The sequence below is a fragment of the Panthera onca genome, chromosome B2, assembly GCF_046562875.1.
Source record: "Panthera onca isolate mPanOnc1 chromosome B2, mPanOnc1 haplotype 2, whole genome shotgun sequence".
Taxonomy (NCBI): domain Eukaryota; kingdom Metazoa; phylum Chordata; class Mammalia; order Carnivora; family Felidae; genus Panthera; species Panthera onca.
Genome location: NC_138343.1, coordinates 77,800,668 through 78,033,779, shown reverse-complemented (window position 1 = coordinate 78,033,779; position 233,112 = coordinate 77,800,668). Strand labels below are relative to the sequence as shown.

The 233,112-nt window shown below is 38.4% G+C and overlaps 6 protein-coding genes across 17 annotated transcripts; 3 read left to right on the top strand and 3 right to left on the bottom strand.

The window, feature by feature from the left end:
• Window positions 1–5,749: 5,749 nt before the first annotated feature.
• Window positions 5,750–9,379, top strand: LOC144616464 (uncharacterized). Its single transcript, XM_078447628.1, has 4 exons — window positions 5,750–5,870; window positions 8,841–8,913; window positions 9,073–9,121; window positions 9,259–9,379. The coding sequence occupies exons 1-4, from the start codon at window positions 5,796–5,798 to the stop codon at window positions 9,377–9,379; spliced, it is 318 nt and encodes a 105-aa protein (XP_078303754.1). The 5' UTR covers window positions 5,750–5,795.
• A 24,996-nt stretch (window positions 9,380–34,375) lies between these two features.
• CB2H6orf163 (chromosome B2 C6orf163 homolog) lies at window positions 34,376–53,838 on the bottom strand. Of its 2 annotated transcripts, none has more exons than XM_060616129.3 (5): window positions 53,264–53,838; window positions 49,310–49,404; window positions 47,779–47,886; window positions 42,468–42,670; window positions 34,376–34,882 (listed from the first exon to the last, which is right to left on the bottom strand). In XM_060616129.3, the coding sequence occupies exons 1-5, from the start codon at window positions 53,409–53,411 to the stop codon at window positions 34,447–34,449; spliced, it is 990 nt and encodes a 329-aa protein (XP_060472112.2). In that variant the 5' UTR covers window positions 53,412–53,838; the 3' UTR covers window positions 34,376–34,446. The 2 variants fall into 2 exon arrangements, with proteins under 2 accessions (XP_060472112.2, XP_060472113.2); XM_060616130.3 differs by lacking the exon at window positions 53,264–53,838 and adding an exon at window positions 49,567–50,319.
• Window positions 53,839–57,437: 3,599 nt separating this feature from the next.
• SMIM8 (small integral membrane protein 8) lies at window positions 57,438–71,999 on the bottom strand. Of its 6 annotated transcripts, none has more exons than XM_078447127.1 (3): window positions 71,888–71,999; window positions 60,234–60,391; window positions 57,438–57,901 (listed from the first exon to the last, which is right to left on the bottom strand). In XM_078447127.1, exons 2-3 carry the CDS (start codon window positions 60,366–60,368, stop codon window positions 57,743–57,745), a joined length of 294 nt encoding a protein of 97 aa, XP_078303253.1. In that variant the 5' UTR covers window positions 60,369–60,391; window positions 71,888–71,999; the 3' UTR covers window positions 57,438–57,742. The 6 variants fall into 6 exon arrangements, with proteins under 6 accessions (XP_078303253.1, XP_078303256.1, XP_078303252.1 ...); XM_078447130.1 differs by having other exon boundaries at window positions 71,877–71,947; XM_078447126.1 differs by lacking the exon at window positions 71,888–71,999 and adding an exon at window positions 71,751–71,881.
• A 23,155-nt stretch (window positions 72,000–95,154) lies between these two features.
• Window positions 95,155–113,420, top strand: GJB7 (gap junction protein beta 7). Its single transcript, XM_060616131.3, has 3 exons — window positions 95,155–95,265; window positions 110,028–110,185; window positions 110,312–113,420. Exon 3 carries the CDS (start codon window positions 110,339–110,341, stop codon window positions 111,200–111,202), a length of 864 nt encoding a protein of 287 aa, XP_060472114.1. The 5' UTR covers window positions 95,155–95,265; window positions 110,028–110,185; window positions 110,312–110,338; the 3' UTR covers window positions 111,203–113,420.
• Window positions 113,421–127,310: 13,890 nt separating this feature from the next.
• On the bottom strand, window positions 127,311–221,369 carry ZNF292 (zinc finger protein 292). 6 transcript variants are annotated; one of them, XM_060616109.3, is made up of 9 exons: window positions 221,145–221,369; window positions 220,747–220,943; window positions 172,052–172,206; window positions 171,788–171,866; window positions 169,414–169,549; window positions 153,699–153,901; window positions 147,233–147,369; window positions 144,784–144,925; window positions 127,311–136,815 (listed from the first exon to the last, which is right to left on the bottom strand). In XM_060616109.3, the coding sequence occupies exons 2-9, from the start codon at window positions 220,912–220,914 to the stop codon at window positions 129,661–129,663; spliced, it is 8,175 nt and encodes a 2,724-aa protein (XP_060472092.2). In that variant the 5' UTR covers window positions 220,915–220,943; window positions 221,145–221,369; the 3' UTR covers window positions 127,311–129,660. The 6 variants fall into 6 exon arrangements, with proteins under 6 accessions (XP_060472092.2, XP_060472093.2, XP_060472094.2 ...); XM_060616110.3 differs by lacking the exon at window positions 221,145–221,369 and having other exon boundaries at window positions 220,747–221,073; XM_060616111.3 differs by lacking the exon at window positions 221,145–221,369 and having other exon boundaries at window positions 172,147–172,206; window positions 220,747–220,855.
• On the top strand, window positions 220,964–227,566 carry LOC144616463 (uncharacterized). Its single transcript, XM_078447627.2, has 5 exons — window positions 220,964–221,224; window positions 221,343–221,546; window positions 223,204–223,293; window positions 225,151–225,245; window positions 227,441–227,566. Exons 1-5 carry the CDS (start codon window positions 220,964–220,966, stop codon window positions 227,469–227,471), a joined length of 681 nt encoding a protein of 226 aa, XP_078303753.1. The 3' UTR covers window positions 227,472–227,566.
• The last annotated feature ends 5,546 nt before the right edge of the window (window positions 227,567–233,112 follow it).

Here is a 233,112-nt window from a genome sequence, read left to right as displayed (position 1 = left end):
GTCTGGCCCTGTGCTGACAGCTCGGGGCCTGGATCCTGCTTTGGATTCTGTGTCTCGCTCTCTCTCTGCCCCTCCCCTGCTCATGCTCTGTCTCTCTCTCTGTCTCAAAAATAAATAAAACATTTAAAAAAATGTTAAAAAAAAAAAAGAAAAGAAAACATCATAAAGAAAGAATGTGACACAGCAGGTAGAATGGTTAGGTGTTTTTGTTTTTGTTTGTTTTTTTTTATTTTTTTAAAATGTTTATTTATTTTTGACAGAGAGAGAGAGAGAGAGAGAGCGCGCGCGCGCGCGCGCGCGCGCGCGCGCATGAGCGGGGGAGGGGCAGAGAGAGAGGGAGACACAGAATCTGAAACAGGCTCCAGGCTCTGAGCTGTCAGCACAGAGCCTGATGCGGGACTCAAACTCACAGACCGTGAGATCATGACCTGAGCCAAAGTCGGATGCTTAACCGACTGAGCCCCCCAGGTGCCCCATTTTGTTTTTTTGTTTTTTTTGTTTGTTTTTGTTTCTGAAGGAAAAAAATATCTCTTTTTCTAAGACAGAGTTTTAATCAGAGGTGCATAGGGAGCTTCTAAGGCTGTATGGACCTGATACTATATTCAAACTGCTGTGTACACGGGCATTTTTTTTGGAGAGAGGGGTCATGATTTTATCAGATCCTCAAAGAGTTTTATGATTCAGTGAAGGTTAAGGGTTGAAAAGACTGAGAGGGTGTGAACAGAGAGTACCGTGGTGAGGAAATACTCTGCTCCACAACACTCCAGCCTCATACTCTCCATCCCTCATTGAAACAAACTTGACAATTACCATGTTGGGCAGGGAGGCCAAGGAGCACAGTACAGTAGTGGAAACAAGGGGTGGCTTAGAGACAAGAGCGTTAGATTCATCTTACTTCCTTAATAAACACATCTAAGTAGAAAGAGGAGTGTGCTATGTGAATATAGCTTCTAGGCAAGTCCTCAGCTCCTTCCAGTATGTTGCTGCCCCAGCCTATCCTATATAAAACATTCTGGATGCAGCTCATGGAATAAATAAGAGAGTCGATAGGGTATGTGCAGGGAAGGGAGACCTAAGACTGGCCTGCGGAGGCAAAGGTGGAATTGATGGACCAGGTAACCTTTCTTGTTTCCTCATTTTAGAAAGCCACAAAAAAGGGGAGCCCTAAGTAAGCTCCCAACACTGTAATCCTGTTATTTTAAATCTGCAATGACCCAGATTTGCTCCATTTGTGTACTTTCCCCAGCAGTACGCCAAGCAAAAGACACTAGCAAAGGTCAAACTGACGTGGAGAAATAGTATGGGAAAATGTGCCAAGCTGACCAGGATGGGGCTGAGTTTACCAAGTGTGTTTACCAAGGCCCACGTGGTGGAAAGAGAGAGTAGTGCTATTACTTCTGATACTGAGTGAGACGAAGCTGAGGTTTGTGGAGTCTAAATGTCAAGAAAGGGTGAAATGAAAATTTCCTGGTGTGTGATCAGTGTTACCACTAAAACACATTGGAATGGCGGGAAGACCAAATTTGTGCTGTCTACAGCATGTATAAGTGAGGTACTATTGAGGCTGAACAACAACCTCTATGAGGGAATTAAGGGAATGAGTATTGCCAAGTGTGTGACTTTTCATTCCCAGAAAGAATAATAATCAGGTTGTTATCCTCAGAGGTAAGCAGAGCTCCTAAGAAGGAAGCTCCTCCTGCTGCTTTAATATCATCTTTCATACAAAAACAAACAAACAAAAAAACACTGAGAAGGATTACTTCCAAATTCAGCCTCAATGATATACAATAAGTGATAACCACACAAATGATGGAAAGGATTCCTATGTAGACCATCATGCCACTTTTCTTACCTATATGTAAGGGAGCCATCTGCTGTCAAAACAGGATCCTACAGCTACAAATTCTTCCACTTCTCCCTGCAACTACTTAACTGCATAAGCTAGTTCCAGACCAACAATTCTATAGAATTCTGTAGAATCCGAGAAATTGACATAAATCACTTTTAGAGAGAAGTAACTCAGAGTACCCAATCTGTTTTGCAAGTCAGAAGATATTCATTTCTTCTGAATATTCATTTTGCAAGTCATAAGATATTCACTTAAATACATTTATTACATACTGCAATTCTCAAAGAGGGTTCTGTCTTGCAGGAATTAATACGGCAGTCTGTAATCACAAACGTCCCTGTCAATTTCCTTCTTCGTGTTTTTGGTAATATTATTCCTTCCTCAACTTGTCTTTGCCTGTCTCAGTCCCACCCAACCCACATCCTCAGTTCAAGCCTTATTGCATTCATGAAGACTCTGTCATTGCTCTAGCATACAACGACCTCTCCTTGGACCTCTGCTGTACCAGTTGGCACATCATCGTCCACGCACCGCTTCATGGTAACGTATGCTGACGGCCAGCATACCACACATCCGCACTGTTGTAAGCACTTCACTTGTATTAACCTGTTCAGTTCTCGTAACAACCCTATGAGGTAGTTACTATTACAATCCCCATTTTGCAAAAGAGGAAATTGAGCCTGAGCGAGGCTAAAAAGACCCCTGTCCAACACCATCAAGGCTATCACACCATGTGGCCACCATTAAACTCACACGTCAGCCTTTCCCATTTGCTTATAAGCACTCAGAGAACAAGAACCGTGTTGTAACATTCTTCAGGAGTTTTCACGGTGCCTGGCCTGGCGCTAGGATCTTAGGGGCTGATGTCCACAGCTTTACCACAGTTTACTAATTTTACAGTAAGTCAGAAGACTGTGAGAAGAAGATCATTTTGTCCCATTTAATCAGGCACATAAAAAAAGAGATACTACAGTAATACCAAGAAACTTGTACTGAGGATGTACTATGAGCCAGGCACCGTGGTAGGTATGTTTATATACTAACTTATTGAATCCTTTGAATAAGTCATTTAAGAAAGGTATGCTTATACATATTTGGCCCTTGAGGAAACTGAAGCACAGAGAGGTAGAGTAACTTGCTTGAGGTCACACAGACTCCAGCCTATGCCTAATCTACATGCTATCATCTCATACTTACTACATAAGAATGCTTCTCTGCAAAGGAGTTTAGAAATTTTGAAGGCTATAAAATGAAAATGACCTTCCCCATCTTATACCAACTCTCAATCTTGCAGGAGTGGTACAAGAAGGTGAGTCTCCACAGATGCATTGCACTGTCCCTTGGGGACCTCACTGGTTACTGCTGCCACCATGAGCTGACCTCAGGGGGGCACTGCTCCCCTTTTAACACCTTGGCTTTGACACGTTTGCTTTTAAAACTCACAGCAATCCTAAAGCAAGTCTGGAACATTTAAATCAGAATTTGCCAAAGTCCAGGGTAATAAAACAAAGAAAGAAAGAGCGTAACAAAGAGTACCATAATCTGCTTATAAGATGTACCCTGCTGAGGGCGCCTTGGTGGCTCAGTCAGTTGAGCATCCAACTTCAGCTCAGGTAACAATCTCATGTTTGTGAGTTCAAGCCCCATATCAGGCTCTCTGCTGTGGGCAAAGAGCCTGATTTGGATCCTTGGTCCCCTCTCTCTCTGCCCCTCCCCAGCTCATCCTCTCTCTCTCTCTCTCTCTCTCAAAATAAATAAATAAACTTAAAAAAATAAAAAAGATGTGGCCTGCTTGAACTAAATGTACGCTTGACCTTCCTTCCTGCTGAGGCTCCATTCTTGTGTTTACCCCACAAGAGCACTCACCTGGCACCCTTCCTCTTCAAAGTCATGAGGCCGTTAGAGGGCTTGGTCCAGGAAAAATAAGACCCTTCTGTGGGATGAGACAGAATTCAGATTCCTGTTTCCTGCTTCTTCCACAGATGACAGACCCTGGCATTGAACGCTTTCTTGGGGAGATACCTTCCCGTTAGCCACTCCCTCCAGGAATGAGACCTGTTTTTAAGGCTAATAGGACATCCTAAATCTAATGCCTCTATAATATATTTACATGTACAGTAGTAGATGGCCACAAACCAATGTCGTTGGCCAGGGTATCAAAAAGAATTCTCATACCAGAATGCCCAAGAGATTAATGAAGCCAATACAATGAATGAACTCCAGCCAAGAGCTCATCTCCCAAAACATGTGCATGTGCACAGGAGCCTGCATGCGCATGGATTAGAGGGTGCTGATGGGCATTTTTGTTTCCAGATACTGTAATCTGAGGTGCTAATGACTGGGAGATCATCAAGGAGACTATGTATGGAGATAAAATCATTGAGGACAGTATATTCACGATCACTTCTACTGACACTGCCTCCAAACCTTTTTGTCTGCTGCTGCCAGGAGCCTGACTACCTTGAGGAGAATGAGACCCATAATTAGAGATGCTCAAAAAGCTATCCATTAATTTAATTAAATGCCTGTTTAATGCTTTTATTTAAAAAAAAAAAAAACAACTCTTTCTGAATTTAGCAACAACGCTTTCTTTACCTAGAAGTCTTTTTCTGGGGCTTGTTTTGGGATCAATTTGGTCTTAGCCTCTAGTGAATCCACCCCATCTAGTCCCAGGATATATAGGCTCTTATGTGTTCCAGCAATTCTTGCTTTAAAAAAAAAATTATTTATTTAATTTGAGAGAGAGTATATGTGCACATGCGAGGGGCAGAGAGAAAGAGAGGGAGAAAGAGAGAATCCCAAGCAGGCTCCAAGCTGTCAGCGCAGAGCCTACCTTGGGACTTGATCTCTCGAGTGGTGAGATCATGACCTGAGTCTAAACCAAGAGTCAGCCGCTTAACCGACCGAGCCACTCAGGCGCCCCTCCAGCAGTGCCTTCTAACATGGCACATATCACAAGTATAAGGCACTGCAGAGGCAGTGGTTATTGTTAAGAATAGATGAAATAGTTTCTTCTACTCGAAAAATATTTCCTTCCTGATCGTTTAGAAATAATGTTATCAATCATGTCTGTTTTGTAGATGCAACTGTAAATAATGTTATCAATCATGTCTGTTTTGTAGATGCACAGAAAAGGAAAACTTTTCTGTGGACGTAGATATCTGTGACATCTTTACACAAAGTAAAGTTCTGTAAATCTGGCCTGCAGGCCAAATTAATTACCCTGCCTGTATGGCTTGTAAGCTAAGAATAATTGTTATATTGTTAACTACTTGAAAAAAACAAAGAGCAGTAATACTTTGTGACATGTGACAGTTACACCAAATTCAGATGTCAGGGTCCATAATAAACTTGGATTGGAACCCAGCCACCCTTGTCCTGGGTGTTGTTATGACAGCTTCTGCTCCACATCAGCAGAGCTGAGGAGTTGTGACAGAGCTGGTATGGCCTGAAAAGCTGGAAATGTTTCGTATCTGGTTCTTTACAGAAAAAGTTTAGCAACCCCTGACATTGTGTATCAGACTGTCTTCCTTTGGTGAACATACTAAAACACTTGGCTAAATTACTTAAGTTCCCTACACCTTAGCTCTATTATTTACCAAAAAACAGTGCTGACCTCATACAGTTGCAGTAGAGGGGAATGGAAATAGCACATAAGGGGTTTAACACAGAGTCTGGCATAAACGTTTACTAAATGTAGCTATTTTTATTAGCTAATAATATCATTATTACTATTAAAATTCAGATCTTTTGACTTATCCTAATACCCTTTACACTATAATAAACTGTACTTTCCCCCAAAGAAAAAACAGGGATAGGTTATATAATCATTGATTTTAAAATGTTATTGATTTTATCAAGACTTGAGATAGTTTCTACTCACTCTCCAGACATCTGATCCTCTCATATCCTCGTTTCTACCAGTGTGACATCATAATGGCCACAGATGGGTCTTTTGGTAAATGGATATCACTCAGGAAGACCTTACAACCATTTCTCCTCTTCTATCTGCACAGTGAGAGTAAGAATGCTTGTTCTACATAACTGGAAGCTCAAAGGAGATAGTAGATATGAAGGCTCTTTGAGAAGTGAAATGTCTTTGCAGTAAAATTATACATGTATGGAGCCTTTTGAAAAGTAGGCAATTCCTAAGATTGCTATCTGTTCATAGGCTGTTGAGAGTCTTATCATGTGAACTATGACCTAAATATAACCCCTAGGTTCTCCTGATTTGGAGAAGAGCGAGAAATGCCCAGCTCAGAACCTTGGAGACAGTGCCAGCGATGGAAGAAGAGAAGTTGTCAGGAGAAAGTGAACAAATGAGGGATGTTCTGAAGTTCTTGCCTGCTGTGTGCCTAAGCACTACCCACCCCGTGTCTCTCTCTGTGGACCTGGTCTACTTGTATCCATGTGCCTTCCTTTCTTCACCATCTTCCTTTTTGCTCCTGTCTTCCCTGTTCCCTTCCTCCATCTCCCTCCCTGCACACCGTCCTTTCTCCTCCTCTCTTACTTTATCCTCAAGAGTATTATTAGTTTTTATGCAACAAAATACTTCTCTTCCATGTCCTTAATGTTATGTTATTCTTCCACTCATGTAAATGATTGTTTCATGTTACTTGAGATGAAAGAAATAAATAGGACTCTATTACACTTATCATGATGAGCACTGAGTAATGTATAGAATTTTTGAGTCGCTATATTGTACACCTAAAACTAATATAACACTAGATGTTGACAATACTGGAAGTTAACTGGTAAATAAATAAATAAAAGACTTTATTGTTTGCAAAGCTCTTTTCCATGATTTAATTTGTTAATCCTTAGGTCTTCTCACCCCATTAGAAAGCAATGTTCCAAATTACAAAAACAAATGACAGCAAAGAGCTTTTACCTATTTTTTATTTCCTAAATAGAAAAGTTCCTCTTAACTGAAGAGCTTCCTGAGTCATGAATCTGGAGTATCACCTGGTTGATTTAGCTCCTTATTTCCTGATCTTACTGTGGATATCTTTCTCTGATCCATTTTGAAGATGTTCATGATCATGTGTTGACTTAACTAGCAAATTCCTAATTCTGTAGCATGGTATTGGAGGGCCTCCATGATTACCTGTGACCTCTCTTTCCAGCTTCATTCCTCACCACCCCTCTTTATGTACCATTTTGTTTACATTTCCCTGACTGTGCCTTTCCTCATAAATTTCTCTCTGCTTAGATTACCCTAACTTCTTTTTACCAAATCTGCCAATTGAGATTCAACTAGTCCTTCAAGGCCCTGATCACAACTAAACCATTATATTTCTCACAACTCCTACATCCCGTTGTTAATGCTTTCCCTGGAGCACTCTGGCATTGTGTTGTTATTATTATTATTTATAAACCCATCATCCATCATGGATGGATCCATCCATCCATCAACCCATCATGATATATCTCTAATTCCTGCAAATTTAGTACAATGATTGCACATAATAGGTTTTCCACAAACGCTTAATGAATGACCAAACCTACCATCTCCAGCCTAAATTCTCTATACAAGTTATGAAAACAATTCAATTTTTAAGGGTTTTCATTACATTTTGGAGACAAATCACCTTCCTTATTAAGTACCAGATTTTACCTTAGCATTTTTGACATGATGTTTGATATGCCACTGCTAGGTGTTTTTCTACGTAAAATCATAGTTCTGGGAAAAATGAAAAACATCTGCCATAGGCACTTATTCAAACACTACAATCACATAAGGACTAGGCAAACATGATTCTGAATCTGATGCTAACCTTTAGGACGGCTTTAGGTTTTACAAAACGATAACATGACCTCAAGGCTGGCTTTACTTTTAGATTCCAGTAATCCAGAAAACACTCCATTTTATTTATTTTTCTGCGATGGGTCATAAAGTGTGACATTGACATGGTGGAAAAAATTACATCTGAATCCATTTGTAATTGAAAGAGAATATGTTTGATGATATATTTTGGAAGTGCCCCCTCTACAAAGAAAGTAGGAATCCGTTATATAATCATTTATTTTAAAATGTTAATGGTGTTTTACTAAGACTCAAGACATCTGATCCACTAATGTCCTCAAGTTTCTGCCAAGGTGACATCATAATGACCACAGATGGTCCTTTGGGAAATGGATATCATTTACTCAGGAAGAGAATGCAGTATATTTTCAGCTCAGATTTCTTAGCAACATAAGGAATTAATTTGGGTAAAATCAAAAGCCATTTCCTCTAAAAGCTACTGTTTTTTACCCTTTTCAAGTTCAGCAATTTCCCCCCACACCCAGATTTTTTTTTTAACTTTATTTTCACCCAGACTTTTTCATGTTTCCTTCTAAAGGTTTATATAACCTATTCTTAATTAAATTAAATTAAATTAAATTGATTAATTTAAAAAAATTTTTTTGAGAGAGAGACAGAGTGTGAGGGAGGGAGGCGCAGAGAGAGAGGGGACACAGAATCCTAAGCAGGCTCCAGGCTCTGAGCTGTCAGCACAGAGCCCCACATGGGGCTCAAACTCAGGAACCATGAGATCATGATCTGAGCTGAGGTCATATGCTTAGACTGAACCAGCCAGGTGCCCCTCCTCATGACTTTTTATAAACAATCCCTTTTTTTCTGTCATAAAGCTTTTTATGTTTATGGTGGTTTTTTGTTTGTTTGTTTGTTTGTTTGTTTGTTTTGTTTTGTTTTGTTTTTAAGTAAGCTCTATACCCAACATGTGGCTTGAACTCACTACCCTGAGATCAAGCGTTGTATGCTCTACTGACTGAGCCAGCCAGGTGCCCCGGGGCTTTTTTGTTTAAATAGAAATAAATGAAATACAAAATTGAGTGTAGGTAAAATAGGGACCAGAGAGGTGCAAGAGAGGTGGCTTGGCCCTGGGATTATGGGGGTGGGGGGAGGAATATGTACAGATGTGTCCATGATGGAGGAGAATAGCATTGTCACTTTTTCTGTCTTCTCAATCACCTTCTCCCTCTGCAGAAACCTGTGTCCCCAATGGCACTCCTAGTGACCCTCAAATGGACCCTAATGCCATCCTTTGAGATGAAAGAGGGTAAGTGTTCATACTATTCCACAAGTTGAGTTCGAGGTCTCCCTGAAGGGATGAATCATAGGTTAACTCTTTAGAAACACAGTTTGTGAATAAGAGCTGATGGATTGGATATTGATTAAAAGCCATGCCAGAGATCTTTTTTCTCCTCTTCATTTGCAGACTCTCAAAAACTGACCCTCTCTCAACTCTTGCCCGGCTCCTGGCACAAGTAAATAGCTAAGTGCATGTTTATGTTTTATCACAGCGTGAGGGGCATTTGGGGCAAAAACCATATATTTGAAGCAATTTAGAAACTCATCTTAGGCAATTTGCCAGAGAGTTAAAACATTAAACGATCCCTTCTAGGTGCTCCATATCATCACTTACTGTTTTAGCAATGAAGTCGATTGAGGATTGCAAGGCTCCCTCTGCTCCTATCCCCCACTTGCTCATTCTCTCTTTCAAAATAAATGAAATAAACTTTTAAAAAATTGCTATGATTTTACTTCTCTCTAGATAATAAAATGGTGATATGTATCAACATGGATAGATCTCAAAAACATAATGTGAGGTGAAAAAGGCAAGCGTCAGAATAATGTATTCAAAATAAGAGCATCTATTTAAAGTTTATCTCTTATTTCTGAGTACAAAAGTGTAGTAAAATGAAGACTGGGAGGGTGTGCACTCAGGAGAGTGACCATCTCTAAGGAGGGAAGAAAATGGAACTGAAAAGAGAACAGGAGACCTACATTTTATCTGTGCCATTTTATGTGTGTTATTAGAATATATAAAGCAAACATGACCATGCTACGGACTGAATGTGTTCCTCCAAATTCATATGTTGAGATTCTAATCCCCAGTGAGGTGATGTTAGGGGCTGGGGCCTTTGGCAGGTAGTGGGGTCATGAGGATGGAGCCCTTGTGGATGCAACTGGTGCCCTTACTAAACACACACACAGACTTGACTTTGCTTTCTCCCTCTGCTCCCTGCCGTGTGAGGACACAATGAACCAGACTGTCATCTGCAAGACTGTCATCACTCTGGGTCTGCTGGTGCCTTGATTCTGGATTTCCCGGCTTCATAACTGTGAGAAATAAATGTTTGTTGTTTAAGTTACCAGTCTGTGGCATTTTGTTATAACACCTTGAGCTGATTAAGACAATGACCAAATGTTGACATTTGTTCATTCTGAGTAGTGGACTATATAGGTGCTTCTTATATGATTCTCTGTACTTTTCTGTATTAAAATAAAACAAAACAAACACACAGGAACCAGAAAGTATTGAGCAAGAATTAGAAGAATGAATCAGGTATATATATTTTTTCTATGTCTGATCACTTTAATCTCCAGCTATTTCATTTAGTTTTAGATCATAAAATAATTCTGAATTTTTTCCAAGAGTCAGAATAGCCTTACGATAGATAACTACTTACTCTATTGTATTCAAAAAGCACTGGGGCGCCTGGGTGGCTCAGTCGGTTGAGCGCCGACTTCAGCTCAGGTCACGATCTCGCGGTCTGTGAGTTCGAGCCCCGCATCGGGCCCCTGTGCTGACAGCTCAGAGCCCGGAGCCTGTTTCAGATTCTGTGTCTCCCTCTCTCTGACCCTCCCCCGTTCATGCTCTGTCTCTCTCTGTCTCAAAAATAAATAAAACGTTAAAAAAAATTAAAAAAAAAAAAAAAGCACAGCAGCTGGGCTTTATAAAATTAGCTGCTTGTTGATCCTAATAAGGTATAACTTTTGCTACTAATTAGTTTCAGAAGACAGATTTGCATTCAAATTTAACACATTATTGTGTTAAAGAAGAGACCACATCTTGATAATTTTTTTTAATTTTAGTATCTTATATATAGTAGATGTTCAATAAATATCTTTGAAATCCATGAAACTAATTTTTTTAAGTTTATTTATTTATTTTGAGAGAAACAGAGAGAGTGCGAGTAGGGGAGGGGCAGACAGAGAGGGAGAGAGGGAGAATCCCAAGCAGGCTCCGCACTGTTAGCACAGAGCCCAACTTGGGACTCAATCTTGTCAACTGTGAGATCATGACTGGAGCCAAAATCAAGAGTTGGACACTCAACAGACTGAGCCACCCAGGTGCCCCTCCATGAAACTAATTTATCCTTTTCTCAGCATTAAAAAAAATTAGCAACAAGAGGGGCACCTGGGTGGCTCAGTCTGTTGAGTGTCTGACTTCGGCTCAGGTCTTGATCTCGCGGTCTGTGAGTTTGAGCCCCATGTCAGGCTCTGTGCTGACAGCTCAGAGCCTGGAGCCTGCTTTGGATTCTGCGTCTCCCTCTCTCTCTCTGCTCTTCCCCCACTCATGCTCTGTCTCTCTCTCTCTGTCAAAAATAAATAAACATTAAAAAAAATTAAAAACAAACAAACAAAAAATTAGCAACAAGAAAAAAACTTCCAGGAACAGTTATGTAGCAGTTTTATAATGTGAGTTATAGTTATTTTTTTTTAATGTGATATAGTCACATGGTTCAGAATTAAAGGTTTAAAGTGATATGCAATGAAAACTAAGGCTCCATTCAACTCTTGATCCCCAGACACTCACTTCTCTCCTAAATAAGCAACCAAAATGACCAGCTTTTGTGCATATGTCTGGAAAAGAGGTATTATATACATATACAAGCAAACGGATATATATCCTTTTTTTCTCTGTTTATACAAATAGTAACATATTCATGGCTCTAAATACCATCTACAGATGACATTGATTAGACAGTCATTTGGATGTCTAATAAATATTTCCGAGTCAACATTTTCAAAATCTGAATTCCCAATCTTTCCTCCAAACAGGTTCCATCAGCGGCTTCCCTTTCAGTCCATGGCACCCCCAGCCTTCAGGTTGCTCAGTCATCCTTGACCCTCCTGTTTACATGCCACATCTAGTCTATCAGAAAAGCCTGTTGGCTACTATGAAAACATTTCCAGAATCTGATCACTGCTCACCACCCCTCTCTTGTCGCCCAGGTGATGGACACCAGCCTGTCTTCTGAAGGTCCCTGTCTCCCCTGGCCTCCCAGGGCTCTCTCTGCTTCCACTGCTGTCTCCCACAGCCTATTCTCCACAAAGTACAAGATGAAGGCCTTTAAATTCGAGGTCATACAATGCCACTCAGTGCCTCAGATCCCTACAGGGCTCCTCATTCCTCAGAATAAAAGTCACAATCCTGACATGGCCCTGCCTTGATCTGTCTCCCACTGTCTTCCTCACTTTCTTCCTATTGCTCTTTCCAGATCCCTCAACTCAGCCTGGCCCACATCTCTGCTGCTCCCACACCAGCAGACACATCCCCACCCTCGGGTCCTTTACTCTAGCCCCTATGCTGGGAACTCCTCTCTCAGAAACTTGATGGAAACAAATTCCATCAAGGCTTTGTTCAACTCTTGCCTTAGAAGGCCCAACCTGAGGGGTGTTTGGTGGTTCAGTTGGTTAACCCTCCAACTCTTGATTTCAACTTAGGTCATTTTCAACTCAGGTCATGATTTCATGGTGGTGAGATCGAACCTCGAGTTGAGCCTGGCTGAATGTGATGACTGCTTGGGATTCTCTCTCTCCCCCTCTCTCTGCCCCTCCCCCATTTTTGCTCTTTCTCTCAACATAAATTAATAAACACTAAAAAAAAAAAAAAAAAAAGAGGCCCAACCTGACCAAGGTATTTTTATTTTTATTTTTTTTCAATATATGAAGTATATTGTCAAATTGGTTTCCATACAACACCCAGTGCTCATCCCAAAAGGTGCCCTCCTCAATACCCATCACCCACCCTCCCCTCCCTCCCACCCCCACCAACCCTCAGTTTGTTCTCAGTTTTTAAGAGTCTCTTATGCTTTGGCTCTCTCCCACTCTAACCTCTTTTTTTTTTTTTTTCCCCTTCCCCTCCCCCATGGGTTTCTGTTAAGTTTCTCAGGATCCACATAAGAGTGAAAACATATGGTATCTGTCTTTCTCTGTATGGCTTATTTCACTTAGCATCACACTCTCCAGTTCCATCCATGTTGCTACAAAGGGCCATATTTCATTCTTTCTCATTGCCACGTAGTACTCCATTGTGTATATAAACCACAATTTCTTTATCCATTCATCAGTTGATGGACATTTAGGTTCTTCCCATAATTTGGCTATTGTTGAGAGTGCTGCTGTAAACATTGGGGTACAAGTACCCCTATGCATCAGTACTCCTGTATCCCTTGGGTAAATTCCTAGCAGTGCTATTGCTGGGTCATAGGGTAGGTCTATTTTTAATTTTTTGAGGAACCTCCACACTGTTTTCCAGAGTGGCTGCACCAGTTTGCATTCCCACCAACAGTGCAAGAGGGTTCCCGATTCTCCACATCCTCTCCAGCATCTATAGTCTCCCGATTTGTTCATTTTGTCCACTCTGACTGGCGTGAGGTGATATCTGAGTGTGGATTTGATTTGTATTTCCCTGATGAGGAGCGACATTGAGCATCTTTTCATGTGCCTGTTGGCCATCTGGATGTCTTCTTTAGAGAAGTGTCTATTCATGTTTTCTGCCCATTTCTTCACTGGGTTATTTGATTTTTGGGTGTGGAGTTTGGTGAGCTCTTTATAGATTTTGGATACTAGCCCTTTGTCCGATATGTCATTTGCAAATATCTTTTCCCCTTCCGTTGGTTGCCTTTTAGTTTTGTTGGTTGTTTCCTTTGCTGTGCAGAAGCTTTTTATCTTCATAAGGTCCCAGTAGTTCATTTTTGCTTTTAATTCCCTTGCCTTTGGGGATGTGTCAAGTAAGAAATTGCTACAGCTGACTGACCAAGGTATTTTTAGTGGTGCACATTATCTTCTTCTTCACCCCCAGCCCTCTGGATCTCCCATGCCTTGCTCTACTCTTTTACCCATAAAACCTACCAGTGTCTGATATACTATATAATGTTCATGTTTGTTATTTACTGATTGTCTCCTTTAACAGAATGCAAGCTCCACTACAGTTAAGATCTTCATCTATTTTATGGACATATCCCAAGTGTCTAGTGTGATGCCTGACACATAGCAGATGCTCAAGTGTATTTGATGAATACATGAATGTATAACTAGATTATACTATGCATATCATTGGCACCTTTTCATTAAATGATGTATTCATTTATCCAGCAAATATATTTTGGAGACCTTGGAATTTTTTTACCAGCACATACTTTTTTCTTACAGAAGCTTATTATTTCATTGGCATTACATTGTTGGAAAGATATATCATAATTTACATAATTCACCCAACCAGTTCTTTTAGATTGATTCTAGTCTTTTATTTATACAGATAATACTGTAATGATAATCTGGTCCATGTTTATTTTACATATGTGAGAATATCTATAGGATCAACCCCTAGAAGTGCAATTACTGGATCAAAGAGTATATGCTTTTTAATTTTAATAGCACTGCCAAATTGAATTATATAGAACTTGTACCAATTTACATTCCTTCCAGCAATGTATGAGAATGTTTGCTCACACTTTCATCAAGGCAGTTTATAATCTTGTTATCTTTGCCAGTCTGATAGGTAGACAATGTAGCTTTAATTTGCATGCTCCTATTTTGAGTGATTGGAACATTTTTCCATAGGTTTAACTGACATTTGATTCTTTTCTACTTACTATTTATGTTTTTGATCTATTTTTCTATAGGGTTGTTGATCTATTTCTTACTGCTTCCTAGAAGTCCTTTATATATAGCAGAGATATTTGCCCTTTGTCTGTGATAGGAAATGCAAATAATTTTCTTTGGTTTGTGGTTTGTCTTTTGGCCTTCTTCCGATTTTTGGCCTAGCAGATTAAAAAAAATTTTTTTTTAGAAGTTGGGTGCACTGTGTTTGTTTGTTTAATATTTTAGAGAGAGAGATTGTGAGCAGAGGGTAGGGGCAGGGGCAGAGGGAGAGAGAGAGATTCTTAAGCAGATTCCATGCTCAGCGTGGAGCCCCACCTGGGGCTTGATGCCGCAACTCTGGGATCATGACCTGAGCCAAAATCAAGAGTTGGACGCTCAACTGACTGAGCCACCCAGGTGCCCCTGCCCCTGGGTGTTTATTCATGCTTTTTTCTTCTGGGTTTTGCATCAAATATTGATGGCCATCCTCAATCTGATTTATTTGAACATTCTCAAGTGGCTTCTTCTAATACATTTGCAGTTTCATTTTTACTTTTCAACATTTGATCCACCTGGAACATCTTTTGACGTGCTATGAGATAAGAGTTGATAACTTGGCAATGGCTACGCACTTGCCTCCAAGCCATTAATTAATTGAATAAGTCTTTTTTTTTCGCTACTTCAAAGTGCCATCTTTGACCTAAGCTAATGAATAAATGACATTAAGAGGATTCAAAATCAAATATTCTGTCGTTTGAGACGGTATTCTTAAGTTTTCCCTATACTTCTACATTTTATTCTTTTATTTAATTTTTTTTAGGTTTATTTATTATTTTGAGGGGGAGGAAGGGCAGAGAGAGAGAGAGAGAGAGAGAGAGAGAGAGAGAATCCCAAGCAGGCTCTGTGCCACCAAAGCAGAGCCCAACACGGGGCTTGAACCCACAAACTGTGAGATCATGACCTGAGCTGAAATCGAGTCCTACGCCTAACCGACTGAGCCACCCCAAGCACCCTCATTTTATTCTTAATTTCTATTCTGTGCCACTGATTCTTGCGTCTACTCATGCCCAGGACTCCTGTTTCAGGTTTTAACGGCATATAGTGAAAAGGCCCATCCTCATAGGTACTGTTGGAATTTCCCTAAATATTCTTGCTGCTTATTTTTTTCACTTGAATTTAGAAGCAGCCTAATTACCTTCCAAAAACAATGCCAGGACCAAGCCCAAGATCAACAACAAAAGCAACAACAACAACCCTGAGGTATTTCTCTGGGTTTCTCTTACATTCATGCTCTCCAGCTCCAATCTTGGCTATTTCCTGTAGCATATTGAAATCACCAGAAAACAAACTCTTTCCTGTTCTGTCTCTGAGCTAATTCTTTCTGGGGGTTTGGTTGCAGGGGCAAGCATAGTTTCACCCCCACGACTGCCTTAGGCTGTTGTCCTGGGCTCTGAGCTTCAGGAAGGCTGTTACCTTTCTATTCATTTTTTCCTTATCAGTTCATGCGATAGCATAATTTAAAGTGGTTTGTTCAAAATCATAATTATAAGGGACTTACCACAATATGCTTTTTATTAATTTCTTTTAGACAGGAGTCTTAAAATCCTGAAACAATCTTGTAGTCATTCCAATTCAAACTGTATGTTACAATTCTGTCCTTTAAATTTCTAAGTGTACTTTCCACTTGAGTTCTTAAAGATTCAGAGACATGGCTGGTTTCTATGCAACCACTCAGGTGAAGTACATATTCTATCTTGCTGCTTTCCATTCCTTAGCGAAGTGCTTAACATCTGTAGTCAATAAACATACTCCACAGGGTGAAAGAGGGGAAAAAAAAGAATTGAGTAAAAGAATTTTAACTTTTAGCAGGCTTTCATAAGATTAAAAATTTAAAAGCTACAATAAAAGAAGTTCTACCCATCATAAACTAAATATACTTTAAAATCCACAAGCAGTCAATAAGCTATAATTCACACACCACACACACACTGAGGAAATAAGATATAATGAAGTTGGTACATCCTACAATTTAGAATAAATGCTTTAGGATCTGCATGGGAAATGCAGAACCATATGTGTCCTGTGGTCTCATTTTTATAGGGATGAAAAATAACTAACATTTGGAGTACTTCCTTTGTCTCACTATGCTAAGTATTCTACTGATTCCTCAATAAGACCTTAAGTGTCCGGGTACAATTTTTATCTGTACTTTGTAGATAAAAAAATATTAGGATTAATAAGCAATTTGCCTAAAGCCAGCAGCTACCAGCTGGTTGACCAGGATTTACCCCAGGAAGCTAGACTCCAGATCTCTATGCTGCTACTAGACTTAAATGAGATGCTAAAATGGGAGCATTTGCAGGGTTTCTTCCTAGATGGGGTATTTATAAATGATTTTTTAAAAATCAGCTTTATGAAAGTTTAATATACATAATAAAATTCACTAATTGTGTATACTATTAGATACATGTTTTTAAATATGTATTCAGTGGTATTATCATCACCAAAATTGTAATATTGAACATTTTTATCATCCCAAGAAATTTCTCTGTGCATTTTCACCATTGACCTCTTTGCCCCCATAGTTCCTGGCTCCTGGGAACCCCACTGATCTCCTTTCTTTCATGAGAGTTTTGCCTCTTCTAAAATTTCATATAAATTAAATCATATAGTAGTTGTCTGTTGAGGATGAATTTTTGAATTTACCATAATGCATTGGAAATTCATTATGTTGTTGCATGTATCAGTAAGTTATTACTTTTTAAAAATCTTTTTGAGTTTTTATTTATTTTGAGAGAGCAGAGGAGGGGCAGAGAGAGAGGGAGAGAGAGAGAATCCCAGGCAGGCTCTGTGCTGTCAGCACAGAGACCGATGCGGGGTTCGAACTCACGAACCGTGAGATCACGACCTGAGCCGAAACCAAGAGTCCGATGCTTAACTCTAACAGAGTGATTCATCCAGGTGCCCCGGTAAGCTATTTCTTTTTATTGTTGAGTGATATTCCATCGTATGGGTACACCACAATTTGCTTATTTGCCAATCGATGGACATTTGGGTTATTTTCAGTTTGGGGCAACTACAAATAAAGCTGCTATGAACATTTGAATACAAATCCTTGTTTGACATATGTTTTAATTTCTTCTGAGTAAATACTACAAATAAGATTTCTGGGTCAAATGGTATCATGTAGTCATATGATAAAGCTGTATTTATCTTTATACAAAATTTCCAAATAATTTTTCGAAGAGTGTGAACCATTTTGTATTGCCCCCAGCAATGGGTAAATGTTGTAGTTATGCTATATCCTTGTCTACACTTGGTATTGTCCATATTTAAAGTTTAGGCATTAGTGTGTGGGTATGTGTATAGTGGTATTTCATTGTGGGGTTTTCTATCTACAAATATTTATTGAAGGCCTATTATTTATCACGTACCATGCTATACATAGGGAGTAAAATGGTTAGTAATACAGAGTTGATCCCCACCCTCATAGAGCTTAAAGACCTGAGGGGAAGACAAATAAGCAATTACAACAGAGAATGCCTAAGCAGTGCTGTATTATGGTGACTCCTAACACAAAATATCTGCAATTTTGTACCCACCAAGACTTCTTTTCCATAATTGAAACATTTACATGCAAAGTTGCTCAGAGAAATAAGAAGAAAAAAGAAGACTTCCATAGAGGTGATTTTAAACTCCATATTAACAACATTCTTATACATACTAGCTGCTTTGTCAGTATTTACATCCTGAAAATCAGTTTGAAAATACACAATATTTTAGAACTCTGGAGACAGGGAACCTAATATTTTTTAGAGCAAAGAACCAAAAATATAAACACAGCATCAATCCTGATTTGTGCTTCTAGAATCCCATAGAATTAATTCTTTGTAAGCTGATGTTACTTGTGGAAAGTCTTTGAAAAGACAAGAGAAGTGTGGTCAATTTTCCAAACACTCATAAAGTTCTATGTAATTAGGTTCTGAAGATACACAGGGAGATGTACAACTTTTCAGTCTGGAAGCGGATGAAGACACGCTGTCAGATCACTCCATTACAACAGTTAGTAGAGTACTACCTGAGCAGAGGTGACTGCAAAGCACAGTGCAAACCAAAACAATGGCATGTCTCCTAGTAATGGAGAGAGCTGGGGAGGGTTTCAACAGAAGTGGCATCAAGATCCTGAGTGATGAATTATCAAGTCCAGGGGTAGGATGGAAGAAAGTATCCAGGTGGAAGTAATGATGTATACTGCTACTTCACCTTTGTAAGTCATGACTTTCCCAGAATAGCAGACCAGTGCCTCTCAGATGTCACACAAAGGTATCTGAACCAATAAAATAACGACAAAAATCTGGTACCTAGAGATTCTTCCATTCAAGAAAAATTACAGGAGAGAAGCCCTCCCAGAAAATCTGGACTGGGTGCGGCCCCACAGCTTCTCAGTTTACCAAGGCTGATATTAATCAGTTGTGACAACTGGGTAGGAAACTAGTCCATTGTTTAGTAGGAAAGAACCAAAAGAAAGCGATCAGTGTGAACAACAGTGTAATTGAGAAAAGTCAACTTGGCAAGGGTACTTATTTTGTACTGAATTTGAAATTTACAAAGCTCTCCTTCCAACTTGGAGGACTACAAAAGGAAAGAAGGTAAGTTTTTGTCTTGAACAAAGGACCCTGGTTTAGGAAAGAAAGGGAGTAGCCTAATTTGGTAAGGAAACATAAGCTTTAAGCCAATTCTCCTAAAATTTCAACAGGAGCCAACGCAATGCATATTCCATTCCATTAAACTAACATCCATGATGCTTATGAACTGGGATTCACCAGAAAATCCACTGAAATGTCACTCCAAGTACCATTACTTCTTTGTGAAATGGCTTTTCTTTCACTCTTTAGCCCCAGGGAGGTCCTTAGGCTTGAAAGACTAGCCCTTGTCATTTTACAATTAGATGCTGTGTGAGCTTAAGCATTTGTAAGAGACTAATTTTCTCTATCTGTAAAATTAAGCCAGTAATATCTACTTCATAGGATTTTTGTAAGGAAAGTATGTCAAGTTCTGAGCACAAAGCTGTACCTAATAAAAAAACAAACAAAAATATACTAATCATCCCATCTTTCTGGCCAGGGTACTGCAGGCCTATGACCTGTAAAGATACCCTTTAGCAGTTTGACTTATGTCAGAAAGCCTGTTCCCCTGAACGTGTCCTCTACATAACCATCCCCCTCACCAATAACATATCTGTGCATCTCAAGATATCCTGAAGTATTATTTTCTCCTTACAGTAGGGGCTGGGACTCTTCAAGGTAATTAGAGAAAGAAGGCACAAGGGAAGATAATTTAACTGGGAATAAAATTTGCACTATGAACAAAATAAAACACAAAATTCAAATCTTAATCAGTTTGGAAAAATCATTTCAACTGAATATCCCCAAAGAGAAAAACTTGATGCATATTGTTCCTTTTATTCAAAGGCTGAATGGTAAGCCACCTAGGACTTCCAGGTTTTTCTTTCTTTTTCCTGTGTAGTCTCTGGTTGTTCCCATTTCGAAATGGCCGTTGCTGCTTTCCAAGGAAATGTTCAGGAGGGCAGCTGCCTTGGAGGTTGGTCACCAGGACTCTTCGGCATTAAAACATGAATATAAAGGCCTGCTAGAGGCCTTGTCTAGCTCTTAGAGGTAGGCAGGTCCATGGCTGTGTGCTGCCCTCTCTCTTAGTCCCAAAGTCTATTTTTGCCTGTCTTTTAAAAAGAGACCTTCCAAAAATAAAAATAAAAATAAAAAATAAAAATAAAAGAGCCCCTCAACAGATGCTCTATTCAATAACTATAAAAAGGCAAACTGGGGCGCCTGAGTGGCTCAGTTGGTTGAGCATCCACTCTTGATTTCAGCTCAGGTCATGATCCCAGGGTCATGGGATTGAGCCCTATGTGGGGTTCCAGCTGAGCATGGAGCCTGCTTGGTATTCTCTCTCTCTCTCTCTCTCTCTCTCTCCCTCTGTCCCTCTCCCCCACTCATGTTCTCTCTCTCTCTAAACTAAAATTAAAAAAAAAAGGCAAATCACTTTTAGTCATTTAACACCATCTCAAAGCCTTGATCGTAAATGGTGAAATGGCCAGCATAGCCATGCTATGTCCATACTCTCAAGTGCACCACTGCTTTTTCTTCTGGTGGTCCCATAACCAAGCAACTGACATCATGCAGGGAACCGTCAGGGCCCACCTGGAAGACCCAGGTGCCCAGCAGCTCAGGGGCTAAGTGAAGTTGGCAAGTGTGTTGCAGTGTGCAGTGTGGACCCTGGAGAGGAGCAGCAAGAGGGTGGAGAGCAGCTAGCAGGATCAGGGACCCATGATGGCAGGGCCCCAGAAGAGAGAAGGAGAGAGCAGGAGCCAGAGAGCAGCAGGCCAAGAGTCTCACTGTGGTTTTTATTTGTGTTTCCCCAATATTAATTTTGAATAGCTTTTCATGTATTTAATTGCCATTTAAAAAATGTTTACTTATTTGTTTTTGAGAGAGAGAGAGAGAGAGAGAGAGAGAGAGAGAGAATCCCAAGCAGGTTCCATGTTATTAATGCAGAGCCTGATGTGGGGATCAAACTCACAAACCATGAGATCATGACCGGAGCCAAAATCAAGAGTCAGACACCTAACCAACTGAGCCACCTAGGCATCCCTAACTGCCATTTGTATATCTTCTTTGGCAAAGGGTTCAAACTTTAGCGGGAAGGACTGTTTGACTTCTTATTGAACTGTGAATGTTCTTTATATATTCTGCACTAATGCTCTTAATCAGGTATATATTTTCCAAATATTTTCCATTATTTTGTGGCTTGCTTTCTGAGTTCCAAATATTTTCTAAATTCACTTACTCTTTGTTTTCTGACGTGTGGGTTCTTTAGAAGTTCTTTAATTTCCAAATAATTAGGGATTTTCACATATTTTTTTTTTTTTTTTAATGTTTCTTTATTTTTGAGAGAGAGAGAAAGGGAGGGGCAGAGAGAGACAGGGACAGAAGATCGAAAGCAGGCTCTGCACTGACAGCAGTGAGCCCAAAGCAGGGCTCAAACTCATGAACCATGAGATGCCTAAGTTGGCCGCCTAACTGACTGAGCCACCTAGGTGCCCCTTTTTCTGTATTTCTAATTTAATTCAGTTGTAATTAAAGAATATATTTCACATACTTTCAATCCTTTTAAGTTTGAGACTTGGTTTTGGCTCATTTTATGGTCCTTATTTATGAATACTCCATATTTATTTGAAATATTAATTAGGTCAATTTGCTTCATAGAGTTGTTCATGTCTTCTAAGTCCTTGTTGATTTTCTGTCTTCTTGTTTCACCAATAACCAAGAGAGGATTGTTGACGTTTCCAACTATAATTGAGGATTCATTTATTTTTCCTTTCTATTCTATCAGTTTTTGCATCATATAATTTGCAGCGGTGATATTGAGTGAATACACATTTGTGGTTGCATGATCTCTTGATGAATCAATCTCTTTATCATTTTGAAATGTCCCTCTTTCCCTCTGATAAGATTGCTTGTTCTTAAATCTACTTTGCCTATTATTAATATAGCCAATCGACTTTTCTTTTGACTAGTGTTTGTGTGGTATTGTCATTTTTCATCCTTTTACTTTTTTTTTTTTTTTCAACGTTTTTTTTTTTTTATTTATTTTTGGGACAGAGAGAGACAGAGCATGAACGGGGGAGGGGCAGAGAGAGAGGGAGACACAGAATCTGAAACAGGCTCCAGGCTCCGAGCCATCAGCCCAGAGCCTGACGCGGGGCTCGAACTCACAGACCGCGAGATCGTGACCTGGCTGAAGTCGGACGCTTAACCGACTGCGCCACCCAGGCGCCCCCATCCTTTTACTTTTAACCTGTGTGTCTTTATACCTAACTTGGGTTTCTTGTGGGTGGCAAATGGTTGAGTCTTGCTTTTTTATCCAATCAGACAATCTCTACATTGTAATTAGAGTGTTTATACCACTTACCATTATACATACCATTATACCATTTACACTGAATCCATTTACACTGAATACCATTTACACTGTATCCATATAGTTGGGTAAACCTGCCATACTGATACTCATTTTCTATTAATCTACTCTCTTCTTTGTTCCATTTTTCTCTCATTTCTTTGCCTTCTTTTGGATTAATTGAATATATTTTGTGGTTCCATTCATACATTATTGGCTTAGTTGCTATAACTATTTGCCTTCTGTTCTAGTGGTTGCTCTAGGGCTTACATTGTACATCTTTAAGTTATCATGGTCAAATATTATACTACCATTTAACACGGGTGTGTAAGAGTCTTACTACACTATGCTTCCATCTTCTTCCTCCCATGTGGTGTAATTGTTGCCATACATGGGAGTGGGGGTTTTTTTTGGCATTTTTTTAAGTTTATTTATTTTAATTTTTTTTTATGTATAATTTATTGTCAAATTGGTCTCCATACAAGACCCAGTGCTCATCCCAACAGGTGCCCTCCTCATTGCCAATCACCCACTTTTCCCTCTCCCCCGACCCCCCATCAACCCTCAGTTTGTTCTCAGTATTTAAGAGTCTCTTATGATTTGCCTCCTTCCCTCTCTGTAACTGTTTTTCCCCCCTTCCCCTCCCTGCTGGTCTTCTGTTAAGTTTCCCAGGATCCACATATGAGTGAAAAAATATGGTATACGTCTTTCTCTGCCTGACTTATTTCATTTAGCATAACACTCTCCAGTTCCATCCACATTGCTACAAAAGGCCATATTTCATTCTTTCTCATTGCCACATTGTATTCCATTGTGTATATAAACCACAATTTCTTTATCCATTCATCAGTTGATGGACATTTAGGCTCTTTCCATACTTTGGCTATTGTTGAGAGTGCTGCTATAAACATTGGGGTACAGGGGCGCCTGGGTGGCGCAGTCGGTTAAGCGTCCGACTTCAGCCAGGTCACGATCTCGCGGTCCGTGAGTTCGAGCCCCGCGTCAGGCTCTGGGCTGATGGCTCGGAGCCTGGAGCCTGTTTCTGATTCTGTGTCTCCCTCTCTCTCTGCCCCTCCCCGGTTCATGCTCTGTCTCTCTCTGTCCCAAAAATAAATAAAAAAAAGTTGAAAAAAAAAAAATTAAAAAAAAAAAATAAATAAAAAAAAAATAAACATTGGGGTACAAGTGCCCCTATGCATCAGCACTCCTGTATCCCTTGGGTAAATTCCTAGCAGTGCTATTGCTGGGTCATAGGGTAGATCTATTTTTAATTTTTTGAGGAACCTCCACACTGTTTTCCAGAGTGGCCGCACAGTTTGCATTCCCACCAACAGTGCAAGAGGGTTCCCGTTTCTCCACATCCTCTCCAGCATCTATAGTCTCCTGATTTGTTCATTTTAACCACTCTGACTGGCGTGAGGTGGTATCTCAGTGTGGTTTTGATTTGTCCATACATGTTACTTCTACATATGTTATAACCTCCACAACACATTATTTGTCTTCAAATAGTCAATTATAAAGAGGTGGAAATGAGGAAAAATATCTTTTACATTTACTCACATATTTATCAATCCTAGTGTTCCTTATTCCTTTATGTATATCCAACTTCTTATCTGATATCACTTCCTGCTGCCAAAAGAATTTCCTTTCATATTGATTATATTGCAGATGTGCTAACAATAGATTTTCTCAGCTTTTGTTTGTCTGATATTTTGCCTTCATTTTTGCAGAATGTTTTACTGGGTAGACCTAGTTTTGTTTTTCTCTCTCAGCACTTTAAAGATGTCGCTCCATTGTTTTCTGTCTTGTTTAGTTACTGATGAGAAACTTGAAGTCAGCTGTGGTTCTTTGTTCCTCCATAGGTAAAGTATCTTTTTTCCTTTGGTTGCATTGTAGCTTTTTTCTTGATCACTTACTTTTGACAGTTTGATTGATGTGCTTCAGTGTAGATTTCTTTTTACTTATTTTGTTTGGAGTTTATTAAGCTTCATAGATCTGTGGCTTTGTATTTTCCTCAAATTTAGAATATGTTCAGCTATCATTTCCTCAAATATTTTTTCTGCATCTCCCACTTTTTTTCCCCCTGCAACTCCAATTACATGTATGTTAGGCTTTTTTTTTTTTTTAATGTTGTTACACAGATCTTTGAGACTTTTAATATTTTCCGTCTGTTTTCTTTTTTGTGCTTTTCAGTTTGGATTTCTATTGCAATGAACTCAAAGTTTATCTTTCCCTCTTAATCCCACACAGGGTATTTTTCATTTCAGATGTCATATTTTTCATCTCTACATGATTCATTTCACACACACACACACACACACACACACACACACACAGAGGTACCTGTACCACAAACTACTCTTTGAAAGTAGCTTTGGGTGGTACATGCACATGTCCTCTTAACTCAATGGACGTTGACCTGGACCACTGCAGTCTCAGGAGACCATACTGTAATGGTGGACATTTAATCCTTGTGTCCATTTCTCCAGGGTAAACCACTGCCTCCTCCCCATTTCAACAGACACTCTGGCTTCTGTTCCTCCTTAGTGTAACCTTGCCCTTTGCACTCACTCTGTACCCTTCTGCATCCTCTTCCTTAGCCTTCCTGGTACCTCCCTGCTCCCCAGTTCTCTGCTCTCACACTCCACTCTCAGGTCCTCTTTCTTCAACCCAACCTTAGGGTACTGTCTCAGTTCCCATCCTGATGCTTCCACTAGCTTCCTATTTCCTCAACTTCCATCAATACCTTCTTTTCACTCTTCTCCCAGCATTAAACACTCATTCCTCAGGTGTTCACAGCGTCAGTCAAACTTCAGTCTACTACCCCAGTTCTTCCAAATCAATCCCCAAACCTCCTAACCACCTACCCTTCAAATTCCATTCATACCTCTGGATCTAGTCTTTCTTTCTCAATTCATGGAATTGCGGGAATTCATGTTGCCGAGGTTCTGCCAATACCTGCCTCCTTCCCCATCCTTACCATATTCCTGCCCACTCTTGTTCTTAGCCCTTGGGGTCATTATTACTTGCTTAGTCCCTCTTCTCTCTGTCTGGTTTTAGCATTTCCACTCTGCCCTGCCAGTCTCCATGAGGCCATAATTCTTCCTACCTTCTCTCTTTCTTCCCAAAGCATGATGTTTACTTAAGTAAAGATTTAAATCAAACACCAAATAAATAATACAGAGAAGAGTTCTTAGATATGGGGAAATTATGAAGATGGTATGCGATGATTGCCTTTTGTTATCTGATCCAAGGAGCCTACAAAACCATATTAATACAAAAGAGTATATTTCATTTTTAGTTAATTATTTCAATAATAACCTCTTTTATTGCTTATCTGGAAATAACATTAAATTATTTTTTATTAATTATGCAGAAATTAAAGGATAAAATGCAAAACAAAATGAGTGATAGATGAGTCTAGGCATTTCCTTAACAATATATTGTGCATATTGTTATGTTGCAAAGTTAAGATGAGTGACAAAGTCAAGATCAGTCAAGATACACACTTCAAGTAATTGAATTACCAAATACTACCTGTTGGCCAAGAAGTCTTCTCAGGGTATCAGTGTCCTTATGGAGGCAGATAAAAGCCTAGAGATGAGACACAGGGAGTGATTGGACATACCCCTTGGAGACTGGCTTGTCTAAATTTCTCAGCAATAAAATTGTGGAGTTTATTCTCACAACTCACCTGTTATGTTTGGGATGCTCCCTGGCCAGAGTCTACTGAGTGGATATGTAAGACCAGAGAGCATGAAGCCAGACTATGACCCTCTGCAGCTTCCTGGAACTGAGTGACCACAGTTGCAAGATTTTCTTTTGTATCTTCCTGAGGCCTTTCCCAAAGAGGCTGTGATTCTCCTTGACTTATAAAGAACCCAGAGATCATATTTAATCAGATAGAAGTCTGTTTGCCTCAACCAACAGACAAAATAACCATCTACTCTTGGCCACATGACAATTTTGAGAAGAACAAAATTCCGTGAGAACTAGGAAAAATTTCCCTTCAGATTGTAGAAGTCACTTTGCTGGGAACAAAATTTGCATCAAGCCATTCCTTCACTAATGTGGATAGGACTTAGCACTAAACAAAAATATCAGTTAGGCTAGAAGGCGACTCATGGTAAATTTTAACATCTGCCACTACAGAATAAAAAACATGAATTAGGGAATAGGGCTGTGAGTACATTATTGTTGCTTCTCCAGCCCCTGACAATATTATAACACATGTATTCACTATCTTTCTATTCACTTGGCTGACTTTCTCCAAGAGTAAATACTACCACCTACTTCATGTACTAAGAACCCAAGCATCTAACCTAGTACCTGACATACAGTAGGTTGCTTCCTGATGCATGTTGAATAAACAAAAGTAATAGTTAATATCCCATGTGTCTTTATATATCCCATATGTTTCTAGAGATTGTATTCTCTGGATTGTAGATGAGATTTATAATCGAAAATATGAGATTTCTAATTGAAATATGAGATTTCTAATTGAAATCTATAACTCAATGGATATTTCTATTGTGTAATTAAACGATAGTCCTTCAAATGGGTAAATGATACAAATAGCCCTGCTTGGGAGGAGGTCAGCCTTTCACTCTTTGCAGATGACATTATATTCTATATAGAAAACTCAAAAGATTCCACCAAAAAACCTGCTAGATTGATTCATGAATTCAGCAAAGTTGCAGGATATAAAATGCACAGAAATCGGTTGCATTCCTATACACCAACAAAAACCATAAAATACCTAGGAATAAAGCTAACCAAAGAGGTGAAACATCTATACGCTGAAAACTATAGAAAGCTGATGAAATAAATTGAAGACGACACCAAAAAATGGAAAAAGATTCCATGCTCCTGGATAGGAAGAACAAATATTGTTAAAATGTCGATACTACCCAAATCAATCTACATATTCAAGGCAATCCCTATCAAAATAACACAAGCATTCTTCACTAGAATGCTACTTTTTTTTTTTTTTACTCTTCACTAGCTAGAACAAATAATCCTAAAATTTGTATGGAACCAGAAAAGACCCCAAATAGCCAAAGCAATCTTGAAAAAGAAAACCAAAGCTGGAGGCATCACAATCCTAGACTTCAAGCTATACTACAAAGCTGTAACCATCAAGACAGTATGGTACTGGCACAAGAACAGACACTCAGATCAGTGGAACAGAAGAGAGAACTCAGAAATGGACCCACAAACGTATGGCTAACTAATCTTTGACAAAGCAGGAAAGAATATCCAATGGAATAAAGACAGTCTTTTCAGCAAGTGGTGATGGGAAAACTTGACAGCAACATGCAGAAGAATGAACCTGGACCACTTTCTTACACCATACACAAAAATAAACTCAAAATGGATGAAAGACCTCAATGTAAGACAGGAAGCCATCAAAATCCTCGAGGAGAAAGCAGGCAAAAACCTCTTTGATCTTGCCTGCAGCAACTTCTTACTCAACACATCTCTGGAGGCAAGAGAAACAAAAGCAAAAATGATCTACTGGGACCTCATCAAAATAAAAAGCTCCTGCATGGAGAAGGAAACAATCAGCAAAACTAAAAGGCAACCAATGGAATGGGAGAAGATATTTGCAAATGGCATATCAGATAAAGGGTTAGTATCCAAAATCTATAAAGAACTTATCAAACCCCACACACAAAAAACAAATAATCCAGTGAAGAAATGGGCAAAAGACATGAATAGACACTTCTCCAAAGAAGACATCCAGATGGTCAACTGACACATGAAAAAATGCTCAACATCACTCATCATCAGGGAAATACAAATCAAAACCACAGTGAGATACCACCTTATACCTGTCAGAATGGCTAACATTAATAACTCAGGCAACAACAGATGTTGGCGAGGATGCGGAGAAAGAGGATCTCTTTTGCATTGTTGGTGGCAATGCAATCTGATGCAGCCACTCTGGAAAACAGTATGGAGGTTCCTCAAAAAACTAAAAATAGCAGTACCCTACGACCCAGCAATTGCACTATTAGGCATTTATCCAACGGATACAGGTGTGCTGTTTCGAAGGGACACATGCACCCCCCATGTTTATAGCAGCACTATCAACAATAGCCAAAGTATGGAAGAGCCCAAATGTCCATCAATGGATGAATGGGCAAAGAAGATGTGGTGTATATATATACAATGGAGTATTACTCGGCAATCAGAAAGAGTGAAATCTTGCCATCTGCAACTATGTGGATGGAACTGGAGGGTATTACTCTAAGTGAAATTAGTCAGAGAAAGACAAAAATCATATGACTTCACTCATATGAGAACTTTAAGAGACAAAACAGGTGAACATAAGGGAAGGGAAACAAAAATAATATAAAAACAGGGAGGGGGACAAAACAGAAGAGACTCATAAATATGGAGAACAAACTGAGGGTTACTGGAGGGTTTATGGGAGGAGGGATGGGCTAAATGGGTAAGGGGCACTAAGGAATCTACTCCTGAAATCATTGTTGCACTATATGCTAACTAATTTGGATGTAAATTTTAAAAAATTAAAAATAAAATTAAAAATAAATAAACAAACAAACAAACAAACCCAAATAGCCCTGCTTGGGAACACTGAGTTGGGAGTGAGGGGATAGGAAATACTTGTGCAGTATAAAGTGATATATCAAGGATACTGACTGGCTCTGGAGTTTGTTATGGGTCCTCTGCAGAAAGGTCTCAAAGTTTAGTGGCGGGATATAGACACCCACATGGATAAGAGGGAAAGAGACTATGGGAAATAGGAAATATCACATATGGTCAAGAGTAAAAAAAAAAAAAAAAAAAAAAAAAAAAAAAAAAAAAAAAGCAGACTGACAGACTTGGATCCTCGAAAATGTTAAGACCTAACATGAAGTCGCTATGTATAAAAGAGTAATTTTAAATTCATTCAACTCAATATTAAAGTGTTTTTATTTGGAACTAACTAGAGTAAAGCCCACTTATTATCAATCCTGCAATTTGGAAACAGATAGCAATGGGTTGAATGCATCCGAACTTCTCAGGTAGTGTGACCTTATGCAAAATACCTAACCTCAAAGTGCCTGAAATTCTTTGTCTGGTTGCTGTGAGGAAGAGGTGGAATACTGCAGGTGAAACACTCACACTGCCTGGCTTATAATAACTGGACCACAAACAGCAATGCTTTCTTCTTTCCTTTTCTGAGTGATGTCAGCCAAGCAAGAGGAGTTTATTAGTGGCAAATGAATGTCAAACTCCTCTGATCTGTAAGTGAACCTAAGTTTTGCTGAATAGTGACTATCTGGTGTCAGTGTAAATAAGGCCCCCAAAACTAGAATATGCAAGATTTAAATAGGTCAAGTGGAATCCAAGTTAGATAAAACATCAAAGTGACTTCTTTGTAACATAAAGGTCCACTGATTACTAAATAGCCCAACTCCTGTGCTTTCTGACAGGATGGGTGGGGTCTTCTCCATCTCTCCTAGGGGTACCATGCATCTGTTTCCCAGCTTGTGGATCTATTTTCTCTAAAAACAAGATTTCTTGTTGGTGGTGGTGGAATGACTTCTAGAAAATTAAACTGAAGTCATTTCTTAGAGTCCCCAGATTAAGTTCCCAGATGGCTTCCAGGAATTAATATAGCTTCCTATATATCAGAAACCATGGGAACTGCATGCACTTCTATTTTATAGGTAGCACCTAAGACAACTGAAAAAAATGTACTCTTTAAGGTATCCTTAAAAGAATTTTCCAAAATGTTTCCAATTTTAATAACTTACATTGGGCTTAGTCTCTAAGGTCTATAATGATCTCTTTAGGTATTGTACTCAAAGTAAATGATATCAGGAGAGTTAAGTGTTCTCAACTCACATTATGCTAAAAAAAATGGTTCACTCAAGGAATCTTTCTTTTTGAAAATAGTCTGATTTAGTCTCAATCAAGTTTCCCCAGATAACCTTGGAGTAAGTGTCCCACTGAGATTTCAAAAACATACCTCATTATCAATTTTCACTTGACCTGGAGATTCTCACCTTTGAACTACAGGCGATTGATCTCTGTTCAGTACCCCAGGGGGAATCTGCCCTTCTAGACTTTGGAGTGGTGGGAGGGAGCAATTGGGTATGCCCCTCCATAAATTCACCCCTGGGGCTTGGTATCTGGGAGAGCTCATCAAGCACATTGGAGAAAGTTGTCCAGTTCTTCACCCCTTCATTCTTGGCTCCCAGCCACGATCACTGGAACAGCCAAGATTCTGCACAATAATTCAGACTTGCCCTGATACAATTGGCAGCTACTCAGTGTTTACACAGGCACTAAATTAGGCTGTCATGCTATAATTGTGGAAAACACATGGGCTTGAAGTCAAACAAGTTCTGTGATCTTCAGCAAGTGACTTTGCTTCTCTGAGTCTCAGGTTGTTCATTTTCAAAGTGGGGATCCTCGTAGGAAGCTTACAGGGTTGCTATCAGATTTCATTAAGACAAGATTTAGGGGGCGCCTGGGTGGCTTGGTTGGTTAATTGTCCGACTTCGGCTCAGGTCATGATCTCACAGTCCGTGAGTTCGAGCCCCATGTCGGGCTCTGTGCTGACAGCTCAGAGCCTGGAGCCTGTTTCAAATTCTGTGTCTTCCTCTCTCTCTGCTCCTCCCCTGTTCATGCTCTGTCTCTCTCTGTCTCAAAAATAAATAAACGTTAAAAAAAATTTTATAAAAAAAAAAGACAAGATTTAGTAAGGAACCTAGTACACAGTCTGATACCCAGCGCATACTCAGTTAAGTGGCCATTGCTATATTTTCCAGTGTATCATTTTTTAATCCATCAGGGTCATCCTTATCAGTGCCATAGAAACAAGAGACTACTGAGAGGTCCCATAGAATGTGGCACTGGAATGTGGATGGAACTGGAGAATGTTATGCTAAGTGAAATAAGCCATACAGAGAAAGACAGATACCATATGTTTTCACTCTTATGTGGATCCTGAGAAACTTAACAGAAACCCATGGGGGAGGGGGAGGAAAAAAGAAAAAAAGAGGTTAGAGTGGGAGAGAGCCAAAGCATAAGAGACTCTTAAAAACTGAGAACAAACTGAGGGTTGATGGGGGGTGGGAGGGAGGGGAGGGTGGGTGGTGGGTATTGAGGAGGGCACCTTTTGGGATGAGCACTGGGTGTTGTAATGAAACCAATTTGACAATAAATTTCATATATTGAAAAAAAAAAGAATGTGGCACTGGAAATATGAGTGACATCTCATTTTTAGTCTACCATCAGCCTTTCTTGCTTCTTAGGGCCATTATGTATCCACTGTGAACTGTTAATTCTCAGGGGTATACTATCTGGAAAACATTCAAACTAGGAAGAACTATGGATTGAGGTGATCAAATCATGGTGAGGGATTTGGGTAAGGGCAAAGATGACGTTCCTTCGGTCTGGCCCTGGGAGAGGTAAAGCTGAGTGAGAACAAGAGAAGTGAAAGAAGACCCTCCTGCCATGGTTGGTGCTGACTCCAGACTCTGAGGTGAGTGGCAAATGGGGGCCTGGGATCAGGTCAGTCTGTCCTGATAGGACCTCCTGTGATCACCCCCTATGACAGGATGATGATTAGCATTTTGTGAGAGTGGGCAGGTAAGTCCTCTGATGGATCCAAATTACTTTGAAAACTCTAAGGAAGCTGTTGGTTGGGATTGAGGTGGGAGCAGGGACTGTAGTATGGACAAGGAAAATATTAAAAACACAGATAATTTCATTTCTTCCAATCTGGTTGAAGACTAAGAAGCTAGGTTCCTTTTTCCAAACCAAAAATACATTGCCTGCTTTCTTTTCACATTACCCACTATGTCACTGATGCCAAAGGAGTCATACTTAACTGCGGCCATAAAGTGAATCCCTTCAGAAGACAGTTTCCTTCTGTTCCCCTATGGTATGTGGTCACATTTGAATCTGGTAGATGACTCCAATAATTCAGACACGACAATGTTAGGTATGACTTCCTCTGACTTCTACGAGACAAAAATAATGTATGACATAGAGAACATGCCACGTTCTTCCTGTCCTCATCACAGAATCCACAAAGACACGACACAGACTTGCAGAGTACCCAGCAGACACCAAAGCCTTGGCGTTCAGGCTGAACAAAATAATGACTAAAACCATGGACTGAAGACCCACACTCTGTGGCTGTGACTATGACAAGCTGCATGACTTAGAAAGTTAACCTATCTGTGACTGTGTTACTGGTTTGTACCTTTCACAGACTGCTGTGAAAATGAATGAGTCCTCTTATGTGCCATGTTCAGCGTGCCTGGCACACACTAGCACTTCCTAGTGTTGACTGCTGTTATATCCACTCGATTCTGAAAAACCTTAGGTCTCTCTCTCTCTCTCTCGCTGCATCCATGTGTCTGTGCCTTGTAATATTTTGAACCTTAGCTCTGTCATTAGTTGTGTGCTCTGGGGAAAATTATTAAACCTCCCTAGCCTAAGTTTCCCTCTATAAATAGGGGACAAGAATAATTAGTTTCAAAAGTCATTGTGAGGATTGAGAATAATGTTTTTAAAGTGTTTCACATATGTAAATATCTGAACACACAGTAGTTTTTATTTTGTTATCTGTAAAAAAATAGGGTAACAGATGCCTGTCCTGTCTCTCTCACGGATTGTTGTAAGAAGAAAGTAAATGAAAAAGCTGCAAAGAGCACTATATAAATGTTAGTACTTCCAGCAAGCAGGCAATCAGTTAGTAGGAATTGCTCTGGTCCTGCAATATCAGGAAGCTACATACTGAGGAGAGTGTAGTCCATTATGCAATTGTAAACAAATTGCCATTTTTACCATTCAGAAACTGAAGAATGGTCAATGTAAACAAATCTACTTAAGGCTTGCTCAAGAACAGTACTTGTTAATTTACTGAAAAATGCTTTCCAAGTTGTTGTTTCAAAGCCACCAACATAAGTTGGTGATGAATAATTTAAGGATGTTACATCAGAGTGGATAGATTTTTAGAGAAGTTAGTATGGCTTGGGTTTTCTTTCATTCGAATTTAGTAGATGTTGACATGTATTGATCCTGAGCATTGTGGTACTTAAGTTTTCTGCATTTTAACCCAAAGAAGGTGGGTTCAAAGCACTCCTGGGCTCGAGTATAGATACGAGAAGACTTCCTATTCCTGAAGCAGGAGACTGACCTCTAAAGATGTATTTTTCAGGATGCCTGGGTGATTGAGAGTCCAGCTCTTTATTTCGGCTCAGGTCATGATCCTAGGGTCCTGGGATTGATCCCTGCATTGGGCTCCACACTGAGTGTGGAACGTGTTTACGATTCTCTGTCTCTCCCTCTGCCTCTCTGCCCCTCTGACCCACTCACGTGCTCTCTCTCTCTCTAAAAAGTTTAAATAAATAAATAAATAAATAAATAAATAAATAAATAAATAAAGATGTATTTTTCTTTCACAACTGACCAATATAAATGAATCCTCTCTGAATTATCTTATATAGGGCTCCCAGAATTTAAATGTTATCTTACTGGATTTGAGGGAAATTGCTTTTTTTCCCTACAATGCTGTTGCAGTTCACCAAAAAACAGTCTTTACTGGACGTTAACACACCTCTCCACAATGGGAACAATCTAAAAGGATGACTCTTAACTTGTTTTCAATGGCAACAATTTCTAAACTAGTTACATGTCTGATGTAGACATGAATAAAGCCAGTTAACAGAAGTTTCTTTGGACTTCTTCCAAGAAACCTTCTCCCCTCCTAAATAGTTTTGGTCCCTCTTACTTTTTTCTCTCCTCAGTTAGATTTAGAACTCAATGTAGCCTGGAATGTGCTTTTTGAGTATTTTGGTTTTCCATCAAAATGCCCACAGCCTGTTGTACCCTGCATGTAACTGGGAATCAATAAATGGTTTTTGAGTTCATTTATTTAGTGTTCGGAACAATGGCTTTGTAGTGAAATTTCAGTTAAAGACTTCTTCTAATCAAGAGTTGTTTCATTCTCCTCAATAATAAGATTGGAAGGTGTTTTCTTTCTTTCTGGCAGAATAAAATCTGCATGTCCTGGTGAAAGCTTAGGAAATGTATAATTGATGTATTTTTGAAATGCTGCCCTTGTTTCCTGCAATTCCTCCTCCAGGAAATCCTTCCAATTTGTCATGATGCCTAGTTGTTTCACTATGGACAGCAGCTCCCCCTGGGTGTTAACCAGATTATCCATCACATTTCCAAGTGTGGCCTGATGTGTCTTCTCTGCCTCTTGGAGTACTTCCTGAACCTCTTCTTGCTTCTGCCTCTGAGCCATGCAATAGTAGACGTTCATTTCATGTTCTTTTTCTTTTATCAGTTGGCTCACGTTCTTCTTTTGATCCTTCATAGCTGTTATACCAGTATTCAAAAGTTCCTCCATGGCCATTCTACAAAAGATACGGATTTATAAGTTAGATGGGTTAGCCGCTAAAAACAAAAAGATGTTGCCTTTCACCTAAGATGGATGAGACATTATTGCATTGTTTAGATGAGCCACCAGTCTGAGACAGGCAGGTAGAAATGAGCTTTTGGACTGCATTAGCTGTCAACGATTCAAAAACATTTTTCAAGCAGGGAGGTCACTCACTGAGTTTCCCGCTGGAGGCTAAGGCGAAGCCTACTAGCCGAGTATCTGGTAGTTTTAGGGACCTGAGTCCTCTCTGGCTAGAAAAATATGAATGCAATGTGTAAAAATGAAGAAATGTAGGGTCAGAGATCCAAACCCCTAGAGAAAGTATTTCTCTGTATCAGTCCAGCACTTCCCTTTAGCCAGAGGGGAGGAAATTGTACTCATAGTTTTATCTGAACAATACTCTATGATAGTCGGCTGAAACTTTTGGTCTCAAAACACCTTTTGACTCTTAAAATGATCAAAGAACCCAAACGACTTTTGTTTATGTGGATTATATCTAGTGGCACTGATAGTATTATAATTAAAAGTGAGACATTTAAAAAATATTCATAAATTTATGTAAGGTATGATTAAATCTATTAAATGTAATTAACTTACCTTTTATGAAAAATGTATTTTCCAAATTAAAAAAAATGGTGAAGGCGTGCCTGGGTGGCTCAGCTGGTTGAGCGTCTGACTCTGGTTTTGGCTCAGGTCATGATCTCATGGTTCATGAGTTCAAGCCCCACTTTGGGCTCTGTGCTGACAGTGTGGAGCCTGCTTGGGATTCTCTCTCTCTCCCTCTCTCTGCCCCTCCCCTGATCGCTCTGTGTCTCTCTCAAAATGAATAAATAAACTTAATTTTTTTTAATTGGTGAGAAAAGTGGCATAATTGCACATTTCTTCTTGTAAACTCTTTACTTGTCTAGCTTAAAAGCAAGGAAGATGGATTTGTCATATTGTTTCAATCTGTTGTGACATCATACATCATAAAACCATAGAAAATGCCACTATATACTTGTGAGGTAATGAGAGTGAAAAGGCAAATAACATCTTAGTATTATCAAGAAAATACTTTGACCTCAAGAACCCCCTGAAAGGGTGTTAGGGACACTGAGCAGTCCTGGGATCACACTTTGAGAACCACTGCTGAACGAGTTCACAGACCTCTGGTTGTTATGTATTTAATTATATGAAATTTATAGCAGCCAACTGTTTTGAATTCTTACCGTGTCCAAGGCAAGGCAAGTAAATGAGCATCCCATATATATATTTGCACAATATTTCCTCAGAACAAATCCCATGAGGTATATCTATTATTACACCTATTTTACTGATGAGGAAACAGGCTCGGAGAGGTCAAGTAATTTGCCCAATTTCACTTAATTAGTAAAGTGGCAAAATGAGCAACCTAGGCAGTCTGAGTCCAGGTCGAAAGCTTTTAGCTGCTGCAATATACTCTGGTGGATGCCTTGGGTTAACTAGTTTGAGTAGAACCTCTAAAGATTAGAGAATCAAGTAATTTACAGATGTGGTTCAAATATTTAGGGTTGTTAATGAAAATCCTCCCCCCCCCCCCCCGCCCCCGCCTCCTAGTCTAACACAATCTTCCCAAGACTTGGCATCTGCCCTTCTTCTAACTGCTTTCTTCTAAGATACAATTCTCTCATTGTCTCCAATTCTTTCAACTTGACTTTCAAACGTGGCCAACTTCCCCAATCTTGAGGTAAACATCAGTTGTCCCCTCACCTCTCTAGCTGCAATGCTATGTCTCTCTTCTCCCTTTTCCCACCAGTCAGGCTGTATCTATGGTTAATAACAAGGGTTAACATTTACTAAGTACTTACTACCTGTCCTGCTTTAGATTCTCTCTCTCCCCCTCTGCCCCTCTCCCCTACTCACTCTCTCTCTTCAAAAAAATTAAATTAAGTATTTTTTAATACAAATTACCCATAATTTTTTTTTCTCAAAAGAGGGCCTAGAAATCATATCATATGAGGAAAGACTAAAGTAACTGGCTTAGTACTTTTTGTTTTTTTCTTTTCTCCTCCAAATGAAAGCTTGGACAATCTCTCTCTCTTCTCAAGTCTCTGAAGGATCACTACGCAGAGAGTGAGAAGCCAAGTGTGGATGTGAGGATGAGACTGAGCACATTTTGGATCCACATTAGGAAGCACATGACAAGAAGAGGCATTCGGCATTTTAACCAACCACTTCAACCACCTGCAAAATTCCTGTTACAGAAGCACTCGGGAGGCTCCCCAGTGCCTGGCAGGCATCCAACAAAAGGGATGGCAGGTTCAACTCGATGACCTCCAATGCCCCTCTGACATGATGTGAATGTTTATGCTTCTTTCTGTAAGTGGTGGGGTCTATCTGCCATCTCTAATTTTATGAGGCTCTATTCTTGGAATTTCAGAATTACATACCATATTTACATGTAGTGCTGGCCAGAAATGAACTATTTTTGAATAAATTTAGTATGTGTCCTATATATGTGTGTGTGTGTGTGTGTGTGTGTGTGTGTGTGTGTGTGTGTATATATATATATATATATATATATATGTATATATGATTCAGTCTGATATTTTATAAAATGGGTTCTCAGAGAAGAAAAATAGATTATTGGGGTGCCTGGGTGTTTCAGTCAGTTAAGCGTCTGACTTTGGCTCAGGTCATTAACTTGTTTTCGTGAGTTTGATCCCCACTTCAGGCTTTGTGCTGACAGCTCAGAACCTGGAACGTACTTTGGATTCTGTGTCTTCCTCTCTCTCTGCCCCTTCCCTGCTCGCAGTCTGTCTCTCAAAAATAAATAAAGATTAAAAAAAACTTTAAAAACGTAGATTGCTAAATAAAAAATAGAGACTAATATATAATAATCCAACCTCATTAGACTCTTGGGGAAAAAATGAAGCATGGAAAAACCATACCAGCAATTGATTTGTGCTTTGCTCTTTAGGGCCTCTCTTAGCTCCTTCTCTCACTTTTTTGGGGACACTGTTGAAATGGTACAAGATATATAGCTCACAAGTTTAAAGAATAATATCTGTCCATTCCTTCCCTTCTACCTATTAAGTGAACTTTTCATTTTCCCCATATATTTTGCTAAGAGTACACTTTTCAACCTCCTTTCTATGTCTATCAGTAAAAATCCTGGCTCTCTTATATCAGGATGAACCAATGCTTCATTTCCCCATTTCTTCAATTCCTAAATTATAAAGGGATTTGTTCCCCAAACTCATTTGTCATCAGGTATTTAGGGTGATGTTGAAAATTTGCCTGATGTGCCCACAATAAGCTATTAATCCATTTTTTCACTTGAACTATAGGACTGTTAGCACTATTTTAATCAGTTATAACCATTGTGTTGTGAGGAAAATATATTCTGATTATCTGCCTGAGAAGCTGGGAACCAAAGGGCACCCGGGTGGCTCAGTTGGCTAAGCATCCAACTCTTGATTTCGGCTCAGGTCATGGTCTCACAGTTTGTAGGATCAAGCCCCACGTCAGCTCTGCACTGACAGTGTGGAGCCTATTTGGGATTCTCTCCCTCTCTCTCTGACCCTCCCCCACTCATTCTCTCTCTCTCTCTCTCTCTTTCTCTCTCTCTCTCTCTGCCTGTCTCTCTCTCTCTCTCTCTCAAAATACATAAACATTAAAAATTTAAAAAAAGAAAAGGAAATTGGAAACCTGGTCTTTCAGGATTAGTGATACCCTCAAACTGAGGCGACAGGCATTATATAGGTTTGGTTGTGGGCGCATCTCCAGAGACCACCTTTCAGCAGTGCATTTATATCTCAGGGTTGTTTGTATTCTTAACCTTCCCTTGGTTCTGCATCATTACACTACCCACTTTCCCCTCTACATGTTTGCTTATGCTGTCCTCACTCTTTTCAGTCTTTCACAAATGGGATCTCCTTCCTTCCAAGTCCCAACCCAAGACTAACTGCCTCCAACAAACCTACCTCACCGCACAGCTTGCACCCTTGTTACTTGACCATTCCAGGGCTTTCCCGGCACTTACATGTTCTTTGTACCTGCCCATCTAGCCTTGGTCTGTGGGGCAGCCATGCTTTCGTGACTTCACATGTTGAAGAAATACCCTTATTTCCTTACACTAGAACTCAGGACCATATCCACAGAAGACACTTTATAAGCTCTGGTGAAATGAGAAGGGTAGTATAATGGAAGGTCATAAGCTTTGGTATCATATAGACCAGGGTTCACATCAGGCTCTGTCACCTCTCCTCTACATGACCTTCTCTACATGACCTCTAAATGAGGTTGCTCAGTCTCTCTCTTAAGTCTCAGAGTTTTCATCTGAAGATATGGAGAATGATAGAATCCCTCAGGAAGGGATATAAGAATTCAGTGAGAAGCACACAAAGGGCCTTGCATGTGCTAGGTGTTAAATAAAAGGTAGCTATCATTAGGAATTAGAGCCATGACCACAAAAATTCCTGAGCAGCCACTTCATTCACGCCTTTGTCTTGGACTAGAAAACACTTAGAAGAACCTTTCCAGGCAAAGCTTGCCTGCCTGCTTGCTTGCTTGCTTGCTTTTTTTTCTTCCTCCCCTCCTTCCTTCCAGCGAAAGAGTATGGTGTCTCCTAGATAATCTATTTAGAATCTAATCACCCCAGTCCACAAAAACGTTTTCTGTGAATTTAACATATTTGTCATAATATGTATGTGTTCAGAATACTTAAGTCTTGATAGTTTCTAGTCAAATAAAAGATCTACAGTTGAATTCTAAACACTGGTCCTTCTCCATGTATTGGTTTCTGCAAATACTCTAAGGAACACTAGAATGTAGCAATGTCTAGAAATAAGATCTGATGTACTGCAGAGTGAGTTCAGCTAATTAGAACAGATTTGAAACTTTGTTTAATAAATATATTTTTTAAGTTTATTTATTTTGAGAGACAGTAAGGGAGCAGGGAAGGAGCAGAGAGAGAGAGAGAGAGAGAGAGAGAGAGAGAATCCCAAGTAGGCTCCACGCTGCCAGTGAAGAGCCTGACTCTGGGCTCGAACTCATGAACTGTGAGATTATGACCTGGGCCGAAAACAAGAGTCAGATGTTTACCAACTGAGCCACCCAGGCCCCCCATGTTTAATAAATATTTAAAGAATGCATACCCTGTGCCAAGCTCTCTTCCAGGCATTTGGAATACATTAATGAACAAAATGGACACTCCAGTTGGATACACATAAACAACAGACATGGCAGTTCCCTAATTTTAGTCAACTGATTTAATAAAAGGCAGTCATTGAAAATATTCTATTCAAACCTCAGAGAAGAAAGGGCTGGGGCAGCGGGGCGGGGGCGGGGGGGGGTCGTGGTGGTGAAGGCAACAGAGTGAGGGAAGGAGCAGACACTGCAGGTACATGAGGAGTGGTTCCAGAAGCCCCTATAGGAGGAGCGGACTTCCTGTAGATGCAGGGCGGGGAGAAGGGAGAGGAGGATACTACCTTTCACCACATCGGACCACAACTCATTTGGGAGTTACCGCCTTCTCTACCTTTCTCCCAGAATCCTCTTTTACCTTCTTCTTCTTTTGCCTCAATGATGATTTATAGCCTATGCATGAAGAAAGGTACCACTGAAACAGCCACAGCTGCAGCCTTCATTTTTACTTATCTGCAAAATAAGATTCTTAGAGGACTTTACCTTTGGCCCTGCTCTAAACAGTTCTAACAAAGAAGATTTTTACCCATTAACTACACACAAATCGATTTGTTCATTAAGTCAAAGAGCAAAGCAAAAGAGACAAGTCCTAGACTAGATGGCAAACAGAGGTTTCAGTCCTGGTTCTGCTGCTGCAGCCATGTGATCTTAGGCAAGTCACTTAACACCTGGAAACTGTGGTTTTTCTCTTGGTCCCAATAATCACTAGGGATCCTGACTGTTGTCCTGTTAAAACTGGCCAATTCCATCAAATGTTCATTGAATACGTAATAATGGTTACTTTGGGGGCACATGGGTGGCTCAGTCGGTTAAGCATCCAACTCTTGATTTCAGCTCAGGTCATGATCTCACAGTCATGAGATTGAGCCCTGCATTTGGCCCTGTGCTGAGGGTGGAGCCTGCTTGGGATTCTCTCTCTCCCTCTCTCTCTACCTGTCTCCTGCTTGTGCTCATGTCTGCTCTCTCTCTCTCTTTCTGTCTCTCAAGATAAATAAATAAACATTAATTTTTTTTAATGTTTATTTATTTTTGAGAGAGAGAGAGAGAGAGAGACAGAGCACAAGCGGGGGGGGGGGGGGAGCAGAGAGAGAGGGAGACACAGAATCCAAAGCAGGCTCCAGGCTCCAAGCTGTCAGCACAGAGCCAATGCAGGGCTCAAACTCACGAACTGTGAGATCATGACCTGAGCCAAAACCAGCCGCTTAACCAACTGAATTACTCAGATGCCCCAATAAAAAACATTTTTAAAAAATGATTACTTTGGTACTCTTAAAAACAAGTGATCTGATTTATGTAAAAAGTATTTGTGATTATGTAAAACATAAGGCTATAGTTCATCAAAAGGACACGAATGAGACAGACCCATTATTTAAAATGAAGTCCTTGGGAGACAGAGAGGGTAGGAAAGCAGTAAGTCAGGGCTTAACAAGTTTTGCCCTATATATTTCCAAAGTGTCAATTTTATTTATAGCGTGTATTACTTGTGTAATAAGAAAAAGACCAAAAGTAACACATCCATGCTAGTGTATGATACCAGCTAGAGAATGTGAAGATTGCCTTTTATGTGTTTATGGGGAAATATTTGTTGATTTCTCTCCTTAGCCTCTTAAAACTGGAGAATCAGAAGGAAAAACACATTATTTACGATGGTAGTTATCTCTTGAGAGTGTGGAGAGGAAGGAAAAATGATTGAGGAGCTTCACGTGGGAACTTTAGAAGTGTTAGCAATTTTCGGTTTCTTCAGATGAGTGGTAGGTCATTGAATATTCATGTTATTTTTGTTTAAACCATACACACATACACACACATTATACAATGTATTATATATTGTTCTCTATGCTTGATATATTCCATAATAAAAATGTAAAAACACAGGGGCGCCTGGGTGGCTCAGTCGGTTAAACATCCAACTTCAGCCTGGGTCATGATCTCACAGTTCATGAGTTTGAGACTTGCGTTGGGCTCTGTGCTGACAGCTCAGAGTCTCCTCGAGTACTCACTGTCTCGTGGAGGAAACCAGCAACTTAATTGTGCAATGAATGTTTTATGCAAAAAAGGATTCTCTGTCTTCCTCTCTCTGCACCTCCCCCACTCGTGCTTTTTCTTTCTCTGTCAAGCTAAATAAATAAACTTTAAAAAATGTAGAAACACAGGGGCACCTGGATGGTTCAGTTGGTTGAGTGTCTGACTTGGCACAGGTCATGATCCCGCGCTTTGTGTGTTCGAGTCCCACGTCGGGCTCTGTGCTGACAGCTCAGAGCCTGGAGCCTGCTCCAGATTCTGTGTCTCCCTCTCTCTATGCCCCTGGGAAATATGTGCCTCAACCTTACCCTTTCTCCAAGTAGATTTGGCCAGAGTAAGATACTGATTTGCAAATGTGTTCTCTGGAATACCTTTTCTGGGCCTGGATTGCCTCCTGGGCCATCTGTCTCTCTTCAGCCCTGGCCTTCTCCACAGCCTGGACCTTCTCCCTGTGGCACTCCATCACAATCCTTTGGATTCTATGCACCATGCGTTGTTCTGCAGCCAGGTGTTCTCTCTGTAGTTCATCTTCCATGTTTTGGTGAATCTCTATCTTGGTTTTAGCTGCCATTTCCTTTGAGAAACAGTTTGACAGCTTTAGATGTTACAGCTTTGATGTCTAAAAATGCACACTAAGAGGTTATTCAAATCATAGTTCATTAACCTGCTGGAATGTGCACCGGTGAACACTGATGATTTAAAAGAAGAGTGTGTATAATATGGAAAACTTCCATTTATATTATGCACCAGAAATGTGCAAACTATATAGCATAAATATTTATTTAGGTAATATTAGAAGGGAATATGCAAAAAGGAAAAATAGGTCTGTCTCTTTTTCCTTGATTGTCCCAAATCCTGTAGTGTCATATTATCTTTACACATAATTAGAAATACATAATATGATTCTGTTAAGAAGTCAGTCCTGGAAAATGACAGAAATAATGACTGTGCCTCCAAAGTGTCTCCTGGGTGTGGGGGGCAGGGGGAGCCTGAACTCAGAGAGCTAACAGTTGCCCATTACTCTAGTCACAGGAGCTTGCTGGCCGGTCCTCCTGCCATTTGGGCATTCCAGCTCACTAGCGTTGAGGGGTCCTCTCTTGTTCACAAAAGGGACAGGAACAAATGCTCCATTACTCCAGGGCAGAAGGACCTGTGGATGCCTTTGGCCAAGTAAAGTGAGGAGGCACTAGTCAGACCAGGACTCAAGAAAAACAGATTCTCAAAGAAAACCCTGTAACCATTCTGGAAATGCCAACCAACTCCGCTGTGTGCCAGGCACCTGCTGGGCCCACACACTACAAACATAAGAAGGCTAGAATCTTCCTCCTCAAGGGCTCACTGTCTCATGGAGGAAACCAGCAACTTAATCATGCAATGAGTGTTTTATTCAAGAAAGGAGGCAACAATCAATTCTGTCTAGAGTTTCAAAACTTACATTTGAACATAAATTTTTATCTCTATTTCAGGGATAACAAGAGAGCATAAAGAAATTAAGTTATTTCTCATAGTGAGTCAGTCAAAGAACTAGGAACAGAAAGCAGGGTTCTTAATGTCAGTTTCTTGCTTCATTGTTGGCCGTGATGCTAGGGTCCTTCAAGAGATTCATCAGTGTATTTTCATTCCAGACACCCCGTACAACCTTCTAATTACAGTGAGCACGACTGCTTGCTTTCTCTCTCTCTTTCTTTTGAACTCTACATCTCATGGGAAACTGAAATCATTTTAGCTTTGCAGAAAAAAGTGTCTCAACAATTAAAATGTTTGTTAGACTACAGTTTTTTTCAAGAGAAAGAAAGTCTTCAACTTCTCACTTTGGCTACTTCAAGGGTGAAAATTTTTTAAAAAATGAATAAAACAACAGAAAACAACTTTAAGAATCTCTCCAGAGTGGCCTCAGTTCATGTATTTAGAAAAATTTTTTTAAGGGAAACATTGGCTGTTTAGAAATGCCAGCTAGGTTTTCCATACTACAGAAGGCTTTGTCTCTTAAAGGACTAGAACTTTTTGGTAATAAAACATTTTGAATGGAAATATTTCTAAATGTCTGTGACGTCTACCTTACTTCATAAAAAGAGTAGAGTGAACACACTTTAACATTTCTTGGTGATCTAGGCTGGTAGATAAAGGAGAATGATTGTATTGAGCTAAATACTTTGTACTACGCTTAGTAATCGTTCAAGTTTATTGGGTTCCCTGTCTCAGTTATGAATGACCCCAGACTGCTTTGCTTTTGGAGACCTGATACCTGGTTTTTGTAATGTTTCTTGTTCTTCACATGCTATTGTGCTGAGAACTCTCTGTTCTAACTGCTGTCTGTGAGCTCCTTTTTGTCATTTCTAGTTGCTGGCATTTAATCTATTTTGGATTTGTGAAGTTGAGCAGCCACATCTGTTGGGCTCAGGCTGTCAAGTAAGTGTAAATAACATTTGAGTGGGGAATGGAAAGGTTCTGCTATGAGTAATAAGCCTGAGTTTCTGTCTTGTAGTCAGAGGCCTTTATTTAAATTCCCAGGGGATATTTTAAATTATTTCTGGGTTTTCAAGTGTATTCTCAGTAATTGAAAGGGCTGAATGGTTGAGCTTTAGATAAATGAAGTAGTACATAAAATATTTTTATTTGAATCATAGAATTTAAAAATGACACCCCAGCCCTTTATTTTGGCTGGGTTCTGAACTTGGATTCAAAGAACTAAAATGGAGTCCTTCCTTTATGTAATGATGTATTAAAAGCAAAATCATTTTACTGCCTCACAAAGCATGTGGGATATATATTTAAAGCTACAAAAATAATTCAGTGACTGACTATTTGGCAGTGTTCTTATTCAATGGAAAGCCTCCCAGTTAAATTACTTTTACTGAAATGCATTTTGAGTAAATCAGCTCATATATTGAGATATTGTAAGAAACAGCCTCATGAAACCCATCATATTTACTGTGCAGATGTTTGACAGACATTTATGACACAACGTCTCCCTTAGGAGAAGTTTCTCTCAGCTATCACATGCAGGAATATCTGGGCCTCTCTATCTGATTTGTTTTTACCTAATGGATATGGTGATTCATTGAATTTTCATCTTTGCATTGACTGCCAGAAAGCTCAAGGCCCAAATAGTGAAAATTGCACAGGAACTCATGCACACATACAATTTTAAGTTTCAAATTCACTCCTGACTTCATTATATTTTCTACTCTGATTTTACCTTAGGTTCCATTTCATCATTTGCTTTTTAATATTATTGTATTTGAATAAGTTAATATAAAAATCTTTTCAAAATAATGTCTGTTCATTGGGTAAGATCTTGAAATTTTACTCAACAGCAAGCATCTGAGACTTGCGCCAAATTCTTAATGTTATAAAAGAGTAATACATAGTGATTTCTACATATCAGAATTGAATGGTATTTGGTTTTAGAAGGGCTTGGTTTTCTGCTCTATATATTGGTAATCTTAAACTTTAATACACAGAAGAATCAGACAGAATGCTGGTTAAAAACCTTGCCCCTGACTCTGTAGGTCAGGTGGAGCCTGGGAATCTGCATGTTAAGCTACCAGGTGAACAGATTCTGAGGCAGGTGGTTCATAGACACCACCCTGAGAAGCAGTACTGATGTCTATGTCTGGGTATCCTACAGTTGAAACAATCCTATGCATCCCTCTTAGATAAATCACTCTTTTGTTATATAAAAAATGTCCTGAGATGGCAGTACAAATGTGAGTTCCCAAACCCTAGACAACTATTTTAGAAAGGTCAACCTCCTTCTAACTTTTCCCCTTTCCATTTTCTTAGGACTTCCTCTACTTTAGCACTAAGTGTATCAACTCCACTCAAAGACAATATGAGGGACAGTCAATGTGAGCTCCTTGAAACAGGCATCACAGCTAAATTATCCTTCTATCTGCACAACATAATGCCAGGAGCAATATTCAAAATACTGGGGCACCTGGGTGGCTCAGTCAGTTAAGTGTCCGACTTAGCTCAAGTCATGATCTCACCGTTTGTGAGTTGGAGCCCCACATTGGGCTCCATGCTGACAGTGAGGAGCCTGCTTGGGATTTTCTCTCTCCCTCTCTCTCTGCTCCTCCCCTGCTTACTCTGTCTCTGTCTCTCTCTCTCTCTCTCTCTCTCTCTCTCAAAAATAAATAAATAAATAAATAAATAAACAAACAAACAAAAAAATTTTTAAATGTGCATACTCTGGCTGCAGCATTGGGGCAGGGTCCAGCTTTGGAGTTTCCCACCAATTTAAAGGGGTAGCCCTTTTAATTGGGGGAGGTCTTGGAGACTGGGGAAGCAGCCAGGGTGACTTAGGTGTTAGGGAGCTTGGCGAGTGGCTATCTATCAACTGATAGAGAAGGATTTAAATGCTTATGGTCATCCTGGCAGATGTCAGCTGAACAGTAGGCCTGCCTAGACATGCTAGAAACGCTCTTCATGTTTTGAACTGAAAAAGGGAATGGGCGTGGACCACTGCAGCCAACCTCTTGGGAACCAGGCCACTGGTGCAAAGCAGGGAGGATCCCACTACCCTTTAGGAACCAGAAGCAAAGCTCCCTTTGCTGCCAACAAGTTTCCTGAGGACTAAATAAGGATCTGATATACAGTAGGTGCTCATTGCTGAAACAATGAATAAATGGGGCCAGTGGTCCCTGAACTGTTTGTTAATTATGTTCTTATTAAGTTAGGCCAAACCTGGGGCCAGACTTCTGCCACTTTCCCTCCAGCCTCTGACCATGAATTGTCACATCTATACCATGTCCTTTCCTATACCTCCTGTGGCCAACATGTAAGAATAGTTCTATATCCTTTTCCTTTGATCAGCTTTTGTAACTGAGGTACTGAACTAAATAATGAATTCCTGGGCCTCTACCTGGAAAGTTTGCTAGTTACCTACAGTTGTGTGTTCGAACAGGTTACAGGTTACAAAGAGGACCCTTTGTTTTATGACCTTTGGCACTGCAGGAAATATTCAGTACAGCTCAGGGTCCCTCTTGGTATTGCAGTAAATGCAAATTTAGGGAAAAGGATGCAATCAGAGAGCCCAGGAGAAGGAAGAAAACAGCCTATTTCCTTCGTTCAGCACCAACTTGAGCACTTCTAAGTCAAGGCCCTGTGTGGGACACCGGGCTAGAGTGGTAATGAGAGTCAAGCCCTAATGGAGGCTACAGTCGTGTGCAGGTCAGACATTCAACAAGTAATCACACAGTCTATTTAACTGCAGTGATGGGTGTAAAAGGGGACAGGGTGTCAAGGGCAGACTGATTCAGGTAAAGTAGTGATGTTTGAGCTAAATCTGATGAGGTGGGGGAAGGACATTCTGACAGAGACCCTGAGGTGGGAAGGAGGTGGGACACTCAGGTTTGAGGACCCAGAAAAGGGCCATGAGAGAGAAGAGAGGCTGGCACAAGAGATGTGGTGGGTAAGGCAGGCAGGATGGCTCCTTTGGGCCTTGAAACCCCATCGTTTGGGTTCAATACATCAGAGATTCTCCTGCACCCATTCATCACTGCTGCCTCTCATCTGTGAGCCTAGCATCTCTTCTGTGAAAATCCTGGGTCTCCTGACCAACCTCCAGGAGACACCCATCAAGGTTTTACAGATTTTGTTTTTCTCTTCTCCCTTTGCCAGAGCTTTCCACTGATGTATGTACTCTTAAAAAGACAACAAACAAGCCATTATAAAAACCTGTAAGTCTTTTTGATGTTCTTCTTTCAGAATCTGAATATTCATTTTGTGTTTGTCATTTGCTTCTTCAAGTGCCTTCTCGATTGCTTGTTTTTGGCGTTTATCAGCCTTTGAAAGAAACAGTCCAAATTTATAAATATTTATATATTAATATATACACTTACATTAACATACATTTTTAATGTTTACTGAAAATTAGCAACCACGATGGGGCCCCTCATCACTTGCTCCGTTCCCATCTCAAACCTCTCCCAGAAAACTGGCTGCCTTAGCCAGAGATGCCCTAACACATCCCAACCTAACATGGCTAACATCACTGTTTTGTGAACTGCTAAAGAGGGTTTTAGTATAAGCTGCTGGGTTGTCTTTTATTTGGCACTTTATTTCTTGCTTGATTGACTATCAAATTAATGTATGCTCACCGCAGAAAATCTGGAAAATATAGAGAAGTGGAAAGATGCACAAAGCAAGAATTTGCTGAGAAAGGAGGCTGAGCACCATCCCAGACCTCCTGCATCAGGTGTTCAGAAAGAGGTTCTATTATTTTATTTGAAGAGAGTGCCCAGATCATTAGATATGATGACATTCAAATTGTAGATTACTCACAAAAGCATTGCCTTATATTAGGGTGTATAATTGATGGTTTGCAATTAATTTGAATTTTACTATTATTGATAAAGATAGAGGACTACTAAGATTTTTATTCATATATCTTTGCACTTGGTGAATTTTGCACTTTCAAAGTACTTTAATACCAAGCTTGTGCTGGTACTAACGCTGGACAGTTCCAATACCATTTGCTATGATGTCTATGTTATAAAGGAACTGAGAAATAATGCTCTAAGCACTGTGGCTTGTCCTGCCCTCATGGAGCATAATTCTCTTCAGGAAGTCATTTATGTTATTCTTCAGGAAGAAGTGGAGGTTGGAGGATTGAGATTTTGCTTCAGTTAAGGGTCTGGGATCTGACTATGAACCTCAATACACTCAAATTGCCCCTATGACCCTCAGCAGTCACGGGGACAAGGTATCAAGGACTTTGGAGAGAAGAGAGCAAGGAGAGTAGGCGATAATGCAGCATTTGGAAAAAAAAAAAAGAGCACTTGGTCAGGGGTATTTCACACTGCACAAATGTATGGTCTACATATTAAATATTGAGCAATAATAAACAATTATCAACAAGGGTGTCTTTTTTTGTTGTTGGAAGTTTTAAAGCAATGAGAATAAAAAAAGCAGGAGTCATCCACACATAGGGGCAATTTAGAAGGAAGGGAGCTCCTAATGGTGTCTGCCTCTTACTAAGAAGCTCCTATGCACCTGACATTATTTCACTGAACTCTTTCAACAGTCCTATAGAATATTATTGTTCCTCTTTTACATTTGAAGAAGCCAAGACTGCAGAGTTGGAGAACTTGCCCAAGGTCCCACAGATAGCCAGGATTCAAAATCAGTTCTGCTTATTGTTTCAGACAAATCCAAAAAGTGAAAGAACTCTAAAGATGCATTTAGGTTGATATTCAGTTTCTTTTACCTGCACCCACACATCAGCTTCTGCTTTTGCAATACGTTCTTTGAGTATTTCCTCTTGGAATTGCTCTTCTTTATTCAGAGTATTTGCCCCAATATCTGTGTATTTGAGGAAAAACAATCACAAGTATCCACAGACTGTTTTTTCTTCTTCACTATTACCTATTTATTAGAGTTATCTAAAAGATATACCCTTTTAGGAGATGCCAATCTTTTCTTTAAAGGGGTACACTTTTCCGTAATTAATGAGAGGGAACTCACAGCACCGTTGGGTCTTGAGACAGTCTGTTCCTGTCATCACACTTGGGCCATACAATAGGCAACTGGGGAGGTAAAGTTACAGAAAAGAGCATTTTGTGTTCCTAAAATAGGACAGTGAGGGAATATTCAAGTGATATTAGCACATTATTCTGCTCCTGTCTGCTTGTCCTTCTCTGGATGCTGGTGTTCTCTCCCTTAGGAAAGAGGCAGCAGAAAATGCTTTCTTCACTCTGAAACCTGCTTTCTTCATGTGCAGATCTTCATGGTTTAGCCGTTTCAGTTGTGGAGTAAGGGGGCAGCTGTTTAGTACTTGTCTGTCAATGGTCTCATTTAATTTCCACATAACATTCCCATAATGATAGCCTCCCTACCCGGACAAAAAAATAAAAGCCTACATAGGTTAGAGGACTACACAGATAGCTAGGACTACACAGATAGAGCGAGACCTGCAGCCAAGCTCCATCTCTGTCTGCCAGAGGTGGCTCAGGACTTGTACGCAGGCTACGAGCCTTTTCAGTGCTCAAGTCACACACATAGTGATCTTTCTCCCCATTCCAACTTCTTACGCTACCTACCCTTCATTCCAGTTATTTCTCACATCTTTGATTGGTTGAATTATTAACTTTTCATGTGATTAGGTCTTGACAATCAACTTCCTAAAATTACAAAGCATGTCTTATATTGCAGTGTCTCTCTTACGGTGCTCAGCTTGGCAACACCATTGTAGACACATGTGGTTGCCCAGTATCTCTGCTCTCCCTCCAGTAACAGAAACCATTTTTCTCAAGAATGTCCCTCTCTCACTTCATGTTGTTCTGGAGGCGGGGGGGGGGGGGGGGTGTTCCTACAAATCACTGCAGCCATCCTGCATGTCCTATCACATTGTCCCCATCCTCCAGGCCATAATAATCAGCCCAGGATTGGGCACATGCTCCAGCCTGGCTAACCAGGCTCTTCTCTAGGATTTTATATAAGGAAGTAAGGAGAATATAGCTTTTTTTTTTTTTTCTCCCTCTGATATTTCTAAGCTGGAGGTAACAGCCACATAGAGCAGTCTGGGACAACTTTTATTCTTTTCCCCTCTCCTGTAAGCCCGGTTGCAGGAGTAAACAATTAGGCCAACTCACTGAGAGCAAGTGTGGCTACATTGAAAGCCCTGGAGCCAAATCCTGCTTGGGTTTCTCTGTTAAAAGGCCAAGAAATTCTATTTTGTGCATGGTCTAGTCTGAGTTGTGTTTTTGTTACCTGCAAATAAACATCCATGTTTGGTGGCATTAAGAGTCTATGATACTAGATTATCAGTGAACCTAAAAACAGAGGGCAGAGGATACTATAGTAGAGATGGACATATATTTTGTAGGCTCAACACTGTGCAGATATGATTATGAAAGATCTAGGAAGAAAGGTGACAGCATGGGCCATCAGTGTATTAAATTTCATAAAAATGTGATACAACTGTGGGTTGCTATTATTCTTTTTTAGCCTAAATCCCATTATTTTATATTATTCTCAACCCTGATTGTACAAGAGGATTCCCGCATAGCTTTAAAAAAAATACTCAAAAAGGAAAAGACTACTGATACAAAGAATAACTTGGATGGATCTCAAGGGCATTATATTGAATGAAAAAAGCCAATTTGCAAGTTATATATTATATGATTTAATTTATATAACAATCTCAAAGGGGTAAGATTACAGTGATGGAGAACAGATTAGTGGTTGCCAGGGGTTCAGGTTAGGGTGTGTAAGGAGTAACACAAGGGAGTTCCTTTATGGTGACAGAGCAGCTCTACGTCCTGATTGTGGTGATGGTTATACAACCCTACACGTGATAAATTTCATGAAACTATGAAACAAGAAAAAAATGCACATAAGTTCTGTACCTGAGTTAATAGTATTATTCCAATATCAATTTCCTGGTTTTGACTATATACTAGCATTATGAAAGATATCAATGAGAGAAACTGGAGGAATACATGGGAACTCTGTTGTTAACACTTGTGAGTCTTAAACTATTTCCAAATAAAAACTATTAAAATATGAAACAAACAAACATAAAAAACCAACACATGCTGAAGCCTGATTCTTAAGGTTCTAATTTAGTGGGTCTATGTTGAATTAATATGAAATCCAATGACTCTGTATTTAGATATTTGTAGTAAAAACAAAAATTTTTAAATGTTTATTTACTTTGGGGGGGGGGGGAGCTCGAGTGGGGGAGGGGCAGAGAGAGAGAGAGGGAGACAGAGAATCCCAAGCAGGCTCAGCGCTGGCAGGGCTCAAGCTCATGTACCATGACATCATGACCTGAGCTGAAGCCAAGAGTCTGATGCTTAACCAACTGAGCCACCCAGGTGCCCTGTAAAAACAAATGTTTTAAAAGCTGTGTGCACTGCTAGGGTTGAGGACTACTGCACTATGCAATATTCATTTAACACTTATACAGACATTCCCACATGCTCTTGAATTTACTCATTAAGAACACTGACTTAACAGTCAATGACAGGGATGCTGGGTGGCTCAGCTGGTTAAGTGCCGACTTGGGCTGAGTTCATGACCTCACAGTTCATGGATTTGAGCCCCACCTTGGGCTCTGCACTGACAGCTCAGAGCCTGGAGCCTGCTTCAGATTCTGTGTCTCCCCTCTCTCTCTGCCCCAACCCCACTTGTGCACTCTCTCTCTTTCTAAAATAAATAAACATTAAAAAAACCCTTTTTAATAAAAAAGTCAATGACAAATACAGTTCACTGTATATAAAATATTAATTTCTACCTAGTTAGATTTAATTTTGCTTATCTGGATTTAAATATCTCAGAAGGCATAAGAAGTCAATCATTAAATGCATATCTAAGAATGGATATCCACTGGCCTGGGTGTAAAAAGCCAAATCATACCAGAGATTGTAATTAATAAGTCACACTAAACATTTACTAGAAGTTAAAGTCAGTTTGGGTATTGATGTTTTTAGAGGATGATTCCAATTTGACCTCTCCCTGTACTGTAGTTTTTTCAAAACACTCTCCATTCTTTAGTTCCTCATATTTTCAAAGATCAAGAGTGAAATTAAATCAGTAGTTTACCAGGTATAAAGGAAGAGAGGGTCAGAGAAGTATCTGGAGAGTCCTTAGGAAAACATTTCTAAGGCTCAAAGTCAGACTACGAACTCTGATGGGGATAAGGAGAGAAGGAAACCTGTAATTACAATCTGATTTGCTTGTATAGTAAATATTCTCAGGTTATCTCCATGCTACCTATGTTTATGTCACCAGCTACTAGTAAAGGTTATAGCTTCACTATTTATTAAGGTGTTACTTGGAGGTATTTCCTCTACTATGTGTAAGGAAGTTGCCAAAGTATGGGCCAGGGCAAAAAGAACTCCTGTTTACTATTATATGCCAACAAATATTTCGTTAAAGCCTCATAACCAACCTGCTAGAGAGGTATTAATATCCCTACTTAATATAGGACTCCCAACATCTCTATAAGGAAACACACTGAGAGGCTAAGTGTACTGTCTAAGGTACACAACTGGTAAGCAGAGAAGCTGGATTTCAACCCATATTCTTTTCATGCCAAACAGACACCCCTGCAAGACAAGCAACTTTGATCAGAAGAGCTGATAAAAGTCAATATAGCAGAAAGAATAGCACATAATGCTATCAAATATTAGAACAAAGGAAAACAAAATTTACTTACCCAGTATATCTTTGTGAGTGTAAAAGCGTGTCTTAAATGGCTTGTATTCATGGATCCGTTTGAAGGTTTCCCCCAAAGGGGCTGGTGGAATTATTTTATTACAAACAGCACAGCAAACAAAATTTGTGTAATTCGGATTTCGGATCATAATTAAGATATCTTTTACTATGTGCAGTTAAAGTACACTTAAGATCAGAAATAAAAGTTTTAAGAAAATCTGGAAGTTTAAGGAAGCTAGAAGAGGATCAAGGTTTTAGGACGATGTTAGAGGCTGGTAAGGATGAAATGATTCGCCATGATTAGGCAGTGGTTATGTGCCTAATGGTAAAGAACGGTTCTAAAAGCCTTTGCCACATAAGGTATGGGCACTGGATTTGGGAAGATTTAAGCAGTGGCTCTCTTCCAGACTTTAGCACTAAACTGTTAACTTACTTAGCAACTGTTGCTAGGTAAGACACGCTTTGCTCATAAAAGCAACCAGAAATAATGAGGAAAGGGAGCATGGTACAGCCATTCATTTCCCAGATACTCTCTGTACTAGTTTCCTATTGCTGCTGTAACAAATCACCCCACATTTAGTGATTGAAAACAACACCATTTACTCTCTTGCAGTTCTGGAGGTCAGAGGTTCAAAATGAGTCTTATGAGGCTAAAATTAAGGTGTCAGCAGGGCTGGTTCTTTCTGGAGGCTTTACAGGAGAGTCTGTTTCCTTGCCTTTTTAACCTTCTAGAGGCCACCCGAATTCCTTGGCTCATGTGTAGCCTTTTCTCCCCCTGTGTGCATGGACCTCTATGCTTCTTCCCCTGATCTTCAGCCTCCTTCTTAATAAGGATTAAGATTATATCAGGCTCATCTGGATAATAAAGGGTAATTTTCCCATCTCAAAATCCCTAACTTGATCATATCTGCAAAGTCCCTTCTGCCATATAAGGTAACATAATCACAGGATCTAGGAATTAGGATCTGAACATCTTTGGGGGTGGGGTAGAACAGGGGGAATCATTTTTCAACCTACATTTTCTTTTAAATGGTTTATTTAAAGGGGCACCAGGGTGGCTCTGTCATTAAGTGTCATTAAGAGCCATTTGGCTCAGGTCATGATCTCACAGTTTGCGAGTTCGAGCCCCATGTTGGGCTCTGTGCTGACAGCTCAGAGCCTGGAGCCTGCTTTGGATTCTGTCTCCCTGTCTCTCCGCCACTCACACTGTCTCTCTCCTTCAAAAATAAATAAACATTAAAAAAAATTAAATGTTTTATTTAAAGAATTGATTTCTTTTAGGCCAGCAAAGGAGAAAAATTAATAAATTAATATATTTTAATTAAATTTTTTAATGTTTATTTATTTTTGAGAGAGAGACTAAGCATGAGCAAGGGAGGGGCAGAGAGAGAGGGAGACAGAATCTGAAGCAGGCTCCAGGCTCTGAGCTGTCAGCATGGAGCCCAACGTGGGGCTCGAACTCATGAGCTGTGAGATCTTGACCTGAGCCAAAGTTAGATGCTTAACCTATTGAGTCATCCAGGTGCCCCAATAAATTCACATTTTTATAAACATGATGCTTTGGTGCCATGGCAATAAAACTGGGAAAACATCACAGTATCTTAAAGGAAAAGTTACTTTCCATTACCACTCAAAATTAATAAGCCTGGTTTTTAAAATCACAGTTAACTAATGTGTTGTCCTTGTTTTAAAATGTATAGTCCTGCATCCCAAGAACCACCTCCACGCCTAACAAATTGGAAAAGATTGGTTACCCTATGGAGGATAAGGCTACACCAATAAATAACTTCACAGTTTATTCAGGAAATTCTTGAAAACCAATTTATCAATTGAACAGCTTGCTCCTCTGGGCAAATAGCTCTATCAGAATGGATTACTTCCTTGGGCAAAAAGGTCACTTACCACTTATTAATATTTTACTTATCGAGACTTGCTTCAAGACCTCATCTATTAAGTTTCTGAGTTTTGCCCAGTCTCAACCAGATTCTCACACTGAAAGACATTCCTTTAACCACTTGAACCCTGATTCCAAAATGCTGTACATCTCTCGCCTGGACCATTCCTTTCTTAGACGCAATGTCCAAGTGGCATTTTTCCCTCAGAGAATGAATGAGAACATCAATACACAGCCAGGCAGCCTTTGACACTCTGCACACACACAAAGCCCGTGCTGTAACTTGTAACCATCATGTAATAAGTATAATAGTTAGGTTACTTGTTCCTAAAATTCAGTGTGATTCTTCGCTCCCAGAATTTTTCACAGCTGTGCACCTGCCTCCCTGAATCCACTGCTACCTTGGTTCATTCCCATACATAGATGTCACATGGCTGAAGGCTGCTGTATTTCCTGCTGTCCTTCTGTGCTGTGATGGTCTCTTGATAGTTCACCTAAACAGTATCTCCCCCAACAAATAACAACTTATTCTGAATAACAGAGAAATTCTAAAAAATGATGGTGTAATATTAAATGCATAAGTTGAAAACAGAAGAATTCTAATTCTTTAACAGCCAAAGTACACAGGGAAACCAAAAGCAAAATATAATACTTTAAATTAAAAGGCATTTTACACTACTTAAGTGCATTTTAAACTATATGAAGTGTACTATATAGAGAGACATAGCAAAGAAATATTTAGGGCTCAGGAATAAAGTTCTGATTTAGTTGCATACAGATAACTCAGTTATTTAAGCTCTTTAATATCTACAGACAAGACATAATTACATTTTCATACAGCTTACAAACCACAATTAAGTACTAGAAATTAAAAATTCACACCACCTGGGTGGCTCAGTCAGTTAGGCGACTTCAGCTCAGGTCATGATCCCACCGTTTGTGAGTTCAAGCCCTGCAACGGGCTCTGTGCCTGTGCTGACAGCTCAGAGCCTGGAGTCTGCTTTGGATTCTGTGTCTCCCTCTCTCTCTGCCCCTCCTTCACTTGCACTCTGTCTCTGTCTCTCTCAGAAATAAATAAACATAAAAAAATTTAAAAAAAATTCACACTATGGTGATAAACTCTGCTTATACAGTTATTGTTATTTGGCAATAATAAATGAAACAAAATTTCATAGATGAGATTTATTACTGAGCCCCAATTATAGTGATTTGGAAAACAGATAAAAATCTACACATGCTACAGGTCCAAAACCCTTGTAAGAGAAATCTAAATTATATGCGGTAAACCCAAGAGAGTAAGAAGACCTTCTTTTCTTATTTGTTGGATAGTCCTAGTTCTAAAATAACCATAAGAAAATTTGATTTTATGTTTGTAATATCATTGTAACATTAATTTACAAAATCTAAAATAGATAACATTTGGTTGTAGTCAAATAAAAACATCAGAGCTCAGTAAAATATACTTTTTTTTTTTTTCAAAGAAAAACTCCAATTGGGTTATTCTCTCATTTATTTATTTTAGTAATTGAGTGGGACTACCTTTTCAAATGAAATAAAATTCTGGACCAAAGTAGCTGAAATGGAACGCCAAAATATATGAGCCATCTGTGACTCTATAAAAATTATTTGTCTTGGGGGCGCCTGGGTGGGTCAGTTGGTTAAGCATCTGTCTCTGGCTCAGGTCATGATCTCATAGTTTGTGGGTTCAAGCCCCACATCACACTCTGCTGACAGCTCAGGGCTGCTTTAGATTCTGTGTGTCTCTCTCTCTGCCCTCCCCCACTCGTACACTGTCTCTTTTTCTCTCAGAAATAAACATTAAAAAAATTATTTGTCTTAAATGTTGACTGTATGCTTCATAATAATCACAATTATTTTTTTTTGTCATAAACATAAGTTCTATGCCAGGAAAAAATGAATGCCTTTCTAAACAGCAAAACAAAACTAAACCCTTAAAACAGTTGCAAATGCACAACTCATTGTAAATATTAAAAATACCATACAGGGGCGCCTGGGTGGCGCAGTCGGTTAAGCGTCCGACTTCAGCCAGGTCACGATCTCGCGGTCCGTGAGTTCGAGCCCCGCGTCAGGCTCTGGGCTGATGGCTCCGAGCCTGGAGCCTGTTTCCGATTCTGTGTCTCCCTCTCTGTCTGCCCCTCCCCCGTTCATGCTCTGTCTCTCTCTGTCCCAAAAATAAATAAAAAACGTTAAAAAAAAAATAATAAAAAAAATAAAAAAAAAATAAAAAAAAAAAATAATAAAAAAAAAAATACCATACAAATTTAACAGCACCGGCACTATATTTTTATTATATAGAAGTTAATTCACAAAAACAACTTCCATTCTTAATGGCACTTTCATACAAGGACTTCATGAAAGAAAAATATTGAGAAGCTCTTGCTGTGAACAAAGAATGGGGTAAGGGCTGCAGGATGAGATGTAGTCTAGTGGCCGGTTCACAACTGCTACCTTCCTTCCTCATTAACACATTCTAGAACAAGGAGCATGATACTGTGCACTCACAAAGTCTTCCATTAGAAGATTTCAGAGCCTTTAGCAAAGCTCCGTCTGCAGCATCCAGCACTGTTAATCCCATTTAGATGTTTTCCTCCTCATATAACTGTGTCCCTCACTATCAATAGCTTCGTAGAGATCCTTTGTATTCTCTTGGGATGCATGTAGATAACCAATATAAGCCACGCAAAGGGAAAGGGTTATCAGTCCAAAAGCCATTACAGGTTTGTTCTGTCAAAGAAAAGAAATTATAAATCCTCATTAAGACTTAATCATTTGAGGAGACCCAAATATCTGTTGTACTTTCCTCCTGATATACCAAGTCTTTACTGCCATACTAGCATTCCTATGGTGATATTTTCCATTATAACAATTTACCCAGTTCTTTATTCAATTAACTCAACTCCTGATAATTCAGAGATTATAGAAGGCTCTTGCTTCTCCTCTCCAGTCTGTCTCCTGCCTACAGCCTCTCAGGCCTGCACCTTCAGAAAGGTGGTAGTTGGGAGAGGGGCGAGGGAAATGAGACACAGAAATGGGTCTAGTGATCAAGTTTTCACTTTTACCTGTGTGACATGGAGAAGTTGCTCAACTTTCCTGAGCTCAAGTTTCCCTACTGGCAAACCTTCAATTAGTTAATCTTATTAAGAAGTGAGGAATGGGGGCGCCTGGGTGGCTCAGTCGGTTAAGCGGCCGATTTCGGCTCAGGTCACGACTCACGGTCCGTGAGTTCGAGCCCCGCGTCGGGCTCTGTGCTGATAGCTCAGAGCCTGGAGCCTGTTTCAGATTCTGTGTCTCCCTCTCTCTGACCCTCCCCCATTCATGCTCTGTCTCTCTCTGTCTCAAAAATAAATAAATGTTGAAAAAAAAAATTAAAAAAAAAAAAAAAAAAAAGAAGTGAGGAATGAAGTATAACATGCTATTCTTCTTGCCTGAGTTCATGGATAACTTGCAAAAAGCCTTCAATTTTCATGTCATATATTAAGTGCGGCAAGAATGACAACACATACACTCTCCTCTGGGTACCTACTGTATAACCTTAAGAAACTGTGTGACTGGAGCAGATACTATGCTGTTATATACTAAGTTTGATTTACTGCTGAAAAGTCCAAGACCCTGAGAGACTAAGCAATATAACTTTGACATTGGGGGGAAAAAAAGCCTTTAAGTATAGGAAAGATGTTTACAATTCCATAGAAATGTTTTGTTTTGTCTATACTATAACTCAGATCTTCCTGTGTGTTCATGCTCCCCAAATGAACCTTTCTTAGGTCAGTGTGAGTGCATGGTAGTGATACAAGTTTCAATTAGCATTTTCTGCTTCTGTAATACTCGCTGTATTAGTACTATTTCAAATCTTAATCATCAAAAGAATAAAGGTCAAACTTTTCAACCTGGATGGACATATAACAAGGCCACAAGCTCAAAGCAGTTTAAATCTATAACTCTTGACATGCACTTGGCAATTAAAACAACATATTAGTTCAAAGGTTTTAAAACATTCTACCTTGATTTAATTACTTGCTTGTTAAATTGACCTATTTAACTTTAAAACAGTTTACACTGGCAACTATGTTATTAAAATTCTAACCAAGGGGCTTGTGCTGACAGCATGGACCCTGCTTGGAATTCTCTCTCTTACTCTCTTTCTCTCTGTCAAAATATATAAACAAACATTTTAAAAATAGATTTACTAAAATGCTAACCAAAGGGTGCTTGGGTAGGTCAGTTGGTTGAGCGTCCGATTCTTGATTTCGGTTCAGGTCATGATCCCTGGGTTGTGGGATCAAGCCCTGTATCAGGCTCCATGCTCAGTGTGGAGCCTGTTTAAGATTCTCTCTCTCTCCCTCTGACCCTCTCCTCTACTCATGCTCTCTCTCTCTAAAATAAAATTAAAATTAAAATCAAATGCTCAGTCCATAGGATTTCTTTAAAATAAATGAATGAATAAATAAAATTCTAACCAAATCCAATACATTTAAATATATAATAATTTGATTTTACTTACATTTATTTAAAAATAAAGTTTATATTTATTTTAAAATAAAACTGGTCAAATATATTCAGTAATTTGCAACAAAAATATAAATGATTAGCTAACTCCCTTACAGTGTACTAGTGTATGTTTTGAAATTTTTCATACTTACAATATACCTTAGGTAAAAATACAATAAAGGCTAGAATTGTAGTCTATAAAAATGATCAGATTTTCATTTTGTTTTATTTCAATGAAAGGTCTTATTTATGTAATAGTACCTGATCAAACAATAAAAATTTCTTTCAAATTGGTGCAAGTATTAAAATAAAATATTAAAGAGGAATTTGAGAAGTTGATCTATCAAAGTGCAACTGTATTCTGTTAAAGTTCTCAAATACCTCAAAATAATTAGTTTTGTATGTATAAACAAATAGCATTTAAGAGATCCCTTTCACCTGCTTTTATCAGAGAGGCCTTATTAGTCAACATAAAATTTTCATGACATAATCAAATGTGACAGGAAAATAAACACTTTCTATTTCTGATAGACTGAACATAATGTCTTATCCTAGGTATATTTCTTACGGGTTTAATGAACAGCTCTGGATTCACAGCCCGAAATAAGGTTGTCGTGCGGACTCCTCTGAGCCCTGGGTTTTTAAAGTCTTTCTCTTTGGGTGGTTCCTTTTTAAAGCCGGGAGACTCTGGTGCTGAAGACATCTTGACTAATGATGATTTATTACCTAGAAGTAAAATAAGAGACTTTTTTTTCTTCACAGTTTTTCTGATAATGTTCTTTAAAAAAAAAAAAAAAAAAAAAGCATTCTACATGCATTCCTTTTTTTGAATTCCAGTCCAGATACATACCTAGAGTGATTGTCAATTATTTTATTACTTCATATAGCATGTACTTTGTAAATGGTACTCTAAATTTTATTTGATAAAATCATTATTTTTGATCTCTTAGAACAAGTGAGGTGGGCAAAAGTTGTGTTCCTACTTTCACAGAAGCCTGGAGAATTGTTCTTGGTCTGAATCACATTGTATCCTGTTATATAAAGAGGAAGCTAAGGGTAGGAGGGGCCAGTGGATAATCCATACCCTTCTTTATTTCCTCCCATTTTCACTCTTCTTCACTTTCCAACAGCTTTGAAAGAACAGTGGCATTTTTCAATTTCTCCTACAGCTTCACCCCTGGCCCATGCTCATCAGCCTTCTTCTGGGGGACCGACCTAAGCATGAGTACCAAGCAGTAAGGGTAAGTAGCTATTTTCACTCCTCATTTGCCTGTCAGTGACTTTTTGGGAAGGACTGCTCTGCTATCTCAAGGTGAATATCCATTTTCCTCTTAATTATTCTAACTCTATCCTATTAAATCCCAATGTGTCTTTTGGTTTATGGTTCTGCCAGCTGGAGTGTCAACATTTTGTGAATATTTTTCTCTTCTAGGTACTATTAGGCAAAAGCTTATTCTTATCATTCCTGCCACCTAATGCTGGAGAGAGGTGTGGGAGGGTTGGAAGGAAAGAGGTAGGAAAAGAAAGCTTCCCAAGGTGGAAATTAATGACAATGTAATAAAATGTTCTGGGGAAATGCTGTAACCCTACCATACAGTAAATGTTATGAAACAAGAGTCAAACATTCACATTTAAACACTCACTGGGGCTTTGTTCATACAAGTATTCTTTAAGTTTTCCATTTTACAGACTTTATAAAGGCAATATTTTTGCAACTTTATTAGTTATGGAGAAAATTAGTTCAGTTTTTTCAAAACTGTCTTTGTTGAAGTGGTTAGTTCATCTATACCACTTAATTGCATAAACACCTCATCAGGAACACCTACGTGAAGGGAAAGGACTTCTCAATGCTTTCTACACTTGCTAGGGCTTCTGAAATGTTCACTGTTTCCTATTCCTTCATCCACTGGATGATGGTTTTCATTGTTGTCACGATATTCAACATCACTTTCTGGTTCCACTTTGATATTACTTAGCACTCATATATCAATTTTAGGATTTGCTAACTCTTGGAAAATAGTTCATAGTTCAACTGCTATCTCTAGCCACAGAGTCTTTAAAATCAAACTGGTCTGGGAGATGAATTTCCCAAAATTCCCAAAATTTCACTATGTGGATGGCTCTACAGACCACCAGGTCTCAGCAATCATGCCAATAGCTTGCTTCATTTTATTTTCACAGTTTTCCCTTCATCATCCAGATTTAGAAAGAGTTGTTTCAGCAGTGTGCTTTCACTGTGAAAATTAACCCCCATCTTATGGGTGTAGAATGGCTGTGCAGTTCAATGGGAAAAACTCAACACATGCATGATCTAAGCATAGGAGTGTGTTGTAGGCAGAGCAACCGACTGTCTATCAGCAGGAGGATATTGTATTTTGCTCCTTTCATTCTCTTGCCAGCATTTCTCATTCATTAAATAAATGTTCATCCTATAGGTATATGTACTGGCTTGATAATCATAGGGAAGCAAATAAGCATTTCCGAAGCACTGAAGGTAAACTACTTGCCAATGACAAGTAGTCTCACCTTTTCTGTCCAAGATGCATTCAGCAGAATAGAACAATCATCAGTCTTTGTTTACTTCTTTTGCAAAGTCCACCCTGGGCATGACATATATGAGGTAGCAATTCATAGAACACTTCATCAGCATTTCAAACATCAGTCAAGCTGTAACTAGCAATTGTTTTGTTGTTGTTGTTTTATTTCTCTTGTATGCAAGTTACTCATTTTCTCCACTGGAACAGTGTTTTGTTTTGTTTTTTTTTTCACTACAGACAACTTCTGAAACAATTCCATAACATGCCTGGTATTTGTTCAGTCAGCATATACTTGCTTGAAACTCATCATGCCCAAAGGTGGCAAAAAATCCACTGCTTCCTGCTGACCAGGAAGTCCGTCGACATGCCCATTTCCTGTATTAACTTCCTGATACCACACAAAACCAGCTGTAACGGGGACTTGGCATATGCTTCTGCGTTAGGCCCAGAATCCCTATAACTTCCTCCTCATTTATGGTCTTAGCTTTCAATAATGTCAACAATACAGGGGGAGGGATGTAAAATTCCTTTGCTACTCCTCCTTTCTTATGAGAACAAACTACTCCTGTTGCTTTCTTTTTCTTCTATGAAAACTGCTGACATTTCTTCTTTCCCTCTCAACCATGAGAGCAGGGTAGATGGTATGTGCAAACGTATTTAGAATTTAAGTAACACATGGTGGTCACCAGATGCCTAAGCTAGGTGCCAGTGATGTTTCCACTTAAGCTAATAACATGATTGACTGTAATGTGAGGGAAAAAATATCAGAAAGAAGCAATCATTAAAGTGGAAGTGATATTACAGTCTGTAAATCAGCCATGCCCATAAAAAAATGTGAGGCAGGAAACAGTTAACACAATATCCACGCTGTTAGGACTGAATCACAGCCTCACAGTATACCCCTAATTGAAACTGGGGCATTAGATAAAAATAGTAGGAAGGCCTGAAAAAGCAAATATACAAAGGTAAGTCATTATAACCATAAACTGACAAAGAGACATTTTCCTTCAATTATTGAGAAATTGCTGCATGTATTTAAAACAAAGATAACCAGTAGAATATGGTTTAAAATTGTCTAGTGGGAAGAAAAACAAGGTAATGGGGAAGGTGGGTATAGACAGCACATACTGTAGAGCACAGAAGGGCCCTCAGACCGCAGTTATCACACACACACTCTGTGTTGATGAAAATGTGCCAAGAATTGAGGATGATTAACTCAATACTTACCTCAAGTCCAAAAAATGAGAGAGAGAGAGGGAGGGAAATTTCACTATTTTAAAGTCAAAGGGATATAGTAATGTTCGATGTCAAAATTCAACCTATATGAAATGTTTATAAAAACTATAGGGGCACCTGGGTGGCTCAGTCGGTTAAGCGTCGACTTCAGCTGAGGTCATGATCTCGCTGTCCGTGAGTTCGAGCCCCATGTCAGGCTCTGTGCTGACAGCTCAGAGCCTGGAGACTGTTTCAGATTCTGTGTCTCCCTCTCTCTCTGACCCTCCCCCATTCATGCTCTGTCTTTGTCTGTCTCAAAAATAAACATTAAAACAAAATTAAAAAAAAAAACTACAGATTAAGAGTGTTCTCACATGAATTGTAATGACTTCATTTTAGTTGCAAGATTCCTTGGTCTCCTCTCTTCCTTAGCAGAACCTGTTTGCTTTGTAATGAATCAAGGAAATAAGCAACCAAGGCAGTATTCCTTATATTACAATCTCCAGACATCCATATTCGCCTTAACAATTCACTATGTATGTTAAACTTTTTACCAGAAATGACAATTAAAGAATACCTGGGCTGGGGTGCCTGGGTGGCTCAATCGGTTGACCATCTGACTTCAGCTCAGGTCATGATCTCACAGATCATGAATTTGAGCCCCGCGTCAGGCTCTGGGCTGACAGCTCAGCTTTGGATTCTGTGTCTCCCTCTCTCTCTGCCCCTTCTCCACTCACATTCAGTCTCTGTGTCTCTCTCAAAAATAAATAAAACATAAAAAAAAAAATATATCTGGGCTAGAAGCCACCAGAAGTGTTTATTAAAGGGACATTTACAAATTAAGGGATTACCTACTACACTATATGCTGTATTTTAAAGATTTCATATACCATAATTTCCATTGTTTATGATACTTTCTGCAGAGTATATAAGTAACATTTTCCGTTATATATCAGCCTTTTATCAGACAACATTTTCTATTATATATCAGTCTTTAAATAAGACAGCTTGGGGCGCCTGGGTGGCTCAGTTGGTTAAGCGTCCAACTTTGGCTCAGGTCATGACCTCATGGTTCGTGAGTTCTAGCCCCACGTTGGGCTCTCTGCTGAAAGCTCACAGCCGGGAGTCTGCTTTGGATTCTGTGTCTCCCTCTCTCTCTGCCCCTCCACCCGCCCACACTCTGTCTCTTTCTCTCTCAAAAATAAACTTAAAAAAAAAAAAAAGACAACTCAATTTTATTGCTTGTTTAATGAGCCACAGTCACTGAAGATGTGACAATAGTTCTCCCAAAATTATATGAATTTGTTTATACCATCTATTGAACTAACAAAAAAAATCTTAAGAACCTTCTATACTTTAAATAAAAAATGTAGATTACTGAGGCCAAAATGGGCTTTAGTAGCCAAGAATTCGTTATATATAATAGAAGAAACAAAACACCACAAAATCTTTTCCATGTGTAAAGTTCTTTAGAATCTCTTCACATGCCTGACCCACAAAGATCTACATACATGGCTGGAGTAGAAATTCAAGATATGTTGGTTGAATAAGCACAGTATATAGAGTATAAAGCCTTAGTTGTTTATTCACAGATATGTTCATTGTCAAAACTCTTTGGGAAAACAAATATCTACATCAAAAGTAAACTTTTTTTTTTTATTGATTTGATTGATTTTTTTCAAATGTTTATTCATTTCTGAGAGAGAGAGAGAGAGAGACAGAGTATGAGCTGGGGAAGAGCAGAGAGAGAGGGAGACACAGAATCCGAAGCAGGCTCCAGGCTCTGAGTGGTCAGCACATAACCCGATGTGGGGCTCGAACCCATGAGCAGTGAGACCATGACCTGAGCTGAAGTTGGAGGCTCAACCAACTGAACCACCCAGGCGCCCCCACCAAAAGTAAACTTTTAGTGTAGAACTAAAAGCTGACTCATGGTATTGGCATAAAAACAGACACATAGACCAATGGAATAGAATAGAAACCCCAGAACTAGACCCACAAACGTATGGCCAACTCATCTTTGACAAAGCAGGAAAGAACATCCAACGGAAAAAAGACAGTCTCTTTAACAAATGGTGCTGGGAGAACTGGACAGCAACATGCAGAAGGTTGAAACTAGACCACTTTCTCACACCATTCACAAAAATAAACTCAAAATGGATAAAGGACCTGAATGTGAGACAGGAAACCATCAAAACCTTAGAGGAGAAAGCAGGAAAAGACCTCTCTGACCTCAGCCGTAGCAATCTCTTACTCGGCACATCCCCAAAGGCAAGGGAATTAAAAGCAAAAGTGAATTACTGGGACCTTATGAAGATAAAAAGCTTCTGCACAGCAAAGGAAACAACCAACAAAACTAAAAGGCAACCAACGGAATGGGAAAAGATATTTGCAAATGACACATCGGACAAAGGGCTAGTATCCAAAATCTATAAAGAGCTCATCAAACTCCACACCCGAAAAACAAATAACCCAGTGAAGAAATGGGCAGAAAACATGAATAGACACTTCTCTAAAGAAGACACCCGGATGGCCAACAGGCACATGAAAAGATGTTCAACGTCGCTCCTTATCAGGGAAATACAAATCAAAACCACACTCAGATATCACCTCACGCCAGTCAGAGTGGCCAAAATGAAGAAATCAGGAGACTACAGATGCTGGAGAGGATGTGGAGAAACAGGAACCCTCTTGCACTGTTGGTGGGAATGCAAATTGGTGCAGCCGCTCTGGAAAGCAGTGTGGAGGTTCCTCAGAAAATTAAAAATAGACCTACCCTATGACCCAGCAATAGCACTGCTAGGAATTTACCCAAGGGATACAGGAGTACTGATGCATAGGGGCACCTGTACCCCAATGTTTATAGCGGCACTCTCAACAATAGCCAAATTATGGAAAGAGCCTAAATGTCCATCAACTGATGAATGGATAAAGAAATTGTGGTTTATATACACAATGGAATACTACGTGGCAATGAGAAAAAATGAAATATGGCCTTTTGTAGCAACATGGATGGAACTGGAGAGTGTGATGCTAAGTGAAATAAGCCATACAGAGAAAGACAGATACCATATGGTTTCACTCTTATGTGGATCCTGAGAAACATAACAGAAACCCATGGGGGAGGGGAAGGAAAAAAAAAAAAAAAAAAAAAAAAGAGGCTAGAGTGGGAGAGAGCCAAAGCATAAGAGACTGTTAAAAACTGAGAACAAACTGAGGGTTGATGGGGGGTGGGAGGGAGGGCAGGGTGGGTGATGGGTATTGAGGAGGGCACCTTTTGGGATGAGCACTGGGTGTTGTATGGAAACCAATTTGACAGTAAATTTCATATATTAAAAAAAAAAAAAAAAAAAAAAGCTGACTAGCTATTTTCAAGTGCACAGCTAATATAAATTCCACTTTTAAAAGCTGCGAAACTCATCAAAAATTCAAAGCACAGCAATAATCTATTTGGACATTACCACTCAAATGAACTGTACTTAAGACAAAAATATCTATTGAACATCTAGCACACTTCTTTCAGAACTTCTTGTCTTCTCATCACTTTCTCCAACTTTTTTCCTTACTCTTTGTTTCCTACCGCAAGTAACCAGCACTTGCTTATTTGCTTATATTACATATTATATATGATATTGACCAATCTCTAGTTATACTCACTTTTTAAAAAAATTTTATATATATGATATTGGTTTTCTTTTTCAAAGAATTTTATATATATGATATTGGTTTTCTTTTTCAAAATTTTATATTATATATGATATTGACCAATCTCTAGTTATACTCACTTTTTTTTTTTATTTTTTTTAACATTTATTTATTTTTGAGACAGAGGGAGACAGAGCATGAATGGGGGAGTGTCAGAGAGAGGGAGACACAGAATCTGAAACAGGCTCCAGGCTCTGAGCTGTCAGCACAGAGCCCGACGTGGGGCTCAAACTAACGGACCGCGAGATCATGACCTGAGCCAAAGTCAGCCGCTCAACCGACTGAGCCACCAGGCGCCCCTATACTCACTTTTTAAGAAAAAGTTTATGTATTTATTTTGAGAGAGAGCAGAGGAGAGGACAGAGAGAGAGGGAGAGAGAATCCCAAGCAGACTCTTCAGTGTCAGCGCAGAGCCTGACATGGGGCTGCAACTCACAAACCATGGGATCTTGACCTGAGCCGAAATCAAGTTGGAAACTTAACCAACTGAACCACCCAGGTGCCCCTAGTTATACTCACTTTCAAGATAGGTTTATTTTTAAGCTAAGGGAAGAAATTTCATGTACAGTGTTAAAAAGGGAATCATACAAAACAAACACACAGAGTCTGGCAGGGATGATGGAAACTTGGCATTGTACTGCTCCTGGCTAAGCAATTTGGTGATTAGTTTGTGTGTGGGCCCACTTGGAAAATACTCCATAAATCAGGTATCCATAGGGCCACCCTGGTTGGTGAAATCTGTCCAGGAGCCCCTACTCTTATTTCTTCTTCATCTTTCCATCACTCATTTCTTGTTCCCTTATTGACAAATGATAAAAAAACTGTTGTTTCTAAATTTTAAAGAAATAGAGTAGGATTTTTCATACGTATCTGTATAAATGATGTAAATTAAGCTGCATTTACTTCATATGTCCCACCCTGCTAAAAAGTTCTTTACCTTTTTCTTCTGCCCATCCTCTTGTGAAGGAAATATGAAGAGATAAAGGGTGCAACTCCATGAGGGTCATTCACACCTCAAAGTGTGAGGATGGTGCCCTCCTGGAATTAATAATACAAAATGTGTGAGGCTGTATAAGATAGTCCAAGATAGTGCTAGACAGAGTCAGGACTGGTCGTTTTTTTGTTTGTTTTGTTTTAAGCAGGCTTCAGCACAGAGCCCAATGTGGGGCTTGAACTCACAACCCTGAGATCAAGACCTGAGCTGAGATCAAGCAAGAGTCAGAGGCTCAACTGACTGAGTCACTAAGGTGCCCCAGGACTGCTCATTTTTTGATGATTTTCCTTCCTTTAGTAAAATTCTTCCTCAGGGGGATGATCCAGAATGTATCTGGCAACTGACATAAAACAATTCTTTGACCTAAAACTGGCATGACTGTCTATATTATATTATATATGGAAATTAGACCAAGATAAAAAGACTATGAGTTACTTTAGGGAAAAATTTAATCTTCAGGTATTCATTTTTGAAATCAGCATCTCAATAGGAGATGCCAAAACAGAATTATCAGAATTACAGCATGTTAGTGAGAAGGAACCTTAGCAATAATCAGAGCCTTTCCTTTAACACTTAGGGAATTATATAAACCTAACCAAAAAGATGAAAAATCTATACAATGAAATCTATAGAAAGCCTATGAAAGAAATTGAAGAAGACACACAAAAAAATGGAAAAATACTTCATGCTCATGGACTGGAAGAACAAGTATTGTTAAAATGTCAATACTATCCAAAGCAATCTATATATTCAATGAAATCCCTATCAAAGTAACACTAGCATTCTTCACAGAGCTAGAACAAACAATCCTAAAATTTGTATGGAACCAGAAAAGACCCCAAATAACCAAAGTAATATTGAAAAAGAAAACCAAAGCTGGAGGCATCACAATCCCAGACTTCAAGATGTATTACAAAGCTGTAATCATCAAAAAGGTATGGTACTGGCACAAAAACAGACATAGATCAGTGAAATAAAATAGATAACCCAGAAATGGACCCACAAACGTATGGCCAACTAATCTTTGACAAAGCAGAAAAGAATATCCAGTGGAAAACAGTCTCTTCAGCAAATGGTTTTGGGAAAACTGGACAGCGACATGCAGAAGAATGAACCTAGACCACTTTCTTACACCATACCCCAAAATAATAAACTCAAAATGGAGGAAAGACCTAAATATAAGACAGGAAACCATCAAAATCCTAGAGGAGAAAGCAGGCAAAAACCTCTTTGATCTTGGCCACAACAACTTCTTACTCGACATGCCTCCGGAGGCAAGTGAAACAAAAGCAAAAATGTACTACTAGGACCTCATCAAAATAAAAAGCTTCTGCACAGCAAAGGAAACAATCAACAAAACTAAAAGGCAACAGACAGAATGGGAGAAGATATTGCAAATGACATACCAGATAAAGGGTTAGTATCCAAAATCTATGAAGAACTTATCAAACTCGACACCCAAAAAACAAATAATCCAGCGAAGAAATGGGCAAAAGACATGAAAAGACGCTTTTCCAAAGAAGACAACCAGATGGCTAACAGACACATAAAAAAATGCTCAACATCACTCATCATCAGGGACATACAATTAAAACCACAATGAGATACCACCTCACACCAGTCAGAATGGCTAAATTATCAATTCAGGCAACAACATGTGTTGGCAAGAATGCAGAGAAAGAGGATCTCTTTTGCACTGCTGGTGGGAATGCAAACTGGTGTAGCCACTCTGGAAGACATTAAGGAGGTTTCTCAAAAAATTAAAAATAGAACTACCCTATGACCCAGCAATTGCACTACTATTTATCAAAGGGTTACAGGTGTGCTGTTTTGAAGGGGCACATGCACCCCAATGTTTATAGCAGTGCTACTGACAATAGCCAAAGTATGGAAACAGCCCAAGTGTCCACTGACGGATGAATGGATAAAGAAGATGTGGTATACACATACAATGGAATATCACTCAGCAATCAAAAAGAATGAAATCTTGCCATCTGCAAGTACGTGGATGGAACTAGAGGGTATTATGCTAAGCAAAATAAATCAGTCAGAGAAAGACAAGTATCATATGACTCCACCCATATGTGGAATTTAAGATACAAAACAGATGAACATACGGGAAGGGAAGTAAAAATAATATAAAAACAGGGAGGGGGACAAAACATAAGAGATTCTTTTTTAGTATAAATGCTGCCAAAGTGAGCACAAGAGACTCTTAAAGACAGAGAACAAACTGATGGTTGCTGGAGGGGCTATGGGTGGGGGATGGGCTAAATGGGTAAGGGGCGTTACAGAAGGCACTTGTTTGGATAAGCACTGGGTGTTATACATAGGGGATGAATCACTGGAATCTACTGCTGAAATCATTATTGCACTATATGCTAATTAACTTGGATGTAAATTAAAAACAAATTAATTTAAAAATATTTAGGGAATTATAAAATTGACATAATAATGAGATATAAAATACACTTGTTATTTTAGTTTCATATACCATCCTATCTTAATATGTAAGAAAAAACATTTGAAGTCTGGAACAAAACACCTTAAAAATAATTTAAATTAGAATAAACAAGTTTGGGTTAGAATCAAAGGGCTTTATGTCTTGAGGGGAGGTAGCATAGCCTCAAATTACAACTTTATTATTTATAAGCTGGAGGTCTTCAAATAAGTGACAACCTCTGTGGGCCTCAGTTTCCACCTAAAGGGGTAAAGTTATCTTACTGCATAGAACTGCTCTGTAGATTGAGATAACATTTTTTTTAGATAATATTTTTTTAAAAGATATAACAGATGTTCAGTAAATGGTCGCCATTATCATGCTTACCATCTAGTCCAATTCCTTTTTTTTTTTTTTTTTTTTAACAGAGAAACCTAGACCCAAAGAGATTGTGTCTTTGCCATTAGGAGTAAGATAATCCAGGTCTCTCAATGTCCAAGCCCACCCCTATTCCACCACTTGACCTCACCTTACTTCAAAATCGATAAGACGTTGCATCTACCAGTTATTGCCAGAATTATGAAACATAAAATTGCAATCACTTAAATGTTTTAAATGGATTCCGTATTTGTTGTTTTTGGTGTAAAAAAAAATACTGTTTAAAAAGTATCTTTCCATCTCTTGAATTTACTTTACCTGAGTAAGGGAGAAAGATTTTCACAATGGCCTAGTTACAATCTGAGGGCTGTAAAGTATTATTAAGGTCTACTATCCTCCCCATACTGTGGTACCTACATTACAGCTGGTTATTTCTCGAAGACAGATGCATCTGAAGCCTCCAGAAAAAGAAACTGCATTCAATTAAGTTTCAGACACGGTGTTGCAAAGTGGAACATAAGACTTTTTAACACAGTTACTAAAGGAAAGAGCACCTCCAGTGAAAACAATTACACCACCATTTCCCCCTAAACAGGAGTTTGGTGAGCAGGGACACCAAGTGACTGTACAGGAAATGGGAGGGTTCTTGGGGTGGAGGTGTCCGTGGACAGGGCACTGACCAGAGGCCCGGGCTCCTAGCACGTAAGGGGCGGGAAATAGGTCCTGTGGAGCCACAGATCCCCGAGACCGCTCAGAGCGCCCACGGAGTGCCGAGGGGTCGGGGTGCTCGGGAGAACGCCGTCAGGTCCAACGCACCTGGGAGTAAGGCCGCAGGGCGGCCGGGCCCGCCAAGACCTGGCACCAGCGCGCGGTGGGGCTGCCGTCCTGTTCCTGCAGGCAGCCCGCGGCCCCGCCACCGGTCACCCGCCGCCGAACACCTACCCCGAGGTCACCTGCTCCCTCTCCGCTCCGCCTCGTCTCTGCCGGCGGGAGAGAGCGGCCCAGCGCACCCAGCCGGGTCAGCGCCACAGCGGCCCCTACAGCCTGGAGGCTGCGACGCCTAGGCTCGTGGGCTGTGGGACCCAGGCCAGCCCTGCTTGGGTACCTCCTACGCCCTGGGGCCGCCTGCGGATTTGCCTGCTGGAGTTTGCAAGGGGCGTGTTTAGCGTCTTCCTTTTTTACCTTTAGTTTTCAGCCTCTTACGGTTCAAATAACCTTCCAGTTTCATGTGTCTGTGTTTTGTATAAATAAAAGGAGACATCATCTAGAAACATATACATTTATTTAATGGAAGGGGAAAGCATTCTGAATCGGGGGAGAAGGCTGGGATTTGGTATCCTCCTTGCCCAGATTTTAGAGGCACAGTCATTCAAATGTGCAGTTAATACTCTGCCGTTCTACTAGTGCCTTGACATTTCAAGATAGAAGACATTTGTAGCTATGGTTGTGATAAGAATAGATTAAGGTTGTTGGTCTGCACGTACTTTCCCGATTTTAAAGTTTGTTGGTATAGCAGTTGTATTAAACAAAATAGAATAGCAGTATTACAGGAGGCTGGGAGAGACGCTGGTCCTTGTCTCACAGAGTGGAAGAATGAATCTGGTGGATAACAGAGAGTGAGCAAAGCAGTGAGTTTATTGAGAAAGCATGAAGCTCTCAAGAGTGAGAGGGGTCTTGACTGGGTAGTTAGGGAGGATTTTTGTCCCCTTTTATTGGGACCTTATCAGAAAGTTTGTGAGCCTCCACTCATGGCACCTAGCCCAGGCAGGTCTGAATACGTTTATCTTTTTTTTTTTTTTCCTCCAACCCGTCTGCTGCCTGCCTCCCTGAAGGTCCCTTATCTCTCCCTGCCTAATGTTAACCCTTTCCCTACATAGCAGGTGCTCAGATTTGGACATGGATTTGTGTAAAGCTTGGGCAGATGAATTTTGAATTTAAAACTGGTTCGTTCAAGCCAAATTAACTTTATATTTGACTTGAGGTTTAATTTCTAAAAGTTCATCACCATCTGGTATTACTAGGCAAGATTATGACAAAATAAGTTAAATTTTATTTAAAAGCTGTTTGCGATATGAAAAGGCGCTCAATATCATTAATCATCAGGGAAATGCAAATCAAAATCACAATGAGATACCATCTCACACCTGTTAGAATGGCCATCAATCAAAAAAGACAAGTGAGAAGTGTTGATGAGGATGCAGAGAAAAAGGAACCCCCTTGCACTGTTGGTGGGAATGCAAACTAGTGCAGCCACTGTGGAAAACAGCATGGAGGTTCCTCAAAAAAATTAAAAATAGAACTACCATCTGATGCAACAATTCCATTTCTGGATATATATCCAAAGTATATGAAATTACTATCTCAAAAAGATATCTGCACCCCACAATGTTCATTTGCAGCATTTTTACAATAGCCAAAATATGGAAGCAACCTAAGTGTTTGTCAGTGGGTGAATGGATAAAGAAAAGTTGGTATATATGTGTGGTGGAATATTATTCAGCCCTGAGAAAGGACATCCTGCTGTTTGTGACAACATGGTTGGATCTTTTTTTTTTTTTTTTAGAGAGAGAAAGAGTGAGAGTGCAAGCAGGGGGAGGGGTGGAGGGAGAAAGAACCTTACCTCTTAATGTTTATTTATTTAGAGAGGGACAGAGAGATCAAGTGGGGGAGGGGCAGAGAGGGAGAGAGAATCCCAAGCAGGATTCTGCACTGACAGTGAGGAGCTTGACACAACACTCGATCCAATGAACCTCAGGATCATGACCTGAGCCGAAATCAAGTTGGACACTCAATGGACTGAGCCACCAGGTGTCCCACGAGAGAGAATCTTAAACAGGCTCCATGCTCAGTGTGGAGTCCAAAGCAGGGTTCAATCCCCCAACCCTGGGATCATGACTTGAGTCAAAATCAAGAGTTGGAGGCCAACAGACTGAGCCACTCAGGCACCCCATAACAACATGGACGGATCTTGAGGGCATTATGCTAAGTGAAGTAAGTCAGACAGAAAGACAAATACTGTAAATCATGTATATGCAGAATCTAAAAAAGATGAATGCACAGAAATAGAGACTAGACTGCTGGCTGCTAGGGACTGAAGGCATAAGACAAATGGGGGAGCTATTGGTCAAAGAGTACAAACTTCCAGTTAGAAGATGATTTTTTTTTAAGTTTATTTATTTTGAGAAAGAAAACACATAAATGGGAGAGAGAGAGAGAGAGAGGCAGAGAAAAAAAAGCCCAAGCAGGCTCTGCGCTGTCAGTACAGAGCCCAATGTGGGGCTTGAATTCACAAACTGTGAGATCATGACCTGAGCTAACGTCTGATGTTTAACCAACTGAGCCAACAAGGTGCCCCAACATGAATAATTTCTGAAGATCTAATGTGTAACACAATGATTACAGTTGATAATACTGTATTTTATATGTGAAATTTGCTAATAGATCTTAAATATTCTCCCTAAAAAAAATTAACTGGTGATGCTCTGTATAAATGTGTTAAATCAAGATATTATACACTTCATATTTGTACAATGGTATATGTCAATTATATCTCAGTAAAGCTGGGGTGGAGGGGAAGTTGCCCATAAAATCAATACCAAACACAACACCAAACTTCCAGATTATGTTCAAAAGTCTCTCAAACAAACAAACAAACAAAAAAAAAAAAATGAAAGAAAGAAAGAAAAAGAAAAAAGAAAAGAAAAGAAAAGGCTATTTGTGCAGTAACCACAGAACAACTGCAGGCTACAAACATTCTTGTGTTGCATTATCAATATACCCATATTTTCTCCTTATCCCTCAGGGTTCCCCTCACTGATCAGCAAAATACCAAGTATCACTTAGAAACAAAATTATCTTAACTGTCATGATCAATCCAAAGTGATCAGGTGAAAGAATGTGTAATAAAAGAGCATAAACTGTAGGTAAAGATAATAGAGAAAAGCCTAAAGGCCTTGCCAACGTCATGGATATGAAAAATGCAAGTGGTGTGAATAAACAATAGTTCTTTCCATTTTATCATGCTTTTAAGAAATTACTTTGAAGAATGATGCCAGTCTGAAATCAGCTTTTCTAATCATTTTAAACAGCACCAACAATATTTAATAATATGTAACAGGAGATTTGGTATTTGCTAGGATTAGGAGATTTTATATTTTATGGGATGAGCTACATAAAACAAAAGTTCACCTGTGTGAAAATACATTCAAATTGACAAAATACACCTATTTTCATCAGGAGTTCATCAAGTGTGTCCCAGGGACAATGCTAGTGGTCTCTGAGCCTTATCAGGGGAATCTCTGATGTGCTGCTTCCTTCTTTTTCAGGAATGAACGGACAGCTGTCTTATAATACTTAATAAAACTCATAAATTAATTTATTGGTGTTTTATCAAAAGCACGGTCTGGTTTGCTGTTGTTACTGTTGTTGTTATAAAACAAATGCTGGCTTCTTTTCCCCAGCATTAAGCCAACCCAATGTCAAAGTAGCTAATATCATTAATGTGGGTCATGGGGATATCTGACTCCATTGAATGCTTTATTAGCTGACAAACTGGAAAAAATTAGGCCATGTGTGGTATAATACAAAAATAATCCCAATTCTCCACTCCTCCATACTTTATCCCTCACCCCTGTGTCCATCCCTTATCCATGCCCTCCCACTCTGATTCTGGGGTCAGCCTTATGAATTATTTTGGTTGATATGATACTAGCAAATATGACACAAGCAGAAGCTGAAAAAGTGTTTGAACTGGTGATTATGCCCCAACTAGCCCACTGGAGACAGCCAAGCCAAGTCATCCTCATCATTCCAACAGAGGCCATCCTAAGACTGGCCATCAGTCAGCTGGGCCCGAGACATGAGAGCAAGCCCAGCCCAGGTCAGCAGAGCTACCTGCCAAGGTCAGACAAGCCTGCTCAGGACAGCTGGGCTTAAACAGGTGTGTTAGTTGTTGTGCAGCTTTATTGTGGCAATGGATAATAGATACCCACACACTCCACTGCAAATTCGCTGAAATCAAAGAGCATTTGCCTGATAGCTTGAGGAGTAATCTGCTTCCAGTAGGAACTGTAAGAAGAACAAATGTTTGCTATTTGTAAAAATTATATTGTGGTCTGGCATCATAGGAATATCTGTTACGGCAAGGAAATGAAATGTATCAAGTGGTAGGAAACATAAATAGGTTTAAAAAATTAGAATGGGGAACTGATATTATTTTGAGGATCACAATCTACTGCTGTTTTTCTTTCATATAATATTTTTAGGAAAACTGGTTTTGATACTTCCCACGTCAGGTAATCTTGTATTTACTTTTATTTCTAAACACTAGAAAAAAGAAAAATTAGGGGAACCTGGGTGGCTCAGTTGGTGAAGCGTCTGACTTCGGCTCAGGTCATGATCTCGTGGTCCATGAGTTAAAGCCCGGCATTGGTCTCTGTGCTGACAGCTTAGAGCCTGGAGCCTTCTTCGGATTCTGTGTCTCCCTCTCTCTCTGCTCTTCCTTTGCTTGCACTCTGTCTCTCTCTCTCTCAAAATAAAATTTTTTTTTATTCTAAATTTTTTTTAATTGAGCCATGGAAGCAAGAATCCATTATCGGTGCAGTTAGATTCAGTTTAGTGAAAAAAAATTTGGAGCATTCAATGTGACAGGTACTATATGGACATTGGGAATTTAAAGATTAAGATATATTTTCTGCCCTTGAGGACCTTAAAGATTTGTGAAGGAGACAAATATAAAAATAGATCATTTCAACATAATGTGATAAGTGATAATACAATGATGTGCACAAGTTTCTTTGGAATCACAGAGAATGGTGTGTAGCTTGGCCTGGAGGGATGGGTGACTGAGCTGAGAGAATCAGAAGCATTAACGAAGGCAAGGAAGTTAGAAAGGATGTTTCAGGGTAGTGAAAACAGAATGAATACAGTCCTCAAAGCATGAAACCATATAGTGTGTGTTAAATATTCACCAAAGAGTGAATAATAAAATGGAAAATGGAAAGAAATGAAATTGGGAAAACAGCTAGGGGTCAGTCCAGGAGGGTTCACATCCATGGTAAGGGACTGGCTCAGTATTCTGAAGGTCATGGGAAGGTATTGAAGCCATTTAAACCAGGAGCTAGATGGTCATATGTATGTTTTACATAGATTTCTCTGAGAACAAGATGGACACAGAACTGGTTAAAAAAAGCCACTGCAGTATTCTAGGAGAGAGGGAATGAAGTCCTGGATTAGGACAGTAATAGGAAGTATAGAGAATATGGGATGGATTGGGGTCTTGTTTTGATTGGGGCAGGAGAAGCAGGAGGCGAAGGGAAAAAAGAAACTAGGATAATGTAGTGGACCTGTGACCTTCTGCCAAGATCCCCTCTTTGGGGCTTTGTGAAAGATCTGCCACTGGCTACCCCCAGTGGCTCCTTTGCTGGACATTCTCATGGCTTCAGGGAATTGTTTCATCCAGTCCTTCAGGGGTTGCCTGTGACCAATGACAGTCTGATAAGGGTATTGAGCATATGCCCATGATATTCAGGAGAGATAAAGGTTTAAGAATCATCAAATACAGATGATAGGTAAAACCATACAGTGGATGTGAGCACGTAAGGAGAGGAGGCAGAGAAGGAATGGTAGGCCACTACAAGGTACTGGAAACACCTGGGGCACCTGGGTGGCTCAGTTGGTTAAGTGTCCAACTCTTGATTTTGGCTCAGGTCATAATCTCATGGTTTCTGGGATCAAGCCCCGTGTAGGGCTCTGAGCTGACAGTGTGGAGCCTGCTGAGGATTCTCTCCCTCTCTGTCTGCTCCTCTTCCACTTGCACTCTCTCTCTCTCACACAATAAATGAATGAATGAATGAACGAATGTCACTGGAAACATCAACAGTGAGAGAGTGAGCTGAGCAGGAGGAGATCATGAAGGGGTTTGAGAAAGGATGGTCAGAATGGTGTGAGGAAGAACAGGACAGGCGTGTCTTGGAAGCTATGGAAGCTGAGATGATTAAGAAGAGAGTAGATTAATGCACAGGCCCCTTTGCCATCAGCCAAACTCCCCTACAAACTATTGTCCTCCTTTCTAAAATACAAGCCTAATCATGTCACTCTTCTATTCAACATTTCCTGCTGGGATGCCCTTTCCTGTCCCTGCCCTTTGCCTCATTCCTTATTCCATAAGGTTAATCAGAGGAGACATCACACCCACAGCTCAGCCATGGTTGGTGTGTAAAAATTAGATGATTTCTTGGAAGCTGACTCTTGGAGGAGAATCATACCTTTTCAGAAGAAAGCATTCCCCTTTTCAATTCTTGGGTAAGGCCTAGAAGCTGTAGCTATTTTATAAGCTGGGAAGTGTAGCAGGATAATCTTGAGCCCCTGCAGAGACTGAGCACATGGAGCCAGCAAACTCTGCCCCTGCCCATCCAAAAACTCTGGTGTCTTTTGTAGTAGGTGACAGGCAAGGAAATGGTCTTTCTTGGTTAAGTGGGAGGGATGATATTTGTGCATCAACTTATAGACAGAGAAGAAATGGAGAAGAGCAGGGTTACTTGTTCCTTGGCCAATAAGGAACAAGATCTGACCCCCTGGAGAGATGGTAGAAGCACAAGGGAGAGTTTTTTTGGATATGGGATCTTGGGAGATTCAGCATACAACGGTTATTTCAGCTGCAAATCACTGAAACTAACTCAAGTGCAATAGGATCTTAAGATCTGAAGGTCATGGGAAGTTACTGAAGCCATTTAAACCAGGAGCTAGATGCTTCAGATTCTGTCTCTGTCTCTCTGCACCCCCCCCCCCCTTGCGTGCTCTGTCTCTCTTTCAAATATAAATAAACATTTAAAAAATAAAAATTAAAAAAAATAGCACAGAGGGCCACAGAATCAACTTATCTGTAGATACTGAGGCATCTTTTATTCCTTTGTCAACCTGCTCCCATCACTGTGAATAAAAACACAAACCCCCAAACCACTCTTACTCATCCACCCTTGCACAAACTCAATTCCCAAAAGAGAGGGAAGGCATCAGAGGTAGACAGTGGCCTGTGTGAGGCTTTGTTGTGGGCCTGTTGTAACTAGCCACGCCTCTGAGTAAGGAGGGCGTTGGTCCTAAACTCCGCCAATAAGTCAGTGATATGCCAGTATCAATGTTCAAGTGTCCTTATTTTTATCCAGATACTAGAGAAACATGAGGATATTTGGGTTATAATAGAAACTGCTGTTTGTGGCACCATACCTTTGAAATAAAACAATTTTAACATAGATGTGAAATGCAACATATCACAAAATATACAAACTCTTAGAGTTCCCAAAGCCTAACAGATGCACTCATAAGATTGCTTAGTGTTTCTGAAAGCTTGCCAATTGGTCATTCATATACCCTCAGCATTATCCTACATCAAGGGTTCTCAAACTTGAGTATGCATGCATCAGAATCACCTGGAGGGCTTATTGAACCCAGATTACAGGATCCCAACTCCAGAGGGTCTCACAAAATAGGTCTGGGCTGGGGCCTGAGAAATTCCGTTTCAAATCTGGGAGCTGCTCCACCACTCCTAGGACAACACCTTGAGAACCACTGATCTGTGTCACTTTCCTTCTTAATTTGCCAAATAATACATAATTGCTTTTTATTATATGGTTTTGAGGTAGGGAAGCTGTAGGGACTCCATTTTAGAAAGGTTCTGTCTTGGGGCACCTGAGTGGCTGAGTCGGTTAAGTGTCCAACTCTTCTTGGTTTTGGCTCAGGTCACGATCTCATGGCTTTGTGCGTTCAAGCCCTGAGTGGTGCCGTGCTGTCAGCACAGAGACTAGTTGGGATTCTCTCTCTGCCCCTCCACTACTGTGCTTTCTTTCTCAAAATAATTAAACTTTAAAAAAAAAAAGAGAGAGAGAAATAAGCTGGAAAGAACTTAGTGAATTAGAAAGTACAGATAAAATGGAGGTATAGTTGAAGTTCACTTTCAGATGCATAAAATATAAAAAAGTCTTCTCTTATAAAAATTCTACAAGGATGTCCTGCAATGCCATAAACAAAAATGAAAAGTCTCTTTAAATTCAAACAAGTAATAAATATTTCCTTGTCTTCTGTTTTCTGTGATTCCTCTCTCTCTCTCTCTCTTTTTTCCCTTGTTCCTTCTTTCTTTCTAAAACACTTGGAGTTTTTCCTCAAGTCATTTGGAAGTTGTTCTACAACAGATGATGCACAAGGCAGGGTTATTTGTGGATTACAGCTAAGTGTTTTTATTCACAGTAAAGCTGCAAATGTGCTCAATTAAGGTAACCTGCTGACAAGCTAAGTGCTTTTCTTTGTTAATGATGGCAGTCATTAAGGACCACAGTAAAAGACTTAAAATCTAAAGAAGAGGACAGTCTCATATATTAACAGGAGTCGGAGTTTTCTATTCTGAGCAAAATGCTCGCTCTGTTTAAAATTAGTAAACCTCTACCACTCACTCCAAGCGACTAAGAATGTCTTCCTGCCATGTCTCATAAAGAAATTTTACATGTGTTTTTGTTTTTGTTTTGCAAGAGGAAGAGTTTTGACCCATACACTTTGAATAAGCAGGCAGAGAAAGGATGCTCTGCGCTAGACCAGAAACGCCTGATGGAGTAAGGCAGAGTGACACAGTCACAGAATAGTGGCAAGGCAAACAAGACAACAGGATTTTGTAATTTTGAGGAATGATTTTCTTTTGTTCAAATTGTCTTTGTAGTATTGCTACATTTATTTTCAATTACAATTATTTAAAATATAAACTGATGTCAGAATTTAGGCCTCTCCTTTGCTTACCTGTTTTTTTAAATCATCATTTTGTTTAATTGAAGCAGAATGCTAACAGAAAAGGATACAAATCCTAAGTGTACACCTTGATGGATTTTAGAGTGAACCCCCTCAAGTAACCACTACCCAAAATAGGAACTAGAATACCACCAGCATCCCCAAATCCCATCATACCTCCTCTCAGTTGCTATCCATCCCCTCCTCCATTAACTGCTATTTTGATTTCCATCACCATATTAATTTTTAAAAAAAATTTTTTTTAACGTTTATTTATTTTTGAGACAGAGAGAGACACAGCATGAACGGGGGAGGGGCAGAGAGAAAGGGAGACACAGAATCGGAAGCAAGCTCCAGGCTCTGAGCCATCAGCCCAGAGCCCGACGCGGGGCTCGAACTCGCGGACTGCGAGATCGTGACCTGAGCTGAAGTCGGACGCTTAACCGACTGAGCCACCCAGGCGCCCCACCATATTAATTTTTTAAACTTCATGTTTTAAAATTTATTCATATTGATGCATTTATCAGTTCTTCATTTCCATTGCTATAGGGTATTCATTCCACTGCATTAAGAATTGAGATTTGGGGGGCACCTGGGTGGCTTGGTCGGTTGAGCGTCTGACTTTGGCTCAGGTCATGATCTCACGGTCCGTGGGTTCAAGCCCCGCGTTGGGCTCTGTGCTGACAGCTCAGAGCCTGGAGCCTGCTTCCGATTCTGTGTCTCCCTCTCTCTCTGCCCCTCCCCTGTTCATGCTCTGTCTCTCTCTGTCTCAAAAGTAAATAAACGTTAAAAAAAAAAATTAAAAAAAAGAATTGAGATTTGGGGCATCTGTGTGGCTCAGCTGGTTAAGCATCTGACTCTTGATTTCAGCTCACCCCATGATCTCATGGCTGTGAGATCGAGCTCCATGTTGGGCTCTGTGTTGAGTGTGGAGCCTGCTTGAGATTGTCTCTCTTCCTCTCTCTGCTCTTCCCCTGAGCTCGCTCTTGCACGTGCGCTCTCTCTCAAAATAAATAAATAAATTTTTTTAAAATGGAGATTGCCTGCACCTACATAAACTTAATGATGGGACTGATTGCTAAGACCACCTGTGTCAATATTACTGCCTTTATCCCCCAGGAAATTCTTGCCAAGGAAGATAAAGTCGCAGATCAATAAAATTTAAGTTTGTATCAGGAAAATTGCAGAAACCAATTCCTATAAGCAAATAGTTTTCTTATCTGGGTAAACAACTCACTTATCAGGATAATAGTTTGTTCTTCATAAAACTCATCTCCAGATTATAACCATGAACATCAATCTAAAATGCTGTGTCATGAACTTCATCCAGTTCCAACCAGTTCCCTAGTGTGAACAACCTGTCATAAACCTGAGTTCAGAATCCCCAAACCTACAAATACTCTTCCCTAATATCCCCTTTTAGGGACACTACTTACTAATGTCACCAGCTAGGCCCCAAAACTTGACCTTTAGTACCCACCTTCTTGTACTCGCCAATATTTGCTCCACATTTTCCTTAAGCTTTTCTTTCCAGTTTATCTCTTAGCTCAGGTAAATGCAAAACCACCCCTAGAGCAATAGCAACTGCTCTGACAAGACCTCCAGCCGTCCCAGACCATCCAGACCAGTTTGAACTTTTCCCATTTTCTTTGGTGAAATGTCTTTTCCCATTTTCTAATTGGATTGTTTTTTTTTACTGTTGAGTTTAGAAAATTCTCTGTTATGGATACAAGTTTTTTTGTCATATATGTCAATTTATATGTCATATAAATATTTGTCATCAAAAATGTCAGTATTTTCTCCTAGTCAATGGCTTTTTTATCTTTTTAATAGGCTCTTTTGCAAAGCAAAAGTTTTGAACTTTGATGAACCCCAATTAATCCATTTCTTTTTCTTTTTTCTTTTCTTTCTCTTTCTTTCCTCCCCTCCCCTTCCCTCCCCTCCCCTCCCCTCCCCTCCCCTCCCCTCCCCTCCCCTCCCCTCCTCTCCTCCCCTCTCCTCTCCTCTTCTCTCCTCTCCTCTCCTTTCCTTTCCAGAGCTTTATGGTATTATTTCTAAGAACTCTGCCTATCCCTAGTTGGTGAAGAGTTTCTCCTGTGTTCTCTTCTAAAAGTTTTATAGTAGTATGGTTTATATTTACCTCTATAATCTGTTTTGAGTCAATTTTTGGATAAAGTACAAGGTTTAGGTTGAGTTTTTATTTGTTTGTTTTTTGCCTATTGCTGTCCATTTATATGTTTGTTTTTCATTCAGACATCCTATTGCAAAAATACCTGTTCTTTTGCCTATTTTTCTATTGGGCTTTCTAATTTGTATTTTTAATTTGCATGGATTCTATAAAGATAGTGGATATGAGTCTCTTCTTAGATGTATGCAAATATCTTCTCCCAACCTGTGACTGCGTTTTCTCTCTCTTAGTGGTATCTTCTGATGAAGTTCTTAATTTTAATGAAATTAACCAATTTCTTGAAAATTTGAAATTCACTTTACTAACCCTTCTGATTTGTGCTTTTTGTATCATGTTTAAGAAATCTTTAGGGGTGCCTGGGTGGCTCAGTTGGTTGAGTGTCCGACTCTCAATTTAGGCTCAGGTCATGATCCCAGGGTTGTGGTATCGAGCCCCATGTCATGCTCCGCACTGAGCATGGAGCCTGCATAAGATTCCTTTTCTCCCTCTCCCCCCCACTCATGTGTGTTCTCTGTCTTTCTCAAAAAAGAAAAGAAAAGAAAAGAAAAGAAAAGAAAAGAAAAGAAAAAAGAAAAGAAAAGAAAAGGAAAGGAAAGGAAAGAAAAGAAAAGAAAAGAGAAAAGATTTTCCTTCATCAAGGAAGGCCATGAAAATATTCTTTGTTATCTTCTAGAACCCTAGAATCTTTATTGTTTTCTTTCTTGTTTAGATCTACAATCCTTCTAGAGTCATATTTTGTTTATTGTGTGAGGTCAAAATTAAGATGCATTTTTCTTTTATATGGATTTCCAATTGACCAGCACTGTTTATTGAAAAGGCCATTCTTTTCTTGTTGTGCTGCAGTACTATCACTGTAAAAAATTAAGAACTGTATATGTGTGAGTCCATCTGGACTTTCAGGGAATTGGCTTATGTAATTGTTGGAGCTGGTTAAGCAGGCTCTGTAAGACTGTCATCTCCTTGTCTGATGTTGGAGTTTGAAGTCCATAGGGCAGGCAATCAGGAAGAGAAGATCATGAAGCAGGCTGGAACTCACAAACATGAGTTGGAAACCCACAAGGAACACTGAAACCTTTGTTCTTGTTGCCTCTGACCTTGGTGACAGGGGCATCCTGCTGAAGCCTCAGCCCTCAGTCACAGAGATAAACACATACCTGGCCCAGGAGTTAGGGAAGTTGAAGAAGGATCCTGGAGAAGGTGAAGTGATTGTGGGTCCAGCTGCTACTTCACAACAGCAAGGGGAATCAGCATATTAGCTACAGTAGCTGTTGCTTCCCTTTTACCTTCCAAATCTCCCAAGTATCTCTCTGGAAGCTCACCTTAATCAGGAACATACAAGAAAGCATTCTGGGAAATGTAGTTCAGCCGGCCAAACAGACACAGTACAAAGCTACTTCAGAGTTATTTAAATATTTTTGTTCTTTCTTTGAGGAAAAAGAGATGGGGATGTGTTTTTTATAAGATTATTTTCACTGGGTTTAGAGTATTACATTGTCACTTCATTCAACACTTTTGTGTGTCATTTTATTGTTTTCTGGAGTTCATTGTTAACATTAATTGATCAGCAATCACTCTTATTTGTTTTTTAAAAGAAATGCATCTTTTTATCTGGCTGCTCTTAAGATTTTCTTTTTGTCTTTGGGTTTCTATAGTCTTATTATGATATACCTAAGTATGTTTTCTTATGTATTTTATCCTGCTTGGGATTCATAAAATTTCTTAAATTTGTGTCTTGATAATTTTCATATGGTTTAGGAGATTCTTGCCTAATAATTAAATATTATTTCTTCACATTTTCTCTTTCTTCTCCTTTTAGGACTCTAATAACTATATGTTAAAACTTTTCTTTAGGTTCCAAATCTTTCTTTCTTCCTTCCTTCCTTCCTTCCTTCCTTCCTTCCTTCCTTCCTTCCTTTCTTTCGTTCTTTCTTTCTTTCTTTTATCCTCATTTGTCTCTGTGCTTCAGTCTTCAATCTGGATATTTTTTACTGACTTGTTTTCAGATTGCTAAATCTCTCTTCAGCTAATGTGAAACTATATGTATCTATATCTATATCTATATCTATATCTATATCTATATCTATATCTATAGATATAGATATAAAACTTCCCCCAGTTCCTGGCACAGAGCACCTGAACCCTTGTAAATTCCTAAGTAATAAGAGCACTAGGATCATCTTTTTTCTAACAAGGTGATACTAGGTGAGCTCCTGGATGGGGACTGATCACCACAAAGATCAAGAAGTGATTTGAGGCTTGAAATTTTCAGCTCTATCCCTCATCCTCCAGAGAGGAGGAAAGGCCTATACATGAAGTTAATAATTGATAATACCTACATGAGGAAGCCTCCACAAAAATCCCAATAGTAGGGAGCTTCCAGGTTGGTGAACATATCCACATACCAGGAAGGTGATATATTGCACCTCCACAGGAACAGAAGCTCCTGCAGTCAGGACCCTCTCAGATCTCACCCTATATATATCTTCATTTGGCTGTTTACTGTATCTTTTATCACATCCTTAAATAAACTGGTAAACATAAGTGTTTCCCTGAGTTCTGTGAGCCACTCTAGCAAATAAATGAAATCCAAGGAGGGGTTTGCAGGAACCTCAGATTTTTAGATAGTCAGCGTAGGGGACGATCTGGACTTGAAATGGCATCTGAAGTCAAGTGGGAGCAGTCTTGTGGGATTGAGTCCTTAACCTGTGGGATCTGATATCATCTCCAGGTATGAAGTATCAGCCTTTGTTGAATTGTAGGACACCCAGCTGGTGTCAAAGAGAACTGCTTAGTGGGGAAAAAACCCACATCAGGTATCAGAAATGTGTGAGAGACAGAAAAGGAAACACACAGGAGGAAAGACTGAGGTTTTCCCCCAAACAGCTAATTTGTTGTTAAAGCCATCTAGTCCATTCTTAATTTTAGATATTGAATATTAACTAGAAATTCTAATTGATTTTTTAATATACTTTAGTTCACTGATGAAATTCTCCATCTTGTCGTCTACTTCCTTGGACACATTAATTATAGCTATTTTAAAGTCTGTATCTACTAACACCAATTTTAGGAATACCTGTGGGTCTGCTTTATGTTCTCATTTTTCTCAAATCTTTTAGTATGCCTGGTAATTTTTATTAAATGCCTGAAATTGTGTATTTAATACTGTAGAAGTTCTTGGTAATACTATTTCCTTCCAGAGAGGTTGTTTTTTTTTTTTTTTAAGCTTCTGAGACTCCATTAAAATAGAATCATATTATCCTCATCTAATAAGGAATTGATCTGATTCAGAGTTAGGTTTCAGCCCTTTAAAAGCCTAGTCTATTTCTTGTTTTCTTACTGAAAGCCTGGGAGTCTATAGCAGGACCTCTATATCTTGGCAAACCCTGAAGACCAAGTTTAACTCCCTAGAACTATGCAATGCTGGTAGCTCTATGTAAGGTTCTCAGTCTCCTAATATCTACTTTCCTTGCAGTTCTCTTTCTCCTGATCTGTGCTGCTTCCATATCAGTACATGCCTAAGGGAAACAGAAAAGTTGGATATTGACTACCCCAATGAGTTTCCTTTCTTTCAGGGATCTTGGCTCCTCAAGTCCTGATTACATTGGTGGCTGTCTGATGCCTTCAAACAATTTTGTCTTGTTTTATTTTTGTATTGTATTTAGCTTTCTAGCTGTTCTCAGCTAGATGATTGATTTGCTACAAGTTAATCTGCTATAGTTGAAAGGAGGAGTACTCTTCTATTCGTTTTGATTCTATCTTTGACTTCTCAGTACCTTCCTTCCCTTGCTTTGAATTGATAAGAACATTTAATTCTGGTGACAAAGTTGTACAAACACCCGTTATCTTCTCCCTTTGTCCAATGATCACCTCTTCTCTGGAGAATCTTTATATGCAAAATAAACAACAACAAAAAAATGGCCCTGGATTCAGGGTCAGTTGAACAGTCCCCACAAAATTCTTAAGTCCTTCACTCCACCTGTCCAGTAGGAGTGAGGAACACCACTGACTCAATGTTTATCCCATGAGAAAATCCTCTCTCATTATGCTGTAATCATGTGTGGAAGCCTAGAAATATCTCTGGCTTCCACTCGACTGAATTCCTTCAGAAAACTATATTGTCTGCATACTCTTCTGTTGCCTCTCCATATGACAATAACTTTGTTAAATTTTCTGCAGAGAATAAACAGAGACAATCCAATCATTTATCTAACATAGTGATTCAAAATTTGCTTTTCATTATTGATAATTTTGGGGCACCTCGGTGGCTCAGTCAGTTAAGTGTCTGACTCTTGATTTTGGCTCAGATCATGACCTCATGGTTCATGAAATGGAACCCTGCACCGGCTCTGTGCTGACAGCACAGATATTTTCTCTCCCTCTCTCCCTCTGCCCTTCCTTCTCTCTCTCTCTCTCTCTCTCTCTCTCTCAAAATAAATAAAATTTTAAAAAATTAGAAAAACATTTTTCTAATTACTTTCTACTAATAGCATATACATTGGAGGTTATTGCCAATTTTGCAGAAAGCCTCCATGAAGTTTCACCATATTTAGAAGAGTTTCCCAGACCAAAATTTTGCCTTGATATATTTCAAACCTTATTTCTGCTCCATAACCCGGATCCCTCTAATTCTGGGTTTCACTAGACACATTCAAATTGCAATGAGACCACAATCTCTGCACCTTTGTTATAGCAATGGGTGAGTGGGCACAAGGGGCAATAAGATGATTCTTGAAAGCCATCCTTACACTGGAACACTTTGTAATAACTCTAAACAAAAGTGAATGTGAAACACACAAATCTATTTCACTAAACCAAAACTAAACCTAAAACAACTTTCCCTTAGCTGGATCCTCAAAATGTCCATGGCCACTCCAAACTCTGACAAGAGGGGAAGTGCAACAAAGGAGAAATTCTAATAGAAAGAGACTGCAATCTCAAGTGATTATCTTATCAGTTAAAATATCTTAAATTTGCAAATTTTATAGAAATATATGTCTATGAAAACACACTGCTAGGGCCATTTCCAGGGCATTGGAGGGCACTGTGCAGGTGAGGAAGGGCTTTTTTAGCTTCATAGTAAATATACCTTGTATTTAAATATTATTAAAGACCCCCTTCCACCCCACAGGGTATCTCATTTAGAATGTGGACTCTAGGAAAAAGGAAACTTAGTGTACTGTTGGTGGAAATGTAAACTGGTGTAGCCACTTGGAAACAATATGGTGGTTCCACAAAGAATCAAACATATAATTACCATATGGTTCAATAATTCCACCACTGAGCATTTACTCAAAGAAAATGAAAACACTAATTCAAAAAGATATATGCACCCTATGCTTATTGCAACATTATTTACAATAGTCAAGATATGGGAGAAACCCAAGTGTTCATCAATAGATAGATGGATAAAGAAGAGGTGATAGTTATATCTATCTATCTATACATACATACATACATACATACATACATACAGATATAGTGGAATATTACTCAACCATAAAAAGAATGAAATCTTGCCATTTGAAACAAAATGGATGAAGCTACAGGGTATAACTCTAAGTGAAATAAGTCAATAAGAGAAAGACAAATACTATATGATTTCACTCATATGTGGAATTTAAGAAATAAAACAGGAGCACCTGGGTGGCTCAGTTGGTTGAGCGTTGGGCTCTTGATTTCAGCTCAGGTCATAATCTCATGGTTGGTGTCAGAGCCTGTGTCAGGCTCTGCTCTGGCAGCGTGGAGCCTGGTTGGGATTCTGTCTCCATCTCTCTCTGTCCCTCCTCTGCTCATGCTTGCACACGCTCTCTCTCTCTCTCTCTCAAAATAAATAAATAAACTTTTTTTTAAAAAAAGAAATAAAACAAATGAACAAAGGACAAAGAGACCAAAAAAAAAAAAAAACCCAGACTCTTAAATATAGAGAACTGGTGGTTGCCAGAGGAGAAGCAGATTGGGGATGGGTGAAATACATAAAGAGAATTAAGAGTACACTTATCATGATGAGCACTGAATAATGTATAGAGTTGTTGAATCGTTACATTGTGCATCTGAAAGTAATATAACAATGTATGTTAATTATACTTCAATTTAAAAAATAAATAAATAAGATAGCTGAAATTTTAAAAAAAGAAAAGAATGTGGACTCTGGAATAATCCTAGACTAAGAAATCCTTGCCCTTTATATAAATTCATACACATGGTCTTAGGGAGATTCAGTACCGCATCAAACCATGTCCCCTAACTGTCTCATTTCAGTAGGGCTTCCTGAGGGGAGGGGCAAGAGAACAATAATTGTTCCCCAAATTCCTTCTCTCTCTCTAAATGTCCAGTCAAATATACTGCCCCTACCTCTCTTCTTTCCTACTCTCAAAGTTCTCAGAGGACAAAGAGTGGTGAGAGCATTCTGAAATACATTGTCCTTACAGAAGACTGGAGTGAATAAAGCCTTGCCTCCCTCTACTCCCCACTTCTCCCACAAACCCGCTGGATTAGCTTTTAATCCTTCTACTTCCTCTCAAATGCCTGAGGGAAGGACATTATACACCTTGGGTTTACCTCTTCACTTTTCCAAAAGGCTAAATATGTTCAAATCTCTGGGATTTCAGTGTTTGGCTACAAAGTGTTGACTTTGGGTGCCATAGTCTTAATTCTATGTACAAACATATAAAGGCTGTGTGCAAAGTTAGCTGTGTTTATTTCACCACAAGAAGAAAAATCTAAGCGTACTTGGGCATTAAAACTTAGAACAACGGATGGCTATATTATGTCCGTGTTTACAGAACACCATCTGCTGAGCTGTTATGGCAACATGCAGAGTGGTGCAATCCATAGACCTTAAGTCCTGAATGGGATTTGAAGTGTGTGTACTTCATCTGAACCACAAAAATAGTTGACTAAGGTACTTTTTTATGTTGTTGTTGTTGTTGTTGTTGTTGTTGTTGTTCTTGTTGTTAAGATTAGGTAAACACTGGAGGAAGTTTGACCTAATTATTTCATCTTCTATAATTACGAATGTTAAATATTAATACTTTTGCCCATCTACCCCATTGGACTAACCTATGATCTGAAGAAATCATGCTACTACTTTTTAAAATTTTAACTTACATCCAAGTTAGTTAGCATATAGTGCAATAATTTTTTCAGGAGTAGAATCCAGTGATTCATCCCCTACATATAACACACAGTGTTCATCCCAAGTGTCTTCCTCAATGCCCCTTGCCCATTTAGCCATCCCCCCATTCACAACCCCTCTAGAAACCCTCAGTTTGTTCTCTACATTTGAGAGTCTCTTATGTTTTGTCCCCCTTCCTGTATTTATATTATTTTTACTTCCCTTTCCCTATGTTCACCTGTTTTGTATTTTAAAGTCCTCATATGAGTGAAGTCATATGATATTTGTCTTTCTCTGACTGATTAATTTCGCTTAGCATAATACCCTCTAGTTCCATCCACGTTGTTGCAAATGGCAAGATTTCATTCCTTTTGATTGCCAAGTAATACTCCATTGTATATATATATACCACATCTTCTTTATCCATTCATCTGTCAATGGACACTTGGGCTCTTTCCATACTATGGCTATTGTTGGTGACCCTGCTATAAACATTGGGGTGCATGTGTCCCTTCAAAACATCACACCTGTATCCTTTGGATAAATACCTAGTAGTGCAGTTGCTGGGTCGTAAGGTAGTTCTATTTTTAATTTTTTGAGGAACCTCCATACTGTTCTCCAGAGTGGCTGCACTAGTTTGCATTCCCACCAGCAGTGCAAAAGAGTTCCCCTTTCTCCAATAATGCTACTACTTTTAACATGTGATTGTTTTTCAAATGTGAACCTCAAATTTTCAAACTCAAATTGCAATAGCATTTATCAAATGCCTGGGCACTATTACCCAATACTTTCACATTATTGCCAGATAATCAGAGCTAACAATTCCCAAGCACATAATGAAGTTATAGTTGCAATGAGTCCAACCTATTCCAACCATCCTGGAGTGGGAGATCTTTACTCACATCTGTATGTATATTTCACATTATTAATCTCCAGGTTACATTTACAAATTTATATATTTTTTCTATAGAAATGAGATTTTTTTGCCTATATTTATGCATCCAGCTAAAATTTAACTTTTAAAATAATATTCTGGGGGTATGCAAGCAATTAAATTATTTAGCCAAAGTTGGTGGAGAAGAGATAAAATTTGTTGTTTAATCTCCAATATATGCATTAACATCTATATGCACACAAAACTATTCATATTATTTCTTTTAAAGAAGATTCAAATAAAAGGGAAGAGAGATAAAAATTTAGGCTTATATGTCACACAAGTGTAATAACTTTTATATTGTATATATTGTGAACATATCAGTTGGATTTAAATATTTTCCAATTCTGTGCACTTGTTTTCTTTTTTTTTTCTTTTTTTTTTTTTTTTTATTCTATTTTTATTTTTGGGACAGAGAGAGACAGAGCATGAACGGGGGAGGGGCAGAGAGAGAGGGAGACACAGAATCGGAAACAGGCTCCAGGCTCCGAGCCATCAGCCCAGAGCCTGACGCGGGGCTCGAACTCACGGACCGCGAGATCGTGACCTGGCTGAAGTCGGACGCTTAACCGACTGCGCCACCCAGGCGCCCCTGTTTTCTTAAGTAAAGGTGCACAAAATGCTCATAAGTAAAATATGGCCTTTTATTTGTTGACTTATCAAGAAAAATTAACTAGAGCTAGAGGCACAGGCAACTATCAACTTTGAGCCCTGTCAAATTCTGAAAGTTCTGAGAGAGCAGTAGCTACACTCATGATAGGTGAGGTTTTTTTCCTTAGAAAAACAGTTTCACAAACATTTCTTGGACATGGCAAATGCTTAGAAAGTATTTGATGCTTTAAATGCAAATATTGAAATTGTGAGCCCTTTCAATGACATGGGAGGAGACATGGTATCTCGATGGGGTCTGGGGCTGTGGCTTGCTGACAGCCAGCTGTGGTGTGGGGCAAATTCTGTATTGCCACTGGGTCCAGAAAGGGCTAAAGAGAGGTTAAAATCAAGGAGGCAATGTTCACATTTTCATTTGAAAAATGTTGAAAACTCATTTTAGATATAGAAATGGTGCTAAGGGGCGCCTGGGTGGCTCAGTCGTTAAGCGTCCGACTTCAGCTCAGGTCACAATCTCGCGGTCCGTGAGTTCGAGCCCCGCGTCAGGCTCTGGGCTGATGGCTCAGAGCCTGGAGCCTGCTTCCAATTCTGTGTCTCCCTCTCTCTCTGCCCCTCCCCCATTCATGCTCTGTCTCTCTCTGTCCCAAAAATAAATAAACGTTAAAAAAAAAATTTTAAAAAAAAAAAAAAGAAAAGAAATGGTGCTAAAATGTGACCTCTCCTACACCCCTGAGATATTCTGTACCCACGGGGCATTTTACCTTGATCCTTTCCTACATCAGTCAGAAGAGTAATAAATACTTATAGCACCAGAAGAGACAGCAGCTGAAAGCACAGAGCCCCTCAAACCACTCTTACTGGAACAGGAAACTTCAGAAGCACTTGATATTGCCAACACCAATCATTATTAAGTAATACTTAGTATGTTCCTGGAGTTGTCTTAGGTGCTATAAATCTCCTACAAGCTCCTGGTGTAACTGAGAATTACTTTTTTCCTCATGTAAGGTGTCTTGTATTCACAAATGGTACAGAAATTGTTCAGAGATGTGCAGCCAAGTTCCCCCCAACATGAAAGGTAACTTTTGTTGTCAACTTTATGCATATGTCTCTCATTTCTGGCACCATTTTTTTTGGACAGGAAATTTCATAATCCAAGGTCAGTGCCGCTTTCAGTAGACAAAGATAACGGTGGCTACCATTTTTTTGAGCAGTTATTATTTCATTTAACCATCATAAGAACACAGAGGTAGGGAATGCCTTTCTATTATGCAAATGAGGAAATGGAGGTTCAGAGAGCTCAAGCATCTTGAACAAAGCCACAAAGTTAAGTAAAAACTAGACTCAAGATCCCAACTCTGGTTTTTCTGAACTCAGAGTCTGAAACAGAAACAGAGGTGAACAAGGTTTATGGTATTCATTACACTCTTTTTCTAGTTCTGCCTTCTCTTATTTCTCCCCAACCTGGGCTTTGAAATGACGTTATTTCAACAAGACAGCTCACTTTTTGCAGTTTTTATTATGTTTGTTTCTTCTAAATGAACAATGGTGGTGGAAGAATTAAATGTCTTTGTCAAAAGCATAGCCAAAAGTCATGAGTGTAACTGAGAAGGTATAGGGTTCAGCAGACACATTTTGTCCAGAACACACCCCTGTTCCTATCTCTCATTCCATAAAGATCCATATCCCATATCCCACCTCTTCTATAGAGCCTCTCCTGATTGCTCCCTTCCCCTGGCAATTTCTCCCTCCCCTGGCTTCTGTGTAAGGTGCTACAAGATCCTTGAGCAAGATCCTTGGGGACCTTTGTGTAGGGAACTGTGAATCCTACCTTTGTTTGGGTTAGTGTTAACATTACTGGAAGGCTGGGATCCTCTGAATCATTAGTGTTCAAGGATTCAGTAAGACCTCCCTGAAGGTTGCCCTAAAAACCAACTACCTCAAACCAAGTGCTCCTGGAAGAAGGTGTCTCAGTACAAACAGCTAATGTTTTAAGAGTATGGATAAAGCTTGGTAAGCACTAATTATAAACAAAGGAGTGGGAACTGAGAAGGGTGACCGATTCCAGAGACAAGACTCTGGGATCTTACGGTGATAGTAACCCTTTGGAAACTGGGTCACTATTCTGGGATCCTGAGATCTCTGTAAAAACCAAACCAAACCAGATTTGCTTTTGGGGGTATAGAGAGGATTTATCCAGTAATTATCCAGTAATATAGTTAATAATGTAAATAGATGATTTTTCAAAATAAACTGCACTTTTCTTTGAATTTTGGATTGAATATATCAATATATGGTATCATTTTAAAGGCCACAAATGCTAAGAGCAGTAAGAGAGAACCTGTACGGAAATTCACATGGTCTGCAGAGGTGGCTATCATAGAGTAAAGGAAAGATCTCTGAGACTTGGCATTCATCTCCAGGTACTTCCTACACTCTCTATCTTAGCTCTGGGACCTGACACAGGCTGCTGTCTGTGGTTCTGTTTTCTCATCATTAAAATGAAGGCCTTGGGGGCGCCTGGGTGGCTCAGTCGGTTAAGCGTCCGACTTTGGCTCAGGTCATGATCTCACGGTCCGTGAGTTCGAGCCCCGCTTCGGGCTCTGTGCTGACAGCTCAGAGCCTGGAGCCTGTTTCAGATTCTGTGTCTCCCTCTCTCTCTGCCCCTCCCCTGTTCACGCTCTGTGTCTCTCTCTGTCTCAAAAATAAATAAACGTTAAAAAAAAATTATAAAAAAAATGAAGGCCTTGGGGCACCTGGGTGGCTCAGTTGGTGAAGCGCCTGCCTTTGGCTCAGGTCATGATCTCACGGTTTGTGGGTTCAAGCCCCTTGTCAGGCTCTGTGCTGACAGCTCAGAGCCTGGAGCCTGCTTCGGATTCTGTGTCTCCCTCTCTCTCTACCCTTCCCCCACTCACGTGCTGTCTCTCTCCCTCTCAAAAATAAACATTAAAATTTTTTTAAAAAGTAAATAAAATGAAGGCCTTAAACTTCATAAATTTAATATCATTTCCAAATGTGAAATTCTGTTTCTAAGCTATTCTTCTTCCAAGAGAAAAATGATATTTTAATTTCCACATATCTTTAATTGTAACCAAATTTGTACCTAGAAATAAAAAGATAAAGTACTTTCTCTTTCTCCCCTTCTTCCTGCCTCTCCCCTGCTTTCTCTCATCTGTTTGTTATGTACTTACAAAGTGTCTGTTATTGATGCTTTCTGGGTTTGTGAGAGTGATTTTTACTATGCCTTCTTACTTTCTGGATTGCTAAGAATAGGGTATATGATGTAAAGTTAAAGTAAGTTCATCAAAGATAGACTGACTTAAATTATTCTCTATCAACTCAATCCTTTAAAGAGATGAAAACCTTTCTCTCATTGTTCCAACTTCTTTGTGTAAATAAAACAAGGTTTTATAAAAAGAGATGTTCAATGAATTGTGTGTATGTGAATGGCTTTGAATTAGTTTTTCCAGTTTCGATTCTCTTTTAACATATATCGTGAACAGCAGAGACACAAGAGTTCTCATCTAAGTTATGAGCCAAAACAAACGATCAGGTTACACCTGTTTGGCTTATGCTACCTTGGAAACCACTAGACTCCATTTGCCTGAGCTTAAAGCACTAGCTTCCTCTCAGGGAAATAATATAATCAACTCATGATTTTTTTTTAATCAAATGAACAACTAACTGGATCTCTTCTTAATCTTCACATCTGTGCCAATGGGTAAGTTAAGCTTATTTCTCTTATAATAGGATTTGTTTACGCAAGGAAAGATGGCATTTCTTGTAATTGGGTAGTCATTACCTCTTTCCAAAAAGTTTTGGTGAGAGAAGTAATCCTAATTATTACAAACTAAATGCACTGCTATCCAGTTTTGTGCTGCATCACAGACACCCTTTCTGGATAAGCTGCCTCTAAGTAAATGGCCCATTTGGAATGTGTGAGTGACTTGGGGGCTTTGTGGTTGTGGCCAAGTCAGAGCACCTGGCTTGAGCACAGAATGCGAATGAGTGGAATTTGGGGGCATAGTGGAACAGCCCAGGACCTCTCAGTGGCCCCTTCTGTGTGGCTTCAGGATAACCTTTGCACTGTTCCGAAGAGAGGACCCTCTAAAAACGTCAATACCTTTGTTCATACAGGAAATTAAAATACCTGGCAAGAGGTATATATATATATACAGGTGTCGGCCTGTGTGGATACTGTTTTACTCAGCATTGTTCCTGTACCCTCAATGTTGACAATTTATTTTTTTAGTATACTGTTATTTATATGTAATGAGACCTAAAATTAGATGTGAAATAATTTTACAGCCACAGGCTAATCCTTAGACGTATAGCTCCTATGCAACTGTATTTACAAAAGAAAAATCAAATATCACAAAACCAATAAAATTAAAATTAATTCAAGTTTAGTGGACAAACGACACAGTTTGGCTAAAATTAAATTACTACTCACTAAGAGAATAAGATACTGACTGCAGAAGCCCAGATTCTTTGAAGCTGTGGACCCACCGTGGGTTGGGTAATGGCTTGTTCCTTGTTCACTTGTCTCCATCCAAACTGCCAGCAGGCTTCATTCACGCTGTGCTGTCAATATGCCTTCACATAGCTTTCTCTTGAGCAGGACCCATCATGTGTTGTTTCTTGGAAGCCCAGATAATGAAAGTTTTGCAACTTGGTTCCAGTATGATTTCAAATACGACATAAATATCAGAGGTCGGCAAATGACCTCTACAAAGGCCAGATGGTAATTAATTTAGGGTTTGAGGGCTGTGCTATCTCTACTGAAACTAGTCAACTCTGTTATTTTAGCATGAAAGCAGCCATAGACCATAGTAAATGAATGGGCATGGCTGTGTCCCCACAAAACTTTATTTACAAAACAGGTGGAAAACTGGATTTAGCCTGAAGGCTGTATAGTTTGCCAAACACTGGTAAATATGAGTACTGAAATACTGTGGCTATGAACTAGCCCTTGGTTATGAACTAGTCATCCAGCATTGTTTTGTTTGTTTAAGATCATAAAAACAAAATACAAAATACACACATATAAACTTCTCATAGACCCTTGAGAATCTAATGACAGACCTTCAGGGGTCATGGATCCTGGGTTTAGAAACACTCTGCTTTAGGGATTTTCCAAATAGGCTACTGTTAAAAGTGAAAATGCCTTGTATTCAAATAGGGCATTTTACAGAATTTGCAAGAGTCAGCAGGTGGTGCAAGAGTCAGCAGGTGGTGGAAAGAGAATCTGAGAGGAAATTCTATTCTTTAGGGGTTAAATAATTTGTGTACAAGGTAGCACAGAGTTGTTAATGAACCAGAAAATCCAGCCTGCTGAGGGGGAGCTGGAGACCAGTCATTCGGGATCTGGGTTCTGCTGCTGAGTTTTCTACTGAGGAGTTTCTGTTACTGAGTTTCTGGAGGAGTCTTGCACAAGCCCCCTTCTCTGAGTTTCCATTTTTCATCACTACATTGGGGGCCATACCACAGACGATACCAACCCAGAGGATGGAGGTGAGGGTTACATGAGATGCTGTGAAACTCTTCAGAAATGCTCAAGCACTATCCAAGGACAGGCACTGTTATTACTGAGACGTGAAAGAGGCTGCCTATGAAGCTGGCAGCTTTTTCATGGCTTGTCATGGTGGTCTGCAAGGATATTGGAAATCCAGTGCCCCTCAAACTCAACTTGCAAAATAGCACTTTTTAATAACTTCAGAGCAGGACTCCGGCTCCCAACAGTGCCAGGGCTCCTTAGTGTTTTTGTGCCCATTCAGGGCACAGAGAAGGCATGTGCTTATAGATGGCTGAACCACACAAGTAGTGAAGACTCATGTCAGGAAAGTTGTTGGCATAAAGGTTCGTCCTGTAATAAGTGAAGGACAGGTGGGCTGGTGTTCAGTCCCAAAGGCTCAAAAGCTCAAGTGTATGATTCACCCCAAGTTGAATCAGCTTTAAGGGATTCATTAACCAAACCCAGAGGAGCCTGATTTATAAGGCGCCTCTCCAGGGACTGGAACTCTTGTATGTAATCTCAGGAGAATACCCTTGCACAGTTTAAGGAATCTCCTCAGCAAGAAAATTATTACTCAGAGGTTGCTTGGTTAATTGGAAGAATGAGAATCAAATGATTGTAACAGACATTTAATCAGGATGTAGAAAAGTCACATTATTAATTATCCTTGCTGCTACTATATGGTTATTGTAACTCATTTTCTCAACCCAAAACTTGTACATGTTCTCATTAGTTCTGACATCAGTTTAGCATGCTTGCAATAGGGTTATTCCAGAAAATCCAGAATCCTTGGTTGCAGAAGAAAATGATGAAGTATTTTACACATGTACAGATTATATTTTCCCTGTATATAGACTGATGTAGACATTGAGAAGGTCTATGTGGTTTCTGTTCACGTATCATTCACACAGAGCTCTACTCTTCTGCTAAACTTTGCTTCCATATCATTATGCCAGTGCAGGACCACATGGTTGATTAGCTTCTACCCATTTTACTCAGGTACCCTCTGGTTGTGGGGAACTATATGGGAAAATAAGTTTCTAATTCTCACCTTTATGTTTGAGGTCTTACATAATTTTACACCTTTATATCTACTAACGTTCTAGTCTTTTCCAGCTCCCAGGAATATGGGACAGATGGTCTCTTTGGGATAGGTTTCTTCTACAAATTGCTAATCCTTTCCCATGAGGCTTTTTACTCATTTCACACTCAAAGGAGGTATTTGTCTCCAAATTCTGAGTTACTTTAGTCTGACTATGCTCTCCACCCAGGATGTCACATTTTATGGAGGCCCGTGATTGTATTCTTCATGGTGTTGTTGTTGTTTGATCAGTTAGTAGAAACTTACTATAGTTGGTGGAAGATTTTTAGTCAAGTCTTTTTGGGTCCTTCAACTTTCACTAAGTTCATAATGATGATATTTAAATTCATATTTGTTATATATCAGATGATATCCTAACTGCTTCAAATGAACTTATTCATTTGTATCTATTTACTCATAGCTATACTAATGCAAGTTCCTTCTAAGAGAGTAGACTGTGATGTGTACAAATTTTTTTCCTCTATGCATTCTTTTGGTTGTGACTCTGAAATATGTGGCACACAGGGGATAGTTATTTTAAATTTGACACTTACAGAGGCGCCTGAGCAGCTTAGTATGTTAAGCATCCAACTCTTAATCTCATGGTCAGTCATGAGATCAAGCCCTGCATTGGACTCCACGCTAGGCATGGAGCCTACTTAAGATTCTCTCTCTCTTCCCTGCTGTGCCCCCCTCCCCTGCTTGCGCTCTCTTTTTCTCAAAAAAAATTTTTTTTTTTACATTTACACATTTTTCTCCAAAGTCTGCATTTTGATGATTAGATCTCTGCCATGAAGATAAGAGTTAAAACAATTCATCAATGTTACTAGGGCCTTCCAACTCCTCATTACAATAGTGCATGTGCACGTGTGCACCCACACACATTTCATTTGGGATTTTTAACAGAATTATGAAATACTTGAATCAATCAACACTGATGCCAATCCTGAAAAAAAAAAACAAAACCTTGCTGTAAGTTTAACATTTGAATTTGTTGAGTAAATAGGAATGAATGGATATTTTCTATTAATATTAGTATTAAGTATAATAGCAAAGTGATATGAAAATTACTTTAATTTCTCATCTTTCAGCTCAGTTTTCTTAACGTGGTCAATGGAAAGAATTATGGTCCTCAAAGACTGTATGAGTGACTTATTCTATGTCAAAGAGCAAAAAAATTTGAAACTGAATATTTCACCTGAGAGTCAACATTCAACTTTGCTATTTCTTTCTTTTCTTATGTGTGTGTGTGCTTTATGAAATTCTTATATTTCATCTTGATTTATATTCACAACAAACCTCATGAAGTCAGCTTGGAGAATATTAGTGTCCCCCTTTACAGATGGGGAAACTGAACCCTCCCAAGAGTGAACTTCTTGTTTATAGTGACATAGCATGGAACAGCCCACTCCAAAGGTGCCATGTAACCTGGTTGGACCTCCTTTTCCAACCTCATCTCAGGCCATCCATCCCTCATTCACTGAGGTCTAGTCACATGGGCCTTCTGTTCCTCAAATTCATTCTGTCCAGCCATTCCATTTTCCTAGGATGTTCTTCCTCATATCTTCATGTAGAGCTGACTCCTTGTCTCTTGGGGCTCGATCCAAAGGTTACCACATCAGAGAGGCCTCCCATGGCCAACTGAAAGAAGCTCTCCTGGACCCATCATAATTACATTACTCTGCTTGTGCTTCTTCACAGCTTTCATCATTATCTGATATTATCTTATGCATTTGTTTCTTGTTTGTTTCTCTCACTCCCTAGAATATAAGCTCCTTGAGAGCGAGGTCCTTCTCTACCTAGCTTGCTCTTGCACCTAGAGCATATATTTGTCATAATTTCTAATTGCATATTTAGGTAACTAAAAAAAAACATACTTATTTAACCTCTATGCTGTAAGTTTTTGAGAGAAGGAACGCTGTCTATTTTGTTTACTGCTGTGCAACACAGATTAGGCACCTACAACTTTGCTGTTTCTTTAGCTACATGCAGCTAATAAACATTTACTAAACAGCCACTTTATGCTAAGCACTTTGGAGTATACAAAACAAGTAACAAACATGGTCTTAAGGCATGTTAAAGCAAGGCATAAGGTTCTTTGGTGAGAAACACCAAAGTCTATATGAGAGCCACCAAGGGCTAAAATATGTGCTAAGGCTTAAGGGCTACAAATATGAAGAGAGAAAAATCACAACTTGGAGGGCAATAGTGAGGTAGGGCAGGGAGGAGGGAGGAACAGCATGAGCAAGTGCATGGAGATGAGAAGAACATGAGGCCTTGAGACAGGAAGACATAGGTAGGTGGGTGGGAGGATGAACCATCTGACCAAAGTGGGTATTGGTGAATGTTGGTAGACACAAGAGTGTAAGATCTTGAACACGAAGGTGAGACTCGGAAACTTATTCCAGAAGTCTCATGGAAGCTAGAGAGTATTCCCAAGCAGAAGAATAACAGGATGGAAACGGCATTCTAATCTAGCAGTCAAAAGCGTGGAGTGGATTTTAGGAGAAAGTCTGTGGGTATCTCCCACTTGCTTTTCTTGCAGAGATGAAGCAAGATGGTCTGAATCTCAGGTCCATCCAGAAGTTACAGGAAGTGGGGACCTCAGAGCAGACTGCATAGTTTTGTGGAGAACATAGCAATTTAATTAAGGTGGAGATAGAGAGGCTGGGTATAAGGAGAAGAATGATTGAGTTTTCCAAATGTTTCTGAGCTTTAGAGCAAGCTGTGTTCCCATTTGTTACTGAATTTTGCACTGTTACTTAGGCACTGAGTACACAACAGAGGACAATCAAAGTACTTGTTTAGGTTGCCACATAAAATATAGATTGTCCAGTTAATTTTGAATATCAGATAACTAATGGATACTTTTGGGGGCGCCTGGGTGCGTCAGTCAGTTAAGCCTCCGACTTCAGCTCAGGTCATGATTTCACGGTTCGTGGGTTTGAGCCCTGCATCAGGCTCTGTGCTGACAGCTCAGAGCCTGGAGCCTGTTTCAGATTCTGTGTCTCCCTCTCTCTCTGCCCCTCCCCGACTTGTGCTCTGTCTCCCTCTGTCTCAAAAATAAATAAACATTAAAAGTAATTAAGAAAAGATAATGGAATACTTTTTCAGTTTAAGTAATCCTGAATATTGGATGGCACAGTAAGAAATTATTCATTGTTTATCTGAAATTCAAATTTAACTGGACAGCCTACATTTTATTTGCTTGCTCAATCTGGCATCCCTAGTCCTTTCTCTTATAGAACACACAGTATCTTCAGATATTAGTCATATAAATAAGTGATTATAAGTTATAAATGGCACGAACGAAAAGATGCCAATATTGTAAACAAGAATACCAAAGAAGACTAATTTAGATTGGTGGGGTCACAAAAAGCCTCTCTCATTCAGGTGAGGGAGACAAGATCATCTCAGGTAGGAGGAACAAAATGGATGTAGGATCTAAAGGAGGAAATGAAAGGAGAGGAACATGCCTGGAATTCACTGTACCTTGGGGATGTGCAAGATGAGGTTGGAGAGTCAGGCAAGGGCACCACTATGCAAGGCTTCATCGTCTGGTAAATATTTTCCCTTTTTTTCCTACCCTAAGTGCAATGGGAAGTCGGGTTAGAGGTTTAAGCAGAGAAATGATAGAACGAGATGATATATTCTCCATTTTATTTTCATTATTATTTTTAATTTTTTAATCTATATTTCTATGTGCACTTTTTCAAATTTTTATTTAAATTCTAGTTAGTTAACATATAGTGTAATATTGAACTTAGTAATTCATCACTTACATATAATACCCAGTTCTCATCATAAAAAATGCTCTCCTTGATACCCATCACCCATCTAGCCCATCCCATGCCCATCTCTCCTCCACCAACCCTCAGTTTGTTCTCTATAGTAGACAGTCTATTATGATTTGCTTCCCTCTTTCTTTTTTTCCCCCTTCCTTTATGTTCATCTGTTTTGTTTCTTAAATTTCACATATGAGTGAAATCATATGGCATTTGTTTTTCTCTCACTCACTTGTTTTACTTAGCATAATACATTCTAGCTCCATCCACATCCTTGCAAATGGCAAGATTTCACTTTCTGATGACTGAGTATATTCCTTTGTGTATATATATCACATATTCTTTATCCATTCATCAGTCAATGGACATTTGGGCTCTTTCCATAATGTGGCTATTGTTGATAATGCTGCTATAAACATCAGAGTGCATGTTCCCCTTTGAATCTGTATTTTTGTATCCTTTGGGTAAATACCTAGTAGTGCAATTCCTGGGTCATAAGGTAGTTCTACTTCTAACTTTTTGAGGAGCCTCCATACTGTTTTCCAGAGTGGCTGTACCAGTTTGCATTCCCACCAACAGTGTAAGAGGGCTCCTCTTTTTCTGCATCTCACCAACATCTGTTGTTTCCTGTGTTGTTCATTTTAGCCATTCTGATAGGTGTGACGTGGTATCCCATCGTTATGATTTGATTTCCCCGATGATGAGTGATGTTGAGCATCTTTTCATGTGTCTGTTAGCTATCTGAATGTCTTCTTTAGAAAAAATGTCTATTCATGTCTTCTGTCCATTTCTTAACTGGGTTATTTGTTTTTTGGGTGTTGACTTGATAAATTTTTTATAGATTTTGGATACTAACCCTTTATCAGATATGTCATTTGCAAATACCTCCTTCCATTCTGTAGGCTGCTTTTTAGTTTTGTTGGTTGTTTCCTTTGCTGTGTAGAAGCTTTTTATCTTGATGCAGTCCCAGCAATTCAAGTTTGCTTGTTTCCCTTGCCTCCAATGATGTGTCTAGCTAGATGTTGCTATGGCCGAGGTCAAACAGGTTGCTGCCTGTGTTCCTCTCTAGGATTTTGATGGTTTCCTGTCTCACATTTAGGTCTTTAATCCATTTTGAATTTGTTTTTGTGACTGGTGTAAAAAAGTGGTCTAGTTTCATTCTTCTGCATGTTGCTGTCCAGTTTTCCCAACGTTATTTGTTGCAGAGACTGTCTTTTTTTCCATTGCATATTCTTTCCTGCTTTGTCAAAGATTAGTTGACCATATAGCTTTGGGTACTTTTCTGGGTTTTCTGTTCTGTTGACTGATCTATGTGTCTGTTTTTGTGCTAGTACCATACTTTTTTTTATATTAAATATAATTTATTGTCAAATTGGTTTCCATACAACACCCAGTAGTCATCCCAACAGGTGCCCTCCTCAATGAGTACCATACTGTCTTGATGACTATAGCTTTATAATACAGCTTGAAGTCTGGAATTGTGATGCCTCCAGCTTTGTTTTTCTTTTTCAAGATTGCTTTGGCTATTCGGAGTCTTTTGTGGTTCCACACAAATTTTAGGATTGTTTGTTCTAGCTTTGTGAAAAATGTTGGTGGTATTTTGATAAGGATTGCATATAATATATAGATTGCTTTGGATAGTATAGATATTTTAACAGTGTCTGTTTTTCAATTCATTAGCATGGAATGTTTTTCAATTTCTTTGTGTCCCTTTCAATTTCTTTCATAAGTATTCTATAGTTTTCAGAGTACAGATCTTTTACCTCTTTGGCTAGGTTTATTCCTAGGCATCTTAGGATGTTTGGCGCAATTGTAAACAGGATCAATTCTTTGATTTTTCTTTCTGCTTCTTCATGATTGGTGTATAGAAATGTAACAGATTTCTGTATGTTGATTTCATATCTTGCAATTTTGCTGAATTCATGTATCAGTTCTAGCCATTTTTTGGTGGTCTTTAAGGCTTTCTACAGAAAGTATCATGCCGTCTGCAAATAGTGAAAGTTTGACTTCTTTCTGATATAACCTCCATTTAATTTATTTGCAAAATTTTTAAAGTGCATTTATTTATTTTGAGAGAGAGTGTGCACAAGCAGAGTAGTAGAAGAGAGAGGGGGGGAGAGAAAGAACCCTCAGAAAGCTCTGCGAGGTCAGCTCTGAGCCTGATGAGGGACTCAAACTCACGAACCATGAGATCATGACCTGAGCCCAAATCAAGAGTTGCATGCTTACCAACTGAGCCACCCAGGCACCCCTATAATTTCCATCTTATTTTTTTTATGTTTATTTATTTTTGAGAGAGAGAGAGAGAAAGACAGAATATGAGTGGGGGAAAGGCAGAGACAGAGGGAGACACAGAATACGAAGCAGGCTCCAGGCTCTGAGCTGTCAGGCACAGAGCCTGACACAGGGCTCGAACCCATAAACTGTGAGATCACGACCTGAGCCGAAGTTGGACGCTTAACTAACTGAGCCACCCAGACACCTCTATAATCTCCATTTTAAATGTTAATCTAGTTATTGATGGAAAACAGGTTGGATGAGGGCAAGAATGAGAAAAGGGGAGACAGATAAGAAGCTTTTATGGTATACCAGGCAAGAGATGAGGAAGGTTTGGATTAGGGTGCAAGCAGTGTAGATGAAAGAGTGAAAATTTGGGGGATATATTTCACAGGTAGAAACTTTGGGCTTCAATATAGATTGGATGTGGGGTTTGGAGTAGGGAGAAGGTGAAAAACAACTTCGAAGTTTCTGGCTCAATGCTAGTTGCATGGTGGTACAATCTACTGAGGTGCCGTGCTTTTGCAGGGAGATGGAGGGTGGAGTAAGCAACACCATGAGTTCACTTTCAAACATTTTGAATTTATGAGATGGCATCCTAGTAGAGATGACAAGGAGACAGGTGTGGACTGGACATACATAATTTTGGGAGTTATAGACACATACGTAGAGGTAAGAGAGATTGAAAAGGATTCACCACATGATTTTCTTACATAGTAACCTTGCAGATATGGTTTGATTTGTAAACATCCATTCTATAAATGCAACAGTGATAGCTCTCTGATTTATTAGTGTTTATTTTTTATTAGATCTTTCAGATTTAATTTTGTACAATCTTATTGGAAAAAATATGGACAACAAAAATCATAAAAAATAAAATCATATAAGAACTTATTTCATTGATGAGTATTATATTTATTATATTATATTACTATTCTTTCTTTTGTCCCTGTTTCTACTCCCTATACAACACAGTTCTCCTAAAATGTTCAGGCTATTTGGACCCCTATTGTTTCCTTCTATTCTAAATAGTTTCCTTCCACCTACTTTTTGGGGGAACTTTATTCATTGTGGTAAAATACATATGACATAAAATTTTCCATTTTAATCATTTTTCAATGCACAATTCAGTGGCATTAATTACATGATTTGTATTGTATAACCATCAGCACTATTTCCAAAACTTTTTCAACCCTCCCAAAAATTTGTAATTACTAAGCAAAAGCTCACCATTCTTTCTTCCTTCCTTCCTTCCTTCCTTCCTTCCTTCCTTCCTTCCTGTCCCTGGTAGTCTCTAATCTACTTTCTATCTCTATGAATTTCCCTGTTCTACTGTTCTAGAGACTTCATACAAGTGGAATCACACAATATTTGTCCTTTTGTATCTTACATATTTTATTACCATAATGTCTTCAAAGTTCACTCTCACTGTAGCATGGATCAGAACTTCATTAACTGACTAATATTCCTTTGTATGTGTATACCACATTTTGCATATTCATTCTTGATGTAACTTGGGTTGTTTCCCACATGTTGGCTATTGAGAATAATGTTGTGATGAAAACTGTCATACAAATATCTCTTTGAGTTCCTATTTCCAATTTTGGGGTATATATCTAGAAGTAGAATTGCTGGGTCAGATGGTAATGCTATGTTTAGCTTTTTGAGGAACTGCCAAACAGTTTTCCACAGTGGCTGCCCCACTTTACATTCCCACCAGCTTTGTACAAGAGTTCCAATTTCCCCACATCCTTGCCAACACTTGTTATTTTATATTTTAAAAACTATACCCATCTTAGTAAGTATTGTAGTTTTTTTTAAACATTAAAAACAAATTTATTTTAGAAGGAAAGAGCATGAGCAGGGGAGGGGAGAGAGAGGGAAGGAGAGGGAGGGAGAGGGAGAGAGGAAGAGAGGGAGAGAAAGAGAGAGAGAGAGAGAGAGAGAGAGAGCCTGACGCAGAGTCTGATCCCACGACCCTAAGATCATAACCTGAGCTGAAATCAAGAGTTGGACACGCAACCGACTGAACACCCAGGCGCCCCTTCTTATAGCTTTGATTTGCATTTTCCTAATGACTAATGACGTTAAGCATCCTTTCACCTATGGATTGGCCGTTTGTATATCTTCTTTGGAGATATGTCTATTCAAATCGTTTGTCCATGTTTGAGTTATCTTTTGTTGTTGAGTTTTAGCAGTTCTTTACGTATTCTGGATATTAAAACTTACCAGACTCCATTTTTAATTTAGATAAAATGTTTGGGGGAAATCTTCAATTCCCAAAATTATTCATGATATTGGCAATATTGAATATTTTACTTTCTGAAAATATTTAATTAATTGAATTTTCCAAATGAAATTCCTGTGCGCTTAACTGCTAGTTCTCAAGAGAAAAGAGAAAGTCATAGGAAAATTGGTACATTAGAATTGGTAAGTAGAAACTCTTTAAAAATTGGGAGTAATCCATAGTGACTTAAGAAAAGGGATAAATTAAAGACCTTTATTAAAAATAGACAATATGAATTATTATTAAGAGATAAACATGATGAGCTAATGACTTCAAACTAATGACTGCTTTCAAATGCTTAAAGGGCTATTATATAAAGATTCCTAACTTATCCACCTTCAGAGGAAAAAAGTTAGAGAAAAAAACATACTAACTTGCAATTGGAAAGCCTTCCAATTTGATACCAAGAAAAGGCTTTTGATGACAAAATAATAATAATAATGCTTACTGATCACTACCATGTGTCAGACTCTGTTTTGAGCCCCACGTGATTAGTACTATTATCATCACAGCTGAACTTGGGCTTGAACCCATGGAGTTCAATGCTGTGCCCAGGCTCTTATCCGCTATACTAAACCACCTTTGTTAAAACTGGACTAATATTAGAACACCTTTCCCTCCTAAGAAAAGCCACTGCCTTTCTATCAGCAGAGAATTTCAAAATAGGATAGACAATTATCAGTCAAATGAAATTCATGATTCTTACACATTTGATGGTGTCAGTCTTCTAACTCTATTCAAACAGCAGTTTCTTTCTTACTGCTTTTCTTTTAGCAAAACAGTCTGGATCTACTCTTGCCTTCCTCCCTTTTCTAAAATGACCAGCAGGGTACTTTCAAATGTTTTGTAACATTACATAAATATCCTTTTAAATAATATGGACAAATGCCCAATGACACATGTTGTAGGAAAACATAATACCTTTTGTTTTCCCTTTTTAATCTTTGGGACTTTGTTTTAATAATTCATGGAGACATTGACCTTTCAGGTGGATTTGAGACTCCTTTTTATTTAATACAATTTTGTTTGTGTTCTGAAAACCCAAGGACATTGAAGTATTTATTCCCTGCTCAATAGACCACTGTGTACATATATGTTTGTTTTCTCTGAAAACATCTCTTAACCTTCATACATCTCCTCAGGGCTTTTGCGTGTGGGCTTGCTACATATTGTTTCCCCTGTAAGAGGTAATGTGCCATGCTCCAACAGGTGTGCTGCTATTAACAATATCCCAATTTTCTTAACCTCCTCATTCCTCTCACATGATCATTTCCATGATACTCTTTCAGCTGAGTTAGAGAGAAAGCAAAAGGTAATTAATTTTTGTAATAGAAAACAAGAACTAAAATGGCAAGAATTTCACCTAAGAAATCACAAAGTATATTAGTGGCAGACCTGGAGCTCTAGCCCACATCTTCTGATTATAGCAGAGAGTTATGAGAAGTGGTTTTCACTTGGAGAGATTCTGTCTCATCTCCACAGGGTACATTTGGAAATGTCTGGAGACATTTTTAGTTGTCCAAAATGGGGAGGTGGTGCTACTGGCATCTAGCTGGTAGAGGCGAGAGATTCTGCTAAACAACCTACAAGGCATAGGATAGCTGCTCCAACAAAGAATTATCCAGCCCCAAATATCAATGGTGCCACCGTTGAGAAGCTCTGTTTTAGAGTGATGGAAATTAGATTTGAACCCTCTGCATCTTATTTTGTGACCTTGGGAAAGTGGCTTCATTTTTCAGAGTGTGCTTTCTCATCTGAAAGAACAAAACATCCACCACCATAAACAAACAAACCAAACCAACCAACCGACCAAGTAAACAAACAAAACCCCCACATTCCAGGGTAGTTGGGAGAGACCAACTCAAAAGCACTGAACAGAGAATGCTGTGTATATAATGGGCCCAACAAACATAAATCAGGGAATCTAATTATAAGAAAAGATGGAAGCGGAGTGTGCCAGAAAGACAACATCACTGAAATGAAAAAGAAGGCTCCCTAGTTTCCTTTCAACTTTTATATAGAAAAGGGCAAAAGAGATGGAGAGAGTTACAAGATAATTAAATAGCATCAAGGACATATTAGGAGGAGAGGGGAAGAGATGGTAAGACTGGAAATAGAAAGCTGTGAGAAGGCTGTACAGGTGAGAGAGATTTTAGCAGTGACCTGGAGATGAATTTGAGAGATATTTGGAGAGAGGAATCAGAAGAATATTGTGAATAATTAAGAAGGGTCATAAAAGGGGCACCTGTGTGACTCGATTAAGTGTCTGACTCTTGGTTTTGGCTCAGGTCATGAGCTCACCATTCCTGAGTTTGAGCCCCGTGTTGGGCTCTGCACTGGCAGCATGGAATCTTCTTGGAATTCTCTCTCTCTCTCTCTCTGTCTCTCTCCTTCTCTCTCTCCCCCTCTCTCTGCTGCTCCCCTGCTTGTACTCTCCTCACCCCCCTCTCTTAAAATAAGTAAATAAATATTTAAAAAAATTTTTAAAGGGTCATAAGAGAGAGAGGTCCAGGATGAATATGAGATTTCCAACTTGGGTGCTTGGGTATTGGTGATGCCATTAAGCAATAAAATCAAAGAGCAGAGCAGATAATAAATTCACCTATAGATACTTCAAGTTTGAGAGGCCTGTGGCATATTTAAATGATAACCAAGAGGCAGTGAGATATGGAAATCTGGTGAGAAGCCAAATATTTGAGAGTCAGAAATCTGAAAATGGTAGATGAATCCCTGGGAGTGAATGAGATTTTCTAGGGAGAGCATATGGAGTAAGAAAAGAGCAGAGGACAGAGCTTTTACGAATTAGACAAAGAAAACTAAGATGGTACAATCAAGAGAATCAGAACAATAGAGAAGATAGAAACAATAGAAAGAAGATGATCCTGGATGTCAAGGCTCAAAGAGTTTCAAGAACACAAGAGCAGGCAACAGTATCATAGAAAAATTAAGTGAGATCCAGAGTGTCCAGAAGATTGGCAGGTCAGTGGTAGTGCTAATTTTAGCATGCAATGATGAGCAGAAAAACTAGACTCAGTGAGTTGAAGAGTAAATGATAGTTGTAATAGTAGAAATAAGGGATACAACTTAAGCACATTTATTTGCTGAGATGAAGGAACCAGTGAAGGTTGAAGATACAGAAGCAGGGAAAATGGATAAATCAAGAGTGGGGTGTAGAGTTGGAATGATCATTTTGAGGCAAGATGAGGCTGACCCCTCCCTCTAAACTGTGTAGAGCATGTTAAGTTGGGCATTGATGTAAGTAGACCTGCAGGGGTGAGGAAACATGAGTTTGAAGAAGTTCATATTGGAGACCCTCACTTTTCACTATGGGACTGTAGGTGAGCTCAGTTGTTGGTATGGGATATGGGACACAGGACATGAGAGGAGCTAGGGGAAGGAAATAACCTTTAAGGATTGGGGAGGGGCATTAACAAACTAGAGAAAGTGAGTAGAGATTACAATTTCAAGAAGCTGGTATGTGAGGGGTATTTCAAGGTGCCAATGTCACCTTGGGATTCATATCTATTTTTTTTTCTAGATCACTAACAGAACCCATCCATCCTTAGAAGCAATAAGCTGGAAGGATTTCTTTGAAAATGAGATAGTGTGTGTGGGATCACCAACTAAATTCCAAACTTAACTGGGCAAGAAATCAATTACGTCTGTGGACCAATTGTGTCATTTCCTTGTATGAATGTGAGTCCTCAACAACCAGAGTTGAAATTCGACTTTATCGTCCATAATTCATAATCAAGTAAGACAGTGGAAATGATCAATAAAATGAAAATAAATGAATCTTGATGAAATTGTTTTCTTTTGCAGAATCTTACCTTCTTTTGAGCCTAAGTCATGAGTTGGATGTTCCTCAGAGACCTCCTAACTGGAGTAAATAAATACTCAACTGGAATTGGGCGGATTTGGCTGGCTGTTGTGTTCATCTTCCGTTTGCTGGTCTACATGGTGGCAGCAGAGCATGTGTGGAAAGATGAGCAGAAAGAGTTTGAGTGCAACATTAAACAGCCTGGTTGCGAAAATGTGTGTTTTGATCACTTCTTCCCCATTTCCCAGGTCAGACTTTGGGCCTTACAGCTGATCATGGTCTCTATGCCTTCACTTCTTGTGGTTCTACATGTAGCCTGTTGTGACAGTAGAGAGAAAAGGCACAGAAAGAAACTCTATGTCAGCCTAGGTGTGATGGATGGGGGTCTGTGGTACACTTACCTGATCAGTCTCATTGTTAAAACTGGTTTTGAAATTGGCTTCCTGGTTTTATTTTACAAGCTGTATGATGGCTTTAGTGTTCCGTACCTTATGAAGTGTGATTTGAAGCCTTGTCCCAACACTGTGGACTGCTTCATATCCAAACCCACCGAGAAAACGATCTTCATCTTCTTCTTGGTTATTACCTCATGCCTGTGCATTGTGTTGAATTTCATTGAACTGAGCTTTTTGGTTCTCAAGTGCCTTATTAAGTGCTATCTCCAAAAACACTCTAAGACACTCAAGTCTTCAGTGTGTGAGTGCCACAACCTCAGATACATTGAATGTGGTGGGATAGGGGCTCCTCCCCTGCTCCAGAATTGCCACTCAGACTCAGCCATTAGCACACTGCACACCCCTGAACCCCCTCCCTCCCAAGGTAAAACAAAACTGCTTTGTGATTCACAAGAGGGTTGGCAAGGAGAATCTGCATCCTTCCTAAGCAAGACCTAAGCCGTGTTGGAAAACAAAGGGTGTCAGCCTTAATGTCATTTGGGAAAATTTTTAAAAAAATTTTCAGTATGTGCTCAGTTGTACACACTAGACAGAGATCTCATTGTCATAGGGTTCAAGTGGATATGTGAGCTGTGTTTGAATAGTTAATTGCAAATTAGTCTGAAAAAATCCAGTGAACGGCATTCTCTTAAACGCTTAGATCTGTCACCTGGAAAATATAGAAAGTGACATTTCTGACAAACGTGATGGCTTCCAAGCTGAGGTTGAGGCATTGGCAATCTTTCCAAAGTGGCAGCCAAGGCTCCCCTCACTCAGCTCTACACAATCTTTGCAGAGAAAGAGCATGGTGAGGGCACAGTAGCAGGTAGCCAAGGCAAACAGAAGCACACTCAGTGAGAAGGCCTGGCCTGGGGAAATGACCACAGAGCCCAGGCCTCTGCAGTTTAGGTCTCCCTGGATATAAATGGACTAGGGGAGAGGGAAGAAAGCCATAATTTGTGGTTTCCAAGTTAATACAAATATTACTGGGGACATGTCCCACTTAAGCCTGAACCTAGCAGATACCTGAAAGGGTCACTCCAGTCATACCAGAAGGCAGGTCCCACCAACTACACAGACAGGGAGCAGGTAGGACCCAGAAAAGGAACATACCCACTTGATAATTACTTAACCCTTCTCTTTTAACCACTGAACATTGAATACTTTGTAAATTTCTGTATTTATTGGACCTTTTTATGATCAGGAATTCACAGTGTGTTATACAATATGTCATAGTTTGCCTACAATTTACTAGTACATCTCTCTCTAGAATGGATAATAAAATGTGTACTATGCTGTTACATTGGTTTGAAAAATGCAAAAAAAAAAAATAAGGATGCTTATTATTACTTTATTTGGAGACTAGCTCTTTCTTATTTTTAAAAAAATCATATATTATCTTTGTATTTAACACTCTAACAGACGTGCATTTCTCCAGAATAAAAATGCAGTGGTTTTGTTGTGTTATTTGGCTGTCCTTGATATTGTTACTTGACTGCACGGGTACAATTATTCTGTGAAATAAAACTTTTCTGACAATTTTAGAGCAGGACTTGCAGCCCTGCTTGATAAAAATAGTTCAGAAATCATTCTTGTCCACTGGGAATTTTTTTAATGAGAAATCAGTGCATAAAAATGTAATTTTAACTGAAACTGATTATGTCATGTCTTCCATGGCCCTGCCCTCTTCAGCATAAAGTCACTACAATTCATGCAGGTTTTCCCCTTCTTTCAATTTATATCCCAGATCCCTCACTGCTGCACTCCTGAGCTTACATTCATTTGACATGAAAACAGCCAATCTTTGCAAATGCAGGTAACCACTAAAGGATTTAAAGGAATATAAACACATGTTTTTGACAGCGATGGGGGTTAAAGAGGTTTGAGATTTTTGAGGCCCTCATCATGGCATAAAATCTAGAAAATAGGGTTTTAGTGCACAGAAGTGAAATGGAGGCAAGATGATTTTTCCCTCTAAGTTTGTAGCCAAAAATATTTTTGAGGAGCTCAGACTTCACATCAGTTATGACCAGTGCTGCTGTAGGGAAAAGGATTGGTGGGACATGTGCATTTTTTGCTCTTTCCACTTTGCATTAAGAGGAAATGACGAGGTAATGGGAGCAAGAGCTGTGAATGAAGTTGTTTAGACAGGAAGGGGAATGATTTTTTCCCCTTTAAGCTTAGTTTATAAAATGAGTTTCCTATAAGAATACTCTGGAGGTAGTCTTGGCATCTGTGAGGACCCAAAGCATTTGATTGAGAGAAACTGGCATTTAAATTTGGCATCTTTAGTCTCTTATCAATAAATTAATTTTTATTGAGCTATGATCAGCAGGAACAAGACACTGCATTATGCACCTTCAGAGATATATAATTCCGGCTGTAAGAAAATTTCCACTTTCATGCGGGAGCATGGATGTTAAAATGGGGTGGAGTATCTTCCACTGGTCCTCACTGGTCACCTCACTTGACCTGACTCCCCCACACAACACTGGTGCTCAGAGAGCAGACATTAACCTTAGAGATGAAGAAGGTAAGACCCAAAAATTCAGTCCCTTTTTTCAGGGATATTCATCCAGTAAAAGCCAAGTTACCAATCAACCATAGTTCTTTCTTAAACCTTCCTCACCTCATCTGGCTTCCCGGATCACTGAACAGGTGTCTTCTTAATTTCATTCAAGCCATTCCTGGCCGGCAGTTGGCTCTCTAGGACTTATCCCCCAAATCTTTCCTGTTACAGACACTGTCTGTGGTCACAAGGTTTCATCTCAATGGCCTGGAAGGAAATTTTTTTCAGTATTGTATGAAAGAATGCTAGGGCTGCAAGTAGCTATGGTTCCAGTCTTCCCGAGGAAATTTAACAAAGATAGCTTAAGACAGAAAGACTGCAAAGTTAAGAGGAGAAGGGGGAAAAGGCAAAGACCTGAGAATGTTTGAATTTTTAATTCCTGCTGTCTCTGACACAGGCTCCCCCCTATCCTTTCTGTAGTTTAGTTACATGAATGATAAATTCCCCATTTTTGCTTAAACTGGCTTAAATAGGGTTTCTGTATCTTGCAACTGAAAGAATCCTGATAACACCATGTTTTTCATATGTTTCTTTCCAGTACAGTGTAAAAAGGCGGGGGGTGGGGGATGGGAGGACACTTCTCTTGTACTTACTCTTTCTTTTTTAGGTTAGGCATTGAGTATCCTAACTTTTACACGTGGCTACGTACAGAATGTGTGAGTAGGGGGAGAGATGTGGAAGGATCTCAACATTGGTTACAATAAGAGGAGAGTGAATTTTTTCTTTATAAATCTTTTCATTGTTTCATGTTATTTTTGTTCTTAAAATTTTAATAAAGAAGTCAATTAAAAGCCCAAACTGCCCTGTCCCTCCTTTTTCTATCTCACATCCCATCATATGCATAGAACACTTTCCTTAGATATTGATGCCAATTTATTCCTAGTTTACATTTTATTTTGTTTGTATATTTAATACTGCACAGAGTACAAAAGAGAGGGCATGTCACAATTCTGTAAAAAAAAAAAAATGGTGAGGAAAGAAAGAACCAGTGGTGGGGCATGTAAAGGCAAAAAGTGTTAGCATTCCTTTGAATTTTATGACAAAGTCTGAAGGGACGGATATGTTCTGGGAGAAACTTACCAGAAGCTGTCTCTTTAAGTTTTTTCTCACAGAGCAAATCTTCCTTCAGCTGTAAAAGACAATGGTTTGTGGGGAGTTTTGAAAATTTTCCACAGACCTATCCTGTTTCTACTATGTCAGAAAGTCTTAATAAACAATTCTAAGATGATAAAGATTATCTTTAAAAATGCTGTAATGTATCCATATATTCTGTTTGAAAGTAAAATGAGTTCTGGATGTTACCCAAATAGGTCAACATTCCCACCTACTTATAGTTGAAGTATCTGATCCTTCCCCGACTATGGAGATTTAATTTTCTTCTAAAAAGGAAAAGGAAAAATGTTGTTCAGAGAAAAATAGTATTTGGAACTTCTGTTAATTTATTTTTGTCTCGAAATTTTTTCAGACATTAACGCTTTCTGTCAGAGGTGGACAGATGGCTGTGGTATAGAATTGTCTGTACAGAATAACAGGAAATTGAAGAAGTAGACTCCAGTTTTCTATCCTTTAAAAAGATCACTATTGGACTCTGCGCAGTAGATTGGGTCCAGAAGAGACAAATATTAAATGATCCTATTTTCACTTTCTTGCTATAAAAATGTCAGTAACTAAATTTGATCATGAATCCCCTGTGAGTATTAGTCATTAGGTGAACCAAGTGCTTTCATTTATAAAGCATTTATTGCAAAGGAGAGTCGGTGCAGTAACTTGAGATTTGACTTTCTACGGAAGATTAGCAAATATGATAAACTGATCTTCTGGAGAAAATGCCTTCTAATCACATTTGATGATGACATTAAAAACTTACTGTGGCTAAAATGAAAGATTGTCTTACTAATCTTTCCATATCCTGTATCCCCACAGTTTAGGTCTCTGGCATTTAGGAGCTCAGTTTCTTGGAAAAATATCTGTTCCTCTCCTTCTTCCTTCTTTTGCCTACCCAACATTTACCCTTCTTCACCTAAAAGAATTCTGACTTTGTTGGAGGTGACAATGTCCCCAGCTAAAAAGTCACATTTCCAGGTCTCCTTTGCATGTAAAGGTAGCAGTGTGAAATCTTGTCAAGACAAGATTTTTTGACTGATGCTTTGGGGAAAGATAAAAAGTGGGCCTATGTTACAGAGCATAAATTTAGTTCTCTTGCAAACGTGCCACATCTTATCCATTTCCTTTATTTTTTATTTTAAACTTTGTTCTCTGTTTCTATTATCCGATTTTGTTACCTGAAGATTGTTGTTAGGGCTATATATTCTTGTTTCATGGGGACCAATTGTTCTCTCATTCTATGGTTGAAGCTAAAGATCTGTGGAATTTTCTTACACACTGGTCAATAAATCTTTTTAGATGTAAAAAAAAAAAAAAAAAAAAAAAAAAAAGTGGGCCTGATCTGGCTTGCATGCATCTTTTTACCCCCCAACCCCTTCCTGCCTGAGACATCATGGCTAGAGCTGCAGTAAACATCTTTCTACCATGAGATACTTTCAAGATGGAAGTATAACCTTATGGATGAAGGAGCAGAAAGACAGCTCCTGGAACTTTGACGCCATCAGGGAATTGCTGTATCAGCTCTGAACTCTATCTCCATGCTTTTGTTTTCGTTGTTGTTATGTGAGAGATAACTCCTACCTGATGTAAGCTATTGCCTTGTTGGGCTTCTTTACTTATTGCCAAAAATAGTTCCTGACTACTTTCATGTGAGTGATTAGGATGAAAACACAGAAGGTGTGCTTGTATCTACTGAAGACAAAAGAGATGACCTGGATATTGAATGGCAGAAATAAAACATGATTAAAAATCTCAGAATTTTTTTCAGAACGAGTCAGTTGAAATGGAACAAGTAGTCATTCTGCATCAAGATTTAAAATTTTAATGAGACAAAGATTTAGTTCACGACATAAAGTCCTTGGAATTTAAGCTTACACCTTAGAAATGAACAATGTGTAGTATTAGACTATTGAAAAAAAGTTAATCTTGTGTTGGAAATTTGTGTCCAGACTATAGGGAATGATTTTCCCAATGCTTGATAGAGAAATAGCTTATTATATGTCCCAATGTTTCACAACCAGGACTAATTGGTAAACATCAAAGAGATGAAGATTTTTACCTAATATAGAAGTATTCTATTAATTTGAACTGCCTCATAATGAAATGATTGCCCAATAAAGTAGTGAAAACCTTAACATTGAAAGAGATGATCAAAAATATTCCTGGATTGTATGGCAGGTGTAATAGCTAGATGACCTCCAAATTTCCTTTTCTCTCTCCAAGATTCTATAGTTCTCAGACTTAGAACATATACTGGGTAATGGCAAAATGAGACTTTGTATTGGTTATCTCACTATATAAACTTGATACCATACAAAAATCTCTGATTAATCATCTTTAAAATACAAATTTCATGTACAATAAGAGAACTCATTAAACAATTTAGGCAGTTCCAAAGAACTGATTATAACAAGATTTATTTTCTTTACAATCATGTGACATGTAAAGTACTTAATATTTTCTGTAGTTTCATTATTTTCTCCATCTTGAAAAGTCTAATTTCATTTCAAGGCTTGGATCAAATATTTCTATCGGAGAGTTTTTAAAATGTAAAATGGGGATAAATAATACCTATGCCATAGTTTGTTGACCAGATTAAATGAGAGGATCCTTGCAAAGCACTGATACATGGAGGTTATTTTTTTCAGTGTTAGATATTATAATTAACATTACATGGCTTTATTATCACTTATTCCTATATAATTTGCTTGTGCATTTGTACCTCCCTCTAAATTATGAGCATATTAAATGTGGGCAAGAACCATGTCCTTTACCATTATACCCTTGAGGTTTAATCCACAGTAGTTGCTCAGCAAAGATTAAAGTATCCATGAATCTTACAGCCTAACTATGTTGTATGAACTGAAAAATCATGGTATTCTGGAATACCAAGATTTAAGAAATCCTTAAAATGCTTATAAGGAGACTATAACTCACAATGATAAAGTGACTTGCCTAATGTTACATGAAGTGATGGAGTAAGAATTCAGGGTTTGTTTGTTTGTTTGTTTGTTTTTAATGTTTACTTTTGAGAGAGTGCATGTGAGCAAGCAGAGGAGGGGCAGACAGAGAGGGAGACAGGGGATCCAAAGTAGGCTATGCATTGACATCAGAGAGCCCAATGCAGGGCTTGAACTCATGAACTGTAAGATCATGCATGACCTGAGCTTAAGCCACTGAACCATCCAGGTGCCCCAAGAATTCAGGGTTTGGTTTTTTTGTTTTTTTTTTTTTACTCCAAATCTAGTCTTCCACAAGTTTTCTGAACAAAATTGTTCCAAAGTCCCAGTTTTTGGCACCACAATAAAAAAAGATATTTGGAATATTGGTATCCCACAAAATAACCAACTGCATTACACTCAGTTGTTTTTTGTTGTATTTTTACCTTATTAGTCAACTAAATTCTGATTTGGTTGGGAGTGACAATGTGCCCAGCTAAAAAAAAAATGTACATTTCCAAGTCTCCTTTGCATGTAGAGGTAGCAGCACGACTACCTTGTTGTCAAAACAAGATTTTCTCGTGCTTTGGGGAAAGTTAAAAATATGTATAATACATGCAATATTACTGTAGCCTGTTTCCATTATAAATGGTGGTCTATTAAAACGTACACATCATAGTTACTTCCCAATTTTTAGACTTCAGTTAACTGTTCAATTTATCATGAATATTCAAAAATATAAATGACACACCACATCTTAGCCCATGTGTTAGCTTGTAACAAATAAAAAGTAATGGAAAAGTAATTTTTGGTTCCATTTCCAGACCTCAGCTCTATACCACATCTTCTATGTTAGCTTGCCATCTTGTGGCCTCTTACTCCTGTGCAACTCCGTATCAGACCACCACACACTCACACATCCACTTTTTAACTTGTCTTATATGCAGCACATAAGTCAGGGGCACATCCGATTTCACTCCCAGACCAATTTCATTCCAGCAAAAGCTGACAAACCTATAGTCAGAAAGACAAATGCTGACAGCTACAAGTAAAGTGAATCACCTAATCAAAAAAATATGCTCTGAGAGACAAGTACTTAAAAAACATCTGAATATTTATTGAATAGAACATGCATCGTTTGCTGAAAAGGGGTGTACGTAACTTTTTTTGGTGAAATCAGTATGAACACGGCCTCTGATAAAGATGTAGAAGCAAGGTAGTAACAGGATTTAAATGTAGATTTTACCAAATCAGAATGGTGGCATGGTCTTTCTTTCCACTCTGACAGAACTATACAATCTCCAATGTTTGCTTTCTCCGTTGAAGGTATACATATGTGTGTGTGTGTGCACATATATTCCATAGTGACTACGATTTAAATCTTCCTTCAAGCAGTATTCTAGGTTTAATCTCAGAACACACGGGTCTCTCGGAATAGAGGAATCAGGTGGGGTTACGAATAAAAACCGTGACAGTTATCTCCAATACCAGCTACTTCCTTTCTATGGTTGTGATTAAATGAATTGACATATAATGAACTCAGAGGTCTGACACATATATGATCTATTGCCCTTATGAGATAGATAAAGCCAGACTTCAGTCTTTGGCTTCCCAAGCCTCCCTCCCTGCTCAGCACTCCAACTGTTGCTCTACTGACTGCCCAATTCAATGTACCAAAGACCTGAAGACTCTGCCAGATGGAGCACGTCTCTGTCCTTTGCTTCAGTGTTGTATTTCTGAGAAAAGCTGCCTACACAGATGCTATAGCTTGGTCAGTGAAGAGGGAAAGAAAATAAAAAATGTATCCTGGCCATAGGATACTGGGCTCCTGCCTACAGTTTTAAAATAAAAATTCGGATTTTCTCTCATTGTCAGGAATACGGACAACTAAAATCTGAATGATTACACACAACCCACCACATTTTGTGGTGGAAAGATTCACACCATTCTGGATGTTTCTGGTCTTTTCTGGATATTCATATAGAACATTCTGGATGTTTCTGGTCTTTTCACTTCTAGCAGAACAGCTGTTGCCTTTCATACTTCTGGCTCATCAACTTTGGTTGGGAAGCTGGTGTAGGATCAAGATTTTACTGGAATAAACTAGAATTGCTTCAGTTTCTCATTTTATACTGGTAACATATAGACTACATTTAAACAAAAACTATTTTTAAAGTGTAAGACATCAACATATGCCACATGTGATAGAACTTATAATTCTGCCTTATTTACTCATAAGTATATTGCACTGCCTTCCACATTTGCAGTAAAATTTTTCACTATAAAATCCTGACCTTCTCCACATTCATCCTTCTGCTTTGAAATGGCAATACTTTCAGCATCAGGACAGTAGAGAAAGCATTCTAAGAGAGGGGTCAGACCTATTTTATAGGTTGGCTGTTACAAGTCATTACATTTACCCATACATCACTGTCCTCATCTATAAAATGGGATTGCTACTTTTTCTATTCCTCTCATGGGGCAGGGCTCATTTGAGAATTCCATTTTAAACTGCCTAAATACGATTTAGACAACCACCCAACTGTCATCATGGGATGAGACAATTCTAGTGGCATATACACTTGAGAAAAACTTTGTAATGCTCTAGCTTTAAGAACCCATAAGTAGGTTTAGTAAATAAGGATTGTTTTAAAATTTTCAAATAAGTATGACAATGAGTTTACCAGCAACCGTGTTTATGATAATGAGATTACCAGGGACAATTGGCAAAATGACTTATTAGAATATTTGGACTGTATTGATTGCAAAACTGTTTTGCTAGTAAGAGATTCTCTGTATATCCCATCCTCCTTCCCATCTGTAAGTGTTTAGGTGTTGGTAAACATCTTGAAGCCTCCACATAAAAGGGGTTACTTTGGCTTGGCAAGGGGGGTGGCACTCTCCTTGTAGGAGTGACTCCTGGTACCTATTTCCAATAAGAATTTCCTGGTGTGACCTGCTCCTTAACAGGTTGAAATCTACCCATTGTCCTCAAAAGCCCAGTGAGTTAAACACTTCACTGCTATTGAGGGACTGTAGCACAGGAGGGCTATCATTATCAACCTGATGCCCCATTCCTCTTCTCCAACCTACCCTGGGTGACGGGGTATTTACAGGATCTAGGGATGGTCATACTAAAAGCTATTTAAGTGCAGCTTACCTAGTGACCATTTTTTTTTTTTTTTTTGCCATGCCCATAGTTATTTTGGGGAACACAAGAACCTAGAAGCTGAGACGGCAGCAAACAAAACCTCTACTAGTTTCGATTGTAGGGCTCCCAGTACACACGGACTATAAAGTGAAATGAGCTGGTCAGAAACTATTCGACCCCCCACAACTGCTTATTTCCTTCTCTCTTCGCTTCTTTGGTTTAAGAGTACACAGCTGCAATGAAGACCTCTAGTAGCAAGCCCTTTGTTCTACCGTACTCCCTACCTTCATCAACACAGCTATATGCTTCATGGCTGCAGACTTGATTCTAGAAGTTCATCTTTTTTTTCCTTTGGAATCAATATAAATTAACTGTAAACAATATATATATATATGAATTATCTCCTAATTGCCTGGGAGAGAATTCTCTTCAGCTACCAGTTTTTACAGCATCATTCCAAATAGACAGTGAGCCACCTGTTACCTCATTTGGCTGCCTACGTTTTCCAAACAAAGCCATGTACAAGCTCTGATGTCAGCGTGCGTGGTTTCAACACTCAGTTCTGCCACACACTAGCTGTTAACCCTTAGGCGAGACATAGACTTTCCAAATATTAACTGTTACTATTATTAGCAGACCTGACACATGGGACCCTAGGCTTGGGAAAGCTAGAAACAGCAGATTCTTGTTAGACTGTAGCCTAAAGATGCCTCCCCCTACAACCTTCACTACCATCCTATTTTACTTTCTCTCCCTGACTTGTCTATGTCTTTCAATTCCATTCATTATGCTCTTTAAAGAGTTTTCTCTAAAACTGTTCTTTGCTGCTTCACAAATTTATATTCTGTAACTTTAACTGAATATGGATCTCCTAAGACTTCTGGGCCAAGAGTATACAAGAAGTTACTTCCCTAAACTCCTTACATGTACCACATAGCCTGGAGGCACTCTCCCTGACAAAACCTCTAAAGGACTTCAACACTTGAGTCAATCTCCTTACACCCAGTTCCTACTAAGGGCATCTTCTGTGCATAGTCCACCAAATAATTTAGACCAAAATTCTTTAAATTTCTCAACTCCAACAACTTTCATCTACATTCTAATTCAGCAATCTACTATTGCCATTTCCAGACACTGCAAGCTGTATTACTCCTAAAATTTTAAATTTCAATGCCCTGGTCTTTCATACTTAATTCTTGGTTTCATTCCCACTACACTCTCTTTGGTGCCACAAAGACTTCCAGTCTCTTGACTGCTCTCTTTTCTTCGGTTCTTTTGGCTTTGTTTTCTTCCCTAATTGGGCTCAACTCATTGATGTATTACTTCTGCCAGGACTATCCAACCTCTTCCTTGTTCCTCCTCCATTCACACCAAGGAACAGTATTGGAAATACTACATAATCATGCAGACGGTGCCACTACCTGATCATGCTCTCCTAACTCAGCTATGCCTGAATGCTGATCAGTAATCCTTATAAAAAAACCTGCTACTTAGCTCCTTCTCCCATTCTTCACCTCAAACTTTCACTATTTAAACCTTGGTTTCCTACTTTTCCAAGGATTGCTATTCTGTACATTTGTTTCCTTTCTTCATGACAAAGAGCTCAACATTTCTACTTAATAGGAGTCTAAGAGATGTCCTTTCTATTTTGTAAAGCTAGTACTTCTAACCTGCGTTCTTGGGACCAGGTTCCATCTTCTACTCAAACTTCTACCTCTTTAACGGGTACCTCCCCAGAATCCACAAATACTCAAGACTCATCCTAAAATCCTGCAAATAAGGGCAAGCACTGGCCAATTCCATTTCTTTCAAGCAAGATACTTAATTCATTGTCTTCACTTCCTTAGCTCATTCACCATTCAATCGAATATGACTAGACATTCATTACTTAGCATCCACTAAAACTTCAAGATCAATGACCACCAAAGGTTAATTCTAGTATCCTTTTTATTCTTAACGATCACCCAGTGGCACATGGCAGGACCAGCTACTCTTCATCATTCTCCTCCAGCTTCCATAATGCCCCATAACCTTACCTCTATTTCTGTACCTCACCTAACCTAAACAAACCTTCCTTCCCAAGACATCTTTGCTAGTTTCTTTTCTTCTGCCCATTAAGTGTTGGTGTTCCTCAGGGCTCTCTCCTTGGTGATCTAGCTTTTCCTACATGCTTGCTGTTTCTTTCAATTCTAGCAAAATGTAGTAAGTGCTCACTATATCTCAGATTCGGAGCAATATGTTCATGAGACAGAAGCCAACATACTTATCCTCAAAGGATTAAAGTCTACATCTGTAGCTTCAGACCCCTATAATTGATCACTATTCTTCTCTGCCTTAACGACCTGTAAGAACCTCAAACTCAGTATTAACCTTTCTTCCAACCCTATTCCTTCCATATATCTTGGTAAACAGCATCACCAGTCACATTACTGAGGCGGGAAACTTAAGAATTTTACAACATGCTGTTTTTCACATCTTAAATAATCTTTCTCATTGGAATCTGAATATGCTCAAATTTGCCTATTATTTGAAAAACTGGTTGGACTCCATGGCACCCTTCGGCTGCCATTCTATCATTTCCTCTCCTTCACAACCAAACTTTCCAAAAATAGGTGTTTCTACTTGCTCTCTACAGTCCTCAAACTGACTTCCACCCTAAGTAATGGCAAAGGTTACTGATTTTCTTACCACTAAATCCACAAAGGACACTACAATCTCCTTAGCAGAATGTGACACAACTGCACACCCATTAAATAGTTCCATCCTACTAGTCTCATGATTTTTCCTATTTCTCTTTTAATCTACTTTGAAAGACTGAGTTTCTCAGAGGTAAGCCCTGAGTCTTTTTCTATACACTCCCCTAGGCAATCATCAATTCACAAAACTGCTTTTATCCTCACCTACCTAAATAGATTTCTTCAACCACTTATTGAAACCAAAAACCTGAAATTTTTCTCAACTTCTGTCCTCTTCCTCTGTTCCCATAATCCATGATCAAGTTCTGTCAGGTATTCTAGACCTCTCAAGTCTGTCCACTTTCCTCCTTCAGCCATCATCACTCTTCAAGACAGTATTCTCTTTCTGGACAATTTGGACAGCTTCCATAACTGGTCTCCTTGAATTTTCCACAGGAATACTTCCTCACCAGAATTAAAAAAAAAAAAAAGCAGCAGCCTGGAATTTTAACTTCCCTCCCCTTCTCTCTCTAGAAAAGTCTCTAAACTGCTTTCCCTCATCACAGACTATATAGTACCAAATTCTCACCATATTATATATTTTTATAATGCCCTTAGCACTAATGATTATAGTAATTGTGGAGACTCTGACCTCCAGTAGAGCCAGAATCAAGTTCTCTTCATCTCCCATTTAAGCATCCAAGAAATTTTTACTACTGCTAAGTATGTACTATGTTAAAGGTACCAGATTAGATCCATGGCATAGAGTAAAAAGTAGTAACAACAACCTGATAAACGCTATCAAGGAAGGTAAATGCTATAATGTAGTAACCAGTAACGGGGGCAGAGGCCTAAAACTTGAAGAAGGAGTAAGTCAGTACACAGTAAAATACAGTATCCCAAGCAGAAGGAACAGCTAGTACAAGGGCCTTGCGATGTGAGTACAAGGGTTGGTTTGAGGAACTCAAAAGTAACCTATGTGGCTAGAACACAATGGGCAAAAGGAGAGCAAAACGATGTACTTAGAAAAAGATAGGCAGGCATCATAGTAAAACTTTTTTTTTTTTTTTTTAATTCAAAGGGCAGTGTGAAGAAAAAGAATGTCCCTTCTCCACCCACTCACCCCCAGACCCACTAAAATTACTTTAAAATTTTAACTTGTTTGGTGGGTAATATTCTGGAAGAAAGCTCTTAAGAACGATATTATGGTGGGTAGGGAAGAAGTGATGGTGGAGAAGTGGAAGAGTTCCTTTTTGCTTGAGGTAAAAATGACTATACTTGTGACCAAAAACATAGGGAAAGGGCATGAATTAGCTACTATAACAGCATTAAAGAACTTAGCTTGAGAAACCTAGGTAGTGATTTCACTTATCCAGATAAGGAATACTGGGGGAGGAATAGATTGAAGGTGAGGTGGGGAAAGAAATAATGATTTGGAGGTAATATGTTTAACTATGAGGTAGGCAGTTGAAAACACAAGCCTGGAACTATGAAGTTTGGTGTTAGAGGTATAAATGTGGTGTGACAGGTACATTCATACTGAACTCCAGAGAATGGACTAAATCTAGAGAGTGGAAACACACACACACACACACACACACACACAACTAAGCCAAGTTTAGGTATTGAGAGAGGAGTTAGGGTTGGAGTCAGTGATGGAGCAGCCAGAAGAGGTAAAGAGAAAACCAAGAATGAGTATTTCAGGAGTACGTCATCAACCCTGCTGGATGCTCCTGAGACAGTGGGTGAGAGCAGAAAAGGATAGGGCAGCATGGAGAATGGTGATCCTGAGGACAGCAACTTCAGAGCAGTTGTGGGGATACATAATGTGGTAGTAAATGAGAATGAAAGGTTTGAAGAGACAACTCAGATTAGATATAAACCAAATAAAATGGGTTATCATTAGATGGAATCAAGTGATCACCCTCCCCACCCCCTACTTGTAAGAATAGTAGCTACGAGGGTACAAGTAAAAATTGTTGAAAATGATCTAGTAAGAGAAAGTCTGATGAAAACAGAGTAGTTAACTGAAAGTTTTTGGGGTGAAGAAGGAAGGATTTTTGATAACAGTGCAGATACAGATTGGGTTTATAAATTTGGTGGTGAAAAGTGGAGAAAATTCCTGTCAAATTTTTGTACTTTCTTGGTAAAATATGATTAAAAGATCAAAGATGAGGGGAATAGGAAAATTGGGGCAAAAAAGCGTATAAATCATTTAAGTTTGTGGAAGCAAGTTATTACAATAAAAATGCATAAAAACTGCCAGTTTTGAGCCTCTTTGAGATTATAAACTTGCCTACTATAGTAATTTCTCCCCATCCAACTGCTCAAGAGCAGACAGGTTTCTGAAATTGTTCCAAATCATGACAGAGTGGGGCATGGTGTGAGAATATGTGCAAAGGAATTCATGTAACAATGGGATCTGGTCTAAGTAGGACAAGTTGAGGACAGAGTGAGCTGATGAATAGTGAGCAGGTGGTAGGATTAACTGATTAACTGTAATGAGGTAGAAGTATTTTTTAGTGGAGATATCTTGAGCAGGTGAACTAGAAGTTTGTGGCTGGACAAAGAGAATCTGAATTCCAGTTAAGGAAGTGATACATGTTTTGATTACAGCAAGGTATAGGGATCCTACTTATGGGGAGATCACTGAAATGAAGCACCTCTAATAAGCAAAATCACTGAGAAATAAAACAGACACTATCATTTTGTTCATTGAGAGGTAGTGTTGGGAGGCACAGATAATAATATAAAAATTAAAAACACTAGGAGCACTGGGTGGCTCAGTTGGTTAAGTGTCTGACTCTTGATCTCAGCTTGGGTCTTGATCTCAGGATCGTGAGTTCAAGCCCTGCAATGGGCTCCAAGCTGGGAGTGAGGCCTATTTAAAATAAAAAAATTAAAAAGCTATAAAAAGACATGTGAAACTTATCAATCAATTAGAACAGTTAAATTGGCCAATTGGAAAAAAAATCACCATTTGTAAACAGCCAATACAGCTGCTTTGGTGCACATACCTGCGGATTTTCAGCCCTGGTTTAATAAAATGCCATTTTAGAGGAGCAGTTCCTAAAGTGTGTTCCTTAGAACACCAAGTCAGTAGAATACTACACCTAAGTATTAATATTTAAAATGAAAAATATTTTCATTGTCAGTTAAGCCTGAAAAACTCCCACTTTAACAGTTAACATGTTTTCTGTACAGAACTTGAATATACTAATGTTCACTGGATTAAGAGGGAGCTATAACATGCAGTTTAGAAAACTCTGTCTACAGACTTCACCTTCCAACCTGCTGGTATTTCACTACAATAAACATTTTGAAAAAGGTTGTCTTACTGCTCTACTCTTTCTCAACTGTTAACATTTTTTCTTCTGGCCTCCACATTTTTTTTTTTTTTTTTTGCCTCAAGTCTCTCTGCTTTTAGTCTCAACTTATCCAATCTACCCTCTCTATACAATGCCAATTGTCTAAAATTGGTACCTGATCAAACTGTTCAACTTAAACACATTCAGTAACCACTTAATCAAAACTGAAAACTTTATGGCATACAAGAACCTTCATGATCTGGCCCATTTGCCTCTTCAGCTTCTCCAACCCCCTATCTTCCCACATAGACCACTTGCAATATTGCAAATGCACTATGTTGCTTCATCATTTCTCCATACGTAGAATTCCCATTTCCCCCATGACCATCCAAGGACTCTTCATTCATTCCTCTCTCAAGACTGATCTTTTCTACAAAAACTTTCATTAATACCCTCCCCCAAATACAGCATTCCCTCTTTGATATCTCTAGCTGTAGTATTTGAGTAGTCTTAACAGCTATAGCAACTGTGTTTGCTTACCTGATAGTCAAAAAATTGCCTTCCTAAAACTTGATCTCTGTCTAGCCCTTTAAAATAATTTAGCTATGCTGAATTTAACACTGCTGAAAAATTCCCAGCTGTTACCATTTCACTTAACACGATGTATTTTGAATAATCTGTTCTGTAAGATTCAAATTCTTTGGACTTAAAAGAGGGAAAAAAATGCATTTTTAAATGATAAAAGCTTAGGTAAACTGAGATTACAGGAAGAAAATACCCCAAGACAATAGACTGAGGAAAAGTATACCATGAAAAATATATACTTTATGATTCCTTTTTAATACTTAGGCATTACATTCCATATCAAATTTTACCAACATGCTGTTTTATAAATTCATATTTTATACCATAATTTGAGTTTTCTGTTCCATGCTAAAAAGCCCACTCTTCCATAATTACTTTTAGCATACAGTACCTGGAATATAAAAAAAAATAACTCAGTGTTGGCAAACTTTCTCCTGATACGTAGGAGAACAATTACAGAAATGTCTAGTTAAGCTAATGAGCAAAAGAAAAGCCCCAATCCACTGGTATTTTCACGTAACTGTGGCTCATCACTACATTTATCAGAAATAAAACTACTTGCTACTGCACTATTTAGGGCAGTTTTGCCCAAGGCCTATCTTTAAGAGCTAGGTCAACTTCCAAGAAAACTGTACAGAAACATTCAGTTGTTAACAAAAATTTAATTTTAAAATCATTCAGAGTTAAGTTATTGTTAATTTAGAAAAAAAAAACATGTATTAATCACCCATAAGAACAACTTTTATTTTAATAAATAACAGTGGGCTTGCCAAAGGGAAGGGATTTTAATGTGTCAAGTTTTATGCATATTGGTAATAAACTTTAAGGAGGTGAAACCAACTATTCAATATAACCCATTAGGCCCTAAAAATAAAACTACAATACTTCAATAAAACTTAAAAAAATATTTTCCAAAAGAAAATAATTCACTCCTTGACCATGCTTATTTATTCAGAGTACCAGCAATTTCAGTTAAGTGCTTCATTTGTCCTGCAAATCTGATGTTGCACAGGGAATATACACATTTTCATATTATCACAACATCATCAATATCTCAGGCTAATAATATTGTGAATGCAACTAGTTTATAACAAACACAAAGTCAAAAATCAATGCTACTATATATGGCAAACAGAAACAAAAGTAAATCTGAGAAGATGTTTTGTTTCCAGTACTGACTTAGTTGGACTTCAAATGAAGGTCCTAAACTCTCCTGAAATAACCTCTATCTCTGGCCGTGAATCCACAGTATAAATATGGTGAATAGAGCTAACCTATACGAGCTAACTATATACTGAATAACCAAAATAATCAATTATGACAACTAATACTGCTCTGGAAGACCAATCTAATGAAAAAAGTATCATTAGATATGGTGGGAAAATACAAATCTGTACAATCTAACATCTATAAACAGTAAAATCAAAACATCCAACTTCCTTATAGAAAGTGTTTCATCTATGTAATTATAAATGTTAAGGACTCTTGCATTTTATAAACACAAGATGGGCTCACTTTGATGATACCAATTTTAAGATTTATAAAAATGTTTAAAAAAATCTTTCCACAAAAGTTTATACAGTTTAAAGCTATACACCAATCTATAAATCTCAGAAAATGGAAAAAAAAAAACTTTATAAGATCACATGTATAAAACAAGAAATGAAATGTGATTTTATTTAAGGCAATACTGGGCTACTTCACAAATCACCACCTCAAATATTTACACTGCTCCACACTACTAGTTTCTATCACATTCACAACGGATTTTTAATACCAAATGTTTAAAATCTTTGATGTAGTAAATTCTTTATTCACATTTCCATTATATTTCATGGAACCATAATAACTATATCCAATTAGAAGTAATGAAAAAAACTGTCGCTATAGGAAACTGCTAAAGAATCTGCTATAATTTCACATGAATACCATCCCCAAATCCTAGAGGATAAATTTACAAAGCAGAGCAAGGTGTTGATACAATGTGCCTACTTTGTGAAAAGTAATTTTGAGATCTTGTAAATAAATGTTTTATGTAAAAATCAATGAACTATGGCAGAGTTTCTACTTTTAGTTTGAAAAATTCTTAATTTAAAACAATAAAAGAACAGTTTTAAAAACTTGATCACTTAGTTAAAAATTAAAATTCCAAATATAAATGTATCATTTAATAGTTTAGACTTACACACTGCTGGTGGCAGCAAATGATTTACAATAATAAATATATACAAAAAAGTATCTACAGAGTACTGTTCTACATGAGCAGTGACCTGGTGAAACATATCAATCACACAGATAATTCAGATTAGTTCATGGAAAGGGCAACTGGCTGATATAAATCTGAGGTGCAGCTCAACTATTTACAATAACTGAAGTATTGATTCTGTTCCTCAAGTCCCATAGGGATAAAAAAAAAAAGTTTTACATGACAAATGTCATGTTTTTTTTTTTTTTTTTTCCTTTTTTCGGCCAGGTTAATTCATGTCAACAACAAAAATTAATGAAGAAGTGTCACAATTCTAGCATGCGTGATGACTTCCTATTTAAAATAAAACTGTAAATGATGTATTTATATTACATTAGGTATCAGTACTGCCCTCTCCCTGTTGCTTTACCCAAACTAATTTCTTTCATAACAGACACATCTGGATCATTTGAATGTACTTCAAGTTTTTTCAGACTGACGGTAGGTTTCATTTCCTGAAGCTGTTTTAACACAAGTTCAGTGCAATCTTTAAGAGTCTTGTCTAAAACAATTTTTACATTATCACTGCACTGAAGCTGTGATGGATTGGCAAACTGTACAAAGGTTTCACTTTCTTTACAAGAACATACATGATTTCCACTAGTCACAGCAGTCTTGTCAATATTTTTTCTTGAATTTGAATGGGACCCTTTCTTATTTCCACTATTTGGATGGTCTTTGTCAGAATTTTTCTTCTGCTTCACTGCAGACTCTTCAAGAAACTTCAGAAATGATACTTCAAATCCCATTGGTTTAAACGAGCTCCAGTCAAAAGATGCAGGATGCTCCTCCGTAGTCTGAATTGCAACAGCAGTTTCTTCTTCTTTATGTGTGCTACTTAACTCAACTGCCGATGTTGGCTCAGCTTTTTCAACTTTCCTCTTTTTATTTTGGGAGACATTTTTTTCTTTATTAACTCTCTTCAAATTACTTGTTTTTTGTTTTTCTGACTGGCAGGGGTTACTTTCCTGAAAATTATTACTTACATTTGAAGAGGTATGAGCTTGGGTCTCCACACTTGCATTGTCTTCATTTATTAATTTTGTAATAAATAATTCTGTTAGCTCATCCATTTCGTCTTTTTCATTTTTTTCAGTTTCCCTCTGTGGAACTGTAGCTGTTCTGGAGTTATCACTGCTCTCTGATACACATGTGTCAGAATTTTTCACATCATTCTTATCAACTTCTTGCTCAGAAGTTTCCTTTAATTGTGAGTTGCAACACCGTTTGAAGACAATAAGAAGATTACGGTGTTGTGATGTAAATGCCTTTGATAATTTATGGCATTTATAATGTCTAATTATATTGCTTTCACTTGTAACAACTGATGTACACCCCTTTATCATACATGGATACTGGGTTACAAATCTGCTTGTACACTCAGACAAGGCATCGTTCCTAGCCTTTATAGAATATACATGCTTTCCACGTTTCAGAGAGTAAGGTTTATTTTCTTCAATCTGCACAATTTTCGCAGTCTTGTTTTCTAAATTATTTTTTTTCTTTCGTTTAGTCTTAGGCATTTTTATTCCTTCCTTTCCAGATCTGTGTTTTGTACCCCGATGTTTAGACTTGGTCTTTTCTTGGTTTGCCTTGCTTGATATATTTTCCTGACCAGGTGTTAATCTTCTTGGCCGAATCAAATGAGCTTTATGTTTGTCATTATGCTTATTAAAAATGTGTCGGAGGAGATTTGACCGAGTTGCATATATACGGTCACAGCCTTCACAGTCACACTTGTATATGCCATCTTCTTCAGTTTTATTTCCCTTTATCCCAATTCCATGATCTGCCTCAAGATGAACAACATAGTTCAAATATGTAGTAAATGAAGATTTACACTCTAACTGGTCACATGGAAATTTCCCAACATCCACAGAAGCAGTCATACTTTCAATTTCCTCAGGAGTCATTTCATGAAGTTTCATGTAGTGCTGGATCAGGCCAGTAATTGCTTGGAAGATTCGAGAACAGTCACTCACCTGACATCGAAATTCTTTCACAGTTTGTTTAGTTTCAATCTCTTCACTTTCTTTACCAGCTTCACTTTCCTCTTCAATCTCTGCAGAAAATGCAGGTAGATCTGATTTGTGGACAGCCTGGTAATGCAGAATTAAGTTTTGCTGTATAGTGAAAGCGGCAAAGCAACCTTGGTGAACACATCGATAAGGTCTGTAGGGACTGTATCTTGTTGGAAACTCATGGGAGTGGGAAACTGGCTTCTTGCGTTTTTTCTCCTCCTTTTCTTTTTTATGTCTCCTAATTTTCCGCCCTTTGGTTTGTATGTTTGTGAGAGAATTTGTATTACATTGTTCTGAAGTAACTGTAATCACTTGCAAAGAACTTTCTGTTTTTTCAGGACTTTTTTTTTCTACAAGTTGTTTTTCTGGGATCACTGCTGTATTACTGAGGGCATTTTCCTTCATTGCTCCCAATTCTAAAGCAGGCTGGAACTCCCTTTTATTTTCCTCTGTCATAGTTAGCTGTCTTTTCACTTGTGCAATTCGTGGAGCTGACAAATTTTCACTCTGAGATTTTCTTCCATAAGGCCTTTTTATTTTTAACTTCACCATTTCTTCTGTTGTAAAATGATGGACCAACTGGCAGTGTGCTCGGAGATTAGAATTTCTTGTAAATGTTTTTGTGCAGGTAGGCACTACACATTTAAATGGAGCAAATTTCAACTGATTCTTCTTAATTTCAAGAATCATCTCTGGAGTGTATTGATGAATCTTACCATAGTGCTTAAACAAAGCATCCTTTGTCATAGCACTATAATTACACCCTTGGTTTTGACACACAAAGGGTTTATTAACTTTGTCACTAAACTGAATGTTGCTTATCATTTCAGAAACTGGCTGAACCACTGTGACATTTGGGATTGGTTTAATGGGAGTGGGAGTCAGTGTCACTGATGTATTTATTAGTACACACTGAGATGCTGGAGTGGACAGGTCATTTTCTAATTTTAATTTCTGTAAGCCTTCTAAAATTTCCTGTATTTGATCCTCCTTATGTAATACTTCAGACTGAGGAATGTTACTTTTTGCTGGCAATACACCTATGAAGGAGGAAAACTGAGAAGAATCAGGTAACTTGCTATTTTGTACAGTGTTTACTGAAGGAAGCTGAATGTTATAATTTATTTGAGCATTCTGTGATGTTTCACCAACACCCTGAGATCCACTTTTTACCTCTAGTATTTGAGAATTCATAGCACTTTTAATGATTTCAAGAGTCTTTTCGAAGTTTTGTATAACATTGTCTTCAGAAATCTGCAAATCAGAATTTATTGAAGTTGTGCATGAATTCAAAGCCATCATTTGGGAATCCCCATTTTCAGTTTTTAATGTTAAAGGAGCTAACACCGTATGGGACTCAAGATTGGTTTTAAAGTTTTCTTTCACATCAGTAATAAATAACTGATTGTCAACATTATTTAATTTCTGTGCTAGGTTTTCCACCAAACCCTGAGGCTCACAATTTGGAATTACATTTGAATGGAGGTTAGTGGTTGGTATCTCAATACTCTTTGCTATAAGTCCCATTGCTGTCAAGTCACTTGTTACCAAGTTTTGGGAAGCATTGGGTGCAATTAGGGGAGGGGCAATTTTCTTTCTTCTCTTCGAAGCACTGTTTCCCTTTTTATTTAAATGACTAGACCTTGTGTTCTGAGGACCACTTATAACTGAAACACGTGAACTGTTACTGGTAAAATTTTGTGATGGCCCACTAGAATTAGGGAATGAACTAGAACACAAACCATTTTCAACAGTCTTCAGTAGTAAGTCATTTGTTGGGAAAACAGGTAAACTGCTGCATTCCTCAATGGAGGAAGTTTTGGAGTTTGGTGTCCTATTCTGGTTTGTCAGCAGGGCGTTTGGGTGGCATACAGTCTGCAACAGGGGTGGCACAGCTGGGTTTGGCATCACTGTTGCATTTACTTGTGCTGCATCTGAAACACAACCTGCTGGAACATGAGAAAGCATTTCAGCACCCTCAAATGTACTGGGAATGCCAGCAGTTTCCAAAGCCTGTTTAATAATTTCACTTCCTTCTTGACTAACACTGGTACTAAAGCTAGTCACACCAGTCCGGGGAAATGTATTTGGTAAAAATGTTGATGAGCGATTTTCAGCAGCAAGAAGTTGCAGGAATGATGGATCTTTAAAACACGCTTCTGGGTTGAAGGTAGACTGTTGCGGCTGCTGCAAATTTACTGCATTTGTGGAGAGAATCATGCTGGCAAGAAGAGAAGGCTGTCCATTATTCTGTAGAAGTTCTTGAGCAATTTCTGCTCCATCCAGTGGTTTACAGTAAGATCGCTTAGACAAGTGTCCACCCAGAGATCTGGGATTAGTAAAAGCCCTGTAACACCTGCTACAGATAAATTTCCCATCTCTGATAATTGCAGGCCATTTGGCCCTTTTGTTGTGCTTGGGTTTTCTTTCCTTCCCATTTGGGCCCCGCCCACGGTCTTTTTTAACTTTTTCAGGGGCAGACTGTTGGGCACTGGTGCTATTAAAGTCATTTGCAACATTGACTTGCGAAGGAAAAACTGCATTTTCACCATTGCCTCCCTTTAGAAAGGAGGAATTGGTGTTTCCTTCAATCTGCGAGGAAAAATGATTTGTATTATTTTCCAGCTGGGAAAAAACAGAATTAGCCCCATTATCTGCTGGTGAAGGGAAAAGAGACATTGAACTACTTTCTGCAGGTAAAGGAAGGAAAGGATCCGAGCCACTGTCAATATTCAAAGGCAAAACTGTTTTGGTTAGATCTTCCATTTGTGCTGGCAAGGCAGTAGTAGATAAATTTTCCATTTGGGAACATATAATACCACCACCTTGTTCATTTTTATCCTGAGAAGGTATATTTGGATTTATGACACTTTCCACTGAGGGCAACAGTGGAGCTGACACACTTGCTAAATGAGCTGGAAAAATGGAAGGCGAGACATGCTGCAACTGATTTGAACAAGTAGGATTCCCATTGGCTTTGGTCTGTGGTGTAAAAAATGCATTGTTAGAGCTGCTCACCTGTGATGGCAAAAAATAAACAAACTTGCCATTATTTGGTGTATTTAAGTTGTTTGATTTTTGACCTTTTTTACTTTTGCGCTGCATTTTAAATGCCGCATACTGGTCAGGGTGTGCTGTCTTCATGTGTTTCCCAATACTCTGTGAAGAATTATAGGTTCGAGTACATCCTTCAACCTGGCAACTGAATTTCTGACCTGGCGCTTTTGGAGGCACTGATGGAGTTCCTAAAGAACTACTTGGGTTGGGCTGTGATGGAACAAATGTGATGCTTTCCAATGTCTTAAGAGGTAAATTATAAAGACTGGATGATGTTTTAACATTACCTCCACATTCAAACTTAGAAGCTGGTAAACTGTTTTGAAATCCTGCCTGGTTTTGCACAGAAAAGGTCATCAGGTTGTTCACTTGCCTTTCTAAGTTTTGTGGGGTAAGGTCACCTATTTTAAGGGTTTCTGAATTTACTAAAGGATTCTGAGTTATCTGGGCTTCATTAAAGCAATCCTGTTCTTTTCTTTCTTGAAAACCTGGACGACACAAATCATTACAAGTATCTTCAACCGGTGTATGTAAGTTTGTGACCAATGATTCACCAGTGCCTTCCACAGTTGAGTTTTCTTGCTTTCCAAAGTTATCCTCAATCCCCTGATTGAGGGACACTTTAATGGACACAGCCACTTCACTGGCCTGAAGCAGAGGAGTCGTCACTGGGTTTTCCAAACCATTTGACAATGGTCCATCAGCTTGCCTGAGCTCTGATGCAGAAATCTGGTCTTGTTTGGTCACAGCTGATTCTGTTTTGCTTTTATCCCAAGCATCATTTCTCTCTGCTGGTAAGGCATTTTCAATGTTATTTTCTGAAGGAAGCATAGACCTCTCTTTCTCAATGCTCACTTCTGTGTTCTGATTCACTTTAGAAGGCTGAACACAATCTCCAGATGAATTAAGTTGGTCTTCAGGAGGCAGCACTTTTTCAGGAGTACTGTGATCATCCAGATGCTTTTCTAGCTCACTCTGAGAACGATAAACTTTACCACAACCTGTGAACTTACAAGTATAGGTATTATAATGCTGTGCTTCATGATCATATAGTAAGTAAGCTTCTGAAAAAATTCTGCCGCATTTAGGAAACATACATTTCGCTCTAAAGACTTGATGTTCCTTTCGGTGTGTTAAGAGCTCTGCGTAACTATTAAAACCAGCCTTACATTTCATCTGTATACAGATATATGGTTTACTGCCACAGTGCATTTGTAGGTGATCATTAAGATGAGTAACACTCACAAAATGCCGTCTACAGTATTGGCAAATAACTTTTTTGCTTTGCATTTCAAGAAAGCGCTTGGCATCTTCATTATCCTTATGTCCCTTTACATGAGCGATTAAATTTTTAAAGTACTTAAAGCCCTTTTTACAAAAAGTTACAGGGCAATTAAATTCATTAACAGGTACTGGTTTCTGGACTGGGATCACTTCTGGCTCGTAAGATTTATCTTTGTCATCATTCTCATCATCTGAACCATCATTGTCATTAAATACTATGAAATCTGTTGAATAGAGACTATTCTTTTTTATAGGCCGCTGTTCCTGCTTGGTCACAGCATTAGTCTTTTGATTCTCATTGGTAGTTGTGATCTTAGGTGGCCTCCCCAATCTTCTTAATGGTTTCATAGCTGCTAGTCTCTCTTTACTAGATTGTTTAACATGCAGTGTGACATGAGGGACAAAAGTTTCTTTTGAATTGAAGTTCTTTGCACATATAGGGCAACTGTAAATCCCATCTTTGTAATGTTTTTGAGCATGTCGTACTATTCTATGACCAAGGAATTCTTTGTCACACAACACACAATACTGCATGTAGGCTTGCCAATTCCTAAACCTAGCAGATATAAATCCTCTCTCTCTTAATTGTTTTATCTCTCTCTTCTTCTGCTTTTCATCACAGATGTCTTTGAGAAGGCCAGAATTAGCACCAACTCCACCAGAAAGTCCATTCACAGAAGTTTCTTTTATCTCTTCCTGGTAGTCTACTGCTTTCTCATAAACTTCACTGTCGTTTAGTTCATCTATTGAAGACACAATGGATGCTTCTTCCCCCATTAATGCAAGACATTGTCGTTTTAAGGTTTTCCAATCCCAGAATTCTGGATCAAAGGGCCACTGAGTTTTCAATACCAGTAAGAGCTCACAGCGTAGAGAATTTGGTATTGGAAGATTTTCTTCATCATATTTCTGATCTGGCTGGTTATACAACATTTCCACAGCATAATATGCATCTACTGTAGGCTCAAGAAGAAATTCACTCAGTTGACAAGCACGTTTAACTTCCAGATCATCAGGCAACAAGCAGGAAATGGTCTTGCAAATAGATATTTTCACTTCAGTATTTTCTGTAGATTCCAAACGAAGGGCTTTTACACATAGTTCTATACAGGTGGCAAGTCCAGCCCCTTCAGTCTGTGAAAAAGCAAACAAGAAATGTCAATTTATACTTAACCAACCCTTATAAGTGAATTTGGTTATTTTTAAATTGAGGTTTGCTTTTCTCAAATTTTCCAAATAGCAACATATGAAAAACTGCCTCTTCTAAAGCATCGTAGCTTAGCCGTGTGTGTGTGTGTGTGTGTGTGTGTGTGTGTGTGTGTGTGTGTGTGTGTAAAATGAATTATAAAGAATAGCAGAAAATGGATAAGCACTGGGAACTAAGACAAGACCTGGGTATAAAATCATCTAATACAGCTAGGTAAACTTGGAAGTTATTACCATCTCTAACCGTTCATAGCCCACTTATAAAAGACAGATCAAAACAACACAAACTTCATAAAACTGCTGTATTAGTGAATATTATGTATTTAAAGTATCTGCTATAGTATAACATCTGGCACATAGGAAGTGATCGATAAATGTCAACTCTATCACAAATTTCATTTCTTAACTTTGTATTTACAGTCCTTCTGAAATAAAAAAACTCTTAATCCAATTACAGAACTGAGAATGTCCCATTTCCTAACTTACTAGTAATGAAAGGAGATTTTCACTTTTAACAGAATAATCTGATCCTTCAAGGGGGAAGGGGTTGTAGTTCTATCATACATTGGCTGAATGCCAAATAACCTACCTTGCTGCTGAACCATTTTAAAAATGAGTAGAAGGAGACATAATAAATGTTTTTCCTTTTGAATTAGCATTTTTTAAAGTTTATTTATTTTGAGAGAGAGAGAGAGAGAGAGAGAGAGAGTGTGTGTGTGAGAAAGAGAAAGAGAGAGAGAGAGAGAGAGAGAGAGAGAGAGAGAGATAGAAAGCGCGCGCAGGGGAGGGACAGAGAGAGAGGGGAAGAGACAGAATCCTAAGCAGGCTCCATGCTGTCAGCGTACAGCCCGACATGGGGCTCAAACTCACAAACTGAGATCACATAACCTGAGCTGAAATCAAGAGTTGGATGCTGAACTGACTGGGCCACCTAGGAGTCCCTGAACTAGCATCCTGAACTATTATTACAAGACAGCAATAATGAAGGTAAAAGTTATTTGAAGATATATGAAGTGAAGAGATAAAAAAATGGGTTTTTAAAGACTAAGGAGAACATAAATATAAGAAATAAGCCAGCTATAAGGTGTGGCCACGTTCATGGGAATGGAATATATGTTATATAGGATCAAAAGGCAAGAAAAAAATAAGTAAAGCTGATAGGGTCTGTATTTTCACAGACTAAGAAGGAAATAAAGTTTTTTTTTTTTTGTTTTAGATTCGTGAGCCAAAAGGAAAGTGAGGGGAAGATAAATTGGTCTTGACTTTAGGAAAAGCAAGGACACAAAGACCAAGAAGAAAATGGACAAAAATAGATATGAGACCTATTAAAATTTTTTTTAATGTTTGTTTACTTTTGAGAGAGAGACAGGATGAGCAGGGAAGGGGCAAAGAGAGAGGGAGATAAAGAATCTGAAGCAGGCTCCAGGCTCTGAGCTGTCAGCACAGAGCCCAACATGGGTCTCGAACTCACTGACTGCAAGATCATGACCTGAACCGAAGTCAGATGCTCAAGTGACTGAGCCACCCAGGTGCCTGAGACCTATATTCTTAAAAGTGACAGTGAAAAAAGACAACTAGGAAAGAACTGGGACCATATGGTTGTCTCTAGCTTTCATATCAAACCTGTATAGTTATTTTATACTATTCCGAGATAAATCTGAGCCAGAAAACTTTTGTAGTAAAAAACATTTGCACCTCTGTTACATGACTTAGGGGCTACTTCTAATAATGCACAAGTGATGATGAAGGCACATATCAAAAGGACTAGTAAATATGTAGGGGACGAGAATTCTGAAAAAGGCTGTAATTATTTAGAAAATTCAGGAAATGGTAGAGAAAGAAAGTACTTTAAGAAAGGATTCAGGATATAGGGGTTTTGTGGATGAAGGACACCTACTCTGATGAAGCTGACTGTAACTATTCCGTCACGTGAATGTTGATTTCTTTCTCTATAAATGACAAAAGTGGATTCAAAAATTTTACTTATTGCTTAGAAAATGCAACTAAAATTATTTCAGAGAGAAACTCAACTGACAGTTCTATCCTAATACAGTCGGCTCCTGGACTCAAGGGTTCATTTCAACTCATTAAGGGCAAATGGCTTTGAATAAATTTCCTTTAAAAACATCTTAATGTTGTGTAATTAAACGTGAAACCTTAAATGATGCCAACAGAAATACAACAAAATTTTTATTCTTTTGAGTTTTCATCTTTGCGTGTGTGTGTGATTGAAAATTAAGTTTACAGGCGATATTCAAATCATAAACTTGTTATATAACAAGTGTTTTTATTTTTTATTAATTTTTAAATTTTATTTTTTAAGTAGGCTCCATACCCAACATGGAGCCCAATGCAGGGCTTTAACTCCCAACCCTGAAATCAAGACCTGAGCTGAGATCAAGTGTCTGTTGCCTAGCCGACTGAGCCATCCAGGTGTCCTTATAACGGTGTTTTTTTTTTTTATTATTAATTTTTTTTTATATTTACTATTTTTTAATTTTTTTTAAATCTTTTTTTTTTTTGAGAGAGAGAGAAAAAGAGAGAGAGAGAGAGAGAGAGAGAGAGAGAGAGAGAGAGAATGCAAGTGGGAAAGGAACAGAAAGAGAGGGAGACACAGAATCCCAAGCAGGCTCCAGGCTCTGAGCTGTCAGCACAGAGCCCAAAGCAGGGCTTGACTCATGGACCACAAGATCGTGACCTGAGCCAAAGTCACTTAACTGACTGAGCCACCTATAAGGGTTTTTAAAGATGAGTCTGAATTCACAATTTTCCATAAATATGTGATTAAACAAGTAATTAGCTTATAATAATGTACTTAATCAATAACATTAGTTAATAAAAGTACTGATAGCACCAGCCTGAATTTAAGAGTCACAGGAACAGAAGAAAGCTAAGTGCTAAAAACTCAGAGGGAGGAATAGAGACCCACCCGCTTCCCGCCACCCCCAGACAGTGGTCCAGCACCAGGCAACCTTCTGAAAAAGACAAGGTTTTATATTTGGTATCCACCCCCCTGCCTCCACTTCTCTGTTCCTCTCCTCTGACTGCCTAGTGTCCTTGACCCAAAGCTACTTAAGGCTTACAGACTGGTTAGTTTCCCCATGAACATCCTATTCAGCTCTTCTCCATCCATGCATACCATGTCTTACCCTGCTTTAAAATTCTTAAATGGTTACCTTTGTATTTCAGAATTAAATATATATTCTTAATTGGTAATACAAAAAGGCCTTCACAATCCTACCTATGCCTCATCTGGTCTAGACTCATCTTTTATCTTTTGCCCTACACCCAAATAGCCTATACTGCAGGTAAACTAAGCTAACTGTAGATCCCAAAATATGCCATTCTCTCGTTATGCTTGATACCACTTGTGATATTGTGATATAAGAAATACATATATATTTTTTCATCCAGGGCTCCCTAAAACCTTGGTAATTTCCTAAATGATAAGAGCTATAAGGGAACCTTTTGTTCCCAGCTCCTAAAATAGCTCCAGAGCCTTAAACCATGAAACAGGTGTTGCTATTAATAAGGCCCTTTTAACCACAAAGGAGTTTGTTAATGAGGGGATTTTTGGAGAGCCCCCAGATAACCACCGGATGGTGTCTGGTAGTCAGGGGAACAAACTTGTAATTAGAGGGTTGGAACTTTCAGGTCTTGCCCCCACCCCCACCTCCAAGGGAGGGAGAGATGCTGGGTTCTGAATCAATCACCAACGCCGGCCAATGATTTAATCAACTGTGCTTATGTAATGAAGCCTCTGTAAAAACCCAAAAAGAACAGGGTTCAGGGACCTTCTGCACTGGTAAACATGCAGAGATCTGGGGAGGCAGCTTGCCCTTTCCCCCATACTTTGCCCTGAGCATCTCTTTCATCTTGCGCTAAGTTGTATCCTTTTACAACAAACCAGTAAGCTAGTAGGTAAATTGTCTTCCTGAATTCTGTGAGCCACTCTAGCAAACTAATCAAATCTAGGGAAAGATATTGTAGGAACTTCTGATTTCAGCCAGTTGGTCAGAAGCACAGGTGACAAATTGGACTTGTGATTAGCATCTGAAAGGGGTTGTGTGTGTGTGTGTGTGTGTGTGTGTGTGTGTGTGTGTGAGTCTTGTGGGATTGGGCACTTAATCTGTGAGATCTGTGCTACCTCCAGGTAAATAGTGTCAGAATTAAGTTGTAGGATACCCAGCTGGTGTCCAGAGAATTGTTTGATGTGAAGAAAACCCCCACACATTTGATGAACAGAAGTATTCAGTGAGTAGTGAAGAAAAGAGAAGTTTTTTCTTCACACTACTTTACATGCTTTTTCTAACACTAGGGACACTTTCCCCTCCCATTCTGTCTGGCTATCACTCAGTCAAAACAGACAAGTGGGTTGGATGGCCCACATGTTTGTGTGTCTCCATCAATAGACTGAAAGCCTTAACGATAGTGCTATATTTTTCAACCTTTTAATTTCAAGGGTCTAGGAAAAAGCATGAATAAACTGGCCAACAGTCTTCAACAAACCTTGGAATTGTGTTTTTTAAATTCATTTATTTATTTTTAAATTTATTTTAGAGACAGAGAGTGTGTACAAGCGGGGAACAGAGGCAGAGAGAGAGAGAGAGAATGAGAATGAATCTTAAGCAGGCTCCCATGACCCCAGGATCATGACCTGAATTAAAATCAAGAGTCAGATGCTCAACCAACTGAGCTACCCAGGTGCCCCTAACTCTTGGATTTTTTTTTTTTTTAAGTTTATTTATTTTTGAGACAGAGAGAGACAGAGCATGAATGGGGGAGGGTCAGAGAGAGGGAGACACAGAATGTGAAACAGGCTCCAGGCTCTGAACCATCAGCCCAGAGCCCGACGCGGGGCTCGAACTCACGGACCGCGAGACTGTGACCTGAGCTGAAGTTGGATGCTTAACTGACTGAGCCACCCAGGTGCCCCACTCCTGGAATTTTTAAAAAGGGCCACCAGGTAACCCAAATCACTGACCTTGAGACTAAATTGCATCATGTGAAAACTGAGAAGTTTTACTAGAACCTAGTCACTATAGCATTAATTTTAAGGTCTCTTTTGGTCCTTAATAATAATCTAGGATTCTAGTTTTAAGATAAAACCTCTGCTTGATCAGATTTCAAAAAGTAAAAAAGGGAAAAAATTTTTATGGAATGGGAAACAAGATTTTTGGGGCAGAGTAATTAGCAAGTTGCAAGTTATTCTTGTCAGTAGGTGTGCTCCCCTGACCAACTCTCTAAGCTATTATTCATGCTTATAAGTGTTTTATATAGGTGCTTTACTTCTGAATCCAAAGTCTCTCCAGAAAGGCACTACTCAACAGAACTGTGATGATGGAAGTCTTTTTTATACTATTCAATATGGTAGTCACTAGCCACATGGAGCTACTGAGCCCCTAAAATGTGGCTACTGGCTACGACAATGCACAGTGTAGCTCTTGTCCAAGTTCTTCCCCTCTCCAACACAATCTCCTGATAAGTGGGGTGTAAGTTTGATGGAGGAGAGTCACTTTTACTTAACGTCCTTAATTAATCTAATTAAGAAATGAGGGGCGCTTGGGTCGCTCAGTCAGCTGAGCATCTGACTCTTGATTTCAGCTCAGGTCATGATCATATGATCATGGGATCGAGCTCCATGCTCAGCATGGCGGCTGCTTAAGATTCTCTCTCCTTCTCTCTGTCAAAATAAATAAAAATGAAAATAAAATTTTAAAAAATGTAACACAAAGTGGTTAGAGTTAACAGGTGGTCAACAGAACATCAAGTTTCATACCCAATTTGTCTGGCTTCTGATTTCAAGCTCCTTCTACTTTGCTACACTGTTCTTTAAGTGAGACATAAAGCCACTAGTGGCACAACCTATGTTTTAAAATTGCACATTAATTTTTTTAAGAAACTTACTATTTTAAGTTCATTTTCTTTTAACTGCAACACTACAATATAGAAAATGGAAAATCAGAATGAATTAACAAGGCTGATAGAGGAAAAACTGGAAAGCAGGATTCATTCCTGTCCTTTACTTTGAGAGAAATTCTTTCCTCCTGAAAAGAAATTATTTCAGGAGAAAAAGTGAAGATATATGTAAAATTTATGGACCAACGACAGATTTAAGAAGTTACTTTTAAAGGGGGACAGAAGAGTATCTTTCGGTCCCTCCTTTCAAAAAAAAAAAAACAAAACTACACATGAATTAAAAAATACTTCTTGTCATGCTGCACACCAGATTGTAAGGATTCCTAAACACTGTTTGGCATCCCATTCTATGCAACGTAGCAACTATGGAAAGTGTCTTCTGTGTACATTTAAAATGGGAACCAACTGCATTACTGCAAGGGTTATGCTATAAGAAAATAAATTAATCTTATAAAACTTGGATTCCAATTTAAATAAATAAATGGAAACACATAGGCAACCTCTGATTATTACGTGCCTCTTCAGTTGTATTTAATTTGTTTAATCTACTTATTGTTTTCATTTCAATGACTTGTGTTTTATTTGTAAAAGTTCTTCTGACTCTTTAAAATCTGATCATTTTGATAGTGTCTTTCTTATACTTCAATCCCTTATTTTATGTCTTTAAATACATGTATTTTATAGAATTTTCCATAATTGTGTTAAACTACTAGGCAAATAATTCTATTCTTTTTGTCTACCGAAATTTAGTCATGTCATGTTGTTTCATATGCTTTATAAATCTTGGTGGTTAAATTTACTTATGTCTTCAAATATATGTAATTTATAGTTTCTATCCTTTCATGTTTAATCCTATTGTTACTTCTCTCTGACAGAATTCCCTCATGACAAACTGCTTCATGTTCTGTAAATCTTGATCACAAACTCATCTTAAGCAGGACTTTATCTAAGAATCCTACATTGAGGGTATGTCCCTCCAAAGTTCTGCATTTGCTTCTGCCAGGTATCCCAGCTGTTACCAGCCCAGTTCCACCCTTACCTTCTTCAACATTACTTATTCAACATGGGGATTTCTGGACTATACAGACAGGGTAAATCTGGACCCCAAATCTGTGTAAGGATAGACCTATGGGTACAAATTCCTAAAGAAAACTTTTTTCCTTCTGTGACCCACAGCCCAGTTGGACATGCACAAAGTTTCCTATCATCTATCTGTGTTAAATAAAAAGTAGTATTTTTCTAGTCTACTTTTTCAGTGAAATTATAGGACTTCAAGGTTGGGGAGGGGAAGGGGGACAGGGGAACTCACTTTCAGCTCCCTAACATGAGAGGGCCGAGCCCAAGAACTTATCTCCTATCCCCATAAAGCTATCTCCTACCCCCATGTGCATATTAAAACTCAAACCCCTTAGTTACCACAAGTAGTAACATACCCTAATCCCCACCCAAGCCAGGAGGGGCCCAGCATCAGCTCAAGCTTTCTGCTCCAGTTTTTAGGTTCTTCTTCATTTTGAGCCTAAGGATTTCCCCTCCCTAACATTCATGCAATCTCAGATGCTATACATCAATAGAAATGTTTATGTCATCAAGTATTTTGGGGCATTTTGTAGAAAAAGGATTTTTAGACAATGTAATCTGCCAAACTACCAACAAAGGAAGCTATCTCTCCGTTTCTCTTCACACTTTCTGAATCTCTACAGAGCCAAACTATCAAAACAGCAGAACACAAAGAAGTAAAAATTATAGAATGATAAAATACTAGAATATTACTCTTCTTCAGGCCAAGAGCAAGACTCTGGCTCTCATTTGCATTTTTAAGTTTCTCTATAGCAAATCTCTATTATTAGACTAATAAGGAAAGCAAAGCACTCTAAATGAAATAAACAAAAATCACTGGAAGAAGTGCCAAAATAATGTCTTTTATTAAAGATTATTTATATATCTTAAATTAAGAAAAAATAGCTTGATTATTCTTACCTCAGAATTAATAACTTTAATCAGGAAGAAAATGTGATACACCGTCTTGGTTAACAGAGAAAGCTGACGACATCTTTCTAGGTACACTTGTATAGATGGTTCTACTCTTTGCTGTAATTTACTCCAAAAGAGAGTGAGTTCCCTAAAAAAAAGAAAAAAAAATAAGTTGGAACAATAACGTAACAATCATGGACTATGTCAGCCCAGTCATTACATCTGAAATTAAAGCTGGTTTTAGATTCCAATTCTACATGTGAAATTAAGTTTAAATAAAATATAAAATAGATCTCAATTTTTTAGAGACTAAATAAAATCAGGATATGATTTATCACTTTATTGACTGATATTTTTCAATCTCAGGGAGAAGCACTGCCTGTCACTAATGAAGCACCTCTCATTTAAACTAAAAGTATACAAATGGTAACTCTGAGTCACATCTGTGACTTTATATAATAAAGTACAAAATGTATGTATACATAAAATGCATATACATATATATCAATGGCATATTTTAAAAAGCATTTCATTTATCTTCTACCTTAAATTTAAAATTGACCAACTGGTCAATTAAATTTAAAATTTTAAATTTAATATTATTAAATGTTATCAATGATCACACAGAACCCAAAAGAAAGTAATTTAACTAATTTCTGTCAAATTGGTAAAATAAAGAAATTTTTGAAAATGGACTTTAAAATTGATTTCAAATGCAATTAGAATGTATCTTTCATAGAAAATAATCCTACTGAAATGATGAATTTTCCTCCCTTTTACCTATTGTCCTATTTCTCTTCTGTCCTCTGTGGTTAATTTACACAAAAATCTTCTTCCTTGTTTCAAATTTTTTCACCAAGTATTCTCCTCAATACATGCCTTTCCTATTATTATTTCCTCAGTCTGCACTTCTAGGAACTCTGCTCTTTCACCACCCAATTGAACAACTTGCTCATTTACTGGATTTTAACCTATATATGGAGGACTTCAAAAATCTGTCTCTCCAGTCTTGACCACTTTCACCTCTCTAGTTCTTTATAAGACTTCTCCACTTTGATCTCTTCTGAAACCTGAAACTTAATATATGAAAAAGATGATTAACATTCTTTCCAGTTCACCATCTTTCTAATTTAATGCATCATTATCACTGACCCTATCAGCCCCTGCTTTTTACTATCCTAAACACAGCTATCGTCATTTTTTTTCGCCCCATCCAACATCCATAAGGAAGCCTTCATAACTTCCCAGATGGACTGTTGTACTGGTTTTCTAGTTGATTTTCCTATCTCAGCTCTGTCCTGCCACTTCTTCATCCCAACTCTACCCTCACCATTCAGCCCCCAACCCATTTTTCTCCATTACTTGTATTAAACAGCATTTCTTACACATAAACTTCTACTTTGCCTTCCTTCTTAAGACCTTATAATAGATTGCCTGTGTTGGTCATATGAAATCCAGACTTTGATGCCTTTTTTAAAGCAATAGCACACTTAATTTCTTAGTCACTACTATTAATGTTACATAGAAAATATACTTGTCCTCAGTAGTATATGCATGTTATTTATTCTCCCTTCAGAATCTTCCTACCTGCCTTTTATATCAATCTCTCTGTCCTGCATTTATGATTTTCCCTTCATAACAAAACTCACAGCTGCTCAGAAAACCTTTATAAACTTTATTCTTCTTTAATTACACATTTATTTAGCTTGCCTGTTCCATATTCATTTGTATGTAATGTGTTAGTCACTTGGTAAAAATTCTTAAATGTTAGAATATTGTAAACTAAATTTTGTGTTCCCATATTACCAATACAACACTTAAGACTAATAATGCTGTTCACTGAACAGATTGTCAGCTTTAGCTAACACATTAATTTAAGACAGCTGACCTTCAGATTTTTGAATCAGCTGAGGTCAACAGCTCCATTAGTTGCAAGCTCCCAAAAGATTATATAGAACAGGCTTTGCAGAATTGAAAATGTATCATATAAAGTAATGTGCACTGAAGAAGTTAGTGAAGTAAAATATCTCACAGACAGAAAATGAACTATATTTCTATACACGAATGATTAGCAGCTAATTATGTAATTGAAAGTGTATAATATGCAGAGGGAAAAAATACAGACATTCAATCATAGATTGCTTACATATCTGAAAAAATTGTTATTGTGGCATCAGATAAAATAAACCTTTCTTTCATCTTCTAATATCTATTAATCATTATACAATCATTACTGGTATACTAAGGAGTTGTGTGGTCCTTAATAGAAAAAAAAATTTAAGTTATAATATGAATTAGTTGACAGTTTACACAGCATGTAATAACTGCAAATAAGCTTTTTGTCTTGTTAAGACTTTAAAAGATTAAAAATATGTTCTTGAGCTCTCTGCACTCTCACAACCTATCTTGTTTTTTTGTTTAACAAAGTTTTCCTTACAAAATAAAATCAACTCACCAAGCACAGTACATATCTCCTTGTTGGAGCTGACGTGATAGAAATGCAGTACATAAGACAAGAGCACTTTTTTCATCACCCTCAGATTCTAAGTTACAGATCATTTCTAGTGCATCTTTGCAATCAACTTCTGAGATCTACAGAAAAAGGACACAGAAATATGCCATAAAATGGTTTGTATTAGGATATATAGCAATACATGTTAAAATCTTCACTAGATATTTACAGATCATTTTTATCAGTAAAACCTCATACTCATATACTATCAATTCATAGTTTGTCATTACTAGGCTTCAATAAAGAAATCTTTTTTCAAGTCAAAAACCAACTATTTTCAAGAACTTTACAAATATCTATATGTAAAAAACTAATGCTCATTGTAAGTACCCTCTACCCATTAATCTAGTCTATGATACTGAAAAAGAAAAGCTGTATTTTTCCCCTTTTTCATCTGGTAATTTAAAAAGCATTAGAATCAGCAGAAAGACACAGAGATCTACTGGATATAAACTAATAAAGTGTCTATTCATCTGAGGGAAAAAGGTATAATATGAAACATTTTATACTGTAGTTATACTACCTTTAAAAACTCACTCAGCTTTCTATAAATCTCATTTTTCTTTTCATATCAATTCATTTCATCTCAAAGCCTGTCAACAGCCATGCATACATAAGTATAACCTAGATGAAGGCAACTTCATTTAATTACACACATCTTATTGCTTATTTTTTGAAAAGTTAAAATTTACTATCATATTACAATGATTTACTACATAAACAGAACTTACATATGATCTCTACAAGCATTTGCTGTAAAACAAGAATATGGCAAACATCACATAATCACAAATCACCAGTGTTCCACAAAATAAAAAGATTAATTCCAACATGTTATAAATGACAAATGGCCAAAAAAAATTGAAGACCATACAGAGCACTGGCACCCATGCACCACAGAGGGAACCATGCCCCTCCTTATTGATCTTACGTCTCTCCTCATCAACTTCTGAGTATGTCAGTGTGAGAAAGAGTGTGTGTGTGTGTGTGTGTGTGTGTGTGTGTGTGTGTGTGTGTGTGTGTGTAAAGTATGTGTTTAGGACTGAGTAAGTATCTAAATGAGGATAACTTTGAGGCTTATCTTTGAGAACAAAGGTTGCATAAGAATAGATTCAGAGGTCCCATTCTATACCTTAAGCTGCACTAGAAAACACTAAAACAAGAGAAGACACAGCTCTGAGTTTGTGTGTTTAACAACAATGACTTCTGAAAGGAATTATGAAGTTAGTGGCAGAGTTAAGAGTGAAACTGGAGTCTTGGAATTCCAACTCCCTGGTGCAGTGCTCTTTCCACTATGCCTCTAACTCCTTCTAACAAATCTTTAAGTGAGCTCATTTAAAAAAATTAAAAAGGGGCTGAACAATATGTAATCATACAATATTTTCAAATATCTATATCACATTAAGTGCACTGTCAGACATATTTTATTATTTAATCAGAAATTTTCTACTAGGTAGGCATTATAATTAACATTTTTTACACAATGAATGTGGTGTTCAAACAAATTATTTGCCCAAGTTGCAAAAGTTAATTAAGTGGTAGAACTACAAATCAAATTTTGTCTGATTGACATCAAATACTCACATTCTTTCCATTTAATCACATTATCTTTTACTGCAAACTGTGTTAATTTTAAACAATTATCCTGGTACACACATACAGACAATTATTAGAAGTCAACCTATGAGTTTTATTTACTTTTTCATGTTAATAATAACAATAATAGCAGCTTCTATTTATTTGTGCCAGCTTCTTCAGAAATAGTATTGCTAAATCTGCACAATATCTTGCCTGGTAGATATTACTATTAACTTTTTAGAGATAAGGTTCAGAGAGGTTACTTGCTCAGTCACATGCTTAATTAGTGATAGTCAAGATTTCAACCCAGATGTAGCTTCAAAGTCTGTATTCTTTTCAGAATTCTCCATGCACAAGCAAGTTGAGGCCCTTTATTGCTAAATATTGATTTTCACATGTTCAGGTTTAATAAAAAAATCTTATATCCTGAAAATCTAATTTGTTTTGAAACCGATCTTTTGTTGTCATTCTTCTACACTATTTTTTTTTTAATGTTTATTCATTTTTGAGAGAGAGAGAAAGAGACAGAGCGTGAGTGGGGGAGCGACAGAGAGAGAGGGAGACACAGAATCCAAAGCAGGCTTCAGGCTCCGAGATGTCCATAGAGCCCGACGTGAGGCTCAAACTCACGAACTGTGAGATCATGACTTGAGCTTAAGTCGAAGTCAGACACTTAACCAACTGTGCCACCCAGGCGCCCATGTTGTCCGGTTCTTCTAAAACCTAAGCCACTCTTCTTGCTCCAATGATGTAAAATGTGTATATTATATATAAGGAAACCTATTTTCCCAATGCCATTACTTACATTAGCTTACAGTTAATCATTAGAAATATATATTTGTATGTTAGGTAGCCTCTACATACTTATTTCATACATACACAACATATCAACTGAAACATTTGCCATATTCAATAATACAGAAAACCTCACTTTTTATAGGTATACTAAGAAAACAATTTTTACTGTCTTTCATTTCCCTGATTTGCCACTAGAGAGTCCTCTCAAAAAAACAGGACACTAAAGAGAATGGCAGGGAAAATGAAACTGTATTTAGACTAATGAATGGCTCTATTCAAACTATGAAAGTGAAATACAAGTCAAATATAGCCATCAATGAACAAGAATTATTATTTTTTTAAATCCAAGGCAGCATAAAGTAGCAATTACCAGTGTTTACCTAAATAGGGACTATTTATATAATATGGATATCTTTTCTCTATTGCTTTGAAAAATGAGCAAAAATTTAAGTACCAGAAAATTTAGAACTGAATAAATTTTTAAAATCAGAATGATCTGTTAAAGACATATTATGCTAAACTCTTTGTAAAACAGAAAAACCATTTTAAAAACATGAAAGATGAGGGGTGCCTGGGTGGCTCAGTCGGTTAAGCGTCCAACTTCAGCTCAGGTCATGATCTCGTGGTTCTTAGGTTTGAGCCCCACGTCAGGCTCTGTGCTGATAGCACAGAGCCTGGAGCCTGCTTTGGATTCTGTGCCTCCCTCTCTCTCTGCCCCTACCCTGCTCATGCACGCAGATATAAACATTAAAAAAATTAAAAAAAAAAAAAAAAACATGAAAGATGACTTTTAGGTTTTAATATGGCTCTTTATGCCAGGTATTCAAAAAATATAGAACATTTCACCAGTATTTATATACATTTACTGAGTATACTTTTAAAATGTATTGGCTCTAATCACATTTTAAGAAGTCTTTTTTGCTTACCAAGATAAAATTGCTTTCCTTCTATAAAATAATTTAAATGGTAAACCTCTCATACTAATAAAACATAAAATCAAATAACAAGCTTTTTTTTTTTTTTAACTCTCAGGCTAGCAAAAATTTAAAAGACAAATAATCTCCAGTGTTAGGGAAGAGGAAATTTCATATGCTGTTTATGGGAATATAAATTGGCATAATCTTTTTTGGCTGGTAGTAAGTCCGTATCTATTAATTTAAAAATTCCTTGATCCAGGAAGTCCACTTCCAGAAATCTGTCCCACCAGTGTACCCCTGACAGGAATGAAAGGATATATATACACAAGACAATAGTTCAAATGCGCCCTAGTCTGACTAAAGTTATTACAAATACATACTATGGAATTATGCAGCCATAAGAATGAGGTTGATCTATATGGAACAATATGGAAAGATGTTCATAATAAACAGGGAAAAAGTAATTAGCTGCCAGGGTGCATACATATATAGAAAAATATATATATATAACTATCAGAAAGGTTATATATCAAATTTCAAACTGAATGATTACTTGGGGGAGTATTAAATTGAGAAGTGATGATTAGAGAGAAAGAAAATTTTACTTTTTAAATTCTATGTTTATTTTAATGACAAAACCAACAGAAATACTGGATCTAAAATAAACAATGCTCACTTCGTTTTATACCTCTATCAAGATTACAGACCAAGCTAGTAATTCCAGAGAAGCCAGACAGACACTCCTCTCTCTCTCAGCCCCATTCTTCAGCCATCTACCAGGGCTAGCTGCTAATTCTATTACAATGAAAGGATCCTGGGGGAATAGTCAATCCCTTGCCTACTGGCTCACTTGGACAAGGATTTCCTCAAAAGGACCACAGAATCCAGGCTATGGTTGACTCTTTCCAGTATCTATTCCCACCATACTATAAGGAATGGGTAAAAACCTCAAATGCTTATAAGAACCAGACAAGTAAAGGTAAATGAATGTGTGTGTGTGTGTGTGTGTGTGTGTGTGAGAGAGAGAGAGAGAGAGAGAGAGAGAGAGAGAGAGAGAGAGAAAGAATACCACCTCTGTCTTTGGGCAATTGTTCCAAAGTGACTACTTTTCCCCGGGGCAGAAATAAAATAGACCTTGGTGACAGCCAATCTTAACCCACTTCACATGGGAAATGAAGAAAAAGTTTCTATATGTTTGTAATAGGAACATAAAAGAATAACCAAACAATCTCTAAGCAAAGGGAGACTTTTAGCAAGAATGTGTAGACTTGGGGTGCCTGGGTGGCTCAGTCGGTTAAGCGTCAGAATTCAGCTCAGGTCATAATCTCACAGCTTGTGCATTTGAACCCCACATCAGGCCCTCTACTGTCAGCATGGAGCCTGCTTTCGATCCTCTGTCCCTATCTCTCTGCCACTCCCTTTCTCTCTCTCAAAAAGAAATAAACATTAAACAAACAAACAAACAAAAAGAACATGGAATGCCTTAATTCTATCTGCTTAATGTAAGAAGGAAAAAAATCATTTCATAGGATATCAGAGATACTTGGGGTCCTCACAGAGAATTTTCCTGAGGACGTCCCAGAGCAAGCTGGGTTGCTACTACTCAACTAAACCAAAAGGAAACTTAGGTTCAGTATTGCAAGATCTTTTGATTATTCAAGATAGTTAGAAATACAGATTCTTCCTGGAAATTACAAATTCATACTCTTCAACTTCAAACAAGACTTCAGAGCTAACCCAATGACCCTATGTTTAGAAAGTTTTCTATTAGAAGTTAAAGATTCTTTAGGCCAAGGCTTATGCCTTAACTCACATTTAACCCCACGGTGCTTAATAAAAATTTGCTGAAGGGAGGATGGATGGATGGACAGATTGACATAAGGACAAGAGCTGAACTGATAATGAAAGCTTTATTTGAGTTGAAAACAATCTAAGATGTAGCAGCAGCACAATAGTTAATTTAAGAATTTTAGAAAAACTGTTAAATACATTTCAAAAGCTATCTTAAGAAACTATATATCTGCCAATTAACTGTCTGCATAGCTATTCTGAACTAATAAGAAAACTTCAGTCTCCTACTTTGCTCTGATATAGAGACTGAAAAGCCAATTATCTGAGATAAAAGAGAAATAAAGAAAAAAATCTATGGATTAGCCAATGTCTAAACTAATGATATAATTCCCTAGGCTACAGCCCTGGGAGCTATTCTATCCAGCCTAGAAAATGCCAGGCATCACTCTTCCCAGTATCCTCATTATCCTCACCATCCACAACAACCTTATTGGACCTAATCTTGGTCCAAGGCTACCATCTTCCTCTTCATTTTCTAGTCTTTAAAAAAAATAAATAAATAAAATCACACAATTACCTCTACAATTACAACCTGTAACCTCATGTAGGCGTTCAGGTTTCTGTCTGAGGCTATATTATGCAAATTCCCATTTGGACCATGATTCTACCTCAGAATTCTGTAGTATAAAACAAATACATGAATACTACGTTTTATGTCAAACTAGAAGTAAAAATATCGTGTCACACAGAGAAAATAAAGCTTTACATTAAATATACAAGTAAAATTTCGACCTATATATAGACATTTATCTATCTGTATTTATAACTTCTTCCTAGGATACATTATGTTTTTGAATACATTATGTGTGCGTGCATGTGTGTGTGTGTGTGTGTGTGTGTGTGTGTGTGTGTGTGTAAAACAGAAAACATATTCTTAGTAAGAAGTCAAATAAATTCCAATAGTTACTTAAATTAGCCAGTTAGAAAGATCTACAAGTATCCTACAAGTATCAGGTAAAACTAAAGTTAAGGCCCAACCGCTGACAAATATAAACATCCTACTAAATTGTTAAGCTACCTCCATCTTTCCCATAATTTAACCAAAGCGGTAAAAAGATTCGAATTATTTAAAACAGAAGCTAGATGAAATCAGTTTACATATAATTCTGAAAGCTGCTTAGAATCACTACCCAAGAGCATACTGAAAAGTTAAGACTGACAATAGTCCCTCACTATCTAAAAGAAAGAGAAGTCAAAGACATTCTAATTGAAAATTAACTTCTTCATTTTTAAAATTAATTACTAACAAAAGAAAATATACTCACCTCTTCCATTAACTTTTCATTTGGTGATGATGTACAAAGACAAACAAGGTAAGTTTGCTTAAAACTACCTTTTGTACCAATCTCTGGATGGTCAGAACACAGCTTTGCTAGAGCAGTTGCTTGACTTAACTGATTGGTTTTGATTAGATGTTTAATTCTCATATCCAACAAGATGGGACCCTCAAAAGCTAAAAATTCATTCACTTTAAAAAACAAGACATAATAGATTATTAACATTTGAAAATTCATTTGCAATACAAATACTTATCAGGAATATATATTTTTTTTAAGCACAGGAACTACTACTCTTTTTTCTTTGCAATTTTCTATTACTGTCACACTATTACAAAATACTTGACCTTAATAAGCAAAAGGAGATTACACTGCTAACTTTTAAAAGCTGCATTAAATATTTTTACCTGAGAGTACCATTTAGAATGAAGTGAATTAACTTAAAAATAATTTTGTATTGAATTCTAATAGCCATTGCTATTAAAATTATACTAAATTCTTTTCCTCACATTTATTCTTGAATACCAGAAAGTAGCATCCCTAGAAGTTTGCAGTACTGGAGCATTACACACTCATACTGGTAACCACAAAAGGATACTTGGATACGCTAGAGGGTGAGATTCAACCAATTACTGTGTTCAGTACTGATGATGTATTTTTTATTTTACAAAGGTGAGGTCTATTTTGCTTTAATAGGTGTTCTAAAACAAATTATATATCTATAGAAAAATTAAGGGAGTGGGTGAAGTCTGCTGAAACTTCCGTAGGTTTGTAACTTTTAAAACATTAACCGATAAACCTCAACATTTCCTCACGACCCACTTAAGCATAATACACTTCTACTCTGTTCAAGTCTTTGAATTTCCTACTGCCTGTTTGATGAACTACAAATAAGAATCTTTACTTTTTGTATTTGTGAGGGAGAGTCTAAATCTTAACAGTGCAAATTTAAACTCTTCCCTGTTTTCTTTATCACAATGAGAAAATCATGTTTAAAAATCTACTGGGTGATGGCTAGCCTGAAACCTTTGGAAGGCTTTTGGGAATACAATTTTAATACTCCAAATAAAACACACAATTTCTCTCTTTATGAACAGACTGGAAGATACGTCTAGTAAGCAATCTGTAAGTTAAAAGATGGAAAGTGAGAGATGTTCTTCCTTTTTTAAACATCCTTTGCTACCCACTAGTACCTTTATTTTTTAGGTATAACTGCACTATATTCCTGTATTCCACTGTAAAAAGACTCTCCTATAAGACAGTATAATCATGGCTCCTCAGTATTAAAACCATGAGCATATAAGCATTTTAACACAGAAACCCAAATTCCATCCTTTTCTTGAAGTCTAGACCTTTGTACTTGCCACTTTCTATTCTACTCTCTGCCACATTAAACTAAATCAAAAAGTATAAAGACTGAACACAGAGAAATAAAACTAAACATAACTTTACAGTGCCTCTGACTATATGTCTTACATATATGGAGCATTACTTTTTTTTTTTAATATCACATGATTCTACTGGGGACAATTATATTGCAAATATCTTTTAACAGTTTAGTTCACTGCCAAACCAAAATCAGTAAAGATTTTAAATGAGAACTTAAAAAAAAAAAAAAAAAAGTGAAAATAAAGTTGTTCTGGCTATAAATAAGTCACAGACTTAAAAAAGTTTTACTTTCCTAGTCATTCTTTCAAAAGGAAAAAGCCAGCAATACAAAGTCTGGGAATTACTTAAAATATTCCCATTAAAACTCAAAATCAACAAATTCTGAGGACTGTGGCAAAGAAATTATTTAAAGGTGGCAAGTATTTAACAAAACTGATGACACTCTGAATAGAAACTCAAATAGTCCCTAAAATCTCAAATAGCAACATATAAATTAGAATGACAAATTGTACAAAGTAATTTCTGTGCTAGTTCAATGTATAGGAGGATATATGTTAATACTGTAAAATGTCAAAAACATAGTTGCACGTGGATTTTTTTTTTTTTTTTTTTTAATGATAAGAAACCACTGCCACGCTTAGGGCAAAATTGATTCCAAAGAAATACAGAGTATTAGAGCAGAAGGGACTTTACAAATCATTTTGTCCAGCTCCATCATTTGGCAGATGAGTAAACTGAGGCTCACAGAAGGTAAGTAACGTCCTAAGGTCATACAGCCAGTTAAGGACAGAACCAGGACCAGAAAGAAAAAATGGGTCCTCTGACTTCCAGCTTAATACAGTGGTGGCATTAGAAAACAAAATTCACATTTGACTAGTGTGTCTACTTTTTTTTTTTAAGGTAGGCTCCACGCTGGGCATTTTTTAAATAGGCTCCAACAGGGGACTTGAACTCATGACACTGAGATTAAGACCTGAGCTGAGATCAAGAGTCAGATGCTTAACTGACTAGGATGCCCCTAGTGTGTCTACTCTAATCAGAGTGGCACTGTATAGCAGTAAAGAGCTGTGAGGTGGCATTAACTTTTAAGGGAAAATAATTCTGAAGCACGGGGTTCAAATGGATCAAAAGTAGATTATATCTTAATACCCATTTCAGAACCTAATAAATGCTCATTCTCCCCCGCCTTTCTCCATTTCTTCCTCACTGCTTTCCTTTTTCCCATTCCTCTGTATCTTTCTCTACTCCTCTCCAATCCAGACATCACAGATGTTATAACATCACCTCAAAGACTACCTGTTTTAGTGCTTGCCAGACTTACGAAAAAAGTTTTATATTTATCCTTGAATAGCTAGTCATAGCACATCTCATTCCTCACCTTGCTTTTCCCATTCCCATTCTAGAAAAGTAAAAATATCCTGAATTTTACTGGTGTGTAACCTTTCAATCTATTTTACCTGTATTTATGGACTTGAACAGAAAAGCAGGTTTTACCACATTTGAGCCTGTCAAGAGAGCTGGATTACATAAAATGACAATGTAAATGAATGTTTAGCCAGTTCAACTGAGAAAATAAGAAATGGCCTCTTCTCATAGAATGCCACATACATAATATTTAAAAATACTAGTTCCTACATTAAAGATAATTAACTTTAAATATATTACAATATATATGTTGGATTTTTGTGATAAATCATTCCACAAATACCAAACGAGCATGTCCTATGCACAAAAACTTAATTCAGACTAGGTCCTGAATTTTCCTCAAAGTGGAGTGAACTTATTAATTGGATGTGTATCTCCGTGCCAAGATCTGCACACAATTTCCTCTGTAGCATCTCTGAACTAGCTATTTAACAACCATCTCAAACTCTGCATACAAAAATCTCTACACTGGGATGCCTGGGTGTCTCAGTTGGTTAAGCATCCGACTCTTGATTTTAGCTCAGGTCGTGGTCTCACAGTTTGTGAGATGGAGCCCTCACTGGGCTCTGTGCAGACAGTGCAGAGCCTGCTTGGGATTCCATTCTCTCTCTCTCTCAAAATTAATAGATAAACACTTGGGGGGAAAAACCTCCATACCACAGCATATGTCATCTCAATCCACTTAGTTGTACTCAAAGCCAGGAATCTAAGAGTTGGCCTTACAAATGCTCTCTCGTACTTGCTTCTCACCCACACATCCAATCCACCACCTAATTCCGTCACTTATAATTCCTAAATACTCAATCCATTCACTCTTCCCCATCTCTACTCCTGCCATTCACCCACTCCTCCCAGCCCAGTCTTTAATCTACCAGACCACTTTGTTGCACTTTGTTAGTCTCCTGCATCCACTCTTAAGCCATCATTTCCACTAGGACTTGCGTCTTTTCTTTTCTTTTTTTAAATTTATTTTTCTTTTCTTTTCTTTTTTTAAAGTACACACTTGATTGTCTTCTCCCAGTTTAAAATCCTCCAATGGTCCCTTTGCCTTCAGAGTAAATTCTAAAATCTTCATCATGGCCTACCCGAATCTGCATTACCTATTCCTTTTTAAAAAATACAATTTGTATTTTATCATAAAAACAATTTAGCATTTAGATAAGAGAGAAAAAAAAAAGAAAACACATTCAAATTGGAAAGAAGTAAAATAATCGGACTGCAGATGACATGATCTTACATATAGAAAACCCTAAAGATTCCACACACACAAAAAAACAATTAGAATAAATGACTTTAGCAAAAAGTTACAGGATACAAAAATAAACTGCATTTTTATACACTAGCAATGAACAACCTGAAAAGGAAATTAAGAAAACAATTCTATTTTACAATTATCAACAAAAAGAATAAAATACTTAGAAATAAACCTAACTGGGGCACCTGGGTGGCTCAGTGGGTTGAGCGTTCGACTTTGGCTCAGGTTGTGAGTTCGAGCCCTGCACTCTGTGCTGACAGCTCGGAGCCTGGAGCCTGCTTCAGATTCTGTGTCTCCCTCTCTCTCTGCCCCTCCCCTGCTTGTGTTCTCTCTCTTTCTCTCTCAAAAATAAACAAACATGAAAACAAATTAAAAAAAAAAAAAAAAAAAAAGAAATAAACCTAACCAAGAAGGTGAAATACTTGTCCCTGAAATCTATAAAACATGGCTGAAAGAAATTAAAGACACAAGTAAGTGGAAAGATTCCTGTGTTCATAGACTGAAAGACTTAATAATTGTCAAAATGTCCACCTATCAAAACAATTTAAGAATTCAATACAATTCCTGTCAAAATTTCAATGGCATTTTTTGCAGAGATAGAAAAATTTAGCCTAAAATTCATATGAAATCTCAAGGGATTCCAAATAGCCAAAATAATTTTGAAAAAGATCGAAGTCTGAGGTGTCACACTTCCTCACTTCAAAATAATTTATAAAGCTACATTAATCAAAACAGTGTGGTACTGGCCTAATAACAAAGATATATAGGCAATGCTGTAGAACAGAAAGTCCAAAAATAAACCCTCACATATATAGTCAAATGATCTTCAACAAGACTGCCAAAATCACTCAATGAGAAATGGACAATCTTTTCAGCAAATGGTGCTGGGAAAACTCATATCCACATGTAAAAAAATGAAGTGGGACACTTACTGTATACCATATAAGAATTTAACTCAAAATGGATTGAAGATCTAAATTTAAGACACAAAACCATAAAACTCCTAGGAGAAAACAAAGAAGATAAGCTTGAAGACACTAGACTTGGCAAGGATTTATTGGATATGACACCAAGGTACATACAAAAAACCCAAACACGGACAACTTGAACTACATCAAACCTAATTTTTATGCATCAAAGGACAGAATCAACCGGGTGAAAAGGCAGCCTACATAAGGGGAGGAAGTATTTGCAAATCATATACCTGATAAGGAGTTGATATCCAGGATATATAAAAAATGTTTAGAACAATAAAATATCAAATAATCCTATTATAAAGTGGACAAATGACTTTAACAGACATTTCTGCAAAGAGGATATACAAAAGTCTAACACATGAGAAGATACCCAGCTAATCATCAGAGAAATGCAAATCAAAACTACAATGAGATATTACCTCACACCATTAGAATAGTTACTATCAAAAACAAACAAACAAAAAAACAACAAACCCAGAAAATAAATGCTGGTGAGGATATGGAGAAATTGGAACCTTTGTGCACTGTTGATGGGACTGTAAAACGGAGCGACTTCTATGGAAAACAATATGGAAGTTCCCCAAAAAGTTAAAACAGAACTAGCTACCATGCGATCCAGCTATCCCACTTATGGGTATATACACATAAGAACTGAAAGGAGGGTCTTAAAGTGATATGCACATGCACCCCCATGTTTACAGCAATATCACTCATAACAGCCAAGAAGTGGAAGCAATCCCAATGTCCACCAATAAATGAATAAACAAAATGTGGTATATACATGCAGTGGAATATTATTCACTTTTTTTTTATTTTTGAGAGAGAGCTTGCGAGCAAGGGAGAGAGACAGAATCTTAAGCAGTCTCCACACTCAGAGCAGAGCCCAACACAGGGCTCAATCCCACAACCCTGGGATCATGACCTGAGCTGGAATCAAGAGTCAGACACTCAACTGACTGACGCACACAGGTGCCTTAAAAAGAAAGGAAATCCTGTCACATGCTACAACATGGATTATCCTTGAAAACATTATGTTAAGTGAAATAAGCTAGTCACAAAAAGGTAAATATGGTATTAAAGTAATCAAATCATAGAAACCAAAAGTAAAATGGTGGTTAACTACTGGCTGGTAGAAGTGGGTAGGGTAGAAGGAGTTGCTATTATTACAGAATTTTAGTTTTGCAAATGAAAAAGTTCTGGAGACCTGTTTTACAACAATATGAATATACTTAACACTGAACTATACACTTAAAAATAATTAAATGGTATATTTTATGTTACATGTTTTTAACCACAGTAAAAAAATAAATTAAAAAATCAGTGCAGCATTGTTAGTCACAAAAATCCAAATTTAGAAATTTAATAAAAACACAACACCTCAAGCTCTGGGTAAGTGGCTCTTAACCCTGGCTGTACAATTATCTTGATCTTACAAAAAACTACTGATGCCTGGGGCTCAGACCCAGAGACTATGGTCTGAGGTAGGCCTCTTAAGCACTGAAATGTCTGAAAACTGTCCAGGTGATTTAGGCACAGCCAGGATTGAGTACCACTGCTGTAGGTATCTAGATTTCAGTGCCCAAATTACCAATTAGGGATAGTCTTAATATTCACCCCACCCCTCATCCTTTCTTGAGGGAATATATTACATTTATAAGAAATAGAATTTTTACTTAAAAGATTTCAGTCTTGCTTCCTTTTTCATTAATCTGAAACTTTATGGTCATAATGGATTATAGTAAAAATTTATGATAACTGAATTTTTGACATGATTGATATGAAACAGAATTTTTAAAAATTAAAAAAAAAAATTCTCTGTCAGAGCACCTGGGTGGCTCAGTCGGTTAAGGGTCAGGCTCTTGGTTTCAGCTCAGGTCATGATCTCACAACTTGTGGGTTCAAGCCCTGTGTCGGGCTCTGCGCTGGCGACACCAGCCATGCTTGGGATTCTCTGTCTCCCCTGTCTCTCTCTGCCCCTCCCCCACTTGTGCTGTCTCTGTCTCAAAAATAAACATTTAAAAAGAATTTTTTATTTAATAAAAATCCACATCATAGATGAACCTAGTTAGTATGTAACATTAAATTTTTGTGTGAAGATCTCATTATGAGTTTTACGTTTAAGTTCTGACATATTTATCCACGTAACATTATTATAAAATACACTCATTAATGTTTCAAGATGTTTCAAGAAACCAGTGAGTGTATTTTAAAATCATTTTTAGTGAAAATGAAAATATGGGCGTCACTATGTTTATATTTAATTACATAATAGTAGAGTATAAATACAAATATGTCATCAGCCCAAAACTGTGAGTGAATACTTTTATAAGCTTACTGTAGTTTAATTCTGTCAGCTTAATTTTATCCCGTCACTGATCCTCAAGGATCTAAGGGTTATATACAAGTAAAAGGCAATCTAATTTAGTAGTGATTTTTAAAAATAAAATCTAAAATGTTCCCTTCAGTTATTTTGTATACCAAGACAAGGTCAGTTAAGGGCAAAGAAGAGAAGCGGACACAAAGCAATAGAAAAAGGAAATTAAACAAACAACAGAGGAAGGGAGGGAGGGACAACCAATGAGAAACAAGTTAGGTCAACTGTATTCCTAAAAGTACTTAATACAGTCTTTAAGGTTTTCTTTTTAGTAACTTTCTGTAAGAAATGTCCTAACACAAAAAAAATTGTCAGTAGATTTAGGTCTAGGTTTCAGAGTCACCTCTTCTGGCATTCTCTGTATAGACAGGTAAAGATATAAATATATCTTTATACAAAAATATATATATTATATATATCTTTATAAAAAAATATATATTGTATATATCTTTATACAAAAAAAATACACCAAAAATGTACCACAAGAGTGAAGGAACTACAGATTTCTTATCCAAAAGTAAATGCAGCTGTAATCATATCTGGCCTCATCCTATTTACCTGGAAAGTATGAGTTATCACCTGCTCTCTCCTCCCATCTCCCCTCCCTTCAAAATATTATTATATCTTATGTATGCTAATACCTGATAAACCAAGGAACAATTCTCTACCTTCACTTTTAAATGCAAAGTTTATTACTGAAATAAAGACTTATTTTCTCACAAAACTCTTAAGGATTTATAAGTACTGTGGTAAAGCTTAAGCTTTAGAAATTTCCTTTGAAAAAGAATGGGTTCTGGGGGGAAAGACACTGCTGGGCTTCAAATTCAAGAAAGGACTGGAAAGATGATAAAAATTTAATCTGTGCAACTGCAGATTGATATATTAGGATAATATATCAGAATAAGGGGAAAGGCTGAAGGGATTCAGTGTGACTGTAATAGGGAGCTCTCTCAGAGTCTAGATTGTAAAATGATGACATAAACAAAAGAACGGGAAGCAGGCTCAGGACCAAGGATACACACACCCTGAGTGTTATAGACCTGGTACTAATCTGTGTGAATTGTTATTAAAGCTAGAACCCAAGATGGCCCCTAGCTCACCAAAAATGTTGAGAACAATCAAACTGGCAAAGGTGGGTACCTTCTTGAGAAAAGTCTGCTGCTTGGGTTTGACTATGTATTATTTATAATGACAGAGAAAAGGGAGACTTCCTCTTTTCTTATGGTGGTTCTGATAATAATAAACTTCAGATTTAAAAGGATAGACAGGAAAATGTAATTTTCAAAATGGGGCTGAGCAATAGAAATAATCCTAAATAAGAGTCTCAAAATTAATTATATTAAAAACATGGCTTGTGATTGTTCAGAAGAAGGTATGTGAGTGTTAAGTGACAAGACAGATTCACTAAACACAAATTAGGTTATACCTGTCAAATTATCCCAAAATGTCCCCAAATGTATCAGAGACCCAAATATAAAATGCAAAACTTCTATGAGAAAAATCTATAGAACTCTAGGTTTGGTAGTGAGGACGTATGTATTTATGTATGCATGTACTGTTATTCTATTTTATTTTATTTCAGTATAGTTAACCCAGTGGTAATGAGTTTTTAGCTAAAACACCAAAAGCATGATCCACAACAGAAAAAATTCCTAAGTTGGACTTCCTTAAAATTTAAAATTTCTGCACTGTTAAGGAAAAGGATAAGCCACAGACTGAAAGAACATATTTGCAAAACTTATAAAGGACTTGTATCCAAAATATACAAAGAACTGTTAAAACTTAACAATAAGAAAACAAATGATCTGATTAAAAAACAGGCAAAAATTCTAAAGGGATGCCTCATCAAAGAAGATATACAGATGGCAAGCATGCATATGAAAAGATCTTCAGGATCTTATGTCATTACAGAAATTGTTAACTGAAACAAAAATGTGGTATTACTATACACCTATTAGAATGCTAAATTCCCCCAAATAGGTAATACCAATTGCCAGTGGGGGTCTAGAGCAATAAGAATTCTCATTCATTGCTGGTAAGAATACAAAATGGTATAGTCACTTTAGAAAAAGTCTGGCAGATTCTTACAAAGCAAAACATAGTCTTACCATAAGATTTAGCAATCTTACTCCTAGTATTTACCCAACTGATGTGAAACTTGTGTCCACACAGAAACTTGCGTGCAAATGTTTATAGTAGCTTTGTTCATAAACAGCAACTTGTAGCAAACAAGATATCTTTTAACAGGTGAATGGATAAAGAAACGGGATGAAGAATCTTTTTTATTGCTAATCAGCAATAAAACAGCAATGAGCTGTTAAGGTATTAAAAACATAGAGGTCTTTAATAAGCAATAAAAAATATTCAGCAATAAAATAGAATAAGCTGTTAAGGTATCAGAGACATAGATGAATGTTAAATGCATACTGCCAAGTAAAAGAAGCTAGACCAAAAGCCTATAATTATGAAAATCTCAAAAAGGCAAAACTATAGAGATGGTAAATAAATCAGTAGTTGTCAGGTGTTCAGGAGAGGGTTAAATGGGTGAAGATAGTAGATATTTTCACGGCAGTGAAACTATTCTGTATGATACCGTAATGGTGGATACATGGCCACCATGCATTTGTCAAAGCCTATAGAACTTTACAGAACAAAGAAGGAATCTTAAGACATGCAAATTAAAAAATTAATTTAGGAGGTTGGGAACACCCAGGATGAAATGCAGAATACGTCAAAAAAAAAAAAAAAAATCTAACTGTACTACAAGTGTTATGAAAGAACTTTACTGGAAGAGGTGGGGAAATACTCATCTAACTTTGGATGAATGGAGCCTATCAGAAAAATGGCAAGAGATACTGTACACAAGCACTGTACTCTAATCAATAAAGCCATTTTCCACAGAGGTAGAAAACATGTACACTAAGACTGATTAAGTACACAGATGGCCAATGGTGTAGGAGGTCAGTCTGAAAAGGCTACATTATTGCATGACTCCAATTATGTGACAGTGAGAGGTTTATGTGAGGTTTATGTTTATGTGAGAGGTTATAGATAAGCAAGAGAAGGCAAGAATGATCCTTGTGGTATGGATTTGAGTGAAATACATCAGCATGAACACACTCATATTTAGTTTAATACACATACAGCTGGTTACATATAGAAATATTTACAGATGTGTATATACACGGCTTAGCATACATACATATATTTTCTTGCTTTGTCTGTTGAAAGGTCCTAGAAGCAATGACACCTCCACAGCAATGAACACACCCAGTTATCAGATCTTAGTTTCTAATACTAGTCTCTAAGAAAAAGAACAAGGGCTCTTTGGAAAAATAGCTGATTCTAGGACTGGGGTAGAAAATATGCAAAATAAGCTGGAGTACCTTACAGTGTCAGAAAGCAAGGAAGTACTCAAATGAAAAACATACCCCACAATGAAGGGGGTATGTAAAAGGGACGCAGAAGTTAAATCAAAGAGTTCCCAATGGCCAAAGCTGGGACAATTTGAGCAACTAAAATAAAGTAGTATTGGATTATCACCAAAGTAGACAATGAATATCCATTAGTCCATAACTGATATAAATAAATGACTGAATAAAAGGGTGAAAAGACAAATCTGTGTAGAATTCCAAATAATCTGTATAGATACTGCCCCCTCAAGAAAGTGGAGCTTAAATTTCCACCTCTGAAGTGTGGTCTGTATGTAGTAACTTCCTTCCAAAGAGTACTGTATGGAAAGGGAGGAAAAGAATAACTTTGAAGTGGAGAAACTTGATAAACACATTACCTCATCCAGGTAATCAAGTAATGTTAATATCAACAATGAGAAGTCATGCGGAGAGTATGTACCCTTGATATGATGTGATAACAATGACATTTTACCTCTGTGATCTTCCTCCCCAAATCCATAAGCCCAGTTCTAATCATGAGAGCAACATCAGATAACTCCCAGTTAAGGGACATTCTACAAAATACCTGACCAGTATTCCTCAAAACTGTCAAGGTCATCAAAAACAAGGAAAGTCTGAAAAATTGTCACAGCCAAGAGGAGCCTAAGAAGACATGACGACTAAATGTAATGTGGTATCCTGGATGGGATCCTGGAACAGAAAAAGGACATTAGGTAAAAACTAAGGAAATCTGAATAAAGTATGGAAGTTAGTTAATAACAAAGTATAAATATTGATTTATTAATTGTGACAAATGTAGCATACTAATTTAAGATATGAAGAGTAAGGAAAATTGGCTGTGGGGTACATGGAGACTTTTCACAATTCTAAAACTATTCTAAAAATAAGAAGTTCATTTTTAAAAATAATAAATTAGGTCATAGTAACCTCAGTATTAAACAACACTACTTAAAAGAACTCTAGCCAAGTACTTGTTATGGTCTTTCACCCAATCCTTATATACAAAAAAGGAGAACCATGGAGCAGACAAAAAGAAAAATAGGAATATTTGATCAAACAACCATAATCAAACAGTACTGATTAAAGGACTAAAAGCAAGAAGGAAGATTTCTAGAAATATCTCAGGGGCTAGGTTTCTGGACACGACCATTTTATGGTTATTATCAAGGACATGGATGCCAACAGAATATATGTTAATAAGAGGAAACTGGTAAGGACAAAAACCTTGAATAACAAAATCAAGACTTAAAAGAATATTGACAAGTTGCTGAGACACAATGAATCTAACAGTGAAATTAAGCAGAACGGGGAAAAAAAGGCAATGCCTTGTGTGCCAAAAGACAAAGTATAAAAATGTAGTTGAGGGGTGCCTGGCTGGCTCAGTCAGTTGAGTGTCCAACTCTTGATTTTGGCTCAGGTCATGATCTCATGATTCTGGAGTTTAAGCCCCACACTGGACTCTGAGCTGTCGGGCTCTGTATTGACAGCACAGAGCCCGCATGGGATTCTCTCTCTCCCTCTCTCTCTGCCCCTCCCCTGCTCATGCCCTCTCTCTCTCTCTCTCAAAATAAATAAATAAACTTAAAAAAATGTAGTTGATAATTTAAGGGTAGCATTTATTTTTTAAAAATTTTGTGTGATTTTAGTAATGTCATCAAGTTGTATGATTATGACTACCCAAAACGGTTAATGTCATCTCAAGTCACACTAACACGTATAAAATGTTAGGATGAAAAATATGAGAGCACCAATGACTTCAAAGCTGGCCAGATCATATTTAGGGTACACATGCAGTTCTAAGAATTATACATTAAAGAGAACAACAAAATGCACTGAAAAACAGGAATCATGGGGACGCCTGGGTAGCTCAGTCAGTTAAGTGTCTGACTTCAGCTCAAGTCATGATTTGAGTTCGAGCCCTGCGTCGGGCTCTGTGCTGACAGCTCGGAGTCTGGAGTCTGGAGCCTGCTTCGGATTCTGTGTCTCCCTCTCTCTCTGCCCCTCTCCTGCTCGCACTCTTTCTCTCTCTGTCTCAAAAATAAACATTAAAAACAAAACAAAAACCAGGAATCATGAATGTAGATTTAACATCTTTAAAAATCTCAATTGCTATGGCATGAAAGAGGGATTTATACTTTGGCATGGCTTTAGGGGTAGCACTAGATCCAAAAGATGGAATTCTAAGAATGTAGTTTTTGCAATTTTCACAGTGAAGATTTTCTAATCATAGGTTAAGAATGGACTGAACTACCTAGCAAACCATTCTCTAGAAGTGTTCAAGCAAAGGCCAATTTATTATCAGTGATGTTTTAAACGGGAGTTAAAAGTGGGCTTAAAAAAAAAAAAAAAAAAAAAAAAAAAAAAAGGCATTCAGTCTTTCCAATCTTGAGATTATGACCGAAGAAAGACTCAAGTAACATGTAAGCTTCAAGTTCCTGTGATATTCAAAGGCCATCTACCTCAATATGTTGATTTAGTTATTACAGTTACTTTATTCTAGGATGCTAAAACCTTAAAGTGAAACCAGCATTTAAAATTTTGAGTTCCACCCACCCTCAATCCCCCAAATCAAAGAGCATTTCTTGGTTTAGCTGGGTTGTAGTGGGTCCAAACTTAGTCAATTAAAAAAAAAAATTCAGAATTAAGTAGATTACTCTTCAAATGCATGAAAACTCTAGAGGCTTTACTATAAACTAATGAGCACAGCCTACTGAGGTGTACTCATTCTCTCAGCTCTAGCTCTTCACTTCACACTTGCTGTAGGCTAGATTAAGTTAAACTAAGGGGCTAGAGAAGTAAAACTAAAAGCTCCCCATCCTTTTCAACCATCAAGTTTGAAAATGTAAATCAATTCGTATTTTTGTGTAAAATGTTAATTCCTTCAAGTTTTCCAAAGCAGGTAATAAACATACACTTCTAGTTTATGTGTGTGATTAGCCATAAAATAACTCCCATCAAAGAGACATTCTAAGTAACAGAGGACCAAGTAAAGACTATGGATGCAAAATCTCTTGTCATTTCACATCTGAGTTGTATTAAAGTCTGGCTACCTATAACCCACTGTACTGTAAGAAACTCCTCTTGGCTAAATAGTCCACAAACTACTCTAGTAGCTATGCCAGGCAAAGAACAAGAAATAGAGCAGCACAGAAATGGGCAGAGACTTTGTTAATAGAAACAATGTTAAGCACGTTTAAGCAAGTAAGGAAACTGAGCACATGCTCTTTTAAAATAAATCTTAAATCTCTGCTAAGGTAAAGATTCCATTTTCCTATTTAGCGTAATGTGTAAGTTTGGCAAAAATGCTATTCAGAAACTAACAACAGAGAAGAGGAGTTAATTCTTTAATTTAAGCTAGGTGCAATTTTATTTACAGGTTTTAGGCTAGGTGCAACAGGCATGATATAAAAAGGAGAGAAGTCCTGACTTCAATTCCTGGCTCTGCCTCACATCACTGGCAATGTGATATAGAAAAGACAACCAATCTTCCTGAGCCTCCATGTCTCATCTGTAAAATAGGGACAATAAAGATCCTGCCTTTTTCACAGGATCATTGTGAGGGTTAAATGAAACCAGTACTTCTAAAAGCACATTTCAAACCGTTAGGAACTATACAATGCAATTTGATATTATTAATATATTACATCCAATATTTCCAAAAGCTGGATAGATCAGAAAGTATAATTTGATTATAAGAACAAATCACAGTGGTGTTAGTATACTAGGATAAAACTAATATGCCAAAGGCAAAAAAATCTAAGATTCTCAACTTTTAAATGTTGTTATTATTAATTTAAGTAATGAGAGTCCACTCCCCATTTCTCCAAGGTCTTGAGAACACTGTGGCTAATCTGTAGGTATCCATGATGGAAGGCGGTACTAAAAATCATCTGGCTTATGAAAATTAAGAAACAGATAACATTGCTAGAACTATCAGAAAAGCATGGAGAAATGGTTAAGAGGGGAGCCAGGTAGAAAAAAACCAGCTTGAAGAGAAGTTTGGAGACTGGCTGGGAAGACTGTTTGGTAAATATCAAAATACCAGAAGAATTCACAAGCAATGGCCCTAACAACACTCCTTTCTCAGGGCCTTCACAATTTGCTATTACATAGCAAAATACCTAGGGTTCGCCATCAATCAACAAGCAAAGCAGCAATAAACAACAGAAGTAGTTTATTTACTTCTTCAGTTAAATACCCTGGGAAAGGTCTGGATGAAATCTGGGTACTTTCCTAAACAATTTCAAGAAAAGTACCAAAGACTGTAACTGTGGTCTTCTTCATGGTGTATATAATTTTTGAACTCTTTTGAACATTAAGTGTTATACATATTATTAGTGATTTATTAGCCACCTACTTCAACAGGATATCTGCCAGTTTAACTGGAATCTTTACTGCCCAAGCTCATCCAATAACAACAAAACAGAATAAAATAAGATGGAGCAACAAGCTGAGAAAGAGTACTAATCTTAAAGGCAAAGACTTGAGAGTTCTAGCATGAATTTCTGTCTCTGTTTTGAGGAAAATCATTTAACTACCCTACTTCTGCTTCTCCATCTGTCAAGTAAGTTATCAAATATAAGCTAGACTGCCACCTGTCAGGATGCTGCAGAGTGAATTCCTCTACTGAAAAGATGCTGGGAAAATTTTTAGTTTTTCTGTTACTCTAAGATTGTGTAATATCCTATAAATACATCTTCCCCCAAATAAAATAAAGGTGAAGGGCCTGAAGCACCTCAGCTAAAATGTAATTAAATGGTCCTTCTCTGGGAAATCTTGAGATGAATTATACTTATCAAAACAATTTTTTAAGTACTCATTTTTTTTCTAGTCTAGTGATTTTTATTTTCTCTCTCTCTAGAAAATTTACCTTTATCCTTATCCAATGGTTCCTGGGAAAGAATAGTGCACAGTACCGGGTTTTTCCACACCCCAGTCTCTTGAGCTAGAGTAGCTAAAAAATGCAATTCACAGCTGCCATTCTCCATCAGCTTTTCATGAGCTACCTATAAATATTAAATAAACATCCAAAGAATTACAACAGATTTTTAAAAGCAAGCTTATCAGGCTCTAAATATAATACTAACTTTTGAAAAGACTTTTATCTTAAAATTTTCACATCACATTACAAAGTGCTGAATTCCTTTACTTCTGATTTTTTCAAGATGAATCTCAAGAATTGTATCAATTATAAATTTTAATAAATACAATGTATTTCTAGAAATAAGTCAAACTTATTTTTCCTCCAAAATCTAAACCAAGAGCAAAGTTATTTCTCAAGGAAGCTATCAGAATATCCATAGCATAAAAGACCTTACACATTTTATATCCTGTGTTAGTAAAAAAAACAAAAACAAAAACAAAAACAAAAAACTTTTTCCAAAAAACTACCATTAATAAGTGACAGATCTGCATCAAGGCCTAAGTGACAACATACACATATCCCAATAAAAGGGACTTTTGAAAACAACTAAATGCATGATTTTTCATTTATTTATTACATAGCCTTGGCAATATTCTATTTAAAGCTACGACACTAAAACTTGCTTACTAGTTGTTTCCAAGTGTTCATGCATTTAGTGTATTCTTCGAAACACAAAAGGACCAATAGTTTTTATCCAATTCAGAAACTGTTTATTGGGAATGTCTATGGGCAAAGGACTAGGGAAGAGAGCAACTGGTCCTGCATTTATGGAGCTTATCCTCTACTGGGGTAAAGAAAGGGGAAGCACAGGCTAAATGAAACAAATGCTGTTAAGCAGGTATAAAATAACGCCAAGGAAGCTCTGAAATAAGAGCAAAGTGTTATGGAAACTCTTAAAGCTACATACTATGTTTATACAAAAAGTCTATTCCTCAGAACCATAGAATCTTCCCACTGCAACAAGTTCCAGGGCTTGAAGAAATTTTCTTTAAGTAATTGCTGAAAACTACCATATAAGGATTTAGAGTTATTTCCTTCTCATTAACCCATATGGAAAATATCAACTAGTGCTACTGTTTCAAAAAGGAAAGTTTAAAAGTTTATCTTATGTCAACAAACAAAATAATGAGAAATTCAGTATTTATATTTGCATATAAACAACTTAATTCAGGGATAGAGTGCCAAACAATGAAAAGTTCTACAATAATTATTTACCTAAAAATAAATACTTGCTGGGGAAATAACCTAAAACATGAGGTACTGATATGCTGAAGTAGAAACTACATGATCAAAAAGTTATTTGCAACGTGACAAACAAGACAAGACACCTTCATTGCCACAAACAATTAAGTATTATGTGTAAAATACTATGTGGAATCCTATAATATTAAGATATGAATCCTACCTTCAAGAATTTTGCAACTGATGAAGATTTTAATGGTTAATATTGAAATAGGAAAGCTGATTTCTCTACCTAAATATAGTTTATTTCACATGCTTCTAAAATTTGAGAATAAAATTCTCTTTAATGTATCTCTTACAGAAAAACATCAAGCCAAAAAATATTTTAAGAACTCTGGTTAGAGAAAGAGACAAGTATACTTTGTGAAACTAGCTAGCAGAAACATTCTTTTTAATTAATCAATTAATCAAAACGTACTTGAAGCTATAGTATATCCAGCACAATCTAGTGCTTGAAACAAAATTTAACATTCTTGAAAATATTCCAAGACAACTAAGTACTAAATTGTGTAGTACTACGTAAGGCAGAATAATAGCACTAAATAAAAAAGACAAAGCATGTGTTTTCAGTTATAGGAGAAAAGCATGAACTCTGGACTAAAGAACCTTGATTCAAATGACTACTCTGTAAAATCAACTGTACAAATTTGGGCAAATAAAAATTTTAAAGTATGAGCCTCAGTTTCCTCACCTTTAAAATGGGAAAAATATACCTACCCCCACAAAGGATTATATGATATATTAAATTCTTATAAAAATATTGCAGATGTTCAGCAATTAAACTGTTTCTAAATACAAATTAGGGCATTTTTTTTTGTTTTCCCTTACTGGTCTGGCAAAGTCCTAAACTGATCTTAAAGAACAGTGCAATATTCAACCAATCTATCTAAATGTATATATTCATTAAGCACACATTTATTGAACATCTACTATATGCATGACATTAGTGTTAACAAGAGCTGCAATTAATGCTTGTTATTAGTTAGATGTTTTAAAGTGTAACCAAAAAATTTATATAGAGTAAAGAAAACAGACATAAGATATGCCTATATGAAATCTAATAGGTAGATATTCTCACCTGCACCAGTGTCTGAAACTGTTCCCATTGTTTATCTGATAACTCGACAGGCAGGCACAATAAAAGTTCAACACAGCTTCTAAAAAACAAAAAATTGGTAACGATAGAAATAATTATTAAGATTCAAAGTAAAATAAAACAAATAATTCTAGTATCAGTAGGTACCCCAAAACTATTCTATTTAAACTATCATAAAAGACTGAAGTACAGAATTAAAACAAAAGAGCTGTATCTGATTTTTTATTTACTCAAAGGTCTACTCACAATGCCAAGCGTTCCAGAACCAATGCTACATTTTCACATTCAGAGGTAAGATAAGGTCGGGCTTTAACATAACTTTGGATAGCCACTGTGTATACCTCCAATAAAGGTAAAGGATCTTCTGAAGTTTTCCATTTCTCTGCATATTCAAGGAGTGTCTGTTTTGGAAGGAATAATAAAAAATATTCAACGTAAATCAAAATACATACTGGCTAATCAGTTTTTCTCTCCTCCCTGAGAAATTCTGAAAAATAACATGCTTTATCTGTGAAAACAAAAAGTAGCTTATACCAATTAAATTATTAAAAGTAATAAAGCCATAGTCTTATTTCTAGCAGCTCTCTAGAGGAGAAAAGATTAGTGTTAACTCATCCAACAACAGCATCATTTCATGAAGGATGACTTCTTTAGTCAAAATGTCACCTTTCACCCCCAAACTTCTAAGATTTAAAAGTTGTTTTAAAAACAAGATACCTAGACCAGCTTGACCAGGAGGCATGTAGTAAAGAATTTCAAATATTTACACTTTTATTTTTCATATAGGGAGCATAAAATTGAATACCTAAAATAAATAAATTGCATATATGGTCAGAAGAAATGTAACTTTTCAGTTAACAAAAAATAACGGTACAACATATTGTTATTTTTTATGACAAGTTTTATCATTTTAAAAAAATCATCTAAAGAACTTCAACAAATATAAAGTCAAATAACTTGTATAATAAAGTGCTTATTTTTTTTTTAAATAAAAACTACTCCTCATCCCTTAATGAAGTAAATATTTCAAATGCACCATATCAGAATTACTAAAAGGAAAAAACCCTGTTTATTCTATAGAAAGAAGAGATGGAATAAACTGGCAGCAGCATTTAAGCAGACACCCACATTTAAGATTCTACAACTATTAAAATCGTGGGTTACTAAAAAGTATTATCTAAAAGGTTCTATAAGTATGCTAAATAAAGGCCTCTAATTGTTTTTATAATATAGAAAACTGCCATAATTGGTCCTCTTCACACTTCAAGATTTAAGACTCGTCTTATCACGTGTAAATTCAGTGTCCTTTCCTAGGAAAGAGGGTATCTTGAATGAAAACTCCATGAGGGCTTATATTCTTTGGCCTACAGAAGCAGTTTTTAAAAAATATGTAGGGGCGCCTGGGTGGCTCAGTTGGTTGAGCATCTGACTTCGTTCAAGGTGATGATCTCACAGTTCATGAGGTCAAGCCCCACGCTGGGCTCTGTGCTGACAGCTCGGAGCCTGGAGCCTGCTTCCTATTCTGTGTCTCCCTCTCTCTGCCCCTTCCCTGCTCGTGCTCTCTCTCTGCCTCTCAAAGATGAATAAATGTTAAAAAAAAAAAAAAAAAGAAAAAAAAAAGTAAAAATATGTAGATAGGTAAGAAGGTAGGAAGGAAGTTAGGAAGGAGGAAGGAAGAAATTACATTCTACCATTAAACACTCAAATCACTGCCTTGTCTTCTCTACTACCTCTAATAGTAGTTAAGTGATCAGAGAGGATAAGGAAGGAAGAAAGGACTAGAAAGGGTAATCTGGTAAATTTAAGAGCAATGTAGCAACAACTCACTTTATGAGCAGTCATACATATATCCACAGACCCTGACCCTCTCCAAGTTGGACAGAAGTGCAGGTAACCTGGAGACCCAAGCACTCACTTGGCCACTGATATCGGAAGTGAGGACAATCTTGAGGGACTGAATCCTTTAACCTATGGAATCTGATGCTAAGTTCAGGTAGTTAGTGTCAGGCTTTAATTGTAGAACACCTATTTGGTTTTGGAGAGTTAGAGAAATAGTATTGGGAAAAACCATTTATTTCATGTTAGCAGTAAAAAAAAAAAAAAAATTCCTGCAACAAAACTTTTAAAAATCTAAACAAAAGCTACCAACTGAATGGAAAGATCTGCATTTAGAGGTTCTTCTGTGATTATCTGTCTATTTCTAGGAATGAAATGGAGTATAATATTCTGTGTTTCACACATGCAAATGTTGGCAAGGTTGGTTTTAATGTTTTCCTTGGACATTTTATGATGATGTGACAGAGGATGACCTTACTCACATGTTCAAGAATTTCAGAAGTAACACCAACGATGCATACAATTCTTACTTCAGCTAGCACTTGTTTTTCTACAAAAAGTTATTAAGTATCATTTTCCTTTTTCTGGAAAAACATGTTTAGATGTCTAGGGAATTTCATGCCTGGCAAATGTTCCTAATCTAACATAGATTAGATTGAACACTTAGGCCTCTTGCAATAATGAATCAATTTCCATAATAATAATAGCTTTTGCTAGAAGAGAAAATATATCATACCAATTTCCCAATAGTTCTGAAATTGTAAGCTTCCTTTTTAAAATTATCTCCTAACCTCCCCCCCAAAAAAACCCTAAAGAAGGTGATATATTTCTACATATATATACATATCCAGGCATACCTCATTTTACCGCACTTCACTTTATTATGGTTCAAAGGTATTGTTTTTTTGTTTTTTTTTTGTTTTTTGTTTTTTTTACAAATTGAAGGTTTTGGCAACTTTGCATTGAGCAAGTCTATCAGCACAATTTTTCCAACAGTATTTACTTACTTTGTGTCTTTGTCACATTTTGGTAATTATTGCAATACTTCAAAATTTTTCATCATTTTTATTTTGTTTGTTACGGTGCTCAGTGATCTTTGATGTCACTACTGGAATTCTTAGGGCACCACAAACTGTATTCATAGGACAGTGAACTTAATCTATAAACGCTGCATGTGTTCTGACTGCTCCACCAACCATCTCTCTCCCTCTCCTTGGGCCTCCCTATTCTCAGAGACATAACAATACTGAAATTAGGGCAATTAACCCCGCTGTGGCGTCTAAGTATTCAAGAGAAAGAAGAGTTACATGTCTCTCTCTTTACATCAAAAGCTAGAAATGACTAAGCTTAATGAGGAAGGCATGTCGACAGCCAAGACAAGCTTAAAGCTAGGTCTCCTGTGCCAAACAGCCAAATTATGAATGCAAAGCTAAAGTTCTTGAAGGAAATGAAAAGTGCTACTTCCATGAATACATGGATGCTAATAAAGTGAAACAGTCTTATTACTGATAATGCAGAAAGTTTTAGTGGTCTGAATAGAAGGTCACCAGCCACAACATTCCCTAAACCAAAGACCCTAACTCTCCTCAATCCATGACAGAGAGGTGGGTAAACTGCAGAAGAAATGTTTGAAGCCAGCAGAGGTTGGTTCAAGAAAAGGTTTAAAGAAAAGAAGCCATCTCTGTAACATAAAAGTGTAAGGTGAAGCAACAGTGCTGATAGAGAAGCTACAGCAAGTTATCCAGAAGATCTAGTTAAGATCATTAATGAAAGTGGCCACAGTAAAACAACAGATTTTCGTGTAGACAAAACAGCCTTCTATTTCAAGAAGATGCCATGTAAGACTTTCTTAGCTAGAAGGGAGAAGTCAATGCCTGGTTTCAAAGCTTCAAGGGATAGGCCAACTCTCTTGTCAGGGCCTAATACAGCTGGCGACTAAGCTGAAGCCCATGCTAAAGATTCTAGGGCCCTTAAGAATTATGCTAAAACTACACTGCTTGAGCTCTACAAATGGAACAAAGCTTAAGGGATAACATATCTGTTTACAACATGGTTTACTGAATATTTTAAGCCCACTGTTGAGAAAAAGATTCCTTTCAAAATCTTATCACTCACTGACAATGCACCTGGTCACCCAAGAGCTATGTCAGAGATGTACAAGATTCATGTTGTTTTCATACCTAACACAACATCTGTTCTGCAGCCCATGAATCAAAGAGTTACTTCAACTTTTAATTATTATTTAAGAAATACACTTCATAAGGCTAGAACTAACTGCCCTAAATAGTGATTCTTCTGATGGATCTGAGCAACATAAACTGAAAACATTCTGGAAAGGATTAACCATTCGAGATGCCATTAAGGACATTTGTGATTCATGAAAAGATATCAAAATATCAACATTAAAAGGAGTTTTGGGGCACCTGGATGGCTCAGTTGTTAAGTGTCCGACTCCTGATTTAGGCTCAGGTCATGATCTCATAGTCTGTGAGATGGAGCCCTGTGTCAGGCTCCATGCTGGTAGCACAGAGCCTGCTTGGGATTCTCCACCCCCATCCCCTCGTTCCTACCCACCTGCATGTACGTATACTTGCTCTCTCTCTCAAAATAAATAAACATTCTTATTTTAAGAAAATGTCACTGTCACCCCAAACTTTAGCAACTATTATTCTGATCAGTCAGCAGCTACCATCAAAGCAAAACTCTCCACTTGCAAAAAGATTATGACTCGCTAAAAGCTCAGATGATGGTTAGCATGTTCTAGCAATTTTTTAAACTAAGTACATATTTTTTAGACTGAATGCTACTGCACACTAAATAGACTGCAGTATAGTATAATTTTATAAGCACTGGGAAACCAAAGAAATTATTTAAAAAAAAATTTTTTTTAACATTTATTTCTGAGAGACAGAAAGACACAGAGCATTAGCAGAACAGGGGCAGAGAGAAGGAGAGACAGAATCCGAAGCAGGCTCTAGGCTCTGAGCTGTCAGCACAGAACCTGATGCTGGGCTCAAACCCACAAACCGTGGGATCATGACCTAAGCCGAAGTCAGACGCTTAACTAACTGAGCCACCCAGGCTCCCCAAAACCAAAAAATTTATTGAACTCACTTTACTGTGATATTTGCTTTATTGTAGTGGTCTGGAATTGAACCTCCAATATCTTTGAGGTATGCTTGTATCTACATTTTCCCCAAGACCTAAACTTCTGAATATGTCTAGCTCTGCAAAGGGTATATGAATTCTGTTCTCCTGTCCTCAGATGAAAGAAGTTTTTAAGCTTAATTCTAATATGTAACCAAACATGAGTTCTTTTGGGTTTAACAGAGTCTGACTGAATTGATGAGAAATATAACTGACAAATTACGGAATGTTAGATCCAGAAAGTACCTTAAAAACCATCTTTTTTTTTTTTTTTTTTTTTAACCTCATTTTACAGATGAGAAAAGAGGGAGAGGAAGCAGACTCTGGTGAAAAGGAGACCATTTAGGTGGCTATTTATTTAATAGTGTGGGAAAAAAGTAGGGAGAGGGTAGAAAGATGACAACATACTGAGATGTTATGAAAAAAGTGATGACATGCTTGCTCATAAGGATTACATATAAGAGCATAAGTTAAAAAGTTGGTTAAAAAGCAAATATGTAAAAAAAAAAAAAGAGCAAATATCTATGTGTATAAGGCTTTGAGCATTGGTATTCATAGAAGTATATTAATAGTAGAGGTTCCCTTGTTTCTCAAGACACTAAGATCAGCAGAACCACTGTGAAACTGAAAAAATCCCCAACATAACTGGTTATTAAATTATATTTCTTCAATTAAAAAAGTTACTTATTTATATCTACTTTATACAAGGGCTTTTAGGTGGGAATCTCAGACTGATCAGACTCATATTCTTTTCAGAGAATCAGAAAAGACTTTAAAGATCATTTAATTCTGTTTTACAGAGTAGTAATTAAAGGGTCCAGTGACCTGCACACTATGAATAGAACTGGTAATTAGCAAAGCCAGGCACCCTTACTCTCTGTGAAACATTCTGTCCGCTACAAACAAATATGGTTTGTGGTAATGTTAAGAGAACTATAAATCTGTGGTGTTACTTTATAATTACAAAGTACCTTTTACCTGTATTGCTTCAATTATGCCTCATAACAATAAGAGGAAATACTACTTATCCAATTTGCCAGCCATCCTAGGATTAAGTAACTTCTTTATCAATTAAGTTATTTTATTTTATTTTTTAATGTTTATTTTATTTTTGAGACGGAGACAGAACATGAGTGGGGGAGGGGCGGAGAGAGAGGGAGACACAGAATCTGAAGCAGGCTCCAGGCTCTGAGCTGTTAGCACAGAGCCTGATGCGGGGCTCAAATTCATGGACCATGAGATCATGACCTGAGCCAAAGTCAGACGCTTAACTGACTGAGCCACCCAGGCACCCCGAATTAAGCTTATTTTAGTTGGAAGTAAGGAAATTCAACTCAAAGCAGCATACACTAAGAAAGGCTTCTCACATAACAAGAAATTAAGAGGAAGTTCCTGGACTGGTCAGCATAGTAGCTCAACAATGTCTTTAAGACTATGACAAGCACTGAGTGTCACATGTAAGTAATGAATCACTAAAGCCTACACCTGAGATTAATATGACACTGTATGCTAACTAACTGGAATTTAAATAAAAACTTGAAAGAAAAATAAAATACAAACAAACAATAAAAATAAAACACAATGCCTTCAAGAACGCACATATGCCTTCATTCAGGTCTCCAGTCCTTAAGAGAGTGAAACAGGTTTCTTATCCAGACTCAGCAGTTACCAGAAAGATGAGATCATCTCTTCACGTACATCTCATTTAGGAACAAGGAAACCGTTCCCAAAAAAAAACAAACCCAATTCCCATCAGATTTCTCCTCAGGTCTCAATGGCCAGAATGGCATCACACACCTATGTCGAAAATCCCCCAGCCACAATGGAACCCTATGGTTGAGTTTTAAACCAATCAGAACTCACTCTCTAACGCTGGAGATAGGGCTTGAATCTCACACAAAGCCAAGTGGAGGAAGGAAACTATGAATAAAATCAGGGTTCTATTAGGAAAGTAAGGGAGGGGCCAGTCTCACACTTTGGTTGTTTCACTATTGGTTTTTTCTGTCCACATGCCCTCAGGAATAAGTGAGGGGCGCCTGGGTGGCTCAGTTGGTTGAGCATCTGACTTTTGATTTTGGTTCAGGTCATGATCTCAAGGTCTGTGAGTTCAAGCCCTGCGACAGGCTCTGAGCTAGTAGTGTGGAGCCTGCTGTGCTCTATGCTGACAGCGCAGAACCTGCTTGGGATTCTGTCTCCCTTTCTGTCTGGCCCTCCCTCCCCTGTTCATGTGCACACTCACGCTCTCACTCTCTCCCTCTCAAAATAAATGAACTTTTTTTTTTTTTTTAAAGATCCTCTCTCTCCCTCAAAAAAAAGTCACTATGATCTAGTTTTGGGAGGAGTGGGAAGGGGTGGATAATACAGAAGATAAAAGATAGGGAAAGAAACAAAGTTTTTCTGTAAGGCACCAGATTGTTTCCATTAACGAGTAAACTATAAGTATGGCAGGAAAATTTAAAACCATGTTATATGAAGAATGACTGATGGAACTAATATTGCTTAATCTGGATAATAAATAACATTTACTGAATATTTACTAAAGACTAGGTGCTATTCTGAGAGCTTTACATGTAATACCTATCAGCAATTAGATAAATTACAGTAATATACTTATATTAAAAATGAACAAACTGGGGCACAAAAAGATTAAAGTAACAAGTCCCAAGACTACAGAGCTAGTTAAGAGGCAAAGAAGAGATTCCAACACTTTGGCTTTGGAGCCTGAGTTCTACTAAGTTCTATATTTCTGAAGAAATTTTTGATTCACAGCCAAATTCACATATTTGAAGACTTGTCACATAAGAGTAGTTTTCTTCTGTGTGATCTCACAGAACAAACCAGGACCATTAGGTTAACAAACCAGGACCATTAGGTTAAAGTTTGAAGGAGATATATTTCTACTTCCTCTGAGGCAGAGTCATCAAACAATTAGAGTTAACCAAAACAGGACAGATTAGCCTCCTGGGACAAGAGGACAGATCACAGTTATTCAAGTAGGAGCAAGACTACTCTGAGTTCAGAATGCTGGAGAGGAGTCATCTTTTGGAGACGCATTCTATCATAGTGGAGAAGATACACTTACTGTGTGTGGGGGGGGGGGGGGTGGGTGGGTGGGTGGTGGGGGGTTGGAAACTGGTGGTTCACAGAGGTTTTGATTACTGTATTATTTTTAGATTATTTGAGTTTCTAATCCTTAAAAATAAGCTTGGGGCACCTGGGTGGCTCAGTCAGTTAAGCGTCCAACTCTTGATTTCAGCTCAGGTCACGATCTCACACTTTGTAAGTTCAAGCCCCGCATTGGGCTTGCACTGACAGTGAGGAGCCTTTTTGGGATTTTTTCTCTGTCCTTCTCTCTCTCTCTCTCTCAAAATAAATACATTTAAAAACTAATAATAATAATAATAGTCTTAATAAAATTTGATTTCTGGCTTTTCTTTCTAAAAAAATTAAAAAGTGCTGGCAACCTTAGCCCCATATACTACCATCACAACAACTGGCTGGAGCAGAGTTATGAGTCAAGGTCCTCTGGCATGGACTCTCTGGTTGCTCTGAGCCTCACCTAGCTGCCTCCCTCTTTAAGGGACCTATTTGACCCCTACGAGGTATTTGTGGAACAAGCCTAGAGAGGAGAAAGAAATACAAGTAAAAGAAAGGTTAAAGATAATGCTGCAACAGGATCTCTAATGCAGTGTTTTACAACCTGTCCGCCCCCCTCCCCGCCACTCCCCCATCATCCTCTCCCTAAGGAACCTTTTTTTCCCACTAACCATCCCCCATCTCCAATGAAATGTTAATACCCAGACGTACTGTATGAGCCACAAACTATTGTTATAGCTAAGGGTTTTGTTTTGTTGTTGTTCGGTTTTTTCTTTTTTCTTTTCCTCTCGAAGAGCCAATTTTCACCCCCTGAGAATAAAAATGCACACTTTAAAATTCTGGCTCTTAAACTGATTTCTCAGGGGCTAAATCAGCAGAGACTGGAACATATATACACTAGGTAGACAGACATTATACATTTCCAGCAGCTTCTTTTTGTTCCTCTAAGGATTATCAGGAGAGAAAACAAAAAAAGTTTTGAATAAAACCATAGGAGTGTTAAATTTAGTGAACATAAGGATTAAATTCCTTATGAAGATTAAAAGGATTAAATGTCTTATGTAGAGCTAAGACTAATGGAGTGTTGGATATGTTTATACTGTCATATTCAGCTCCAATTTATATCTAGGACTTCTAGAATAGAAGCTCTCAAAAGTTTTGATCTCATGACTCTACTCTTAAGAATTACTGAGGATACCAAAGATTGTTTTTTATATGAGTTACAACCATTGATACTTAACCATATTAGGAATAAAGACTTAGATTTTTAAATTATACATTTGAGTGGATTTTAAAAAATAATAAACCTATTGCACATTACTACAAATAAGGCATTTGTAGTGAAAAAAAGCTTTTCAAAAAATTAGTAAAAGAATGTCATTATTTTACATTTTTCAAACTTCTTCATTGTTTGACTTAGAAAAAACCAGGATTCTCCTATCTATTTCTGCATTTAATCTGTTGCAATATCACACAGCACGTAACCTCTGGAAGACTCCACTGTATACAAGTGAATGAAGACAAATAACATCTTATAGTTTTGACCTTTTGGATCCCCTGACCATTTGCTGTGTAATACTCTTTAAATTTCAAAGTTATTAAAATTTGTGTGAAAAATTGTTGGCCTGGATACATACATTTTTGCACCATGCTCTCTCCAAACTTCAGTAATTGTTTTAAAGTAGCATAAACCCACAAAAACTAAGAAAATAGAAATGGAGGAAAGAAACAAAATTTTAAACACTGAAAAGCATATGGAAGAGTGGCACTCTTAAGAAAAGTGACTGCTAAGGAGGCTATACATAAAGACACTAACTGCAGGATCACCAAAGGGCTCAGGAATTGGGAGCATTAGGTGCCTCTGGAAATGGGAGTGAGGATGGGTCTAGGAAGAGGATTGGTTGAAAGTCTATTTAAGGGGCTAAGCCTCTCTGATCTCCTAGTCCCTCTCCACAGCTGGGTGACCCAAGCTAGGAACTGTTCCTCTCTATTGCCAGCAGTAGCTTATTCTGTAGATAAGCGTACGTTTGTTTGTTTGTTTGTTTGTTTGAAGGAGTCAGTGCACAATTGAGGGGAGATATCTTACTTTCATAACAAGGCATCAAAGTCAACTTTACACAATGACTATACAAAAAGGTCCCCTTTTCAAGCCCTTTTCCACAACTCGTAGCCAGAGCCTCCAGAGGCCTTAGTGGAGTCCTTTTCTGGGAACTCAAGAGAAAAGACCCAAAGATTCTGCCAGGCCTTTCCCAGGAAAAGAAATAAGCTCCTTACGGTAAAGACCACAACACACCCTACTCACAGGCTTGAAACTCTGAATCAGTTTTTCAGTAGTCTACCTTTAAATATGGACAGCGAAGGACCACTAGACATTTAAGGAAAGCATCTAATAGTGAGAGATCAAAACAAACAGTAAGACAAAACAAAACAAAAAGCCCAAAAAACAAAAAAGAAACTTGGAGTAAGCAGAGACTATGAGAGAAGACAATCCAAAAAATTATCATTACACCAAAAACAGTAATGATGCAGCAATACCATCCCATCCAAAGCAATCTACACATTTAATGCAATCTTTATCAAAATACAAATAGCATTTTTCACAGAGCTAGAACGAACAATCCTAAAATTTGTATGGAACCACAAAAGACTCCGAACAGCCAAAGTATTTAAAAAAAAAAAAAAAAAAAAAAAAAAAAGCAAAGCCGGAGGCATCATGATTCTGGACTTCAAGCTATATTACAAAGCTGTAGTCATCAAGACAGTATGGTATTGGCACAAAAACAGACACACAGATCAATGGAACAGAACAGAAAACGCAGAAAAGGACCCACACTATATGGTCAACTAATCAACAAAGCAGGAAAGAATATCCAATGGAACAAAGAAAGTCTCTTCCAGAAATGGTGTTGGGAAAACCGGACAACGAAGAATTAAACTGGACCACTTTCTTATACCATATAAAAAAATAAACTCAAAATGATAAAAGACCTAAATGTGAGACAGGAAACCATCAAAATCCTAGAGAAGAACACATACAGAAACCTCTTTGACTTCAGCCATAGCAACTTCTTGCTTGACGTGTTCTGGTGACAAGGGAAAAAAGTTAACATGAACTACTGGGACTTCATCAGAATAAAAGGCTTCTGCACAGCAAAGGAACAATCAACTAAAAGGCAGCCTTAGGAATGGGAGAAGATATCTGTAAATGACATATCCAATGAAGAGTTAGTATCCAGGAGTGCCTGGGTGACTCAGTTAAGTGACCAACTCTTGATTTCAGCTCGGGTCAAGATCCCATGGTTCGTGAGCTCAAGCCATGCTGACAGCACAGAGCCTGCTTGGGATTCATTTCCTCTCTCTCTCTCTTTCTCTGCCCCTCTCCCCTTGCACTCTCTACTCTCTCAAAATAAATAAACATTTAAAAAATAATAATAGCAGAAATGAAATTCTCAAAGAACTGGAAGATACCTCGAGGAAATTTCCCCAACAAGTAACAGGGATAAGAAAATGTGGAGAACAGTGCTCCGGGTCCCGTAATTAAAAACAGGTATTCCAGAAAGTCAAAACAGAGAAACGTAGGGAGAAGAAAGTAAATTTCCTAGAACCTAAGGACGTGAATTTTAATGAAAAGACCCAATAAGTGCCCATCACAATTCGTGAATGTAGTCCTATACCAAGGTACTTTTTCATAAAATTTCAGAGCTCAAAGACAAAGAGAGGATCAAAATAAGCTTCAGGAGGGGGAAACAGCAGACTTCTCAACAGCAGCACTGGAGCCAAAGGAAAATAAAGCACTGCATTAAAAACAGAGGGGAAGGGGGGCGCCTGGGTGGCTCAGTCGGTTAAGCATCCAACTTCGGCTTAGGTCATGGTCTCGTGGTTTGTGAGTTCGAGCCCTGCAGTGGGTTCTGTGCTGACAGCTGGGAGCCTGGAACCTGCTTCGGATTCTGTGTCTCCCTCTCTCTCTGCCCCTCCCCCTGCTTGTGCTCTGTCTCTGTCTCTCAAAAATGAATACACGTAAAAAAAAATTAAAAAAAACAAAAACAAAAAACAGAGGGGAAGGGTGTCTGGGTGGCTCAGTAGGTTAAGAGCCTGACTCTTTGATTTTTGGCTCAGGTCATGATCCCAGAGTTGTGGGATCGAGTCCCATGTCCGGCTCCTTGCTGAGCAAGGATAGAGCCTGCTCAAGATTCTCTTTCTCCCCTCCTCTGTCTCTCTCCCCCACTCCTGCTTTCTCTCTGTAAAATAAAAACTTTTAATAATTAAAAAAAAAAAAAACTGAGGGGAAATTATTTCCATCCAGCCATCAAAAGTATTAAGACAGAAAAGTCAGGGGTGCCTGGGTGGCTCAGTTGGTTAAGCATCTGACTCTTAATTTTGGTTCAGGCCCCACATGGGGCTCTGCACTGACAAGTGTGGAGCCTGCTTGGGATCCTGTCTCCCCCTCTCTCTGCCCCTCCCCCATTCATACTCTCTCTCAAAAAAAAAAAGAAAAGAAAAATCATCTCAGACATGCAAGTTCCTAAAAATTTTACCTTCTAAGCACCTTTTTTCAGGATGCTACTATAGGGGGAATTTCACCAAAATGAGAGAATAAACCAGGAAAGGAGTATGAGTAATATCTAGGAAAAAGGAGTATCTAACAAAGAGAGGCAATGAAGATCCAAGAAGAAAGCTGTGTTAACAGGCCTGAAGAATAAATGCAACACAACAGACAGCTCTAGGAGGAATTTCTTGAAGATGAACCTGATAGACTACCTAATGTGCCTGAATAAGCTGAGAGGAGATTTATACAACTAAGGAAGACTTTGGATTGAATTTAATACATACATAGAAAATTTAGCTAAGAAAATAAGGTAAGTCTACAGAAAATAGCAATTAAACAATTAGAGAATGAACATTCTTTACCAACACAAATAAAACACAAACTAGACAGTCACAAGAAAAAATTAATATCATACATTTTATTCTTTGAACACAATGAAATAAAATTAGAAACTATTAACCAAAGAATACCCCTACAAAGAAAACTACAAACTTGAAATGTTTAAATGTACCTCTAAATCATGGCTGGAAGAAATCATAAGAGAAATCAGAGAATAATACTTAGACTTGAACTACATCAAAAATACAACATATCAAAATTTGTAGGATGCAGCTAACACAATCTTAAAAGGGAAATTTATAGATGTATATGTTTATACTCCAACTTCTGCTATAGTTTTTTCTTTTAAAAAACCCACAAATTTGTTCTAACACAGTTTGAGCAAGACATGAATGTGATTTTTTTTGGTGAGAAACATCAGGTAAAAGCAGAAAACTGAACTCAGCTGAAGTGAGCTGTGTAGGAATATGCAAAATACATACAACTAAAAACATGTACCATCTATCTCAGTTCACCAGGTGTGTTATGAGCCATACCTACACAGATGGTATTACACTTTCTTTCTTTTTTTCCTTTTCACATTTTTTTTTTCTAATGTTTACTTATTTTGAGAGAGAGTCAAAGTACGAACAGGGGAAGGGCAGAAAGAGAGGGAGACACAGAATTGGAAGCAGTCTCCAGGCTCTGAGCTGTCAGCACAGAGCCCGATGAGGGGCTCGAACTCATGAACTGTGAGATCATGACCTGAGCTGAAGTTGGATGCTTAACCGACTGAGCCACCCAGGTGCCCCTCTTTTTTTTTTTTTTTTTTTTTTTTTTTTTTTTAAGTTTACTTATTTTGAGAGAGAAATTGAGTGTGAGACAGACAGAGAGAGAGAGAGAGAGAGAGAGAGAGAGAGAGAACGAGCAGGGGAGGAGAAGAGAGAGACAGAGACAGAAAATCCCACACTGCCAGTGCAGAGCCCAATGCAGGGCTCAAACTCATGAACCGTGAGATCATGACCTGAGCTGAAAATCAAGAGCAGACGTTTAACCAACTGAGCCACCCAGGTGCCCCATGGTATTATACTTCCTGTCCAATGTCAAATAACTCTCCTTCCACCACCTCACAATAAGTCGCAAGCTGTATCCCTCCTGATACCCACTTCCACAAGCAAACTTCAGTTCTTGGGTCAAGTACCAAATTCATTTTAGTAGTTATGTATGTCTTAACCACTAAATGTGTATAAAACAGTACTACTGTTTTTAGAAGGTTCTGAGGGGGGAGGGCAGGAGGTAGGAGGGAGGGAGGGAAAGGGAGGAAGGAATGGAGAGACATGAAGTTTTTGAATGTTATGCCTCTAACCCCATTTTCTCCATAAGCCCCATGATTTTTGTTGTGCAATTCTCCACAGCAAGGTAATTGCTAGGAATACATATGTTGTGATAAAGCAAAACTGGCTGCATTAGAAAAGATACAATGAAAAACTTATAGAGGATATTATTGGGACAGAGAAGTCTAAACATATACTGTAATTAGATAGTATTATTGTGTCAATGTTAAATTTCCTGAGTGTGAAGGGGCAGAGAAAGAGAATCCCAAACAGGCTCTCCACTGGCAGTACAGAGCCCAGTACAAGGCTCGAACTCACGAACCTCGAGATCATGACCTGAGCCAAAACCAAAAGTCGGATGCTCAACTGACTGAGTCACCCAGACACCCCCAGACCCTTCTTTTATATAACTCTGGAATATTTCCCATACTGATAGAGAATATTTTCGTATCCCTTGCAACCTGTTTTAACCAAAAGAATGGGGCAGGAGTAATGGAAGTCCAGCTGTAAGTTTAAAACTGTTGCTCTGTCTTCAGCTTCTACTATCAACATGAGAAGATATATCCAGACCACCCTGATCAGGAGGATGAGAAGTAGATGGCAAACTGTTGCTCCAGTTGAGGCCAACCTGTGTCAGTCAACACCCAGCCAACTTCAAACCTGTGCATGAGTCCAGCCAAGACCAGCAGACTGCCTAGCCAACTGTCTCCTGACCTCCAGAAGTGAGCAATACATGCTTACTGTTACACATTAAGATTTTTGTGGTTATTCAGAATTTTGTGAAAACAATGAGGTAGTCAACTTATGTCAACTTAGACAAAGAAGAGAATACACTTGAAGTACAAAATTTTTTAAAAATTAAAATTAAGGGGCGCCTGGGTGGCTCAGTCAGGTAAACATCCAATTCTTGATTTTGGCTCAGCTCATGATCTTACAGTTTGCACATTGAGCCCCAAGTCAGCCCTTGCTGACAGCGTGGAACCTGCTTGGGATCCTCTGCTTCCCCATCTCTGCCCCGCCCCGCTTTGCCCCTCTCCTGCTCACTCCCTCTCTCAAAAATAGATAAATAAATAAGCATCTAAAAATTTAAAAAGTAAAAATAAGAGAAGAAATATATGAAACAAAATAAAGACACAAGAGAAAGGATCAACAAACCCAAACACTGGTCATTTGAAAGACTGAAAAATAAGCCTTTTGACAAAATATATCAAGAAAAAAGAGAAAGTACAAATAAACAAAATTAGGAATGACAAAGGGACACCACTACAGAAACAATAGTTTTTTTTTTTAACTCTTAAGATAATACATTAAATAACTTTATTCCTTATTTGAAATAGCTTAAAAATCTGAATAGAAAGTATCTTACAAAAGCTACTAAAACTGTCTCAAAAAGAAGCAGAGTCATTTACTCACTGAAGAAACTAAATCCAATTTTTAAAAATCACCACATGATTTTTATAGGAAAATCCAGGAAACAATCTGTTAGAAAACAGATTTCTTTATTATAGAAACTTTTGGAAAAAAGGAAAGAAAAAAGGGAGGGATGGAAAACTCTCCCAATTCATTGTTTGAGGCTACTATAAACTTGAAAACTGGGCATATGTAGTATGATAAAAGAAAAATCATAGGCCATTCTCACTTATAAACACAAATTTAGGGGTGTCTGGGTGGCTCAGTCCGTTGGGCATCCGACTTCAGCTCAGGTCATGATCTCATGTTTCGTGGGTTTGAGCCCCACATTAGGCTCTGTGCTGACAGCTCAGAGCTTAGAGCCTGCTTCAGATTCTGTGTCTTCCTCTCTCTCTGCCCCTCCCCTGCTTGCATGCTCTCTCTCTCTCTCTCAAAAATACACAAACATTAAACAGAGATTTAAAAGTCTTAAGTATTACCAAATCAAATCCTGCAATAAACACTTTAAAAAATTTAAAAATACTTTGAAACATGGGATGCCTTAGGTGGCTCAGTTAAGCCATCTGACTCTTGACCTCAGGGTTGTAAGTTTAAGCCCCTTGTTGAGATCCAAGCTGGGCATGAGCCTACTTTTGAAACAATCGCACACTTACAGAAAAGTTGGAAATACAATATAGAGAAAAAAACCTTTCCTGAACCATTTGGAAATTAGTTGCCAACCTGATGCCTCCACTGCCTTTAAATATTTTAGTGTGTATTTCCTACAAACAAGGACTTCCTATGACATAAACAGAATATGACCATGAGAATCTGGAAATACTGATATGTTAATGCCATTTAATCCTCAGACACCATTCAAGTGTGCCAATTATCCCAACGACCCCTTATATAGAAAAGGATACAGTTCAGAACCATGCAATTTTAGTATCATGCCCCTTCAGTCTCTTAAGACCCACTTAGGATCCTTACACTATCAAAAATTATGGGCCAGTTATTTTGTACAATGTCCCTTAATTTGGGTTTGATATTTTCTCATAATTATATTCATGTTATGCATTTCAGCAGGAACCTGGCAGAAGTGACAGCGATTTCTTCTTATTGTATCCTATTAAGTGGTGCCTGATTTCAATCTGTCCCATTATGATGCTCACTTTGATCACCTGGTTAAAGGAGGGTCTGCCCTCCTCACTCCCTTTTGGCTCTGACTCAGCATGCTGGAACTAGCTGTCTCTCTAAGTAATTCCACTCCTCACCCTTCTCCTCCTGCTTAGGATCTGACATCCTATGCCAAGGTTGCCCCTCTGCAGAAATGCCCCCCTCACCCTGAAGCCCCTGAAGCCCCACCTCAAGCTGTTCCCTTCCCCCTTCAAGGATGCTCTAGTTACCACACTTGGGCTCTAAATCCCCACACACAGCCATGTGAACCACCTCCCTACAGAGCATTCCTCACCTTAAATGGGCTCTGACTCCAGACACGCTGAACTGCTACTCTGTGCAGATACCCTCTTCTCCCAATCTGGGCTTTGACGCTCCCTCTGGGTCAATGCAGCACCCCTACTCCCATCCCCAGATACCCACTTCGCCTTACATAACCGATTAAAGATAAGGACTGAATTATTTGGGAAGGGAAGAATGGCTACAATGTATTTTTAAAATGATGTTGGACTCAGTAGGATTCATCCTAGCAATAAGAGGGTGGTTTAAAATTAGAAAAATCTATTTACTGATTTACCATAGTAATAAATTTAAATGAAGAACTATGTGATTATCTCAATATTTACTCAAAAAAAAGGACATATAAGAATACAACCCATTCAAGGTAAAGAAAAAAACAAAACCTTTGCAACAATAAATAAAAGGATATCTCCTTAACATACTTGAGGGTATTCAGTAAAACCCACAGGAAAATGTCATACTTAAGGGTGTAAGGTTAAAAATATTTCCCTTTAAAGTCAGAAACAAAACAAAAATGCCTGCTTCTATTCAATACTATATTTACAATAATCAGTGCACTTAGAAAAAAAGTGAAAGTAATAAAGTCTGGAGAGGAAAAATAAAAATGTCATTATTGTTAGGCAATGGACGCATAAGAAGCTGAAGGGGGTGCGGCACCTGGGTGGCTCAGTCGGTTGAATGTCCGACTTTGTCCAACTTTGGCTCAGGTCATGATATCACGGTTCGTGAATTCAAGCCCTGTACTGGGTTCGCTGCTGTCAGCACAGAGTCCCCCTCCTCTCTCTCTCTGCCCCTCACCTGCTCATGCTTTCACTCTAAAAAAATAAATAGAACATTAAAAAAAAAGAAGCTGAAGGGAATGTCATATAGTTGCAGTGTATCACAGCAACAGAAAAAAATCAATTCTGTTCACAATAAGTAGAGAATAGAATTGTTCAAAAATACCATTCACAGTAACTAAAAAATTTAACAAAACATTTTTAAGATCTTGTCAGAAAAAAATTATGAAACTTCACTTAAAGACATAAAAGGCGTGCATAAATGGAAATACCACATTTGCAGTAGTAAGACAAAATTTAAAGATCACAATATGACCTAAATTTAATCTATAAAATCAAAGCCAATGCCAATGAAATTCCCCATGGAGTTTTCATAACTTGATAAGTCGACTGTAAAATTCATACAAAAGGAAAAACCAATTTTGAAGAGCCAGGTGGCAGTATTTGCCCTATCAGCTAGCAAAACTTATCCCAAAGGGAAACCAAGACAATGAAATATTAGTACAGGCACAGATGATAGAAGAGAATTCAAGCTTTAAAACAGCACTAGAAATCAGTGCCATTAGAAATCAGTGACTTAAGTATAGAATATTCCTTAACTACTGCTGAAACGACCAGCTTTCCAGGGGAAAAAATTACAACTATTCCCAGCATACAGCAAAATGATATCCCATATGGACTGAATACAAAAATATGAAAAGCAATACTTTAAAACTTTATAAGAAGAAAATATGAGAGAGGAATATCTCAAGGGACAACGAAGGACTTCTCAAACAAGACACAAAACACACAACCATAAAGGAAGACAATGACAACTGCAGCAACATTAGAATTTAAACCTGTGTTGATCAAAATCCCACAAAAATCATCAAATGAAAAGCCACAAATTGGGGAGAAATATTTGCAACCCATACTCCCCCAAAATGCTTAATATATTCATAATATAAAAATAACTCTTCCAAATCAGTTAAAGAAAGAAAGAAACAAACAAACAAACAAACACATACACAATCCAATTGAAATGGGCCAAGGATAGAAACAATTATCTAAATGGCTAATCAAGTATAAAGACAAAATTGTGATCAACTAAAATCTTGAGTTGACTCTGGGGTAAAAGATGCCTCTGACTAGAATTGGGGAAAGTGAAATGTTAAAAGCATTTCCCTTTAAAGTCAGAAGCAAAATGAAAATGCCTGCTATCACTGCTTCTATTCAATAGTGGGTTGAATAGGGCTAATCAGTGCAATTAGAAAAAGAAACGAAAGTAATAAAGGCTGAAAAGGAAAAATAATAATGTCATTATGGTGGACAATGCATACATAAGAAGTCTAAGAGAATTCCAACTACTAAGAAGCTTTTCAGAAGTCTGACTTAAAGAACTGATGTTCATCTACATCACTTCCAGCTCCCAAATCTGCCTCTGTATCTGAGTTTTGAGCTTTCCATCACTATATTTTCTTCTGGGGGTGCTACTTTTACACACTTTCTTCCAATAGTGAGAATTCAGGAAAGTCTCTTACTTACAATGAAATCCAACATTATTTCATCATCTTACTTCTTATACCATTCTGGCCCTAATACTTTTGCCCCACTTCTTTGTCTACTGTCCTTGGCAAATGGCCAACATCATAGCTATTTCAGGAGCACTTTAGGATTTTCAAAGAATATCAATTATGGGAGCTTCCGGGTTGAACACAAGGAGGTGCTGGGAGAGTGGCGTCCCTGGAGAGGTCATAGAAGCTAGCTCTGTGCCCTTTCCCCTGGCCTTGCCCTATGCATCTCTTCCATCTGGCTATTCCTAAGTTATATTCTTTTAAAATAAACCATTCAGGTGTTGGGAAGATATGTAGTAGCTGAGCACCCTTTCTTCTTAACACCATCCTCAGAATCTGCTTCTGGGATTGCTTTCTCCCCATTCATCTTCTGAAGCAGCCAGGCATGGTGCTCTTTCATAGCAGTGAGGAACACTTCAGGCTCCAGAAAGGCTGTAGTTAATCGGAAGAGCACCATTCTCTCTTGAAAAAAAAAGTTGCCACTGATATTTTTATTGGATAAAGTTCAAATATGTTTCAATTCACAAAGGCTAATTGTTGAACTAATGTCCTGAAGAAATTGTCCACAGGAGCCAAAGCAGAAGTCTCTGATGCCAGCAGAACTGGCTCCATTAGACCATGGTTCATCCCCTTTTAAAATCAATTGTTTTTCTTCTGCCCTACAAGTATTTTTTTTTCCAAATAAAGAAAAAAGCCTACACTTGTATCAAGTTCTGCACTAATCTGTGTTACACTGCCATCCATGATTTAAAAGGCTAGAATCTTGGATAACCTGTATCACTTTAAAAATACATGTTTTACTATGACAAAAGTCAATTATGAATGACATAATTCACACTCCCATACACTATTTCTAGGGAGTGAGGTATCACTCAGAAACTGAGCTTCTGGTAGCTTTCAATCCTAAATAATCTCCAGTATGTATGCTATCCTCTCCAGAGCTTCTCAGAGAAGGCCTAGTTTCTTTGTAGCAGTTTGAAACGTGGCATGAACATCAGGACCCCCAAATTTCCTATTTCTTACCCTGACACAGCTCATTAAATTCTAGTTCTTGTAAAGTATATACTTTGCTATAAGCAAGTATCTGGTTACAGATGCAACCAGATCAGTTTCTTGGTGTAGAGGGTGTCAATACTGGATCAGACGATTCACAATGCTCACAAGGGACTCTAATTTCCTATGAAACTCGATGTAATGGAAGTTGTGGTTAAAAAAAGAAAAATGCCTAGGGGTGCCTGGGTGGCTCAGTTGGTTAAGCGTCCGACTTCAGCTCAGGTCATGATCTCGTGGTTTGTGAGTTCGAGCCCCACATCGGGCTCTGTGCTGACAGCTCAGAGCCTGGTGCCTGCTTCAGATTCTGTGTCTCCTCTCTCTGCCCCCAAGATGATGGTATTAGGAGGTGGGGCTTTTGACAAGTGATTAGGTCAGAAGGATAGAGCCCTCATGAATATGAGTAGAGCCATTACAAGAGAGATTCGAGAAAGCTCCTCTGCCTTTTCCACACATCAAGAAGGCGCCATCTATGAACTGCAAAGTAGGCTCTCACCAGACAATGAATCTGGCTTGATTCTGGACTCTCCAGTCTCCAAAACTGTGAGAAATGAATTTCTGTTGTTTTTAAGCCATCCAGTTTATGTTATTTTTTTAATGTTTATTTATTTATTCTGAGAGAGAAAGAGAGAGAAAATACACGTGTGTGCAAGAGCAAGCAGGGGAGGGGCAGAAAGAGGAGACACAGAATCCAAAGCAGGCTCTGAGCTGTCAGCAAAGACAGGTGCCTCTAGAACTTTTAGTAACTATCCTGGATGGTAATAAAATTCATTAGAATCCAGTTTTTTCTGGGGCACCTGTGTGGCTCAGTTAGTTAAGCTTCTGACTTTGCCTCAGGTCATGATCTCCCGATTTGGGAGTTCAAGCCCTCCCTGCATGGGACTCTGTGCTGACTGTGCAGAGCCTCCTTGAAATTCTCTTTCCCTCTCTCTCTGCCCTTCCCCTGTTTGCACTTTCTCTCAAAATTAAAAAACTAAAAAAAAAATCCAGTTTTTCCCTACTTATATTTATGCTCACTGATCCATAGAGAGCTTTAAGACAAATAAGTTACCTCTTTTTCCTAGGAAAAATGTTAATCAACATAAACTGAACTATAAGGAGATGTGATCCATTCTCAACATAACAAATGGTAGGGGGACAACTGGATATCCACATACATAAAAGAGAAATGAGACATTTACATCATATATAAAAATTAACTCAAAATGGGCCATACTTAAATGAAGAGCCAAACCTGTAAAACTTCTAGAAAAAAACACAGGATGAAATCTTAGTGACACTGGGTTAGGAAAAGAGTTCTTAGATACAACACTAAAAAGCATGATCTAGGGGTGCCTGAGTGGCTCGGTTGGTTAAGCATCCAACTTCAGCTCAGGTCATGATCTCGCAGTCTGTGAGTTCAAGCCCCGCATCAGGCTCTGTACTGACACCTAAGAGGCTGGAGTCTGCTTCAGTTTCAGTGTCTCCCTCTCTCTCTCTCTCTGCCCTCCCACGCTCATGCTCTCGCTCACTCTCAAAAATAGACATTTGATTAAAAAATTTTTATAAAAAAAATAAAAGTATAATGTCTAAAAAGAAACAGTTGATGAATTGAACTTCATCAAGTTAAAAATTTTACACTTCAAAAAACTCCATTGAAAAATGAAAAGACACATGGGGCGCCTGGGAGGCTCAGTCGGTTAAGTGTCCGACTTCAGCTCAGGTCATGATCTTGCAGTTCCTGAGTTTGAGCCCCGCATCAGGCTCTGTGCTGATAGCTCAGAGCCTGGAGCCTGCTTCGGATTCTGTGTCTGCCTCTCTCTCTACCTCTCCGCTGCTCCCACTCTGTCTCTCTCTCTCTCTCTCAAAAATAAATAAATGTTAAAATTTTTTTTTAAATGAAAAAACACAAATTCAGTAAACTTGCAAGGTATGAAACCAAAATACAAAAATCATTTGCATTTCTAATAATAACATTATTTCTAACTATTTTTACCATGAATTTCTAATAACAAGCTATCTGAAAAAACAATAAAGAACATAATCCCATTGACAATAACATCAAAACCAATAAAATACTTACGAACAAATTTAACCAAGGAGGTGACCTATACCCTAAAAACTCTAAGACATCAATGAAAAAAAAAAAAAAAAAAAAAAAAAAAAAAAAAAAAAAAACCCACAGAAGATACAGGTTTCCCTCACTATCTGAAAGTTCACTTTATGGGTTTGCTTTTACTAAAGACCTATATTAGTACCTGTTTTAAGGTCTTTTACTAAAGACCTACATTAGTACCTGAGAGAAATCTAAAGAGGATTTTTGCTTTTATGAAATACCTGCTTCACTTTACACAATTTTGGCTTGTGAAGTTTCACAGCAACGCTCTACTTTAGGCTAGTGGGAGAAACCTGTAAATGGAAAAATATTCCATGCTCATGGATTGGAAGAATATTATTAAAATGTCTGTAACTACCCAAAGCAATCCACATATTCAATGCAATTCTATCAAAAGTCCAATGACATTTGCCACAGAAATAGAATAAACAATCCTAAAATTTGTATGGAACCGCAAAAGACCCCAAATTACCAAAGCAATCCTAAGAAAGAACAAGGATGGATGCATCAACACTTCCTGGTTTCCAAACTGTATTACAAAGCTACAGTAATCAAAACAGGATGACACTGTCATAAAAAGAGATATATAGATCAGTGGAATATAGAGCCTGGAAATAAACCCATATGTATATGGACAACTAATCTTTTGACAAGGTTGCCAAGAACACACAATGGAGAAAGTCTCTTCAATAAATGCTCTTTGGAAAACTGAATATTCATATACAAAAGAATGAAAGTGGACCCCCATCTCATACCACTTATAAAAATTAACTTGAAATATATTGAAGACAAAAATGTAAATAAGACCAGAAACCATAAAACTCCTAGAAGAAAACAGAAAAAAGCTCCTTAGCAATCACTGCTCTTAGCAATGATTTTTTTTGGAATATGACACCAAAAGCACAGGCAACAAAAGCAAAAATAGACAAGTGGGACTACATCAAACTAGAAAGCTTCAGTAGCAAAGGAAACAATCAACAAAATTAAAAGGAAGCCTATGATATGGGAGAAAATATTTGCAAACTATATACCAATAAGGGGTTCATATCTGAAATGTGTAAGGAACTCATGACTTAAGAACAAAAAAAATCCAACTAAAAAATGGGCAAAGGATGGAGACATTTTCCCCAAAGGAGACACACAAATGGCCAAAAGGTATATATAGGAATAGGTGCTCAGTATCATTCATCAGGAAAATACAAATCAAAACCATAATGAGGGGCGCCTGGGTAACTTAGTTAAGCGTCTGGCTCTGATTTCAGCTCAGGCTCTCAGGGTTGTTAGATCGAGCCCCATGTCAGGCTCCATGCTCTCTCTCCTCTCTCTGCCCGTCACCCAATGGTGTGGGTGCTCTCTCAAAATAAATAAATAAACTTAAAAAAATAATTTATGGTATGTCCATACTATGAAATGTTTCATTTAAAAAGAATGAAGTAGTTTTGAGTCTGCTTTGGAATCTGTGTCTCCCTTTCTCTCTGTCCATCCCCTGCTCATGTTCTATCTCTCAAAAACAAACATTAAAAAAATTTTTTTTTAAAGAGAGACAGCATGCACGGGGAGGGGCAGAGAGAATCTTATGCAGGCTCCACACTCAGCTCAGAGCCTGACTCCAGGCTTGATCTCACAACCCTGAGATCATGGCCTGAGCTGAAATCAAGACACTTAACTGACAGAGCCACCAAGGTGCCCCATAAAATTATTACTGTTACTTAAATTGGCATATTGTGTTAATTGAAGGAGGCTTTTTTTTTTTAAAGTAACTTCTTAGTAAGATACAATACATGCCATATGAATTTCATGTTGTATTTTCTTGCAGGAGCTACCCTGAAAGAAAAAATACATATTTGACAGCAACATATGAATTATTTTCTTCCCTATTATTCTTAGTGTTGCAAAAATCCTATTTTCCTTTAAGATGATCAGGTTCATCCCCCTATAATTATCTTTATCTAGCACATTACACCCTCACAGAATTTCACATGTCAAAGAACAAAATGAAATACCATTGTTTCCATTGCAAGTGAGGGGGCAGAATTTGTATTTGTAACTTAAAAAAATTTTTTTTTCTTAACGTTTATTTATTTACTTTTGAGAGGGAGAGAGACAGAGGAAGAGAGAGCATGTGCACGCACAAGCAGGGGGAGAAGCAGAAAGAGGGAGACACAGAATCCGAAGCAGGCTCAAGGCTCTGAGCTATCAGCACAGACGTGGGGCTCAAACCTAGAAAGTATAAGATCATGACCTGAGCCAAAGTCAGATGCTCAACCAACGGAGCCACCCAGGCACTCTCTTTTTGTAACTTTTTTGAGAAGTATTTTTTTTCCCTTTCAAAAACATTCACTGTACACATAGCAATTATATCCCAAGTTTTAAAAAATTAGGCTCCTCTACAGAAAAGATCATTTGCGTTTAGGGAAACTTTGGTGACTCAATCGGTTAAGTGTCCAATTCTTTTTTTTTTTTTTTTTTTTTTTTTTTTTTTTTTTCAATTTTTTTCGAGTTTATTTATTTTGGAAAAAAATAAAGTTTATTTTGAGAGAGAGAGAGCACGAACTGAGTAGGGGCAGAGAGACAGGGGAGAGAGAGAATCCCAAGTAGGCACTGCACTGTCAGTGAAGAGCCTAATGTGACGCTTAAATCCACAAACCACAAAATCATGACCTGAGCCGAAAACAAGAGTGGGACTCCCAAATGACTGAGCCACCCAAGTGTCCCAAGCATCCAACTCTTGATCTAGGCTCAGGTCATAATCTCACGAACCCAGCAACTGGGCCCAAAGTAAGCACAGAGTCTGCTTGGGATTCTCTCTCTCTCTCTCTCTCTCTCTCTCTCTCTCTGCCCCTCCCCCACTTGTGCTCTCTCAAAATTAACTTTTAGGGGCACCTGGGTGGCTCAGGTCATGATCTCGCAGTTGGTGGGTTCGAGCCTTGCGTCAGGCTCTGTGCTGACAGTTCAGAGACTGGAGCTTGCTTTGGATTCTGTGTGTGTGTGTGTCTCTGTCTCTGTCTCTCTCTCTGCCCCTCCCCCGCTCATGCTTTGTCTCTCAAAAAAAATAAATATTAAAAAATAAAAATAAACTTTTTAAAATATAAGAATAAATATAAATTTACTTAAAATACTAACTAGATAAATGTTCCATTGGTAAGATCATCATCTACAGAGCCAGGGACATCAGTTTTATCTTCAATTATATCTCTACACTAAGTTGTCACAAAGAGTGAAGTTAAAGCAGTAGGACCAGGAGGTAGGAACACCCTCAAACAAGATTCTGGTATCCTACTGTTTTACTGATTTTACTATAAATAACATAATAACATAATTTATTTATTGCAACATACAGATTCATTACTTCTGTACCCGTATATAGGCTATTGGATATAGATTTAACAAATGTTGCTATAAAATCAACAATCAATTTTATTCTTTCCTCCTTCAATATCTTGAGACGTCATCATTTATTTTAAATACATATCACACCTTCAAAGAGAAAGCTAGAACTAGGGTGCACAAAAGACAACACAGAAGTCAGAAATCCAGTATCCACTGAATTGAGAAGAATTCCTGGGAATTGAAGGCAGTATTAACAGAACACTAATCAAATGCACAGAAATGACTGCAGATATGTGGCAAATGTTACGAAAAATATGAAGAGATCTTAAAATTAGCAAAGCTACTGATTTTAAAAACTCACACGAAAACTCAAATATGAAAATGATGAACAATCAAATTTAGAGGTCTGCAAGTAAAACATTTAACAAGTCAGCACTACTAAGAAATCAGTCACAACAGCACTTCTGTGTCTCCTTTGCCTTACCAGTCCCACATCCTCTGGGAGTATGGGTGTGCTTTTCTTTTAACCCAACCTCCTATTTGGGTAACTTTTTATTTTATTTATTTTTTAATTTTTTTTTTTAACATTTATTTATTTTTGAGAGACAGAGAGAGACAGAGTACTAGTCGAGGAGGGATAGAGAGAGAGGGAGACACAGAATCCGAAGCAGGCTCCAGGCTCCAAGCTATCAGCACAGAGCCTGATGTGGGGCTCAAACTCACAAACCATGAGATCAAGACCTGAGCCGAAGCCAGGCACTTAACCAACTGAGCCACGCAGGCGCCCCTTGGGTAACTTTTTAAAAGATAATTCACATGACTGTCATTTGTTAATATGCAAAAAGAAATGACCAGGGGCCTCTGGGTGGCTCAGTCGGTTGAGCAGCCGACTTCGGCTCAGGTCATGATCTCATGGTCCATGAGTTCAAGCCCCGCATTGGGCTCTGTGCTGACAGCTCAGAGCCTGGAGCCTGTTTCAGACTCTGTCTCCCTCTCTCTGACCCTCCCCCGTTCATGCTCTGTCTCTCTCTGTCTCAAAAATAAATACACGTTAAAAAAAAATTAAAAACAAAAACAAAAACAAAAAGAAATGACCAGGTAGAAATTTTTTGAGCTATCAGATATGCTAATATCTTAATAGAATTGAAAAGTTCTCACTTGATGTTTAGATTGTTTAGAGATATATTTAACCATGAAAACATATTCATTCCATTCCCTCATCCTTAACAATTTTTGGCACCAGTGGCTTTTAAGGATGACTCCTGCATAATTACAATCCCAGTAGAATGAATAAATGAATTTTACAACCATAGTGACTTTATTAATACTAAATTTAGTTTCCATGGACGAGGTGATGACCCAAATATGCCATGGATATGAGGGGAAAAGTATTGGTACTAATCCACAGGCTTAATGTGTAAGTATAGTATGTAATTTATTTCATTTTAGCCTACTGCATCGAATAGGGTCCAACCAAGAAATAGGAGTCACACAGTAATTTGAAAAGAAAAAGTTTCATTTAAAGAATTATTAATTATAACAGAGGAGTAACACATATAAATGCATGGAGAGAATACTAAAGAATACCAGAAGACTCAGTGAGAGTACCCAAGGCAGAAACAAACGTAGAAGGCCGTTCCCCAGAACTAGGGTATGGACCAAAGAGAAGGTGTGGTTGCATCCTACTGGATGGCAAAGAAGCTCACCAGGTTGGGTTGTATGGGCCTAACAAGCTGGTTAGTGAGCACACAAAGGGAGATGAAACCGGGAGCCTGACCCAACAGTGGCTGCATAGGAGAGCAATAGGAAAACAACCCTCTGTGGTACAAGCAGATGTGCAGGGGGAGTTGGGATGTTGGCTGCTAGCTCTCCAGGAAGGAGACATGATATCTGGGGTGTGCAATGTCCATGGCAGAGGAACTGGTGAGGTGGTCACTAAGTTGGGGCTGGGGTTGTAAGTTTACCAAGAATGTGTCTACTGTGGGCATTCTCTTGGGGCAGAGGACCACTAGATGTCCCCATACCTGTGCCACTAGTAGCCATGCAGGAGTAAGAAACAAAAACAGAAACCCCTTCCTTGTGTAGTGTCCTCTCAGTATCCTCTACTGACAAAGTTTAACATCAATCAAAGAAGAAATGCTTAAAGCATCCAATATCACAGAGCAAGTAACAGAGTTGATTCAGAGCTGAGAGGGAATATGATAACCGGCACACTTAATACTCAGGTGTCTTCATAAAGGGTAAAGCATGACAAAAAACAAACTGGAAATACACACAACATCAAGTGTGACTAAAAGACAATAATTAAAAAAATTTGCTGTCACTGCTGTCATTTCTCCACTACAATCTGAAAACGGGAAAAATAAATATATTATTATATTTAAGAATATATCTCAGAAACCTTAGCTACTCATAGCACTATAACCAGTGGTTTTCAAAGAGAGAGAGAGTATACAGTGAAGGACAAAAGTGGGGGGACTTTTTCTATTGAATATATCTAAAACATAAACTTTATAATTCAGTACTCAGACTGAAATAAGTATATAAGCTGTAATAATAGGTATATGTGGAGAGAGAGAGTGTGTGTGTGTGTATACATACTGTCTCAAAATATCTTTTTTTTTTTTTTTTTTTAATTTTTTTTTCCAACGTTTTTTATTTATTTTTGGGACAGAGAGAGACAGAGCATGAACGGGGGAGGGGCAGAGAGAGAGAGGGAGACACAGAATCGGAAACAGGCTCCAGGCTCCGAGCCATCAGCCCAGCGCCTGACGCGGGGCTCAGAGCCTGACGCGGGGCTCAAACTCACGGACCGTGAGATCGTGACCTGGCTGAAGTCGGACGCTTAACCGACTGCGCCACCCAGGCGCCCCTCAAAATATCTTACTGTACTGTACTAACCCTTCTTCTTAGGATAAAACTGTAAAATGCCTACTTGATGAGACAAAGTGAGGTGAACGATACAGGTACTGTGATGTAGCATTAGGCTACTAGTGACCTGACTATATGTCAGAAGGAGGATCATCTGCTCTGGACCACACATGATGATGGGTAACCAAAACTGCAAGAACAGTGAAATAGTGGATAAGAGGGGGAACTACAGTCTATAAATATAAATATATATGATTTATAATTAGACATTCCTATACTGAGGCTTCATATTCAAATGTTTACTGATAGAATACTCAATTAAAAGCAGCTTAAATATCGTTGATGTAAACAATGACCCAATTTTTTCCCATGATTTTTAGGTACTTCTTTGTGCCAAATAAAGAGACAAAACACCTTACAAATGCAGATTTTTTTCTTAATCCAACAAAGAAATTATCTTAGTTAGACACAGAGCTTAGAAACCGATTTCTTCAACCAGCTGCTCCCATTATAGTTTATAAATATCAATCACCTTTATAAATTTTTTATTTTAGAGAGAGTGAGAGAGTGGAAGCAAGGAAGAGGGGCAGAGGGAGAAAGAGAATCCCAAGCAAGCTTCACGCTCAGTGCAGAGACTGACATGGGCCAATCCCACTACCCCGGGATCATGACCTGTGCCGAAATCAAGAGTCAGACGCCCAATGTACTTACTGAGCCACCCAGGCACTCCTGTATCAATTACCTTTAAGAGATTCATACATTACTCAAATAAATTCAAAACTAATAAAATTCCCACTATTGCTAAACAAAGAGCCCTAATTAATACGTTCTTAAATAAGGCTAGTAATTAATCTCCACTACAATAGTAAAAGGCTTACATTCATTATTCTACTTTCCTAAAGTTTAATTTCAAATTCCTGGGGTGCCTGAGTGGCTCAGTCGGTTAAGCTCAGGTCATGATCTCATGGTTCGTGAGTTCAAGCCCCAAATTGGGCTCTGTGCCGACAGTGCAGAGCCTACTTGGGATGTCAAAAAACAACACCTACGGATTCCTCCCTAAAGGAAAAATTTTATTTAATTTGCGTTTTGCTTTTTGTTTTTTAAACATTAAATCATAGTTACTTACTTAACCAAGTTATTTTACTTCTCTGTGCCTTAGCAATCTCATATAAATAGGAATAGTAATTCTACCTACTTCAGAAAGTTGTTGAGGACTGAGTTCATCTCTCAATTTCAATCTCTCTCCCTTTCTTGCCCCAACACACACACACACACACGCACACACACACACGTTCTCTCTCTCTCTCACAAATACACACATTTTTAGTAGTTCCTGGCACACAGCATTTAATAAATATAAGCTATTAAGATGACTATTATTAATCATATACTCATGTATACTTCATAAGAACTATATGTATTTGACCCAACTCAATCCTTGCCTGAACACTGATACCTAATGTGAGAACTGAGATGAAATAAAAGTGGTCAAAAGAAACCTAATTTCAGTAAGTAACAGCCTCTTAGGAGCACAAAATTCACTCTACTCTCCAATAATTAAAACATCTATTCAAGGGAAAAAGAGAGAAAAACATTCAACAAGATTTAATTACCTATGATTCAGTAAAATAAGACATGGCCCCTGTTTTTAAGAAGCACCAATTTGGGAGTAAGTTGAGGAGACTAACAATCATAATACAGAGAAACTTTGATAAAAGCCAGAAAAAACATAAAAGTCTAATATAAATAAGGCAAATATGTCATTAAATCCATTTAGGAGTGTAGGAAAGCCTCATTAGAAATTTAATACCTAATAATTTTATCAGATTGAGGGAAAGAAATGTAGAGATATGGGGTTGATAAGAGGAAACACTAAAGGAAAAAGCTAAAGCCAAAGCACAGAGGTGAGGGAAGATATGAAAATTATAGTATAAGAACAAAACATAAAGACTTAAGGCTACGGAGAAGAAATATGGCTCCCAATTAGCCAAGCTGGTGCACTGGGAGCCAGGTCATAAATCTGAACGTAAGGCAAGTGAACTTGAATTTTATTTTTCATGGAACAGCTTCTTATGTGGTGCTTACTAATGTGATGGGCACTGTGATGATGCCTCATTTAATCCTCACAATCCTATGAAGTAGTATTATCCTCATTTAATAGGTTAAGGAACTGAATCCACAGCTGCTATATGGTAGAACTGAGATTTCACCTCATGATATCTAACACAGAACCTGAAGTCATCAACAATGGGCTGCCTTTTAAAATCTTTAAGGAGTGCCTGGGTGACTCAGTCAGTTAAGTGTCTGACTTCGGCTCAGGTCGTGATCTCACAGCTTGTGAGTTCAAGCCCTGTATTTGGCTCTGTTCTAACAGCTCAGAGCCTGAAGCCTGCTTCGTAGTCTGTGTCTTCCTCTCTCTCTTTGCCCCTCCCCCAGCTCATGCTGTCTCTCTCTCTCTCAAAAATAAATTTAAAAATTTTAAAAGAGGATTGTTAAAAAATTGTTAAATAAATAAAATCTTTAAGGAAAGTATATATGATATGCTTTGAAAAGATAACTGATTATCTTAGAGACAATATAAAGACAGATTGAAAAGAATGGAGGACAGAAAAGCACCTTCATGAAAAAAAAATCTTTGAGTTTTCTTGCTGCAAGAAACTAAGTGGCCACTGATTAATATATCAGATCTAGCCAGAGAAGGCTACAGGAAGCAGTGCATGAATAAAATCAACAGAACTTGGTGAGTTGATTGTGGAGGTGAAAGGAGGAGTTAAAAATGGCTCAAGGTTTCAAAACCTAAGTTTAAGTGTGAGTGGGGGAAATGTCACCAATACTAACAACCTTTCTGTTTTGTGGGAGTGGAAGAATGTAAGGGAGAGTGATGAGTACAATTTCAAACATATTTAATTAGAAGTACCTGCTGAACTCCATGAGGAAGAGTTCCAGAGAGCTGGAAATAAGAGCTAAGAAGAGTAGTAAGATCTAAAAGAATGGATACTGGGGCACCTGGGTGGCTCAGTCGATTAAGCATCTGACTTTGGCTCAGGTCATGATGTTGGGGTTCATGACTTCAAGCCCCACATCGGGCTCTCTGCTGTCAGCATGGAGTCCACTTCAGATCTTCTGTCCCCACCTCTCTCTGTACCTCCCCCCACACGTGTGCGCTCTCTCTCAAAAAACAAACATTTAAAAATAAATAAATAAAAGAATGGATAACTGGAAATGCTATCCAGAGTGACAGGGGATGCTGTCAGAGTGGATGACAACTGAAGATTAGTATGTAAATCATGGATTATCAACTAGGGCATCATGAGCCTCTTTCTGATGAGACTCCAATTTCAGACACGATGATAAAGTGGGAAAAATGGTTGAGGGTTACTCATGAAAAGCGCAAGGAAGAAAAGAACATTCGAGGAAATGACACCAAAAAAAAATCCTGAAATATTGAATCTAGCCTTTTAAATAAATCAATGGTAGCTAATAATTACTGTGCAACTGCAGCAGGTAAAAGGGAGAGTCAGTGAAGGTGACTAAAGAGCAGTCACAAAAGGCAGAAGATTAGGAGAGCAGTGTAAATAAATCTGAAGGGAGATGAACTTAAGATCACAAACATTTAAAATGCCAACAGAGGCTGAGCAGGCAAGCTACTTCAGCTTGTAGCCATGAATGAGTCTAATACTGCCAGATTCCTGACATTCCAAGATTAAGCCAAACATCCATATTTCAATATGAAAGCTTATAACTTTTCATAAACTTTTTTAATGTTTATTTTTGAGAGAGACACAGAGAGTAGGGGAGGGGCAGAAAGAGAGGGAGACACAGAATCTGAAGCAGGCTTCAGGCTCTGAGCTGTAGGCACAGAGCCCAAAGCGGGGCTCAAACTCACAAACTCCAAGATCATGACCTCAGCCGAAGTCAGCCACCCAGGGGCCCCAAAGCTTATAACTTTTTAAATAAATGTTTATTTATTTTTGAGAAGGAAAATGCACACGTGAGAGTAGGGGAAGGATGGGTGGGGGGGCAGAGGATCCAAAGCAGGCTCTGCAATGACAGGAGAGAGCATGATGCAGGGCTTGGACTCACAAACAGTGAGATCATGACCTGAGCCAAAATCAAGAGTCAGACACAGGAGCGCCTGGGTGGCTCAGTCAGTTGAGTGTCCGACTTCGGCTCAGGTCATGATCTTGTGGTTTGAGCCCCGTGTCGGGCTCTGTGATGACAGCTCAGAGCCAGGAGCCTGCTTCAGATTCTGTGTTTCCCTCTCTCTCTGCCCCTCTCCCGCTCATGCTCTGTCTCTCTCTCTCTCTCAAAAATAAACTTTAAAAAAAAAAAAAAAAAAAAAGGTCAGACACTTAACCGCCTGAGCCACCCAGGCACTCCAAAGCTTGTAATTTTTAAAATGTGGACAATTACACTTTCTTAAAAACAATGCAAACACGTGAAGTAATCTGAGCTGCTGGATTGCTACCTGGGTCTACACTTAATAATGTATTACAAATATGCTGAGCAAGTGACCTTTAAAAGAACATTTTCTTTAGTACGATGGGTAGAATCCAAACTGCAAAGGAACGTAAGAAATAAAGACAACAAATATGGTAACTTTCCAAGAAGTGTGGCAGTAAAGATTAGAAAACAAGATTAAAGGCCCCTTTTTAAGGTAGAAGTCTCATATGTGGAGAGACGGGCTTAAAGAAAAATGAAAAAAATCCTAATATAAACGACCAACAGGGGCACCTGGGTGGCTCAGTCGGTTAAGCATCCAACTCTTGATCTCGGCTTAGGTCATGACCTCTGTGTTCGTGAGTTCGAGCCCTGCATTGGGTTCCATGGTGACAGTGTAGAGCCTGCTTGAGATTCTGTCTCCCTCTTCCTGCCCCTTCCCCACTTGCACTCTCTCCCTCTCTCAAAATACATAAACTTAAAAGAGACAGAGAGAGAAAAGAAAAGGAAAAAAAAAAAAGATAAATGACAACAAAGCAAAAAGATGAAAAAGACACATATCTGCAGATTCAAGGTCAGGAATGATGGAAAGAAAAATGACGAAGACACAGGAAAAGTGGAAAGGTTCTCTGAGGGGGTGGAGAATCTCAACTGCACTGATGGAAAGATCCACTTTCCAGGGAACAGCCACTACTCTGGAAACACTAGGAAGAAAATGAAAGCTCCAGAGAAAATAAGATGAAGATTTGGGGGAATGTGTAAGATGGCATAGGTCTTCTCAATAAACTTTAAAAAAGATTAAAACCTTAGCACTGAGTATATCTGTAGAACTATTTGTGTGTGAGTTGCACTATTTTTTTTTATTATTGCTTTAATGTTTATTTATTTTTGAGAGGGGGGAGGGGCAGAGAGAGAGACACACACAGAATCCAAAGCGGGCCCCAGGCTCTGAGCTGTCAGCACTGAGCCCAATGTGGGGCTCAAATTCACAAACCATGAGATCATGACCTGAGCTGAAGTTGGATGCTTAACCAACTGAGCCACCCAGGCGCCCCTAAGTTTCACTATTTAAAAAAAAAAATTGTTTTAAGTTTCACTAGTATTTAATGTTTATTGTTCCTCTGAAAAGGTATGATTTCTCTATTCAGACAACATACATGTCAGCTCCATGCTTCCAGAGAAATACATTTATTTTAAATCTCAGGTGCCAAAAAAATGAGTTTACTTAACATGCATGGTATGTAAAACAAAAGTAAGCAGCACAATTAAAACTCTTTAAAAACTAAATACAATACATGAAAATTGTTAGTGATGGCTTTATTATGTCATTCATAAACTATCTTCACCAGAATACAAAGAAGAAAGGAGTAAAATTAAGAAAAATAAGGGGAAAAAATCCCAGTTGTTTAAGAAAATAATGTCAGAAAAGAAGTATGCCTGAACTCCTTTTATAACTCTGGCATGGTACTGTTTTGTGTTAGATCAGTCCTTGTCAAACTTTGCTGTTTTATACATCAAGATATCAAGTAAGACTTTGGAGTAGAGGAAAGGAGTTCCCTTAACAAAAAATTTTTTTAACTTTCAAAACCACTATCTAGATGACAATAAACAGTATTTTACTAATACTAATATTCATGAGGGACAATTTCAGATCTAGTCCTCTTAAGTGTATTAATATCTAGCATTTACTGTGTACTTCCAGCATCATAATATACAAAGTGATCAGCAAACATTATGCCTTAATCACAACAGCTTGAACACAGATATTATTACCTTGTCTATAGATGAGGACACAGACACAAAACCAAGCCTGAAGTCCAATAAGGGAGTTGTAATTCAAACCATAGTTCAAAATCTATACTTTTTGTTATAATGTAATACACCTTCTCTCATCCCCAGCCTCTCAAATCCCAGGTTTCAAATTTTGGATGAAGGAAAGGTTTCAATGGTAAAGCCACACACAAGTAATCTCTTTCCCCTTCACACCACCAAAATAAAAAGATTTTTTTAAAAATATTTTTTAGGGGCGCCTGGGTGGCGCAGTCGGTTAAGCGTCCGACTTCAGCCAGGTCACGATCTCACGGTCCGTGAGTTCGAGCCCCGCGTCAGGCTCTGGGCTGATGGCTCGGAGCCTGGAGCCTGTTTCCGATTCTGTGTCTCCCTCTCTCTCTGCCCCTCCCCCGTTCATGCTCTGTCTCTCTCTGTCCCAAAAATAAATAAAATTTGTTTAAAAAAAATATATATATATTTTTTAATGTTTATTTTTGAGAGGGAGAGAGAGAGAGACAGAGAGAGAGAGCGAGGAAGGGAGAGAGAAAGAGGGAGACAGAATCTGAAGCAGGCTCCAGGCTCTGTGCTGTCAACAGAGCCCCATGCGGGCCTCAAACTCACAAACCATGAGATCATGACCTGAGCCGAAGTCAGATGCTTAACTGACTGAGCCACGCAGGCACCACAAAAGATTTTTTTTATAAATTATTATAAGATCAAATTCCACCTTCTCTAGAATATAGACTTCAAAAAATTTGGTAAATCAGTAATTGTTATTTTTCAAAGTGATGATAATAGATGGCATTGAAAATGACAGAGTTTCCAAATTATGCTGGGTCATTATCACATATAAAACATCAAAGGTGGTTCCAAAGTAGTCTCTAAGTGTAAATGAAAATGTTTTTATATTTTAACAATCATTTAAAATAACTATGCCTTTTATCAATTCTTACAGCAAAGGTCTGTATCATTTCCATTTCAAGGATAAAGAAACAAAGAAAAATTATAAGAAGCATGCCAAGGGTCACAATAAACAATTTTGTGGAAATTAAAACCAGTGCCCTTAGAATCCCAAACCATTAATTCACAGTATCTAATGGACTGTCAAGAAAAGTATATATGAAAGACAGGATACAAAGAACAGGTTTCTTTCATCAAGGAAAACAAGATTTAGAAAAGATTCGCCCCGGGGGCGGGGGGTGTCAAACACCACAAATGGTTTCAATGAAGATAGGTAAATCCTCAAATGTCTTTTTTGTGTTAAAAATAATTTCTCTTTGGGGCGCCTGGGTGGCTCAGCTTTCGACTTCAGCTCAGGTCATGATCTCGCAGTCTGGGAGTTCAAGCCCCACGCTGGACTCTGTGCTGACAGCTCAGAGTCTGGAGCCTGCTTCAAATTCTGTGTCTCCCTCTCTCTGCCCCTCCCCTGCTCACACTCTGTCTCTGTCTCTCAAAGATGAATAAATGTTAAAAAAAAATTTTTTTTAAATCTCTTTAAGGTAGCATTTACAACATCAGGTCACATTTTCAGAAATATTTTATAAACAGGTCACAATATTGAATATACTAAGTCTGACTCACTTCTTGTCAACACACTCAGTTTCACATACTAGGGTGAATTCTTAATTACTAAAGAAACACCTAGTTATGATACAAGCATTCCGAACTGTTTCTTACAAAATATCTTCATGCTGACCATGAACTTCATGATCACTTTGAGGATATAAGTTTTATTCATAATATCGGTTATTATGTATAATATCCCAATTTAAGCAGGCAACAATTTTTTTTTAATTTCCCTAATAGAGCTTTAAAATAAAGTGATACAAATATGATTTGGATAAGTCCAAATCACAGTACATCACAAGATTCAAACTACTTAAGTATCAATTTTAACAAGTATTTTATTAAACTTTATGTTTTATTCTTTAGAAATATAATCTGTGAGGGGCACCTGGGTGGGTCAGTTGGTTAAGCGTCCAACTTCAGCTCAGGTCATGATCTCACAGTCTGTGAGTTTGAGCCCCACATCGGGCTCTGTGCTGACAGCACAGAGCCTGGATCCTACTTCAGATTCTGTGTCTCCCTTTCTCTTTGCCCCTCCTCTGCTCATGCTCTGTCTCTCCCTCTCAAAAATAAATAAACATTAAAAAAGTTAAAAAAATATATAATATTGTGAAAGTTTTTTTCAAAATATTAAAAATAAAAATTTGTATTTTGCAGAGTATAAATTGATAAAATGTTAATACTTTTAAGTTAAACATGTAATGTTTCAGGTTTTTTACTGACTGAGACCATATCTGCAAAACTTAGGGAAAGATCAAGAAATGCTTATATAGAAAATACAAAATGTAAGCTATTAATTTGGAGTTAACAAAATTCTAGGGGCATCTAGGTGGCTCAGTCAGTTGAGTGTCCAACTCCTGATTTCAGATCAGGTCATGATCCCAGGGTCATGGAACTGGACTCTGAGCATGGAGCCTGCTTAAGATTCTCTCTCTGCCCCTCTGTTTCTCTCCCCAGCTTAAGTGCACACTTCTCTCTCTCTAATATAAATAAAATAAAATTCTAAATGCCTGGTTTTGATGATAATAGCTCACCTAAAAAAGGCAGTAAAATCATTGCTACTTAAAGGAAATAATTGTCTTTCAAAAATCACATGTATCTGCAGGGCACCTGGGTGGCTATGTTGGTTAACCATCTGACTCTTGATTTTGTCTCAGGTCATGATCTCACAGTTCATGAGTTCAAGCCCTACATAGAACCTACACCTGCACTGTCAGTGCACAGCCTGCTTGAAATTCTCTCTGCCCCTCCCCCACTCTCTCTCAAAAATAAATAAATAGGGACACCTGGGAGACTCAGTTAAGTATCTGACTCCTCATTTCAGCTCAGGTCATGAGCTCATGGTTAGTGAGTTCAAGCCCTGCATCAGGCTCTGTGCTGACAGCATGGAGACTGCTTGGGATTCTCTGTCTCCCTCTTTGCCCCTCCCCAACTTGTACTCTCCTGCTGGCTCTCCCCCCCCCCCCACCCAAAATAAATAAATAAACTTAAAAATAAATAAACATTTAAAAAATAAAATACAATAAAATCCTCCCTCCCTCTACCTGCTCCCCCCACTCTGTGCACCCAATACATGTGCACTCACTCTCCAAAAAAAAAAATTAAAAAAAAATCACGGGCACCTGGGTAGCTCAGTCAATAAAGCATCTGACCAACTTCAGCTCAGGTTATGATCTCATGGTTCATGAGTTCAAGTCCCACATTGGGCTCTGCTGACAGCTAGGAGCCTGAAGCCTGCTTCAGATTCTGTGTCTCCCTCTCTCTGCCTCTCCCCCGCTTGCACTCTAACCCTCTCTCTCTCAAAAATAAACATTTTTAATTAAAATAATTAAAATAATTAAAAAAATTTTTAAAAATCACAAATATTTGCTTCAATTAACTTTGGTAAACCAAAATTACTACAGCATACATATCTGATATGCTAACTTTCGTATATCCCCATAAAACTGGTTGGGGTAGGAATCAAGTCAATTATTAATTACCACTTTTAAATTTAGATTACCTCTTTATAAATATAAAACCTGTATATACAAGTTACAAAGTCAATATATAACATTGCCTATGTCAGGCATCAATAAGAATGCCAAATGTTCCACATGAATACACTGTCCTGATATTTGAACTGCTTTATTTTAGCCATTTAACCAAATATTTGTCTTCCTAAACAAATGCCTAATAAAATTTAATATTTTCTAATGATTCAGTGTCATACCAAACAAGTATTACATAGTAATGATGAGATCCTATGAAGCAATTTGGATTAAATGGGACATTTAAACAAATTGAATGGTATTTAATCCTATGATCTCACAAGTCTTCAGATTAAACAATTCACTATTAGTAAAGGATCTAACAGTGCTTGTTCTGAACATTAAATCTTTCCTCTTCAATTTGCTTAGTCCAGCCTCTAACTCCAAGCTTTACTCTCACCCCAGCCTTATTTTTTCAAAGAAAGCATGAGCTAAAGATCTTGTCCAGATTGCAGAGGAGCTCATATTTGAAATCAAATCTATCTGGCTTTCTACTACATAACATGGCTCCTCTAAGTCAAGTCACAAAGAAAGTAAAATGAACAGGTATACTTGTAAGGAATGAAGAGACCAATTTAGATGGAGCAGAAAGTTCCCGTTGAACAGTGAAAGGATGGACAAAAACAAACAACAGAGCAAACAGAGCCCCAGGCTAAGGCTTAAATTTGTATGTTATGCTATGCACCAGTATTTCTCAAATTGGGTTCCATGGTCATAATGCAGTTTCCAGCATTCACTGTAAAAAAACTTAAAACTGTATTTTAATTTTGATGCTCCTCCTAAATAAAATATAAGAATGTTCTGAATCAGCTAGAAGGCCAACTGATAAACTCAGGACTGCCTACCTTTGTACTTAACTACTAAACTGAGCACAGTGATGACCCTACAAGTAGTATTTTTCAAACTGCTGGTTATGACTATCAGTGGACTATAAAATCAAGAGCAGCTTTTCAAAATAATAATAAATAATAAAATAGAATGCATCACACATTGTAAGGATATATATGGTTTTGTGATAGTTCAGTGTGACAACTAAGTGCTGAAGTTAAAAAAAAGTTACATCTTAATCTATGAGCTGAGGTCAAAACTTGTAACTGTAAGATCTATAGACTCAGTCTCTTGGGTTTCTGCAAACTCAAATTTGAGAAACACTGTTGTAAGTACTGGACTGCCAATTAGGTACAAAGATAAAAGCAGGATATTGGGGAATTTCATAAATAGAAAGTAAGGTTAAAAGCAAGTTCATCAGTTAAGAAAAAAAGAGGGCCAAAGATTAAGATAAGAACTAGGATGCTATTATTGGACTGTACAATGTATAGACAGCACAAAACACCAAACTGCGACCTAATTTAATATTAAGGTGAACTACTGTAAATAAAGAGGTTGTTCTACAAATTTTCCAAAGTTTGAGTGATGTAGTAGGGATACCCTTCTTCTATTTAAAGAATGAGATTAGGGGGGCGCCTGGGTGGCTCAGTCGGTTGGGCAGCCAACTTCAGCTCAGGTCATGATCTCGCGGTCCGTGAGTTCGAGCCCCATGTCGGGCTCTGTGCTGACAGCTCGGAGCCTGGAACCTGTTTCAGATTCTGTGTCTCCCTCTCTGTGACCCTCCCCCGTTCATGCTCTGTCTCTCTCTGTCTCAAAAATAAATAAACATTAAAAAAAATTTTTTTTTAAAAATAAAGAATGAGATTAGGGGCGGGTAGGTGGCTCAGTTGGTTAAGTGCCTGACTTTGGCTCAGGTCATGAGCTCGTGGTTTGTGGGTTCGAGACCCCCGTCAGGCTCTGTGTTGACAGCTCAGAGCCTGGAGCCTGCTTCAGATTCTGTGTCTCCCTCTCTTTCTGCCCCTCCCCCACTGGCTCTTTCTCGCATGCGTGTGCACACACTCTCCCTCTGTCAAAAATAAATAAATATTAAAAAAAAAAAATTCTAAATAAAGAATAAGATTAGTAAAAGAGACTAGATGGGGCACCTGGGTGGCTCAGTTGGGTTATGTGGCTGACTCTTGATTTCGGCTCAGGTCATGATCTCAGCATAGCGTGTAGCCTGCTTGGGATTCTCTCTTTCTCCCTCTCTCTCTGTACCTCCCTCACATGCCACACGTACTCTCTCTCAAAATAAATAAATAAACGTTTAAAAAATCTTAAAAAAAAAAAAGACTGAAAATATCTTTTGCCAAACTAAGAGAAAAGGAACAGAGAGCCGTGCTTTGATTACTGAATATGGGTGACCAAAAAAAAAAAAAAAAAAAAAAAAAAGGCAAAGACAGGGCTATAGAGAGGAAAAATTTTATTTTGACCTATAAAAGTGCCTGAAATTGCAGTGGGGAATAAAGGAAAATGAGATATGTGGTAGATTGTTACATAAATGATCCCTAAAGAATCACATCTCCCTGAACCCAAAAGAAGCTGGGTTTGATCACTTGTTGTACCCAAAGGGACCATGGCAAATTCGACACATGCAGAGGTTTAAAAAGCAGTTGTGCAGAACTTGTTCTCTTCCTGCCATGTAACAAAATCCTAGGTTACCTTACTAGATGATAAGAGTGGGGATGAGCCAACCCAACTGAAGAACCTTGACCAACCCACCTGACAACCACAAGACAAATTAGTGAGACCATCTGGGACATTCAGCCCCACACAACCTACCAGCTGACTGCAGACCACCCAACAGACCCACAGACTTGAGAACAGTAATAAAAACAGCTATTCTTCTGGGGCACCTGGCTGGCTCAATTGTTAGAGCATGTGACTCTTGACCTCAGCTGGAACCTCAGTTCCAAGCCCCAAACACCTCTTCTTCCAAAGCCACTATGTTTTTGGGTAGTTTGTCACACTGCAATAAAACTGACTCAGGATACTTCAAGAAAAAACAAAGTTGGGGGTGCCTGGCTGGCTCAGTCAGTAGAGCATGTGACTCTCAATCTCAGGGTTCAAGCCCCATGTTGGGCATGGAGCCTACTTAGGAAACAAATACCAAAGGTTTTACCATTGTGAACTTCTTTTTGTTTGTTTCAATGCCCCAACTTTGGAAAAGAGAGTCTTTAGTCAGTGTAACTATGTATTATCTACACTTAAAAGATTCATTAAAATTCCTTTGTTTGGATCCTAAACCCTTAGTCTGGTTCTTACACTTTTCTAACTTTTTTTCAACCCAGCTCCTGATATTTTCATCCAAGATGCCAGTTTGAAGTTGTTCCATTTTTCTGGGTGTTTATTCCCATCCTTCCCACTTGTTTGGTTATCTAAATTCATTCAAGACCCAATGTAAATAGTGTTTTCCTTTCCTGCTTAATTTTTACTAAATTAATTTCAAAATGACCAGTTCTCTTACTTCATACTCCACTTATTGTATTTATGACTATTTTACTATCTAATATTATTGCTTAATTCAATATATGCCTTAATTTTTGTAAGAGCTTTGAAGGCAGAGAGCTCCATAATGCTCCATAGCTCCCTTAGTACTCCTACATGAGGAATTTAATTATCTAAAATACATTAAGAAAAGATACATGTAATTGAATTTTAACATATCTTCTTGGCTAAATATATGTATTTACAGACCGTTAAGTTTTTGTAATGTAAAGTCAAGGGGGGGGGAAGGAAAAAAATTTTTTTTGTTTTTGAGGTGCACTGCGCAACTCTCAAGGCTGAAAGAGAAATAACAAATCAAGAGGTTCTCCTGGAAAACAATACAGGGAGTATGTAACAAATACATTAATAACAAACTTTCCATTTTATAAATGAGGCTTCTTTCATGGTGACTGGTTAATTTTATGAACTGGATTTATGTGTGGGAGTTGGAAAAAACAAGGTAATTTCTCAACTTTGACAGAATTTCAAGGCAAATAAATAGACCAACAATTTCATATAGTTAAGAACATATATTTTCAAAGATCCTTGGTTTTGCAGATTAGTGATATAAAATATTATGAAGAGCAATTGCAGAATACATCTTATCTTGCCCTATTTCAATTTAGGACCAGAAAGTGTCAAAAAGGAGGCAAGCAAAATTTGGTAAAGTTTTCCTTTGCTAAAATTGGCATAAGCATATTCTGGAAAGTAGAATTTAGTATCTCTAATATGAAATCATACTAATTATGAACATTTAAACATTTATTTCCCCTGAGCATTACCTACACTTTTAAAGTTTAAATGACTTATTACTCCCTCAATACCTAAAGTAATTATCACTAATTAACAAGCAAGCCATCTTTTCTTCTGATTAGAAGTGTCCTAAAAATTAACTTAAGATATCCTCTAATAATCAAAAGAATAAAGTTTAGCTTTTTTTAAGAAAGGGAGCATTTTCAAAATACCACTATAATAAAGCTAAGAAAACAGGCAGATAAGCAAAAGAATGAACTTGCATCAAACAGATGAAACTAAAATATACACTAAAATATTTTAACTATATAATTTAAGTACTCAGTAGCTCTTCTAATAGTTTTGATTTTTGTTTCTTACACCAATAAGGCACTAGTTAATACAAGTACTAAGGCCCAGCTCAAATCCTATCTCAGTAAAGCTTTCTCTGATACCCCAGAGCCAGAGTGCTTACCTCCTACTTTGAACAATTTATTGAAATTATTATACAAAAAATTAACTGATTTATCTAAATAGCCACGAATAATTAACTAAGCATGGCCACAGACTGGAATTACCATGCAGTTTAAAAATAGAAAAACATAGGGGCACCTGAGTGGCTCAGTTGGTTGAGCACTGGACTTCAGCTCAGGTCATGAGCTCGTGGTTCGTGGGTTCAAGACCCGCATCAGGCTCTGTGCTGACAGTTCAGAGTCTGGAGCCTGCTTCAGATTCTATGTCTCCCCCCCTCTCAAAAATAAATAAACATTAAAAATAGAAAAACATATGGGGTGCCTGGGTGGCTCACTGGGTTAAAGCGCCCGACTTCAGCTCAGGCCATGATCTCATGGTTTGTGAGTTCAAGCCCCACATCAGGCTCTGTGCTGACAGCTCAGAGCCTACAGCCTGCTACAGATTTGTGTCTCCCTCTCTCTCTGCCCCTGCCCCGCTCACACTCTGTTTCTCTCTTTCTCAAAAATAAATAACATTAAAAAATTTTTAAAAAGATGGGGCGCCTGGATGGTGGCTCAGTCGGTTGAGCATCCGACTTTGGCTCAGGTCATAATCTCGCAGTTCATTAGTTCAAGCCTGGTGTCCGGCTCTGTGCTGACAGCTCAGAGCCTGGAGCTTCGGATTCTGTGTCTCCCTCTCTCTACCCCTTCCTCACTCATGCTCTGTCTCTGTCTCTCTCTCTCTCAAAGATGAATAAACGTTAAAAAAATGTTTTTTAATTAAAAAAAAGAAAAACAGATTTACACGAGCAACTATGGAATGATCTCGAAGAGATATTTTTGGTGAATAAAAGCAAGATGCAGTACATAGTACGTCCACTTAATTTTTTAAAAAGGACAAATATGTATTTCTGGAAAGATGGATAAAAAACTATTGGGGAACTGTCTTTGTGGAGGGTGACAGGAGGTCTGGGGTTGGAAGATCAAGTTTTTATTGTATGCCCTTTCTCTGTTTGAATTTAAAAAAAATTTCGGTACACTACATTTTCAATTTAAAAAATAAAATAAAAAAATAAAGTAAATCTGTTAATGATACACTGTCTTTTGACACTTCTTCAACTACCATCTTGAAGTTTCATTTAAATATTATTTTATATACTAGAGTCTTCTGTATCTTATATCCCCTGCTAATACCTAAATCTAGTCTTTGCATTAAATGCTTTCTTAAAAGTACAGAATTTTAATTATATCAAAAGGTCAAACCTCTGCTTTAATCAGGACAATAAAGGATGCTGAAATTGCTACCCACTTACCCCAGTAAAAGTGAATTGTTTTAGTAATTGTTTAAGTAATTACTTGCAATTTCTACTAAGGAAGCAGAAATTTTCTTGACCTCTCAAGCTCAGTGTGAATTTAAATATGGCCAAGCATTTACCTGGACCTGTTCCAGATTAACCACATTTCTTAATATGCTAACTATATTATCTTAAAATGAAAAGAGCATAATAACTTTTAAAAGTCTTCCTAATACGTTATTTTTCTTTCTGTTGTGTTCCTCCAAAGAACATTCTGGGTATTTAGGCAGAGGAATACTTTTCAGTGGGGTGTAACTATCCTGATCACCTCAAAAGTTAGCACCCATGGCCCATGGGCACTAAATGTCACTATCACATCCACAGATCCTGCAAATGACAAACTGATCCCAGCTATTTTCAAATGCCTTAAAAGAGAGAGCTTCAGGAAGAAAAGGACTATGCCAGTTTAGAAACACTGCTTGTATGAATGAAAGCATGCAGATACAAAATACAAACTTATTTCCACAAATCAATTCAACCTTTTCAAATAATTATCGGTCACCAGAAGATAAATGGCCAAAACCAGTCACAATTCATGTATTAATCAACCAGTCATCCAGCCCAGTATATAATGCTGTCAACATCATGCCCCAACAAATCATTCTTCCAACTATTACAATGGCTTAACTTTTTAAGTAATTATTTTAAAATCCTTTAAGAATAATTCTTCTATTGAAATGCTTTTGTTTAAACTTCCAAATAAGTAGCTTTCCATTTTACTACACTGATCTCAGAAATAAAAGATACAAATCACAGTTTACTACAATTAGTTGTTTACCTTCCTTCAGAGACTGTAGGCTCCTTCAAGCCAGGGACCAGATCTGCCTGGCCCACAGTGTAGGTATTCATTAACGATGGTGAGTGAGTGAGTGAATACTGACCAGGTCTAACACAAAAAATAGCCCAAGAAGTTCCAACTATAATCAATTTTTATATAGTAATTATCCTGACACAAATAAGTGCAAGAAATTACTTCTGGCTATCCTATATTCTTATTCTAAGCGGATTTTAAGAAAATTAGTAAGTCAGGGTGCCTGGATGGCTCAGCTGGTTAAGCTTCGCACTTCTGCTCAGGTCATGATCTCACAGTTGGGGAGTATGAGCCCTGCAATGGGCTCTGCACTGGCAGTACAGGGCCTGCGTGGGATTCTCTCTGACCCTCCCCAGTGTGCATTCTCTCTCTCTCTCTCCTCTCAAAATAAACTTAAAAAAAAAAATAAAATTAATAAGTCAATTACATTACCCATATTAAAGCTAGCTTGCAAAGATTTAAGGAAATTTTTGAGTTCTGACAGGTACTCTCTTACGCTCATCCTTTCCCACCTTTCCCTCCTCCTACTTCAGCTTTAAGCAAATGTTCAGGTATAAAAGTAAAAAGGGGGCATACTTCCAAGTCAATATAAAGAAAACAATACTGTTAACAGTGAGAAAAATTTAATGTCTTTTATTTCTACTTTACTTCTCAGAACGCAATCTATTGTACTTAATTAAAAAAAAAAATCTACTAACTAGGATGTATAAGCAACTTCTACTTATGTAGGTTTCACCATATTCTCCAGAAACTCATCTGTTGCTGAGGTAAAAATTCAAAATATAAACTAATTCATTTCTTTAAACTAATTCATTTTCTTTTTTTAATTTTTTTTAACGTTTATTTATTTTTGAGACAGAGAGAGACAGAGCATGAATGGGGGAGGGGCAGAGAGAGAGGGAGACACAGAATCGGAAGCAGGCTCCAGGCTCTGAGCCATCAGCCCAGAGCCCGACGCGGGGCTCGAACTCACGAACCGTGAGATCGTGACCTGAGCTGAAGTCAGACGCTTAACCGACTGAGCCACCCAGGCGCCCCTAAATTAATTCATTTTTTAAAATAAATGCAAGTTACGATCACACAAGCACTAAGCGTTAACATAAAGAGAATATTAACTCTGAAGCCCACTGACAAATATTTATCTTTGTCTTTTTGAAGCATGTAAATATCCCAGTTTTGTGGGAAACCCTTACATAGAAAAAGCTAATCTCAACGCTAGAAATCAGGACATAATTTCTAGCTCCCTAGCATTTCAAGTACTGTTTTTAGATTGCTCTAATAAATTCTTTGTTAACCACTTCTTTGCTCAACTCATATCAGAATGTTAAGTAATAATGGCTGGGATACAATTTTAAAGAAACAATTATGTTTCAAGTTACCTCCCATTTAACAAAATCACTAAACAGTAACAGGTTACTTAAAAACAACAACAACAACAACAACAACACAAAAGAGTATGTTCTAGAGGGATCAAATATCAGATACACTCTAACTGTTCAAGTAATGGAGATTACTTTTAAATGCATTTAAATTATTGTGGGATTTTAATGCATGAAATATTTCATTATTCTTTAAATCCACAAATCCAGTATTTGTTTTATTATGTTTCCTGTAGCATGGGTCAATAAAAACTATTTACATATTATAAGACTAATAGCTTAAAAGGAATACAGGAAATTCTTTTCATATCAATAAAAAGAAATGCTGCTTCATCCATTAAAAATACTTTTGAAAGTGATAACTTTATGATGTGGCATACACTCAAAAAAGTCCTACCTGCATGAGATTCCATTTTCCCAGAATTATTAATCCTGCGTAAAAATATTGCTGGCCAAGTGTGTTTACATTAATTAGCCTTAAACCCATCTGTGGACATTGCTATCTGAAAAGTATCTTTAAGCAAAGCTAGACTTTAATACTTTTCAAAGGCTAAAAATCAGACTTCACTTATAAAGAAAGACTTTCCCTTACAAGGGTGTCAAGTATTCTTTTATATCTAAAATAAATACATCTAAAAGACCAATTAACAAGTTTGTAGTTCCAGGCAGGTCAAATTGGCAAATTTCAACAATTCTTTAAAACAAGGATTCAAAGGAATGATGGAATCTCTAAGTTTGACATAAGTATTCACCAGACCTATAGTAGGCTAAGTGGGGAGCTTTCACATTGCATATACTGCTAGAGAAGTCACCACCTAATCTGACAAAGTTTTTTTTTTTTTTAAGATAATGAACTACTACCAAATAGTGACAATAACGTGCATATTGAATTTTTTGTAGGTGTTCAAGTATCCCGTATCTTATAAAGAAAAAATTTCAGAACTTGGAGGTGAAAAATTAAGTGAAAATGTAATCTATTCGAATATTCTAAAATGGTCCTCCCATTGTTTGGCTTAAGCTCACTATGTTTCCAAAACAATTTCTCTATGATGATACATTCACAAATAAACTCTAAATGGGACCTGCATATATGGTCTTTTTCCTCCTCAAGACAATCTAGCCAAAATCTTCACCACAACCAGTAACAGCACCTTGAAATTTCAAACGTAACTGGAGGGTTTTTAATCAAATCCAAATGTAGACCCAAACTCTCCGATTGCTATCAAGCAGTGTTACTAGCATTCCAAATCCTGCTTAGAACGCAGTTACTGGAAAGCAGTGTCCTTGTGCAAGAAAAGGAAGGAAAGGTCTGAAACTGACCTGAGCACAGGTCCACAAGAACCTCAATCCTCTCCTTTTCACCAGAAGGCCAAATAGGGAAGGATCCAAGTAATAAGGGTGGCGGGGAGATGCGGGAGGAAGGGCAGAGGAAACCGTACTCCTCCAAGGGTGAAAGCAAAAGAGAAGCGGACTCTGGAAAGCCGCCCCACAAAAACATTCGACCGTAGGAGCAGGGAGAGCTCCTCTCCTCTACCGAGGAGAGCAACCTTCACACCATGGAGTGGTGCACCAAGCAAGCAAAGGCAGGAAAGGACAACCTCTGCGCCCCCCACCCCCGAACGTCTCGGCTAGCTCCAAGGGGTCGGCGGGGACTGTTCCCAGAACGTCAACAAAGGCCCCTTCAGTCCTAAGGCGAAACTCGAACAACAAAGGCCGGGAGACAGGGAGGACGGGGCCGGGGGCGGGACGGATGAAAGCAGGGGGAAGCAAAGGAATCAAACCAGTGGGGGCGGAGGCCCGTCGGAGTGGGAAACCAGAGGCGCAGAGGCGGGGGGCGCGGTAATCCCCAGTGCACAATAAGAGGAGGAGGAAAAAGGGGACCTGGCCTCCATTCCTCCTTACCCTCTCCCTGCGGCGGAGAGGGCTCCAGTCTTCAGCCGTCTACATCTCCTCAGCCTCGGGGACCGCGCAGTCCCGAGTTCGGGGAAGGAAAGGGGCGGGGGGATTTTCCGCCCTGACCACAACTCCCTTCCCCCAGTTGGGAACTGCCGACAACAACCGCCACAACGGCAGCCACACAAAGGCGCCTGCCTCGTACTCTCCGCTCCCGCCTGGGCGGCGGCGCCAACGATGCCCCAGCAGCGACGACCACCGCTCGGCCGCCAGGCGCTCGCTCGCCCTCTTCCCTCTCTAGCTGGGGAAAAGGGGGAGGGGACCCCCAGGCGCCCTCACCTGGCACAGCTGCTGACAGTACTCCGTGGCCGCTTCCACGGCCGGCACGCGGCTCTCCCGCAGCTGTCGCTCCAGCTCCTGCAGCCGCTCGCCCAGGCGCTGCAGCTCCGCGACGCAGCCGCCTCCGCCGCGACTCAACCTCTCCTGCTCGGCCTCTTCGTCCGCCATCTTCACACCCCGCTCCGTCGCGTACGCACCTGGGTCACGTGATAACACAATGCCACGTTCGGCGGGGTCACGTGCCGGGCGCGCTCGCACGCCGCCGAGCACGTACAAAGGGCCCGGTGGGGAGGATGGGGGAGCGGGGAGATTGGCGCGAGGGAGCCCGAGGGAGGTGAAGGGAAGGGAAAAGGAAGAGGGCGGGGTTGGGGCGGTGCGGAAAACCGCGGTTTACTTACCCCGAGCGGGAAGTGGGCTGCTGCGGCCGAAAGGGGCGGGCCGGTGGAGGCCTGCTGTCGGTCACGTGGGCGCTGCGACCGTGGGGGGTGTGTGGGGGGGAACCCTGGGGAGGGGCTGCCCTCTCGAGTGTCCCGATTCCGGTGTGGCTTTCCCCAATCCCCGAAGTCTTCTACGGACGTATGTCCTAATTCCCCAAGAGCACGGGTGAGCGAAAGCTCTGGGTGGGCTGGGGCGATGGCAGCATTTGCGGTTGGCCTGCAGGCAAGCCAGAGGCAGGGGAAAAGCAAGAAGGTAAAACCTACCCATGGACCATAAGCGTGAGAGCCAAAGTGGGATTATGGACTGTCAAAATTGTCTCTGACTTCTCCCCAGGCGGGCGGAGGAGGGATCTAGTGCCTAAGGTACTAAATCTCACCCCACTTGACTCTCCCCTTCAGCGCCAAGAACGCCTCTCCCCGGGAAACACAATTCTCTAGGGGGTGGAGGCAACAAAGAAAAATAACAATTGGATCAGAACAGAATGAGGTTGAAATCCTCCCTCTGGAGAACGGAGCGAATTCATGAAAAGCATAGCTTAAAAGATTTCACTCTGTGCAATTGTGGACGTTGTAACCAGACGATTTTTAAATCACGAAAACATTCCTAGAATAAGTGATAGCCAACTAATCTGTTTCACTATGATTTAAGAGTTTTTCCTACACGCTACAGAAATCACCATCACTGAAAGCACTCTATATGAAAGCTTTTGTAAAGAAAGTAGGTCAAGAAAAAAACCAGCAATAACTCCATTAAAAATCACAACGGAGGAGGGGAAGATGATGCTAAAAGAACAAGGTTATCAAGAATGATTATAAATTCAACAGCATTTTTTTTCTGATGCTGCAAATAGACATGACATTCTCAACCATATTTTATTTACAACCTGGAAGGAATGAATACCTGACGCTTGAACAAAACAGTAGAACAGGCACTACAAAAAAGTCCTTAACCCTGAAGTTCAGAATAATAAAATGAATATTTTGTTAGTAGTAGAAAATTAGACAAGACGCTTATCTTTCTTAAAACCGAATGGTCTACAGAAATTCAGAAACAATGATACTAATCAGGCACCTACTTTTTTCACTATCATTCCAAGTGAACTGTATTTTTCTAGTACAAGAATCCAAAGTAAGATGAATCCTTTCTGTGTGCAGCATCCTCTTCCAGGGATTTCTAGTAGCTACAGACAATATTCTAGATCGTATGTTGTCTAGAATGAATGTTTTGTAAAGCATCAGTGGTGGCAACCTTTGTTAAATGCCATTATATAAGGTGAATGGACACAACTGAACCCCTTATGAAAAACAGTATCAGCTAAAATATTAGTATAACATATGTATACTCTTATTACATAGTAACAGACAAGTTCTTCAAATATTTACTTCTGGAAGAATCTGAGGAGTACATTCAGATGTACTAAGGACCAGGCATATTTTTTAAAGAATCACTTATAGCTGAAAAAGCAACAATTAAGGCAGCTAATAGATCTTAATATTTGCAGCTCACTTTCCCAAGTGAAGTATTTCGACATCCAAAACTAGATTTCTCCAATTTATATTATTTTAGGATGACAGTGAAAATTTAAAAAGTAAGAAATATGAAATCAGCCAAATGTATCAGTAAATCCAAAGATAAATATCAAAAGGTTAGCAAGGCATATTTTCAACTTCAAGCATAATGGCTTATACCACACCTAGTCTATAAAAAGAAAAAGGGAGAAAAGAAAGGAAAATACATGAAAAGAGAAATATATCCAAATACTGATTTTAAAAAAATAGTCTGAGAATGGTCATTCCCTCCTCCTGCCCAGGATAGCCCTAAAAGCAAGACTTGATTAGCAAATTGATTCTGAGCCCTACTAAGGTCTTGCAAATGTCCCTCAGCATGGATGGCTAAGTCCTTCATGTTATCTTTGAGCTCTACCTCCCCATTCCTCCATTTAGAGCCTACAGGAAATGGAAGGACTAGGGGTGATTGGTGTAATTACTTAATCATTTGTTACTGAGTATTTATGTGCAGGCACTGCTTGGTTTGGGGAAATCAAAAGTGAATAAAACCTATTCCTGCCTTGAAGAAGCTTACGCTTGTGATGGAGAGTCACCTGCAAAGGTATTATATACCACATGACAAGTATTCTGTTATGAAAATGCATGTAGATTCAACTCAGAACACAAAAGTCTAACTGAAGTGCTAACTAGAATGTCCACAGAGTGTCAACAGAAGTGCAAGTTTTTAATTAAATGAGGATTGGAAATACTATCCCTTATCGGGTCTACATTGTTTGGAGATCCCAGAAATCTCATTCTTATCCATAGAAAATGTGTATCAACAAGTACACCACTTATTTGTACCTAAGTCCATTTGTTCTTAAATACCAAACGGTCAGTTCATGGGAATCCTTACACACACACACACACACACACACACACACACACACACACACACAGACACTTACTTACTGAGACGTTCCTGGGGGAATTCGGAGATTCGGTCCATGGAGAAACAAGAATAAGCCCTAGGGACGAGAGAATCCACCTCTCTGGGGACCCCAGTGTCTGCGCAGTGAGTGCTCGTGCCCATTTTGGACACAGCGCGACTGCTATGGACATGATATAATCATATGGACTTTCATTCCCAAGAGACTCTATTTCAGAGTAAATCTGAGAGACAGTAATAGATCCCCACCCCACCTCTGCGATCAATAAAGCTGGGGAAACCCTTAGGGGACAGATGTATCTGCATCCGGGCGGCCTGTGCCTGCCCGTTTCGCGAGTTGCCCGGCCTGCCCTGGCCCGCACCTTGCCGGTGCACATTTTCCCCCTAGAATTCTTTAAATAGCAGGGCCTAGGGGCAGGAAAGGAGCTGGGTTGTGCCAGCTAACAGAGCCAGAGGGCCGTGCTAGGGATGAGCGAGAGCGGTGTTTGCAGAGAACGGATAGCTAGGGCTGAGGCCGGCAGGTCCTTCCCATGCCGGGCGCAAGAGAACCACCGCAGCCAGGCCCCCCGCTTCAGCATGCAGGCAGAGAGCGCGAGGCCAGGAGTTGGAGGAGAGAGCGCGCCGCCCTTGAGTCGCTGTTTCTCCCTTCCCTGGCTTCCTCCCTAGGCAAGGGCGGCCGAGAAGGTCCACAGGACTAGAGCCAGGTTAAGGCTGGCTCCGCTCCGCTGACCCTGTATGCGGGTCCCCAGTCGGCCGAGACCATGCTGGGCTTCCCGGACCGCGGCCCACCGCTCGCCCGCCCGGCAGCCGCGGGGGTGCTTGCGTCCTCAGTCCCGGGGCCGCCCCGCCGCCTGCGCGCTAGCATTGGCAACGGCGGCTTTTCCACCGAGCGCTGCAGATCAAGTCCACAGAGCGGTGTGCCTCCTGGCCCCGGAGCAGCGGCCGCCGGGGGCCTCCAGGTAGAGAAACGCTGGAGCCTAACCTGGGCACGGCGGGGCGCCGGGCCTCCGGAAACCGACCGAGCGGGGATGCTCCAGTCTGTCCTGCGGAGGCCGCGATGCGGGCACTGTTGCTTGGTCTCCGGTAGGCTCAACCCGCTCCCTTCCAAAGAGCTGGGCCGCCGGCCCCACACAGGCCGCCTGCTGGAACTCAGAGGTGAGGGCTGGAGTCTGTCGAGGGTTCAGTCCAATAGAAAGTATCTCTAGAGTCTGGGAACCACCGTTGGTGCCCACAGACACAAAGAAGGACCATTGGTTTAAAGCTCTATTGGCATCAGTTAAAAGCATATCACACTTTGACAGGGAAGACATTTTTCTTGAGAACAACAGTGAAGGGCGTCAAATAACATGTTGAAAACATGGGGCAGGTGCTGTTCCAAATACTCAAATGATTCAAGCGCACCGGCACATAGGACCCACATTTAGGTGGATTAATTTTATTCCTTGGGTTGTCCCAGATAGAAGATGGACAGGTAATTAAATGAGGAGGGGTATTCTTATTGCCTATTTGGATAATTTTTTCTTTCCACAGGAGAAAAAGCCAGATGTGAATGAGAAAGGGCAACAATTCTTTAAGAAAATGCTTTTAATACAGCCTCAATTATTCAAATTCAGAAATCAAGCAAGGTAAAAATAACCACTAAATAAAGCAAAATAAAACCTTGGAAGTATGGAAGTGTTTGATACACTGTTTCTACAGAGAATCCTTGAGTTAGTTCCCAGTATCTCTGCAAAGAAGCAAAGAGAGAAATCTACAAAGTGCGTCTCTTTTCTTATATTTCTGAGTTTTAATCACTGTATCTCATTTACCTCATTGGAGATGGATCGGAAAGTATTACTTTTGTGGCATGAAGGGGCAGAAAAGTTTTCCCTTCTTCCCTTCTAGGTGCTAGTGATTAAATTGCTAAAAGACAGATTAACAGGAGAAAACAAAGTTTAGTAACACCTCTTGTAAACAAGAGACTGACCCAGGAAAACTGCAAGCCGGGGTATGGTTGTTATGCAAATCTAAGGCCTAGTCTTTTCTATTGATAAGAGTTTCTAGAGGTTGAATCATCCCTTTCCAGACACGGTGAAGGAGAGAAATACTTTTACAAATGGAGATTTACCTTATAAATATAAATATTTCTTATAAAAGAGTAACTTCCACTCAGTTCTCAGAGCTTTACCTGTGTCTGCTGTTTCTTAAAAATAGCCAGCTTAAGGGGCGCCTGGGTGGCTCAGTCGGTTAAGCGTCCGACTTTGGCATCAGGTCATGATCTTGCAGTTCGTGAGTTTGAGCCCCACATGGGTCTCTGTGCTGACAGCTCAGAGCCTGGAGCCTGCTTTGGATTCTGTGTCTCTGTCTGCCTCCCTCCCCACCTCCCCCACCCCCCCCCCCCCCCCCAGCTAGCAATCTCTCTCTTTCTCAAAAATAAACATTACAAAGATTTTTTAAAAAACAGTTTAAGATAATCCACATGCTCAGAGATACATTTTGGGGTAGCAAATACTGCTGCCCTTCAGTCTCACCTTTGAAACTTTAAATAAGTTTCATAGTCAACTAGCATGAGTTGCTCCATCTCACTGAAGTTGTCTCTTAGTCCTGAAAATTGGTCAGTTCAGCTAAATGCTCGTCTCATTTCAGGAGGCAGTCTAGGTGGGCTCCTAAAGTTAGGCCTATATTGTGCAAGCAATCAGGTAATTAACAAGAGCCCATATCTTTGGGGGGGGGGGGAACAAAGGTTAATAATTGGAGCAAATTATAAATCAGTTTCTTAGCCAGTAAACCAGGAAAGATTTCTAGATGTCAGGGTTGAAGCATCTTCAGATGGAGTGAGGGGAGGCAGTGACCATCTGAGAGATTTTCCTGGGTTGCACTTTGAATGCTCCTGATTAAGTCATCACTCTACCAGTCAACTTTCTGAAAGGACCATATAGCAACAAACACAAAGAAGCTTGTCTAAATATGAGCTATGGTAGCGATTTCTCTGAAATTTATATCCAGTGTCTAGCTTCAGTTTGCAGGACTTCAGGACAAAGGACAGTTTTGGTTCTCAGTGATTCCAAATCCAAGGATGGGAGAAAACTGGAAACATTAATTTTGAGATTATAGCTAGATGAGGAAACTAAAAGAATTTAGGATCCATCCAGTTTACAAGAAATACCAAAACCTCAAAGACAATTAACATGACTGGAGGTAACAGGACTAAAATCTGGTATCTACGCAAGTTTTATAGTTTCAACTGAGGCATAATATCTTTCTACAATCACTATTTTCTCTTATTTATAAATGATCTAGGTATTCAATAAATATTTCATCGTTTATTTTAACTTAGCAAAGTTTCAGGTTACCAAGAAATTTGGAAAACTGTTTTTAAGTATACATACCTTAAAGTATAATTATTGCTAAAAAGTTTATAACTCTTATCCCACTTACATCTATCTAAATAATTTGTTCCCAACAATTATGTTTAGAAGAATTTGTTTTTAAGCCAATTAAATTAGACCTCTCCTACAAATTAATTTTAGTAAGAAAAATATCACACATCTATAACATGTCTATATATATATATATATATATATATATATATATGCACACATAAACAGACACAAAGAGATCTTAAAGATTAAAAAAAATTTTTAACTATGAGATGGGTATAATAATGCAAAACTCATTGGTTTATAAAAAAGAAATTGGATCCAAATTGTTTCTGGCAGATGGAATAAATTAAGGTTACCTGCTTAGCTTTTTCTAATATATTTGTGAAGAATACATTTAAGATTTTTTTTATTAGTCCACTTTCTAAATACCTACCCTTCTCTCTTTTTCTTATGATAAGAAACCTCTCCTTAAGTTTGCATTTCAAATAATGGCTCTTGGGTCACAGAGAAGATGGAAGTAGAAAATCTACAATACAAAGTCACAGAGAAATTATCCAAGTTTTCTCGACAATGGTGAGAGAGAGAAACTGAAGGGACTCCATGAAAAAAATAGATATATTTTTTTCTTTGCTCCTTTCCCTGCTTCTATTCTTGCTAGAATCATTCTTGCACCCCCACTATAATGTATGTCCTCCTTATAAAGGTCACAGAGTTAAGGATTTTTTTGGAGACTTCTAGCACGATGGGTAACACCTAAGGAGTGACCAGGCAAGGTTGTCATGTATGTTTCCCAAGATCACTAATTCTAGACACTTTGACACCAAAACCCTTGGTTTTAGGGCATAAGTGACTTATGGAGGACACCTGAACACTCGTCCTTGCTCCACACCCGTTCCTGGATGCCTGAGAGGACACGTACACAGGACGACTGTCCTCACTACAAACTCCAGACCCCAAGCAAAAACAAGACGCGTTCTCCTTTTCCTTTCTGAGTCTTCCAGACTCTCCATCTGTCTTTGCTCTCTCTTCATACATCATCAGTAAACTCTGGCCTCACTTTTTGCTGGCTGGAGTTTGATTTCTATCCTTCATCTAACCAAGGACCCTTGTGGCTGGTCCTTCAGGTCCTTGAACCTGGCCTGCCTATACAATGGGAGTTTTGAGGGTGTATTTGCCTATTATCAGAGGGTTATGTTAATTACTATTTGTTTTGTTTTGTTTAAGTAGGCTCTATGCTCAACGTGGGGCTTGAACTAATGACCCTGAGATCAAAAGTCACATGCTCTACCAACTGAGCCAGCCAGACACCCCTACATTAATACTATTTAAAATGTTTCCTTTCCTTAAGTGCAAGACATTTGTGTTTTCAATTTCCTGATCTTTTAAAATACCTACAAGCATTTTAAGATGAATAGGGGTTTGGGGATTGGTGAGGATGGTAAGCTTTGAATTGCTTTTAGAACCACATTTCTGGCTTTGTAGAGATTTGCAACACAAAGACCATTGTTTCCAATTCCTTTAAAGAACTGGATTACAGCCTGAATATCAAGGATCTGACCTACCCATCCAATTAAATTATTTTCAATTTGTTTCTTTATATCCGGAAGACTTCCATTATAAATAGAATGGGAATTTAAAAATTTCTATGTTCTAGAACTTTAGGGTTTAATGTATTATGTCTAAAAAGTTTGCATAGGGACACCTCGGTGGCTCAGTTGTTAAGTGTCTGACTCTTGTTTTAGGCTCAGGTCATGATCTCATGGTTTGTGAGTTCAGTCCCTACATCGGGCTCTGTGCTGACAGTGTGGAGCCTGCTTGAGATTCTCTCTTTCTCTCTCTGTCCCTACCCTGCTTGTGTGTTCTCTCTCTCTCTCTCTCTCTCTCTCTCTCTCTCTCAAAAATAAATAAACATAAAAAAATAAATTAAAAGTCTGCATAAAGCATTTAACAAAGGCCTTTGGATGCTCTTCTTTTCTGAATGCATAATTCGACCTTTGACCAATTCACTTTAGGGGAAAGCCTCTAATATTACTCCTCTCAAGCTCCTATCAGCCTCCAGCTGAACTATTTCCTGGTCATTTGTAGGAGGGTCTGGAAGAGATTCTGGTCATCTGTTTCTTTTGGGTGGGGGTAGTTCCCCCCAAAGGGCCATCTGGCTTGTCTGATAACTATAGTATAATCTTGAGAGGGAAGAACACCTCTTAAGAGCCAATCTAGGTCCCTGTGAGTGGGCTTATGAATGACCAGTAATCTTTCCAACTCCTCTCTAAATTTTGTGGAGTCTTCTGAAAGTGGAGGTAAAGGGCTTTATAATTTAAAAGATCTGTTACTGTCCAGGGGACATGAATTTTTTGCGGTGGAGGTCCAGGATACATCCACAAAAAACATTGTATAGGAAGGCTTGAAGTTGGCACAGTGTGACTACAGAGCCCTGGAAAGTAGGAGGGATTGTAAGAAACAGCAAAGTTTCTACCACCAGTCTCAGGTGCTTCTGCTAAATTCACTTCCTGACTTTTAATGTTTACATGAGTAACACATATACCCTAGTGATGAAGTTTTTGGGGTAATGGTGGGGTCCAGAGCCCACAACCAAGAAAGAATTCTTGAAGACTTCTTTGTGGCAAAATGTGATTTTTATTAAAGCATGGGGACAGGACCCCATGGGCAGGAAGAGTTGCACTGTGGTCGTGAGGGTAACTGATTATATACCCTCAGGTTCGGGGGTGGGGGGGTCAGGAATAGAGTAAGTCTCTAAGGTATTTTGGAAGCAAGGTCTCCAGGACCTTGAGGGGCTAACTGTTGCTAGGGAAATGCCATTTACTACCATTTAATAAAACCTCAGTCATGAGACCCTTCAGATGTATATCAGGAGGCCATAAGCTTGGAGTATGATTGCCAGCATATATCTTGGGGCAGTTGAGATAAACTAAGTTTCCAAAAGAATTTTTATATGTTAAAGTAGACTTACAGGTTCCCGGGGGGGGGGGGGGGCGGGGTGCCAGGATAATGTTAAGCCAAGATTTTCTTTTGCCCCTAGCAAAGTGTCATCCTTCAGTCCGCTGAGCTCCTAGAGGGAGGTCACTCTGCCAGTTTCAAGGACTTGACAGTAGGCTATAGGCAGTAAGGGAACTTAATTTTTCATTTGCCTTAGTTTCTCACACTACCATGGCAAATACTTAAACCCCTTTCCTTTGTTCTTGGGTAGCCAGGAGTGTCTGAGGAATATCACACATATTTCACCTGGGGGAGGGGGGGTCTGCCAGCCTGTATTTTGCCCTCAGCTTGCCCCCACACTCCTTTATCACTGGGGCTGGAAATCAGGCTAGAGTGCTCTCCATAAATCTCTTAAAGAAACGTGAGTCAAAATAGGCAGCTGGGTATTTAAGGGATTTTCTGGGGATGGTGGAGGAGTTTTGGTATCTGAGGGAATTTGCTGGGGCACTGGGGCTAGATTTTGAGAGGGGGGCTAGACTAGGGTCACAGAGATACAAATATCTTCTGGAAGGTCAGGGACAGGGAGGTGGGGATAAAGGGGTGTTTAAGAGTGGAGAAGGAGAATTTACATTTTATGTGGGCTCTAATTTTTATGCTTTGTTCAATTTCTGTTCTTCCATCCTATTAAGGGAGTCTCTGAGGCTAGCCATCATCCTTTGTATCTGCTTTTCAATTTGGTCTTTCCATAGGTAGCAATAAGACAATTGTTAAGGATGAGAACTCTTTAGGAAAAAAAAACTACATGTAGAAGTTTGTCCAGTTAAAAGGATTCATCATCTGACCATTAATGAGTAGGAACTTATTTTAATCTCAATAGTGACTCAAAACGACAAACCTTTTTATGGCTTAACCATGGACACAAGAGGCATCCCCAAAGGAAAGTGCAAAAGATACAGCCCTCACAAGATTCAGAAAGTTCACTCCCAGAGATAGCCTCAGAAAGCAGATTTCGTTGGCACAAGTAGTAAGAATTGTGTAGTGAAGTGTATCCGGTTTCCCAGGAGAATTTGAGATGCCTCCAGTCACAGACCCACTAATCTGTGACACTGGTAAGGAGCTACTGGAGTGAAGCTTTTCCAGCACTAACAAGACAACATAGGTTTAGACAACCAAGGTCCCTTATGGACCAGGACCCCTAATAACCAACTGCCTTGAGAACTGAGTGTTGGACAAAGAGAATGTTGATGCCAATTGTAAGTCCAGGTTGTTATCTATACTTCTGACCATCTGGCCATAAACCAGAGGTTCCCATGACTCCCTCTCTTTTTGGATCCACAGCCTATTCTGCTGTCTGCCAATGCATCTTACGGTTGGCAGTGAGAATATTCTCTCTGGTCACGAAGCCAAGCGCCCAAGACATAGAAGAAGACCAAAGGAAAGCCTCATCCAGTTTTTCTTATATGCACATTAACAACTTTGAGCCTTGCATCTCTTGGAGTCAAACTAATACCTTAGAGGGACTGTGTGGTCCCTCATTGCACAGAAATTGTCTTGGGGTTGGTGGGTAACCTAATGTCAATCTAACCTGTTCTGTGACCAACTTATCCTAACAGGGGAGTCTTTGGGTTAGGTGCCAAGTACTTGAACAGCTCTTCAGTGTTCTATTTGTGTCCACTGATATAGTGGCTTTGGCTTCCAAGATGTCCCTTAACAACAACCTTTATACCTCATGCGCACATTAACTACTACGGCCAAGTTTATCTAAATTTGTCTGGTCTGGTAGAGAACCATGAACTCCCAGTCTGAGGCGAGATCAAACAGCAGGTTTAGAGGAATGCCTCTCTGCTTGTGTTCCACCTTATGCTTTTCTTCTCTATGACAAACAATGCAACAGACAGGAACGAAGAAAAACATTGACTATCTCTGGGAGGAAAAGGATCAATAAAAACTAAGAGTACTCAAAACAAATCTTTACCAGAGTCACTATACCTAAGGAATTAGTCCTGCAAATATTTTCTCCTGCTAATCTAAATTTAGAAAAGCAGGGGAAAAAAAAAAAAAAAAAAGACTCATCACTTTTGCTTCCACCAGACCCTGGAGGCAGAAATCAGGAGACTGACATGGTAAAAATTCTTACCTTCTACCAGCTTTTTGTCAGAAGTCCCAGAATCTCTCAGCTGCAGCGGCCCCAGAACAAGCAGTCTCCTGCCAGAGTGATAGTCCCACCTGTATTGCCAAAACTGTAGGGTTGGAAAAGTTTTCCCTTCTTACTCTCTAGGTTCCTTGGCTGGCCTAATCATTAAATTGATACACAACAGATTAACAGGAGAAAAATAAAGTTTTTAAAAATATATATATATATTTTTAATGTTTATTCACTTTTGAGAGACAGAGAGAGTGGGGGAGGGACAGACAGAGAGGGAAATACAGTCTCTGAAGCAGGATACAGGTGCTGAGCTGTCAGCACAGAGCCCAAAAATGGGGCTCGAACTCACGAGCTTTGAGACCATGACCTGAGCTGAAGTCTGATGCTCAACTGACTGAGCCACCCAGGTGCCCAAAAAATAAAGTTTAATTACATGTATATGAAGGGGTTCAGGACAGTCCCCTCCCCAAATGTGCCACTTTGACATGTGGATTATGTTGAGCTGAAGGCACTTGAGACCCGGTGGGCTCAAGAGAAACTTTTATCCCTCCCTTAACCACAAAGAAGAATCTAAATTGGGGGTCTTTCCGAATAAGAATTGTTAGCAGATATAAACTCCATCTGAGTGACCCATCTGTATGGCACGGCAAACATCTAATTACCAGGCATCTGCTTGCTGTTCCTATCACCCTGTGGAGTGCATTCCTTCCTTGGAAGTCCCAGACCCCTACCCTCTTTTCCTTAGTTCAGAATTACGTGTATGCCCATTTTACCTGTCTTTGGAATTTCCATGTCTATGTGAATTCCCTATGCATACACCTACTAAATTTGATTTTTTCCTGTTAATCTGTCTTATGTCCATTTGAATCTGAGTCCAGATTCAAATCTGAGGGGACAATGTGGGGTGATCTGATTGGGTGGAGACTGGCAGCACAGGAGGTGAAAGAATTCACACAAAGCAAAACATACAAGAAAGAGGTTTATTGAATACACTGCAAGGGAGGGACAGTAAAGGAGAGACTGTCTGCCAGGAGGCAGTGGTGAGGTGCT

Bases quoted from the DNA above. Each gene is read 5' to 3' on its own strand.
- LOC144616464 (XM_078447628.1), top strand. From the start codon at position 5,796: ATGGGTCTTTTGGTAAATGGATATCACTCAGGAAGACCTTACAACCAT. The intron at 8,914-9,072 runs GTAAGTGTTCAT...CTTCATTTGCAG, and splicing joins ATCCTTTGAGATGAAAGAGG to ACTCTCAAAAACTGACCCTC. The intron at 9,122-9,258 runs GTAAATAGCTAA...GATCCCTTCTAG, and splicing joins TTGCCCGGCTCCTGGCACAA to GTGCTCCATATCATCACTTA.
- CB2H6orf163 (XM_060616129.3), bottom strand. From the start codon at position 53,411: ATGATCCGAAATCCGAATTACACAAATTTTGTTTGCTGTGCTGTTTGT. The intron at 49,405-53,263 runs GTAAGTAAATTT...TCAAATACACAG, and splicing joins CACTCACAAAGATATACTGG to ATATTGGGGCAAATACTCTG. The intron at 34,883-42,467 runs GTATTCCAGAGA...TATCTTTTGTAG, and splicing joins GCAATCCAGGCCCAGAAAAG to AATGGCCATGGAGGAACTTT.
- SMIM8 (XM_078447127.1), bottom strand. From the start codon at position 60,368: ATGTCTTCAGCACCAGAGTCTCCCGGCTTTAAAAAGGAACCACCCAAA. The intron at 57,902-60,233 runs GTAAGAAATATA...TTTCTTTGACAG, and splicing joins CAGAGCTGTTCATTAAACCC to AACAAACCTGTAATGGCTTT.
- GJB7 (XM_060616131.3), top strand. From the start codon at position 110,339: ATGAGTTGGATGTTCCTCAGAGACCTCCTAACTGGAGTAAATAAATAC.
- ZNF292 (XM_060616109.3), bottom strand. From the start codon at position 220,914: ATGGCGGACGAAGAGGCCGAGCAGGAGAGGTTGAGTCGCGGCGGAGGC. The intron at 171,867-172,051 runs GTGAGTAGACCT...TTTGTTTTTTAG, and splicing joins GTTCTGGAACGCTTGGCATT to AAGCTGTGTTGAACTTTTAT. The intron at 153,902-169,413 runs GTAAATTTTCTA...TGTTTTTTAAAG, and splicing joins ACCATTGGATAAGGATAAAG to TGAATGAATTTTTAGCTTTT.
- LOC144616463 (XM_078447627.2), top strand. From the start codon at position 220,964: ATGCCACGTTCGGCGGGGTCACGTGCCGGGCGCGCTCGCACGCCGCCG. The intron at 223,294-225,150 runs GTATTATATACC...TTCTTTCCACAG, and splicing joins ATGGAGAGTCACCTGCAAAG to GAGAAAAAGCCAGATGTGAA. The intron at 225,246-227,440 runs GTAAAAATAACC...TCTTATGATAAG, and splicing joins AAATTCAGAAATCAAGCAAG to AAACCTCTCCTTAAGTTTGC.